This window comes from Manduca sexta, chromosome 25 (genome assembly GCF_014839805.1).
Source record: "Manduca sexta isolate Smith_Timp_Sample1 chromosome 25, JHU_Msex_v1.0, whole genome shotgun sequence".
NCBI classification, from domain to species: Eukaryota; Metazoa; Arthropoda; class Insecta; order Lepidoptera; family Sphingidae; genus Manduca; species Manduca sexta.
Window position 1 is genome coordinate 4,715,267 of NC_051139.1, and position 220,214 is coordinate 4,935,480.

A 220,214-nucleotide genomic window follows, 5' to 3' on the forward strand; every position below is an offset into this window, starting at 1 on the left:
GCGAGAGATTTGGTGGCCCGTCTTTAAGAAATAATTGAGTAATAAAAAATATTGAATTATAAAACTGATTTTAATATGATTTTTGGGGGCTATGAATCGCTACAGTGATTTACGAACTTTTGTACGAGAAAGGCATTTTACGTGAGCGAAGCCGTGAGCAATACCTAGTTATATAATATTAAAAAATCTCCATATTTTTATAGAGTCGGTGTGTTTAGACAAACTTCATAAAAAGGATGTTACAAAATATGTTATTTAATAATAATTAATTAATTGAAACTGCGTAATATTCTGCAATGTATGCTGATCCAACTAAACTTATCGCGTCCAAAATAGTTCAGCCACCCAAGGCACACATACGTTGACAGTCGATTAATAAATTATTTTTCTTTTCAACTGGCCTTATAATATGGCTAATATCAAAGCAATAAAAATAAATATTAAGTTTTCTAAATTTTATCTTCATTCAACTTTTAAGTTAAATCTATAAACATACTGTTACACTGACTAACCACTTTAATTTTATATTAAATCGCATTAATATAAATCAAGTATTATCTTGTACGAGTGGCACAATAACAACCGATATCCACACTGCACGTTTGTCGTAATATTAACTCGGTTATTGAGAAATATACATAATTATATAAATAAGTAGTACCTACTCTTATATCGTCTAACACCTTATAGCTTATATATCCTACATTCAATCAATTCAGTGCCTCTTTCTTAAACCTAGATAAATAGACCAATAAAACCAACAGAAGATAACAGCATGCTACAAGGTTTCGTATGACCGAGGTTTTATAACTAAATACCACCTCCCTTCCATAATAGTTTTTTTTTTCAAATATTTCTTAGCAATTAACTATAACTTATCACATAAATATTCATCACAACTAAATCTATAAAATGCGCTTCGGTTACGCAATTGTCCCCTTCATTGTTATTCTATACATTACAATATCTTAATCGCTAAAGTGGTAAAGCAATGTCCAACAACTGATAGCGTGGCGAAGGAAGAGGGAGGGCTCTATTTGATAGGTATGCCACCCCCTTCCCTAATAATTATAAAATTCCCTTATGTACGGTGTATTTATAATTCTTTTGATGGTTGTCTATGAGCTTAAACATTAATTTAACATCAGTTTATCCACTTGCTCATTACCGATGCTATATAAATTACACTATATGTTAAGTCTATGAACAGAAATATATTATTACTTAGTATTAATAGAATATATAAAATTAAAATATTCTGTAAATATAGTTGTCGTACTGAACATTTCCTTCCCGAAGTACGCCTGTGGGCCACTTTCTGTACGGTGCCGATGCCGCACCGCTCTCATGTAAAGGCGTGGTCACAATATGCAATAACTATTTTAAAAAAGAAAGTTACTTGTCTATTAAATCGCGTTATTGGTAATAACAAACGATTATAATATATCAATATTTGATCACAATCGAACGTATTTTAATGGGATGGTTACGTAATGATGATTCGGATTATCATATTTTAGTGATTATATTCGTTAATATCGCTATATCTATTCGAATAAGTAGTAATTTTCTATATCAAACTTCGAATGCATCAATAAACTTTGAAATATTAAGTAGAAATCAAAAATAAATCCAGTACAGTGAAACGCAGTTATTTTGCGCATAAATTCTTCAGCAAAAGTAAGTTAATGAGTACTTATAACGGATTCTTTAAATTTATATTTAAGGAGATTAGTATAAACTGGATTAAAGTAAATGCAGTGTAAATATAAACGAATTCTGTCAAAACAACATAATCCGACGAAACAACTGTATTGTACCTACGTGTCAATTTATGATTATAAATCTATCCAGCTATATCAAACTTTATGGTTATTATAACTTCAATTTATTTATCCGTAAAATACCTAAATTATAACATAATAAATGTCTTTGAAATGTGTAGAGCAGTGTTAAAATTACTACAATAGTCCTAGCAACACGATCGATAGTCTGTCCTTGTCTTACATAGTGTGCTAGACAAAGAGAGATGCTCTGAGTAGTCTATTATGCTGGTGATTGTTGTTTGTTATGAAAATAAACAACAACAGGATGAGCGTATCGCGAGAACCGGCAATTTTTACTCTTCCCTTTATCTTGAGATCGGCCGTAGAATACCGGTTGTCTATGAGGCTTTCATTCAAACGAGTTTATTAAATATATTACCACTACGGTAGGGAATAGGGATGTCCCTTTAGAAGTTATGTTTCTGTAATATTGCGACTCTTTTGTTTAATTGTAATGACTGAGTTAGTTTGTTAAAGTGTAATGACGTCCTGAGTTCGGACGATTTCGTAGTATTATATTATATTAACTAGCTGACCCGACAGACGTTGTCCTATCTTAACTACGTATGCACGCGCTCATTCTGTTGATCGCTGACAGTTATTTCAAACCACTGACAGTTATGTAAAATTAATATTGTCGTTTAGTTTTCTTAAATTTTCTAATTTTCCGCGCAATTTTAAATTTTTTTTCTTTCATAAGAACCTTCTCCTGACAATAACAAACACAACAAAAATTAAGAATCGGGTTTGTTTCCAATTTTATTTTTAACAGAATATTTTCGGTATGCCAAATGCCGTGATGAAATATACAATCACTTGTAATTTCTGCTCTACTTTAAATTGAGTTTAGGCACATCAAGCCTTTAACCCCGAAGGGGTAGTTAGAGTTGCCACCAAGGCACCCGATTTAAACCATGTATGTTCCATCCCATAAAGTAAAAGGGGGCGCGTCTATCTCCATATCAGGGAATATAAATAAATATATCTAGACTCTTAAATTCAAAGTTACCTCCTAACTTATTTTTTTAATCTCTTCTTATTCTAGCCTAAGTAACACTTCTGTTTTTTATTATTAAATAGCATAATTAATGTTTAAAACAAACATTTTAATCATAAACGTGAATCTAACTTTCAGCGAACAGTTAACTTCCAAGAACTACTATCTAATGACCGACAAAAAAACAGGTTTAACAATAGCTAAGTGCCTATTATAACTACAAATGAAACGAATACCGTTTAACGATCACAAATATGTCATAATGATAGGTACTAATTATGAACTATAAAAGTTCTTGCTGATATTTTGAATGGAGCATTTTGAATCATTAGGAATGTGAAATAAAAATATACAATTATAATAGCCTAAATTTTTAGATTCTTCTGATAATATTTTAAGGTTACCTAATCCCTCTATTGAAGTTTACACGCCAATATAAAAAGAATGTTCCAAAAAATATTATTTTATTTTTATTTACATCAATACTCTTGTACCGTATTATTGTATACTTATAACATCCCTAGTCGGTGTAACGATCAGTATTTTTATAAAAACGCGTCCTGCAAAGCTGGTTCGTTTGCACCTGCTTTTCATAAGAGCCTTTAGTGAAGTAATAAAATTTGTATCCAGAATCCATACTAAATATCGGACAGATGCAATCGACAACTGGACGAAGACAGGTGAAAATGTATTTTTGGGATACGAACACCTTTAATTTGCTAAAAATAATGTTTAATACTTCTATTCTATTTTATCAAAAAATCAACCATATTGTCATTGCCAGAAATATCAAAATCTTCAACAGACTTTGGTCCTTCGACCCGGAACAAATTAATTATAACAAAGTTCTGATGCGGATTTTCTCTTTACCAATCATCCTTTGCGTCACGGAAATGATCAATAACAAACTATTGTTTATTAAGATCGGAAGTCTGAGTAGGCAATTGGATGTAATTGTATTTTCTAATAGCAGCCGAGGGTTTTCTATGGCTGCCGGGCAGTTTGATTGAATCCGTTCTTATATAAATAAACTCAAGGTTAAATAACCGTTGGAGATATGAGGCTTGATGTGCCAATGACTAATCAGAAGGATTCAAGATAATCAGAACACAGCATACAATCTTAACTTCTAAATATCATATTATAAAAGTATAGGTTAATAACACATATTTTTGGCATTCAAAGTCCAGCATGAGGGAAAAATGAGGTTTTGGAACGAGGAGACTCTTGTTAAGCTATTAGAAGCTTTACTGCAAAGTAAAGCTGCCAATTCGTGCCGGTTTTTTACGACAGTGGTAAGTTCTCGGTCGAGCTGGTCTAATCATGCTTAAAGTCTATACCTACATAATATCCCAAAAGTCGTTAAGCATTTACCGATAATTCACAAAGATTTTTTTTATTTTAATGATTCAATTTATTAACTATTACTATGTATCGGTGTACGTTGTGTTGGTGGTCAATAAAAAAATACCATTAAATAAGTTTGTCGACATCAAGAAACATTTAGTAGTTTAGAACCGCTTACGTAACTCTCCCACCGACGTTTAAAGCAAATATTTTTACCATAGACTGTCGTAACAAGCCACTTTATGTCTACATAGGGAAATACAATAAAGTATTTTTATTACACACTAATAAATATGTTACAAATCTTATTGCGGTGTAAATAAGGCTCAAATTTATAGCTAGAAGTAGCTTAATGTTTATAATACCACACATCCTTCCTTACATTGGAAAGCGAGGACCCCTGCTGTGAGCGGCACTCCAAAGCTACTAGACAAATTGTTTGAAATTAAATCAAAATTGACAAACTTAAGAGATAATTTAATGGCCATTGGTTATTATAATCAAATGACAACAGAATTTATTCATAATATAAATTATTAGTTTTTTCATAGTTTCTCAGAAAACTGATGGTAAAAGCATTGTCTCTCAACATTCTATATTTTATACTACACTGCGTTGTAGGTTGCATTTATTTCCACTCAACGTTTATACGCAATAAAGATTTTTATATGCACAATTGATTTAATATTTGTGGAATCACAAAGGGAACTCCGCAGAGCAAAAGAGCAACAAGGAACAATTGAAAAACAATAATAGTATTGTTAGTTACAAAGTCCAAATCCAATATATAAATATAGCTATATGATTGTATTTAGTAGCTATTCGCTTTACAATAAACCAGTCATTAGGCATGTCGACCTAAAATCGATAAACCGGAAAATCGATCTTTTGGTGCCATTGGAAACATTCAATCGATGTAATAAAAGGATGCTTACAGTTTAAAGTAACTTCTACTAATGTAATCATCTGATTTTAATGTGATTTATGACTGTCATTCTAGATCTTACCCTAGGTTCTGGTTCTTAGGTGTAAAATCCTAGTTACAAAAATCTAATTGATGAAATGAAATATTAAGAATTTTATTGAAGGTTAGTGAAGCTTTCTATTGGTGAAAGAATTTTTAAATCGATTCTTCAGTTCAGAAAATTTTCCCTTTTTAACAAAAAATGGAATTTATATAAACATAATATTAAATATCTCAAAAAGAATATCATAAGAGAGGACCCTCTCAAAATCTAGTAATAAGAACATATATTTGACGCTCCAAATGACTTCCAAAACAGTACTCGCTCAGTCTACACACTTACGTTGTAACAATAAAAATACATAAAACGTTAACTCGAAAGGAAGTTAAGCCTATAAGCGTGTTTTTATATCACGCCTTATTCTACAAATAAAACCCCAAATTATTCATATAAAATCGTAATCCCGTAGAATGACAGATAGACTGTCCTCCTAACTCATTGATTCCCAAAGTAGTCCAGGGGTCTACGTTGAAGTGACTATAAAATTGGAGTCCAATTCGTAAGCGGGGGGTCCATGAAAATTGACCTGGTTTGATAGTAAAGTACTTCATGTTGGCTTGAATTCACCTATCAATATAGGCAGATAATATTGATAGGGCCTAAAAGGCACGATGACCGCAACATAATTGTGAAACCCAAAAAAATAAATAAAAAAGTCCACCGGAACCAACAACGTTTTGAAAGGGGGCTATGAGAAAAATAAGTTCGGGAACCACTGTCCTAACTAATGGAATGTTAATGGTGCATTTAACAAGACCGCATTAATCCTTGGGTACTTCAATGTGCCAGTGGGAATTAATTTGGGTGACGCTCCTTTTAAGTCGAATTGTGTATTATATGAATAAAAATAAATACATGTTATATTTTGCATATTATTTTGCAAGTACAATAAAAAACTGCAATTTTTCTTCAAGCCAGCCTAAATTCTGTACCCAGATTGGTGCAAAATGACAACCGTATACTATAAGCGAGCTACGTGTATGACAGAGCGAAATAGATAAAAAACAGGAATATTGACTCTATCATCATAGACACAAAAAGATACCAATATATTATCTCCAATACATATTTAAAATGACATAATATAGATGGAATGGTATTGATTTTTTATATACCTGAGCTATTCCTGCATACCTGAGAAGTTATCTCTACGAATTTTGAGGCCGTGTGAAGTCTGCCAACCCACACTAGGCCAGCATGGTAGACTAAGACTTAATCCCTCTCAAAAGTAAAGGAGGCCCGTGTCCAGCAATGGTATAATATAATACAGGGCTGATATTATTATTGAATTTCTTTTATCCATCTCAGCTGCTTGACTATTAGCAATTATTGTAACTTCACACGTCTAGTTACCCCGTGTTTGTTTTATGTATGGCACCAGATGCCACGTCAAATGTTGCCAACACATGGTAGATTTTCACATCCGAACCATATTACTATCCTTTTACTACTTAACTTGGCATTTGTTTAACACATTTGAAATGTTTTAAAGTGCTTTCAACTAATGTGAAAAGGTTTTAGTGGTTTCCCGGTAATTACCCGAGCGTATAAAATGTAGTGACATCAATGACCAATTTTACTAGAACAATGCGTAATGATCAATTTACCTCGTAGGATTTTTTTATTTTATATTTTCTTTCTAAATTCGAATATGGAACGATTACAAATTTAAATCACCTTTGCGTTTCAATAAAGTAAATTTTAAAAGTAAAGTAAGTAAAGCTTCAAATAAAATTTGGAAAATAAATCTGCTAATATTTTTTTAAAAACATTAATTCATTGTGCCGGCAATAAATTGATATTTCCGTAGTATTACCAAAAGACGAAAAGGTAACCTGATTGATATTACTTACTATAAAATTTCACCTCAATGTATTAAGTTTCACCTATTAGGTATTATTGAACACAAAGTACCCAACAGGAATGCGCATTCAAGATCGCAACAAGCGATTGCCGAGGTGTTAAGCAAGTTACAAACGAATATTTTGACAATGCATTCTGTTAATGCAATTTGCAACTTACAGTCCAGTCACGGAGGCATATTGTGGCGCTAGAGTATTGTTCCAGTACGTGTTGATAAGGATGATCGTATCGGTCACATTATGTGTAAATGTAGACCAAGCGCAGACGTTTGTAATGGTTTGGTGCAAGTTAAAGACGAGTTGAACAGTAATAACTATATTGCAGTGGCAAAGAGTGACATTTTCTGAAAGGAAACCCGACATAACCTATAATAATAATATCAGCCCTATATTATATACTTGTCCAATGATGAGCACGGGCCTCCTCTACTACTGAGAGGGATTAGGCCTTAGTCCACCACGCTGGCCTAGTGCGGATTGGTAGACTTCACACACCTTCGACATTCCTATAGAGAACTTCTCAGGTGTGCAGGTTTCCTCATGATGTTTTCCTTCACCGTTGAAGCGAACGATAAATTCACAAAGAATACACACATGATTTTACAAAAGTCAGAGGTGTGTGCCTTTGGGATTTGAACCTGCAGACATTCGTCTTGGCAATCCGTTCCACACCCAACTAGGCTATCGCCGCCTCGACATGTCATACACTTAGGTATTAATCAATGGCTCCTAAGTAAACTATACCATTTGAAAAAAAGCGTTATTCACTTTTTTTAACGTTTCATTATGTACTGTTTAGTACCAAAATCCATTAAAAAAAAGTTAGTAAATTATTCTTAATGAAGTGTTTTTTCGTTTATTTACTTTTGAATATAATGGGTTTTGTAGTAAACAGTACCTAGATAACGAAACGCTAAAATGTGAATGTCGCATTTTTTCCAGATACGATAGTTTACTCAGGACCCATAGAAAGGCATGAATGCGGTCTGTAAATCGTTATAATGATAATTCGATTTTACATAATTATGAATAGGAAGCCGGCGGGAATCGGCTTATATGGACCGTTCGCCACTTCTATATTGAAATAAAACAAATTTATTGTGGTTTTTGTATTTTCCCCGACGTTTCGATGACTTTCCAGGCTTCTTGGTCATGGGCGGACTGATCGTTCGAAAACTCAAAGTTACAATATCTACATTTTATAATTATAGAAAATTTGTTTTATTTCAATGTCTAACATTCGAAATCATTAAGTAATGACAATAGTTATTGGGGTAGATCATGGTCCTTGACCAGAAAGGATTTCAGATGGACAAATGTATCAAATCTGAAACTAGCAATAATGGAATCGAGGGTTCATTGACTTTAATAAAAAATCCAGGGAAGGGTTCTGGAAGAGGAAAAAACCTTAAGGACGTTAGACGCTCTAGTAAGCCTGCAAGTGCTTATTGGGAAGAGGTTAGTTATACTCTGAGGCAGCGATCTAATCTTATAAAGCTCTAGCGGGTTTAAAAACTTCAAGTATTCGAAATAATTTGTCAAAGAGATTCGGAAATTGTTGTTTTTCACATTAATATTTTTATTCATTATATATTCTGCACATATTTCCCACATGTTCTAATTTCAAATCCTTAGCATGATAATCTATCAAGATGTTCGTTTAAATTTTAAATTAGTCATGATTAAGTCGAAACTCAATAAGTCTTAACCTTGTCTTAGGACAAGCTATGCTTACACTCTAATCACACTCCCAATTCGACAGACATAAACCACGAGCAAACCTAAATACTAAAACAGCCATAAATAAAGTACCACAGCCATAAAAATACGTATAAATCTAACATTTCTATAAAACTGACTCATAAAGTGTGCTCTAAGCAAACAGTAATACAGTTATCAAAAGTGGTTCTAGCAGCAATCATGTTTGGTTAATAAATCCGCTTATCCCAGTAATCATATCGCTTGCGCCAAGGCCTGAGCTTCGTGGGAGTCGGCTAGGCTGGCCAATGGTAGTTATACCGTAACAATTAGTGTCCGCTGCCATTAAAGAAATTACCCACTTATAATGACGGTGACGTGTATTGGCCGGAGGAATTACTAACTCATGTTGTCTACGAAAGTCAATTGCAGAGATTGGAATGAATCTAAAAATGAAACTGATATGACAATTACACAATGGTAAAAATTGCATTAAATATCTTATATATTGCATCATAGATAAACGAAAGTATAGAGCAAGCAGTTTTAGCTTCAAAATCTATCCCAATACTGGCAAGACATTCGTGGAAAAAAACTACTGGGCTTCATATTTTTTTCATAATTCGAATGCCAATGCACTACTCTATCACTGTAGCCGCATAGAAACTTACAAGCAGAGGCCATAAAGCGAGTATCGGGTGGTACGGCGATACCAGAAACGACCGGCTACCCAACACAATTATGTCATTCATGTCGGTAATCGTTGAACCTGTTGGCTGTATGTACATCATAACTTAGCACGCGGTGTTGGGAATAAAAATTCATAATCTGTCAAATTTAAAAATCGAACGTAACATAGGCTACAAGTTTACCTACTTTTGGCCGTTGATTTGAGTTAAGTCTACTTTTCTGCGAGCTGCTTGAACATAGCTCATGTAATCAATTGTAAAAAGTCATCTGCCAAGCCACTCAGATGATCTATAACTTAAAAGGAAGTCGGTCTGGATAGATACCTCCGTGTTCCAGTACATTATAGTCCAGGGATGGCGATTGTCATGCGTGTTAGTGGTGGCATGCAACAAAATAATTCACGGTAATAATACTTGTAAATGTATGCCAAATAAAATATCGTCAGGATCTAAAATATGATCTAGTATAGCACATTACAGGCACATATTTTTTTATAATTCAAGGTACGTTAACCGATAAAGATTCGACATCCCTGTTATAGCCAGGGTTGAAGCGTTAATTATAATGAAATTCTGTCAACAAACTCGAAACTCTAGATGGACTTGAAACTAAATAATGACTTGCTTCATGTAGCATCAAGCTGTAACTATCAAGGAAGGAATTTCCTCATCTCGTAAGTTGTATACATTTTTGCATGATATTAACTGCAATTGAATCTGATTTGTCGAGACAGGACGATTTCATTTAGCGAGATGTCACGGCTGCAGTTGATTGAACCAATTACAAGTCACGCAATCCGTATGACATCGCCTTAACTATACGAGTCAAAAAAGACCTTCGCGTACATGTCGTAGGGAAAAGTGAAAGTATTTTCATAATTTAGTCTTTATTAACATATTACGTCATGTTTGGCGAGTCGCTTTGATTACCTGGTTTCCGGAATGGGTACATAAAATATCGTACAAAAGGTCACATTGACCATGTAAAGATTTCATTCAACTGGCACTTTTTATTATTTGTTTACTTCGCAAATTGAACTAATAGAGGCATCAGTTCTGATTTTATTAGTACCAGTGTGTTTTTGTTGCTACTTAAATTAAAACTGAATAATTCTAAAGGATAGTCTGACGAACAAGGATATACTGGGAATTTATGTGCATATTATTATCGTGTAAATAATACTTTGTATTTTGGGGAAAAAGGTATCCACCTTAAAGAATTTAGATCATAATTTTTAAGACTATAATATCATACAAGTCCTTCTCACAACATTTAGCACATACCAGCTAGCAACTGTAACATCTATACAGCACGACAGTCGCCACAATTATGCTGGCCTACAAACCGAAGACCCTTTTACTCGGAGGCAGCGCAGTACCGATTACGGAAGCCGTGGCCAGATCAACGGCCTCGAGTGACGTAAGCGATCTCTTAGACAGCTTGGCGACTTATGACGAAAGTTTTAATGCAATTTTCAACACAGAATTTAAATATATGAGACAGATACTTAATTTTAACCATAATGGTGTAATTAAATTATTAATTATAGGCGAGTGCCTAATAGAGTTATTATACATCTATCTATATATAATATAATATATCCACTGTCCAACTGTTGGGCACGGGCCTCCTCTACTACTGAGTGGGATTAGGCCTAGTCCATCACGCTGGTTTAATGCGGATTGGTAGACTTCACACACCCTCAAAATTCTTTGAAGATGTTTTCCTTCAGCGCTAAGCAAGCGATATTTCACGAAAAATACAGTAATTTTAAAAAAGTCAGTGGTGTGTGCCCTTATGTTTTAAACCTACGGATATTTTCGGCAGTCCGTTCCACACCTAACTAGGTTATCGCCGCTTTTACATCTATCTTAATCTCAATATTTCGTATAAGTTCTAAAAGGTTTTCCTTACACATCGCCTAGAATAAACTTCATATATAAAACATTTTATCCTGTTATGTTCCTGCAGTCGGGTAATGATGAATTAGATTCATTGTTTTCTTACCTATAATCTTCAATTATACGTGCAAATCACAAGAGATGCCCGGGTTCCAATTGCGAAGGTCACATTTGAAAGGACAATTTGGCCTTTACATAGAAAGGAGCAAAGCAATCACAAACAACAAAAGGTGATACTTGAAAGGCACCTCTACGAGATTTTAATCTCAGTTTAACCTCAGTTGTGGGGGCATTGGTGAAAACTTGCAATGGTGCAGGAAGACCTCTCTTCGACCCTTGGAAACCTTACATTTGACGGCTAAGTGGGATCGTATGTAAATGTCATGCTTTAGGTATACATTGCGGAAGATATAATGATGGTATCTAATTGAGTGAATGATGAAGCTGTTTATAAGTGGTAAAGCTGGTTCTAGGATTGGTCTGACAAAAATGGTTTGTATTTATTCGCGAAGGTGTAGAGAGGGGCATAGGTACCCACAGATCAAGATTAATCCATCCTTCATGAGAAAGAGCGACCCTATCGACAAACCCAACAACGCTTCCATCCGGGCAAAGCAACATTACTTCGATCACAAAATTTTACAGCGACCGCCTATCGCTCTATCAAGAAATCCAATCTCGAGCAACATCTGTATTTCGAGTCGAAAACTCAATTAATTTATAAGGAAACAAAGTGCAATATGGCAGATCATCGACCTTTCCAACTAGACAGCGCGTTAGACGCTCAGGCGTCGCAAACAGTCGTTTCTTTCGACATTACATCATTACAAGACAGCGTAACCGCCATGTACTGAGTTGCATAAGACTAGATTTGAATCTATTCGAAAGAACCAATTAGGTTTATATTCAATGTAACAATGGCCACAATCGAATCTACAACTGCAAACAAAGAGTTAGTTGTTGTGTAACTGATAAGCATAGTCATATTTAATACGTTAATAGATGTATGTAGGAGTATAGAGTCTAGTTTGCTAAACATGTTTAATATCAACAATTACAAACAATGAAATAGGTAATGTTATTGTTTAAAAAATCTATCAATATAAATTAAATACCTAACTTAATTGCAATTCACTCTTCTGTCATATAATAGTTTACATTAAATTCAAACCTCGAGGTGGTTTTACATTACTTGTATTGGAATTTAACCAGACAAAGCATACATTCCACCCTAATTCCTTACCATAGAGTTTGGCAACATCACTACAGTTCTTCTACCAATGTTCTAGGTAGGTTAATACAACTTTTTATCAGATGTCTCTGGCTACTTCGCAAGCCGTTTACAAATAGAAACAAAAACACCATTCGTTTTTATTCCGTTTTACGCATGTCAAGTTTTCTTGATATGTGTAGGGCATCATTATCAAACTAATAAAAAATTAATACCAAAAATTATAAGTGTAAAAAATATAATAGGCAAAATAATTTGTCTATATACCAGAAGAAAAAATTTGTTGTTTTTTAAATAACTGCTTACGTAGTCGTAATTGACGTTCGTGCGTAACATCAAAGGTCCCATTAAATGTGACGGCCAAATGAAATTATTATTTAATGCTGGTATTAAAGAACAAATTGTATGTTAAAAGAAGCAAAAAATGTTTTAGGACGAATTATTGGAGTATCAATAATTATAAACCTAATTTAATCAATAAAAAACAACTTGGTTAATTATTTCTGTGGCTAATAATTGTATTCTATAATTTTGTATGGTTAACTCAAAATTTCTTAAATATTGTAGTGACGAGATTATCTAATATTATGTGTTAAAATATTATACAAATAGTAACGAAAATGCCTATTTATACTCTTAGTAATTTCAAACTGAATCCTGTATTTACATAATAAATCCACAAACCTTGCAATTATCATAAAAATATATCTGTATTATCTACTAATTAAAAAAGAAAAACATTATGTACAATGGCTCAATGGGTATATTATAACAAAAACATAATATAATGGATAAATATCAACATTATGTTCCCACATAAATTATAAAATTAATTTTATTACACGAAAATGTGTTAATGCTGTTTCAATTGTTTATAATAATAAAAAATGAAGGTTAGTCTAAAAAAACTTGATTGTAAAACATACAACGAACATGTTATCATTTCCCTGCAAATTTAAAAATATAAGTTAATACAATACTACAATACTCTATTCTTGAAATACCAAACGTATTTCAACTAAAACCTCCATTTTAAAATAATATCTATCGATCGATGAAAGTCAACATACTGGCCTACAGCACAGAAAATAAAATGCATCAAACAATAAAGGCAGGTGTTGAAAACTTGCACAGCGCATAAACCATTTGTTTTTGGCACACGACGCGGCGCGGCGGCGCAAGCGCACCGCGAATCGTTCGTAATGGTTTAGGGTAAACGACCCGATATCTGACCACCGGCCCGGAACCGTGCAACACTGTATTTCACATGAGTCACGGAAACCCGCTTCGATGCTGAATAAAACTTTAATTATGCTATCAGTTCTGGCAACTTTGTTTTAGTGCCTGATAGTTAGAGCAAAATAGGGTAATGGATAATGGAATAAGGGACTTGATAAATGTTATCTAGAGAGGATGGGAAAGGAATACAATTATTTTAGTTTTTGGTACGTTAACGAGCTTAGCTATTTAGCAACTTGAAGTTATAATTAAGTGCATTAAAATTTTAATAAATTCTACTAACATTTTGTAATTAATGTAACTATTCAGTGATCTAATTCAGTTCAAATCTAGAATCAATAGGCCCACAAAAATATAAAAAAAACACGTTAAAAAAGAAAAGCTTATTTTTAACATAAATTATATAATTGTATCCAACGTGTTTCACATGAATTATGAAGATTTACTACCAACCTAATCTAATTTCAATACATATCGAACTAGTGATCTTGCAATTTTAAATGATTGATCACATTGTAAGCAATTGGCAATGTGACATAGTTTTAATGAGAATTTACGTAAACATGCAACAAGTTTGTCTCAGTAAGTAATGTAAACAACTTTGAAATGTGCGACACAGCAGTACCATTTACGCTTGAATATATCCTACTACTTATGTTATAAATGCTGCACACATTTGTGCTCTCTATCTCCTGCGTAATTAGCTGATCTTGGTTGAGATTGACCACCGTGGCCTTCAGTTTTAAAGGAATCATGAATGCGGTACTTAAAAGATCTTTTCATTTACTAGACCAAATTTATAGAAAAAGCAACACAGTTCTGATAAAAATTTAAACGCATTAGCAGAACTGCGAGCATCGTTGAGAAGACTGATTTCACCTACAACTGTCTGTGAATCATTATCGCGACCATTCTGTTAAAAGTTCCCGAATAGGAAGAGAAGACGTTTGGTTATTTAATAGAAGTAAATGCAGAAACCATTGTACAGATTTGGATGACATTTTGTACCTAACTATAACATTTATCGCACCAAATCCGTTCAAGTTCTAGAAGGGCTACTTTTTAGGGCAATATAGACCTTATTCTTAATTAATCTACTAATTTTCATCCTAGATAGTAACGCAATAATGCTTCTATTCTTGGAAAGGTATTTGATGTGGGCAGAGTCGCGAGAAACACCTAATTTAGAATAATAACAAATGATTCATATTTTGAATAGTTAGAGATTACAATTGATTTATTAGTGCCAAACGAATATAAACCGTTTGTACAATCACAAAATGGTGAAATCATTCAAACGTTATCTCTTTAAGCAGATGGTAAAGGCTAAGAAATGGGTACAATTTTTAATTTGCAGCTTGCAATATTTCGCTGCGGGGTTCTTTCGTCCATTTATATAACGTATCAAATACAAAACCACGCCTTAACCACATTTTGCATTTAATAAAATCTGAATAAGTAATACGAACTCGTCTCTCATGTTTTCATACATAAAAACATATTAATATGCTATAAGTATATTTTGGACTTATAAATTTAAATTATATACAGTGCTGTTGAATAATTCGCGTTGACATTTATGCATCGCAATAACGTAAACGATTACTATTAGAGTTTTAGCAATAAAGCAGTATAAAGCGGATGCAAAAGTAGCAGCACCTTGACTCGTTTGTATAGTCATAATGGAATAAACAAAGACTTTGAAGCAAAAAACAAATGGGAACACAAAGTAGAAACGTTTTTTTTTTTAATATTATCCTCAAAGTTACATTTCTCATAAATGCATTCCAAACGGTTTGTTTTCAATCCGCAATTCTCGAAGTTTCCATGACCCGTGACAAACAATGATTTCACCCTTTTCCAAGTAATTGATAAAGTTCAACAGTGACCTATATTATCAATGTTATGTACTAAACGACCGTGGGCTTATTACTTTTTCCTTAACACAGTTCGGAACAAGGATAAAAAGTGCATTCGGGTTTCTCTATACCAAGTGAATAAAAACTGTAGTGAATAACGGTGACGGAAGTACAAAAAACTGAATAAACTTTCTTATGACTGATAAAAAATATGCGAAATAATCGATTGTAAATTTATTGCCAACTCATTACCATAATAAAATTTAAAATAGTAATCTAATATGTCTTCTTTGTACTAAATAATTCCTGATTATAAACCGGAATAATCGAATACAAACTTTTTTTAACACGGGTATTAAATATTAAAGTCCCCGAACATTTATTCGTCTATCATTTCTCAGAAAATCCCAAATTTTATAAAGCCAAGAAGGTACGACCGGTGACAAATCTAAAAACAGGTTTTAAAACTATCGCGTGACGACCACTCCCATGTAAAATGATTGCAACGGCTGTCAATTCTAAACGGCATTGGCCAACAAATAACAAAAAGCTTCAGAGCTAGAGAACAACGAACTCCTATGCGCCGGAGCATCAACCGGATATTACTCACGAGATAACACTATCGGTACTCTTTCCCGAATCGCATTTTTTAATTGTGCATATAACTCGCTAGATAACAATGCATTGTTAAAAATAATAGAAAAATATTCAGACGTAAATTTATGTTATCTAACAGATACTGCAAAGACATTCCAGATCTATAGTTGCGAACCATTTGACTTAAGCGATGCTTTTAAAAAGTGCATTACAATTTAATTATGTTCAGCAACATAACAAAATAAATAGTATTATATTTATTAATTTTTAATATTCAAATTCGAATTAAGAAGCAATATTTTGGACTGTGGGGAATTTTGTAATAGTGTGAATGGAGTCCTGAACCTAAGATGTACTGTAGACTCCCTCCAAGTGACCTTGAGTCAATATTGTGGTTGTTAGTCCAAATATCAAGAGTATGTTAAATAAATTATGGCAGACTTTAAAATTTACCACATAAAAACTATTTTTGCTTGTTAAACTTATTGCATTTTTACAAGAACACGACAATAGGTACACTATCCCTTATCATTATTTAGCAACCTATCTAAAAGCATTATAGAATTGCATGTCTTTTGAAAGCTTTTGTTACATCTTGTTTACGTTAATGAAGGTCGAAAGATTATTTTCGTACTGTAAACAAAGGCAATGACACTCAAAATGTATTTACAAGTACTAATATTTGCGACTGGTGAGTAAAAAAAATGTTTTTGTTTTTTTACGTAAAAGTTTTTTTGTTTACGTCATCGTATGTCGCAGTTTGCATGAACTGTTGATGCAAAATGAATGACGTAGATTACTTCGCAATGGCGTTTTTTTCTTATTTTCTTGTGATAAAACTATATTAAAAGCTGAACAAGTGCGCGTTAGACTCACGCAACGAGGATTCAATACAAACATGTAGATAAAGTATCTAAGTATATAAGTTCAAAATTGACAAACTTAACTTTGATTTTTATATACAGATAATACACTAAATTATAACTTATTAGTAGTGAATTCCTTTTTTTGTTATTAAAGGAAGTACATATTAACAGTTTTCATATATTTTTCTTTACACGTGCTGTATAACTTCTTGCCTAATTTTGATTCTATGTCAAAGAGTAGTAAGTACCCTATAGCTTTTAATGCCCTTATGAAATCGCAAAATATACGAGAATAGGCGACATAAACGGCCATATCTATTAATCGCGTTGTCTGACAAGTTTTATTTTTTCACAGCTAAACATCACCATAGACCCGAATATTTCATACAAACTTCAACATGATATCTCTAAGCCTTCATATTGTCTTCAACAGACGTAGACGGTAACAAAGTAATCCGATAAAGATTCCTTTTGAGGTACGGAACTCCACAAACATAAAAGAACAATAAATACGATGCAAATTCTATTAGTAGTGAATCAAAGATCGAAACCTACCATCTTTTATTAAAAATATCAACTTTCAGTTCGTTATAAAACTCCGCGCATCCACTTGTGTCACTGGAACCCCTCTTATATCGTCAAATCAGCAAATTATATGCTAACCTAGTGAACTTACTTCTGAGTTCACTTGACACTCGAGCGGCTCTCCAAAGGTTCGATATAAGCTTCTAAGCATTTAGAATATAAATTATACACTCTCATGTCTTTTATAGCCGGAGGGGTAGGCAGAGGCGAAACCAAAGCTGCCACCTTGTCATGTGTTAACCGTCCCCTGATGTTATAGGAAGCGAGCCTATCTTCATATCGGGAACAAACTCCAGACTTCAGGCCAATACAAAAAAAGTAACTTTACCCGATTGTGGAATCGAGCTCGAGACTTCAGCACAGCAGTCGTGTCGCAACACAACTAGGCCACCGAGGCAGTGGAAAATAAATTATATGTAACAAAAAATGACACACAGGATGCGATACAAAGGAAGGTTGTAAATGAATAAGAACGGAAGCGCGTCAACCTTTAGTATTGTTCAATTTCGTTGGACAATGTTTTGTTCGTATTTGGCCCTATCCTGACTTATTGGGACTGGGCATATTGATGTTTAAATGATCCCTCTTGTATTTCTAGGCCAAGGTGGTTTAAGACGATGACATTACAAAATGATCAAATGCAAATTGTTTCAAAATAAAGTATAATCGATGCATTAATTGCAATAGTTGCACCTTTACGAATTGTAGACAATTTTATTAGCTGTATTTTGTGCAACCTGCAACTTGTGTAATTGTAGGATTTGTGGACTTAGTTATGTCTACTCAAAGTTCCTTTGTAATTTGCATGCTAATAATAATGAGCTGTTCTCAAAACCTTAGGGTATACTGAAACGCAAAAAGTGACGTCATAGTTACTACTCCATCCAACTAATACCCATACAATTTATTTTATCTTAATTCTCGTCCAATTATACGTATCCTAAAGAATAATACAACAAAATCTAATATACAGCGCGCAACATCGACCCACGAGCCCATATTCGAAGCTAGCAACAAAATCTGACCTCGGAATTCTTCCACATTCCAAGTATGCTGTTCAGACATATCGCATTAATCGGTACCCTCGTATTTTACAAACTATTGTATTGAAGAATGTCGGTGTGTAATCCGATAGGCCTGTTTCCGTGAAGAACATCGGAGTATTCTCTGTATTAACGTAATGCTTTCTCAAAATCAATATTAGCGTCACGTTCGACTGGTTATTTTAAAGAAAAAATTTGACGAAAGTGGTTTTGAGGTTATTAATTTTTAAGCATTTGTATGCATCGTTAGTAAGCACAGATAGATTTTGCATTAGAAATGACAAATTTTGGATCAGGGAAACTTGTATTACAAGTATTTTTAGAATAAATGCAGCGGATTGTATTTCTCTAGTGAACATATATAAAAATAAAGGTAGACCTATGGAGAATTGTGTCAATAATAATTCATAATTGTAGGTCATGTCATATGTGTGGTTAAATGCTAATATTCTCCGAAACTAAAGGTTAAAAACATTTATTATAAATAATAATTTGTACCAACATTAAGGTAAAGGAAAATCTAATTTTACACCATGACAATAATGGGTATTACTTTGAACAAAACCAAAAAGACAAATAACATCCATCACAACGCAAAATATTCCACAAATGGATAAGTATTTAAATTTCTAACGAGACATGTATTCCAGGACTTATAAAAAAAACTCTATAATCTATGCGCATTTAGTCGCTGTCACCACATAGACAAACAAAGGCAGTATTTTTAATCTGTATCAATGGGTGGTCCCGCCATTATGCATGACAACACGACAACCAGTTTTTCTAACAACCGAGCAATCAGAGCCACAATAAATATTAAATTCTATTCAACTCGTTCATATGTCGTAAAATTGTTTTTATATGCACCGGGTGCATTTGTCATAATTTATTTACGGACGATAGATATGGGACAACAAAGATAATTTTTAGACGAATTATTATTATTTGATTCTACAAAATAACTAAATATTATAGGTCTAGCGCTGTAGTAATTTTTGCTTCTGATAAAATATTTAGGAACGAAAACTCTGAGTTGGTATAATTTGTAATTTAATATTTTTTCATGAGTTGTTCAATTAATAATAAGTATTTGCCCTAATTGGCTGTTTTACACAAGCTAAAAAAGGCTACGTTTTCATTAAGGTAAGGTTATTATTTAAACGGCTTACAAGTGTGTTCAAACGAATCAGTGACTACAAGTACCAAGTGTTAGGTAAGTTAAAACTAATTCCAACAAATGGTATCAACTTTAATTAATCTAGAGAACTGTTTGCTCAATTGGAAATGAAATAATCGGCTTAGTAATTAGAGTTAGTCGCAATAGAACTTACCCGTTTCAATTAATACTGCCTTCTACGTTTTTTTTATATGTCCACGACAAAGTGACTTCACTACACCTAATGGTAGGAGTGGGGTCCAATAGAATGTCGACCGACGAGAGATGAGTACCCTTCAGCAGTCGACACAATTATGCCGGCCTGTTAAAACCGGATATACACAGGCTGATCCAGAAACGCGACGCACTTATGTGGGCCAATATGGCGGATTATACTAATACTTGTGTACGGTGGCCGCTATCCAGGCTATAAAACATATCCTACCACCATGACACATATATGCTTTAATCTTACCATCTGCCAATTTCATAGTGTTTCTCTGCAACAAATTGGCAACGTCTGCGCGGTGTCTAACCCTAGTTTCAAACGGTCACTATAACGTGACATAGCTAATGTAGCCATTAGTTGGTTTAACAGTGCAAACATTCAAGTTCAAATACAAGTAACGGTACCACGGTGATGATTAACAACGCCAAATAAAAATGCAGTTACATCGGCATTATTGGTTTGACGTTAGGAACACGCTGAAACGGTCGGGTTATCTTAGACTGCAAAGGAATTGGCGTTGGCAACACCGTATTAAAATAGACGGTAATATGTTTTGTATATTCTGGACTTGATAATAAGTACGCTGGTTAATAAAGCTTAGTCCAAATGTCGACCAAAGAAAGAAAACGCAAACAAATCTGTCTGATTCGAATCCGAAACGTAACTTACCAAAAAGAGAACCTGTAGCGGGTTTTTAAAGATTTTCTCGATGCGATCAGAAACGTAGTCTATTGCAGGATTTAAAAACATAATAAGTTCCTCCAAAACTTGCTATATAACTTAAGTAATGGTTGCCAAAAATTTCCCTGATCCGCGTAAATATATCGCGTAATAATTATCTGTTTTAAAAGGTTATAAGCAAGCAAATTTCCACTCAATGACGCATGTTATAAAGGTCCATAAATGACAATAACTACTTACCATCACCCGTATTTTCATCTTGATTACCTCTCACAGATACTTTAATAATTGGCTGCAAAAAATAGTCATATACACAAATTTTGACACGAAAATTACTCTTTAAATGCTATGTTCGTGAAACTGAGTTATGTTTACTTTAAAGGACATTGGGACTGAGTCAGCGACGTTCGACCTTAACAAACAAGAGGTTAATGAAAAAATAAACAAAAACTTTAAGCATTAAAATCACTTGGACACATTTTTTACTGAGTTGTATAACAAACAAGTTATTATAAACAGTCAAATAGACGAAATATATCGTACGAAAATTTAAAGGTAGGTTCATAATTGTAGCGTGCTAGAAGTTAATAATTTGCATAGAAAATGTCAGATAACTACGAATTTAGGTAAATATCCTTTACAAAATAAAATAAAATACATTATTCATCACGTCAGCGAACATAGTTCTACTTATAAGTCAAACTATCAGAATACTTAATTATTACTACAATTAAGTTCGGCTCGCAGGGAAGAAGAGACAAAAAAGGTTTATAATTTAATTAAAATAACGGAAAGAACGTTTCGCGATCAACAGTGAGAGCGATAAAGGCCGTAACCTAGCGAACCAACCACAGAAGACCACCAAAGTTATATTATTATGATATAATTTTAGTATGTATACTTAATTAAGTATTGTATATAGATAGTAGACATCTATATTATACATGATATACTTTATTTAGTTATTTGAAAAGATACAACATTGGCTTATCACAATGCACTGTAAAAATTTAATTATTATTGATTAAAAAATCTTACATTTACTGGTGGTAGGTCTATTATATGTAAAGGTTCGCCTGGATAGGTACCACCGCGATGTCTATTTCTGCCGCCAAGCAGCAGTGTGTAGTCACTATTGTGTCACGGTTTGAAGGACATTGTAACCAGTGTAAGTACTGGACATAATGACTTAACATCTCATGTCTCAGAATGGCGAGCGCAGTGGAATACCAAACAATATTTGGTAATTCAAGGTGTTTGATGGTGTTTCTACTGTTTATGGGTGGTCGTATTGCTTACCATCAGGCGAACGGCAACCTCGTCTCGTCATTTAAAACAATAAAAAAAAACACATTCCATATGAATCGCCTCTTAGTGAGTACATTATATTATTACTTTTATGGTACAAAAATTTTACACGACAGAATATAAGTTTTTTTTCTATTAATACTGATTTGACACGTTTGAGTTTTAATCTATACTATTATATAAAGCTGAAGAGTTTGTTTGTTTGTTTGTTTGTTTGTTTGAACGCGCTAATCTCAGGAACAACCGGTCCAAATTGAAAAATTCTTTTTGCGTTGGATAGCCCTTTGTTTGTGGAATGCTATAGGCTATATATCATCACGCTATACCCAATAGGAGCGGAGCAGTAATGACTAATTTCAGGAACTACCGGTCCAAACTGAAAAAATCTTTTCGCGTTGGATAGCCCTTTGTTCGTGGAGTGCTATAGGCTATATATCATCACGCTATGACCAATAGGAGCGGAGCAGTAATGGCTAATCTCAGGAACTACCGGTCCAAACTGAAAAAATCTTTTTGTGTCGGATAGCCCTTTGTTCGTGGAGTGCTATAGGCTACATATCATCACGCTATGACCAATAGGAGCGGAGCAGTAATGGCTAATCTCAGGAACTACCGGTTCGAACTGAAAATTTCTTTTTGTGTTGGATAGCTCTTTATTCGTGTAGTACTATATATCATCACGCTATGACCAATAGGAGCGGAGCAGTAATGGCTAATCTCAGGAACTATCAGATCGAACTGAAAAAATATTTTTGTGTTGGATAGCACTTTGTTTTGAAATGCTATAGGCTATATATCATCAAGTTATGACCAATAGGAGCGAAGCAGTAATGAAACATGTTGTAAAAACGGGGAAAATTTATTAGTTTTGAGAGCTTCCGTTGCGTGCGGTGCGTAAACGGTTAAAGTTATGCAACATTGATGTATGACGGGATTGTTCCTCTTAAAAAGTTCTACAAAAATATATTATAAAACAAAGTCCCCCGCTGCATCCGACTGCCTGAACGTGTTAAACTCAAAAACTACCCAACATATTAAGATGAAATTTGGTATGGAGACAGTTTGAGAGCCTGGGAAGAACATAGGCTCCCGGGAAAATATATAGCGTGACTTTTATAACGGAATACTTTAGCCCGAAAAACTTTGTAACGCGGGGGGAGCCGCGGGCAAAAGCTAGTTATAATATAATAAAAATTTTGTCCTTCTTAAAGATAATACTTATAATATTCACGTTGACAGCCATTTAATGGTTATAAGGTGTTTTAAGTATCACCTGCACTTACCGTGTAGTATTATAATATCATAAGAAAGTGCAATAAAGATGTCTTTTTATATCCTTCACTTTCCAATAATGTTATAATTATTATTTTGTTTTGAATAATTTTATTGCAAGCTGGCAACTGCAAAATAATATAAATTCGCGTTCCAAATAAATGTTCCAGGTTTGGAGGGAATAATTAAAAAAAGGAACCATGATCCTTCCAGCTAGGTTAAGATTTTATTCGCAACCATTATACAAAAACCGTTGCCATGTTGTGGTAAAATATGTAATTAGTATACTTATAACGATAATTGCAAACGAAAAAGCAATAGTGGCGCCTTCATAACAGGTTTTTTATTTCCCTAGTCAGGCTATACCCAGCCAATATCTTGAAAGATTACATTTACCAATAATATAATAACACAAAAATAAATTCAAGAAGATTACACGTGTACAATATTCTTCAATTGACATCGTAAGCTTCAACGAATTCAATGGCGTCACGTCAATACGATCGCGAATTATTTGTTAGACGCCATTGTTCTAAACATAATGATCGCAGTACAGGAACCGGAGTTCAACGTGCATTAGTGAAGTTCGCTAGGGTCGGCGAGTTCATGCGTATTTACCAAACAGAGCCGGCAGGATGCGCGCGTGCCTTGTGTGAGGTACTGTCGCTTACATAAGTCAATAACGCCCGTTAAAACAATGCCAGCTGTATCTTACATAAGTCTACAATGCATTATAATACCAACTTTATCTACTGTTATCCTGTTCCTGAGGACTGATTTTTATTATTGAGAGGGTTTAGAGTTGGAACCTCAGTCTATTAATAATAATAATAATATATCAGCCCTGTATTATATACTTGCCCACTGCTGAGCACGGGCCTCCTCTACTACAGAGAGGGTTTAGGCCTTAGTCCACCACGCTGGCCTAGTGCGGATTGGTAGACTTCACATAGCCTCGAAATTCCTATAGAGAACTTCTCAGGTATGCAGGTTTCCTCACGATGTTTTCCTTCACCGTTAATGCAAGCGATAATTCACAAAGAATACCCACGAAGCGTATAGAAGCGGCGATAGTCTAGTTGGTTGTGGAACGGTCTGCCGAGACGAATGTCCGCAGGTTCAAATCCCAAGGGCACACACCCCTGATTTTTCTCAGTCTATTAAACTGGCCTAATGCAAGTACACATATAGATGTGTATATGTATTGTACGTCGTTGAGCAAATCTGATGACAGAGATAGGTACTGGATAATGAGTATTCTTAATGTCTGTTCTTAAAACCCTCTGGGGTATGTTGTCACTTGTAATGATTCTTGTACATGAAAGAGCTGGTTTTCTATTTTTTAAAATCATAGAATCATTCATTATTAATCCTTAAATGTGAACAATATATAGATTGTAGATAATGATTAATCATTGTGACTGAGGTATAATTGTGAATGCGGTGACAACCTATAAGGGAGGAGGATTCAAAGCCGAATGGCATGCACGTGTGACTTTTCTAAAGTTATGTATTACTATCGCTTGTCTTACCGGTGAAGGAAAACATAGGAAGGCAACCTTTCGGCAAGAATTTCGAAGGTATGGAACTTTGTCAACCACCACCACCACCAGACTAAGTAGGTGCAATGGACTAATACCTAAATCATTTTAGTAGCAGAGAAGGCCCGTGTCCAGAAGTGAAACAGTATATTATACTGGGCTGATATTATTATTAAACCCTCAAATATTTATAAAACTTTTATTATCGACTGTACTTAACCATTCATTGTACTCTGTACTCATTAGCATTCAGTTTTACTAACGTCGGTTGTATGCGTGTACGGAACGTGAAAATAAAACACACCAAAGAATTACTTCTGTTATTCCACGTAATAGTGCCATCAATAAAAACATTTAAATACAAACATTACATGAAGCAAGTTATGTGTTTATAATTATTTAAATGAAATAAAGGATTCCCTTTAAAAAAAACCTGGATTAGATCATTAGAGTTAAAGGGTATTTCGGCCTATTAAAATTAAATAATACCAAAAAAGTACTACTTAAAATATAGTAAATAATGAGCTGTTTAATATCTAGATTCAATTAATTTATTTTTATGTTGCGCTGCTATTACAGTACATCGTTCAATAGAATTCCAAATTCTAATTAAGGCGATACCTCAAGGTCCATTTTCATACATTTTGTTTCACCTTTAATCTGGGTAACTAAACAAGTATTGGCAAGTAAAGAATTTAAATTCACGTCTAGTTAGTGATTAGTTCTCGCAGTTGAAGAAAAACGTAAAATAATTAATAATCATGGATATTTCGGCCTTTAAAATTTAATATGACGAAATTTTAAAGGCAGAAATATCCATGATTATTAATTATTTTTACGTTTTTCTTTCAACTGCGAGAACTAATCACTAACTAGACGTGAATTTAAATTCTTTACTTGCCAATACTTGTTTAGTTACCCAGATTAAAGGCGAAATAAAATGTATGAAAATGGACCTTGAGGTATCGCCTTAATATATTTTTTTAATTATATTTTTTTCATAGTACCATTTTCGGGCAACGACCTCTTCGAAAGCAGCCAAATAATAATATTATGGCTTGAAATAGGTCGAAAGATAATCCTTGTTACTTGACACACAACAGTAGCGGTGTAATAAGAGACATCGCATTCGTAACCTCAAAATCGGTTGTTCATTTAAAAATATTTAGTGCAACTTAAATTACAACCGAACCACAGAAATATGTCGTGACGGCGGGTTAAACATTATTTTTGTAATACTAATATTTTTCTAATATGTACAAGATAGATATATTCTGCAAATAGGAAAACATCTTAAACATTTCACATGTTAATGATCTCTTGACAAATTGTTTTAACATAATTAAATTACAGTCTAACACAAAATTGTCAGAAGAAAATAAAATTAAGTAATTAAAAACGCAATAACATAAAAACGTATTTTACGTTACTACAGATGATGATATAAAATATCACATTAATATACTTGAAAATTGGACCATAGTATCACAACCCATATAATCGGTTCATAGTCTGCGGATTTAAAAAAAATCCAAATTATTTTCGAGCCTTTAACGTAGAATCTGATAACCTAATTCAAACTTAATATAATATTGAATACAACATATTTCTGAACGGTACAAGGCAAAACATACTAATTACATTTAACATGGCGGAACTCTGATTAAACAACGTTAGAGTTGCCTGCGGTGTTGTTCCTACAGATCCGATATGACAGGCAATCTACGTGTCGCCGCGGGCAGTATGCGTATTGTAGAAACGATGGTAAACCATAAAAAACTGTCGCTTTAGGACCTATGCGCTATATTTACGATAGATATTCTTATTCATTATATTCATATAATTCCGATGTGGTTATTGGCAATTATATGACCGTTTCAAAGCTTCATTACCCATTCTTGGACACTAATAAGCATTTAAATTCATCTAATACTGAGTTCTGACAATTTTTTTTTCTTAAGTTTTAATTAGTGAAATAGTTACGATTTAACCTGATGGTCTCTTGCAACAAACTATACGCTTCGTAAATTAAAAGCATACAACATTTTGGCCTAATTTACCGAATTCCATAAAGGAAGTTCTCAGTTCGTGTATTTTAATTATTTTTTATGTGTCTATACATATTGCTTAAGGTGGTAGCTCAAGGTCCATTTTCATACATTTTGTTTCGGCTTTAATCTGGGTTTTAATTTAAATTCACGTCTAGTTAGTGATTAGTTCTCGCAGTTGAAGAAAAATGTAAAAATAATTAATAATCATGGATATTTCTGCCTTTAAAATTTCGTCATATTAAATTTTAAAGGCCGAAATATCCATGATTATTAATTATTTTTACATTTTTCTTCAACTGCGAGAACTAATCACTAACTAGACGTGAATTTAAATTCTTTACTTGCCAATACTTGTTTAGTTACCCAGATTAAAGCCGAAACAAAATGTATGAAAATGGACCTTGAGCTACCACCTTAATGTTACTACTTAAACGCATTTTTTTAAATGCGAACTACGCACATTCAAAAAAAGAACGTCACGTTATCTGCAATTTTCTTCCGGAACTTTCTTGTTTGCTATCTGCAGACTATAAATTCCAAAACGGTCGCACATACTTATTAAAAAGTAGTTGTGCGATTCATATCGTTCGCAAACTTTCGCATATTTCAACTAACGGGACTTGTTTCAACATAAAATACAGGCTGTACACACGTTGCTTCAAAGAAAATATCAGTAGATGATCCATTTATGAACACGTATATGAATACAATATCGTAGTTTTTTCTTTTTACTACTTTAAGTTTTCTTTTATTTATATTCTGAGCTTTCTATGTTTAAAATTATGAGTAATTAATTACCTACTTTAACATCTGGTCTTCCATTCTACATCACCAAATAGAATAAAGCAAATACGTAGAACAAAAATAAAAAACAAATACGAGCTTGACTTTTATTACTTATACAACATCTGTAAAAAACGAAGTCAGGTTACAAGTCCGCCAGAATATTCAATAGTATTTTTTTTTTAATTCGTAACCAAAAAAAATGATCTGATTTTATACTCTCTTTTTGTTTTATATCTGCTATTATTACTCGACATTGTCAAAATGACCGATAAACGATGGCAGCCATAACATAAAAGAAGAAGAATATTCCACATCCTAAAACTAATCTAATTTAGACTAATATATTCATTAAACATACCTACATAATAAAACAAGCTAACGGCTTAATAAGATGCATGCAAATTGTAATTCAGAACATGCTTATTTAATCCACACCCTATATTATGTGCTTATGACTGATGACTGATGACTTAGTAATGATCATTTGGAGCCGTAGACCCGATTAATATGCGCGTAAATCGAGGCTAATCATCTTTAACGGACTGATAACTGCTTGTAATAATAGAAAATTGTTAGTTAAAATATTTTTTTACTTCCCACAGGCCTAACAGTAATTCAGTAAAGTGACTGCTTCGATGCAGAAATTATATGATTTTTTCATGCACTTAATCATATTATTATATGCGCTTAGATCAGGTTTGTTGTGGTTATGTCAATGAAAATTATTTCCTGTATCAACTATCAACGTATTAAAATAATAGTTTAAATTATCTAAAGTAATATTAGTTAATCATGTACATTACTTACCTAACTGTTAAAATCGAAACTAAAATACATTATACATGGTTATATGTTTAAAATGCTGTATTAGTTATAATAAATTTGTAAAATGTTTTAACGTGTCTATTTTCATAATAATCGTGTGAATTTTGACAAACAAAAATAACACGCAATACTCTTAACCTTCACCTATCACGTTTTAAACTAAAATAGGTTCCAATATGCGCTTCAAAGACGATGTGAAACGTACAAAATGCTTTGTACCTATTACTTTCACAAAGCATTTAACACGCAATTTTAAGTCAAAAATATTTCGGATAAATAATACTTAGCATCGATATATATGTACTATCGGTAGAATATACGTCAATGTACTTGGCATCTATATATATGTACTGCGGTAGAATATATATCAATGATACTTGGTGTATTAAAAATGTGTTCCAATGTTCCAAACGTTACATTCGGTAAAGTAGATAGTTGTGAAACTTGTATGTGAACCTTCAAATCGTTGATAAAACACAACACAAGTATAAGTTTTGGATGAAGTGTGCAATTATGATGATTCTAATCGCACCACAAACAAACCACGTTCTAATTTTTTCCGCAAGTCAGACTTACCGAAGTTTAGCAAAAAAGACTCACATGTTCCTCACACGTTATAATTATTTGGTCCCATATTATGCGTTCAACTATTTTTTATTTATCGCAAAAACTCCAATGCCAGTCTGAAATGGTAAAAAAAAATGGCGGCTATAATCAAAATTCCCGCCAAAACGTTTGACATTTCTCAATGTTGCCACCCTCCCTTTGTTTGTTTTAAAGTATTTCACCAAAAAATCGCTCCTGACCTTAGCCACAGCGGTTGGTTGTAAACCGGTCCCCGACGCCGCGCCGTGACGGCCGGCACTACAAAGGTGTTCCCGACACGCATAATTGGTCGCCGACCAGTTCCCTTCCAACAGGTTCCTTATGAACTTCTTGTGTGAAATAGCTTTGTATTCGCTATGATTGTTTTGATTTAGATAGAATGAATTTGCGAGCCTGCTTATGAAAACCCCAAAAAACTTGTAATTATTTTTTTCTCTTACATATTTTATACAGGTTAGCAACTATAAAAATAAGTACCTATAAATAAAAAAAATAACATATCTAAAATCATTTATGAATTCGTCAATTAACATTTTATAATTAATTAACATATTTTATTTGATTTTCAAGTCCGATGCATTTCGTTTATTTAGTATCTACATTTTGCATGTACTACAAAATTACCAAATAGGGCTGTTTTAAAATTAGACCAAGATTGAATTTAGCTTCCGACGTAGGCAAATAATACCTATATATACATTACACTTATTATATTATGTACAAAACACTGAGGTTAAAACTACGAATAACAAGTTTATTCGAGTCAAACACTCAGTTAAAAAAGTCGTATGACCGGTAACCGCACACCTGTGGCAGACCTTCCGTCGCTCATACTGTGAGGTTACGAAAATCACTTACGTATTTTATAACTATAATTAATCTGCTTTACTTGAGCCTATTTTTTTATACCACGACAATGTGACCCCACTGCACTTGATGATAAGTGGAGTGGGGTCGACACAATTATACCGGCGTTTCGGACCCGGATATACTCAGAAGGATCCTGAAAGGCGACACACTGAGGTACATGGGCCACAATGGCGGGGTTTATCACCTTGTGTATGGTGGTCACTATCCACGTGTATATAAATATATCCTACTACCAACAATACAACACTTATTAGTAAGTAAAAGCATTATAACGTTATTTGTAATATATTGTTTTTTGTATCTTGCGGACATGTAAGATAAATAGACATATTTAACATAAAAATTTCTCAACATTTCTTGATTAATTTTACGTCTTATTTACATTAAATGAAGGTAGTTAATCACACTGACACGCCTACAAGTCCTAGATACATAAGACTTGTTACATGCTCTATATTATCAACTTTTTCTTCAGAAACTCACATTTACAATATTAGTAAAATTACAATACAGCTGATTCGAATAAACGTCCTCAGGCGCTATCAACAAATCGATCGCTAAAATAGACCAATCCGAAAAAAAGGGGACAAAACAACTCATGAAATGTCATTACTCTTTATTACAATAGTTATATTACTGGACACAAAACTACGAATAGTTAGTATCCATCAGACAATACTTTTATGAGCCTTGTAAAACAATTTGTAATTGAAGAATGCTTGTTGAACACGCGAGGTGTCGGCCATTCGTCGTATATTTGTAGAAGTGGCGAATTTCTCGAGAACCTCTATTAGCGTACGTAACAAGCTTCAAGTGGGAAGTTGTAAGTGGAATAGCAATGTTCACAATTTATTTAACGGTGTATGATACATGTTGCATATGTAATTGGCTTGTAATTTTGTCGGTAATTTTTACTTATAGGATTACTATGTTCACTTATGACTCACGAAGTACTTTTTTTTCCATATCAAACAGATCGGTATGCAAAGCAATGTTTTTCACTGTTACGTTTTTTTGGAACCAATATGTTATTACGCTGAATTTGACTTAAGGTGGTAGCTCAAGGTCCATTTTCATACATTTTGTTTCGGCTTTAATCTGGGTAACTAAACAAGTATTGGCAAGTAAAGTTGGTGATTAGTTCTCGCAGTTGAAGAAAAACGTAAAATAATTAATAATCATGGATATTTCGGCCTTTAAAATTTAATATGACGAAATTTTAAAGGCAGAAATATCCATGATTATTAATTATTTTTACATTTTTCTTTCAACTGCGAGAACTAATCACTAACTAGACGTGAATTTAAATTCTTTACTTGCCAATACTTGTTTAGTTACCCAGATTAAAGCCGAAACAAAATGTATGAAAATGGACCTTGAGCTACCACCTTAAAGTTAGCTTCATCCAAATGCTATAATGCCAGGTCACAAGCGACATTGCATCATCCGACGCTCGTCAAAATTATGCCGGCCGTTTTTATTGACAACTGTCCTTGTAACTTCACCGAAAAAATTAAGCTGTTTAAATCACTATCACGATGCAAAGTGCACAAAATATAAATTAAACAGTACATACAATAAGTCTGTTTAATTAATTAAAACGTAGTCGCAATACATGAGTCGAGTCAGGTTAAATAATAAGCATTTCGCTGTCTCCGGTGAAAGCACGCGGCACTCTTTGAAGCTTACCGTGGCTCTGAGGAACGAACAAACGGACCTGACATATTTACGATATTCAAGGATTTAAATATTTGTGGATTTAAATAACACGCTGGTCCGACGATATTCGTAAGATCGCCGGTGGACGCTGGATGAGGAGAGCGGAGGACCGAGCAGCGTGGCGCGCTTTAGGGGAGGCCTATGTTCAACAGTGGACAGCTGTAAGCTGATGATGATGATGAAAACACTCTCGAGATTCCCCAGATTTTGTCATCACCACGGTTAATTGTTTTTCTTTTAACCTTGCACTTAAATATAGGTTCGTTCCAAAAAAGATTCAACTATATAAGCTTCCACTCTTTTATCTAAAATATACTCTAATAACAGAGGGAATTTAGTATCTCTTCGTACTAGATAGTTGACATCGAGGCTCGTTTGCTATCAAAATAAAACCCCAAAATAATTATAACACGTTTGTTTCTATGATAAAGTATTTGTTTACATGACTTACGTTGTTAGCCTGATATGGGTCGACTTATACAAACAGACCAGACTTTCGGATGAGCGCTTTAGGCGTTTGCAACCCTTGGAAATTGAGTGACCATGCTGAGGACAACCCACTAACGGACTACGAACCTCGGCTCAGGACGGTCACTGGGAGAGGATGAGACATAAACGATAAAGTACCATTATAGTCAGTACCGGATTCATATTTTTTATGAGTGTAAGGACACTTTATTTCCGCCGCCCCATATAGGTAGGTTTATTTATGAAGGTTTCTAAAATACGTAATAATTTTCCATTTGTTTGTATTATGGAAGGCACTAAAGTTAAATAAACGAATGATTAATTAAATCGAGTGAGCGTCCTCTGACATCTGCCACCCATAGGCCGCGGCCTATACGACCTATTTACAAATCTAGGACTGATTATAGTACAGCCGGGTCATTCGCGTTAATAAAACTGCTTACAATACTGCTCTACATCCAATTTCTAATACATTAAAATTTACTTCTATAAAGGTCATATCCATTTATGATAGTTCAGGGTTGAATGCAGAAATCTAACGTTTCACTAGCTCACCAGTAAAACACCTTGTGATGTATGGAATTGCTCGAATGCAATATTTATTGAACCTCGGATGAATAATGGAGACTACTGGATTCGAAAGTGATCTCTTGTTGAGAATTAATTTATCTTGCTTTATAATTAATATTTGCCATTTTAAACAGTATCGATTTGTAAAGCATCTACAGTATTTGTTAATAGGCACTGATGAATATTAACTTTTGTTCTACGTAGAAAATATAAAAGGCGAATATTTCTAAAAAGTTATTATAGATACAATATTATTGATATCATTGATGCTGGAGCTAGGATATATTTCATATCCGCCCGAATAGTGACCACCGTACACAAGGTGTTAAAGCCGGCCCACGTGGGTGTGTCGCGTTCCAGGATCAGTCTGTGTATATCCGGTTCCAGCAGCCCGGCATAATTGTGTCGACTGCCGAGGGGTAATCATCTCTCGTCAGTCGACATTCTGTTGGACCCCTCTCCACTTACCATCAGGTCAGTGGGGTCAATTTATCGTGCACGTATAAAAAAAGGAATTGTTCTGTGATAATCATATTGCATGCAAATGTTCTCGATAAACTAATGTGGATAGCTGTATGATAATCGATAACTGAGATGGAATTAAATATATCGATAAATACTTTTATGATATGTAAGGACGATTGCAAAATGGGCTCGACATATACACACTAATAGGCTTGTTTACTATGCTAGGACTACGAAACACAAGTACTATGATGTTTTATGTGGCTATAACACTGGCACGTGCTGCTTGCTGCGATCTTCATCAAGAGCAAATTCGCTTGCGCATACGCACATTTTATTCACATAGGCGCCATTTAATTTTATTGTATTAGACATCAAGACTGAGCCGTAAAGTTTGTAAAAAAATCGAAATATAAATATATACCATCGGTATCTATATTAAACATCGCCCTAATACCACATAATAACCCATGCATATACAGTCAGCCACAAAACTGGATAACAAATTCAAATTTCAACCCGCCTTTAAACTTTTGTGTCCATATCAACAATGTATATAACAATCGTTATATGTTATATGTCATGTTATATAACAATCGTTATTTCTTCACTAAAATAAACTTCACAAGGTTTTATTTTATTTTAGATTTAAAAAAAACTATTTCGAATGAAGTTTATCTGTAAAGATTGAGCTTTGATGGTTCAGCTAATTTTGTGGCTGTCTGTACAAATAAAATAATGAATATTATAACCGCACAAAACCTTTCTATTTGGACGTCGACATCGGTTGGTCACGTTTGCTAATCGATTCTGACTTTCACGATGCCCGTTCATCATTTACTTGAATCTATATCGGAATATCTATTACGAGGCTCTAAACAGCGGCGCATGATCAAACAGTTTCTACGAAACATTTAAGTGGGCTTTGTTTGTTTATTGTGAATGTAAATTATATTTTTGTCATTGGCTTATACCAAAGGTTCATAAATTTAATGAAGTTATATTAATAAAAACGGATAAGTGCGAGTTGTATTCGCACACCGATAGTTCGGTACAAATTTGTAAGTGAGGTATCTAAGTATATTCGTAAGTTTAATCTCGACAAACTTTATTACATTTTAGTACTTGTAAACATTACAATTTGATAGGATTCCAGAATTGATGCAATCTCGATAATCTCCAAAATTTTAATTTTAATAATTACGTCTTGTGAAGTCAACAGCTTCCCTCTCCTACTGTACTTCCATTACCTGCAATAACACAGAACTCATCAAAATACGTGGCAAGTAACAAGTTGTCATAGACTGCTATTTTAAGTATTGTTAGGGTATGCTAACTATGTACAAATATAACTAAAGTAATATTATGTGCAGGTATTTATGGAAAATTTTGTAAAACCAAATGTAGCATATTATAATAGGTTAATGATTGATGGTTTGATGATAGCTATACAAAACTCTTGCATGAGTGCATACTGCACAATGCACCAATGCACAACCATTATCCGCTGTTCCCGATGGTAGGTAACGGACATATTAATCAGTTACATACACCACAATAGTATAGTAGCGCCATCTATTTTATTTTATCTATATTACTTGATAAGCCAGTTGACTACTAGAACGATTGGTATGTTTGGTCAGTGAGTTTACGTTGTAATTATGATAAAATCCACAAGATGGCAGCACAGTAAATATTTAATATTTTTACCTTCATATTTGACGTTACGAATAACGAATATTCTTAAATTCGACCTTACTTCCAGTTAAATTTATAAAGTATCAAAATTCAATAGAAGAATAAACTTACGATGACTAACACAATGTTTTAGAATTATAGTTCCCGACTAACTTTTGCAATAATTAATATTAATCGTTCCCATGTTATTTAGGTTCTTATTGTAAAGCTAGGTAGTACAATATTATACCTAGGAAACAAATATATTTATATATTAAATAAAAATGTATTACGTATACGAAATCGTATGAAAATAAAATAATAACAATGAAAATGTATTAATGTAATATAATTTTTTGATCGGATTTTTCCCCTTAGGTTCCATTTTATTTTCTGTACATTGCGACTGTTTACATAAATCTTAAATATATTGTAGGTTCATATATTTGTGTGACACACTTCGCTTTATTGCGAGCTTACAACTATTGTCACGCAAAGCAAATTAATTTTAGGTCGCAATCGTTCACCAGTCTGGCAGCAGGTGACATGTCAGAAATACATTTTAAATCTTCTACATAACTATGTAAATATTTTGCATATTTTGAAACTATCAAACCAACATGAGTCTTGACATTGTTCAATTTATTCGTCGCACCGGTGATGTAGGTTGCTGCACCACAGGTACAGACTACGGCACAGATATTAATAATGCTATCTCTTTCACTACTGCGCGACAAGGTGCCGCTCAGAAAGAGTCGGCAGATACTAGGGCTCACGTCACTGAGCAAACAAGGTTCGCCTTCCTAGTCAGTGAGAGACTCGACCAACGAACGTACCGGCGGCGCCATTACTCTCGACGTATCCGTACGAACGTGACTGTGCCAGGTTTTAGCTCGTTTTTTCTACAACGATCGCGTTAGAACATCGTACTGCGCAGTGTAAGGTAAGGCAGTAGTTTTAAGTTGTTTTGGAAGCAGTGCGTGATTTATAGCAAAGTGTGTGCGTTGTTAACTATAGTTTGTGATCAGGAGAAGCTTTCTCGTTTATTTATGCAAAGAATTTACCGAGGGCGTTGTGTGCATACAGCCGAGTCGGAGGCTCGCGGGCGAGAGGTCCGAGGCGCTCGAGGTGCGGCGAGCGGCGCTACCTTCGTCGCCTGCGCACCCTGTCTGCAATAATTAAACTTATGTGTGACAATTTTAGTTAAATCACGTGCCAATTTGTATTTCGTGTGGTGTTCTGTGATTTGTGGCCGTTTGTTTACTACCGTGCGTGCTCACTGCACAGTGCACACCGTGTTCCGTCGCCTGACGCCTCCTCGAAAACAATAAGGTTACAGTCTCTTTGTGTTGTGAAACTAGTAAGCGTTTTGTCTTCATTTCTTGCGCTGACGCATGAAAGCATTTGCGACTTAAGTAATCCTCGAGCCCGGAGTGCCTTATCTCGCTCTAGAAGTATGGAAACATCGAGTTGTAGATATGTTTACTTGTCACAGTCACGTCTTTAACTCAAGTCTTACATATTCGCGGCTATTTCGTAAATCGATACATCAAATTTACCTTACTCCTTCGTCGTGATGCTTTGTAAACCTTGGATAGCACGTACAAGACGCTACAGATAGCGGCTTATCTGTACCAATTAGCCCTAATAGCTATCAATTACTAACAAAAAAATACTTGATTAAGTTTCATCGTGGCGCTAAACTGAGCTATGATAAAACGTACTGTTGTGGGGTTTTATCTAAATCAACAATTAAGAAACAATATCAATTTAACGTTTGTTAAAAAAGATAAACCTACATCAGTTAGAAGCTACAAATACAAGTTGTAGGTACATTCGTGACCACATTGCGTAATTCTAGCGCGCAAATATAAGTTGGGCTTTCACATGCGACATCTTTAAAGTTGAACAGTTTGACGGTATACCGTTAACAAGAAAATAATTGAACGGCTGACGTAATTGTCAAATGCTCTTACCGGTGGCTGACTAATGCTCGATGTCACAAATGATGGCGGTATCGATAATAGTGATGTACCGCAAGTTTCAACAAAATGAAAATTGACCTTCATATAAAATACGTGACGGCTGGCCACACTGGCTGCACGCTCCATTGGCCACAATCAAAGGCTCATGATTAATGGAGACTGAAAGGAACTCCTAATTAAATTGAATGTGAATGCGGCAGACAGGCCTTTTCTTTCGGCTCGTACGGCGCCCCAAATGATTCATCGAGAAGGCTTTTAATTTCCGTTTCGTCACAATGTCTTTCTTGTATAGAAAAAACTATACATATTTGATTAGCGAACTTTGTACGTAATGCTTTATTTTTCACGATGACCATTGTTTGTTATTTCAATCGATTTCAATAAGTACTTTGTTACCACGTAAAACATAAATCTGCGACAATGACAATTTCATTTTCCTTTGAACTTGAAGCGGTAATGCCAATACTTTTTGCTTCCTTGAATCGTATTGTAAGTACCCATTCATGCAACGGATCCTATATCTATCTCGCTCTGAAACGAAATCTGGTTTCTGTTTCCTACTCGCATAACTGAGAGCTATATATTTAAGGATTGCATAAATCGCATTTAGAGTTTCTCCTCATACATCATGTGACTGATCTCTGCAATGCATCTTATACTTATTGTAAATCTAATAGTTTGTCAGATTAAATGATGTAGGATAATTTAACTTTTCCAAATATATTGCTTCGTTTACTAGTTCCGCATTTTCTTTATTGTCCTTATGCGACGGAAATACTTATGCATTTACGTAACCTTTCTTGATAATATTAACATTCACAATATGCAGTTTCAAGTATACTTTTCGCATACTTGATTAATTCTGCAGAAGAATACTAACCAATTCTACAAAAAATAGATCAATCAAGTTAAGATGCAAAGCGGTCCATAATCCTTCATTTGATTGACCTAATTGCCCCTAATAGTGTCCATGCATTGCAAAGTGGACGTGACATCAACCAGCTAGAGCAATTTGAGACCACAATGTACATGGTGGTTGTCAATTGCTCTGACGACCGGTTACTGATAAAAACAAGGCTGCTGCGCGGGCGCATCCGTCGCTTCACAAAAACTTGAGTCATGTGATTCATTGTGACGAATCGTGCCTCTAACATTGAATTAAACATTTGAAACGAATTTTATGAGCTGACCGTTATTCTGTGCGAGTGTATAGTTTTATTTCAAAGAATATTTTCAGTCTTATTGTTTTTTCTGCATGCTAATTACTAAGTTATTCAATATACTTTTTTTATTTAAATAAACTATACGTGGTACGGTTTTAATAAATATAATCATGGACAAATATTTTGTTTTCACGAAAACTTGAATAAGTATACTATTGACATTAATAATATAGCACGCTAGATTGGTAAAACTTCTGTTTTCATGAAAGTCAAATCGATATAAAGTAATCAACAGTATCCACAAAATGTGCGGGCAACTAAAGTTTTCGTATCGGTTTCAATATTCTATAATCTCGTTGCTTAGGTAACTAACTTAACAAAAACTTTATAATTTTGTTTGCCTTTTCAACCTTTGGCGATCGAAGACTTGAGCTTGTACTTTTGTACTTTATGTTAAATAGGTGAAAAAATATTTTAAATCATTTTATATTATGGGTCAAAAAGCATTTTATCATAATTTATTATTAATAGAATAAAATGCAATAATTTTTTTCTTTTGAACATACAATAAATTATTGTCATGCAATTTTATTTATGGCTTTCACCAAAAATGTCAATCTATTTAAGACTCATTAAGCAAATAACCAATGAATCATTTCATCATATTTATCAGTAGTTATCGCGACGTTATTTTGATTATTATAGAAAAGTCTGAATCATCCAAGGAAGTTTTAATTAGGTTTTTACTTTACGTCCGATATGGGTGTGATTTTGGCGTCCACACTATATTGTACTTATTTAAAAGATGACGCGTATTAACCATAATTTCTACCAGACTTTTAATTTTGCTTAACAAATAATCTGATGTGTGATCAGATAACCAACTCTCTACATCATACATTAGAATGTATGCCCATAGCGCACAACAAAATTTATTGTTTAAATTAAATCTCGCCTGAAAATGAAATATTGTTTTAAATGTAGAATCCCGATGGAACAAACATCCCACATAAAGACGCCGCTGGCGTATCAGATGGAAAAAGCTAATCGAGCGAAATGCTGCCCTCAGGCGGGTATGGAGGGCCAATGCGTTCTGAGAAGTGCAAAGAACATTCCAGACATTCTGCGCGGCACAACTTTGTGTACGCCAGCTGCTTCGGAATAGTTTTGTTCGCATTTTAAGGAAGTCATTTGGATGATTGCTACGGGTGGTTAACTTTACTTGGATTCGAGGCCTGACTGACTAGATAAAACTGTATTGTTTAAATTAAATAACCGTTGTATACTTTAAGTCGTTTAAATAAGCGTCTTTTTTGAATATTCAATTTCTTTAAAAACCATAAATCTGCTTTGAAATTGCAATATGCAACACTAAACCCCGATTCAAAAATGTTTTCAAACTCTGTGAGTTTACAGCACACAGTTCTACGAACGTTCATAGTTTTCAATTTTATTTGCAAACATTTGTTCAAATACAGACTTGTCGACGATGACGCAAGCGTGTGCCTTGCGCGAGATGTTATTGGATCTCGCAAACGTGGACCTAATGTTATTTTATTTAGTCTACTTGTTCCAATAGGCCAACCTTTACACGGTTTCGTTTTAATGTGACTTCTAATACGATTAAAAATCGATCATAGGTATTCATAATAAATTATATTATCATAAAATGTATGCACAAGTTTATTAAATGAATAATAGTATAACCATGTTAACTCAAGATAAGGAAAACGATAATCATTTTTTTACGAGAATACATAATTATTATGTGTACTACAGAAAAGTTCCTGACGTCATAAACGGCTTACAAGCGACATACCAACGTCGCATGCAATTTACACGAAAACTCATATATCTTACCAATGACGATGTCCACTTGTGACTGGATGTAACGAGTTTTATAGTAACATCACATACAAAAAACATTACTTTGTGCAGACGTCCCCAACTATAAGAAGCATATTTATAAAAATCGGTCAACTTCGAGTCAGGCGTGAAAAGAGGGTTCCGTATCACCAGAAAGTTATGCGAAAATGCCTTAAATTCGCTGATTTATTATTATTCTTTTGATTTGTATTTAAAAGGATTATAAATACTCCGAAGGACGTGTCAAAATATGTTGTTTTTACGTAATCGGTAAAGCAAACAAAACATAAAAAAGTGCTTCTGGTACCGCCCCAGTAGTTGTTTTTCGAGGTATAGTATATCTGCTATTTTAACTGTAAAAATTTAAAACGCCATCTATCACTGTTCAAAATATAGAGCTATTTAAAAAGGAGTTAATAGTATTAGTTATAGAGTCAATAGCAAAACGTCGTGCTAATTGTATTTTTGGAAGCTTTCTACTCGAAATTTATAATACATTTGGAAAAAAAACTAAACATTATATTTCTACAATAAGTTATCTTTACTTTTGTAGTAACTTTTTTATAATGTGCATATTGTGTCATTTATTTTACAATAAAAATGCCACTAAAATTATTGATTCCGTTGTATTTCCCAAAAATACAAATCATTTAACTTTGCAACCAAGATTATTAAATAGACAATTTAATAAGGAATATTTTGGTAGCTTAAAATTCTCAAAAATACCTGGAATTGATATTTTAAATAAATTATTCGTAAATCTTTGCATATTCCCGCCGCAACTCGTGCGCCGAAAATGTATAGAAAGAATTCTCAAGGCCGTTTGCTCGGGGAAAGGTCTTAAGAACAGAACCCTAAAACTCGGGACTTCAATGTCGCTTCATATAAAGTCCTTTGTTCATTCTCTATGCTTGATTGGATCCATTAGAAACCTTATGTGAATATCTCACGGTGTTAAATTTCAACTTTCAAATCGTTTAGTTTGGAGTGTTAGTTTCTTTATTGAGGTTTACTGTAACATACAAGGTAATGGCTGGATAATGTGATAATTCACGTCATTTCATTCCTACACGCGCTCAATGAAATTTTTATCCGTGGTTCAGTAACTTTGGCAAAAAGAAGTATAAGAGTTCTATGTCTTTGCATTTGAAGCTCTAAAAGGAATGCACGATTATGAGTTTATATTAATCAGTTCATAAGTTAAACAATAATAAGTAGATTGTTTTTACATTTTTGCTATCTGGCTTAAGGAAGGTATACTTAATTAACATAGAGTTTAGAGCTTTGTTTCGGAATATTCATAACGTTTGTGTATTATCCGGTGGAGCAAGAATTATCTTTGGTTTAAAGGACACTGTTATAGTTAAACCTATAGTTAGATTTACTATCTTCTTATATCTAATATATCTTATTGCGTGCTGCAAAACCTTTGATATAAATATAGGGGAAAGTGGGGGGAAACCGGACAGGGGGTAAAAGTGGATAGTGGCTATTTTCATAGTAGGCATATTGCTATCGCGTTTTAAACCTTAGACCGACACTCATAAACGCATGCTTAGTGTGGTTACAAATGGTGGCCAGGAAAGACTCTCATCGCGCCCATTTATACGAAAAAAACGAAAATACAGGTAAATGATCTATTATTTTCTAATGTTTGACATATTCTTATTGGTTTTGGTTATAAGTTACTACAATGTTGTATTTTTTTTTATAATATCATGGATATTTACTCCATTAAAACTATAATAAGTGTTTTTCTGAGTTAAAAAAAAGTGTTGGTAAATATTATTTCAAATATGGTACTTGTGGGGTGAAGTCGGACGGGGTTGTATTGGATATCCGGTTTCACCCCAGTGATCGAAGTTTCGATTTATGTTTTGGAGTATTTAGTTTAATTATATATTTTTAGTGTTTTGTACCTATTAATCTTTTCTCATTTTTTTATAGTTCCTAAATATGTCACCGACATACGGTAAAAAAGGCAAATAGGCTGATATGCTTTTGGCAATTAATTCCGTCTTAGAAGACAGAATGGATATCTTTTGGCAGCGCATATCTATTATGTACCCAAGACATAATTACAAGACCGCAATAAAAAAATCAAATCCGGAAAATTTAAAGACGAAGTATTCCGAAAGTGTCCTTCTGTAAAAAATGTGTATTTTCTGATGTCAAAGGTATAAGCTACAAGTTGGTAAAAAAAAAGGCAAAGAAGAAAAAAAAAGGTTGAAAAGAAAGGCAAAGACTATGGTTATTGGTAAAGAATCAAATAAAGAAAATAGCCAAGAGGATTCAAAAATTTTAATTTGTAGGGATAAATACAGCCAAACCATGTCCACTGATGTATGGTACGTGGCACGGCATACCTGAAGTAGAGTGTGGATTGCCTCATAAAGGTTGTATTGGATGGTCTGCACCTGAGATATAATTTTTTGTATGCATATATTGTGAGTAATTACTATATTTTGCTATTTTTATAATAAATATTCACCTCGTTGATAAAATATGCGTATCCGGTTTTACCCATAGGTATGGGGTGAATCCGGAAATATGTTTTTGTTAAAACCCGTTCTACTTCCTATAATTATAATTGATCGCTGATATTTTAACACCAAAGGTATGTCTTATGTATGTACTACGCGGAGTGATGTTGATTTTTTAAATATATAATGTTTTAACTAACATTTTTTTGTTCTTTTCTTAACTATCCGGTGTCGCCCCACTTTCCCCTATACTTAAATAACTAACACGTCACTTTACGATAAAATTAACAATGAATTTAAATATGAACAAAATACAGCCACACATACATTAGGGAAAACAACATCAAAAAAATATTATTAAAAACATTCCTGTTAACCCACAAATATCAATCATATTAGAATAATTTGAGTAAATTTTATCACGCATTAGATTAATTCGTCCGATAAAATATAGCACGAAGAAATTAAAAATAATAGTTGCTCGGATAAATATGTTCCCATCACTTTCATATTCAGTCGGATTATAATTTATTAAAAGTAAAGTAAGCCAACATTTATGTGGAAATACAAAAATGAACCCGTAATCATAACCTAAAGTGAACAGTTTATCCATTTGATTTGCCAGGGCTAAATGTCCCGACGGTACGTAATTGGGCGCTTCCTGTTCATAACAATGGACTACCATAAAAAATTCTATTAGTCGTCATTGTAGGTTGTGGACTTGTAGTGGGTCTAGTCATTGCGGGAATTTACGTCAGCGGACGGGACTACCTACGCCTTAACTCTGTTAGTTTGCTAGTTACCGACTGAATTAATCGAGGGTATGAGGTCATGTTACGATGGTGACATTCAGCGACAAACATCCTAATTTATTTAAGTATTTCTAAATCATATATGCTTATTGTTTTTAACGGAATTTAACAGTCGCACGGAGGTGAGGGTTTTAAGGTTGCCGAAATTTTACCCACAATAGAAAGAGTAAAAGTAAGCTGTCAATTGACATCGGTTTTCTGTGAGAGTGGCAGTAATAAGCCTGTGTGGTTCTACGTATTAAATTTTAGCATCTCTTTTTTTATTGCTTTGAATGACGAGACGAGTTTGCTGTTCACCTGATGGTTAACGATACGACCGCCCATAAACAGTAGAAACAAAACCCAACACCTTGAACTACAAAGTATTGTTTGTTATTCCACTGCGCTCGCCATCCCGATGCATAAGATGTTAAGTCTTATTATATCCAGTAGTTACACTGACTAAAATGTCCTTCAAACCGGAACACTACACCACTACACACTTCTGCTTGACGCCAGAAATAGACATTGCGGTGGTACCCATGCGGGCTCTCACATATGAGAGACCCACCACCAGTTAAATTATTAATTGCAAAATGTTGAATATTTCCGCAATGAATTTCTCACAGTTAAATTGTTTTTAAACTTGCAAACTCAGCTCACCGTTTCAGCGTAAGCTGCATCAAGAGGTTGCGCTCTCTACACTCCAACGTATTGCGAACAGTTTTTGGTCTGTGCCGAGTTTAGTATTTAATAAAACTACTCGAATGTAGTTTGAACCAGTTTCCATTAAAGTTATTAAAGATTTATTTTACTAATATAATTACAAAAGCAAGGTTTTTACTGGTTTAAGTTCAGTTTTGTTCGTTTTCGGTACTAATTTATCAAATAACATAAAAACTGCTAATACATTACTAATAAACATTTACATTATGCTGATTAAGTCAACAGTGAGCTAATAGGTTTATTTAAACACCGACATTTAGTTATTCACTTCCTTAATCCTCTCAAAACAAAATGACTAACAGTAAAAACAAACAAATATTTCTTTAAACATAAAACTATTTAACAAAGCCAATAAATTAAAGATGAAATACTTTAAATTCTCGTAATTCTTAGCCCCTTAAACGCTATGACAGTAAAGCAGATTTCTCTCACAGAGAGTAATGTAGCAATAGTTTTATTCCCCATGTAAAAACATACATCTACTTCAAACACATTGTCAAACCTTAAATGGCAGGACCGCGCGCGGTTAAAAGCCTTTTTGTACAATATTTAATATAGTATATTTACTTACTATTTGTAATACTTTACGGTATATAGTAATTTATTTGCAATATTTGTTATTTACTACAACTGATCATTGCTAATAAAAAATATATATGATATGTTTCCAACTAAATGGTCAGCTGTAAAATATTTGTCACAAAAAACGCGTTATTATCCAAAACCTGTCAAAACTATATTTAACATTAATCAGATTCTAAACTATAAATTTTGTTGGCGGCATTGTTTAAATCAATGTCTCTATGTTTAAATAATGATATTAACAATGTGTTAATTAATATTCACGACATGTGCAATAACTTAAAGACCACGAATACATAGCTTTGGTATGTACTTAGATTAAGAACGGTTTTATTATTTTATAGTTTTTAAGAAAATCTTAATGATATTACTGGGAAACATATTTAGACATAATATATCAATTATTTGTGTTCGTGGACGAAAAGTGAGTAATATTAGAAGGTAAATTATAATATAGGTAAAATATCCAATGATTCCTTATACCGTCTAACAGAAATTAATTTTATTAGGAAGTAATTTATCAATAAAATTCATTCATTTAATTCTTTGCGAACTCCGCCCGCGTTAAACACCTATCCATATAAAAGTCTGTAAGTGTGCAAGATCAGAGGTAAAATATACGTTAATTCAGAATATTATTATGGTCTAATCTTCTGTAAAAAATGATCCAAATCTGTTCAGCGGTTTCTGTATTTAACATCCAAACACGTACACAAACTTTCGTTTTTTTTAAAGTTTATTAGGAATTTAGATTCCATCCTTTTATTTCGAAAACATGTAGGATGCCTACTTCTGTATGTAGATCGCGTTATATGATCGCTTCGTTTATTAATTCGGTTGTCTCAGAGTTTATCACTCTGGAATTTTTTGTTCAAACAATGAACTACTAAGAAAATATCATATTTGGATCCTTCCTGCCTTTCTACACAGATAAGAAACTTGTTTAAGAAATAAACGAGAACGTTAAAAACTAAATAAATTAATATTTGATGTGTATAAATGAAACGTATGTATATTTTATGTACGTTCTATAATTTTAAAACATTTGGTACAATTGGCATTCACGTGTTCTTTAACCTTCCGGGAAAAAAAAATAAACCAGGACATTTGAAAACTCTCATTTATTTTTAAAAACAATATTTTTTTATATCTAAATTCCAGGTGCAAGCGTTCAACATAATTCATCCAATTACCTTTCAAAAACCTAAGAAAATCGTCGTTAAAACTAAACACTTCGTCTACCTGTGTAGAGCAGAACGAATTTAAAATGCAATTAACTACAGCGGAGCCTTTTTCATGGAGTGACCTTGCGTTGGCTTATTTTTAGCCGTTTTTGTACGAGTTTAATTACTCTTTCACCTTTAAAAATCTTTTATCACAAAAGGTATGCAAGACGAAATGTTAATTTACTATCTTATACGTTAACAATATACTTAGTCATAATAATTCCACAAATTCTCATAATCAATGGTATTAGAATTCTTCGCTGACGACAGTTTTGAAGGAGCATTTTATATTTTTAACAAGAGCTTAGAGTTGTCATGATTTTTATGAATTACTGATGAATTTCATCATACGATACAAAACAGCAGCCAAGTATTTGATTCATCAATTAACGCCTTGATATCTCGTTTCTGAAATACCAAGTCAAATAGCAAAAGTGTACGATACCAATTGCTAATTTTCGTCAGATTATGATGCAATTACACGTAGGAGCGAGTCAGAATCAGCCACTTTCACTCAAATCGTTAACATGCTCCGGGTCACGTCTCTGCACCCCTCCGACAACTCGTCCATTTACGACTTTTGCTTTCTTAACACCTCATTTATATAACATACCTTTTTGTTAACGGCATTGTCCTTCAATTTATAGATTCACGTCACTGTAACGATTACTTAATTGCATCAAAGCGGTCACGGCGGCAAACTTATCTTTTAGTTGCTTGAATTCTTTAGTACTAAAATCGATACGACCTTCTGCAAAGAAAGCCCAGTTTGCGATGTTTTCAGGCTCTTTTTGTGCCAATTTAATGCCACTAATTGCAATTTCCTCGTTCATTTCTGAAGTTAATTTTTTGCCAAATTCTTCTACAATGGTTAACAACGTTGCAAGTCGACACGTGGCTGATCTGCAATGAGGCGTTTCAAGGAATTCCTGGTCGCCAATACCACGGACGTCGGACATGCTTATTGAGTTTGTTCAAAATTGACCGTGAAATCTAAATAAACCCGCGGCGCCAATGATATTCAATGACGGATGTTGCTCCGTTTTCAAGACATTTCTTGACGCAAACGTAAGGTCTGAATACTACATTCGTAGTTTTTTTAAAAGACCTAATATATTTAAACACATTGGGCCCAACGTTTCTCTTTTCAAAATAGGTGTACTTCGTAATCAGATTAAATGGTTGCTGGCGTTTGATTTCCCTTGTAACCCTTATGTTTCAAGGCCGCGTAATCGGCTTTGCTTTGTAAGTAAATCTGTACTGTTGCATTTATAGACGCATCGAGAAAGTCAACTGTTTCGTAATAGAACTTATATACGTTTTGTTATTTATATAGGTATATACCAGTCGACAGTATATTGTTTATCAGATCATTTAAATATAAGCCTGATCCTAACGAATCGTTTGTATTCAATGTACCAAATGTTCCCTTCGATTTACTGGTGTGAATGAGACAAACAATCAGTACAATTCGTATGTTCTACCTGCCTTCATTAGCAGGTCAATTTGTGGACGCACAACAGAGTTCTGTTATTCATTAAAGCAGTGTGTTTGTAAATCGGTCGGGTGCTAGGGCGTATATTTTTATTTCTGAACGCGTCGGTGGCAATAAGTAATAAGGTAAACATTAACCAAGTGTTGGAGGTCGAATGACTGGTCTAGGCAAGTATCTTTGCTTTACAAACGAGGTGATATTTTAATATTTAAAATCTATTTAATCTACATTTCGTTAGACTTAAACTGTTCACTCATCGAAACTGAAATAAAAACAACTTTTCGAATTTTATCGCGGTTTTTTATATTATTTTTTTAGTAAAATATATAAACGATAAATAAATCCGAAAAATAGTTTTTATTTCAATGTCTAACATTCGTGTTCACTCATCTATAAATATAGCTCATGGTTTTAAAGAAATATCTAATTGTGTAATAATTTAAAATTACTATCATTATTTGTTATATAACGTCTTTCATCTTTCTAAATACTTCCCTACAATTTAAAATAAACGATCATAAACGAAGGTGTCCATGTTCTTTCTAAACTTTAAATAAAAACAGACTTATTTACAGTAGCTTACAAAGGGCCCTGTACATTGTCCCGGGCAACATAATAAACAAACACTCCCACTTTGTTGACTTTTAAGCTAATTACACTAAGCGCTTAAAATACTTGAGATAAATCGAAATAACGGGAAACACGTAGGGACCTATTCGAGAATTTATCTTGAACCAACGGTAATCGTTTAGCTTTCTCGTAACTTGTTTACTCATGCCGAGAACGTTTTATACTTTTCTATTGTTGATTATGGTTTTGGTGCTTCCCAAAAACAATTGTTATTGGGAGGTTTTAAAGCCATTAAACCTGGACTATCAAACAATGTTTTGTTATGTTATTGAACAAAAGGAAAACAATTGAATAACTTTGATTGATTTTCGATCGTGCAAGTTAGTTCGCGGACTAAAAATAAATCTAGAATTCAGATAATTTAGTCTGCTGTTAATGATTTTTTTTATCAGAATAATAGTAAAAAGAAGCCTATGTTTTGTATAATCGACTTTATTGATGAATTATATACTTATAAATAAATTATTTTAATAACTAACATTTTCTATCACCTCTATTTAACACAAAAAAAACATTTAACAATTAATATTTGGCATTATTTTATCCGAAAAAATATTTAATTAATTTATTATTCCACAAAAAATGTTAAGAAATTAAAATAATTATAACTTTTATAGATTTTTCTCACGTTATACATACAAATTTTAATATCTTAATTTTGATATTTTCTTAGTTAAATATGATCATTCGTGGAATTAATAATTATGTACGATTATATGATGGCCAATTTCCATGACAATAATGTATTTCCTTAACAAAATAAGTAGCCAAGGGGTATAGGGTTTCAAAATGCGTATTATAATAAGCATTACAGGAACATAAAATGTATCGAGGAAAATAATGAAGCAGATTAAAGAGTATAAACACGTATAAAGTGTGAATACAATGGGCAAACGTCCAAGTGCGGTCGCGCTCCGTGCCGAATCGATTTGAACGCCGTTTCTGCGCAATTCTCATTAATTATTGTTATTTTTTACATCAATAATTATTCTACATCTTTACCTACAAATAATTGTATACTAATAAATCAGGAAACTTCTGCAACGGTCATCATATATTATATATTTATATGCAACCTGAAGGAATTCACAGTAATGGCCCATAGGTGTATTGAAACCAATTAAGATTAATAATTAATTTCTTTGTCTTAACATCGCATTAGTATTTTATCTGTTATAATATTATACATGTATAAATAAAAAACATAATAAATCGAACTCATCGCGTCACTATTCAAAAAACTCGCCATTAATTCTATACCAACGACTCAATAATATGCCATGAAAAATGTCCAAGCGACTTTCACAGTTTTACAGTACTTTACGAACCCATAATTCAGCAGCTCGAACCTGCAACTCATTTATCTATGTAAACAGAGACTTATTCGAAAAGTCATTAAAACGCCGGAGATAAGTAACAATGATGACTTATACGAGTACAAACTATGACTTTATTTTAGTCGATGACGTCCATGACAACTACAGAGCGTCTATAGACTGTCAATGATCCAAGGACGTATGGATACGAAAACACATTCGGTTTTAAAAGGACTAAAGTTATGTAGATATTGCAATTGGTACTTAGGTAGTTGTTGAGAACAATAAAACACAATACGTAATGAAAATACGTCATAAGTAAGTAATACCCTAGAGTTACACGACGAAGCATGCAGTAAGGAATTAGTTCTTCGATTATGTCTTTATATCGGCGCTACAAGGTCTAAAAACATTTACTTGGATCATGTCTTTCTATTGAAACAACAAGATCTAATAATGTTAAATATCGCATTAATCAAAATAAATGAATTTAGAAAATATGTACTTCGATATCAACAATCATTAGGCATTAGACATTACATTTATTTTGATTCGTCATATCATTTAGTGTGATAATGGTTATTGTAAACATTAAACTGTATTGCAAACGAAAATTGCACTCATTAAAACAAACTGAAATGCTACAAACATTGTACCGATAATTGCACTCATTTAATCACACTTAAATGTCACATTAATTTTGCCAAACTGACACGAATTAGAATCCTTTTCAAATGTTCGAACCCTGATCGTGAGAAGAGCTACATCCGAAGCAAATGAGCCATCACTAACACTTTACCTTGTTTGTAAAGATGAAGCAACATGAAATAATAACTTTGACACACATGTGGGTGTTTGAACGTCAATGGTTCTTGAAGATGATCTCAGTACACGTTCCTATTGAGTTATGAGACGTGAAGAGACTTTAAGAATCTCATTACCTTAAGTCAAGGTATTTAAGGGGTTTCTAGAGTCTTTGTTAAAGGATTTGAATTTTATGTGACTTCTGTAATGGTAATATGTCATTACATTAAGCATTACCAGTAAAGGCAGATAAATAGAGAAATCTATTGATAAATGTCGGGATTATTAAACTGGATAAAGAATAACAGGCCACAAGTTTACGTCCCCGCAACTATATTAGATAAATATGTCATAGATTTTTTCTTCAACACTAAAACATTAGCAGAAAATAATATGAGCATACTTTGCATCCATGATAACTTGCAAGACGCATCTTAGCCACTTATTAAAAACCTGATATTGACCAAGGAGATTTTTTATTAGCAAGTATGTTAATTACAGCGACGAGGATGTTGTCTGCAGACGTTAATAAATCAGTCTTGCCTTTATTGTCCTCAAATTTTCAATTCAACTCATGAGTCTAGGACTTCGCGTGGTGGGAACAAATTAGTGGTGTGAGGTTTTGGCGCCTTTTGATTTACATACGTGACAGCTGACAAATACGAACGTTAACGCTCGCCCTTGGAGTCTTTTGTTTTGGTTTATTTTTATAGCTATGTATATACAAATATAGTCTATATACTGCTATACATAACTGACTACCTTGGTGGAGTAATTGCGTGCGCGGTACGACGCTGCTGAGGTCTTGGCTTCGAATCCCAGGTCCGGCAGTGATATTGGGGTTTTCTATTCAATATCAGCCCAGAATCTGGAATTTGTACCCGGTATGGTGATAGGCTCGCTATCACATTATGGGACGTGTTTCGTTCAAAGAGAAGAGTGAATGCCCTAGTTGCAACTAGTGTTGCAACACTACTTCCTTGTCGAGGATAAAGATTTATTGTGTATAAACATACGGAAGAAACTTGATTAGCGTTTTTTCCATACTGTTCGAATATATGTCTAAATATAAACCATCGAACTGTCATGTTGCTGACAAAAAAACTACATCGGACGAGCACTAATTAACCATCTAATAACAGTCATTTTCTCGTGTGATACGAGCCTAATTTGTGGCGAACTAAAATATGTTGATATTAGAAGTTTATGTACGCCCATTTGGCGTGTGAACATTGATTATGGCTACCACTATTAGGTGCTGCACGATACCACTATCGTATACCTTCTGACACGAAATTTGTTTTGTATTCGATTCTGACACGCCATTACAGATTTTAATTATCATAACATGATATTCGTTTAGGCTATTCAATATTTGACACTCCGAATGCAATTATTAAATCTATGAGAAAATTTCCTGTGAGGGCTTGACAAAGGTCGTCGAAATAACTAGAAACACTGGTCTACGTTATTCACCTGTAACTAATCTTCCAGTATTATACAAGGCCAGTTCAATATTGGTCGAATGGGCCAGAGCGTAGGAGCTCACTGGCCAGGCCCGCAGGCCGTGGGCAGGCTCGTAAATATGCCTATTGAATTGAAGGTTGAATGGATTTCATTATACCGTATGGATTAAGATAAAGACCTATCTGTAACTAGCTTTTGCTGGCGTCTTCGCCCGCGTGGATAAAAGTCCCGCTATATATTTGGGATAGAAAGTAGCATGTAACCTTCCCATGGTCTTAAACTATCTCTATACAAAATTTCATAAAAATCCGTTCAGTAGATTTTGAGAAAATTGATCACATATAGACAGAAAGAAGACAAAAAAGGGGACGTTGTTTTATAATATGTATAGATATGAAATACCTTGAGAATATCACAATATAGATAATATTGGCATTAACAATTATATGTTTAACTGCAAATGCATTTATTTGTTTGATTAGAGATATATGAAAATGTGGTGTAAATTGTAGAGGAAGTTAAGGTCTATTTTTGTCAGTCACAATCAGATTTTTTTATTTTGGTTACTCGAATATTATAAGGAAAACAAATCTATATGTTAGTTGGAGTTTACGCAATCTGTGTCATTATCAATACTTAGTGTCGAACGTGCTTCAGTTATGATGTCATACAATGAATTTTTGGAATTGGGGATTAAAAATTGTCTTGCATTAACCATCTCTACTGTGTTAAATTTCAAAATGCCAATTTAACAGTACATTATGAACAAATATACAAATCCACTGATGGTAGCTTAATTACAAGTTGATATTTAATTAGTAAATACCAAGAGTAAATATTGTATGCGTTTGCTAAGAATGTGCCACATTTGGCACGAGTTGGGTCCTCCCCTTGTGTACGTCATGTACCCGCATCATTGTCCGCATAAAAATACACGGTCTGCATCGCTAATCTCCGGGAAAGACCATAACTATTTTATTTACCTTCATCTATTAGATTTTTACTTTTTTTATATGTACTTATTACTAACATTTATCCAACCTATCAACGCCAAACATCCAAAGAATTTTTCTCGTTGTCTAATCTCGATTAGAGATTATAGATATAAGATCACGTCTTGTTTTTTCTCTATCAAAAAACAAAACGTCTACTTTTAAAGACTTCTGGCTGTCTTTACAAACAGAAACAGGTGACTAACTTTGCGTTTATTCCCCTTGTGTTTCATGTTTGCTTCATTTGCTGTTTTGTTTCGTTTTTGTTGTTACATTTTTGCAACATCAACTTTACGATCAGCCATATGTTCCGTTCTTAAATTACAACATTGTGTTTAAATACGATTTTAATTATATTTCGCAGAATCATTACAGATATGACATACATTGATAATGTCCACATTAAAACCGTAGTGCGATTTTATAAGCAAGGGTCAGGTTTTATTTGTACCAAACATGTAGCTAGAAGGCCTAAACAGCTATTAAGTGGCGTTTTCGACATTTGTGGGACCTATTAGTAGACATCACACACATAATATATTTTAGGACAGCAACCTCGAAAAGACAATTTAGAGGAGCAAGATATCGAGTGCTTTTTGCGATTGACTACGCAAATAAGCGATACAGTTTACTTATTAGCTATAACAGACCTTGACATAATTCGGAAGACTCAAAGAAAATCGAAGCATCAAATATTGCAATGAAAATATCCCGATGCGATATTACGTCATCAACCCACGCCCACGTTTATAATAATAAATGACGTCACTTGGCAGCAGTGTTGCAATGATTGATTCTGCACAAAGCTATATGTCTATTACTTCACGGTATATGAACGTCGCATATCATTGGTTATGTAAACGTGGTTTGAATTGAACTTGAATGTCTGAACATATATTAGACTTGTGTTCGAAATAAAACGTTGGAATTGTAGGAATATTAATAAGCAGACACAATACAATGTTCGAAAACACAGATAAATATTTAAATATATTTACATCCAACAGACAGACCAACTGGTTTTAAAAGTTGCATTAATTCTTCGATCGTTTTAAATAATATAATAATAATCATGTATTTATTAGGTATCCCACAAGTTTTAACAATACAAATTAGGTTCCCTGACTTCTGAAGTAGGTGTAACCCTGTTACAGAAGACAATGTCCTATTCCTTAAGTTACAATTCTCCGTGGAAAAAGAAAAAGTCTAACTTTTCTCATAGCCATTGTTTTGTAAACCCACAGACACATAATTTGACGCGCGAGTCTGTGATAACATTTTATAGTTGTGTTTTTTGTTTAAACAAAACTTAAAACACTTACAACCTTCTCAAATATAAGATTTATAATAAAGCATGACATAATTAAGATATATGTTTCTACATGCTAAGAAGAATCATAATATTTCCTCATTAAATCCTCTTAAAAGTGCAAAAAGTGAATTAAGGTTGCAACAAAGTCCACTACGCGGGCTGACTTAATTTTATGACTAAAGTCAGCAAGTCTTACGTCCTACTTTATAAATCTCTATTCGTTTACCATCGACTTTACTTTACATACCACTTTACTCTTTAAATTACCTGAATAATTCAATCACAAATACTAAAACAATGTCTTCCATCAGCGCAATTGATGTATACCTTGTAATCTCAACTAACTCCGACAGGTAATAAAAAAAGCAAACACCGATTTTATGAGCTCGCGTCATCGGTTCAAGCCATGATCCAACGTTCTGACCCACATAGTGAATAAACATGTGCATATAGAGAAATAGTGTCGAATCAATTTAAATTTCCTCAGTTATATCATCGTAAACAATACTAATATAGCTCGTCCCAGTTCTGCTGTTGTGTTTATTATGACGGCATATGACGCAGATGGTCTGGATTGATCAGACGTAATAGTCATTATGCTGCTTCAGCGAAATCCTGCTGTACTTTCTATTCGATTATTAAAAATAACTTTAGGATCTTCCTTAGTTATTCTTGTTCATTCAATTGAGATACTATATGTATTGACATATTAACACATGCGTATCGAATGCATATTTCTTTCAATAACTATATGATTGAAATCATATGTTATGTATTTAATTAAATTGTTAATTACCTGGAAGATTAGAGTACCTAATTTGAGTTATATTGGTTATTGAGATTTGGCAATGTTTTTGTTTCAATTTATCCGTTTGTATTATTCTGCTCTCAGATCCACACACGTAAATTCCTTGTTTCAATATCAGATTTTCTTACACCTTTCGTGTTATTTTTTCCAAACTTTTCATTTATTTATTCTTCGTAATTTAACATAGCACTTATTTATACAGTCTACTAGAATCATCCATCAAGTTAATTAAAATAAGTTCATTATAAAATTTTATAATTTAGCTAAAATGTTAATTACTTTTGCTAATGATTCGGTGGAAAAATGACGGATACAAAATGCTTGTCATAATTACTGGCAGAAACAATTTTACATTTTTACTCCTAATATGTCCTTATCTTTATAGGTTATTGTTTTTGTAGACTGTAAATTATATGCAGATATGATCTATCTATTCCTGATGCATCTAAATATGTGTAGCCTTGAACGACTCGATAAACATCAATAATAAAAATTGGCACTATACATATACCAATTCGGTGTAAATTAAATGAAAAGATGCGATGCAATATTTTCTTGTTATCTTTTAATGGAAACAATTACATCGGTTTTACTATAGTCCCTAACGTATTTATATCTAACCATTATTTAAAAATAACATGAAATTCCTTGAAATTCCAATCGTCATTCTTCAGTCCGAATTATCAACGAAACACAAAATATAAACTACATCTAAAAAAATATTGAAATTGCAACCTTCAATATTGAATTAAGATATACGATTTTATTGACTTGAAAGTCGTTTTCAATGTGTGCATCGTAAATAAATTCCGGAATCCAAACAAGGATTTTTAGGTGTAAAACTGTTTAAAATAATATGATAAAATATGATGATTGCACAGGGAAATTTTAGATCTATTTAACAGGGGTACATACAAAATAATATTAAGATTCTGGGCTAGTAATATTTTTACTTACCTTGGGAAGATGGTAGCAGTAATATTTTATATTTAAAAAATCAGAATCTTAGAACAATGGATAAACCCTCTTTTGGGATTTCTAGAGACAAAATAAATAGGTAATAACAACAAAGAAAACATTAAATAGGGTAAAACACACACTAGTTAAAATCTACCAGATCTTTTAGGCAATTTGATGCTCGTAAATTAAGTAAATATTGTAAACACGTCCCGAGACAGTTAACCTATCCGAAATAGGTCAATGTCCCGTTTGCTTTGGCACTGATGGTCCGTAGGCTTACAATGTCGCTTCATGGCCCACGATTTATGGTGCCATGGCATTTACGAACACAATGAACACCGTACAATGGTTATAAAACATATTGAATACCTACCAATACCATAAGCTTGAGTAAAGCATATATATCTAGACTTTTCGTGAACTGAAATTATTTAGATCGATTGCACTTATGATTGTTAATAATACAAACCTAGGGTTACATGTAGGAGGAAACGTTAAAATTGTAACCATAGAAGTGAAGGGCTGTCAATTACCCACTGGCTTATAGAATTGAAAAGCTGCATTTATATGCCACTGTGTTCATTGACTGCAGTAGGTATAAAGGATTTTGGATTAATTACTCATTTCAAAGTGAATTCATTAAAATATTCGTCATCAATTACATGTAAATATTATAACCTCGTTGCACTACCATTATTACTACCAAGAATTCAAACCGAGAAGGAAAACGTATAATTTGTGATAGCTAACACTTAATCAAGTGCTCTAAATATTTCAAATACACGTTTTCGACTGGGTAAATCAGTGAGTGCCGTTTTCCAACTTCACGCACGGTTCAACGCACTGGATCGGTTCCTAATGAATTGTTAGGGCAATTGCTTGCTCCGTGTTCAAACTTGCCACCCGAGTTAATCCTGCAACGATTGCGATCTGCAAGCGAATTCATAAATCACTCCTCCACTTTCAAATATTTACTACTAAAGGAGTTATAGAACGCGATACGAAAAAGCTTGGTACTATATTAAGCAAGCATGACGTCATAACAATCTATATTGGAGATGAGACAAATTCCAATTTCAATGTCATCAGATTATTACGTGACTGTGACTTCGTAGAAAGACTTTAGTTTCTTTGTTACATGTAAGATTATGTCAGATATATTGTGTTTATCGCTCTAAGATCATTCGCAAGTGTCGAAGTAAAAGTATTACAGTCTATTTTAGATTTTACGATTACGTTGAAATGCGAACTAAAAATCAACTATAACTGTAATGTCATTAAAACGTAGTGGAGCAATGATGGCGGGTCGGCGCGAGTCGCGACTTGTGCCAAAGCTGTGAACTAACAGGTTTGCCGGGTACATACAGATGTGCTGAGTGTCAAATATCAGCACATACTTGTCCGCACTTTATATTTTTCGTAAATTTCGCTTCATATGTTGTGTTAACAATTATCAGGCACAAGGATATCTTAAGTAGGCTATGCAAAGTGATGATTGCAACAGCAAACTTTGATTATATTATAATGGCGCTACTAATGCGTTGCACTGTCATATTTGATATAAATTTAGGGTTGTGCCATTTTGTTTTGAGTGATTTTTGCTTATTTAGAGGTGATGTAAATAAGTCAATATTCAACACGCTGCATGCGTACTGCCATACTGTGGTCGATGTTGTGGCTTCTGTTCGACGAAATTGTAACCAGAGCCTCAAGCGAACACCTGTCACAGTTGCCGATTTCCAAAAAGAAAGCTGAAGATATTTATCAAGGTTCGTTAAAATAATTTGCCGAAGACGCAATCTCGAAAGTTATAAAAATATTTGCACTAATATTGGACCTGGCTGTCCGTCCAAGCTACAATCTAAGACGGAACGTTAACATTAGAGAGTAGTATGTTAGAAAAGAGAAAATGTAACAACTTCCTCTTAAAGGATACGTAATACGGAGCAAAGAAATATAAACAGCTATAAATCTTTAGTGGGATAGAGTAACACAAATATCCCTTTAATGTGCAATCCCAAAGCACGTTGGAATTGCTTTGCGTGGGCGGATATCTCATATTCGATTACCACTAAAACGCTAGTTTAGTGCTGTTGCCTTCGATGAGTTCACAAACATGTATTCGTAGAAGCGTTCGCGCCATCATTTTCGCTTTTAGCGAACAATCAGACGAAACCATTTCGATTTTTCACTTGAAATAAAGAGGCTATTGTTCTTATAGATGTTGAGTTGTTGCGTGTTAGCCTACTTTGTGATTTGTTTGTTTTTTACTAAGCGATTTTAATATGAATAATTTTTATATTTACATTTTTTCTTATTCCCAGATAGTAGATATGTATACCTACGTTTACGAATCTATAGACACTTGAACTAATATTAATGTAAAATTTACTAAACTGAAATACATGTTATAAAAAGCCAAGCGTAGTTCTCTAAAATAAAGATCATCTCGTCACTGGAATTCCAGGTAAAAGTTAATGCCTACATCAAAAAATTGGCAAAGCGTAACCCAGTGCCAGTTGCCAGACAATAACGGCAAAATAATGACTGTATAATTGTTTCCGTTTTTTCCATATACGTTAGCCGAGTTAAAAAGGCGATTCATTGTAACTCCGCACTCGTCTGCGGGAAGAGGACCGTGAAAACAAGGTCCGTGTGCCGAAATGTAAACCAACACAACATATCGAATGATCGTTCATACATTTGCATACATTACAGTAATAACTTAATCCAGGTGGTTGCCGTAACTCGACACCGTCGGCAACATGACGTCTTTTTGGCATTAAATAGCCACGTTAAAAAAACAATTATGTTACATACTGATCTATGGATGTGATAGCCGTTGATATTCTATCGATTAATATTTATAATAGACTAGCTTTTGCGTACGGTTTCGCCCGCGTGAAGGAGTTTCCCGGGATAATTTTTTTCCGACTTACTTATGTATCGTTATATTATGACCTAATTACCCAAAATCAATATAAATTGTAGCCTATGTGTTATCCTGATGTATAACCAATATTACTGTAAAGTTTCATCCAAGTCCGTTCAGTAGTTTTTTCGTAAAAGAGAAACAAACACACATACATCCATACATCCATCCTCAGAAACTTTCGCATTTAATATTTGTAGGGTGATTGAGAGGACAGATGCCAATGTTATTTTTTTTATCATTAATTTGTTACGGATCTCAACTTTGTGTTCAATGTAAGGTCTATAGTATTAAAAATAGACTGTTCAAGAACATAAAGCATTGTTATCTCATTCATTTACATAGTTTTACCTTGTTATAGCGGATACAAAAGGATCACTACCCTTTGTAACCTGCCGTGCTGCTTTTGACCTAGTTATGCTCCTTTTATACCGGTTATAATGCTACCAACTTGACTGTCAATGCAAACATTAAAATATTAATGTCTAAGCTACGTTCATTGTACTTTAGTTTAACGTTAGGTTTAAAATGTTATTAGGCGAACTATATGACCTAACTGCGTTGATTTAAGACTTTTAGGCTTAAAATATGGTTCCGTAAGACCCGTGAAAACAACATAACCGAGCCATGCACTCTCTAAGTGGTGGTGGAAAAAAAGGCTTAAAAAGTGATTAGCCTGTTATTTAGCTGATTCTTGTGGTCAGTTCGTAATGATGTAAATTTTACTGCATTAGTATTCAATGAACAATTGTTTGTCTAAAAAACAACTACGAAACTAGCTTGTCGCTCTTTAACGCTTACCCTGAATTCGCAAGACAAATGTAATCGATGTTTAATGTGATCCCCGTATCTTTTTCCGCGTCTTGGTAATAGATTACCGAATCCTTGCTATTTATTCATAATCAGGTTCATTTGATTTTTTGTCTTATAACTTTCTTCAGTAATAACTTTGCATTCAACGCGTTAACCTTTTTGATACGTATTTTCATTGACTTCATAAGAACCTCTGTCATTAATCATTGTAATTCAGATATATTCCGCATTTTTAAAACTCGTTGGGTGCGGAAACTACGTGTTCCATATGTTTTTATGATTGTAGGATTAGTAAAAAATTATAAATAATCCGAGAACCTAATCAGGCGTACATCGAAGGGATACTATAACGCTGTACATTCTTGTACAGTCAGCCACAAACGAATCTGAACAAATTCATTAAATTGTGTAATATTTGTACAATCCAAATTATTTTCCCATATGAATTTTTAGTTAACTGGGATTACCAAATGTACAACGTCAGATGTACAGTCAAATATAAATTCTACAGTCAAATATAGAAAAGTCTTTTTCTCTTTGTGAACGGATCTTTAGGCGGCCTAGGTAATGTAATACGATGTATAATGCGCTTGGGAATTTCCCTACTTCCGCGTTCTTCACAGTCTGTGCAATTTATCTTCGGTTATTTATAATATAAAATTATAAACATTTTGTACCAAGATAGACTTTAATCATTCGGTGTCTCAATTAGTACAAAATATTACCTCTAAATAATTTTTGTCTTATGCTTTATAATTTTGAAACTGAATAAATGCTTATAATATCATGTGTGGTAAATACGCGTTAAAACGAAGAGAATCAATTCCAACAAGTTAATTAAAGTATTAGGTGTTTTTCCGCTTAATAATTATCGACTATGACATTTACATATTTCATTTAATATCTCCAAGACAAGATACAATAAATATTCCATACTATCATAATTGACTCATAAAATAAATACAATGTCTAGACATTGACCGGGGAATTCTTAAAGAAAACTTATTTTAAAGGACTTGAATCCAAATATAACTGAAAAACAATCTACGTTTTAACAAGTGAACTTTATTTTTGCCTCCGTTGGAAAAACGATTTGGTTTATTCAAGGGCTATATAAAGATGATATTTATTAATGAGCAAAATCATTATTAAACTCCATTGATTACAAAAGAAAAACTAGATACAGTGGTTGTCATTCCAGGACTCAAATTCAACTTAACTATAGGCCTGGCCAAGAATAATAATCGCTATATTGTGGCAAAATATAAAACTAATTTCTTGTAAGTACTAATGTTAAAAAGTAAGAGTTCGCTCTCAAATGAGGCTTTTAATTTTTCTTGGCAAGCTATACTCAAAATATTCGCCATCGTTATAACTCTATGGCTTTTTGAAAAACAATAATACTAATATAAATCACAGATGCATATCCGTTGCCATACCCCGCATATTTTTCATATAATAAATATGACGCTAAGTGAGGTAGCGGTAAAAAACCGCAAGTAAAAAGTCGATTCAATGAAGTGAGTCGCTCAGACGTCTGGATTTATAATAGCATAGCCTTTTACAGAGCAGGTCACGGCGCCATGTTGAAAACTATCGCACTACTGGCACGTACTAAAAGAAACTATGCGAGATTTATGGTCGCATTTCTTACGTAGTATTTGTATTCTATTTGGTCGCTTTTTTTCAATTTAAAGTCCCTACTGATGAAGAAACGTTTAAGATTTAAAGATACCTACATATATAAAATAAAATTTGCAAAGTATTTTATAGATCGTATTTATTTTTAAGTAAGTAATTAACGCTTTTATTTTTATGGGAAGTTCATTTTGTCTTCAAAAAAATTGAATTACAATTAATTGTTATTTAAAACATTATTATGCTATTACAATATTTAATATAATCAGGGTAATACAAGTGACGTATAATGTGTACATAGAACTAAGTATCGGATACTCTACTTTGCAGTGTTATAACCATTGACATATTTAAAGGTATAAGATAAGTAATTAAATGTAGTACATACATATCGGTTATAACTATGTGTGGTGCAAACTAAATGATTAATCCAGATGTTTACGTTATATATAGTGACAGCATATTATCCAATAAAATGCTTATTAAATGCTCATTGAAAAACACTCATTACGTAATTACTCAATGAACCACACATAGGAATACGGGGTACTGACTTTATCTTACTCAATAGTTAATGTCTTAACTTAGTGTTGGAAACTAGAATTCATAATACATAAGAAATAATTCTACGCATATTGATAACCTCTACATCTATATGTAGTCTAAGTTATAGGTATTATATTAATTCATAATGAAAATACCACTGAAATTGTTGATTCCGTGCATCTTCTCCTAAATTACACTTCATATTCATTTGCAATCACCACTATAATAAAGACTATTTAATAAAGAATTTTGGTAGTTACATATTTTCAAAACGATCTAAAATTGTTTTTGTTTTTTTTAGAAATCATTCGTAAATCCTTGCATAATTTCGCTCGTAATTTGTGCGCCATGAATATATGGAACTAATACTCAAGGCCATTTGCTCGGAGGAGGGCCCTAATACGTCAGTTTTAGGCGTATATGAAATAAAATCTGTATGGGAGAAGGTCACGTCTCCCATCGAATTTCCTAATAAAATTTATATTTTATACAAGATAAAGAATGATAAAAGAAAACGTGCCAGTTTCACCGTCCCAAATCCCTGTATAGCTTAATATCTGCAAGCAGAAGCTTATAATGTATAATCTAATTGCATCAGCAGGAGGAATAATAATTATAATCAATGAAGCAGTAAGCAGAGTAAACCCAAGATGTGAAAAAAAATCCGCAATATTACAAGTTCTTTTGAATAGTTGTCAACATCCAACCTAATAAATATTGTACAACGTCATGGCAGCAGCAATTAATACTTAATTCCACGTAACTGATTGAGTCGTCAGCGATTCGGTTAGTATTGCCTGTTAACTCTTGATTTCATTATTAATCAATCTTGTTTTAACCGTTATTTATGTTATTTAGGCCGTTTGCAAGGATTAGGCTAAGTTGGTTTAATTTAGCTCGCAAAGCTGAGAAAATTACACAATTTCAGAATTAGCTTCGTTTGTGGTATATAATCGGCTTAAATGCTTCCAAAACAAAACAAGATAAAATCATAATTTTACATTTCTCAAATCTGTGTCTGTATGACACAGTCATTATGTTAGACAATGATTGTATTTAATGCACGTATACATAAAAATATTATGTTTTAATACGTAAATAACAACAAAAATATAATTCAAACTAGAAATTGAGAACTATTAATGTCGTAACTTGCAACACATTAACTTAATTCGTTAATGCCATAGAGTATATTTAAAATTGAATTTCACTTGATACAGTTCTGTGAAAATACCTTTAAGAAACAGACAGATAGACATCATGATCCCAGAACAGTTCCGTTTTTCCATAATGAGATATAGAAACCAAAAAAGGTAAACATTACAAACAGACATGTTCTAACAAATCGGAACAGGCTTCTAAACTATATTATGCTTAGGTAATAACTACCTTTTGCACCAACGAGGTCGCATACATATCTTTAAGCGGAATAGAAATATCAGAAGATTTTTTTTTACTCTTCAGCCCGTTTTACGTAAAATATAGTAACAAACACAGTCTCATTTAGTAAGGGTTGTGTGAAAAACACAAGACACGGTTACGTAAACTAACTTGCAAACCCATCAAGCCTATAAAACTGATACTTTATGCCTATTTCCGAGAGGTGCAAATCCTAGCATTTAAAGAAATTATAACCGCAATAAAATTTGTTTCGTATACCTTCTTATGGTACTCGACACGCATAACCGGCTGGTCGACAACCGGTTCTGTTTACCAAGCGGCTCCTATTTAGGGTGACTAGATGTCCGGATAAAGCTAGATACGTCTGACTAACCAATAGACGTTTGTACTTAGTTTTATCCGCTTTAAATATTTGCCTGGCAGTTGCATGGTTAAGTTTCAAAACTGATGAGATTATGTTTTTAAACTTCAAACCAATCAATCAAGATTTATGGTTTATGGAATTTAAAAAATGCGATTTGCCGAGGTTTGGATTTTGTGAAGGTTTCAGCGTTGACTCTTGATATCAAAGAACGGGAATAAACTCAACGAACTGTAAAGGAACTAGATTTATTCTGTCCTTCAAAGATTCAATATGCTAAAAACTCAAGCCCAAGATCTTCAAAATGAAAATCGTTTATCGTTGAAATTCATACAGAAGATTAACATTTTGTTTTTCGAGGATTGGAGATTTGGTGATTGACAATGGGTTATTTTTTTATTTTTTCACCTGCATTCCGTAGTTGCACAGTACAGGAAAAAGCAAAGAAAAGATTTCCATCAATTTACAACATTATACATCTTGTTGCACGTAGTGTCGTAAATGTACATTACACAAATAAGCACGTCATTGGAGGAATCCCGCTCGTTACTCCAGCGTCATAGTAACAAATTTTATCAAAGGAAACTCTTATAAAATCCCATCTACATTCTTCAGCCACTCAGTCGAGAATAGGCGTTGGACTGATTAACAACAAATTTTTTGCCAATTCATTTATTAAATTATCAATTTAATATTTGACTAACAAGATAATAGCGTCAATAAATATTCTAAATTGGTAATATACTATTTTTATAATATTGAATTTTATTTTTATATTGCTATTTTACTATCATATTATAGATTTAAAAACTACTGCTAGTTCTGAATCGATATAAGCATACTCGTTTATCGATTTAATTTGTAATCGATACATCCATCGAAACGTGAACCCTAGTCGGGCACAAACATCATTTGGCCACTGACCCGTGCCATCTGTTCCATCAAAGCTTTTACTTTTATCCACCACTTATTTATGGTTAGACTATTTATTTACTTACTATTTTTATAACCGTCTATTGATCTAATTGTCCACACTGCATCGCTTTTATGCACGACTGTTTGCCAATTGATAACAACTGGTGTGTTCTGTTTATTATTGATTTTATTGACATAGATATTTACTGGCTTAATTTTATTTATTACAGATTTTTAATCAAGAAGTCATCGGGTAGCTGAACAGTGTCAGAGGTGCGTATTTATTTTTATTTTTTTATTATATATTGAAATCTTTGTTTTTATAACGTTATCTTTCTCTAAATAATATTAAGAGGAAGGCTGTATACACACTGGGTTTTTGAATATGGATTAGTCATTGTAATTTAAAACAGCACAAATGCAGCCGGTACGCAAAAACCATATCACCTAAATCTGTAATAACTATAATTATGCTAAATGAAATAGGCAGTTGTAGATTTCGTAATATGGAAAATACGTCATTATGAGATACGTTAAGGAGAAATATTTTACAACGATAAAACACGGCAAATTGCGTACAAACTCCACGTAGCATAATTTGTTTTTCCTTCTTGTATAAAAAGGTTAATTCCCAAGAAATCATATTAAGATAATAGATATAATTATGAATGAGACAATCAGCATACAATTACGATTAATCTAACGTGTTCCCTTGTCAATTAATGCATGCCATCAACTTAAATATTATGACTTTTGGATGCTTTACCTTTTGTTTACCTAAAGACTAACTAAAATAAATTCACGATGAATTCTCTTGCTATATGTTTCGGTGACGTAAGTAAGCTAACTTTAAAACTCGAACATAATGCCTATCCTTCAGCTAGGAGATTTTACGATTCGAGGTATTTCTTCTACATAAGGTTTTTTTATGTGTTCATAGATTATAATATTATAAGCTGTAATTAGGTTATAAAGTATGACGGGGTTGAAACCCCGAACTAGATAAAGATAAAAGAGATTTTAAGCTATACTTTGTATTGCATAAAATATTATCTCGGTTTTATATAAATAATCTTACACGTAAATGCTTTATGTAATAATAAAGAAAGAAAATTCTCATGAAGTCTCCTTGAAATATTTTTTTTCCTTAACAACATTGTTATTTTGTTACTTGAAAAACTGTTGCGCAGCTTTAACATCAACAATTAAAATTAATATTATTAAAAAATCTCATTACCTCGCACAATCGTACCATCATAAAATGCATGTCATCATAAAATATGACGTCACAGGTGTCCCAGTTACAAAAGATTAAAAAACTAATTTACATATTGTAATACAGTACATCGTTCCGGTTACAACCCTATATGCATTTTTGCACGCGCTAACTTCGATAAAGGTCCTCGGTCGATTGTATGCAAAACAAATTTATCTAAGTGCACACAATTAGTATTCATCGATCGTACAAAATATTCGCTTTCGGTCGTATAAGCGTTGAATGATGTCTTTTTATTAATCGTATAGTATGGCAGATATGAATTAGGAGAGGCCTAAGGTGTACAGAATCGTGGCTTGCGGTTTTTAGTAGTCTTTATCCTTCAACTATGGAATAAGGGCGTTAGTGTTTAAGACAAACAATACGCAAATAATAAAAAAAATGTTAATTAAAATATAAGCTTATTTCATAGGATAGAATAAAATGTCTTGGAATAAAAACCTTAATTTACATTCATTTATTTTTAGTCATAATTTATTCTGTTTGTTTCCCAAATAAATAAATAAAATAAAAATTCATAAGACGGCGTATCCAAAGTATTCTTAAACATGACTCAGAAGTCGATGCTTTCTCTTTGTTTTCCTAAGTGACAATAATATAGAAAGATAAAAAATATGCATATCTTAATGCGACTTGATAAATGATGGCCTCTGTAAGACATGTGAGATGTTGAAGATGGTCACGAGGTTCTGACTGATGTCACTATTAATAATTTAGTCGTTTATTTTAAGGCGTTGTCCCTAAGCTATATAGTCGATGTCTTAAGGTCTTTTATCTGTAATTTATATAAAATGACCGAATAAATATCTCCTTTACTCAGGCTCGGGAAGACGTGAATATGAAGCGATTGTAACAAAAGGAAAACAACGCATATTTTGAAACCACAATATTGTATTTGTTGTGATTAAGTGTCAATGTAAACCACAATTTGAAGGAATTTTAATTAAAAAAAACACAATATTTAACACAGTTGTAACCACAATATTTCATTTGTTATAAGAAATTGTAAATTAAATTATTGAATCACATATTGAATGAACCAAGTATTAAGTCGTAGATACTTAGTTGGTAATCGCGGCACACCAAGGCGAAAGTGCAAATGCCAAAATGTTGAATCTTAAAATGGTTGCGACGACTTAATATGTCTCCAACTTAATTTAATCTAAATATGTAGAAAAGGTTTAAGTATATCAGCTTAACGGTTTTAAATAATCTGATTTATTTGCTGGTTTTAGGATATATTTCATATTCGCCCGGATAGAAACCACCGTACACAAGGTGTTAAAACCCGCCATAGTGGCCCACGTAAGTGTGTCACGTTTTGTGATCAGCCTGTATATATCAAGTTCTAGGCCGGCATAATTGTGTCGACTGCGAGGAGTGATAATCATCTCTCGTCATTCTACTGGACCCCACTCCACTTACCATTAGGTCCAGTGGCGTTACTATGCCGGACTCGAATAAAAAAAACATATTAGAATTATTTTATTGAACGGATCATAATATAGTTAGTGACCAGTCAATTATTATCTTCTATGACGAGATATTTTTACCATTGTCCCGTAGATTTAACTCCTCAGTAGGCGATTGTTTTACTGTTATGTAGCTAATCTTCCTATTCAATTAGCAATTTTATCATGGCCCTTAATAGTAATAAATGGTAATTCTTTGAGGTAGCGGCAAATATACAAAGTCTGTAAAAAAAATCATTAAACAAAATTCAAGTATGTACACGTACATGTTTTATGATTGACACGTAACTTGTTCCAAGTCAGAAGCACCCGCTCTTATCGATAATCTCTTTCAATCTATCTTTTAACGATATAGAAGAAAACAACTCTTATCTGATTAAGATAATTTTACATAAGAACATACTAGAATAATCAATGAAACTTTTACTCATTCCTAATTGGACAACGGAAATATAATTTATATATTTTTATCACTGTTAATTCATCGCTGATACCAGAATTTAGCCGACAATATACTAAGAGCCATTTTCGATCTTACATTATATATTTCTGGCTCTGGCAGATTTAAATACAAATATCCATAGCTTATATTAACGGTTTTTATAGTCATTTACTCTTACCGACTTTCTATTCTAAACAAAATAAAATAGTGTAGCTCGACACGGAAGGTGCAGTACAAACTCCGGTACAAATGAAATACGGTATTTGACGTTGGTAAGGTATGTTAAATGTCAACAGCGTCGCGGGTAGTGTCTATTCGTTATCACGCTGATATCCGTAATCTCTACAGATACCGCGAGATAAAATAGGTTATTGTAGTCATTTGTTATAGTCAACTGTATCGTGAAAGGGCATTACTCTGTTTTCAAAAGAGGTTGTTTGTGATTTCTTTATGTTTTTAATGGCTTTTAGCTTGTATTATAACTGCCTATTTGATATAGCTTCTAGGTTAAGCTATAGTCTTCTACTGAAATGCTGTTTTATGATGAAAAATGCGCCGTTCGTGTCAACCATAACGTCTACATTATTTCTAACAGATTTTTGGAATGCGACATTAATCAAAACCAAGCCCTGCTTGTCTTTGTAATGTAGGGTTATTTGAATGTCCGATTTTATACATTATTTCTTGTGTAAGAAAATAATGCGAAATTTACATTCTTTAGTGAAATCATCATCAAAATTGCTTAAAACTTAAGCTATTATTGATATTTGAAATATCAAATATGAATAATAGCTGACTGTGCATATGCTCTTATCGCCTTCTAGTAAATTAAATTAATTTGTGGTAAATAATAATTGTTTATGACCGAAATTAAAAATAAAAATGCATTCTTAAAGTTTATTTATAGTCTAGGCGTCATGCATGATATGATTGTTATAAGGTAAATGGAATTACATATAAAATAAAGGTTAAACTCGTAATATACCGTCATCAAAAAAATCCGGCGCCGGACAAAGGAACGTCAGACGATTAAATTACCATTCGCTGAAAGATTATATCATGTTTCACCAAAACTAATCATAATTTTATACTACGTTAAAGTAGCTCTACTGCATTTGATTTTAAGTGTGGTGGCGTCCAGATAGCTGATATAGTATTGATAAGCATTGACGTATATTCATGGACGTTTATATAGACACGAACGTACATATAAACTATTTGTTCAAAATCTGAACTAAAATGGCAACCAAAACGTCACCTTAATAACCTATTTATTCACTTAAACAACAAATAATTTTCCTTATTTGACTAATATTTTTTAATCAAATCCAAGTTTACACTTTAACTCGAGTACTTATAAGCACCACTCCGTACACAACCACAAGCTGTCAATATTGACCATACTAAAGTCAGTTTGAATGGATTGCAGTTCAATTCAGTTGAACACAGTTAATGTTTGGAACGCCACATCTAGTACGTAGTACATATATCGATGATTGATAAGCTGCAATAAACGTAGAGCTTCACGCATATAAATTCATCCGATAATAGCAATACAACCTAAACGTGATTTCTTATTCTCTTACTTAACCATAGCAAGAAAGAGCACAGCTCGACAGTTGATTGAATACCCTATTTGCAGTGTCTACGTACGCCATAAGACATATTTTCAAAACTTAAATCAAGATTTATGTAGAATAAGAAGTTTATAGTACAAGATTTCACGGTATTTGACTCAACAAAACCATGTATGAGATTAAGTTTACGTAATAAAATGTTTTATTTGTGTTTCATCAACGATAACCTTGCATGTAGAGTCCACAAAAATATTATTCAACAAATACCTATTATACGCGTCACTAGGCGAGAACACCGAACGGACTTCACGACACAATATTTTATACGCCTTTTATGACAATATTAGAAGCGAAACTTCAAAAAATAATTATAATAAGCGTAAAAAATATGTACATTTAGATTTTCTACTATATGTATTTACATGAGAGCGGGACCGTCTCACTTTGTATTAGGTGTAAACATAAGGGCCCTTATTCTGTATGATAGTGTAAACGCGTAACGCGGCCATGTCATGTTATCTTCGAGAAATGTGTGTGGAGTGGTATTCTGTAAGCCAAATTACTATAGTCCTAAACATGATGCATTGTGTTACGTGCTTGTTACACACTGTCAAAATAACGTGCGGGATAGAGAATAAGGCCCCTGGCCTGTTGTTTTAAAATATGGTATTCCATATGTATTTTTTTCCTTGTATGTACGATAAATAAATAGGGTATAGGTGCCCTCAATTCCGCGATACGAGCACAGAAAGTACACAAAGCCAAAAATATGTCGTTTATAATCCGTAGATATACAATACGGAGACCATTAAATAGATATACTTAGTCTGGCCATAAATACTGTTACACTTAATTATAAAAAAATATTACATTTGAATTTCGAATCTGTCATTTTTATACGATTGTTCATTGTGTTTTCTCATTTTGGCGCCAATACATTGTAAAATATTTTGCGATATTAAAATGGTGTGGGGTGATAAAGAGAACCGAATCGCTGTGATAGCATTACACAAAGTAGGTATGGAGCCAAATGCAATTTTTAAAACTCTCCATACACTTGGTATTAGTAAAATGTTTGTGTACCGGGCTATTAATAGGTACAATGAGACCTCCTCTGTTTGTGACAGAAAAGATCTGGCCGTCCACGTAGTGTTCGTACGAAAAAGGTGGTCAAAGCAGTAAGGGAAAGAATTCGAAGAAATCCTGTCCGAAAGCAAAAGATTTTATCTCGGGAAATGAAGATAGCACCTAGAACCATGTCGCGTATTTTAAAAGATGACTTAGGACTTGCAGCCTATAAGAGACGCACTGGCCATTTCTTAACTGATAATTTAAAGAAGAATAGGGTGGTAAAAATCGAAACAACTACTGAAGCGGTACGCAAAGGGAGGTCACAGAAAAATTTTGTTTACGGATGAGAAAATTTTTACAATTGAGCAACATTTTAACAAACAAAATGACCGTATTTATGCTCAAAGCTCTAAGGAAGCTTCCCAATTAGTCGACAGAGTGCAACGTGGACATTATCCGACTTCAGTGATGGTTTGGTGGGGTGTTAGCTATGAAGGAGTGACTGAGCCATATTTTTGTGAAAAAGGTATCAAAACATCGGCACAAGTGTATCAAGATACCATTCTTGAGAAGGTAGTTAAGCCCCTTAACATCACCATGTTCAATAACCAAGTATGGTCCTTCCAGCAAGACTCGGCGCCGGGTCATAAAGCTCGGTCCACGCAGTCTTGGTTGGAATCGAACGTTTCGGACTTCATCAGAGCTGAAGACTGGCCGTCGTCTAGTCCCGATCTTAATCCGCTGGATTATGATTTGTGGTCAGTTTTAGAGAGTACAGCTTGCTCTAAACGCCATGATAATTTGGAGTCCCTAAAACAATCTATACGATTGGCAGTGAAGAATTTTCCCATGGAAAGAGTGCGTGCTTCTATTGATAACTGGCCTCATCGTTTAAAGGACTGTATTGCAGCCAATGGAGACCACTTCGAATAAGCTTTTTATATTTTTAATTGTTTTATATTTATGTATTAAACTGACACACTGTAAAAGTAATAAATGTTATTTGCAGTTAACAATTTTTCTTTTTTTCTTTATTACAATATTTATGGCAAGACTAGGTATGTATTTATTTATTCAAAAACTATACAAATATTTTTCTCGCGTCATTTTTATATTAAGAATATTTCTCTAATGCTTATCGTACGTTCTTAGATATTTTTTTATCGGGAGCAAAGGAGTTTGCTTTCACTATCAATCATCTCTGTGACGGTTTAAATTGTTTGTTGCTGTGCTTTGGAGCATGCAATAATAATGAATTATCGTTTAAATGACCTCCAAGCATAAAGCAATTAAACGTTGATAAAGATAAATTTGAAAATATTTACAATATATATATTTATCATGTTTAGAAGTTGAACATTTTGAGCCTATACTATGTAATTATCTGTCTTTTGCTTTCGCATTAGGCGAAATATTTATTAGATAATTAATATGTGCCTATATATGATTAACTCAATTGTATCTTAATATAATTAAAATAACACTTGCATTACTCAAATTACCACATTAATCATCGTCCGAATATATTAATGTAACGTCACTTAAAAATATAAAAATAACACCGAATAGCAGAACATCTTAAAAATATGCAGCCATGAAAGTTTCAAATATTCTCCAAAAAAATGTATAATACTTACTCTACAAATTAGGTCCCCTGCTGCATGCCTGTTACAAACTTTGGCATAAATTAATTATTAATTACCTGCAGGTGTTCTTCAGACGAGCTAAGTACGTAATTTCGCTAAGCACCGTACATGTCTGTTCAAAACAGGCTTGATACATCGTTATTATCCTTTACCACGCCCAAGGTGATCGTCGATAGAATTGGTAGTAAAATGAAATCATTCGATATCGATGGACAGACTCAACGAGTAAATAATATCAGCCCTGTATTACATACTTGCCCACTGCTGAGCACGGACCTTATCTATTACTAAGAGGGATTAGGCCTTAGTGCACCACGCTGGCCTAGTGCGGATTGGTAGACTTCACACACCTTCGAAATTCCTAAAGAGAACTTCTCAGATGTGCAGGTTTCCTCACGATGTTTTCTTTCCCAGTTAAAGCGAACGCTAAATTCACAAAGAATACACACATGATTTTTTAGAAAAGTCAGAGGTGTGTGCCCTTGGAATTTGAACCTGCGGACATTCGTCTTGGCAGTCCGTTCCACACCCAACTAGGCTATCGCCGCACTCAACTCAACGAGTAATATCCCTAATTTAAAATGTCCGTAGTTATATAAGTGATCTTGGTGTTATTCGGATAATAATAATTATTCGTATAAATTGTTTTGACGTATCATAAGTGCAACTTTGTTTGCCTACTTGATTAATAAAGTATTTTATATTATTTAACATCTATCAACAAATAATAATCCGTTTTAACTATTCTGCATTGATCGGTTAAAATACACTCTAGCCAGCTCTATACATCATGTTACATTGAAAAGATCGCCGGTCAATCCGCATTCATTCAATATTGAACGATGGATTTGTCAACCATTATTGATTTGTGGATCAATCGACTTGATATGTATGGATGGGACACGCAAATTTGGCTATAGTTGTCTTAATTATGTTTATAATAAAATTTAGTTTACATTTAAGCAGTAATATTCCGGTAATTTGATGCTTTCGAAAAACAAAGTTTTTTTTTAAAGCTATCAATTTATATATTATAGTTGAAGTGACATAAACACAAAAAGAAGTTCTTTTTTTCTAAGGAAAGAAATCTTGGTTTTCACGACATAAATTAAACTCTCTTATAATATAGGCAGTTCACTTTCAAACATAACATAACCTTTTACAGGTATTGCCATATAATCAGTTGGGAAAATGTATGTCAGCTCGCCACCTACGAAGATCTCCCACGTTTCGATCAAACTAATTTTGTGCCTCGCATATCACCGTGACGAATTTATCATAGTAGCAAATTATTTTCATATTAGTGTTTTAATCTAGTAACTGACTGGTTTTTTGATCGGAGTTTCCTTGGTCTGTGGAATGTTGTGCAGAAAAAAATATTCAATCGCGAAGTCGATTTGCATCTTGAAAATAGAATAATCTTCAACGGTTGTTTATGCAAAAATAACATTATTAAATAAGGTTAACATTCTAACACACTCACTTCTCGATACGTATCCAAAAAATATTCTACTCCGCCACAAATTTAAATAAAAAATTTCGACCATGATTCTATTTTCAAAGATAATTACTAATTAAATTTACTTTTGGAACATACCTACGCGACTACTATGAAACACGATGCTGTTGACCTATTCGAAAAGTAAAACGTCTGGTAGCGTTTTCGATATTTTATTTTATTCATCATTATCAATACATATATTTTATATACTTGTTTGCTGCATTCGGCTCTCTTTCATGTTTTCTCAATTTACCCACACTCAGTCGCCGCAGTATGAAACCTATAATTAATAATAATACGATTTCCTGGTGTGATACTCAGAATATTAATTATAACTATTTATAGTAAACTGTTAAGACGGAAATTATAAGTATAAGACGATGTAGTTTCCTAGTTAAACAGTGCTTTTCCTAATGATTTTTGTTGACTTTACAAATGTTTGAATGTAAGTATGTAGAGCGGCGCGCTCAGCCACTATCTTATCTTATCGTACAGTCTATGTTCGCTTCGTGTGATGGTAAATATATTGTTCACCTGTATTCTTTAATAGAATGGTATTAAAATAGATTTTTTAATTGTCTAGCTAAATTTACCAGCTAGCAAAGTGACTTTCAACTTTCTTTCTCAGACAAAATATCTGAATCTTTTTTTATATCTACGTCAAAACTTAAAAAAAATAAAATAATCGCGTTATAGAATCACAAAGAATACAAACAATACTTATTACCTTTAATGAAACGAGTCATTAAATTGCATTCTTGGCAAGAAGCCGGCGCAAATTGTACATAGAACTAACTTGATCTGATTTCTAATAGGTTAAAATTTTTATGCTAAGAAAATCTCCAAAATATTTAGTGCAGGAGGAGTAAAATATTATTAACATTTATTGTAATCTGCATGAAGAAGATTCAATTTTTACTGGTGGCTCTAGCTAGAAAGTATTTCATAAAACATTTTAGCTCTACAATAGGTCTGTCTGAATCAATTAACCTTGATCTAAAATAGTTTATTATAAACTTTATTACATCCGACGGCTTCAAGTGCATTAAAATGTTTTCCCTATCGAAATGGTGCTAAATGAATCCCTATATTATCCCCAAGTCTATTAAGACCAAAAACGTACATTCCAAGAAGTGACGTGCATACCCAAAAGTATTTCGTAGTCGCCGTCGATGAATCAGCCCGTGATCCATAATTCCGGTTTGCTAACAAAAACATAAAATAAATTCAATATTATATAGCAGCGAGCGCCAGTGTACGTGGGTATGTCGGTGGAAACGTACGCAAACAGACCTGCGATATTACCTTTGTGTTCGCAATTATCAGACTATCATCGCCCTTCATTCAGTGACAATCACTCGCGAAGTCAGTATCGCTATGCTACATTGTGTTGTGTTGTGAAAGTGCTTTCTATAAACCAGTATAATCATTGTCTTATCCTTTAAATAGAACGGCTCGAATATGTAAGTGAAAACATAAATGAATAAAAGTATTTTGTGTTGATAGTGATTATATTTAACGAGTGGAAACTGGAAACGTGTCTTGACACTGGCTATTATCATGCAAATAAAGATGTCTACAGCACACGTTTGAAGGAAAACCAACTTATTTAAGGTCATCCAGTAGAAACATCTAAACATGTGATATTACTATTTTGGCTGATTTACTTTTGAGTATTTTGGTTTTGTTAAATCTTTATATTATAGAGATTACTTTTATAATAATTTAACTCGTATATTCTTTATTACGTAATATTGCTACGCATTTTTATTAATATCATGCCTTTTGTAAACAGTAACGTACTATTCGACCATACTGTGTACACAATAAGTATCATATTGTACACAATCTAAACAAGAATACCTATTATATTGTAGATATTATTTTATGAAAGTTAGTAGAACCATTTAATATAATTTAATATTATATGCGAACAGCACGTATTTTTTTTAAGTTGGCTAAAAATATGCATAATTATTATTTTATCCTATCAATAACAGATCTATGCATCCTTATGGAAGTATAGATTCGCGGTGCACCTTCTCAATCTCACCTTGATTAAAAAGTTCTGATGTTATACTGCATTTCTTTGCCGGATCCTTATTCTCTGAAATAGATCTTAACGACCCCGTCCTTTGCTAACTTTATTATAGTACATAATTTATTAAAATGTACAACAAAAATCATAGAGAGACGTTATTTAGAAAAATAATCCTCATAATAACATAAAACAATATATTTCTTGTATTTTATACCTAATGATTCTAAATTAATGATATAATGTTGCACACAAAGTTAATTTACGCACACAACGGCGAGTGCAAAAATATAAACACTACCGCACATAGAGACGAGACTAAAGTTTGATATCACATGTCTTGTGAAGTCACGACAACAGAACGACAGATGGACAATACAGAGATAAGATTTCACTAGAACAATGCTACCAACATCTGTTGTTTATATGTAGATATAAAATATTACCAACCGTAATAAAGATACGTATTTAAACATGGTTATCGACAATTATAATCTTACTCGGTTCTGGTTCATGTAAACTAAATGTGAATGTTAAAAATATAAACATCATATAATGACGTATTTTAATAAATTCCTTGTCCTAATCTTGCTTTAGATTATTGGTGAATTTGTTTGCTTTGTTCCACACGCCACATTATGTGAACCTATTGTTAGCGTAAAAGCAAACACAAAAAGAAATAGGTTATTTCATTGTGTTCTGCTATTGTTATTACAAGTAGGAACGTGACCAGCCTCGTGTTTCGAGAATATTTCGTAATTGATGTAATAGCTATAAGTGTTTTCTCAATAATTAACTAATCGCTCGTTTGTTATCGTTTCAGAGTTCGCTAAGACATGGGGGCGAGGTCCCGGGAGTTAATACTGCTCCTGGCAGCATGTGCGCTTGCGCTCAGCGAGCCCGTCAACAAGACTGCCAAGAAAGACATTAAGGACGCAGCAAATTTTGTGTACCAATATGAAGATTACGACTCCGCAGACGACCAAGAAGTGTTGTTCAACGAGGACAGGCCTTGTCCCAGGGACTGCATATGCACTGTATCTCAGGGATACAGGATAGCCAAGTGCAACCGGCTTGAAATCGGCACGCAGAAGTTTGGCGATGACATCACAGACCTCGTGATCGAGAATGCTGATCCGTTGTACCCAATACAGCTGAACGATTTCATTTTCAAGAAGCTGGGATTACACCAAGTGGCCACGGTCAAGATTGTGAACAGTACTATTGACTTCATCGGCCCCAATGCTTTCCACGGCCTGAATGAATTGTATGCGCTTAACCTGTCCAATAACAAACTGAAGAGCTTACATCCGGAAACGTTCGCAACCAATAAGAAACTGTTATTGCTGACTCTTTCAAACAATCCTCTTAAATTCCCGGCAGCAGGATCTGAGGACTACTTCTTGAACACTACCTCTGTGCAAGAGCTTGATGTATCTTACTGCAACATGCAGTACATTACGGCGAACACTTTCAAGTACATGCCGGGTCTTATGTACCTGAACGTTGCTGGCAACAACTTGTCCGACATGGACCCCGATACATTTAAGAAACTTCTCGACTTGGAAGAACTCGACATCAGCGATAACAACATCAAATCATTGCCCGATGACATTTTCTCGGAAAATACTGAACTAGCTACCCTTCATATTCTGAAAAACCCCATTGACACTGTCTATGGCTTGCAAATCTCAGACTTATTAACTCTTAACGCTGGTCAAACTAACATCAAGCTTGTTGGACCCTCCATGTTCAACGGTATGACTTATATTGCCAATCTTAATCTCAGTGGAAACAGCATTGAGAAAATCCATAATCAAGCATTCCATAAGCTCGTAGAGCTCAATTATCTGGACCTTTCTTACAATAATTTAGACTTCATTTCAAGTATTCTGATTAAAGAAAACATTGAATTAGACATATTTAAAATTTCCAACAACCCCAGATTGAAACATTTACCAGAAGAAGGATTTATGTGTTCTGCTGATCAATTCAATATTTATTTCTTTGATGCTTCGAACTGTGGTCTTGAGGAAATTTACGACGATTCTCTTAAAACTTTCTCCGCTTTATCTGTACTAAATCTTTCTGATAACAATATTAAATCGATCAGTAATAAAGTATTCACTCCATGCCCAAGACTGGTAGAAATCAATTTGGCAAACAATATGCTTACCACTTTGGAACCGAAACAGTTCGAGAAAAATAAGGAACTCGCCAAGTTGAATCTTCAAGGAAACCCCTTGAAAGTACTGTCCATTGAAGTATTTGTTCACACGCCTGTAATGACTTGGCTGGATATGAGTCACGCCGAATTGACCTCACTTTGGAAAGTGGACAAAAACCACACCACGGGTGTGCTCAACAGTTTAACTTTTTTGAACGTGTCGCACAACAGAATCAATGAAATCAAGCAAACTGAACTGGATAATTTGAACAAATTGCGCACCCTGGATATTACTAATAACCCACTGGCATGCAGCCGTGACTTTGAAAACCTTATGACGTGGTTGAGTAACCGCAAGGTATCTCCTAACGGCAACGCTGCGAATATCGCTAACTTGGCCAGAGACGGAAAGGACGACGATGAAACTTACAGCTGGGACTTCCTGACCCGTAAGACGTGTGGTAGTGCTCTACCACACCCTGTTGAGCCCTTACCAGAGGTTTCCGATGAGGAGATGTGGGAGAGAATCGACAAAGATGCTGAGGGTAACTTTGATGTAAAGAATATTTTAGATGATGAAAAATTACCTGAAGATTCTAAAGCACCCGAAAACAAGCTGAATGCTGATACTGTTAATGACGACAAGGATGACGCTGATACTGAGGGTGATGAATTTTCAGAGGAGGATGAAGATGATGGCGAAGAAGACGACTCAGGCGAAGACTACGATGAAGGTGATGGTGACGACGACATTCACCTTAAAGTTAAACTCATTGAGAAGCCTGAATCCAAGTCCGACGGCGTATACAAAGCACCACCAGCAGGACCTCAAACAGACAAAGTAAAGATCGACTTCAAACTGCTAGACAACGACAATATGTATGACGATTTAGAATCCGACATATACACCGAAGCTCGCACCGCTGACGAGGACCATGGCCACTACGAGTACTTGTGGCCTATATCGATCGCCATCTTGGGCGCCCTCTTATTACTGATTGTGATCGCCAAAGTGGTCATGATCATGTGCGGCAAAAAGACGAAGCAGATGCGATACAACAGTGCCATAATCGCAGCCATGAGCCAGCCGGGCCGCACGAAGAAGGACTGCGGCCTGGTGTACCAGCAGTTGTCGGAAGACGTGACCGGCCCAGCCACGCCCAAGCTGAACCGCTATGCGCCCCTTCACAACGTTACTGTGAACGCGTCCAACACGTCGTACGAGAGCAGTCCTTTCCACCACAGCCAGGTTGTGCCAGAAGCGGTTTGAGGCACGCGTACAAACATACGTTAGAGTTTAAAACACGAAACTAACAACTGTGTTAACTTTTCATAAGCAGTAAGTGATAGAATGTAAGCGCTAGTCACAGCTGAATACATATCTAACATTTCTTAGTACAGTGCCTTCAAACGACGAACACTCTCGAACAATATTGCGACCATCGTTCTAGCGCTTTTTGAATTATGAAATAACAAATTAAAGTCAAATTACAACAAATTAATTTAAGATTATACATATTATATATTTTACAAATTAGTTGATAGGTTTATTTTATGTACTTAAAATTATTAAAATTAAACACCACATTGTTGTTTTTGTTGTATTATCCCTATGACTTACAAATAAAGGAAAATGTTGTAATATAAAACAATCATTTTTTTTAAACAAATTTATTTTCTCAAAACAGGCCATAACACTTTTCCTTATAAAATAAATTAAAAAAATTACTTGTCATTGATAGATATTATCATGGTGGTAAAGCATTAAAAAATATATCCAGCACCAATACGTACAAATATCCAGTGCCAATTCTTCAGTATATAGTCAAAGAGTCCTCTAGTAATTTTGATAAATCATCAGCAGATTGAGGACGCGGTGTGAGCTTGAGCAAACGATCCTGAAAAAAAGGTAAATGTTTTATCACAAACCACAGCTAACTTTCATGTTAGCGGAATAGTTCATACATTTGCCGCAAGATGGCATTACACTATAAAAGTGCTGGGCTGAATCTAAAGCTGACAATACATGTTGACCGAGCTTTGCCAAGTAAAGACCATTACCAACGGATGGAGCATGTTTGTCTTGCCTGTCCGACGCCCGGTGTCGATTAGTTGGCTGAGTTAAAGACAAGCGCCACGTGTGTATACCATTTGGCGTAACTTGTCACGATTCATGAATATTTGTCTCACTTACCGCCACTTTCAATAAATTAACCCAATCGCTTTTTTTTTTTAATCGCAATCGCTTTCCTCGATATATCGTAAAAATGAACCAATCTTGAAAATTGTTGAACACGCCCTTAATCTTTCAACAATTCCTTAAAACGCAATTACAAACCTGTGGTAATGCTCCCTTCACTAAATCAGGCACATCACTGCTCGTATAGCCTAAAGCCTTCAGTCCGTTTTCGATCTTCATCGCGTCCATGTATTTAAGTATTGTGTCGGAGAGTATTTTGCCGGCGTCGTCTCGCTTGGCGTTGGCGACGTCAGCTCCGAGGAGGCTGGCTGCCTCAAGGTGCTTGTCGGGGTCGCTCGGCGCTGTGAAACGGAACACAGCCGGAGCAGTCATCACCACCGCCAGGCCGTGAGGTATTATCGGTTCTGTGCTGTGAACAGGCAGATGATCATTAGCCAAATAGGAATCATATTTGTAGAATAATTATTTCTGACTTTAGAGCAATTGTTAAACAAAAAAGCTATGATGTATGAACAGGTAGATAACATCATAAGCCAAATACAAGGAATGATATTCGTAGAATTAATATTGCTTGTTATTAGGAAACAACTGCTTAACAAAAAAGCTGTGCTGTATGAACAGGTAGATAACATCATGAGCCAAATAGGTATCATATTCGAAGAATTAATATTGCTAGTTTTCGAGGAAAGAATTGTTAAAAAGCTAAGAGGTAGAGAATACTATATAGAATTCGAACGAATTGATCTGATATAAAAATGTGAGACGACGGAACGCGCCGGACAGTCTGCATGCAACGCGGACGTTATCGAATAAAATAACAAAGCTAAAAAAATATCATCCTTGAAAATCAGAGACGGACCTGTAGGTAAAAGAAGTAAAAAAGAAGAAAATCGATGACCTCAATATACAATACGTGAACAAAAAATATGTATACAGGGTCATTTTGACATTGCTTTAGTAAATGAAACGGCATAATCGTCTTTACCTCTGCTAAGATCGCGCAAAATATTGTCTATGAATAAGGAATGTTTTCGCCAAAAATCATAGTTTTAGTTTTCTGATTTCTATCACTTTGTAGTTTGAATATGAATATGGTGTCTACTTGAGTGTGTGTCTGACAGTAAGTGTGATGTTGCTGCTGCACTGTAAGAGCACTGGTAGTGATTTTAAGCCGTATAAAACTAAAATTATATTTTATTAAAATTTATTTTGTTCGAAACATATTTTTTTTTATTTTAAGTACTTATACCAGAGTAACTCAGTGAAAAGTTTTATTTTCAAGTAGACAAGTATATGACATAATTTAGTAACGCAATGTCAAAATAACCCTGTATAAGTAATAAGAGACTTTCCCGCCCTCACACCCACCACTACAACTCCTGTAAGCCAGGATCAGCAGTGGCACCCATTTTATGACACCGAGCAGTGAAGCTCGGCGAGTCCCAGGGAAAACTAATATGTCACTATCCTGCAACGAAATTAATCAAATAGAAAGATAGGGAGGAGTTGGAAATATTAATTGTCCACTTCCCTCCATAACAATTGCTATGTATAAGTAATAAGTAGATTCATATAAGGTGTAATAATACACACCCATAGTCTTTTGGAACAAAGCTCTTAACATTTCCAGCGATGGGGTAAGCAAGCCCGTGGCAAAGATGCACGCCAGCATTCCCGATGCCCACGCCCGCCATCGTCGCGGCGAGGTGCATACTAGAACGAGCCTCGATGTCATCCGCATTGTACACCGACCGGACAAAGTATTTTTGTAAGGTCTGAAAGTACAAAATTAACAATGTAGTCAGGGGTCTTATTCCGTCTACGGGAGCTAATCCGTCTACGGGTGTTAATCCGTCCACAGGGGCTAATCCGTCTTTTTACAATAATGGGCGTTGTAATCGAAGCTCAGCTTTGATAGCCGTATAGGTAAATAGAGGATTCTTTTCCTTATACCCATATGGTTATAAAAGTTGGCCTTCGATTAATATACCGGTAATTGCAAAAAGACGGATATGCACCCATGGACGGAATAGGGCCCTGACTATAACCCCATAAATAATGCAAGATATGACAGCCAAACAATTTGAGCATACCATCGCGTTGTGGGTTTTTTTTTTGTACGGTTACTCTACCGTACAAAAAAATCGCCCACCACGTGAAATTGTTTGCCGGCTATTATACTTTCGTCCAGTAAACATAGACCTCTTATTGACAAAAAGGTGTCATTAGGCTTAAACACGTTGACTTAGAAATTTATGCAAATGAATTGTTAAATTAAACAACATTAGTTATAGTAGTCAGTGGCGTCTGTCTCGTGTATTAAAAGGTATTATTTTTGACAGCCTCGTACTGCATGCGAGGTACAGCAGCGCTCTGGGGGTCTGAGTTCGAATCCTGGGTCGGGCAAAGTGATATTTGAGTTTTTCTACTCAGTATCAGCCCGGAGTCTGGAATTTGTGCCCGATATGGCAACAGGCTTGCCCCCTATCACATGGGACGGAACACAGTCGGCAAAAAGTGGATATCCTGGTGGTACCTCTGGATACCCCTTCGCGGATAAATGCGTGATGTGTGTATTTTTGATTTTCAAGTTAGTTGATATTAGGCAATATATACAAAAACATTTTTACCTGTAAACAAAACCGCGCCCACACGTCCGAAATGGGATTACTGCCTTGGTACGCGGGCCTCAGCGTGGGGTTCGCAGGCGCCGACCCACGCTCTGTATAAGGCACTGCGGTAAAACTCTCCAACGCGTGGCAGAATATGTCAAAACCAGAATAATTTGACACCTTCTCGGGCACAGTCAATGTGTGAAGAGGGTCTATTACCGCCAGTAATGGACGTAGCGCGTTGTGAGATATGCCCGTCTTCGCGTGTATCTCTTCGAAATCGAATATGCATACCCCAGTTGTTTCGCTACCAGTGCCGCTTGTTGTTGGAACTGAAATCCAAGTTTAATAATTATTAAATTGGCAGCACTTGGATGAGAACTAAAAGAAAAACTAAATTATTTCCATCGTCTGTATACATATTTGTCATGCTTTTTTATATTTACGGTGTACAATACATTTTTAAATAAATAAATAAAAGAGTTTAATAAATAAGATACCCGACAATGAACAAGAAACGTAATAAACTTGAATGAAATAATATAAGTCATGTGTTATGGAAAGTATGAACAATAATAGTCTTTTGGTATCACAACATCCATAGATAAAAAAATATCTGAGTAATATAGTTACATATTTCGCTGGCCCACTACTGCAATATTCTATAGCAATTTTTATTTATGTTTCAATAACGAGATTGAAAATTTTCATGTTGGCAAAAATTAGAAACGACAAGAATTCATGGTTCCCCCTTTATTTATCTTTCAGGATTCTTGGAAGTTTTACTGAAAAAGATTTAGAATGACGTGATATACAAAATTCAATTTGCAAATCAAATACAACATAGAACCTTGTAATAGTGAGCCATCTATTTGTATGTGGACAAATGAAATAAGATGTAGCATTATATATTTAAATAGATGTGAATGTTGTGGGCTTGATGTAAAACTCATTACTATTACCATTGAGGTGAAAATGTCAACAAATGAAAGTAATAGTTATTTAATGTCTATTGTGCGAATGCCAATCTATATATATAAAAATGAATTGCTGTTCGTTAGTCTCGCTAAAACTCGAGAACGGCTGAACGGATTTATCTTATCTTGGTCTTGAATTATTCGTGGAGGTCTAGGGAAGATTTAAAAGGTGAGAAAAATTCGAATAATTGCCGGGAAAATCCTCAAAACAGCATTTTTCTATTTCCCATACAAACGTTTTCTAACTAATACGTAGAGTCAATTTGAGCTTTATTGCTATTGTATAAAGTTCACTGTTGTCTAAGCAATGTAGGTGTGTTCCTAACATCAAAGCAGTGTGCGTTGGAGCACAGAATATAATAATGTAATGTCGCGTTCTGAAACTCAACAAAAGTGATATCGCGGACCCGACTAAATTGAACAGTCACAAAATTTAATATATCATTAGTTATTTGGTTGGCTTCACGATATTATTTCTTTTGTTTTACTTTAAAATGCATGTTTTCGTTATGGACAATTTTTGAGCTACTTTTGCATATCTATACTTATAATAAATCTGTAGAGAGGTCAATTCTGTACATGAAATATATTTCCAAAATAACTGGGGGTGATTAGGGATCGATACTGATGCTAAAAATGCAATTAGTAAAATTTTTGTCTGTCTGTCTGTATAACCGTTATAGAAACAAAAACTACTCGACGGATTTTAACTTAACTTGGTACAATTATTTTTCATACTCCTGAGCTGGTTATAGTATACTTTTCATCACGCTACAATTAATAGGAGCATAGCAGTGATGGAAAATGTTGGGAAAACCGGAGAAGTTACTCCATTTTTAAGCTTCCGTCATTTCGTGTGCAACCTTAATGGTTAAAAGTTCCTTCGATTTCACCAGGATCCCATCATCAGACCCTGACCGGACAATCGGACCACCTGCATACCACCATAAATTAAAAAAACATCCCGACAAATTGAGCACCTTCTCCATTTTTGAAACCCGAAATCCACGCGGGCGAAGCTGCGGGCGGAAGCTAGTTATAAATATAAAAATGTTTTTGTTTGTTTCTGATTTTAAATAGATTTTTTCTTCAATCTGGCCACAGGACAAAGTTCAATGGGTATTGGCTGAAGTCTGACATTTAATTATAGCAGAAAAAAAACAAGCAATTAATTTTTCATATAGTTATGACTCACCATGTTATATTAACCGCCATCCTTCAACGTACCAAATAATTACTTAATATCACACAAAAGTAAGTTTACTACTGACAACGTCTATTTTTGCTGCCAAGCAACAATATGTAGTCACTGGTGTATTCCGGTTTGAAGGACATTATAACCTGTGTAACTACTGGACATAATGAGACTTAACATCTCATGTCTCAGGATGGCGAGCGCAGCGGAATACCGAACAATACTTTGTAATTCAAGGTGTTGGATGGTGTTTGTACGGTTTATGGGCCGTCGAATCGTTTACCATCAGTCGAACGGCAAGCTCGACTCGTCATTTAAAGCAAAAAAACACCTTCACAGACCCCATCAACATCAACAAAACTTAAATAAAGTATTTACTTGCAATCATAGGTTTCAACTGGAGCGATATAGATTTCCCCTTCCCTACTGGTGCATTGACGTAATCCAGAAAGTCCGCATCAGGATCACAATAATAAAGATTGGCTGCTTTACACGTGTCCATCACTGAGCCGCCGCCGACTGCTACAAAACTGTCGAAGTTTCCCTCCTTCGCGAACTTTATTGCGTCTTTGAAACTAAAAATAAATATTGGAGTATAAGTACGTTTTTTAATTTGCTGTGGTTCCTTAGATATAAACTTATCCTATTTTGTATGGGGCATTCCACCAAATATTGTAAGTACCTATTACATAAATAATATTTACAAGCATTTAACTAAAATTATGACTTTAAAAAACTGACTCCAAAAATATTTATGTGATTAAAATCACTAATCAGTGAAAAGACATTTCTTTTTTTAATAATTTCTTATTCACTCGTGTATAAAGTTGAATTATTTTTTGCTTTTGGGAGTCATTTTTTTTTTGTTCCAAAACTATTTTGCTTTTTTAAGTTATAAAACACATGTTATTAAACCCAATACAAAAATAATCATTCTCATCCTTTATTTTGCGTAATTCCCTGGTGTATTTTCGAAATTAAAGTCAAACAATATTTTTAATATGGTAGTATGTTGATGCTATACTAAACCCAAAACAAAAAGAGTAATAAAAATCCTATTTGATTTCGAAAGTTCCCCTTCCCAGATCTTAAGACTCCTAAGCCAATGAAATTATAATGGGACTATTCCGGAGCTATACGAAAACGCATATAGAATCATTAAATTCTGACCTTGGGGTAAAAATTATCACTAAACAAACGAAAAAAATACAAGTAGATAAACTATCTACTAATCTAAACTAAGCTAAGTAACAAACATCTAAAAACGATGTTCAATTTAAATTAGGCACAGACTCCAATTTTTTTTTAATGTGTTTACAAACATAAAAACAAAAATTAGAAGATTATATTGCTTTCGTGTGTACAATTTAATCATTTTTTGGAATGTAGTAGTTTTCGGTGTCGGTTTTTATATTGAGCATGCTACTGCTTTAGTACTTGAAAGATGCTAATTAAGACTGCTAGGACAAGAAAGAGTTCTATAAAACTTTTTTTTGTCAAGCCACTTCTTTAAAATTAAACTATTTTTCGGATTTTATCGCGGTTTTAATATTTTAGTTTTCTCCCTCCGTTCCGAGAACTTTGCAGCTTTCGTGGTCTCGGGGGGGACTGTCTCTAACTGACAAAATATCAAAACTGCGATAAAATACGAAAAATAGTTTTAGTTTAATGTCTAACATTCGCGTAAACATAAGAAACCATTAAGCCACTTCTTTTGATACACAGCTACTCACCAATCATTTTGTTACAAATAATTGCTAGACGCAGTTACTTACCTAGAATCAGTAGGCTCTACTCTAACCCTATCGTAAACTTTATAGTTCACTCCATTCTTAGTAAGTGAATTCAGTACTGCTTTTACCGGATTCAAGGACACCAGATTAGAGTCTGTCATGACACAGACATTTTTGGCATTCAGGTTAACCAAATCTTGTCCAACTTCTCTTGTTACACCTAATCCATAACGCACCGTTGAACATTTTATCTGTAATTGAGAAAATAAAACATAGATTATTACTATGTAATAAATATAAATCGACAATTACAAATAAGATGTACAGTGACCTAACGTGGACGAACGGGAAGGGGTGGTCTCGTCCCGCCCAAGTCGGCACTTTTAAGGAGACAGGAAAATTCGCAAAATTTAATCTTTTTTTACTTTTGTTTAGTGTACCAGTACCCAGGGCACAGGGGAAAGCAGCTGTGCCACTGCCTCCTCCCAGCGATTCAACAAAACATACTTTTGTGTGTAACTATTTGTTCAGTTATTGGGACTACCTATATGAAATAAGAAATTTATAATTGGCCTCTTCCATATTAAAAAATTGAAATTTGCTCCACTCACTCTGCCCCTTTTAGAGTCAAAAGCTGACTATGATACGGTACTATGTTTCTATGTGCAACAGTTGCAGATGTAGTGTTTTTTATATTGGACATTTTAGCCAGCTTAATTACTGGGTATTTATTAAATAGAACATCTCATATCTGAACATTATTACAAATAGGTTTAATTTAAAACCCCAGTTTTTTAGATTTGGTTTTTAGTGTTTATGTACAGGCTATTAGACAAGCATCAAGGATATGAAATGACATTTATTTCAGTATTTAATGATAATAATATAAAAAAAAAAAATCATAACATAATTGCTTATTATTAGATACATAAATCTACATTCTCTGTATATGTGGAGAATAAGAAAACAAATTTAAGCAAGCACCCATATAATTTAACATAATTACCTCAAAAGCATAATCTTTCACTGGAGTAGAATTGGAAACATGAATATTTCCTCGGTATCCATGGGCAGGGCATTGGCAACTGAAAATTAAGAATTAATTTTCATTTTATTTCAGGTCAGCAATTGAAGATTGAAAGAACTTTGAGACATCATAAAACTACTGCTACATTCATAAAAATAAATGTGTTTATGAATACATGTATATTCCCTGTAGATTCCAAAACAGCTGCAACAATTTAAATTATATATTTTAGTAATCTTTAGATTAGCCTAGCCGGTGATCTTGTGAAGTCTGGTAGTGACGAGATTAGCAAAATTTTCTTTTTGGCAATTTTATTTCAACATCGGCATCTGAATATAGACAATCAGATCTGCCAATACAAAGCCAGGGTGGATTGCTACAAGTTAATAAATGTTTCAAGCCCATTTGGAGTTTAGATTGACAATATTTCTTATGTTAGTGATCAGTCAATCATAGATTGTTTAGTGCGATTCTGAGAAGGCAATAGATAGGATATTTGTAGTATCTCTGTACCATAAAATATGGTGTACATTAAACAATATGATACTTGTGTCATCTATATTAATAATAAAAAAGGCAACACACGTTGATAATACTTTGATAGCTAAAATCATGTAATAAATAACTCAAAATTTTTATTGCAGTGATAAAAATTATAATGCAATATTAATGTATTTCAAAACTAGAGTTTTAACATTATACATATACAACTTCTCAAAACCAGGAAAGATGTAAAAAAAAGTTAGTAAAAAGAATAGTTAATAAACTTACGAAGCCACGTTAATGGTTCTCAGCAAATCAAACACTCTCTTGCGCGAAGACATAGCGGCGACTGAAGAACGCGATTAAAACTTAAAATAATTACAATTACATCGTAAAACCTTTTATCACAATGTTATCGACATGGCAGATAACAGACTATTTAATAAATATTTAAGCGTTTCATATTATAAACAACAAAAATTGAACTTTGACTTGCGAGAGCAGGAGACAATCAGTGAAATTTTTGTTTTTTGGAATTCTAAGATTACAATTAATTTTGTTCGTTATTTTTTAGCGAGTCTTAAATTTCTCTACACGCCTATAATCACTACATTTTATGAATTTACTATTTTAAGTTTAGCTGAATTATCAGCTGTTCGTTCATCAATCATTTTTGACAATGACAATAACCCAAACATGACATTCGAGTTTTGACATTTATTTGTGTCTGATTTTGACATTAGACTGACACTAGTGAGGACAATAGGATAGGTTATTATTCTGTGGGCTTGATAATGTAACAATCATCGATATGTAGCAACAGTCACAATGAGAAGAATATAAAATATAAATAGCATAATAGGTATCGTAACTAAGCTTTTATAACAGGTAATTAGCTAAATGCCCAATATCCTTTTGTTTATTTCATTAAAAAAATAAATCGAAGTTTTATAAACTAATCTGTGTATGTCGGTTAATATTCGCAAATATTTGTATATTCCCCATCCATAACTCGCGCACCGCCAAGTATGGAACGAATCGCTCAAGATCGTTTGCGCGGGAATGTAGGACAACACTCTTGGGCAAGAGATAATTAATTCGGTATTAGGGTGTTGAAATAAAACATGGTGTAGACATCAAAGTGATGTATTGACAAATTCATATAGATTGTCTTTCACATAATACATAATAGAAAAACCATATCAACTACAAACATAATGAATAAAATATCTCGCACGCTATTAGCATCATTTGGTTACATAACTTCTCTATAAGTAACATACTGATAGGCTAAAATGGCATTAAAATATTTCATCACAATTAGATTTCGCAATATATTAAATAAATATATTATTAATTTACACATAAGATCGAAAAGTATAGGCTCTTGATACTTCACTAAATAATATCTCCAAATTATATAAATTATAGACTTCCTACTCGTATAGACGCTTTAATACTATTAGGTAAAATATTTATTTACAATGCAGTGTCGCAATACTACATGGAAAAAATCATGGCAACATGTTAGAAATGATCACATTCATACTGGTGTTTCGAAATTTTATTTGAATAAAAAAAAACTAGGGTTAATTGCAAAGGGATGACAGACCTTGTTGTGCAAGGTCAATATTTGCAGTCACGAGTGGAACGGGCCACTGTTAAGTAGTTCATATATCACTTTTGCATATTATGTTAATCTAATCTGGTATATATTCTATCATCCATTTAACAAGTACTTTAAAAAGATAGGTAACATTAAGTTTACTTAAACGCAGATGTAAACATAAGGGATTAAATTTTTACTGCCCTATTTCTGAAAAAAAGAAGACAGACAAAAATTGTGATAAAAATCCACGAACTTTGATTAACGACAATCAACCTTAAGAGTAGAATTGTGATTCTATTTCCTAGTGATTTGGACAACTGCGTGATTTCAAATGTTTGCCTTACTTTTCTATATAAAACAGATTTTACTATAATAGAAAGGTATAAAATTGTAACGATAGTTCTACGAAAGTGTATCAGTGAAAGAACTTATCAGGAATAGTAAAAAGTAGCATATTATACGTTTGACTTCATTACACAATGTATGGCAACGCGCGTGGTTAATCAGGTAACTATTACAAAAGGATATCAACCAGTACACTAAACATTACACTATGTATACAAGGATCACTAGAGAACTTAATATATAGAAAAACACTTACAAAGGAATGTGTGATTATCGATTAATTAGCGTATAGTTATTTATATAACACTACAGTCATAAGGAAAAGTTTGTAACAATTTATTGTTCGTTCGCGTGAAAATTCGTACGTTCACTAAACAGCTTAGTTTCGTTCTATTAAGAATGTGTGGAAATTGTTAAAATTTAATACTTAACAACAATTTTTAATGTTAAACGAGAGAGACTGCAGGCAATGTCCACACTGCATATCTTTGGTCCGTATTGAAATATTAACGCAGGGACATGAACGTAAAAACTTACCTCTTTATTCATAAACGTTATTGAGCTAAAGACGGAGCATTGCTGTGATAACAAGTCTGTTTCTCAGCTTTGTTTATCTGACAGTTTGCTGTTTGTTCAGCTTTGTTTATTTGACAGCCAACTAGATTAAAGTTGTATCTCAATATTAGCCAATCACAACGGCCCTATGTCTACGCACTGCGAAGGCTGCCTGCCGTCAGCACTGAGAAGCAGACTTCTTATCACAGCAATGCTCCGTCCTTAGATAAATAACGTCTATGAATAAGGGGGTTAGAGTTTCGACACGACCTCACGACAGTTCCAGCCGTAAAGTCTCGCTCGTTTACGATCTCTACAGACAGCATGCACCAACAATCTAAGACACGTCAATATCAACTACAAGAACAAACTAGACAACAAACAGTCACTGGTCCGATACGAGTTTGTCGCTCACAATATACAATACATATCTATACTCTCATCTACAGATCACATATAATTTTTGGCAAATCACTATCATCTGAGCTGTACATAATTCTATATCATAACCGTGCAAACGATTAAACATTTGACCCTTGAGCGGTGAAAGTGGGGTGAATAGATACTATATGTATGCTACTACACTTATGTAGTTGTACTTCTCATTAGTTCAAGCATATTACGGGTCGTGTTATTTAATCGTTCAACGCGGTTTTATATACACTATTGGCCTAAAGCACTACTCTATATAAGAAAAATTCCAATAAACAGTTCCACAACAATTGTGGTCAAGTAATTTTCAAAGTTGCATATTATTCCCTGAACAATGCTGAAGAAACCTATTGAGCGATGTTTAATGCACTATAATTAACAAGTTTATATTTTACACAAATTCCAATACCTTTACACACAATCTACATATTACAGAATAGATAAACAAATGAAATTACGTAATACAATAAAGTTTACAAATTCAAGTAAAAATCCGCATCGGGACGGACTATCTACTGGCAATAATTCTTACATTATTGGTGTCATAAATTCGTAGTGTACACTAAAGCTGTGAATTTGTTCAACACACGGTATCCAATCAATTATTGAAACCTTATTATGATCAACATGTCTATTATCAAATGTATGACGTATCTAAAAGTGGAATGGTTAAAATGTTTGAGTATTAAAATTGTGTATAAAAACAATAAAAATGATGTAACATTATTTAAAAGATTTCGATTCGTTTGCGACGCAATGTTTGGTCTCGCAGCCCTCGAAACTAGTTCAAAATATTTATCATTAATTAAATAACAATAATATTTAATTAATGTTAAATTTATATAACATTCATTATATGAGCAGTAATTAAATCAAAGTCGATAACATTAATAGATGGCAAATTGAATAATTGTAATCCAAATAAACATTCTTCCACTGTATTTGTATCATATTAAAACAATTATTAAATAATAATGTTTTTAATAAATCAATACTGTCAAAATCAGTACGCAATAATTTCGAAGACGATATCTGTTAGTTCAATTTCCATTATAATAATCGCACTCAAATCATAGTTGTAAAAGTTTTAGCACAATAGTTTATGACAAGACTACAAAATTCTAATATAAATAAGCTCGTAATATTAAATGAAAGCCGATAGCTTAGGCCAGTTAGAAATGAAACAGTCGTTTAGAAAAACTGGTGTTTTGTATAATGAACACAGAATTCATACTCAGACTCATTGATACAGCCCAGCGTGATAAAACCATCCCATGTTGGTTTGACAAACAAGGCTTGGCCGACAAATAAACGCGTTAAAACTATAACGCAAATAAATTTAGCATACAGTATTCAATATAAATCACTTAAAACCTCTGAAATGGATTGACAAATTCACAATTCAATTTATATCCTTTTCATAAATCAGTTTTGTGATTTCTATTGTTTTAAAAACTGTATACTTCAATATAAATGCTACGCACGCAACATCCGACTATTCGCGTATCAATATCGAAATATTAAACTTGATAGACAATATTTTTACAACTATAACCACATACTAATGTATGTTTATAATATAAATAACCGACTCAATATCTACTCCTGCCGATATAAGTAGACATTTTGTAGAGATCAAGCATGACACTAACTTCCACACTTCTTCTACTTGAATACTTTCGTAATAGTAAGCTTGCGTCTTGCACAAGTTTACCGCATTGGTACTGACCTATATTTCTGTTATGACACGACTATTGCTATCTCTCTCGTCTTAGTCGGGCAGCATGTGTACGAAAGAGACGGGAAACATGCCCCGTCGATTCGTCCCCTCGACTTGTCCCTCCATCCAGTTGTCGTCTTCGGTGCGTTCGTTGATGACGACAATGACTTCGCCCTCGCGAAATGATAACTCGTCTTCATTATCCGCTGAACAGTCGTAGAGCGCACGACACCGCCTTAAACCGCCCATCTGAAACAGATTTAATTAGTGAAATATTTATTTAACATCACAATATTTGTGACATTTATCTTACTATCATATGAATGATTACAAATTATAAATTTAGCGTGTTCGTCGTTGTGGGATCTTTTCCAGATTTAATCTTACTGTACATGTGCTTTACTAGGTTAAAAAGAGGTCTACGTCTTTATTCAAGGCATGGTCTATGTGTGTGTCAAACAACTTTCAAAACTCTTCAACAGAATTTGCGCGTACTCCTATGATGTAAGTATATTACTGGGAAAAGAAATGGATAAATAAAAATATACTATAGTATCCCTAGCATGAAGCATTTTACGGCAATTATTGTTCCATTTGCTGTTAAAATTTTCATACAATACAGTAACTATAGTGTAAAATTTTTAAGCTAGAGGTTCCGATGTCCGCCATTTTGTGAGTCAACCCATACCATGGTAATGGAGGTGGAGGGCGAGCGCGAGTGCAGACTGGAGGCGTCGGACAGGTCGCGGTCGCGCGCCGACAGCGCCGAGTGCACGCGCGCCTCCGCGCACAGCTGCTCGCACGACGCCGACAGCGAGCACAGCTCCAGCGACGAGTCTTGACTAGAACATTCCTACAAACCACACTACTGTCAGTACACAAGTATATATACACTTCCCTAGTGCGTTCAACTAAAAGCTTATGTATTATTGTCGAGACGCAAAGCATGTTTGAGAAGCTATTTTGTGTTCTATGTAAAATAATTTCCACTAAAACTGCCTATGTGCTAACTATACTTGCTAAAACTTATTTTCTTATTTTTACTTAAGAATCGATAATAACTATAAAAAAAATAATAATGTGTCATGTTTTGAATTAAAAATTAATATGTTGGACAAATCTCTTATTAATACTTTCAAAAATAAAATAAACGTAAAATAAAATCCTTTCGAAAACTATTCAACTAATATCGACAATAATATTATATAAAAAATATTCATAAAATAACAAAACAACTCGATCATGCAAAAGTTAATGTTCCACACAAATCAACAGATTGTTAGAACACAATTTGTAAGGCAGTTCAATGAGATATTAAAAATGGTTTATGAATATATAATTTTATAGTACGCTAATCTATACGGTCTATTGTGACTACAGGGGACTAAAACATCAAAGTGTCTGTCTTTTTTTTAAACAAAAGGAAGCTAAAAGCTGTTACAAGTGGTATAGTAAGTACATGCATTTAAAATGGAATTAACTACGGTTGTAATGTGCGCTGTGTGCACATTTAATATTCTTCACAAGTATGTCTGCGTGATCGTTTTTTGGTCCGTTTTAGGATTATGAGAGATAAAAAGGTACGCAGGGCGCGGGTTGCAGCCATAGAAGCCGACTGTCAAGAGATATTCAATTTAGAACTTTGAAAACTAAGCGGCTTTAGTAGATCATAATTTATCACACTTAACCTTTATATCGATTATAGTGATGCCAATAAGTTACTCGATTAGTAATGTTTCTTAAAATGCAATATACCTTCTTTTCCGCTTATAAATTTTAAAATATTAATAAAAATATTGACGTAAATTCAGTTACCCTGATATAAGTATTTATTGCTGCTCTCTGTGAAATAAAATACACTCTACGAAGACCGACATTTGAGACACAGTATAACAAGATAATCGCCTAATTAGTAGTATTTGGTAATTCTCTTGACAAGAAAGTGCTGCGGTCCGTAAAAATATAAAAAAATATTAATGTAAAGGCGTAAATCAAACAAAGGGTAAGCGTGTAAGTACACTAATATTCTTTCTGCCAGTCTTTATTACCCTTTTCAGTTTCGCTTTCACTGCCATTTCCAGATGCAATCTATTTTTCTTCTGAAGCAAAAATAAATAACCCTGTACTATTTCATTTCAGTTAACATGAAGTCTGACTAGCTTCGTTTTTTAAATTCCGCTAAATATTTTTAATTTAAATTTCATACCAATGTTTTCAATAAATTTATAGAAACAATCAAATCTTCTTAATAGTTTTAGCGAAATAGAAAGTTGATTATTACTTTCATGTTTAATGTGTATTATTATTACCATTAATAAATATATATTGTTGGTTATAATAATGCATGAAATTATAATCCTAAGCCCATCACCAATTGCACCTTTGTATTATTTTTATTTGGACTGTGTCGTTTAATATTAAGCTGCGCATGTACCTTCCTGGGCGGTGGCGTGGGTTCGTCGCGGTGGTGTGCGCCGTTGTGCAGCGAGGGCGTGCCGGGCGTGCTGGGTGTGGCGGCGGCGTGCGCATGCGCACCGCCCGGCGGCGGCGGCGTCGGCGGCGGCTGCTGCGGGCGGTGCTTCACCACGCCGGGGCCGATCGACACCACTGCGTCATTATCAAACAGTATAATAAAAAATAGCGGCACAACAATTGATCTGATTTCTAAGTTTACCATCATTTATATAATAAGTCTTTTTAAAGATTTTTTTTTTTATAACAGTTTAAGCTATTTGATTATATTAAATAAATAAATCATAATTTGCTATAAAAGAGGTGTATTATGTTCATTTTTGAAATAAAGGTATGTTTAAACATTCGGAATCGTTTGTTATGTAGTATTAAAATAAGTAACATAAGGTACCGTGTAGCGAGCGCGTGCTGTCGGCGGAGGGCGAGGGCGTGGAGCGCGGGTGCGGCGGCGGCGCGTGCGACACGCTCTGCGCGCCCGACACACCCGACACGCCGGGCGGGAGCGGCGCCGCGCGCTTCTTCAGGCTGCCGATGTTATCTGACAACAAATTTTACACTTAGTGATAACACAAAGTATGATATTAAAACGACACTACAGAAATACGATTGCTCAGGTAATATTGACTGGTCCCGATACAACTGTACTGGCTGGTACGTTTTCTTGATATAATGTTTTGTTTTAAAGAAATGTCAGTTTGTAAATAAATGGATTCAGAAGAACAAACTCAGAATATTATTTCCATGTTTCTTGGAATTCTACACACATAGATATAAATAAACCAAAAAAAATATATGAAAATATCCTGAACACATTCGAGGCAGTATGATTTTTTTAGATAGAGATAAAATGTGTTTTGAGATTACTAACAGACGTTAGGCTTGCGCGGCAGCGTGGTGGGCGTGGGCGGCGCGTGGTGCAGCGAGTCGCAGGTGGAGGAGCGCGAGCGCAGCACGGGCGAGTCGCCGCCCGCGCCGCCCGCGCCGCTCGTCCGCTCGGGGTGCGCGCCGCCCGCGTATGATGGCGGACGTGACCGTGGACACTTCTTCTCGGGGGTTATGCTGCCGTTTTGCTGCAATAAATCTATTATTTAACATTTTTGGTAGTGTACTGGTACTCGTATTTTTTACTGGTAGAATATTTTTATCTGTCTGGAGAATGCCGTCATTATAATGGCCACTGACACTATCCGGACCCAATTCCATTTTTTTTTGTATAAAATAATTTTTGCTCTAATAAATACCTAAATACCTTAGTAATATTCTAAATCACTATTATTAAAAATCTTAATTGAAAACAAAATGGTAAAGCTGAAAACACAACTCACCCTCTCATCGATAACGGTGTCATCATCGGAAAAATCCGTCGACCCATCGTCATGCGACAAGTTCCAGTCTATATTGATATTCTCGAATATATTTTTATCCCTTTTCTCTACGCTCTCCAACTGAAAACATTAATCAAAATATGTTACATTTTTAAAATTTGTGCATCAATTCGTATTTGCATTTGAATTTAAACGGATTACTTAAGAAACAGTAGAAATATATCGTTGTTGAAAGGCTAATTGACTAATAACCCAGTCATATTAGGGGTTTCACCTCGGAATGAAAGATAATAAGCTGGAAATTGGTAAGAACCTTTGTTTTGTCGCCCTAAATATTGTCTCAAAAGTCACAAATGCTATTGTGTCCGCGTCTTAAGATATTGAAGGTCAAAGGTCACAAAAAACGATTTTTCGCGAATATCTCGGTTTCTATTGCTTAAATGATATTTTCACCTATTATCAAAGTTGTAGAGTATAAAATTCTCTACAACTTTTGTCTAAAATTTTTTTTTATACGATCAACCGTTTTTGAGGTAGAGCGCGAAGAGTGCGCAGCGTACAGTCATATATGAGCTAATGCAGGGTCAAGCGTGAGTTTCGGTTATCAGTACGTTGTATAAAGTCAATTATTGACAAAAAAATTATAATTATTAAGCAATGCCCATTATTTTTGTACTTATTATTAATTATTTATATTTAATTATTCAACTATAGTATATTATTAATTCTGGATTATCTATTTTAATTATATTTTAAAATTAAAAAGACAGTAAGAAAATATATTTTAGATATACCTTTATTTATCATTAAATATGGCATGTTATACATTTATTAAAATGTGAGTTTAAATATTAAAATAATTTGTGAATCGAATGAAATTACAAATGGAAGCTAGTTATCTTCTTCTTCGTCGTCTTCTTCTTGTTGTCGCTCTAAAATATTCAATTCATTGTCATCATCCTCATTATCGGTCATATTCATTTCCAAACCTTCTAGAATTTCAGGATCGTATGTGCTTTCTTCATCGGGATTACTTGGATACAGTGGAGCGTTGAGGCTAGCTTGTCCATTACACTGGCCACAAGCTAAAGAACATAGTAGCCCTGATTTTCTGCATCCACAGCGGGAACCACCACCATTTTTGCAATTGCAAAATATTGTGTTTAGTAGTTCGGCTGGTGCTGGAGGTAATAACGTTGTTATGGGCTCCAGGATTTCATTTTCAAGCTTCCAGCCCCATTCTTGAGGTTCTAAGTTCTTCCCTAGCCACGTTTGAATCTGGTAGTAGACACGATTGATATATTGTACGCTGCGCACTCTTCGCGCTCTACCTCAAAAACGGTTGATCGTATAAAAAAAAAGTTTAGACAAAAGTTGTAGAGAATTTTATACTCTACAACTTTAATGATAGGTGAAAATATCATTTAAGCAATAGGAACCCAGATATTCGCGAAAAATCGTTTTTTGTGACCTTTGACCTTCAATATCATAAGACGCGGACACAATAGCATTTGTGACTTTTGAGACAATATTTAGGGCGACAAAACAAAGGTTTTTACCAATTTCCAGGTTATTATCTTTCATTCCGAGGTTGACCCCTTTTTTTACCTAATTTCACTGGGCTATAAAGCTATTTTTTTTTTTAATTTTTTTTAGGTTAAATAAACATAGAAAAAAGACCTGTTTTTAAATATATATGAAACTTAGTGTCGCAAAAAATATCGCTTAAGTCAATTAGCCTTTCAACCGTCGATATTGATTAAAAGAAGCATTCTCACCAACTCCTGGCAGGCCAGGTGTCCCAGATGCCTGGCGATGTGCAAGGCGGTGCGTCCGTTGGCGTCCTTGAGCGTGGAGTCGGCGCCCGCCTTCAGCAGCAACTTCATCGGCTCCGTGCGGTCCGTGGCCGCGCACAGGTGCAGCGCCGTCATGCCGGTACTCGTGGCCTTGTCGAGTAGTTGCGGACCACCGTTTTGGACTAGAAAATCTACTATGTGCAAGCAGGAGCCGTCGCCCAGCTCTCGCGATATGGCTAAGTGTAGTGCTGTTTCGCCGCAATCCTGTAAAATTATAATTATTTTAAATTATTAGGAATAATTTTTGGTTATGGTTTAGGGTTATGGGATAGAAATTCATTCATATTTTTTATATACATAGACCGTGGTCCGGATGTTTATTTACAATGGTTTACACTAATAGACAATTATAATATGTATGGGAATGACACATCCCATCAATAGCGAATCGGTGGTTTGACTAGTATCTTGGTATTCGATCATTGAGAATTCTTATTTACTACAAATTTTGACTAGTGCCTACAAACGTTTGAACATCTTGTCAAAGAATAAAAAGTATTCTTTTCTTTTTCGATTTAACAATTCTAATAATTATATTGCGAAATAAGTTTATAATATAAATAAATAGTATGGTATGTGTTACCGAGCAGGGCAGCGTGGCGGCGAGGTCGGCGCCCTCGGCGTAGGCCTGCAGCAGGTTCTGCAGATGCGCGTTGTTGACGGCGTGCTCCACCTCGGACAGGCGCTCGGCCGCGTCGCGACACGTGCGCGCCGCCCACACGCGGTACACGTACTTCTCGCGGATGAACCGCAGGCGCTCCTCCCTGCACAACGCACCGTCTTACATTACACTCCAAGGCATGTATTTGGATCTTAAGTCCAGTAATGTCCTTCTGAGTCGTACCTTAATGCTAACTGCAACAGCTTCAGCGTGATCAGTTCGAAATTCCAGAGACCTTATAAAATGCTAATGAATACCAACATCGAATTTTCCCTATGAGAAAAAAGTTGTATATTTGAATAGACAAAGCCCTGCTTAAGGTATCCAAGACCCTGATCTTGCATACACCAAGTGCCTCGGGCAGAAAATATTACGGCTATCTTTTTTAAGACGTTTCAGTTAAAGTAAGTAAATGCATAATTCGAGATCGTAACGCCCGCTACGACCTGTAGCGGGCCTTTTCAGGACCTAGCGGAGTGGCGCTTAAGATAACGTAGATGTTTAGGTAACTGCTTTACTTGGTGATAGTCATCCATGACATCATGGTTGATGACTGTTCAACAGTGCATTATGATATGATAGTATGATTCATGAATGTTACCGGCTTTTGGATTAAGGAAAAAGATATCAATGAGCGAACGGTTCATGGATTGTATTGCAGAATACTCCTAACTTTTGTGTCTTTTCCGACTACCTAAATGTAATAGTTAACCTTGTCCAAATCAAATAAAAGTCCATTTTGCTTTTAGTTTCTTTTCATTGTTTTATTTCTCTTGTATTAATGTAGTTTTAATTTCGTTCTTTTTTTCTTATTTATTTTGTTTTTTATATTATGTTACTAAAACCAAATAAAATATTTCTTTCTTTCTTTTTAAATGTAGTAAACGTTTCATATATATTTCAGAAGGCGCAAAAATCTTACCTGAAATTATAATATATCTAAAAAAACGAGTTTCTTAACTTGTACTTAATACAATATAGGAAATAGTAATTACTACTATACTTTTATTAATTTCCTAAAAACATTTTGGAGTTCCACAAAGGAACAAAAATAACTCACATAGTACTTTCAGGCGTGAGTTTATCCCTCTCGTCCAGTGTATTCTCCATGACCTCGTTGAAGGTCTGGTTGCCCATATTCCTCGCCAGCAGCAGCTGCGACGTGCTCAGTCTATCGAGGGTCAAGGACTGGATCCTTGATATGTGCACGCCGAGCTCTCGATGACTTCCAGAACATTCTATGCATACGATGATGCCGAAATTCGTCGACAACCATGTTGGGTCTGAAAGTATACAAATTTCAATTAGATTTCTGTCATACATCTTATTTCTTATAAATTAACCCCCTTATTCATAGACGTTTATTATCTAAAGGCGGAGTAAAGCTGTGATAACAAGTCTGTTTCTCAGTGTCAGGGCTGACGGCATGGCAGCCTTCGCAGTGCGTAGACATAGGACCATTGTGATTGGCTAATATTGAGATACAGCTTTACTCCGTCCTTAGATAAAAAACGTTTATGAATAAGGGGGTTAGTATTTTATGCCTATGACACAGTTCTTCTTTAGATCAAAGAGTAATATATTAATTATGAATTATATTAATAATCATACTTAATAATACTTGAACTAAAATTACATTTATATATTAATACCTCATGAAATAATTTGTACCCCTTTTTAAGCACACTGACCACACGGAGAAGTGTGAGATTTTGCATATTTAAAGATCAGATGATAGAAGATGAACTTCAGGCACAAATTTCAGATTCCGGGCGGATACTGAGTAAAAAAAACCTATTATCAGTTTGCCAGAGCCTGGGAACCAGCTCCTCAGCATCGCACTCGTACAATACATCTACCACTCAGGCTTAACTAGTTTCCTGATAACTATAAATAGAACTATATTAACCGGATGTTCTAAAAATCGATAACAATCCAATTTGCGAAATTACAATTATTTATTTTAAAATAAAACGGTATGAGGAAGCACAGTTATCGGATAGGATGCGGCCAAGGATAGCGTCATTGGCCTCTACACAGATTTGTGTACACAGAACATATTGAATGACCGTTAACCAACAATACAGTAAGAATAAAATAAATTTTGAGATATTTTTGGAATTGTAGTGAACGTAGCCTCTATTGTGTGGTACGTACCACCTAAGATAGCATAATTATGTCGATTGGCGGGGTAATCATGTCTCATCAGTCAAAATTTTATCTGGACCCAACCATCAGGTGCAGTGGGCTTCACTTTGCCGGGTCTGAATATATAAAGAATGTGGATACAACTCTGCCTACCCCTGAAGAAAAAGGCGTAATGATATGTATTTACATAGACGGTTTTTTATTTTGATCACTAACAGTATGTGGCCCAAATAAAGTGTTTATAAAACAACAAAATTTGCAACACGTAGAGGGCGTGTGGTTCAGCATTACAAATAGGCATAAAGCATTCCGCACTCTCGTGGTGTCGCGGCGAATTAATTCACTTTACTACGTGAGCCTGTTTGTCGGATGATAAAGCTAACAGGACTAATCAGGTGTGTAATACGCAACTTAAACGAATATAGAAATTCACACTGGAGACTGGAAGCAAGGATAGTCAAATGGAAATCATCGATAATACGTGACGTCACCATAATAAAGATTCAGATGTGCAACAAAGGTCACTAATTGTTCGCACCACACGCCCACTTTGGTAATTTAGAATGCCAATTAATAAAAACTATGATTTGAATGCTTAGTTCGCCAAATATGTATTAAATATTTTTGTTTCCCATGAATTTATCCCAAAAATCAAACTTAAAGAAATCCTATTCATTCACTATTTATGTAAAGAAACAGAAATTCAATCCAACCATATTCTGATCATGCTTTTGGAATAACATTTTAGTGACTCGTAACCCGTCCTTATGAATAGAATATGCATTATACTCTACAAGTCCCGTAAATACACAGCTGAATATTCTAATGCAGAATATTTGTTAGCTACAAACGTCTAAATCCTAAGCTAGGCCGCCGTTTTAACTCACGCACAATAGCCTCATTGTAAATCGATGCGAGAACGCGAGACGCGTCGAGGAACCTGTTCGAGATACGTACAATTGACTCTTTCTTGTCATGCATGTAGGATGTCGGCAGAATGCGTTGGCCGAGTATTTTATTCGAAATTAGTAGTTGCAGCGATGGGTGTTGTTTTATAAATAAAGGTGAGAATGTTGCGCTTTTTACGTTTCATTTTCAACCTTGTGTACCTAGCTATAAGTGACTAAATCACATGCAATGAGGTAGGTCATATTATGCCAATAGCAGAAAATGACATTGAAGATACTGAATTCAGCCCAAAAAATTCTCCCCGTTCTTTTTGCATAAAACCTGCACATTATTACCACCATAGGGCGTAAAATGGGGTGATTGTGCATACTTTAATTCAAAGAAAGGCCTAATTCAATAAGAATAACAACTGACCATTAGTGGAGCCGCAGTCACAGCACACCTGGTTGCCTGGCATCGTCCTAACAGCTCGTATGATGGACCGCTGCAGGTCCAGCAGGGAGTGTCCGGGGTCGTTGCCCTCGCCAGCCTGCTGGTGGAACGCCCTCATCAGCGCTACCTCCTTGCAGTTGACGAGCACCGACGTCCACGCTCTCTGTTCGTTTTCGTCTTCGGCTTGAAAGTGGTAGGTGCGGTTGTCTAGAAAAGTCAACGGTATGTTTTTAATGATGAAGCTAGGATTATAATTTATTGCTCTTCTGAACTATGTTACACATAAATAGTATGTAGACCATAAAACATTGAAATACACAATTCAATATAGCACCTCATGAGACCATTACTTTGAGGAATAAGATATGATCAGACGTGATCATCTGATTAAATGTGCAGTAGCTATGGAACTATAATTTATTAAACTATTACCGTCTTATTACAAAAAGCGAAATAAACCTTAGCCTAAACCTGTACTAACAAAACCAGGCTTATCTGGGAAACCATGGTTTAAATTTGTCCGTATTACAAAACTCATAAAAACCGTAGACTTCTTAGTACCGCCATTTGAACCATGGCCTACATATAAACCACAGACAAATACAAACAACATTCGTTCAATACGACATCATTTAATCGCAACGTTCCATATACCCAAAAAAGAAAACGTTTGCATACAATGTTAATGATTAAATAATGTTTAGGAGTATTAAAAATATTAAGCCTTGGTTATTTTGCTCCAAGATCAACAATAGTTGTAACTTCGATTGCAGTTTTGTTTAGGTTTCAAGTTTTGACTAATGTTGTATTAGCTGGTAATACATCAAAATGCGTGTTACGAAACGTAAGCTTCCCGCGCGTTATATGAAACCATAACATTAAGGCGATACCTCAAGGTCCATTTTCATACATTTTGTTTCGCCTTTAATCTGGGTAACTAAACAAGTATTGGCAAGTAAAGAACTGCGAGAACTAATCACTAACTAGACGTGAATTTAAATTCTTTACTTGCCAATACTTGTTTAGTTACCCAGATTAAAGCCGAAACAAAATGTATGAAAATGGACCTTGAGGTATCGCCTTAAACAAAACTATTGCGGTGACTATTGCAAATAGCTTTGAAATTTATTATCAGTGTCTTATTGTATAGAACAATTGACTCTTTGTAATATTGTGATGAATCAACGAAAAAAAAAATGATCTGAAAATTGGAGTACTGAGTCGAGTCTATTGAGTCGGCGTGGCGTTTCCAGTAGCTCAACGGCTTCAATATCCTCAATATCGACTGAATCTACACGTTAATATCCATTCTCGATAAAAAATAACACAAGACAATGAAACAGACGCCAATTTAATAGATAGTCTGACAAATGATTTGAAATGTGATTTGACATTTACGATTTAGACCATCGTCAAACCAGGGGTCGCCGAGGTTTAGCATTAGACCATCAAATAGTCCATGGTTTATCGTTAAACCACTTTTTGTAATACAATCTATACTATTATATAAAGCTGAAGAGTTTGTTTGTTTGTTTGTTTGTTTGTTTGAAGGCGCTAATCTCAGGAACTACCGGTCCAAACTGAAAAATTCTTTTTGCGTTGGATAGCCCTTTGTTCGTGGAGTGCTATAGGCTATATATCATCACGCTATACCCAATAGGAGCGGGGCAGTAATGGCTAATCTCAGGAACTACCGGTCCAAACTGAAAAATTCTTTTTGCGTTGGATAGCCCTTTGTTCGTGGAGTGCTATAGGCTATATATCATCACGCTATACCCAATAGGAGCGGAGCAGTAATGGCTAAACTCAGGAACTACCGGTCCCAACAGAAAAAAATATTTTTGCGTTGGATAGCCTTTTGTTCGTGGAGTGCTATAGGCTATATATCATCACGCTATACCCAATAGGAGCGGAGCAGTAATGACTAATCTCAGAAACTACCGATTCAAACTGAAAAATTCTTTTTGTGTTGAATAGTCCTTTGTTTTTGGAGTGGTCAAAGTTATATATCATCACGCTATGACCAATAGGAGCGGAGCAGTAATGTCTAATCTCAGGAACTACCGGTTTCAACTGAAAAATTCGTTTTGTGTTGGATAGCCCTTTATTTGTGGACCGCTATAAGCTATGTATCATCACGCTATGACCAATAGGAGCGGAGCAGTAATGGCTAATCTCAGGAACTACCGGTTTGAACTGAAAAAATCTTTTTTGTGTTGGATAGCCCTTTGTTCCTGGAGTGCTATAGGCTATATATCATCATGCTATGACCAATAGGAGCGGAGCAGTAATGAAACATGTTGCAAAAACGGGGAAAATTATGAGTTTTGAGAGCTTCCGTTGCCTGCGCTGCGTAAACGGTTAAAGTTATGCAACAATGATGTATGACGGGATTGTTTCACTTAAAAAGTTCTAAATAATATAACAAAAGTCCCCCGCTGCATCTGTCTGCCTTAACATGTTAAACTCAAAAACTACCTAACGTATTAAGATGAAATTTGGTATGGAGACAGTTTGAGACCCTGGGAAGAACATAGGCTCCCGGGAAACTACTATTTTTATAACGGAAAACTTTAGCCTGAATAACTTTATAACGCGGGCGGAGCCGCGAGCAAAAGCTAGTTTTTATATAAACCGTAATTTGCATAGGTTTAAACCAGAGTTTTTAGTTAAACCTCGTTTTGTAATAAGACGGTTATAGTTTTGCCCATGGATACAATCAAATTTCTGCAAAATTTACCATTTACAAGTAAGTTTTAACATACAAGCAAGTAAATTAGATACTATTGAAGCAGTTATTTTCACTCAAGGTTCTCTACTCCTCAATGAATATTTTTGAAGCCAACTATTAGAATATAAAAGGTATCTAGTTTTACTGATCCCGAAACGTAAACCATTAATCCGCGAGGCCACACATGAATGGAGAGGAAACTGGATTATCTAAATAATGATGCAATGCAATTGTTTACAGTAGAAAGTGAAATCCGATCTTTGTAATTAGCGTAGGTGTTTCGCGGAACGTTCGCGCGATAAGCGTATGCAAGTCGATACTGTTTTGGCTGCGCGTGAGCAGAGCTAGGCGTTAGTACTTTGCACGGATTTATTTAATGACTTTATTGTAGACCTTTCACCAATCCGACTACGCGGAACCTTTTTTCGTAATAATGTGGTGACAAGCAATTGGCCTGATAAGCGCTATGACTCCATAAACAATAGATCTAACATCTAGATCTTTAATTCACTAATGAATTTTATTTGCTACAAATCTATGAGTGATAACACTCTACTCCATATTTTATTTAAATTCATTTATCCAAAAATGATAATTACACCCTAATTTTATTTCGAATCGTCATGGTTCATCCGGCCACATTTTACAACACCCATAAACAAAAAATAAATACTAACATGAAACTAGATCAAACGCTCTCTTGTCTTCAGCGGCGACTTTGATCTGGCAGGTGAGCAGATTGACCCTCGCAGGAGTTTTGTTCTCGTCCGCGTGGAAAATGTCAAGGAATCCTTCAGCAGTCACTCGACACCGGCGCTTCTGCCACACCCGCCGCACCTTCCCTTCAGACTTCTTCAACAAGTAACCGCTTCTAGATATACCGTGCTGCTTGTCACCTTGCAGCTGATGAAGAGAATATCCTCCCACCGACGATGTTACCTACAATTGAGTTAAGTTATAAGAAAGCTTTTGGATTGTTATACTTATACTTATTTCAAGGTCCTTACCTCCCTGTCCTGGGGCGCGGCCGCTCGCAACATATTCCTCAACTCAAACAACCGCCGCCGCTCGTCGTCCTGCTGCTGCCTGATCTTCTGCAACTGCACGCTCAAGTCCGCCACGTACACGCCGAAGTGCTCTATCGTCTTCAAGCCGTCTTGAAAATAATTCGTTTGTGCATGATAATACTCCACCAGGTGCTGCAGCAACTCGATTCCCTTCTTAGTTTTTATTTCGTTGAACTTTATCAGATACTGTAAAAACGAAATACAGAAGGTTAACACTGCAATTCAAAAATGAAATTGAGCCAGTTGATCAAGCAGACGGCAGACAGGCTGACGCCGATAGTCGCGTGGGCACGACCGCTGTTATTACTTCATCAACAGCGGCAAATGGAACACGTCGCGACAGACACGAGCGCCGGTCCGACTGTGGAAAGCCACAAATACTACTCCATGCCCTTCCGCGAGTTAATATTACACATCATGACGCACGCGCACGCAGATCCACGCTATAGTGGGTACAAATTTGTCTTACACAGTTGTGTAATAATAATAAAGCTCAGCGCGCGACCTTGCTCAACTTTCTTGGCCGGCCGCCGGCTACTTTTCAGTGTATTGTAAACTATTCCTAGATATTTAACTGTTGGCTAACAACAAGTTAACAAAGCAGTTGTTATCGAACGCTTTGTGTAGAAGTGATAAAAATATATGAGATGGTTGGTTAACAAGTGGAGCGGGTGCGTGGGCCGCAAGTATTGTTGGTGGAGGTATTTGCAGCGGGTGTCGAGTGAAACATGGAACAAAGCGAGGGTCAGAGCGTCGTCGGCCCTGCGCGGCGCAAGGCCGGTCGACGACCTGACGCGCGCCTCCGCGGTACTGCACACTGCTCACTGCATACACCTGCACGCTTTTTCTATACTTTTGGAAAATGAAACTTCTCTTTATGACAACAAGCTACTTTATCGTAGAAAACCAGGGATCACTTGAATTGATGGGCCTTGCTATTACAACATTAAGTTCTGTCGAACGTTCAGCCGTCCCCACGAGTCGCGACGTCCAACTGACATTACCAGTTTAAAGGTGAATAAAACAAAGGAGTCTTAACTGAACGTAACATAACACAGCAATTATTTTTATTGCCGGGATTGTGTCAGAATTCGAGAAACGTAATCAATAATATGCGGTGTCAAGTGGCAACTGGTATTGAAAGACAACAATAAAGCATTTATTGAAATGCACGCCGCCTTTAACCACAATACAATGAGCAAGTGAGTCGAACTGTTTTAGACGCGCAGTCACTGACCATTAACATTACTCAACTTGCATATTTACACTGGCGCGCTCTGTAAACCGATAGCTTACTTCATCGACGGCTTATTTGTTTTATTTGTTGATTTCTGAACAGGTAAGTAAAGGAGTATAATACATTATAACATGGAAGGTGCACACTATTGAGACAATGTTTTTAGTGACAGTATATTATTAATTTTATTTACGAAATTTATATTTTGAAGTACGGGCAGTTCTATAGGCGAGTGGGAATATACTGTGTATACTGAATATATATATTGTCTATTATAAATTAACATCACCTGAAACCTAAATAACTGTCTGGGCTATGGGAAGAGATACAAGTGCAAACACTTATCGCTTACTTGCGGCACTATTGATTCCACAAGTCATTAACGAAACGTCGTTGTGTAACTTGCCCGTGAACCCCTCCGCGTCTTGGCTCTATCCATTGCAGCCAAAGATAATGTACTGTACACTTGGCATTGCATTCTGAAATGCAGACAGATGGGTTGTTTAGCGGGCGATCACTTGCATTATTTTCGGCAAGGCGAAACGACTCTAAGAATAAACATTAGATGAACTTTTATGTTGAAAAGAAACATTCACGATTTATGCGCGATTCGTTTTCTAATTTCGTTTAGGTAAGTCTAGAATAGAATAGGCGGCGATAGCCTAGTTGGGTGCGGAACGGTCTGCCAAGACGAATGTCCGCAGGTTCGAATCCCAAGGGCACACACCTCTGACTTTTCAAAAAAATCACGTGTGTATTCTTTGTGAATTTATCGTTCGCTTTAACGGTGAAGGAAAACATCGTGAGGAAACCTGCACATCTGAGAAGTTCTCTATAGGAATTTCGAAGGTGTGTGAAGTCTACCAATCCGCACTAGGCCAGCGTGGTGGACTAAGGCCTAATCCCTATCAGTAGTAGAGGAGGCCCGTGCTCAGCAGTGGGCAAGTATATAATACAGGGCTGATATTATTATTATTATTATTATTAAGTCTAGAATATACAGCATGCCTGTTATCGTAAATTTTATTGATTTACTACTACATAAAAATTTGTTATCTAATCATTTTAGTGTTACAGAATCGAAGTTTTATCAGTGTAGGTACATCATTTTATTGAACCTGCTTATTTGATTTCCTTTGGCGAATTTAGATTACATAATTATTATTTATTGCTTTTGTTTGAATAAAATATATAATCCAGAGGGCTTTGTTGCAGTTAGTATTTCCATTTTTTTACTTACTAATTGAAGAAATGTTATATACTTAAACAATAGCATGATGAAATCCAACTTTTGCGGTTTGGCACGATACGAGAAAGGCGGCATTAAAGTCTAGGAAAGCCTGCGTTTTGGCAGTTCAATCACTCGCCATAAACCCGTAGCAGCCATTGTCAATGCCAGCGAACCCATGTTTCTTTTAAAATTATGTGTTGTAACTTGAAAAGGGTATATTTTACCACGTATATGAAACACAAATTCGCGCTTTTATGAAAATATAGTCGAATAACTTAATATGCTACAGACTCTTGAAAGAAACAATTTCAAATATATTACGTAAGTTTCCACGCAAAATTTCTTTCAAAGAACTGTAAATCAGAAATAAAGGCACACGCCTCAAAGACGTCTCTATTCTCTAAGAAATCTGGAAAATATAATCAAGTATTAATCGAGCACACGGACAAACTTTATACTGAAGGCAGCAGTAAGATTCCCGGCGACTGCACACTGGTGAGAGACAATGGTTCCACATAAATGGTTGTCACGGACAAATATATTATTACGCGTGCATTGTTAATTGCATTCCTAGTGCAGAGTAATGTTGATGCACAGCGGTAATAATTTACATTGTTTAGTTATTGTCGTAATGTGCTAACTTTATATCATGATAGTAGTATGCATCCCTTCTTTATATTGAGGTTCCATGTACGCCGACAGCATAATAGAATGACTTACTAATATTTTTGCATCTCTAAAATTTCTAACATCAATCTTCGTGATGTTCTTTTGTTATGTTCATTCTATCCCTCAATGTGAAATGCAGATTAACATTACAACGCAGTTCCGGATTTCATTTTATATTTTGAAAATGAAAGCCTACCGAAGTAGGATATTTTTGCACACGTAATTTTGACAATGTAACAACGTACGAATCAATCATTAAATCCAACTTACTCAACAGATGCTATTGTAAGTACGTTTCGCGTACATCAGTGAATGTAATAGGTTTAGTTCAACGACCTTTCCCAACGGTATCTAAAAGTAATGTTTGAATTAATGTAGACCACAGTGAGTCACCCGCGATCGTCGCACATAACGATAACAACGTGTGACGTATCGTTATTTGCCGGTATTCAAGTCTTCGAATCGCTATCATGCTATATTGCATAACTTGAACTATAGATAAGCGTTTAAGGAGCGGCAGGTTGTAGATCCACGAAGCGATCGGTAAGTACCGGCTTTGCATGCATTTGGATATAAACGGGTTTAGTCAAGTTACCAATAATGATCATTTATTTTACTTAAAATTGTTAACGTCGCCTCCCTTTAAGTAGACGTAATTAATTCAAAGCAAAATAGCGCTTATTTTAAAGCTCTGTTATTATATTAAGTACTTATAAAAAAAGTACTTTATAATACTAATTTTACTTTAAAGATAAAACCGAATAACAAATCTCTCATTCACGTTGAATAATTATTAACTAAATATCAGCAATTTAATTTTTATTGATAATTGTACAACACGTATGACATCACTAGACCACAAAATAAAAGGCGGCCTTGGGCCGTACCGCGTAACCCTTCATGTCACATGAACATAAGCGGTTTGTTTGCATGAAAACAAAGGCGTAAATAATAAGCAAGCGATAATCCCTGTAGGATCATTTATTCAGAAGGCTAATGAGCGAGGCCGTTCATGCCCTTGGGGTAAGCTTGCAGCGGCACCAGGCATATTGTTTGCGACTGACTGTTTGATGTAACCACCGACTTTATACACGTATAACAATATTATGTTATTTTGAATGTAAAATTCCTACGTATAACAACGACATTTAGGGTTCACTCAACCGTTTCTTTAGAATGTAATTTGTAAATTGTGATAGATTTATATAATTACACTCGCAAATTGGAGACGGAATCACAGGAACATTTTTTCCAAAATACTTTGAGTGTGATGCGCTGTGAAATAATAATATGTTTTTTTATTGCTGCTTGAATGACGAGACGAGCTTGCCGATCGCCTGACCGTAAGAAATACGAACGCCCATAAACAGTAAAAACACCATCCAACACCTTGAATTACAAAGTATTGTTTGGTATTCCACTGCGCTCGCCATCCTAAGACAAGAGTTGTTTAGTCTCATCATGTCCAGTTACACTGGCTACAATGACCTACAAACCAGAACACAACAGTGATTACACATTGCTGCTTAGCGGCAGAAATAGACATTGCGGTGGTACCTACCCAGGTGGACTCTAACATATAAGACCTACCACCAGTAAGTTCATCAATGTCTGTAAATTGTACAATAGCAAACGTATTATAGCAATCCGCCGTTAATCGACCATTCGCCGATTTACAGCATAGGATCGTAAACCATTCTCCAGTGCGACCTCAACCTTACTGTGACTTATTAACCGTTCGGCCAACAGGTCCCTCCGCCGCAGGGTGCGTGCGTGAAGCCACAAATTGTCCACCGACAATTATTAATTATCCAGTTTTGTGACTCCGTCCCACCTACTTGGTATCAATTGTGTTTGAAATTATGTTTTAAGTAAGGGAAAAATTACATGGTTCGTGAAACAATTATAAGGCATATTGAACTAAAATATATTAACGTCTTGTAAAATAAGAAACGTTTCCCAAAACACGTACAAGAGATATATAACTTTAATAAGGAAACGTTGCTCAAGTTGCCTATTAAAATCTGGCTAAAGAATACAACAAATTCCGTTCTCACAAAACATGCCATTGTGTAAACGCAATAAATTATAACAAAACAGAAGTACTTAAAATGGCACATTTTTTCCAACCTTTTATGGAGATTTTGGCTAAGGCATTTAAAATTCTATCACGAATTTATTTAAGCGACTATTCAAGGAAGATATAGTCGCAACGCGCTCAGATCTTATCATTACAGCTATAAAGGCAAAAATAGGAGTCTGCGGTCGTAAACGGCACTTATGTACAGGTAAAAGGAAGCATCTTGCGGAAGTACCAACATACACTAAGCTATAAAAATTTAAAAGCTCTCATCACCTTTCTGCTAAACCTTCTTAATACCTATGATGTATACCAATAAGCATCCTTAATCAATCCTATAGGTAAACGTACAGGATTTAATTCTTTGTGCTAATTGAGTGTCAAAGAAACAAAACTCTGGTTAAGTTAATCTAAGCTAGTCACATCTCAAGAAATATTTTTAGTAAGATTCAACTGACACCATAATTTAGTGGGAAAGCTTTTTATTACAAGTTTTTTCCACCGTTTCGCGAGGACTGTAGCCTTAATGGTCACGAGGTGGACTGACAGTTGGTCACCGGGAAGTCAAAATTACAATGTCTAACTAGATTTAATTATATATAATTGTATATATAGAAAATCATAAGAAAAAACGCGATAAATTCCGAAAAGAATTTTATTTGGATGTCTAACGTTCGCGTAAACATAAGAAATCACTAGAACACCTCTTAATTAAAACATAAGTGTTACCCACATAGCATCGCAACTCAAACAATAACAAGTGATAAAGCTGTCACATAAAAAGGCAAAAAGAACTCGGACCAAGTTGAATATCGTAAACAAATGTTTACGTTTTATTTATTTCTCGTTGATGAATACTTGAAATGTGTTTAGTATAGCGCGCCATTAACCGCTTCCGAGCACATCGACCACTCTCTGTAGGATAATAACAAAGTGTAAACGTGTTGCTTTAGGATGAATTTATTTGAGTACTCCATAAAGATTTAAATTATTTTTGGCTTTCATTTTATAGAAATAAAAACTATGCATACAAATAAATATTATTTCACATTTATATTGCTAATGTTTATATAAACACTTTTGGTTTTAAATAACAACGTAAATGACACTCAAATTCATTATATGTATATTCTAAAGACGCAAAAAAAAATGATATTCACTACCACGCGGTTATGTCACAATTTCTGGAATATAGTGTATCGAATAATAAAAATATAATTATGTATTTTTACAGCTTTGAGCAAGCAACTATAGGTGTATTTTCATTACTTTTGCGAAAAGTCACATCACTGCAAGCCAACCCAAACAAAAGTTATTAAAGAATAATCGTAATTGTTAAAGCTTTCTTAATCGTGTCCATGCTAATGCGAAATCTATAAATCATTAACATAACAAAATATTTTTACGTGGATACTGACGTGGATAAATAAAATTCATCTGTAAGACGAAAATATAACAGCATAATATATTTCTCTATTACGAAATACAAGGGTCGCGGTATTACGGCCAGGAGTTGAGACATATTTGGAAATACGGCAAATGTTTACACTACGGCTGAATCACACGAAATGAGTTCCCGGCGCGAGACTGAAATTGACAAATATCGCAGGCTATACATATAAACACAGCGTATCTTGTCATTTCTATATTAATATGAAGTATTTTTAGAAGTATTTTTTATAAATTATACGTATACTATAGCTGTCACAGCAATCAGATTTCGGTTTGGATTTTGCTTTGAAATAATTAATGATCCACTTTCGTCCCACGTCCAAAGAAGAGATTCATTCATCAGCTTTACGAAAGCCAACAACAAGTTATAAATAAGGTGATATTTAAAATTTACCTCACACATTTGCAACTGGAACAACCGTCGTTCTTTCTCCATTTCGTCTGCTATCTCGGCCGGTGTCACTTCGCTTCTGATGAGGCCTGCCTCTTTCGCTTGCGATTTCTTCTCTTTCTCTATCTTCAGGTACTTTGAGTCGTAGTCTTTAGATGCTTTGTCAAAGGGCCTTTTTAAATCTCCTTTGACGCCTCTCAAATCACCTTTTAATAGACTGTCTACAGGAAACATCACTATGTTGTTTATATTCTGCATCTGTGGACAAAGAATTTGGGTGAGGTTCGAACTATTATTTTTAGTTTTCTACCTGCGGCATCACGCAATGCCATTCATTATTTATAAAAAATAGGCATCGTTTTTATTAGTCACAAGTCAGCTATTTGGCTTATTACTTAATTATATAATGGAACTAATCAGTGATAATTAGAGAACGTTTTCTACTTCGTCAAGATGTCATGGCCGACGGTAGTCTGCACGTCATTTATTGCTCATGTTCCTTCCGGGCCCACTTTGCCAACATGAACGTAAGGCCGACACTTGGAGCAAGCAAACCATGTAATAGTAAGAGATTACTAGTCACCTCTATCCATTTGCGCAACCTTTCTTAGGCCATTGTGAGTGCGTGCCTATTACGGATAACTATTACAGCATTCATGTAATGAGATAATATACTTAAAGTGCCAATTTGAATACACTTTGGTACTTAAAATATCTCGAGTGACTACGCATCATTAGCATTCCTATAGACATTTGGCTCAGAGTTCTTGCCAAAGTTGCTTCACTCTATTCATTTTGACAGACAAATCGCACGCCTTGCAAATGTATCGCCCAAAAAAGGCGGCAAACATACATTGCGTACTGATGAGGATTGAGCAACAGCTCGTGTTTAATTCGAAAAGGAATTGCCGCTGGCAACCCTGACCTCGAGTATACATAAAGTGACTAATCACTCAAGCTCGTCCTCTACAAACACGTATCAATGAAACATATAATTGAACCAATAATGTAATTAATAAGTGAAGCGTAAAACGAACGCTCCCCAAGATAAAGTAATTAGTGGCGAGCGAGGGAACAAAAAACGTTAATACGTTACGCGTAAGTTTCATTCACAAGACCGATTATGGGATCAATGGAGTGAACACGTCCGTAACAGACGGCCAGCGGGATAACCAGCTCAAGTACACAAAGCCTTTTATGTAACCTAGCTTTAATCGGTTCTCGCTACACTTATTTATCGTATGGCGATTTGGAAAGATGTAGCTAGTTTAGCTAATTCAAGTAATTATCATCCTTCGTAACTTCTGAACATGTATGTACCTATTCCAATTGGTCTCTATGTTTACCTACTGGGGCAATAGGCGAATCTAATAAAACAACATGATTGGTGAACGAATAATAAAATAAAACTAGACTAAAACTAAAGACTATAAAGATATCAACGACAATTCAAAACGTTAGTTTCTCAGGTTAGAACTTAAGGCAAAACAAACTGTCTGCCTAAATATTTACAAATATAGACTAATATGTAGAGCATTACGAAAATTTATAAAATTTCTAAGAAATTGAAACTAACCATCAGCATAGTTGCAATTAATATTAGTTGTGGCGGCTATACGAATAAATTAACCATACGTCGAAAAAGTAGTTAATAACTGTGTACTGTTTAACCAAACAGCAAGTTTGTTAATGCCAAAATGAAAGTAATCTAGAACTTAATGCATAGCCTTAGTCTAAAATCACTAAACAAATACAATAATCGCAGTATCAATTAAAACAGCAGAAACCTGAATTGATCAAACAATTGCATCTCTAGCATCACAATGCGCCCGCACTGTACAAACCAACCTCCCGCCGCAACACACCACCGTGGTCGATTAATTGCCAAGCGTTTATCTGAACGGTGCATTAAATTTCCAACGAGGTTTCCCTTTCCACGTTCCCTGAAGTTGCACAAGTGTTAGTATCGGGTTATTAACGAGCCGTGAGAATCGGGATGCGTGATCAATTACACCGTCTTCGGACGGGGAAGGACTAAGAAACTATAGATAGCGTGTGATTGATGGACTAAATGTTTGCTAAGGCTTCGCCTTTTAATACTAATTTGATTACGGCAAATGAAACCCGATATGTTACGCATAAAAATATCCCAGTCTGAAAATATTTCAAGGATGAATTCTGTCGAACGCTGACGTAATGTATGGTGCGTTTATACCTTCCTATGTAGGGTTCTAGCTTCGGCAAATATTACAGAATTTTATTATTTCTTTACAGAATGTCTCATAAAATAGTGCAAGTACTTGAATATATGCAAGATTTTTAAGATTTTCATTTTCCTTCATAATATTGATATAACAAGTAAGACGTACCTGTATACGTCGCATATTCAAATATCGATATAATTAATTTAACTTTTGTGGAGATTTACCCACGTAAAACTACGTTTACGAATAAAAAGTAGCATATAGCACTCAAGGAACAACATATTCCATTTAATAAGAAAAAATCTCAGAACCTAAATATGTAGTTACATACATGAACGGCCGCAATAAAAAATCTAAAACTTCATTATAATACGTACCTACTTCTTATTTAATCCTATACACTGTGATATTACAACAAATAAAACCCTAAAATGTACTTCCCTATAACTTTTATAAAGATAACTACATAATCGAATGGCCGCAGTTAAATATCAACGTATCGGACCAACAATACACTTCTCAATCCACAAGACAGGCCATTAAGTACACGTCGAAGCACAATTTGTTCCGCAAAAGGCGTTAAAATGCTCTTTTTTCGAGTGAATATTTCCAAGTAATGTTAATGCAACAATGATCATTGTTCGAATCGAGAGCACGTGCGATCTTAGATCTTGGTGTATTGTATGCAAATTGTAAGTCACACGTTTAAAAATACCATATTGTTTACTTCTAATAAAAAGATGTAGTGTACTACGATATGTCTACTTGTGCGTTAATTAGCATTTGTTACATTCTTTAAACAATTAAAGTAACACTGAGGCTTGCTACGAATTAATACGGTCTATCTATTAACTTCCGTGCAGAGTCCAGAGGCCGTAAGATGCCTCTATACAAACGTTAAGGTCAATAGAAAACAAAAGAAAAATATAGGAAGGACATATTCAAGCGGCAAATTTATCGCAAAAATGTCAAATAGCGTACGGCCAGTTAAGAGGACATGCTCTGTTTAGCATTTTTTTACATCTAGTAACACATTCTACCTGAGTTCTAATCATTCACCAAATGTATGTTATATTTTAGTGCAAAGAAACGCTTATATAAAATACTAGCTTTTGCCCGCGGCTCCGCCCGCGTTATAAAGTTTTTCGGGCTAAAGTTTTCCGTTATAAAAGTCACGCTATATATTTTCCCGGGAGCCTATATTCTTCCCAGGGTCTCAAACTGTCTCCATACCAAATTTTATCCTAATACGTTGGGTAGTTTTTGAGTTTAACACGTTCGGGCAGACCGATGCAGCGGGGGACTTTGTTTAATGATATATTTTTGTAGAACTTTTTAAGAGGAACAATCCCGACATAAATCATTGTTGCATAACTTTAACCGTTTACGCAGCGCACGTAACAGAAGCTCTCAAAACTAATAAATTGTCCCTGTTTTTGCATCATGTTTCATTACTGCTCCGCTCCTATTGGTCATAGCGTGACGATATATAACCTATAGCACTCCAGGAACAAAGGGCTATCCAACACAAAAATATTTTTTCAGTTCGAACCGGTAGTTCCTGAGATTAGCGACTACTGCTCCGCTCCTATTGGGCATAGCGTGATGATATATATAGCCTATAGCATTCCAGGAACAAAGGGCTATCCAACACAAAAATAATTATTCAGTTCAAACTCCTAGTTTCTGAGATTAGCCGTTACTGCTCTGCTCCTATTGGTCATAGCGTGATGATATATAGCCTATAGCACTTCACGAACAAAGGGCTATCCAATACAAAATGATTTTTTTAGTTCAAACCGGTAGTTCCTGAGATTAGCCATTACTGCTCCGCTCCTATTGGGTATAGCGTGATGATATATAGCCTATAGCACTCCACGAACAAAGGGCTATCCAACGCAAAAGAATTTTTCAGTTCGGACCGATAGTTCCTGAGATTAGGCATTACTGCTCCGCTCCTATTGGGTATAGCGTGATGATATATAGCCTATAGCACTCCACGAACATAGGGCTATCCAACGCAAAAAGAATTTTTCAGTTTGGACCAGTAGTTCCTGAGATTAGCGCGTTCAAACAAACAAACAAACTCTTCAGCTTTATATAATAGTATAGATACTTGTTTTTCAAAACGCGACGTTATTTAAAATGCTTTAATGCCATTAAAGTATTTATTCCAGCAAAATTAATTAAGTGTCAACACAAACTACAAGCGGACAACATTGCTAACATTATAATTTTATTTGAACTTTTATACTGTTCAACCACGCCCAGACCTAGTAGGTTAAACTTTTCGGATTGCAACGAACTTTTTAAACGGAAATGAGCACGGAATAAATGAAACGCAATTCTGGCATTTATTTCACGTTTTCATTTCGCTGTAGAGTATAATTTAATTTATTTAGTTACGTTAGGATTGGATTTCTACATTATACTGCTTTCAGTCTGCATTATAATATCAGAATCGAACAGTTTGTTTACAGGCCAATATCATAACGAATTACTTAAATAATTTATGCTCTAACATAAAACATAGTCTGTAAACCATAGTTTCTAATTTCCAATCCAAAGAACATTTGACTTAACCTTATACCCAACAGCACAGGAAGTAAAACCACACCTATATTAAATAATTGCTTGGTGAGTCGCTTTAATTTGTAAAGACCTTATTTTTCGGACATAACTGTCGTAAACGCCCTCGAGCGTGGATATTTTTTTTATTTGAACGATGTGGACGTCAAACGTGGGCTCAGACGTTCAAATCACGATGTGTCTTATAAAACCAGCGTTCACCAATCCATTACCGGAATATCTTGCAAACGATGTTGATATTAGAACAAATAATAATTATTAGAAATATATTTTCCTTTAAATGTGGAATTTAGTGTGGTAACTTGAAATATCACATAGGCATATTATGAAATTCATTCCGTTTACATTACGATATTACGTTCCAGTGCTTAAATGACAGGAAAATTATACATTAATTCCTAATTAAATAAAAAATTGAAATTATTTTTATTGAAATTTATTTCGTTAAAAAATTACATCTTTATTATTTTACATCTTCCTATGGTTCGAGAAACTTTAAATTGTTAAGTGTTATTTTAAAGAAGACAACTATGTCATTTCATTTACGAACGCAATGTTAAAATTACCTTGTATATGCATCTTACAAGTTATAACCTCTTACCATAACAGGTATCTAAAAATAAACCGAAGTTAACAATAAAGTTTTAAACATATACGTTTTCCTTTTCATAAAACAATGCCGTAGATTGAATAAATGGATTGAAGTCATATTACTAACTCGATTACTTAGATATTTCAAACCACATATCGAGGTGGCCGACGGTTGCTGCAATAGATACAATTTGGAGAGGGAAGCGAACCGAGGAGCGTCAAGTTTTCTCATGCGAAACGCGACAAGTTGTCGACTCACCGATGAGTAATACCGGACAAGACACTCAACACTATACGAAATATAACGTTGGCAATAATTTGAATGATATAAAAATATCATTACTTTTAGTACCGAAATATGTTACATGGACGAATGATAGCCTTTATACGTCCGTATATAATTTTCTTGCTAGCTAAAACATGACAGTAAATGTTCATCGTTTCAATGAAAACCATCAAGTTGTCGAGAACATTGCTACAAAATCAATGATTTTAGTTAAAAGCATCGACCGACCGCGTTAACAAATAACACTGTGCCACAAAACACAAATAGAATTGAATAACAATCTCAATTCGCAACACAAATCGTTTGAGCATTAGCTAAATGTATGAACAAAGGGGCACAAAGGACTGCAGTTTCCAGGTCAAGGACAGGACGAGGATTCTGCGCAGTTCCACTAGATCCTTCACAAAATGAAGCCAGTTTGCGACACCTACGTATGTAAGAGCCTTAAAGTATCAAGTTTGTTATAGGAACTTGGAGGACCGTCATAAAACTTTTTCCATCTACGAACGCCTGTTGCTCCGGCGATTCTGAACTCTAAAGGTGTTCCCTCAAAGATATTACCTTTCGCTCTTATTTAAAATGAAAGTTTTAAAATCAGAATATTGAAATTTGTTGAAACTTGAGTTACAAGTACACGTCCCGGCTCTATGGGCTTGAAACTTCAATTTACCAGTGTATTTGCTTTAAGTCTAATATTATGTCAGTTCTTAACAAAATATTTAAAGATGTTCAAATTAATTGTAAATTTTTGACCTTTATAACAAAGAAGTAAAATTCTAGCTCAGTTATAAGACTTCATAGACAGATTGCCAATTTTGTTTAAATAAGGTATTGGCTACTTAATCCGTCTTATTTAATAACCCAAATAACATCTAATAAACTTAATACTTTTGAGATAAAAAGACACCAAATTTAAACAAAAAAAAACATGATAAATTCCTACCGAAACTTCAACTTTAACCTTCTATATTATTACTGTGTTTGGCAGACTATCTCATGTGCTACCAACAAATCTTCTCGTGCCCATAATGATACCTACGGTTTACAGGAAAATAATAGCTAAGACTATGGAATGTTTGTCGTGACGATAAAGCGGATGTCATAACATATTGTCAGAGAGATATCCGCTACATAGTCATATTGAGACATTGTTATAACAATATATTTTAAAATCTAAAACACTAACCAACAAAATGTTTTCTAATAAAACTAATGTTTAGTGACAAATAAAAAAACTGAAATAGACCAATAATAATTAATTTAAAATAATAAAAAGAGCAAATTAAATTTATTTCCTCTTTACCAATGTAGGATACGATTCGAACTTAGGGAGTATCATAGCGTATCGCTACATACTTAATTCAATTTAGCTTTCGGTAACAAAATTACGTCACATATTACAAACTCATAAATACTAACATATATAATACAACAAATCATGGCCGAAAACATTAATGCCAGCCTGGCAACATTAGCCAGGTCGTCACATCACCGTGACCTATTTAAAAGCAAATCTGCGTCTGCGCCCACGCACCGGCTGAATCTACGTCAATCGCTAGTTAATGGCCTCCACGAGAACTCATTTTAATGCCTTTGCTTTCTAAGAAGGACGGTGCATAAACTTGTATTTATTTGATGCAATAATCCAGATGTAGATAATTGTGTATGTTTATTTGTTGCTTGAATAATGATTAATGTATGACGTATGTATAAAAAGTCAGCAAAAATGTTTGCTTTGAGGTCAACCTAATAAAGAAACAATTTATTATCTACTAATCGTAGCTCGGTATTCAAAATTCACTAAAACCATTGACGATTTATTTATTTTTTTGACGTCCTAATTCTTTTGAATTAAAATTTCTTTTGAACTAAAAATCATTGTTATATAGTTTCACTAACTTTCTTGTATTCAAAAAGGCAGTGGACATTCAATTTGACTCTGATAGTATGAACTTAAACAATGAAAATTTAATTTATAATGTATTTCTAATATACAATATATTAAAGAAACTAGCTTTCGTCACTCCTCCAATCTACTTATAAACTAAATATACCAAACGAGCTTTTAATACGAGCTACTTTCATACTTGAATAATAAATTATACCTACTAAAAATGTAAATAAAGTTTTCTTTAAGTTCCTTTAATAAGATAAAAAGGGCATTGACAAGTTATCGTAATATCGAAGTCAATTGACTCGCTCCATCATTATGGAACAAGAGGCAATATCGAATTGCAGCACACGTACTGGATACTGCGTGTACTAGAGATAATGTAAAGAGTTTCGACAGGCCACGCGTATCTATTGCAGACAGACTGATATTGTTCAATAACAGTAACATGTTATCCTGTATTCATCACCGCGCAGAACAACTATAATATCATAATGGCTAATCTAAAAGCAATTAATATAATTCAACAATATAAATTCATAAAAATGTAGACTAAATAAACAGCTGGCGAAAGGTGATTTTTTTCGAAAGAGAACCCGACACAACATATAGGTACTAATATGCAAGAATGCTGCAAATCGTTCTAATGATAATTATTAGATTCTACATAAAGGTAAGTCAGCAGGAATCTGGTTATATGGACACATTGCCACTGATAACCAGAGAATTAGATTTAAACGACAAATAAATATAAAAATGAAATGAAAGATTCCACCAAGAATACGAACAAAAATCCTCAAGATATATAATATTTTTAGGACGCAATTCATAGATAACAAACCAATAAGCTCGACGGTAACAACGCCTAAAATATAGAGGCTATTATTGAACCTATGTGTGTGACGCGTGTTGTCAGTCCCAGGCACTGTTTGGAAGAGAATCCCAATGTGGGTGTATGGATATGAAAAGTAATTGATATTCTCTCATGCCATTGTAATTTCATTATGCCATACAAAACTATACCGTATTAACATGCGAACCTATATCATTATATTGTTGAAGTCCAAATACGAAAAAATAATCTCATAAATGGAAGATTCAAAATCACATCTGCGCAAATAAAGAGTTCATTCTAGTCTGCACGGCAACGAATCGATAAATTGAGGCTATTTCTCAATTGAATCGGAGGCACGACAAGACCGTTCCGTTTGATGCCGATTTATAATATTCATTGGGCGAGTGTGCTGGCAGATGGATTGAAATTGAGATATTTCGAATTCTCAAATGGGTTTCAAGTGTAGAATAAAAGGAATTTTAATAATAGTTAAATTATTATAAGAAGGCCTAAACACACAAAACAGATATTCATATTAACTATAAACTGCTCATTTATGTGTTCAGCAATTATTACGACACATCTCTAAAAATGTTAACCGATAATGAGGGATGACTACTACTATAAAGAATGTCTGTAAAATAAATTAAACAAATTGCGTATTTATTACAGTATTCATAAATTGTATTTGACAAATATTTCGGCTTGGCAACAATATTGCTCGACATTATTCTCTCACAGAAAGATACGGAGCGACATCCGCAGTCGGCCCTCTGATAGCTCAATTTCCGCTTTTGCACAGACAACCGACAGATTTTGATCACTACAAGACGCCCTGCGGTTTAATGTTGAAATGGATTGTCACGTTTCTTGCTTCCAAGACTCGTTGACGCTCTGTCAATACGTTTGCAATTCCAAGTAATTTATATTTCTCAATGCAAATATGGTTTATACTTTATAAGAAAAGGAAAAAAAATCGTATTTTAAGGCATTTCAATCACGCCAGTATTCAATAGAAATTGAAAATAAATAATTTATAAAATAGATAATATTACCAGTAATAAAATAATAAATTATACCACTTAATGTTTTCACTATCGTGCGCCATAGCATCGTAATATGCAAATGTATAACATTGACCTCATGATCAATAAAGATAAATGTTTTATAACTTTGCCGATAGACACATATAATGTATACGGCAAAAAATAAATATTCACGAACTATAGAAAAAAACTAACTGCACCCAGAAATTTACCTGTGTTTTTTGCTTAGGAAACTAGGTAAGCAAATTACAACAGGTTTATGTGCGAACCAGTGACCGAGTTATTTACCGTTTCGTGAAAATGTACGTATATATAACATTGAATAAAACTGGCGAATGAAACTGTATCACTGCATGGAAATAATGCGTTTTGTAGAGACTTTGATTATGTAGCAACAAGTCATTTAACCAAATTAGAAGACGCCAATATTGTATAAAATTAGAAACAATTGTGATGAACATGTTCTCGGTATTGAAAACTAATTACAAATTGTAAAGCTTTAGCCACAACCTTGCTGAGTACGTGTGCTGCCCATGGCGAAAGTATATCGTTTTATACATACAGGTACCGACAACAGACAGCACCAGATTTTCGATGGAGAACGTGTGATATCACGAAAACTTACGATTTATTTAGTTCGTGACAACACATGGCTCTGTTACCGCCTGAGCTATACATGTTGTGTAGAACCAAAGAATTGTAAATCTTTACGAGTAGATAATTATATTCGAAAAGTAATTTCTAGTTGTTAGAGCAAAATGCCAACCTTATGATATTGACACCTAGGCTATTCTGTTCAGAAACCCGATTAGGAACGATAATTACAATCAAGATGTTGTTAAGGCTGTGTTATATCAATTCAGGTCAGAGACACGATATATTCTATGTGGATTAACGATATTAGAAGAAATAAATTAATTGGAGTTAGGTTATAAGTAAAAAAGGCAAAACTCGTACGTAGTCTAATAATAATACATTAATTATCTTTGATTAATAGCATCGACAAGAAAAATAAGTACTTTTCTAATTCTTCCTAAAGGTCATATATAATTACACATTTGATTATACTTGATTATTTACAATGATAACTCACCAGTGTCTTCATAAGCGCTGACAATTCTTTTGTGACAACAGCAAACTTGAAAAATGCTGCTCCGATATCTGGCTCTGAATCTTTGCTGAGAGCGTTTCCACCTAACCGCTCCAATGCTCGGGATAGATACATCTCGTTGTCCACGTGGGCTGAAAGCAAAATAATATACAAATTGCTTAAGGTTACACTTGGCGTGACTACTTAAGTTTAGGCTACAAGTTATTAGAGGCGAAAGGCGAAATATTCCGAAAGGGAACCCAGTACTAATGCATGAATTTGGTCTGTAAATCGTTCTAATAATAATAAGATTCTACATTAACTCTATACAAAGGGAAGCCGGTAGGAATTGGGTTAATATGAAGCCTTCGCCACTGCAAGTTATTACTTATTATAGATATACTAGCTTTTGCTCGCGGCTCCGCCCGCGTTATAAAGTTTTTCAGGCTAAAGTTTTCCGTTATAAAAGTAGTAGTTTCCCGGGAGCCTATGTTCTTCCCAGGGTCTCAAACTGTCTCCATACCAAATTTCATCTTAATACGTTGGGTAGTTTTTGAGTTTAATACGTTCAGGCAGACAGATGCAGCGGGGGACTTTGTTTTATAATATATTTTTTAGAACTTTTTAAGTGAAACATTCCCGTCATACATCATTGTTGCATAACTTTAACCGTTTACGCAGCGCAGGCAACGGAAGCTCTCAAAACTCATAATTTTCCCCGTTTTTGCAACATGTTTCATTACTGCTCCGCTCCTATTGGTCATAGCGTGATGATATATAACTTTGAGCACTCCACAAACAAAGGACTATTCAACACAAAAATATTTTTTCAGTTTGAATCGGTAGTTCCTGAGATTAGACATTACTGCTCCGCTCCTATTGGGTATAGCGTGATGATATATAGCCTATAGCACTCCACGAACAAAGGGCTATCCAACGTAAAAAGAATTTTTCAGTTTGGACCGGTAGTTCCTGAGATTAGCCATTACTGCCCCGCTCCTATTGGGTATAGCGTGATGATATATAGCCTATAGCACTCCACGAACAAAGGGCTATCCAACGCAAAAAGAATTTTTCAGTTTGGACCGGTAGTTCCTGAGATTAGCCATTACTGCCCCGCTCCTATTGGGTATAGCGTGATGATATATAGCCTATAGCACTCCACGAACAAAGGGCTATCCAACGTAAAAAGAATTTTTCAGTTTGGACCGGTAGTTCCTGAGATTAGCGCGTTCAAACAAACAAACAAACAAACAAACAAACAAACAAACAAACAAACAAACTCTTCAGCTTTATATAATAGTATAGATTAGGGAAATACCGAATAATTCAATAACGGACTACGCCTTAATAATATTGGTATACTGAATTAAATAACTGCTAGACTCAATTTATTGAATGTGTCATGACATCAACTAATTATTTACGTGGATTTCTGCTATTTTATAAAGGGCATAGGTTTTTCCATGTATCAATTTATTTCGAACTGCGCAGCGGTTTCGAAATCCGCTTACTATGCAAACTTGAAAATACGGATTGAAAACATGATACATGAGATGAATTCGAAAGAACATGTACCTAAAGACTTGTGAAGAAAGATGTACCTAACATGTAGGCCGAAAAGTACACATTCCAAAAGTATAATATAATTATTAATTACCCATAGGAAGAGCTACGCAATTAAGCAACAACTTGCTTATTACGAAGTTAGTAAGATGTTTATGTTTTACCCCTGTTAGATACAGACCACTATGAAGAAAATCTATCACGGGGCAGTCAAATATTCTAACTTTACCCAGAATTTATTTGCCTTGACACCTATTTGTAAACAAATACGATAAGTAAAATTCATTCTCATTAATGATACAAAATTGCCAACTATCATAGGTAAAAAATATACTTATTTCGTCATAACAAGAAAATAATTCGGCAATCTTACCAAGATCCCGCGAAATAATGCAGCTAATGGTTATTACGAAGCGCGTAAAAATGCACTTATTTCGTTTCTAGCTAATGTGTATGATATTCAATTCAATTCAATTTTTAGATTGTGACTCCATCGATGACACAAGATGATTTGCCAATGTCAAAGCAGTAGAAGACACGGTCAAATTTTATTAGTATTAACATAAAATAATGTCTACTTTGGTTGGAGCTACAAACTCCACAAGACTGGAAGTGTTTACCGTTTATTATTGATATTCTGGTGCGAAATTTAAGTCCTTATTTCGTGACGAGAGTAAGTACAAAAATCATGTAATAGGCGCATAGACAAACATTAACACAGTATATCGCAATTCTAATACTACAGACTATGGTAGAAGTTTTATTGTGAGTTAGAGTTGAGGTGCTTAACGAGCACTAGTTCTGTCTCGTCTTCTCTGTTGCCGGACATTTAATTAGTTTGTCAGTGGATTTACTCGGTTCTAGAGAAGGGTAATGGTCATGTTCGTGCGTTCCATTATTGCAGTTTGCTAGTTGTTGCGCGCGGCTTCACCTACTTGAAAGACGTTTCTCAAAATAAAGACCCATTGGTCTATTTCTACGGAATCAAAAGTCGCCTCCTAATATATTGTTAGTTATATGAAGCATTTCACGCGATTCGCGAGATATTCAATAATGTCTAAACAGAATATGTAACTAAAATCTTGGGTTGGATTTCTGAGAACTTATTCATATTTCTGAGAACAGGGAAAAGTTCTGAATCTAGAATTTCTGAAAAACTTTTAACTAATTCACTAAGGTATTGCCTATTTTGGTTGTTGAAAAAGAAAGGAAAATTATAGATGTGTATTGTAGAACCATACGAATAACGATTCGGGGTAAGCTTATGTAACATATATGATTATTAAAATAATAACGATCTAGTGCATTGTAGTAAGAGACAACTGCCAAGACATGACCGTTTAAATTGATTACAACCAGCTTTTTTAAACAAACTGATTCAAGCTAATGATCTTATCCTAACTAGTGTTTTAATATATTTTTCACAAATTACCTAATAAGTCTCATATCGTTATTCAAATAAAGTATTCGTACCTTAAACCCATTCATGATGGCTACGACTTTTTGTTCCGTTACTTTTGTCGTTTAAATTTTTGCTCAAATTGAATTTCCCGTACGAAGCAATTTCCATTTCCTGGCAGCGCAAATCCAGCAAAATCCTTGATTTTAATGTCATGCGCTTTGTGCATTAAATCCAAAGCTACTCACTCAATGGTGTTTAAAAATTGGTACATATAAAATATAATACTTAACTGCAACATAGGTAAAATCCTATTTAGGGTTAAGTACGCGAGTCACAGTTTTCTTCGGCAATAAACATAAAAATAGAAGCGGCCAAGTGATGAAAGTCTCGGAGATCCGTGTCTCGGCCCACATTTGCCTAGTTCAATCCTACGGACGCTTTTTGAATATTAAATGGCGAAGCACCACGCGCGCCTTTCAATTTTACCGCACTGTCTTAAATTTTTTTCGGCCAGAGTTTAATCATCATTTATGCGTTTACATACAGATCTACGTAATGTCATACTTCTCTTAACGCTAGAGTTCATCAGACAATGGATTTTTAGAATTCGAATTCGAATGTTGATGGATCCGCTACGAACGTACACGTACTACACAATATGGGATGGAATTTAGCTCGACAAAGGTGCACTGGTTACACCTCTGTTTACAAAGGCGTTATCTTATACTGCATAAAATAAAAAATCAAGCACTAACACCCTTTATAGTTGTTACTTAGTTAAATGATAAAATATATGAAAAGTTTATCCTATAAATTGTAAACCTTATAGTTTATAGTTATAAAACTAGAACAGTAGATGAATAACGGAGGGCTATTATTTCTCGCACTGCATCACAATATAAGAATGTTGTTGAATCTGATTGGTTGTTTTTGCGGGCGCGTGCGCGGTTCTCGCACGACCTTGCCGGCTGCGCGCGCGCCGAACTCGCACGACCAGTCCCGACCCCCGAGCGCCGCGCCGCGCCGCCGGCCTGTCCGACCCATAATAAACAAAGCTGAACGCGCGATTAAACTGCATACTTTGCGAGTTGCGGTTAAACATCTTTAACGATAATACCTGCAAATTAATCAATTTTACAGTAGGCATATTTATGCCAAAAAGTTTATCTTAGCTTTAATTTCATTAAAAAAAAACCTTTAATTAATGTGCGTTCCGAATATCAAAAACAATTTTTTGCCAATGCTCGTGTAATACACATAAAATAATAAATATTTTTTACATAACATTATATTTATTCACTTTTTTTTCTCATATATAAAGATTTCAAACACCAGGAAGTTTCTGTCCTATTACTCTGTAGCGCCAGTTATAGACAGTCAGTTTGTTTTTTGTTTGAAAAGCCATCTATCGTGCGTAAGTACCTATCTTTTTATAGCTTTACATTGAGATCATAATTATCTTTTTATTGCATTACATTAGAACCACAGTATAAGGCTTTATATCGAAGTGCTTGTATTATTATTAGTTTAAACTCAATATATAAAGCAATTTGTATGAAAAAGCCGTCCAACATGACAATATGAAGACTTCCTTCATTATTGAAAAATAGACTTATAAAATTGAAGCTATAATATTAACTGAATATAAAATATAACATACCCATAAGTAACTGCACTATACATTTTTCAGATTCCTCTATAAACCCAGACTATAAAATATATACTATAGATCGATCGAAACGATGCAATAGAAATAAAAATGAGCTACATCGCGGTCACGAAATGGTTGTTTAAAATAAATCACAAATGTATCGGCAACATAAGGCGAGAGCAGGTGCCAGGCATTCGGACATGGTACTATAAAACAATAATCTAATACATCTTGGTTTAACTGTTGGCGAGCGAGACCAGACGCTCGACCTACTTTCCTTGACAAGTCACATATGAAGGGAAATTCATTCGCAATCGATCACGCCGTTAGGACAGCTTATGTTTCAATGCACAAGGAACTGGTGATGAAATATGGATATTTCTAAACAACTGTGACCGTGCAAATTATTGTAGGTTTGTTCCTAATGGAAATTAAGTGAAATATTGCGCTTAACCACGCGGCCAAACGTAATTAACATCGATTCATATTCATGACTTTGTGACGGATATAATTGTTAGTTTTTATCATAAATACATTACTGTGCAAACGGTAACTTCACTACACATGAAAACATCCAAATGACAAAAAGCTCTTAGAATTCCATCAATTGCATAAATGGCATTGTTGATTATTTCACAATTGAAAAGGTTTTAGATACAGCAATTTATCTCAGAATGCTATAAGGGGATCGAGTATCATGTAGAGTCCATAGCGCCTATCCAAGTGGACTGGACTACCGTCCGAAGTCAATATCCCCAAGAGGCTTAATAAGAAAATCTAATCAAATTCGCAAACTATAGGCACTTGATACCCGAGTCATAATTTAATTACTATATATTAATGAATCATTATGTATGTCACAGGGCGATATATTTTTAATGCGATCACGTAATGATGTTAATACGATAACATAAACGGTCATGGTTTATGTAACATGTGACTGAAAGTGTTTTCAAATAATGTTTAATGCGTCTGTTGTCTGTTGGGCGGTATTTGTTGCGATATTTGGGTCATTCTAGTTCAACGGGTTGAACGACCTTTCGTCCTAGGAAGCCGGTTTTGTTCAGTATAACCTATGTGTTAAAGGTACGCGACTAACGAATGTCTCTGTTTTTTAAACTATACATTTACATAGATAGTCCTCGCAGTAATGTTGTTTGGTTTAAATAATACTGTAATATAGCTGCAACGTTGTCTGCATTGAGACGCTCACGCTTCGTGCCGCCTTCGAAGCATATCAGAGTAAAATATTCAGTGACAAAAATACTTTACAAGAACTTTTGAGAGCACGAACGTGCTCAGTTTTAAACATTGCTTCGTAAAAGAATGTTAAACAAAATTATGAACGTTTTAAACTCGGACCATTTATTTCATGTTTCGAAATAAACACTCGGAATTCTCATCTAAATATGTATCGGATATTTCAGTCAGTATAATCTATTCATATCACGTAGGTACTTCCTCCAATACGTATTTATAGTTTCTCGCCACTCCGTGTCGTCTGAACGACGCCGGGGAAGGGAATAAAAAATAAATTGTTCTACATACCATATTGGAACTGGCGCTTAATGCAAAAGTAATGTTTGGCCATCGTTACCAATATAGAAATTATTTACATAGATGCTGGTACTTACCATTTCCAGAGTTGTGTATCGCTTTTATTGCTTTTTTTAACTTGGTCAGCCCATCTCGGTCCAAATCCAAAGTCTGTAACAAGAAGTATTCATGGTTATACATTCGGAATTGAGATCTAATTGAAAGGGGCTGGTCACGTTGCGTCTTTGAACTATCCGCATTTGTAATTATATCGTACATCCAGAACTTTCAAGTGTTAATAAATATTAGGCTTTTTATAACATTTACCATGTAGTTGGAAATGGTTATTTGCGTGTAATACCACAAAATTTAATAAACATTAAATTAGGTTTACCCGACGCACTGACCCGGCATCATTGGGGTTAAGTCCAAATTATACGATCTGTTTAGGATTTGCAATATTATTTTTATGCCAATAAAGTAGACTACGACATTTACCATTATCAAGTGTTGGAATTAAAATTGTATTTTGTATTTATTACGGAGTGTTTATCAAACAAAACCTATTAATACAATATTTTTATTATTATTATAAGCACTGCATGACAAAAATATACATTAACATTTTGCCTCAATATATTATCTAGTTTATAACGGCAAAAATAAATATAGGTACGTTCAAACTATTCAAAGATATCAATCAACAGTTAAGTAATTTTAAAAATCCGATCCGAAAAATTTGTATTCAAAATAATTAAAAGGGCGAAGTTCCTGATTGCGTAAACACCTCATCCCTACGAGTACTCTGTCATATTCAGAGCATGCCACAATAGGAGCCGCGGAGCATTGAAGCGGTCCAGAAGCATCGAACATCTGTCGCCCCAGCCGGCGATTAATCAATGCCCCCTCGGTAAAAACCGACCGGATCCGAAATAACCGACGGTGCACTTAGATTGGTGCACCTTCGCCATTGTATGTTGAGTGTAAGAATGGTGATTATGAAAGTAGTACTTATATCTTATATCAGCCCTATATTGCTTACTGTAGTACTACTGGGCACTGGCCTCCTCTACTATTGGTAGGGTTTAGGCCTTATTCCACCACCCTGACTTAGTGCGCGTTAGCAGATCATTACCTTCGAAATTATTATGGAGAACTTCCTAGGTATGCATGTTTCCTCACGATATTTTCCTTCACCGTTAAATTAAAGCAACCGATAATTCACAAAGTAGTCGAATAACTTTAAAAATGTCACGAGGTGCGTGCTCTTGGGTTTTGAACCTGAGGACATTCGGCTCAGCGGTCCGTTCCACTCCCAACTACACTATCAATATAAAAGAAATCTAATTGGTTATAAAATTAGCCATGAGGAAGTTGGGCCCGGGTCATGAGAGTTCTGAACATTTTTGTGCTATTCCGTGCAGAAATAAGAATTAAAACATAATATCTTAGTTACTAATATTATGAACAAAAATATACAAAGCTTAAAAATGTTATTCATGTTTAAAACACGAGATTCTTACACTTTTAACACAACGTGCATAATGATGTTTATCAATGCTGACATAATGTACTTGACGATATATCCGAGATAAGATATGGGATAACAGCAGCGCTCCAGTAGAGACTACAGATTCGCTTTCTTGTTCATGAACAACGTATTAAAGTTAAGTAAAATGCATCATTTACGCATAACTTCGTTAAGTTTTTTTTATAACCTGGTATGGCAATGGGTACAATGAACCTTATAATACCAACAGCAAAGTACAAATTTAAAGTCAACTAATGTCGAGGCCGACGTGTACCCCAATTATGCTAGATTATGTTTTAGATGCACATACAAACGACGATTGATAATCTAGTACGACTCAATGTGGCACCATGGGAGGAAATTCAGCATGTGCACGGTAGTCGCTATCCAGTCGGTTCAAAATATCCGCCATCTAAGTTATATTTGAACATCGCTGCATAATAATTCGTTCTATAATTCAAACAATTCTATTCCGCAAGAAACGACTATGAAATAATTCCACAGTCTAAACACATACTCGTGTCTCTATAAGTCTATTTCAGATAGATACTTATCGCGGTATTTGCGCAACTATTTTCTATGATGAAAATCAAAATCATGAGATAAAATATGACGAACAATAGCTGATCAAAGCGCTTGCAACCAGATAAACATGAAAACAGATATTTGCATAACGTTTTGTCTTTTATACCTATTTGTAGTTTGTGTCTATGTATATTCTAGGGCCTCTTGTTAAGCTATTGCAATTTACTATGTCAAAAGCATTTCCAATAGAATAAGGCACGTTAATCCATTCACCACGCATAAACTAAATGTGGACAAGCACAGAAAAATTAGTATCGTCATTCTGTTCGTTTGTCAATAGAAATCTCAGTACTCGATAACACCCTTTAAAAATTTGATACTAGAAATACATCGGAGGAAGTTAAAACAATACAATATTCGCTCGATCGGCGTCATATTAATATTATTGATATTATATTATGTATTGTTTGCGGCTTCGCCCGCGTGTAAATCCTTTTCCACTACAAAATTTCATAAATGACTGTAGCTATTTTTTATTAAAAATTATATTATTTCCCATGGAAACAAATTACCGGCATAAAAAGTTAACCCAGAACATTGTCTAGCGGTGTGCCAAATTTTATTAAAACCCGTTAATAGTACGTTTCCACAATCTTTCGTATTTATGATATTAGTAAGTTCAGCTATTCGTGTTGTAATTTATAGATCACATTGTATTTTTTTCTGGTGCAGCTAAAGGAGTAATCAACTAAAACATCCAAGTAAATTATAAAACTTCATCTTCATGCTTGGGCTGTATATTCTGGTAATTTTTTTATTAATTCGTTAAATGTCTTGTCCCTTACATTTTCATTTACAGAAACACATAACAATTTTGTTTATTTCTGCTGTTTGTTGTGGCAGCGAAATGTGCATAGATGCCGCATCGATGCATATAGTATTCCAATTTAGATCGGAGCAGACGGTCATTTGAATACTTGAAGTCATTTTTATATTTATTTAATCACTTCTTTTAATACTCGTAATAAAACATCTTTTATGACAACGTAAAGTGTTCGCAGATTGAATTTCGGTAAGAAATTAGTATTACACATGTTTATTGCATAGTAAACAAACGTCTGTATGTAGGACGCTGGGGTAATTAGTGTCAACAGATGGTTTACTCTGTCGCCATTACCAATGCTCCACCGTATAACTACATTAGTGTAAATTGCTATAGCAAATGGAAATAGTAGACGTCAGAAACAAAGATGATTAGACTGATGAGTCAACGTTATTGTTACTTAACTATATTGTAATGATCGTTTATGATTCATTCGACATCGAAATATTATATAAATAGAACATGTTTGTAAGAAGAAATTTTACGGACACATCAAGTTCTAGATTAACGTATGGTACGGCATAGCAATACTATGATATGTATTTCAAAAAAAGACTTTCACGTAGACGGATCAACGAGTCAGTAACAATACCGATACATATTCCTACTTAAAATTTTTTGGGCAGCGAATGAAATCTTTTTCATTTCCATTATAGCAAAATGTAATTTCAACGAAAAAGCCATGTCCCCGTTCGTATAAACTATCTGTCTGGCGAGCACTTCGATCCGAAACAGTGTCACGTTGTTAAAATACACGAATGTTTTACGGTGAAATCTCAGTATCGACATCCGAGAAATTTCAATCAACCATCCAGAAAATTGGGTTACGGTTCAGATTCGATTTTAACTTGTCGTAAACCGGCAAAGGTTTGTGATATTATAATCATCATCTCAGCCACAGGAAGTCCACTGCTGAACATAGGCCTCCCCCAAGGATCTCCACGTCGACCTGTTGGAAGCGGCCTGCATCCAGCGAATTCCTGCGACCTTAGCCAGGTCGTCCGTCCACCTATTATAATACACCGATATTATAATAACCACACAAAACTATACAGAGTTAGGATGTATTCAGATTGGCGATCGCGCCTCGCACGCGTGCTTTATGTGCAGGTGAGCGCCGCCTCACGTAATGCTTGCGTGCAGGCGCAATACCGGAAAGCATGGCCTAACGGCAAACGTTGACATGGTGCAAATTGCCATTGTTGAACACGGCGAGTATTTATTTCGCGAGGCTGCGGCGCTAGTTTATGCGGCCAGTGTGGATACAACTTGCTCGTCAGCTGATGATAGAGAGGAGAATAGACATACAAGCCTCTCTAATGACAACTTGTGTAGCGTAAGTCTAGTTAATATACAATAAGTTACTCTAAGCTAAGCGAATTGCAACGCGCAATATATTAACCTGGTGCGGTCGAGCCCTAGAAAGAAACCAGTACGAAAGAAAACAGATACATTTCGCCGCATATTGTAAATGTGCATGACAGTGAAAGCGGTCGACCTTGTGTTTATCCCCAACGAGACGATGTCCAGCGATCACGAACGTTTTCTACAATGAAATATTATATGTGAAAAGAAGACTATAATATTCGCGATAATTACAGACGGTATACAACAATAAAAAAAATTGACAATAAAGGAGACGAATTGATCACCTGGTGAAAGCCAGGCATGCCCATAATAATTACTAAAGTTATAAATCTATTTAATATTCCAACATATAGTCAGTAAGGCTCTGAACCTCTGAAATATGAGATTAAGTTTCATAGTCGCCATTAATTTCGCTGACATTAATGTCCTTCAAGCCGGAACACAACAATACGCACAACAGCGTGAAATAAGCAGTAGCTTGAGAGCAAAAATATAAGCATTGTGGTAATCTATGCATGCACTATAGTATCTCGTAAAGTTTACTCAAAATATGCAACATACAGATAAAATAAATAAAACGTGGATGATCATGATTTTGCAAAGAAAGCAGTGATGTGAAGTAAAGAAACAAAATGTTTTGTGCAGCGTTTCTAAACGACGGCATAAAAGCTTTGTGCGGATAAAAACTTTCTCTTGCCGACATGTCCAAGGGGGATTTGGGCCGGCGCGGCGACTAGACATGTCTTGAGTTGTACGGGACAAACTGAGAATCATTCAAAAACAACAAACAGTTTTTGTTTACTATGTGAAATATTTATTACTGTAGTACAATTGCGTAGGAAAACTACGCTATTTCGTAAAGAGTCCCATAAATACAATATATTTATAGCTGTAAAGCACAGCTGTGAATAATATGGCGCGAAAATAGAATAAGTACTAGCATAACTACGAGGGGATACGGGAAAAAAACAGCATACAGTTCATGAAGTTGGATAAAATAACTTATTATTGTATGTAACATACTTGCCCTTGAAAAACTACCGACGTATCATATATTTTTATATCTAAAACATTTTAACTATACGTTCTTCGCTGTACTTATGTACCATATTATATAACACTGGAGCAATATCATCATTGAACAAGCAAGGCTTTTTTATTCGATACCTATTATTTGAAAGTTACTAAGGTTTTAACGTGCCTAAATTAATCAATGAACTTCTCTCAATTACTAACATAGAATTAACACTCGATAACCCGTTGTTTTAATCCGGAAACAATATCAATCAATCATCAAAGAGAAGTGTAACGTAGAAAGTAAAACAGAAACTTAAACCTGATTATTATGTTATGATAGGTAACTAGGTAGGTAACATTAACTGTATTAGTCGTAAGAATCCAGATGTGTTGAGCAACCTGTTCTTACTGGGTCATTTGCCGCATTAACTCCGAGAGAATCCATCAAGTACAATTTGCTTTAACTTATGTTGTCTATTAAATTTGCAAAGACTTTACATTAGTCGTATACGCTAACTTTGTTAGAAACATCTTTAAGGTTCTTGATTTATTGCACACAAATACAGATATATAATCAAGGTGGTCTAGAGTGCCGGACCTTCTTTAGTCTTGCATTCCACAACTGGACCTACATTTTACAATAGATTAAATTATAGTAAGCCGAAGTCTTACAGTGTAAAGTTGTTTATGCGTTTTTAATTTAACGTTATGTTTTATCTGGTTTGTGTCTAATAACCTTAACATATTTGGGAATGTCACGTAAACTATTTGACTAGATTTTGGGTTTTTAAACGTAAAGTGTGTAGCAGAATTGTTTTGATTTAGTTATAGGTCCGAGACATGTCTAATGTTAAACCCAATTAGGGCATTATCACAAAAACAAATCGGGCTACATAAAGAATGCATACTTACGCATATTATATACCATCTAAATTTCAAGTACTCTAATGTTCAAAGTCTTATATCCTCAACTATAATAATATACTTCCGGATTGATTATCACTTTTTATTAACTTTGTCAATGTTTTTGAAAATCGTGGAACTCCTTTACTTTAAAAGTATAATTATGCCTGATATTTGGATGCTTCTAGAATTCAAGCTATAAACTATTACTTTATTAACGTCATGAAACCTGTGTGGAGAAAAATCCTTTGGCCCCCAGCTCATAAAATTACGCGCACTCGAGCACGCCCGGGTAAACGTAAGGACTTTCAAAATTGCTTCGTATCTATGCTTTGATCAGTCACGAACGTGAGTGCCTGGAGATCACTATTTAAATTATAGATGTGAATATTGTAGGAAAAGAAGACTTTTATTATTTAATTTTTTTATGCATTAATCTGACTCCGTTATATTTATACGTAAAATGACATAAGTGCTTCAAATGGTTGATTAATTGTAGAATGTCACAAATAAATATGGATAATGGATATTTATAATGATGATTTTAAAACGACGTTTACATCGTTTAGTAACATATACACCGTATTCATTACACCGAGTATGACAGTCGTAATTGAAAAAAAAAATGCAGTTAATTTATTACATTTATGCTTCCCTAAATATGGATAACATAGCAATTCTATATCAATTTAAAATAACTATAAATATTATTGAATACTGTAGATTAATTCTACCAGACTATAGTATTCTCGATGCATGTTATGTGCACATGTATTATCTTACTTCGATCTTCATATAAAAATACGACCTTCACAACAAGATTAGTTTTGGCCCGGGCCTATTACTAGGTAGAATACCCAAAGAACACATTACCACGCCCACCTCGACAAGTATTGTTTTGGTAATTATGCAACGTTTTGTAATGGAACACAATAGGCATTTCGGGTTTTGTTTCTCGATACAAAGTTATTCAAGCGTGGAAAAATTGTTGAAAACCATCCGTTACCATCAAAGGAAGTAAGCAACAAAGAGCTCAGCTTTGAAAACGGAATAGATGTTATGGACCGGCTTGCCAGTTGCCATCTGTCCGGACTTACACGGATTTGTGATATCGAATGGATTCGAGACTTCGGGAGCTCCCACAGCTTTACCAGAGCAACGTGATTTCCGAAACATTGAACTAGATAGCATAAAGAAATCCTCTAGTAACATAGGATCAAAGACTTCTTTGGAAGCTTTAACTGCATAATAATTATGACTAAGAACAATGTACACATAACTAACAGATTCTGGAGAAATTAATAAACATAATATCTATACGTAATTAGCATTTGGTTTAGTCCTTACTTTTATATTTTCAGAATTAAACGTACTCTACAAATAAACCTATGCCTAACTTGAGAAGACACATTACGTACACTATAATTAATGTAATTAATAAAACGGTTCATTATGCAGAACGAAATTTCAACAACCGACGATATGTAAAAGTTATTTTAACATCGTTATCATTTCGGTATGCAACGCGGGAAATTCACAATGATTACTCAGTTAGACGTCATTTACGGCATTACATCTGAATGCAACAAAACTAAATAATAATATAAACCTTAATTATACATAGTTAGATAACAGATTTGGATGTTTGTACATAGTTGAGTCACATCCGGGCGTTATCTCGCTGCATCTACACTCTACATACAGGTGCTCACCAAACCAATGCTGAGATGGTCGCATTCATACGAGCCATGACTCATTGGCTGTTGACCTCGTAAAGCCCACCTCCTGTACATTGTAATGTTTATTACCGCATAGTGTTTACAAAAATTAACAAACGGGGAACTTGAGGTGTCTTATTTTTTATATTTTAAATACATACAATAGCATTTGGTAAAAATACTTCGTTTTTTACGACGACGATGAGGCAAGTAGCTTTGGCTAGCCTGCGTGAAAACCTTGGAATAAAAATCACACCGCATTTTTTCTAAATAAGAAGTAGCATTAATTTATATGCAGAATTTAACCTACACTTGTATTAAACATCTAGAACTATTCAATAGAGTATGCGTTAACTTTTATCACAAAGCTTCACATGATGTCAGTATAAATAGCGGGAAATGAGATTCGAATATCCATACCAAGATTTAAAAATCAGTTTTATTACTTTTGATTATGAAATTTTCGATTAAGAACCTTAGAGCTAAATAAATCCTTTACATATTTTCTTTATTCTATTTATAATGTAAAGACTTTGCATATTTAACAAAACCACCATGTTGCACAGTGGTAAGTAGATATATGTAAATGGTACCTAATTATAAAGGTAGAATGGCAGTGTAGCTAGTTATGCTGCGGCATAAATGGCTCAAAGCCTCGAAGGGTATTTTACTGTCTCAAAGAAAATCGATATGAATGAAGCTATTATATTGTTGTTTCGATAAATACGAATATCGCAGGGTTGAAAAAATATTTCCTTGAAATAGGCAACGCACAAAATTTATTAACGTTGTCATATATTTATTTTATTAAAACAGTTTAAATGTATTGAACTGGACTTGATGGTGGCATCAATGTGTGTGGACGCATTCTCTACATAACCTGAATCTGGATCAATGGTATAAAAAAATTTCATGATCGAGCGTTCCCGTTCATCGTTTACTTTCATGAAGTCCCCTCGTAAGTTTAATAGCTTTCTGCATAAAAAATGTAAATAGTAATGCAACTTCACGTACTTAAACAGAAAGAAGCAGCCGTATAAAAGTAAAGCCCCATTTATACGCAACCAAAAAATCGTGCCAACATTTTTCATATCTCCCTTTATTACATTTAACGGTTTTTGTTTATTCGTTTAAATGCAGCCGGCGATATGCATATTTACTAAAACGAGAGCTTCAGCGGAATCACTTTATAAATAAGTCCGATGTGGTAAATGAAAAAACTCATTATCTCCGTTGGCCTCTCACAGCCTGTCTCTGGTCGGTGGAGTTTGTGATTTAATTATTCTAGAATTTATGATGCAGAAGTTGCGAAACGCACAGTTATTCTGGATGGCAACACAATCGTGATCAGAAAACAATGCCTTTTAGAAGTTAAATACGACGATCACAGGAGACCAGATGTATCTAACCATAATATTAATGACTGGTTATGAGGACTATCCTGTGGACCCTAATATTTTACACTTCAAGTGTTTTAAAGATAAGTAACGTATGCACTTACTGATAAAGTTAAAAATACCATGTACCGTCAAAGGGTTGATAAATATAATGCGGAGATAGTTGGTAGAAATTAATGTTCATTGCGATTTCCGAGATACTTTTTTCCGAGAATCGTACGGCGCGACAGTGATTAAGTGGTAATTCCTTTATTCAATTCGTCCTCGGTTCTCGTAGGCACGCAGCCAAATGTTTAAATTGTGGATAACAATATCTAATAAACAGTTTTACTAAATCTTTCCCATTGTTTTGTTCAGTGAATACAATTCACTGTTTAATTCCCTTTTAGTTCTAGTGCAACTAACTAACTGCCATCGATATCAAAACGACAGGAGAGCCGAGCGTCGAGGGCATATACTTACTATTAGAAGCACTCACGAGACGATTTTGGAGTTGATACGAGCGCGGGATCTGAACATCGTCAAAATGTCATCAGTGAACTTTCTAGCGGGTTTACTAAGCGTCGATAATTCACTTTCATCGTATCTAGCTAAGGCTTCTACCGTTACGTACACAGACTGCATCAGCTTCAGTTAATGTAATAGAATTACTTGTTAACTAAGTTCTGGTTTTGTTGGCAAGATATTTTATTTCGTTTTTAGATGCTGTTTGATCAGGAATGCTGTAGAATCTACACTCTATAGGAACAGTTTTTGAACAGATTACTTGACTAAGTGTCATCACTATTTGAGCTATGTTTTACACTATCGTTGTTTTGATTGGTGAAAACATAACGGCTTGGTCTCATTATTATATAATGTAGATTTTAATACAAATATTAAATGTTTGGCGCTATCGCTAACTTAGTTTAATCAGCTATTTTTAATTGAGTGCGATAACACTGGAAAGTGATTACTCTCTCATAAATGATAAATAATATTTACAATTCTTCAGTTCAAACTCATATAAGTACATTAGGAACATAATGTGGAGTTTATGCTTAAGAATGGCCTAGATATATCTTATATATTTATTAAAACTCTGGGGAGTTGCCATCTGCAGTTGCGTTATTTTCTATCCGCTAATAATTTTTAATGCCTAATATTATAATTAAAACCGAAACAATATCAATATAATAACCCTTTCTCAGATACCTGCTAAATAGGGTAAAACAGTGCCAACGCCCTGGTTAGGTACAATATTTGTAAATAGAAAAACAAATAAATCTTAACTGCAATCGTTAATTGTAGAACAGTGAAATTTTTTACATTTGAACACATTGTCCTTGAATTAACTGAGTTCATTTCACACTAAAAAACGATCATTAATATAATTATGTCATGCAACTTAGCTAGCATATCACTTTATGAAATAACCGCTAGATCTTAAGTGCATCATTACGAAAGAAGGTTACCTAGAAAGACGTAATAGACAGGTACCTTGATTAAAGTAATATTACTTATTTACTATATACTATAATAAGTATAGGTAATAAGATAAAACATTTCATAATAATTCTTATATCGTTTATCGTAAATAGGGGGTAGGTGTTTATTTTGCGATTAAGGTTTCATCGACAGACTTGAACTCAACTTTATTCACCTTTATTTGAGAAGATATCCGTAACAATCTCTAACAATATCCACTTTGCCATTTGATTTCACATTAAACAATTTCCATTAATATAGAAACGCTTTAGTGACCTAGTGACCGGCGCGTGCTCATAGCCTCAAACCACGCCTTTCTATCTCAGTTAGTTCTACTAGTTAGCGGATGTATGTACCGCGCCGTTCCGATAAATCGGCACCGGTCAACTCTCTAGCAGGAAATTGGAAAGCACACTTTGTTTCATGTTACAAAATTATTTTCATTTCATCTGTGTTGCGTCTTGCGGCCCTTGAGAACTGTGTATTCGAAAACTTCTATGACCGATACAGTAAGGTATGTTGTATTTGTAAAGAAATTATGTTACTGGCTTTAGGTTTTCTATATAGGTATCCAAATTATATAATTTGATATTGTGAAAACAATATATATATATATATATATATATATATATATATATATATATATATATATATATATATATATATATATATTAAATATCTTCTTATTATCGTTATACGTCGTCGTTATACGTCTTATTTAATATCTTCTATTAAATAAGACGATCCTGGTCACAACTAAAATAGGAACACATTGTTAGTGACAAATTATTTTATGAAAAATTTTGTGGATCAGCTAAAATTGCGATAAAAAACGCGCCCTACTTTCATTGTTTATCGTCAATATCGGGTATGTCCTCCACTTTCCCAGGCATTCATGAAGCCCGGAGGGCATGTTCTCTATAAAATGGTGCTCTATTTCTTAAGAGCTTTGCCTTTAGCTTGATTATGTCATTTTATGAATTTTCTTTATACAGTATTTTTGTAGGTTTGTTATGTCTCAATCGCTAATATTAAATTGGTCCTACATTAATTCCGTGTCATTCAGTTGGAAAGTTCTCGTAGACGGCGACAACACATATTTAGGATCCACATGGCTCTAAAGACTATCATCAGTGGTGCTCTTATGGGGCGGCCAAGGGGGCATCCGCCACTTGCAAGGCGGTACTTGCAAGGCGCACAAAAGACAACCATTACCCTCCTTCAACCGCGCAAAAAGTTCTCGCAAACGTCCGCCCTTGTGTTGCCTTGTTTACGTCTGCCAATGCTGTGGTCCAAAGAGCAGGCTAAAAAGTTACTCAGTAGCAATGCCGTGCGCCAACCTAAACTCAGTCGCCATGCAAATGGGACCACATGGGAAAAATGACATTCTCCATGTATCATTAAACGATTACTAGGCTTCCAACATGAGTTAGTTTATTTCTTCACTCGGTTATGCTAATGCCTGCCAACATCGTTATATTGAGTCCGTCAAATCTAACACTGTAATAGATACTAACTGATTGCCTTTTCTGACAATTATATCGCAGTTTCGTAGAAACACTTTTAAATGACCATCTTCAATTGATTACACTTCACAGTCTAAGCAGTGTATTCGAATCACTCATATACAGAGGCCAGATTCTTTGTGAATAATAGGTTTGCACCATCGTCATCTGCAACATTTAATATTTTTATTGAACTGCTGATTTTCATGTAACTGATTTCATGGAACAATGGTGCGTTTATCTAATTTGGTTTTGTTTCTATATTCCCATAGTTCCGATTCTTAAGATATCGCTAGTTGATGTAAAACAGAACATTCGACGCATATTTGACGCGGGAATCAAATGACATGGAAATCGCAACGTAGTTATGATTAGCGTGAAAATTGTTGTACCTATTTGTTGTAGTTGTAATAGTACATTGTTTCGTTGTTAGCAATAATAAGTACGTAACCCGACGTGTTCTTTATCTTTTTCCTAGACCCCAGGACATAGGTAGTGTGATCATTTTGTGATAGATCTTTCACGTGGTCATAGATGGCAAACTTAATGAATTGGGTATATTTATACCTTATTTGGTAAAAAATATAATGAGATACATCACGTTTCACTTTTTATTACTAATTATTAACTCATTATCTGCTAACGAACGTAGTTGCAAATTCCTAACAAAGGCATTAAATAAAAAAACAACCCGGTACACAGTTACTAAATATCGTACGTGTTTCAACTAAAAATTTTGACACATTTTTATTTATCTAATAAGTATAGTCGGATTCTTTTTTATATTTGGGTAAGTGCTTATATTATGTTTGAATAACATTAAAATAAATTTGGAGCAATCATATACCATTAACCATACTGCCAAATCCCACTAAGACAAGACATAAAACGCGCTTATTACTACGTAAATAGTTACGGCTTAGAGTTACAGTCAGACTTTCCATTGCATCGCGAAATAAAATTTACATGCCAATGTGCGTTTTGACTTCCTTGCAAACAATGCGCTTAAACTAAAAGAAGAAACTACCGTTCCCAAAAATTTGTAATGCGCAATTAAAAGCTTATTGAATCATTCATTTAGAACCATCAACACTCAACAGACGCGAAGTGATAACTTGTGAATTAATTTTGAGCTTGTTTTTACATTTGTACTGCGCTGTTATCATAAATTATCGTAGTTTGCGTCGTTGTTCACGTCATCTTTGGTTTCAGTTTACGTAGGCCGCCTATTTAGCTAAATTTTATACACAGATGCGTATTTCTTGTCATGACATGTTTTGTATGCACAATCGGAAATCATTACGGATTTATGTACTTTTATTCTAAATTTATTGGGATACGAACTCTTCTAATTATTTTTACTAGTTGGTATTAATTTGTGATATTCTAAATCTTTTGGACTGGTTTGTAAGTAATAATATAACTTTATCATTAGATGTTAAAAGAAGTTCTCTAGTTTTACTTTTTTTCGTCATCGTAAGGCAGTGCATTGTTTAGTTATCCTCATATTTATGAATGTCGGTGTATAAGCAAAAGATAATTACCTCCTCTAATGCAGTAATGGTCTGGCGACATTGTGGCATACGAGAAACAAATGTAGACGTAGTTGGTGAGCTATAATCCTCTCGAGTTTCCTCAATGAATTCACCTATACCAATAAGACCCGGCATTGTTAACACTATCACAATTTTTTTGTTGGTTCAAAAACAAATCACATTTGTCTAATAATGTTCCATCACTAAATAATAACAAACAAAATAAAAACTAAACACATTGTCGCCGATAAAACACTTCTACGCAAATAAAAACAATATAGCATCCAATCTCGACCACTCACTATCCATCCATTCCCAATAGCGATGAATGAAACAACTAAATTGATTGATGAATGGTAATCGTGACCAGTTGAGTGCTACAGAACAGATTATGTATACCTATGGAGCGAATGAAACGCACAGATTACATTTCCTGTCAAATGTTTTATATAGGAATGTGGAGAATAGAGGCAAAGAGAACAATCTCGTGTATGGAAAATTGTTCGTTTAAAAAACATCAAATTAAGGTGGAGGTATGGTAGAACGGGTCAATTTTAACCTCTTGCTACGTTTATTTTATTGTAACGTATTTATGAGTTGTAATTTGCTGCTTACACTTTTTTTAACTTGTATCCAATGTAAGATGGTGCTCCTTATACGCTACCTTTCATATTACATCGGAAGTAAGAGGACGGCTTATACATTATGCATAAATTGTACGACAGTATATAATATTAACTCCATAGCTCGCCCGTAGTCTTTCCAAATTAAAGTTTTCCCTTAATATTTGGGAGGAAATAATCATCAAAATGGCAAATTTAGAGGGACAAAATATATGGGGAGACATTTTTTAAGAATAAATAAGTAATTTCGGTTTAAAGCGAAAACATTCCGTTACTTGATTATAGAAACTATGTTTAAACAGAAAATTGGGGAGCATTTTTGGCGTCGCACAATTTTTTTTACGAAGTAATGTTTCTTGCCTACTTTCTACCTGCTTTTGGGGTTTCTTATTTTCAGTTTAGGGTATTCTAAAGACACAATATTCTATTCTATCTAAGACATAATATTTTTTAAAACTCATCACAGCTTCGGAGCAGTGTTGCCAATTTAGTGGATTTACTCTAAAGCTGGAAGTTTAGATCAGCGTATTAGCACAGAAAAAATGATTTTGGTGGCTGGAGTTTTTTTTCGATTCGTTCACAAAAGTTAGTAGAAGAAAGAGGAAAATCTTCTTAAAAATGTAATCAGTTTTGTCACACATAAAAGTACTACTGCGACCAAAAAAAAAGGTCACCAGAAAAGATCGAAATATTTATTAATCATCGCCCGAATGTCAATTTGAATACATGTTCGAAATCCGTATGTTTACATACATTGGTATAAAATTCACATACATTTGCGATAATCTGTTAGTCGCATTATGTTATAACGTTTAATCAAAAAGATTTGGCAGCACTGGTTTAGTAGGGTGATCTCAAAGAGAATTATAATATATTTGTCATGTATTGTCTATGATGTCGGAGCTGTCACGAGGTATGGCCTATTTATTTTCATGGTGATATTTTATTTTTCTGATATTTTATCATTACTTTTGTTACATAATAAAATTCTTTGTGTGTTCGAAAGGTAGGAGGAACCAATATCCGTGGCAGTATACTTGTTAATCTCTATTTTTATCAATGTGTTTTGTAGTGAGAATTGTTTGATTATAATATTTCAATTAATTTAATTTTAATATTTCTAAATGAACGTAGGACATAGAACATTTTTTGATTCTATATTAATTAAGAAACCCGTAATAGTCAATAGAAGATTATAATTAAGTAAAAATAACTATGTTTATTTACAAAACTTTATTCGTGTATCAAAAGTTATGTTTCTAAACAAGTGAACCATATATGATGAACAACGGAGTTTTAAAGTTATTACTTCATAAAATAATATTTTAAGAATTACAGAAAACTTGCTATTTCAGAAATTGGTGAAGTGTGGTCACGTCTCTTTGATCACCGCCCTTTTTTAAATGGGGAAATAAAATTCATGCAGAAAGAGTTCGAGGTATGTATTACACCATTAAATTTAATTAGGATAACAATGGTTGAACTCCTTAATAGGTCTTTCCATTTTTATGTATGTTTTGTATATAATAATATACTGTATGCCAATTTCTATTGTCTTAAATGCGACGCAGTGTGTTAAGTGCTTATAACACTGTCAAAATAATGTGTGGCGTATAGAATAAGCCCCCAGTATAAAAACAAGTTGAAGCACCGTTAATGCCTAACTATATCAGTTTCTCATTCTTGCAACAAATAAACAATCTACCATGAGATTATGTTAAAATACCATATTTAACTCTGATTTTCAGGAAAAGCGTGGTGATCGCGAAGTTGAAAATCTATTTAATATTTTAGAACAATTAACAGAGATAAAAGATAGTGAAGCTGACAGAATTAATAAGAGTGGTGAAACAGGACTGCCAGTATTTGGAGAAAAGTTGACTCAAGCCTTAAATTTACTTGAAGATACTGAAAAAGACTATCTTGAATTCCAGAAGGTGAGATTACAGTGGTCAGACTGAAATTTTTGAAAAGGGAGGGGTAGGTTGTCTGAACTTAAGGCAAAAAAACATTTGCCTCAGGTTCAGGCAACATATTAATCCATTTCAGTCCTAAGCCCTCGAGTGTTAATATATTACAGTAGTTTAAACTGAAATTTTATTTCTATAACCAGTATTTGACAAGAATATTATCTATATTTTAGGAGTGTGAGAAAAAACGAGCTGTCAACCGAGAAAAAAGGCAAAAAGAATGGGATCAGTTTATTGATGATATGAACTTCAAATGTCAAAGAATTGACAACGCATTTGAAGAAAAAGAAGAAGAACTAAGAGATTTGTATGCAGACCTTAATCATAAACTAAATATTGCTGATAATTAACAATGGACCTCACAGGATCCCTTATTGACACCAATTTGAGAATATACCCTACTAAAGCTTTACTGGAATTCCTTGATGCCATTCCATCAAAGTATAATCCTCCTACAAACATATTAAAACTAATAAACTGTACAGTACAAGATAAAAATCAAATAGAGAAAGAATCAAATTCAAAACCTATACAGCTTAATGATGAAGATATTAAAAATGTTAATAAAGTCAGAATAGCTATGCAAATAGATGCAGAAGATAATACAGAAGAGACTGAAAAAATTGAAAGTGAGGATGATAAAGATACACAAATAAAAGAAGAAAATAAAGAAGTAGGTAAAGATAAGGAAACAAAAACAACTGAGAATAAAGATGACTCATCAAACAAAGATAATAACTGTAAAAAATCAGTGGAACTCAAGTGCCAAGAAAAAGAAAGAGAAAATGAAAAATTCCTAACAACAACAGATATAGATTGGTTGTATAACTATGTTTATGAGAGAAGAGGGGAAGGTAACAAAAAGATTCCATATTTACATGAACTTCTTAAAGGGGTTCAAGTAGAAATGCCCAATAATAAGGTGATAAAGAGAAATCCTGTGTTAGAAGCTAGATGTGTTAAATTGAGAGCTCAACAAGAGGCAAGAGAATATAGAAAAATGACTAAAAGTGTGGATAATGTTAGAATGAGATTTCCAGAAGATAGTATAAATTATCAATGTAAGTATTCAATTCAAACTTAAGTGATAACCATATAGTAACTTGTCTAATATCATGTATAAAAGTGTTCTTAAAAATACCGACAAAACAGGTTTTTTTACCACTACTATACAAGCTCGGCCATGGCCCCAATTGCATAGTTTTAAATATTATAATATTGGGTAAATTATGAGATTTTCGCAGTCAATGTCTTAAACACTTCAATTATAACTTGCATAAAATGTTTTAGGTTTATTAATTATCTATCGCATTTAACCACCTAAGTGGGTGGTTCTTGGAAAATCATGAAGTACATAACTTTCTTTACTTTAGAACTAATCTACTAATCTCCTCTACCAAGATTCGAGTCGAAATATTGATTTATTATCCTCATACAAAACTTTGAATCCTCATTTTACTAACGGAGGTTCTCTAGTTTCATAAAATGCCGAAATAATAATAATAGGGGACCGGCCTATGCTTGATTTTGTCCATTATTCTATATATAATGGTTAATAATACGAAAAAGAAGCACTCCTGCGAAAACTGCATAAAAATTGTTCAAAAAATGAACGAGTAATTCATATTTCAAATATTGTAATGTGCAGAAGTGGGCGTGATGTGGGGATATCGCTTCATCTCTTTCTTTCGCACGCGTTGTAATTCCCGATGACGTCACATGTGGATATTTCGTCTCTTTTCTGTTTCTTGTTCATTACCCCTTCCACCGAAATTCAAAGACTTATAACTTGTTGATTTTTTACCGGATTTTAAAAATTCCTTCTGTGTTATAATTTATATTAAGTAAATAGTTGATAAAAGTAACGAACAAAAATGAGTCCGGTACCCTATTAAGTTATGAATACTTTTGCGAACTTTTGAGTGAAAATATCATCATCATTCTTCATTCATATCATCCAATTCCTATAGGGGTAAAATGGTGGTACATTTTATGAAGAAATAATATGAATTCATATTATTTCTTCATAAAATGTACCACCATATATGAATAAGATATGAATTGTAAAAATACCCCCCTTTACACTTCTATAGGAGATGAAGTATTGTAAAATATCCTTAATTATTTTTTTACATATATTGCAGTAGGAATCTGTGTGTAAGATTTCAGTTATCTCGATCCAAGGGTTTGTACTTTTATTTTATTTTATTTGGGAACATACAGTGTTACAAAATACAATTCAGAAAAATAACAAAACACCAATTACATGTTTCCACAGTTAAAAACTAAGTGTTAATAAATCAGCGAGTCATTTACCAATTTTTAATTATATCAAGTTGAGTGTAGTGATTTTAGTTACAGCCAATTACAATTATGATCAAATTTTAATTATTTCGCGAAAATAACTTGACATTTTTTAAACATGGTTGTTTTACCCATATTTTTAAGTTCTACATACCTCGTTTTATACACGTCGAGCGTACAGGATCAGCGCGGCAACCTGTCTTCGATCGGAATTAATAATGAATAGATATTATTACTCGGTTAGCTTAGCTTATTATTTGTGTCAAATTTGCTTTCGATTTGATTCTTAATAACGTGTTAATTAAATAAATCCCTTCTAGTCGAATTATAGGCACGGCAGCCAATCTTTACGCAGATCAGTCTGGTACGCAAGGAGATATTATAGTGCAAAATTATGTGCGCGATATACAGGTGCACTCTCTGTTCCTTCTCTCTCATAGTCGGGTGGGACGGCAAGCCTTACATGACCGGAGATAGATCAGGCACAGGATCACCGGCTTTGCATGCTTTCCAAGGCGCGGAGCTATAATCCAACTTCTTGACTAGGAGCTGCGACAGCGTTATTTTTAAGATGGAAAAATCCAATCTCATTTATTTTTGGCCAAACTCGTGTTCAAACCCCGAACCTCAGCGCAGTAGTCGTACTCGTACCGCGTACGTATTACAACTACGCCGCCGAGGGAATTTGTATTATATTTTTAATTTTTGAATCTTTTGTTACAGTAAAACAAGTTAACCGCCAATTGATCGCCATCGGGCAGTTCATTATTTCCATATTTGCTGGATTTCTATTCGGCTTCAGAGGAGTTGAGTGGATGGTTGGCAATCTGGACTTTGGGTTTCGACTACTTCTTGGTGTTATGTGTGCTTTAGTCATTGCTCTTGCGGAAATATATTTCCTAGCCAAGAAGCTGAATGAAGAGTTGAATGTTCCGGAAACCGTTCAACTAGGCGGGCCTCCGAAATTTGCGGATGATCCGAACCAAACATATGCGCCGACAAATAAGGCGATAGAAAAACAACATCAGGATTAAAAATATACTTTTATTACAATTTTAGTGTTAAGTAATAATATATTTTCCAGCACAATCTGTTAAATTACAAGGGCCTGAAAATGGTTATAGTTTTGTTCTTCTGACGTTGCGGTTAGTGTCTACTGAAATAGGGGTACAGTCAGCAACAAAACTAGCTGAACGAATATAAAACTTTAATTACAATTTTTAATCAAAAGAATACATTCGTTCGTAAAATTTTAAATTTTTATTAATAAAGCTAAAATATTTGTTTGAATGAATAAAGTATATTATGGGAAAAATAAAATTTTGAATTTATTCGGCTATTATGTTTTGTTGCTGACTGTACTATCTTAAATATTGTTGCCATACGGGTGACGAGTCCTATTTTCTGATTGTACAGAAAATATAACAATATTGTATATCTACATAATACTATACCTATATTTAAATTTCTATTCTTTCAGTAATAAAATTGTTTATAGTGCAAACGCTTATTTTTATTTCGCATACAGAATAATTTAACGGGCCCCGCACGAAGACGCTTGGCTCAAAATATTGCTAAGAATTTATATTGAAGTGAATGGATATCCTTCTTGGAATCGGCCATCTCTTAGCAGGTATAAACAAAGACATTTAATTTTTCTACTTTTTAGACGTGTTCTTGTGTCACAGATTATTTAAATTATTATTTCAAACTTTTTAAATTATTAATTGCTCCACCACTATTTGCTGCAATTCGCTAAGGAGTTAGGTATCCCGCATACTACTTATCGGCTCAAGGTTGTTTCTTGAAAATAGCACTGAAACAGCAATACACCAAATTCAAATCAATCGGATTTGTGAAACAAAAAATAAGCTAAGATGTTTAAACGCCTGAATACATCTTATAAATTATAGGTCTGAATCATCTCGATCACATCAGCGACATTCAAACAAAACCACATTAAACTCGATACGTTCCCCCCCGAGGCATTTCTTGTGCACTCGGTCTCCACACCGAATGTACGCCCATGCACCAGGGGAACATTTGTCGCGGCCCTAGGCAAACAGTTAAGTGTATATACCTCATGATTGCCAATTCACATTGAGGCCTATCAGGGCTCGCGAACAGTTCCTAGCCTTCTCCCCTCCTTCCATCCTAAGAGGTTTCCTTATCCTTCCCCTAAACTTCCTTCTTAGCTATCCCCTCCCAACTTTCCGCCAGGACCCTGCAGTCGCTAGGCCGGGGAATTCCAGTATCTCATTCGTGGGTTTTCTCTGATTGACTTCGGAGTCCGATACCAAAAAAAAACTCGATACGTTCGTTCGGAAGCTACGATGCCTCGCACTTGACATATGTACAGATACGCCGGCAATAAGAGGCTTGCCTCTTATTGCCGGGATTTGAAAAGATTATTCCTGCGCCAGACATTAAAATTATTTTGATAAGATTGTATCTGCCTTGTTATTTTGTAATCTATTAAATAAAAATATTCTAGCTTTGTGCCATTTTCTAAATGCTTATGTCCGTGCTTGGCAAAATCCATGCCTTGCTTTATACAAATTACTTACTATTTATCTTGATGCTGAAAGACGAAGTACCTACAAAATATTTTTAATCGTGTATTTTAATATAAAATAGAGTATGTAGGTATTTTAATATTTTTTATTTAAAATACAAAATAGGTTTTAGGTAATGGTAATACAACAGAACTACTTAATCCAGTCTCGTCTAGGTCTAGTTTATTTGTCTCTGATTAAGGGGCTTATTCGGTGAAGGGGAGTGGCGATGAATACCTACAGGGAATACGTTGGAGAACATAATTATAAATAAAGGTAAATATAAACCAAAAAGTTAAATGCTTTTTATTTGTCGTTTTTTTAATAAATTAATAGGTACATATGTAATTCAATAAGTTAATATAGGTACATAATTAAAAGCTTAGCAGCTATTTGGGCATTGCCAGCGAAACATTTTTTAGCGTTCCAGGTAAATATACTTAACCGAACCCAAAGCATAGGAACTGATTTTTTTTTATAGGTAGGTAAGTACTTCCAAGTAGGTAACCCTCATTTCCTATGCCTTGCTCCCGTTCTAATGCTACGCGCTTATAAAGTGTCAAATAATAATACTAGCCCTGTTTTATATAAGTACCTACTGTCCCATGACGGCACTGGCCTCCTCTACTACTAGAAAACCCTTAGTATAAACTAGTAAACCTCACTTCCAACTTCCAGTAGCGGCTTTAACAGACGCATCACGCAAGGCCCCGGTTGAAAACAATAATTGATATAAGTATGTATTTCATTCTGAAAAGACAAAGAGATGGTGAGGTGTGCCTTAGGTTTTGAATTTGCGAACCTTTTTGGTAGTGGGTTCCATTCCCACTACCATGAAAATTGTGTTATGTTAATATTGTCGACTCCTATAGTGTTCAGGGACAATATATGTAGCATGTATTCAGGTACAAAATGTTAACAGTCGTCGCTGAGAGCTCTCAGCGCCAGATAAATCATTACCGTGTCGCCCATCCCACTACCGCAGCGTTGCATTGCGACGGCGCGACGCAGCGTTCCCATTGGAAATAACACCTATATCTAGAATCTAGACTACCATTTTCGAATCTCGAACCTGAGCGACGGTCGTCGACGCATCCTCGATTGTCCTGGTCCGCAGCTTTAACTACCCTGACAGTAAAGAAGACTACGGTGAGTATAAGTGGTAAGTTTGATGTCGTGATCAATGTTATTTTATTTACTTACTCAACAATTTTTAACCAAAGCTGGCGAAGGCTTCTAAATGATATACTTATTTGTCTTTAATTGAGATGATCTAAGTAGTTTGTTCTCCTATTGATATTTACTATAAACAGAAAATTGAATTATTACATTTTATACTTTTTAAATATTTACCTCTATATATATTAAATAATAATGCGAGCGAACAAACTCAACAAATTCGCTATGTATACGATACCTGTGTCTTCCTAGTTATATTTATTCTCAAATTCAAAAACAAAATAAGTACTTATTATTGGAGATACGTACATACAACTATAATATTATGACAATAAAGTAAAAAAAAATATTCAATAAATTATAAATGAACATGAACAATCAATAAATAATAACATAAGTACTTATCTATCAAATTCAACTAATAAAGGCAATTCCATGAGATCATTTACGTAATGCTGCCATCACCTAAACTGTTGACGCCGAATAAACACAGCAAAAGGGCGAAATATGGGGTTTTCCCCGGACACCTCTGTAAAAATATTTTTTGCGCGGGGGTACAGGTGGTGGCGTTCGATCGTCGACTATTTTGCCGTACCTTCCTGAATGCGGGTTATTATGAATGAATTTTTAATAAAGATTTATTTAAATTTATTGTTTATCTATAAAAAAATGGATTTCCCCTGACAACAAGTGTCCAGGTTACACCCGGACACTTTTTAAAAACTCCTCCCAGACGGCCCGCGGATGCCCTTCAAACTAAAACAAATCCGGGAATTCCGGACGGATGGCAGCCCTAACCTTATGTAGTACATAATACTATATGGTAATTAAAGTACTTACATAGCCCGACTAAAAGAAAATTATGATCAACTTTTAACGATAACAATCGAAAATTGTTAAAATCGAATAAGGTACTTATCTATGCCCAGTAACATTTTGACCTAAGTATAATTTATTTGTTTATATCTTTGCCAGAAGCTCGGAATATAAAATATGCTTATAATATATTTTGACTTCAGGCTTTACTGATGTATGTTAGTAAATATTTTATACTTTGCTATTTAACATACTTATATAATATATTCACATCAAAATTTTGTTGGCTTCCGACCCACTGCCGAATCAACGCAAACAGCCTCTAAAAACGTAGGTAGTAATTATTTTGAAAATACATATTATAAACGACTAAATACCTATTGTGATGTATGTACCTATTGTATTGTTCAGTATCTATACACTGATTTTATTTATTTATACACATTATAAGAACTGCTGAAAATTACATTATTCTCTCTCTGGCGTCTCTGGGTCGGGTAAAATAATAATAACAAGGTGACACTCGTGATGCGATACAAAATCCACTTATTCTACAGAAAATAAAGATAATTACTTAAGTATATACCTATTTTTTTTATTGTCAAATCTTTACTAAAAGAGTGGGCGAAAGGGAAGTGAGTTCGCTACTTCGGAGCCTATGGACTTACTTACTTATTATAATGCTTTTTGACTTACAAGTTTCCTTTTATTCTACAAACCCTCTAAATGACTTGCTCCAAAGTCAAAGAATTCACATTTCAATTTTTCGAGGTAGGTACCTACGTAGGGTGTGGTCATAGTCAACATGTACGCTTGCGCCAAATTTACCAGATCACGAGCCACGGCTTGTGAGGATTTATTGAACGGTTTCATATTTATAGATGCTCAGGGTACGGGCTCTCTGCGTCTGTACGCAGGCGCTACTACTTTATTGATTGGAATACTTATAGCATCGAGACTGGTGTTCCAGAGTCCACACTAAGTAGTCAGGCGAAGATTTTCGTTCGGAAAGATTGGATAGACAATACTTTTATGCTTAATGATTAGTATTTCTTTCACTGGAACACGATCAAACAGTGACTTTTTGTTTTGACAACATTATTGCACAACTAAATATTGTGTTTCAGTTTCTAGCGCGGAGTTCATTTGTTTAAGACTTCTCCAACATTCGATTTATGGTGAATCATATATATTGATGTATATATATTTATGCAAACGCGACTCCAATTATTAACATTCACTGTTTAGTTCTCTGTGTGTCAGTACTTGCTCTTTGTGTTTAAACATATTGCAGACAGAAGCGAAGGATTTACGGTAAGGAGTACTTATAACTTACGTCGTTTATTATAAGTAATTATATTAATATACGATTGTGTTAAAGTTTTTAACATTTTTGTAATTATTAAATATCTAATTCGCCTATATACCTCTCTGTGTATAAAGTGTATAAATAATTAAATAAATTACGTCTTTCTTCCGTAAGGTGACGAGGACGAATATAACGAGTCAGTAGGCTTATTCTATGATGTGAAATTTATTTGTAATTATTAAATATCCGATTTAAGTATATAATATGTACTTAAGTGAAAAACATAATGTAAAAACTTTAGAATAATTTTATGGGCCAGAAGATTTTTTATTGTTATTTGTTACTAGCTATTGTTCCCGGCTTCACCCGTATGAGAGTTCCTGGATAAAAGTCCCACTATACATAATGCTGGTATAGAAAGTAGCCTATATCCTTCCCAGGTCTCAAACAATCCCCATACCATTTTTTTATTTTTTTTTCTTATAAATATGACCATCTATTACAACACTTAGTCACATTTTGTTTTGTAGCCATGGAATCCGAAGTTCAATTTAAGACATACACCTTCTGGGAGAACAAAGAGAAACCTGAAATTAGAAGATTCAGAATCGATAAGAGAGAAGCAACCAACTTCTCTGTCTTCAATTCTAGGCTTCTCGAAGTGTATCCTGGGCTCAAGAACAAGTCTTACATTGTTACTTGGAGAGGTATGTATTAAATGCAAACCAAAGCGTTATCTACAAGTATTTCCATTAACATCAACTCATAGAAACTTATAAAATTTGTTAGGTTTGTATTAAATCTTCTATCAATCATAAGCTGCTGGTCCTGCGCCTGATCTCGCTCCGGTCATGTCAAATTGCCTTGTCACTGGACTATGAGAATGAAGTTACAGAAAGTGCACCTGTGTATTGTGCACACACTTTTGCACTATAATGCGTCCAGCATACTTGGCTGATCTCCATTGAGATTGGCCACCGTGGCCGAAATTCGGCTACGAAGGAATGAATCAAATCTTTTATTGTATAGTGCCTTAAATACCTAGAATAATTCACTTGTAAAAGATTGCCAAGTAATTTATTTCTCTCTGAGTGACTAATATTATTAAAATTTGTGCAATACTAAATATCTCATTAAATAAAAAAATAATACACTACAAATATATTGAATGGTATCCTTATCAAAACAGATGAAGAAGGAGATGACATTGTTATCTCATCTGATGAAGAAATGGACACCGCCCTGTCATATTTGGGGACAGGTCTTGTTAGATTCATTATCAAATTGAAACCTCAAGCCACGCGTAATGAAGCCGAGTTCATGTTCACGGCTACGGCGGCGGGAGGCTCGGCTAACAATTCTACCCCTTCGAGTCCCAAGGCTGGAGACTCCAAGCAGGCTCCGAAGACTAACATTGGTAAGTTAACTAAGTGATTGTATAAAGCTATATTGGGATTAAGTTGTGGACAATTTACCTATACCATAAATGGACTGGTTCAACAGGTATCATTAAAACAGATTGGCAATATCGCACCCTTCATCCATAAATTCCCTCTTCTACCTTTTTAAGTCTAAAAAATATCAATTCCAATGACAATATGGATGTTCGTGAGCAGCTCTGATTTTTTGTTGCTTGATATCTGTTAAAAAAGGAAACATAAACAGTTGCAAAATATACTCGCAACGGATGCGCTTCTACCTCTGTTGAGTAGTAATTTAGGTCATTGTTCAGTGCCAGATATTACAGTGTTGCATATAATGCCTTTACTGTGTATCTTTATGGATTTATAAATCGGATTACAAAATATGTAAACACGTATTTCGACTTGCAGTGCCGCGGCGTCAACCTCGGTCACATAAATACTTACCCCCTTATTCATAGACGTTTTTTATCCAAGGACGGAGCATTGCTGTGATAACAAGTCTGTTTCTCAGTGCTGATGGCATGTCAGCCTTCGCAGTGCGTAGACATAGAGCCGTTGTGATTGGCTAATATTGAGATATAACTTGTATCTTGTTGGCTGTCAGATAAACGAGCAAACAGCAAGCCATCAGATAAACAAAGCTGAGAAACAGACTTGTTATCACAGAAATCTGTCCTTATATAAATAACGTCTATGAATAAGAGGGTTAATATATTGTCCGTATAATAGGGTACAAATCTGTAGACCAAACTGTCGACAGTCACTTGTCACCTTTCATCTGTATCTTATGTTTATATTTTTTTTTTCAACTTAACTTTAGTAGATTTACAATTTACGCATCTCGCTGTTATTTAAACATGTTTTTTTCACTGTTCTGTTCTAACTATATACTGCTAGATTATTAATAATTTCGCAGTATAAGTTTTATAATATAGTAAGTATAGTAGTCATTAGACGAACAATCTGGTTTCAGTTCAAGTTCATAGACCGATTGATGTCCGAAATTAGAATATCAATATCCTGTAGAACGGTTTTATTCCGGTCATTAGTTTGCCAATCCAGGTTTTTAAAATCTTAACGCCGATTTGGTTGTGTCATGATCATCCGTCTCATAGCTGCAACTCGCGATTGCCTTTGTTCATTTGCATGCCTAATTATACTTTGTACAATTCGCTAACAGTTGAGTGTACCCTGTAACAAAATATTCAACGTCGATCTGAATGTTCGATTTGCCCCAAGTTTTAGTTGTTCATTTTGCTATAATACGAGACACTTTAATGTGTAATGATCTTTATGTCTTGCCATATTGATAAATAAAGTAATAATTGAGTATCACGGAAATCCCTTTCAAAATACACGTGTTTCAACTTAAGTATAACTTTCTACAAATGCTTGAATAAGATGTTTTCAAATGTGGTCACGATCAGGTTGCTTGTATAATTATAATGCTGATGTGTTAGTATCATGAAAATCTCTTTCAAAATAAAACTTGTGTATCTCAACTTAAATACCAGTTTCTACGAATGCTTGAGTAAGTTGTTTTTTATCATGTGGTCACGGTCAGGTTCCCTGTATAATTATAATGCTGATGTCCAAGTTTTAACCATTCGTAGCTACATACCTATATTCAGTGTTTATTTATAAGTATCTGCTTGCGTTTCAAAATAGTGGACTGCACAATTTGTTTACGGACTGTGCACATTAGATAATCGTCATAATAACCTTTATTGACCCGGTTCCGTAATTCAGTTATAAATCCTGAAGTTTTTCCTGCAATAACATTCTTCTATGTATAATTCGTTCAAAGAATATCCTACTTATACGAAATTAATATAAACATATTTTCACAAAGAAAAAAATCGCCTTTATGTATTTGGGTACACCTAATCATATCGTAAATTGGTGTCACATATTAAAATTAACTTGCGTAAAAATGTATAAACTTGTCTAAGCTAGTATTTTTCTACCTAATATAATGACGCATTTGGCCGCTAGCAAACATACATTAATTTTGTTCGTTGAAAATTACTTAGATTTTAATCTTAATAATGACCATGGAAAAAAATTAGGCATGTCCATTTGGGAAAACAAGTTTCTGTTATGGTATTCGCGGTCATATTATTAAATATTTGGACTTTGTTCCGCGGAGAGATGACATGTATAACCGGTCTGAGATATAGGACATACCTATCTATAAAAACAACATATGACTCATGGTGATAAGTAAAGCTGTAATCTGTTAGGTAGATATTAAAGCGAACGGTGGCACATTAAAACTGATTTTATATTGAACTAGTGACCTGTTCCGGTTTCGCTTCTATAGCGTCTGCTATCGAGCGCATGTTCTACATTAGGGCCTAAAACTATATTCATAAAAATTGCTCGTGGTTTTTATTTTTTAATTATTTTATTACACTTGATACAAAACATGTAAAGGCGGATTTAATACCAGAGGCATTCTCTACCAGTCAACTTGAGGTGGTGCAGAAATAGAACATAGGTGCATGTCAATAAAACAGTACATTTACTATGTTCTTCTCGAGATCTCAAACTGCCTACATACCAAATGTCATCGAAATCGGTTCCAAAGTTTTTGCAATTACAAAACAGACATTAAATATTGTTATTGTTACACACCCTTTTAAAATAAAAGCATTAAAAGAGATTCCCTATCCAATAATTTCAGACAAAAAAATATTATTGTTATTTAAGCAAGCTTTGATATGATTAGTAATCGTAGTTAGTTCGGTTTGCAGCGAATCATAGCTAAGGCCTGAAACAATAGTTACTAAAACTTGTTACTTAAAAAGTAAAACATGTATTCTTGATGTTACTTAATGTGATGGTTAGAACAGCGATTTCAGTCACCCAGGGAGTTGAATTAACTCTGTATATCACGTTGCAATTGATAAATCTGACTCAAATGCGCTATTGTATCTAGGTAGCTGAATTACACGCTCAGAACTTGCCCAAGCGCAGGCTGCTGCCGTTAGTTAACAATAGCTTTAAATATGTATTTCAGTCTCAAAGGATTGTAACTTTGTCAGGCTAATGGACTAACTACATTTATTCAACACCATTCACGTTTCGCTGAACGATTTTGGTTACACTTATACAATTTCGCTTCTATCAGTCTTGTACAGCGCTGGATGGCTTAAGAAGCGATTACATGTTCACGGTAAATTAATTTCATTTAGTATTTGGACAGTCCCATGTTAAATATTTTTGTCGTTACGTTCCTTTCGGAAGAAATAGATAAACTGGAACGTAATAAATTAAAACGGAAACGACAGTGGGTCGACCCTCTTTGTAGAACCAGAAATTTGGTTGGAGAATACGGGACATTAATACTCGAATTATAAGAAAACAATAAATAATTTGATGAGAAATAATTGCGCAATAATGTGAAATCAAATGTATCCTCTCCTGCAAACTGCAGCTTGGCAACGAGGACAGTTTGCTTACAGCGCTGAACGCGGAGGAACAGCACTGTAGGTGGCGGTACAGTGCTGAACACTGGCGTTAGCATGCGTATAATAAAAACACACTTGTCCTCAATGTATGCCCGTATCGCGAAAGCTGAATAGACGCGAAAAGCTGAACGCATACGTACGCGTTTCCATACAAAACTAGTGTTTTATACGGACTAAAGCTGAATTGAGCTAAATAAGTGTAATTAGCCCCTAAAGCGCATTTTAATTTTGGTCATTTTATATTATACTAGCTTTTGTTTGCAGTTATGCACAAGTGCAAAATTTTCCGGTATAAATATTTTTCTGGGATAAGTAGTAGCCTATAGCACTCAGGAGTAATGTAATATCCTATTAGTGACAAAAGTAAAATTAAAATCGGTTTTGCTAGTTCAATATACTCTTTAATTTTATAGATTAGTATAGATTAAACGATATTTTCTATGTTGTTACTTTTCAAACGCGAATACGCTTTTTACGTCTACATTATCCTGCCTACCACAGCTTCTCCTATAGTTCCATGCTAATTCACAAAATGTAGTTATTATTTAAGTCTAGATTAAATCTGTTTCTCTTTCTAGTCGGGGATTCTATTCACACAGGCGTGACATGCGACGTGTGCGACTGGCCCGTCATCGGGTTCCGCTACAAGTGCGTGGTGTGTCCCGACTTCGACCTGTGCGCAGGATGCGAGGCCGGCGGCAACCATCGCGATCATTGCATGGTACGCTTGCCCGCGCCTGAAATGTCGGTAAGTATGACGAGAACTATCGCTCGCAGCTCTGCCCGCAAACAATTATGATATTTAACAACATTAAATCAGATTATATTTGGGTAAACTATGGTATAAAAGTTTAACAATCTGAGTAATCACATAATTTTAAGAAAGTAATAAATATTCATAATTGGGTTTACAAGGACGTAATTTTTTCTGAAAACGAATGAGTTTGCAAGTATGATTTCATTCGACAGATTTACTATGTTCAACAGCTTACAAAGACTGCATAATCGAGAATTGCATCCCTGCATCTTTACAGTGGAGTAGATAAAGGGGTATATAATTTCAAATCTAGGAATTCTAATAGGAACTCTAATTTTAAAGCTCGATAGAATCGAGATACAGTAAATTTTATAATTATACCATGGGAACAACAAGTCTAAAATGTCTACGTTTTTTTTCCTGAAAGTCACTTTAAAATAATTAAGCATATTAGCATACGAAAATGTCCTATCGGCTCTTCCAATGCCACTAGCGATATGCCAGAGAAATCATTATTGTATTCGTTTTAACTTCAAGGTTATTCCCTTTTTGTGTATTAAAACAATAGGCGTGACGTAATGGAAATGTTATTTATTTAACCAGTTATTTGTTTTATCCGCGAAATATACTGTATTCACGATGTGAATAATATCGATCGACGGTGACCCAGCCCGGCATCGATGTATTTTTTATTACACTGCACCGAGAAATTATAATTGATAGGTGACGAGGCGATTATTATAGCGTTAACGGAGGAAGTAAACATATTGTATATTTACATATATGTAATAGTTTTTGAAGCAGTCTGGTATTTTTGACTCCATATTAAATCGATCAGCTCGAATGTTTAACAATTGATTGTTTAATTTTATAAAAAATTTAACGTCATCTAAACCAATCGCTTTATTATACACAAATTTTAAGGGTGATTACACATATTCATGCATCTATTATGTTTATAATAATATAGGTACAGTACCTATTGAAATACATTTCTAGACTCCATAATATTAGATAATTATCACCTGACTTATAAATAATTACTATCCTTAGTGAATATAATCAATAAAAACATTTTTGTAAGTCTCATCATAAAATCAAATACAAAGTAAAACAAACAACACATTCTTTAAACTTGGGTTTCTTAACAGCGTACGCTCATCAAAGCTGCGATTAAGAGGTCCCGTCATTTCTTTAAGACCGTCGGCCATGCAGACTGCCCTTACAAGAAGCAAAAAGGAGAAAAGCATGAGAAGAAGCAGCACGAGGAGTCGCATGGGCGACGCAGCGAACATCGCCAGCGTCGCTCCCGCATCAGCTGGCTGGATACCGTCGCCAATTATATGAACGAGTTTGCCAACTTGGCTGGTGACTTCGATGTCGACATTGACTTCAAGGCCTGTGATAAGAAGGAGAAAAAGACTCAGGAGCAGCAGAATGAAAAACCTAAGGGAGAGCAGAAAGAGGAGCCAATGGACGACTCTAAGGGCGAGCCTATGAACGTCGATCCTAAGCAGGAGGAAGCCCAGTCGGAGTCGCAAAAGGAGCAAGCGAATCCTGAAGGATCCATCCCAGAGGGCCAGAAGACGCAGGAAAATAAATCAGCTAAAAATGCTAAGCAACCGCAGGATGGTGCTTCCGGAAAGCCCGCTCCCAAGCCCAGAATTGAAGAACTGCAAAAGCTTTTGGAGATGTATGTGGGCGACTGCTACAACTACTTCACGCCCCCAGACGGGATACACACTGTAAACGCCAAGAGCTTTGTTATTGATGGTTTTGGAAATGGAGGCAATAGACCTGAACCGACTGCTCCGGAATCTGTTCCGGCTACCCCGCAATCTGGACCTGCTAGCGCTGCGAGCGACAGGGGCTTGTCTCCCGACAAAGCCGATGATTGGACCATGATCAATAACGAGACAGGTAATTGTCTATTAAATAATTTTGTAAAACAAATTGTTTTAAGTACTTATTATGAAAATAAATACACACTGATACCCAATAAACAGTCTTCAGTTCATGTATATTACAGGTTTATGTTTTTGATGTCTTGAACATAAAGAACAACCAAGACCTTCTAGCACATTATAGCACCTAGCCCTGGAAAAAAAAAATTGGAAGACCTAAGTAATTGTCTTGGTGCTGCTGGCTATAAATTATAATTTACTTCAACACAGACTGAAATATTCTTTAAAATAATACATAAGGATTTCTTGAGAACAATGGTCAAGTAGTCGTCCACCGGAAATCACGGGTCGCCTGTTTAACCCAAATAAGCACCAATACATGATTTTTTTGCATCTATAGATTTTGCTACCACATCTGCTAATGGTACTGCTACTGCCGAAACTTCCCAAGTACCATTCAACTTGCCTGAGGAGTTCAAACAGCGTGTGAAGATCGGCGATGGGTCCAACCTGTACCCACCACTTAACACTGCTACTGCAGGTAAGATTTGTGTTTAAACTATTTTAGGGGTTTAAGATTATTCAGACTCAACATATTCCATATAATTGAAGTAATGACATACTATTCGCATTTCTGAACTATAGTAAAATTTTGTAATTAATTTTTAGGCTTTTAAAATAAATAAATTCCAATTTTGGTGGAAAGATCAGGTTTAAAATAAATTATATAGTTCATCAGTCATTAAGTAGGTAATCATTATTAATTTACATGGCACAGATCCAGTGCTGCACCAAAGAGAATATAACACTATGTTAGACCTGCACTATGAATAAAAAAAATATGTCTATGCAGGTATAATTGAGTTTGAAGGATACCAGTGTAATACATATTTTTTCAAAGAGTTACTTATTTTCAAGATCATCGGCGCCTGGATCTGTGCGTTTATGTAATTTACTAACAATTCCACATTGACATGACATCATTTTAACATCTAGTGTTGAATCCTAAAGAGCCGGAGCTACTGAAAGCCCAGCAGCCAACTGTGCCACCCCAGGCTCAAACTTCGTCTCAGGCTCAAACCGCGGCCCAGGCTCAACCCGCCCCCAAGGCTCAACCGACAGCCCAGGCTCAAACCAACGCCCAGGGACAGGCTCAGACTGAACCCCAGGGACACTTGCCCCATGCTCACGCCACTGCTGAGTCCTTTTTCTCAGCTCAATTTCATTCCTCGCCGCCAACGTCGCAGGCGCAACCGGGCACTGAGCAGAAGGCTAATCCTCAGATGAAACAACCTGGTACCATACGTTATCATAGCAGTAAGTATTCAAAACTGATTTACTAATTTAAATAAGAGGCATTGACGTCGTAGCGATGGTAATAAAAACTATGTCGAATACTTTCTACAATATGTTTTGTTTTAATCAAGTGATAACCACAATTTGGAGTGAGGTAAAGAGTATGAAGATGATGATATGAGTATTGTTAACTTAAACTTAGTCCCTCAGCTGTAGAATTGTTTTCGATAGTCTGTAACAGTAATGGTGTATTGCATCATTTCTTATCAATGTATTTAAATATGTATATGTCTATTTCCTGACTACACTAATCATGCTTATTTACAATTTGTATTGAGCTCTATAAAGTACATATTGAAGAATATGGTAATATACGTGAGATTAGCATATGTATGTATCACTAATACAGAAGTAAATAATTAAATGATTTATTTATATCATTCTTAATATATAAAATACTTATTGGTCAATCGATAGGATTTTATAAGGATCTTGTTTATAATTATGTTGGTAACCTTAATATATTTTTGACACAAAAAAAATATCATAATGTACTACATTCACTTGGTGAGTTGTATTATCGAGTTCGTAGGTACTTATAATTATATTAAGATGATTCATAAGCATTAGTGATTAAATTATGATTCGAGTTTGATAACGCGCTTATATGTCCTACTCTACTTCAATACATTTATGTTTGCTTGGAAAATAAAATCATATATTGTAGTTCGTACTTTATAATACTTGAACGAAATATCATTTTTAGTTATTTTCCTTTTGCTCTTATAATATGCACCTAAACCTATTTCTCTATCAATAACAGCTATAGTATACTGCATATCTTTACTTTGCTACATAGTATTTGTATCAAGTTGAATCCTATTCTAACTAACCACAACTATCAATGAACATTATGAATCCTGGGTGAATGTTCTGCGGTTATTAACAACACTATACCCTTCCAGAGCCTCACATCGACGCTGCGATCCGCTGCATGTTGGCCATGGGCTTCACCAACGAGGGCGGCTGGCTGACACAGCTGCTAGATAACACTGACGGGAACATCGCCGCTGTCATTGACATGCTCAACCCCGTCACCCCCAAGAACCTGTAAACGGGGAGCCAGTACACCAGTCTATATTGTAACGTTAGAACTGGTTTTTAAAATGTCTTATTCAGTAGTTATACTGATACGATTTTGATTAGTCTGTGATAGTTTGGATTGTAAAGATCTGTGAAGGAACGCCGTGGACCCGCCTAATCATAATTGTGTCAGGGTAGGGTCTTAGACCTTCGGTGGTGTAGGATTTTGAACTTTTATCCATATTATACTTAGATATAATCAATTTTACTCTTCTATAGAAGTGTATTTTACCTATATAACATCCAACTATGCATATCTTGTCCCCCTATATGAATATTTATAACATATTTTTGTTAGAAATTTATTTGACATGATAAATATTTTAAGTTATGTTTTAAAAAGATACATTAAGTTTTATTTTTATGTTATCAAGTGTCCTAAAGTTTCTATTATGCATTTCTAATTAATTATTTGTTGATTCTTTGTATGTATTTTCCATATCTATATATATATAATTTCATCTATTCATGAGTATACCAATATATAATTAGACAATTTCAGTATGGCAAATAAGTCATGTTTTAACATTTTTAATAGCATAAGTAAACATATTACTCGCCGTTTTGGCAATGTATTCACATTATTATCAATAAAGGATTAGAGGACAAAGATTGTTTTTATTGTAAACATTTATTTTAAGAATCCATATGAATGTTTTTTAAAACTTGTATTTTCTTGTCTTTCACGTAAAAGTGCTTGACCTAACGCTTTATCGAGGCATTTTGCCGCAACCCTGAAACAAAAGTAAAATATTAATAAATTGAAATGTCATTTATTTAAATAAATGTACATAATATAGTAAAAAAGAACACACAATACAATTTTATAATTCCCTGGATATATTATTTTCATCGTCAAATATTACATAATGAGACTTATACTCACATGCCCTGATTGACGGCATCTTTAAATGTTTTGGGAGCTACACTGCCTGGACCATTTATTCCTATCATACTGCATTTAAGTTCTACGTCTGGCATATTCTTAGCTTCTTCTGCAGTGACATAAAATTTGGGATTCCCTGTAATGCCTACGACAAGGGATACGACGCTGCAGCTTTCTTCTTCTGCTGATGGGTCCACAACACATTTATCCCCAATTTTGCAAAGGGTTACCTGTTGGAAAATAAAGTTTGTGTAAAATTGTGAATAATGTTTTTTAGTTTAATATAACACAATAAAACAGTAGTTAATTTATATCAGAGAAAACTGGCCCTAGTAAGTTAATAATTAATATTATAAAAGTTAAAGCAAATAATAAAGTTGGAGAATACCAATTTATTTTCAAGGAATAGCTAAATACTCCTTCAAATTCAGTTTAAATGGCATTCTATATTTATCTAGCTTTTATTCTCTTAATTTTCAAATAATTTCAAGGGAAGGAAGAATACAATATTTACCAATAATGGTCCCGAAGCAACATCTAAATATTTGCAGTCATAGGGGTCATCAGAGAGTTGCAAGTCAACATTTCCTCCATCCATTAGTACAGCTTTTACAAATGGTATCCTTGTGTTGAAGAGAGCTGCTTTGACTCCCAGTGAGACTGCATCACAGAGGTTACCACCACATTCTAGTATCTGAAAAATAATGGGAATCCATATTTAATTTGCTATTAATAAAATATCCATACGAGGCGAATACATTACATACAGTGAAAACAGTGTATTGATTGTAGAAAATGAAATAGAAAATAAGTACCATAATATACAATCCTTACCAAAATATCAATGTAGAGTTTCCAGCACTGTTTCCCCTCAAGGATACATAGTTGTTTCAAGTTAAAAGCATGTGGAGAGTGATATGCTCTCTCCAGCATGTTCGATATGCTATTAGCTAGCTGTTCACCTCCTCTGCCTTCGAACTCTGGAGTTGCATTAGCTGAACTGTAACCAAATAACACAAAAATTATAAATCCACTTTAAATAATGGGTATTGTTTGTATGTGATGGTCCTTTTGGGTAAAAACCTCCTGTCTCTGACCTCTGGCTTTGGTTGAAATAATGTAGCCAGTCAAAATTCTGACCATAATGAGATGAGATAAAACTTAATACAGCATAAGATCAGTATAGTGCCACACAGTTTAGCTACATTATATTAAAACTATTTTTATCATTATTCAACTTGAACAATTACTTGCAGTTTTGATCACAGAATATCAGTTTTCTATTTACATCACAAAATTACTAAATTTGTGTAGCACCTAAAACCACATATTTGAGATAATCAATTGTCAGACTTAAACTTTAATAAGAGGCTGAGGATAAAGTTGGTAATATAATACATACCAATCAACGAAAAACTCAAGTTTTCCCAAGCCTGGTTTGTCTGGTTTTGGCACATCTATTTCGGTTTTCACACCAACTAAAATGTCTGTGTTAGCGAGTCGGAGCCTGGATGATCCACTGGCGTGACTCACCACATCAGTCTCCAACTCCATAGGTCTATAGTCAATATTTGACCTCCCGTCTGATCTGTAGTCATCCTAGAAAAATATGGTAAGTATGAAAACTAAGTATATGTTTGAACTTTTCTTTAATGGAAGTGTAAATTATTGAATAAGATGTTTTTATAGTTTCAGTCAATTTAAATAAATCAAAATCATTTTATTTTGCTGAAAACATGGTATACATTATAATATATAATATAGATTACTCATGCAACATGTTACAGCGGTATGCAAACATTTTATATATTTCTAATTAGAGTAGGTATTCACACAAATTATTTATTTTTATAGTTGTTATTCTTCATCTATATAATTAGTCTATCATGCTATGTATATCTCTATTATTTTTTATTTAGGTAATGTGTAATTACATATAACATTTCTGTAATTTCTTTATAAGTAATATATTATATCTAAGTATAAAAGATTCATCTGGAGGTTATGAGTATGTTATTGTTGTTTATCTTTATATGAGAAAAATCTGATTGCATAGAAACATTTATCTATAAGACATTTTTTAATTTACTAATAAATAGGGTAAAGTTTAGTTCACTTAAGGTTTTAGGTATTTTATTGCTTATATATAAGGGCATTTAAACAAACAAACAGAGTCTTCAGCTTTATATAATAGTATAGATGTGAAGGGTCATACAACCTGTGTTCCTTTTATACAAAGTGGTCGACATTGAATTTAGTTTAGTTGCAAATTCTATATGATTATGTTTTTTAAACAGCTACAAGTATAGAAATTTAGGTTATAACTTGCCTGCACGCCGTGTATAATAAATACTTTTTCTGTAGAACTTAGCAGAAGTCCCGCCATTGCACTCTCTAATGAAACTCGATTTCTTAAATATAAGCCTTTTATTTATAATTATACTACAATATTTGCTGCATTATTATAGAATTATGATTTGTTGTCATTGGCTATCGTTTTCGCTGAGGTTTTCGCGTTATTTTAAAAAGTTAGTTCGCCAAGTGTTGTTTTGACAGATCGTTTTTTTGACAAGATTTTTTTTTAAATTTTCCTTTTTATTGGGAAGGCAAAGAGTTCTAGCCCATAAAGCCTCGTCATTTATAATTTGGCAAGGAGAATATAATCATTATGCTATCTTTTTGGCTACACAATCACTAGCGCTAGCCCGCCAGCTAGTTACGACAATGAAATAATTCGATTTTATTAATATCTCGATTGTATTTGGGTATCAAATTGAAATGACCTAAGACTATCTGCTTTTGAAATAAATCAATAACAAATATTATTACCCATGAAAGGTTCTACGGGAAAATGACAATATAGTATTGTTGATTGATTTTGGCAGGTTTATATTCATACTCGTAAATGCATGGAATTTGCTTCCCAACAGAATAATCTTCTACACAAGAGTGAGTGACACAACGAATGGTTCTTGTTTATTTCAACAGAATTATCAGTTAAAATGTCACTTTGGATATATAAAAATTTTGCGTCTAAATTGAAAGTAATAATCATTAAACGACATTTGTCGCAAGTCACATTGATTAAACGTACTGAATCTTCTAATGGTTCATGATCATAATGTTTACAAAAATGATTGTGATTCTTCTAAAAACTTTCATGGAGCTGCAGCAGTTACTTTGCTGTCTTTGCTGACAAATCTCAAAAATCCACCTGGTAAATATTTAGTAGCTATGGAGCACATTTTCTACGACTTTAGTTAAATCTGATGCACTTTATTTGTACATTGACTCATTTTTATATAATCGATTATGAATACTGTGAATCATGTCTATAATCGACAATTCGATTTTATTAGACATCACTATTCATGAGTTTGAGTTTAGTGTTGCTAACTTAGTAGATTTACCGCGAAAACTAGTGGTTTAGAGTATTAGACTCCCTTTTTAGCGAAGAATTGTTTTAGTGGCTAGTGATTTTTGTTAACATTTACTTACATTTTTTAAAGAAAAATATTTAAAATATATTTTACACATTTTGTCATATCTTTGGCAATTATCAGCAAAAGATAGTATTAAGAGGTCGAGAACCCCCAACAATATGTATTAGCGCACAAAAAGAGGATACCGGAAAAAAAATACTTTTCGTGGATCTTATTGGTTTGGAACAATCAATTATGCGGATTTGAGAAACAGTGCTGGCAACTCCGGTTTTCACCTTAGGTCCTGACATTTAGGTATATAGGTTTTGAACCAATGATAAAAGAAGTATAGAGGATGGGTGATATGGTCACGTGACATGCGGCACATTTAATGCATAAAATGGTGCCGACTCCGCCCCTTACAATAGTGATATGCTAGTACCGAAAATTTTGTATCGACATCGAAGAATTAAGAGAGACAAACAAGCCCCAAAAAGATCAAATACGAAAGGGGTTAGGAACTACCATAATATAAATATAACAAACCATAATGTAAACAAACAAACTGAAACTGATTTATAAGTAACAATTGTTAAACAAAGCAGTACCTGTTGTGACAAACATCCAGTTGTGTTTGATCTATATTTGTATGTTGCACTATTCCTTGCTAAAAATTTAAGTTACAGATTAAGATATTTATTTAATACATGATAAATGGAATAAGATAGCGTAGCCAGCAATTATTTGGTTGGTTTTATTTTATTTTATTATTATGCTCTTTGATCGAGAAACATAACTATGGTTCAGCAAACTAAAATCAATGACCGTAAAAATGGTGGTTAAGATAATCAATTATAATAATTATTTGCAATAACAACAATATGATTATGTATCTATTTCCGTGCATGCAAAGGTTGCTCGAAACATAAGACCGCCAATTGTAAAATATATCTTACATTTCATCTTTATGTTGTTTCTTTTATGTTTATCTATTCTTTTATGTAACAATTCTAATTTTATTCATAGCAATATATTAAAGTAATATTACTATTAGGTGAAGTATAATAATCATTACTATTTTATTTATCGGGAATATTGTTGGAAAACAGTTATCTTTACTCGCATTAATTTAACGTGTGGTTTATGCATATCTTCTCAAAATGTAAAGAAATATGTATTTGGTGTAGGATTCCAATCACGTCGCTCAATATTCTCAATTCAGTTTGCCTTGGTTTTTAATTTTTTTGGTTATCTTAAAAAATATTCTAATTTCACTTAGTTTGTCGTTCTGAATAATACAATATTGATGTGTGCTCTAACATTCTTTCAAAGACAAAACCGTAACTGATAAACGGGCGTCTGTTAAAATATCGATATCAATAATTTCTAAACAAATCCACCCACCCATCCCTAAGCTCGTGTGTAAACAAACATAATGATTTTAATGTGTATAAATCACGCCTAAAAGGGTCCAAAGCTTAACAAACCAGTTCCACATATCATTTTAATTGATAAAAACACATCCAAAAGTAAATATACAAAGATATTTGCTAATTTTCGGTAAAAACAGTTACTAACCTATGAAAAGATATTTCGGGGTCTTTCTTGCGTGAATTCGATTTGCATCCTTTCACACAACACTGAGTCATTTTCGAAACTTAACAAATACACTAATAAACACACTGAACAATTGAGAATATGATTATATTACTTTAAATTCAATATTTATGAAGATTTGTTTACATCGTCTGACACTACATGTACTTGCTGACTGGCCCGCATAAAATGGCGTTTCTGCCGCAAGGCGGTCCCAGTGTGTTGAAGTAAACGAAATAGTGCCATATGCGAAGAAAGCAATTATTTTTGTCTTTTTTGTTGCGTTCCAAATAAGCTTTGAGTAAAAGAGATAGACATATATATTGACAATTCTGCGTCGATTTCCCTAACATAAATATAACTTATTCATATAGCTAACTTTTGAGGCCTGTCCTCTTTATATTTAGTCATTGTTTTGAACCGATTTCTTCCTTAGACACATACATTGGTATAATTTGTTATAAGTAAATTTGTTTCGATGTTGAGTCCCGTGATGTTGTGCGAAGCTCGTTTCATTAGGTACATACCTAAGTAAAGATCGTGGAATGAACCTAGCTGAGCACACTCTTATCTACCTCGTAGGTCTATTACTCCATTACACAATACTTGTATTTTAGTTTGTGGGATGTACCTACCTATAGTCAATTTTGAATTTGTTCAACTACTTGTTTGGCTGACTGTAGCAACCTATTTGATTTATAATGATTTCTACTTACAGCTCTATACAATACAATTATGTTACCTCTTTTGGATTAGGTATGTAAGAACGAAAATTGACCCTTTGACCCTCATAATCCTTTTAGCAAGCACTTATGCAACCGCGCTTGAGCTCTAACCAGTTAAAGAAACTTCCCAGATACTTACTTATATTCTTTCTAACTTTCCTTACAAGGTTCTGATGCCACATGTGAGTTAGCACAGTAGTACATAGGTACCTAAGTATTCATTGTATTTTTATATGGACTCGGAAAAGTTACTCCTCTACACGTAATGGTAGGTGAAGTGACGTCCAAAAAGTTTCGATTTTCGAGAGATGATTATCAATGGCCTGTACACATTTGAACCGGTCTCTTTGAAACCATACTGCCTTGTGGTGTAGTTGTACTGCATGAGCGGTACGACAGAGGTTCTGGGATCGAATCCTGGGTCGGTCAAAATGATATTTGGGTTTTTCTGCTCAGTATCAGCCCGGAGTCTTGAATTTGTGACCGATATGACGAACGCTCGCTCCCTGTCACTTCACGGGACGGAACACACTTGGCGAAAAGTGCCATACTGATTGCGCCTCTGCATCCCTTCGGGGATAAATGCATGATGTTGTTATGTGTGTGTTTGGAAACAGATAATCAAAGGCTGATTCGGAAACGCGACACATGTATGTATGTACATACGTGGGCCACTATGTCGTGTTTAGCGCTATGAGTACGATTCGAACAAACGTCAACTCCCCTTAGAGAATTCAGTCCCGGAGAAAACGTGTGAGAAAAGTTTTGGAGACAAGGCATATTTAGTTTGGAACGCCGTTGGTTTATGGTCCACATACCAAGGAAAGTATAGTGTGGTCCAAAAATAATTTCGAACAATTAGATTTACGCAAGTTTGTCGTATTGGATAGCTTACACCGCCTGACTCCAATCATTATGGGTAATAGCAGGTTTTTCCCCATGTGTGGTGGATATGTGGTAGTCGCTATATAATCAAGTATAAAAATTATTCGGTACTTCCAACCGCTCAATTTATACAGCATTATATGCCAAAGGCAGGAATTTAATCCAATTTGAATGATTCACGGTCACAGTCACCTACCCACGTGATATTTTCAAGTGCCAAAATATTAGTCCAAGTAATACCCAAAACAGAAGGCTCAAATATTCTAAAACTAATACTTATTGTGTAGACTGAAGGTGGGTGTGGCTTTTGCGTATAAGTCACATAAAAATTTTACGTTAAATGTTGACTTAGTGTCTAGATCGTTTTTTGTTTTTGTAATGTGGGCAATACGTATTTCTTTTATCCTTTGTGGATTACCATATCTATTGACAGAATCATAATGAATAAGTATCTGGTGTTTCTTAATTATTTATTCGAGATAATATTACAGAAGGTGAAACCGATTTAGATAGAATTTTCGCAGATAAACGACTTTCCAGAGTAGCATTTGGGATGGATCATCATCATTATAATATGTTTTTCGTTTTATTTAAAACATAAATATGTTTATGATTAATGTACATACATATTCTCTTCCTTAAATATGTTTAACAGTAAAAACATTCCGTATCACCGTATACGGAGAGATTTGAACCTTCTGTTCATAATACTTATTCAACAATAGTCTGTTATAGTACTCAGAACCCGATTTGCTACGAGCTGCTAGGGGGATCTCGCAACATCCTCTTTTAAATTGCGAGTTATCGTAATTGTTTCATTGTAGCAGATTGAGCTTCTCTGTACGTGCATTTGAGCGTTGGGCGCCTTTGGGTGACGGCTTAGCCATGATACTCTAAACTGAGAGTAGGTAATTATTACCAATATGGGTGACCAAGGCGAAGTTAATGATATAATGAACCAAATGCAAAAGTTCTCGTGGGTGGACTATGTTGTGTTCGTATTTATGTTGGCGATCAGTGCTGTTGTGGGAATATATTGGGGTTTCATGAAGAAACAGACGACGCAAGCAGATTATCTCCTCGGCGGAAGGAATATGAAAGTTGTGCCAGTGGCGATGTCGCTTGTTGCAAGGTAAAGAAAAACCATTGAACAAGAAGAAATAATGGGATTCTGTAAAGTGTCATAGTTATGTAATTTCTAATTCGGTATTTAGTTTCGTCTCTGGGATAACACTGCTCGGATCACCGACTGAAGTGTACATGTATGGGACGCAGTACGCGTACATCATCGCAGCAATATTCTTGATGAGCATTCTGATGACGCAGATATATCTACCTGTATTTCATGAGCTGAAGCTCACTTCAAATTATGAGGTAAAAACAATGTAAACATAAATTTATTCGAAGTAGTAAGGCAGTAGGTAACTATTATAGTTTTCTTTAATTATCTAGAAATTTGAACAATATTTTATCATTTAAACGATAAAGATTGTGTATGATTCATTCTATTATTATAGCTGTTATTATATTTTGACTTAATAAAAGTTATATGAATCATATCTACCGAATATTGTCTGTCCAGGAAAAGGTGAACGAAATTGGACTATAAATGGACTTTGAAAATGATTCCTATGTAATTTAAATTGATTTAATAATGCGTAATTGTATCATAAATATAAATTAATTTTATTTTCAGTACTTATCTATCAGATTCGACAACAGAGTTCGATTATTTGGATCTGTACTTTTTGCTTTTACGCTGGTGAGTTCATTTTCAAGAGAATCGATGCTAGCTGGTTTTACAAAACTAATTCGTTGCATGCCTTTTTACAGATAGGATGGTTACCAATTGTTATTTACGTGCCAGCGTTGGCTTTTAACCAAGGTAATATTTTTTACACATGTGTACGAATGATTAAATCGACAGCTGCAATTTTCACGACGCTAAGTCGATTTTTGGCTAATTTCTGTTAGAATTCAAATTTATTATTTCTTTATCTTTTATAAGCTTACAAAATCTCTTTTTTTGCTATAAAATGAAGAATTCTTGTATTACACAAAACGCTCGTTAAGAAAGCTCTAGTATTATAAAATTTATCTTATTTTTCACTTTAAACGTCTCTCCTGTAAGGTTGACATTGTCGAGATAGTAACTATTTTTAAATATTAATTATTAATTGGACTAAAGCTTAGATAATCTAAACGGCTCAAAAGGATACGGTTCCTATCATTTTATTCAAAAAGAGCTAGTTTCTATAGTTAAATAAAAAATACTACTGTTTATTTCTAGTAACCGGTGTTGACGTCCACGTGATCACTCCAATAGTATGTTTGGTCTGCATATTTTACACGAGTGCTGTAAGTGTCACGAATTGCATTATATAGACAAAATATTGACCAACAAAACCATAAAACATATAAAATTATCTTCGTTTTAGGGAGGTTTACAAGCTGTGGTTTGGACCGACGTCATTCAAATAACCGCAATGTTTGGAGCGATGGCTTTAGTAGCGATAAAAGGTACGATTGATGTGGGAGGTATTGGCGTGGTTTGGCAAAGAAACATGGAAAGTGGACGCATAGAACTACCCAAGTAAGAATCGTTTGACAAATTCTTCTCTAGGTATAAAGAAGTAGGTGTTCGAATAGAAACAGTAGACTAAACAAGGATTTTTGAAAGATTCAAACAGATTATAGGCACAAATTCATTTAATCTTTAGGTGTTGCGACAAATTAAATTCGTGTACTAATTCCGCCTTTGCTACAAAATGACACATGTCACGTCGTTGTTATGATGCTTCGAATACTTACACTTGTTGTCTGACCTTTACTATTATCCTGTTTATTCAACGCCTACGTACGGTATTTATAGTCGTAGTTCACGTCTACCTTATGAAGGTCTAATATCTGATAATTTGGCATGAATATATTGTTTATAATAGGTATTTTGCATCGTAGTTTTAGTAAAAATAACGATGCTTTATCTGCGTTTAAATACAGATTTTGAGATTTCACTTTAAATCTTAGCATAAACAAAGACGATTAAATTGTAAATTGTAAGTATTTGGTATAATAACAAACTAATTCGATGGGTATTTCAGTTGGGATCCAAATCCTCTAACACGTCATACAATATGGAGTCTGGTGGTTGGTGGCCTTGTGTATTGGCTGCAGGCTAACGCAGTGAATCAGACAATGGTGCAGCGATATTTATCATTGCCGACATTAAAGGGTGCAAAATGGTACGCAAAATGTTATATTTTTCAGAACAAAAAAATTAAAATCATTATCCACGATTTGTTTTAAAATACCAATATTTTTTTGGTCTATCGATGCGTTTACTGAAAATATTTATGAAATTATTATTATTTAAGAAAATGATATTCAGAACATTAATTGATAAATTATTTCACAGCATCTTCGCTGTTCAATTGTTTATAATGTGATTTGTTTCATAAAATTAAATGCAAACTCGCGTCCTATACGTATAATGAAACATTAAGAATACGGTTAATAGATTTCTTTTTTTCGAGAATATTGCGAATTCTTGTGAGTTCTTTTCCATCCCTCATAACATTTTTTATATTTCAGGGCCGTTATTCTGTTCTGCATCGGGATATCACTGCTGTATTGTTTCTGCGTGTATTGTGGTCTATTGATATACGCGCGGTTTCATGATTGCGATCCTTTACAAACTAAGGTAACACAATAATATCCTGCGTACCGGGCTGATCCGTTAAGATTAGCCGCCGCAGGTGAATACTTCGAAATATATAAAATAGTAATAGTTTGCCACCTTTTTTCAGTTGGCTAAGGCTAAGGATCAACTCTTACCGCTGTTAGTGATGGATGTGTTGGGTAATATACCGGGATTACCTGGAGTGTTCGTAGCTGGTATATTCAGTGCAGCATTGAGGTATGATTGTGTTATTTATCTTTACTTAAATCTATAATTTCTTACATTGCTATTCAATTAGTTACGTATTTTGAAGACAGAGTTGTGTTAAAGCTCGCACTGATTTATTGCTTTGTAATCATAATACTTAATAATAAATAATTTTGAAGACAGGTTTGTCAGAGCTCTCAGTGATTTTGAGCTTTGTTATAAAATGCGTGCTACTCTAGACCACGATTTAAAGGCGTTCTACTGGCAAGTTTGAGCTCGAGACGAGGAGCAAATATCTTTATTTTACTTATTATTCACGTGTCATCATATAGAACTTATGTCTTAGTGTGTGAACAAGCGTGACGGTGACTAGATGTATTAATTTAAAAAATGAATTTAATTTTACGGGGAAATATAATATGTTGGGTTTATAACATATTATCTGTTTACAATGTTCATACATTGAATATAAAAACTATTAAACAAGTTATAAGATGTCGTAAAACAAAAGGTAAAATTGCTATATTATCTTAAGTAGGCACGGATTTTCATTACGTGTTGTTTATAGACAGTTCGTTCCAACGGCGCCGTGGCTTAGTTGGTTAAAGCGCCTGTCTAGTAAACAGGAGATCGGGGGTTCGAATCCCCCCGGGGCCTAGCTAGTATTGATAGCACATTTTTTAATTTTCCTACTAATAATTATTTTATTTTGAATGGCATATTATTAAAACTATTGGAAGAAATTTTTAAATATTGAATTTCGAAAAAAAAAATATAGAAATATGGATTTCGTAAACTAATACTGATTTTCTTTCTAGTTCATTATCAACGAGTTTGAACTCTATGTCAGCGGTTGTTTTGGAAGATTTTTATAAACCATTTTTCAAGAAAGAACTCTCGGACACACAAAGCAATTGGCTGATGCGAGGTGTCGTCATCCTTCTGGGCACACTTTGTGTAGGTAAATGAGATAACTGGTTACTAGCACGATTCTGTATGATAAACTAATATTACTGCAACGTCATAGAATGATGACTGTATCGTTTCGACTCTACTTGTACAAATATTTTTTTTTTTTACAAATAAAATGCGTTGTAAGTACATATACGCGATAAAATTCAATGAAAATAAACTCATGTTTTAATAAAATAAGTTCTAAAATCGAATGTTAAACAAATAATTTTGTTATTATTACATATCATAAATGTTATTAATTTAGTAAATTATTACTTCTTTACTAAACTTTTTGGTAGCACATAGCAAAGTGGACGATAGAGAGTTTATAACTATATTTCTGATTATAATTTTATTAATATGAAAGAATTTATTTGTATAGATATTTAAATGATTGTTAACTAATAACATATTAACTGTTCAAAGGATTTGAGCATGCAGAAAGATAGTATACTTACTATTATTACTTTTTTTTTTTTTATCAGAAATGCATAATTTATTATGGACTTAGTCCGGAAAAGTAATTACATATTCGCTATCGCAAAAAAGTTATTAATTTCAATTTCAATTTCAATGTATAATATTTCCAGCTCTAGTTTTTATAGTTGAGAAAATGGGAACAATATTACAACTGACGATGACATTGGAGTCAATGACGATGGGTCCGCAACTTGGTGTGTTTACGATGGGTATACTTATGCCTTGGGTGGATGCGACGGTAAGTATGCTTTATCCAGTGCCGTGAGTTTTTGGTGCCTGGGGCCGACCAAAATTAGCTGCCCCTTCTAGTTACATAATCAATAATTATTTAATTCCTAAAATTACAATGAATTCGTTTTAAATTTTATGTGACATTAATAAATATATTTTTAAAAATGGTGGTGCTCGTCTTCTCTTTTCATATACCGCCCGGGGCCATAGCTTCCCGCCTCCTCCGGGGGTAGAGTCTATACTCTATCTACCTAAAAAAATTACGTAAGATTATTACTAGAGATAGTATTTCATAATACGGTGTCTAATTTCTTAAAATATGCTAAGATGCGCTAGATAATTTTGTAGGTATAACAAATGGTAGAAGAATTAATAATTTGTTTTAAATTCTTAATTCTCAAATGCCGCTAAGTATAGCGGCATCTTGTTAATATATGTTATGTTGCAATAAGACCGATTTCAATTTGAGATTTTTATTATATTTAGGGCGCTCTAGTCGGAGGTGTGAGTGGTGTAGCGGTGATGTCGTGGTGGTGTCTGACAGCGCAGTTGGCCATAGCCCGCGGGCAGATCACGCACGAACACAAGCCACTGGACGTACTCGGTTGTCAATATAACTTCACTGCTTCAGAAGTTGTTGGTGACAGATTGGACCCCAGGTAGGCGAGGATGATTTCAGTTAATCGTCCTATTATATTGACTTATTATATTTTTAATTGATTCTATCTATATTAATTATCTATAAATGTTCTTAAAAATCATTAAACTCTTGTTACAGCGTAAGTCAAATTCAACATTTATGTATGTTTGACTAAAACTAACTTCAAAAATCTACTTATTTATTAGAAAGATATTTAATTACAACAAATTTAAACTAAAACTTACATAACACACGATGACCCACATTTATCTATCACCAGCGAGGACGTGAACCCCATGCTGCAAGTGTCCTACATGTGGTACACTTTATCCGGGGCCGTGGTGACTATGTGCGTGGGAGCGGCCGTCTCCCGAGTGAATAGGGCTCGTGGTAAACCGCATCTCCCACCAGCTCCCAACCTACTTGCGCCCCAACTGCGCCGACTGTACAAGGAACCCCCTCATCCTACTGACGAACCTTATATACGAGCTTACGGCAATAATAAGGTGAGTATTTCGAAGATATTGTATGTCGAGACACGTTTATATGGAGCCTGATATTTTTTTCTTTATACAAAAACTTGCTAACTTTAGAACTTAGCAAAGATATATTATAGGTAAAAACAAAAAGTTTATTTACATCCAAAACAATATGAGCCAATTTAACTATTTTATCTTTTTAGTTTAATTGTTTTGGAGGTAAATAAAAATAATTATTATTAAGCATTAATTACATAGGCTTTTTGAATTTACAGGAAGCCGCAAAAATAAACTCTACCTCAATAAACATGAAATCAATGACGGAGTGTGCAGAAATTAGTTGATTATGTTTGTTTTTAATTTATAAAACTGTTTAATAAATATTTTGTAACATTGTTTTTCGTTTTTATTGGTTTTGAATGTACTCCCACCGTCCACGTGTAGCAATAAAATGACAATATGATAATATATATATTTAGTGACGCGTATTGAAGTTAATAAAATTGCTTTTAAGGGTTCTCAAACATTTACTAAGATTAAACATAAAACCATGTAAATATACAATTTTGGGAATTGAATGCCTTTAAAATAGAATGAAAATAGAATACTGATTACTACAATAGACCTGAATTAATTTGCTCACTTCTTCAATAACAAAAATGTTATTTGTAATGTTAATGTATTGGTGTAATATTTTTGAAAAATATTAATCAAACAGGAAAGAATCAATTTCAGGTAGTTAGGTTTAAGTAGCGCTCGAATTTTGTTTTTTCGTTTAGATCGCGATAAGATTTTTTAATACACACTAGCAAAAATGTTGGCATTATTGGAGGATTGTTTTATGAATCATACTATTCCGTCAAAACATCTTAGTAACTCTCTAGAAAGATTCAGACTACACCAGTCACATTCAGTTATGATCTAATTTTAGAACACTATCGGATGTGGACAATTCTGCTAAATATAGCTTAACCCTCGCTTTCATACGAAAAACGCGGGCGACAATTGAAAAATTACGTTGGTAACAAATTACCTACTTCGAACGAAGATGCCGGTTCTGGCAGTTGAGTTCCTTGTGAATTCATTACCAGACTATAAGTCTACTAGGGCAGACTCGTGATGATTTTATTTTCACAATTTCATTGATTTACAAATCATTAACATAAGGGTACTTACGTTTTGGAGAAGCGACAGATGAAACTTAATTAGACTTCTTAATTTTCTCGAAATTTTTTAACCATGTCTCAAGAAAAGTTAAATGTTACGACGTTAAGGTTATCCCTCCAACAATTTACAAGCTTAGACTACTTTCTTTTTATTATTATGCTTAGCGTTTGTGGTGGTATCGGAATTTATTTCGGATTTGTAAAGAAACAGAATTCTGCACAAGATTATCTCATGGGTGGAAGAAATTTGAAATTAGTGCCTGTTTGTTTTTCGCTGGTAGCCAGGTAAGTTTTTTTTTATGCGGCCAGTTTTATAATACTTATTGTAGACATACATATTATTATTTTTAAAATTATTATATTTTATACGTTCTTACTGGCCATTTCGAAATAAAAAAAAAATAAATATTAAGATATATGAGGAAAAAAAAACAAATTGACCGCGTTAAAAGAAACAAGATTTCTAATTTAAACGTTAGATCAAATTAAGTACTTATATACTAGTAGTAATTATATACAGGCATAATTACTGTTTTTAGCCAAATATTAAATATTAACTTTATTATTATAATTTATATTGATGGCAGAACATATAACAATTATACTATGAATATATTGATTGTTTTTTAACAGTTTCATTTCTGGCATATCGCTTTTGGGCACGCCGACAGAGATGTATCTATATGGGACGTCATACGTTTTTTCTTTAATCGGCGCTTTTATGATGTCTATCATAATTTCTTATACTTTTCTGCCAGTATTTCACGAACTACAGTTAACTTCGGCTTATGAGGTATGTGTTTTTTAATGAATTAATGCACTTTTCAAAGTAAAATAACTGTTAGTGGGTCTTCGTAAGTGCATTAATTTCATTTTTGTTTCAGTATTTGGAATTACGCTACGACAAAAGGGTGCGAGTTTTTGGTTCCGTACTATTTTGTGTTTATTTGGTAATTAATATTACGACTGTTTATTTTAATAATATTTTTATTCTAATTAAAATGCGGCTTTCTTTGTTTTAGATGGCTTGGTTACCTATTGTCATTTATGTCCCAGCTCTGGCTTTCAATCAAGGTACTTACAATATAAATCGCACATAGTACGGTTTGAGAGTTTACTATATAAGTACTAAATATTCTTATTTCATGTTTACAGTGACCGGAATTAACATCCATATTGCATCCCCCATTGTATGTTGTGTTTGCATATTTTATACCTCATTGGTAAGTTTATTTGAATATTTATCTTAGTAATAGGGTACCGGACTCATTTTCGTTCTTCACTATTATTAAATATTTACATAATATAAATTATAATACAGAAGGAATTATTAAAATCCGGTAAGAAATCAACAAGTTATAAGTCTTTGAATTTCGGTGGAAGGGATAATTAACAAGAAACAGAAAAGAGACGAAATACCCACATGTGACATCATCGGGAATTACGACGCGTGCGAAAGAAAGATAGGAAGCGATATCCCCAAATCGCGCCCACGTCTGCACATTACAATATTTTAAATATGAATTACTCGCTCATTTTTTAACCGATTTTTATGCAGTTTTCGTAGTAGTGCTTCTTTTTCGTATTATTAACCATTACATATAGAATAATGTTCAAAATCAAGCATAGGCCGGTCCCCTATTAAGTACTACATTAAAAGCGATGTCTTTTTTTTTTACCTGAATTGATTACAACTACTTTGGAATAATTCATTATCTCTGGCAACTAGTCTTGGAAATTTATAACCATCAGTTGGTTTTATGACTTGCTCCCTACAAGTTATGGTCAAGTTTTCATAGGATCAGGATTAGTTTGTAATTGGTTTGTACTAAACAAGATTTGCCACTCCATTCTCCATACCTACTATAAATTAACAGTTATAGGATTTTCTATAAAATCCAAATTTTGATGTAATTTTTTTATATTCTCCTTCTCTCTCTCCTTCTTCTCCTTCTGCAGTATGCTGTAGTCTTCAAATTTGTCAATTTTGTCTATCTGGCGACCGTTTTGCTACTCGTTACTGCATGGTCGAGTTGCTTAAATAGAAATTATTTTATTTATTTATGTTATTGCACTTCATACTAACATGTAAAGGTGGATTTAATAACAAAGGCATTCTCTACCAGTCTACCTGAGGTGGTGCAGAGATAGAACAAGGTGCATGTCAATAAAACAGTAAATTAGGGTTGTACCTATAAAAGTAAAAAAAAAATTAATGGCTAGTTACTATATACTAGATACTATACTCGTTTATTTGACGGCGTACATTTTTAATCATTTAATTGCAGGGAGGGCTTAAAGCAGTCGTGTGGACAGACGTCCTCCAAACCGTAGTCATGATGGGAGCGATGATTTTAGTAATCATTAAAGGCTCTTTTATGGTCGGTGGGGTCCAAGAAGTTTTAACTAGAAATTGGCATACTGAACGGATTGAATTTCCTGCGTGAGTTATTTAAGTTGTATTTTAAATCTGTTGTCTATTTTAAAAAAATATATAACTCAACAAAGTATAATTAGCGGTCTTATATCTAAAGGGAAATTTATGAGGAAAAGATCAAGCACTCAAGGTAGGTAAGGTACCCAATAGGGTACTTATAAGTAATAACACATCAATTCATCATAGATAATGATCAAATCGATAAAATATAAACAAAAATGGCATGAACACCTGTGTTATGTGGTCCAAATATTTTTTATTGCGTTGCAGTGTTTACATAGATGTCATTAATTGACATAATCAGCCGATTACTGATAAGACACTGAGGGAAAATAAAAAATTCGCTTAGTCTGCGTGATTATCTTTTTACACAATAATTAATATCTGCCAATTCGCAAGTTCCGTTGGCTTATCAATAAAATTGTCGCCAGTAGATTGTAGTGGAACTGCTATATACGCCTTTAAAGTATTATTAGAATTTTTGGCCTTTATACCGATTTCGAAGTAAAATGTAAGTGCTAAAATGCGCTCTCAACATACATACGTACGGGTTTAAGCAATTTATCTGTATTACCTACCTAAAATATTATGTTAACTAAGGCAAAATCTTTTGTATAATGCTAAAACACACACACACACACACACACACACACACACACAACATCACGCATTTAACCCAAATATCACTTTGTCCGACCCGAGATTCGAACCCAGGACGTCAGCGCGCTGTCGTATCGCGCATGCAGTACAACTACGCCACCGATGCAATGCTAAAACATATTATTAGAATCCTCTCAAATTAAGTACTTTCAAATGATTTTTCTTTCCATACGAAATATATAAACTTATTGCGTTTTAAAACATTTTTTAATTTGCAGGCTTAGTTTGGATTTAACAGAGAGACATTCGATATGGTCAGTTTCCATTGGTTCAACTTTCTATTGGATAGGAAATATTGCTGTAAATCAATCGATGATGCAAAGGTTTCTGTCACTACGTGAGTTAAAATCTTCTAAAAGGTAAAATATTTGTGACAATTTTTGTTCGAATTGACTCTTGTCTTCCATTTTTTTTTTACGGTTTCTACATAGTGACCCTTCTGCACCTGATGGTAAGTGGAGCGGGGTCCAAGAGAATGTCGATTAACAAGGGAACATGATTACGCCTCGCCAGTCGACACAATTATGCCGGCCTGTTAAAACCGGGTATTCACAAGCTGATCCCGGACCGCGTCACTTACGCGGGCTACTATGGCGGGTTTTAACACCTTGTGTACGATGGTCGCTATCCGGGCGGATATAAAATATATCCTACCACCAGCAATCAAAACTCTGCGCTTGTCAACTGTTTGCCGATAAACACTGCCCTACTATGAAAGTGACGATCGCTTGAGTAACTTAAATAAGTTGACAGTGATCACACAACGCCTTATTGTAATTCTAGGGCCTTATTTTTTTATGCCACACTTTATTTTGACAGTTTAACAAGTACATAATATACCGCGTCACATTTAAACCAATGGAAGTTAGCATACTGAATACCATTCTACGCTTATTTCACGAAGATACGTAACACGACCGAGTTATGTGGTTACTCTGCCAAAGAGTATAAGGCCTCTGATTTTTTGCGTGATCTAATACTATGGTTTTCATGTATTAAAGCACTTTTTTCTCCGTTTCGTATATTTTAGAGCAGTATGGGGTTTTCTTGGCGGAGTGGTTATCATAGTGTTCATCTGCGGATACAGCGGTCTGGTTGCGTTTGCGAAGTATCATGATTGTGACCCACTGGACTCCAAGTTGGCTTTAGCTAAAGATCAGTTATTACCGTTGCTCGTCATGGATGTTATGGCTGAATGGAATGGGATGCCTGGGATATTTGTTGCTGGTGTTTTCAGTGCAGCCTTAAGGTAAACAGTGTGCTTTATCTTGTACCATCATGCAACTAAATAAAATGTTATTCTGATTAAGTGTGCCTCATCATGTTTTACGTATTAGAAAATTGTAACAGGCCGTTGTCTGTAAATTATATATATTGATGGAAACTAATATGGGAAGTCTTAATTGGAGCTACAGAAGTTTTTAGAATTTTTGATTGTACGCGCATCGCGAAATAGCTATTGTATAGAATTGATAGCAGTTTTCACCTAGGAGATACATGACTAATAGTCTAACCTAAAATATAGACTTCATTTTATTCCGGGAAGATAAAGCGAGGCTTCAATACCGAAAAAACATTTTCATGGGAGCAAGAGGTAGTATTAAATAGTTCTGTATTGTGGGTGTATATATATTTGCTATAATTAAGTGTTGGACTACTATTATGTTATGGATTTGATATTGCAGTTCTTTATCTACGGGACTGAATTCCATGGCCGCAGTGGTTCTAGAAGATTTTTGGAAGCCATTTTTCAAAAAATTGACACCAATGCAAACACAAATTTTGGTTCGTTCTGTTGTGGTTATATTCGGAGTTATTTGTGTAGGTACGTTGGAGGTTATTTTGATTTTAATTATTTTATTATCCATAGCCATATTACTTGGTACTTATATTTTAGGGCTGGTGTTCGTAGTGGAAAAATTAGGATCAGTTTTGCAATTAACAATGAGCCTCTCATCCGCATCCATGGGACCACTGGCTGGAATATTCCTTATGGGACTATTTCTACCATTTATTGATGCAACGGTTAGTTCATATTTATTCTTGTTTATTATAAAGCTGCGATAGCCTAGTTGGTTGTGGAAAGGACTGTCAAGGCGAATGTTCGCAAGTTCAAAACCTAAGGGCACACACCTCTTTTCTAAAATTATGTATGTATTATTTGTAAATTATCGATGAGCGAAAACATCATGAGGAAACCTGCATATCTGAGAAGTTCTCTATACATTTTGAGGGTGTATGAATTCTACCAATCCGTACTACGCCAGCGTGGTAGACTAAGGCCTAATGCTTATCAGTAGTAGAGTAGATCCGTGCCCAGGAGAAGGATAGTACTTAATATAGGGTTGATATGGTCAATTCTCTTTATTTTAAAGGTATTTTTTTTACATTTTTACATATACATTTAAAAAAAATACATGCATATAAAAATATTAAAAAAAATATGACCCTCCGATGGCGAAGCTCAAGACCCAGGCCACCGGCGGTTAGGGATTCAAAGTAAGAAATCTCCTCACAATGCGCGCCGTGTCCAGCAATACTGCCTTCTGCATCTGGCCTCGGACCCAACGGCCAATTGAGAGCTTCCGAAGATGTTGGTTCAGGCTCTTTGGTATTAACCCATGCGCAGAAATGACAATCGGGACAATAATTGTAGAGTCCACATCTCACATGTCGGTAACCTCATGTGCTAAGTCTAAATATTTAGACATTTTATCTTTTTCGGCCTTAACAAGGTTATCGTCATGCGGAATGGTGACATCAACAAGTATTGCCCGCGACAACCGATCTACTATCACAATATCAAGCTTATTAGCAACAATTGTCCTGTCTGTAATAATAGATCGATCCCAATCGTTGCATGATCATTTTCGAGAACTGGTTGTGGTATATACTGGTAATATGGTACTTCAGAAGACACAAGACCATAGGGGTTGATATTATTATTATTATACCATTATTGTGTGATATTTCAATCTATCGAGCAATTTATTGTCTTTCAGAGTGCATTAAGCGGCGGTTTAATTGGTCTTATGTCAGCTTGGTGGGTTGTAGCTCAGTCGCAATTGGCTCAGGCCAAAGGATTACTAACGTTTGTAGAGAAAGAAAGGTTTACCCACAACTGCACGTATGCATTTGACCATCCTGTGAACACCGTGGATCTTTATGAGAGGTTAGTTTACAAAATATAGTATTATGCAGTTTTACTCACAGTAGGTATTTTTTTTTTATTGCTTTATTTGATGAACTTGCTGTTAGTGTGATGATAACCGATACCATCGCTCATAAACAGTAATACAGTACCTTTAATACTAAATATTTTTTGGTATTCCACTGCGCTCGCCATCCTGAGACATGAGATTTTAAGTCTCATTGTGTCCAGTAGTTACACTAGCTACAATGTCCTCCAACCAGAACACAACAGTGTCTAGACACTGCTGCTTGGCGGCAGAAATAGACATTGCGGTGGTACCAATCCAGGCGGACACTCGCATATGAGAGACCTACTACCAGTAGGTTTTGCTTATTTCCATGCTTTCAGTTTGAAATTTAAACCGTTCTTATCTGTGTTGCGAATTGTAATTTAGTTCATCAAGACACAGTTTAACGCTAATTAATTTAGAAACGGTCTCGTATAGTGCTTCTATTATTACATGAGATTGTAGTTATCATAATAAGAAATGATTAAAACTGAATGAATGTATGATAATTAAGGAATGTAATTAGTGACATCAATATATCGAACGATGATTAAATTGATAAAATTTAAATAATAAGTAATCAATTTCAGAGTACGAAAATTCAGAATCTTGTAAGCTGATAGCTTACTTTATGTCATCAAATTTAGAACCCTGTCAGCAATCATAAGGCGATTTATTTACGTGTTTTGATTATAATTTTAGATTATGGACGTATATTTCAGTGAAGAAGGGTCCATATAACCCGATTCCTGCTCGCTTGCCTTTCGTAATTTATGAAGAATCTAAGTATCATTAAAATTATAGACTGCATTTATGCATGTTATTAGTACCTAGTTGTGTCGGGCTTTCTTTGACAAAAATTTTACCCTTTGCCACTAGTATTTTAAATGTAGATTTCTGTTTTTTTCCAGCGACGTCACTTACTTGTATAGAATCTCGTACTTGTGGTTCACAGCGTTTGGTTGTACTATAACTGTGATAGTGGCATGTTTGGTTAGCTTGAGAGATTCTGCTAAATTTAACGACGATAGACGGCTATTTGCTCCAGTACTAAGGAAGTGGATTACAGAAAAAGAAAGGGTAAGTTTTATATTAGAATTGACGATTAGTTTTAGCGGCTTGTTTACATTGATATTTTACCTGTATGATATTTGTTTTGTTTACTTACTAGGTATTAATTAAACTACATATTGGGTAATTGCATCTTCTTTGTTTAGTTTTCTTTATCACCGAGTACCTTTTGCTCGCAGCTTCGCCTGAGTAAATGTTTTTTTCGGTATAAATGTATCGTTATATTCCTATTCGGGATAAAAAGTAATATAATATGTCTTTCCCAGGGTATTAAACAATCTCCATACCAAATTAAATTGAAAACCGTTCGGTAGTTTCTTGAGTTTATCGCCTTCAGAAAAACAGACCCATCATCTTTGTTTTATAATGTGTAAGGATCATATTTTTACTTTTCTATTTTGTCAAAAAAGGAACTACCTCGCACATCAAACAGGAACTGAAGTGCTCGTAATATTCACCACCACCTAAGTCTAAAAGAATGTTAAAAGGGTATCGGAAGGACATTTTTTTGGAAAGCAAGAATTTGAAACCACAAATACTTATATTCTAATCTATAGATTTACTTAATGTAATCCAGCTATAAATTATACTATCGGATAAGAGAATGTTTTGAGCAGGTGACCTGTAGGCATAGGAGCGGAGTGCCCTCTCCGGTTTAAAACTTAATTGCTTGCGACTTCGCCCGCGTGAAGGAATTTTTCCGGAATATATTTTTCTCGGAATAAAAAGTAACCTATAGCACTCAGGAGATTACGCTTTTTATTTATAGGTAGGTACATACCTACTTATTAATATTAAAAAAATCGGAATCGTTTAAGTAGTTTCTGATATTAACGCGTTCTAACAAAGAAACTCTTCATTTTTGTAATATTGGTATAAATAATAAAAATATATACTGAATTATGTAGATATTTATTACTAAAAATGTGCGTAAATCTTATCAGAGTAATCACAATGATGAAATTACGGAATATATTATAATTTACAAATGATTGTTATGCTGATATCGGTATAATATTAGCCTTGCATTGAAGTGCTCTTTTGATGACGTTTTCAACTATGAATAAGAGCTATCGAAATGTACAGCATTTACTTGCATTAATTATAATTATTTTGAATAGGTATTTCCAGCTTTTGAATCTTGTGTGCAAGTGGAATTATATTATTTTCAATGTATTTTTTTGTAATATCTCATTTGATTAAGCTAAAAATATTATTGTTTCAGGTGCAGCAAATGGATTTAAAAATTATACCAATTTAATTTTTAATATACAATATTATGATAGTTATTAAAGAAACTGGGAAAATTCGTGTGAATGAAATTTTACTTAGTGGAGCCAAAAAGTCTTTCTAATTATTTTTTATAAATCAGTCTTCTCCCTTGCACTTATACATCGTAAAACCTTATTCCTCATGATAAACTTGCTGTGTCCACTCTGAACATGCCAGTCCTGCAAAAAATAAATATTATTCGTACACAATACTTCCTCATAATGCAAAGCAATTTTATACCGTTTTGTTCGACTCAACTGTACTGAAATCCATACACTTTACTTTAGTATGATTTCAACATGGACAACGTGCGGTTATGTATGGAGTGGCACTCCTAATATAAGAACTCGAGTCTAAGTGTAAACCTGGATGTGTATAAAAAATATTAGTCAAATATCATGTTTTCGATATTTGTATCGTTGGCAATATTATCGGTAGAAATATTTTACAAAAACCTCGCCCAAATTATAGGCTCATAAAATGCATGCTAAATTATAAAAAAAATAAGACCAAAATACACACACACACACAACATCACGCAATTATCCTCGATGTGGTATGCAGAGGCGCAACCAAGGCACCTACTTTACATCAAGTGTGTTCTGTTACATGATGTGATAGGGGGCGAGCCTATCGCCATATCGGGCACAAATTCCAGACTTCGGGCTGATACTGAGCAGAAATACCCAAATATCACTTTGCCCGACCAGGGATTCGAACCCAGGACCTCAGAGCGCTATCGTACCGCACATGCAGTACAATTACGCCATCGAGGCAGTCACCAAAATACACGCACCTACAAATATTTTAACTGGAAGATCAAATCGCATGGGATGACGCGGGCGGAGTCTTGAGAAAAGCTTGGTTAGGTATATATAGTTTTAAGACAGAATATAAAAAAACTTACCGATTTTTATTCAAATCACTGTTTCCCATTGGGTACTCGCTTCCGGAGCATAAGTCTACACTAACTTCATTGGGACTTAAGCATTCGTTAGCAATTAAATTATTATATTGAACTGATTGTGCCATGTATATATATGATATGGAATGCGAGCAAGCATTTATACTGCACTCGGGCATAAAGATGCCCCCGTTTGGATAGAAGTCCGCATCACCTATTTTGCCATCAAAGCCAAAGAGAAGCATATTTGTGTGGATTACTTCTACGTAGTCGGCGTCTGTGTTTTGTATACGGTTCTCGTTATCATACCAGAGGGGACCTGCTGGGTCCAACGCTGAAAACGTGTCATTAGATTTTAAGGTTTATGAGAGCTTACTCATTGTCCAAAATAGCATACGTAATAAAGTTCGAGATTGTTGAGTGTGAAAATAAAATAGAAACAACAATCTGGAGGGCATTATTTTTATCCTTACCTGTGATTCTTTTTATTGCTCCATTACAAAATCTACCAGCCAAGCCAACAACATGTGCGCCGAGACTAAATCCCACTAAATGTGTTGTTTCATATGACATTCCAAAGGTGTTTAACCAGTCAATAAACAGACCGAGAAATTCGCCAACTTGGTTCACAGCTTCCATTGCTAGAATATACATTAGATCAGCGTTTGTGCTGTAATCTACTACTATTACGTTCACATCTCCATCACTGAGAAACGCTGCAGAACATAGAATAATTATAGTTTAATGTACTTAGGTTGACAATCATATTTTCAATAAGAGACGGATTGCAAGCGGTTTCATTGCGTAGCAGACGGGCAACGAACACGCCGCAGGTGCGCAGTGAACAGGTTGCGGTCTCACAATGCAGGATATACGAGGAAAAGGAACTAATTTGGGAGAAACCACCTTTAATGAATAGACTAGAAAAGAACAACTACGCTAAGCAACTACTATAAGTGATTTTGCAAACGAAAGAAAACTGAGTACTGTGTAATAATTTGCAAGCGAATGAAAATTTTGTTCGTACATGAGAATGTCAAAACGTACAGTTTACGAGTTGTTACATTTCATATAAAAATATTTACGACTTAATGACACATACTATTGATAATCAATTTCTATAATTTTAGAAACGAGTTATTGTCGAGAGTATACAAAATGACGGCGGTGAAGTGAAAACATTGCGCACGCACGGCGGCGTGTTCACTGCTCTGTTGTGAATTCGCTCGCAATTCCGGAGTGTGTTAAGAGCCTTATAGTATATTTAAAAGACTGTATATTTTAATTAAATCAGTATCAATATTGAGAAGTTTATAATATCATAAGATAGCTATAATTAAACTGCAAGAATTTAAATCACCTGATGTTAAAATTCGGCTGATTGTATTGGTACCGTTGCCTTTCCACCCGTGAACAACAAACACAGTGTTTTTTGAAACGTTAAAATTAGATTTGGTTAAGCTATCTGGGTCATTCATTCTAAGCTCTTGCGATTCATACATATTTTCTCTGCAAACATAATGTATTAGACAATAAAGTAGGAAATTAAGTTAAGTATTATATTAAAAATAAAAGTATTTAACGGATTTTTTCGCGGTTTTTATAATATTATTTTCTCTCAACGTTTCGAAGACTTTGCAGCCTTCATGGTCACGGGGGGGACTCTTCATGAAGGCTGCAGTCTTCGAAACGTCGGGAGAAAATAATAATATAAGAACCGCGAAAAAATCCGTTAAATAGTTTTATTTTCAATGTCTAACATTCGCGTAAATATAAGAAATCATTACGTATTATATTAATTTTTACCTTACCTCGTGTAAAGCCAATAAGTGTTATGATTCATTTCTCCTGCATGGAGCGTTGGTACTGATTGGTGAGCGTCAATGAGGTACAATTTGTCATCATCATCGCCAGGAAAATAAAAGAATCTATTTTCTTTTTCGTACTTAAACACGTAAGGTTCAAATTCCACTTCCTTATCGGAGAATTCTAAAATGACGTAATACTTTTTTTATAATGCAAAGTAATAGACATTTTTCCTTTTGAATTTTTTTAAGGTAACTTCATTAAAATATTTGATAATTTTTCATCTTATAATAATAAACTAATTATTGCAAGACTGCTAAGTATTTGTACGTACTATATTAACCAAAACAAAATTCATACATTCCTATGAATTAATAATTATTCATTTTTATCATTCAATTTGGCATAAACTTTGGTTTATACTTATTTTACACATACATTTTTATATGGATAAATAACGCATTTTTTTTTACCTGATGTATGAACTATGGAACAAGCTGACAATATAATAATAATTAACGTAATCATATTATACATTATTATTGATACACATTACAATTAAACTATGAATAGACATAAAAAAAAAATTGCTCAACACAGAACCACATATGGAATGTAGTTTTTCCCTATTAAAGCATATTTTTATAATAACAGTAATTAAACGATAACGATGAATGAGCTTAACGAATCTTATTATTGAATTATTATTTTAGTATAAAGTATTAGGCGATATTTTTTTAATATGTTGATTTAACATTAATTATTGTTGCGATTGGATAACAAATAAATGTAGCATTATAATATTTTTATGGCTATGGTTCGTTAGACGTCAGCTATTAACAATAGATCTAAAATAAATTTAAATAGTTGAGCAATTTCGCAAGATTTTTGAACGATTTAAAAAGAGAATATTCTCAAGTCAATATGAAATTGCTAGCTAACTAGGCAAATATATAAACAAACATACTAATATAATTGAATATTATTAACTTAGCTACTCCAAAATTGTAACCAATATATAGGTCATGTTAAATTATTTTTTGGTTATCAGTGGTTCTAGAAGGCGGTTTAATTTTTCTTTAAAAATTGAACTTGAACTTATAACAATTAGGATTAATTGCAATTGATAATGACAAGTTTGTCTCGTATCAGAGCGAATGGAAGTACACTAATTGCGCTTGTATGTAACCAATGAGTCGAATGAATGTAACAAAACGTGAAGTCACAATTTCTTCTATTCTTCATAGTTTTTTCTTAGTTTTTAAGTATAGCTCCATAAAGACTGCATTTTGCCGGCCTACGTTATAAAAAATGTTTAAATCTAGTATATTTATGACTCTCAAGTTTCTTTGGTGCTTTTGGTATTTACACGTACCAGTTTAATCGTGAAAATACCTGAATTTGCAATAAAATGTGTAGTGATGAAAGTATGGAGCCAAGTTTATAACATTACTATGGAATAACAAATTAGCAATAACATTTTAAACCCAATATGTTTTTAATAACACAATTTACAATTTAAAACAATTACATATAATTAAAAAAATAACACTCAAAACGGCCACGAACTGGAAGTATTTAAACCGTATATACCCCTTCTGTAACAAAATAATAGATCAACATACTAATTATAGTGTATGATATATATGTATATCTACGGTTCAAAGGCTTATTGACGTAAGCGACGTTTTTTTGCGTTTGCGACACTTTCATACATATTCAGAATCCGCACGTTTTTTTTTAACAAAGTTAAAATTTTCGAAAAAAAATATCGCTTCCGTCAAAGAGCCTTTCAACCATCGGTACGTATTTTGTTAAGAATAACGCACCCTCGTTTTGAAAGATCTGAATTTCCTAACTTCAGACCTTTGCCAAGACACGAACTGTCTTCAGCTTTGTTGATGTTCTTGCACCATCTACCGACTAAATGATTATTGAGGACACTGCTTGCGAATAGTTCAGTGGCTCTTCCATGAGAGCAGGTGGAGGACTCACAACCAGGCTGAGGGTTCCGACCACCGTTGGGATAGAAGTCAGCATTACCAATAGGATTGAAAATACCTAAACGGTCGCCATCTGTGTGAATTACTTCCACGTACTGACCGGATTTCTTGTTAATACCTTTGGCTTCATCGCTCCATAGCGGACCAGCCGGGTCTAATCCTAAAATTATAATTACATCTATTTGTGTATATACAGGGTCATTTATATATTGTGTTAATAAATGAAACCAAATATTCGTCTTGACTATTGCTTACATTGTGCCAAAAATTATACATGGTTAAGGAATGTTTTCAACGAAAGTTTCCCGGTCTCACTTTTCAAATTTTTTATCATTTTGTGTGTAAGTGCGAGCGTATTCTTGTATGAAAGTGCGACAAATTATCTTAGAGTAGTAGTAGTGGCATTAGGGCGTATAAAATGAAATATATTTTCTTCATAATTTACACTTTTTATTTTACACTAGCTTCCGCTCGCAGTTTCGCCCGCGTGGATTTCGGACTTCAAAAATGGAGCAGGTCGCGAACGTTCGAGAATGTTCGTTTTACGAAGCTACTCGCTAGGTGATTCGCTAGCCTCTAGGTGCCAAGCAAGCCGCCTGCCTGTGCGTTCGCGACCTTATATATATACAAAAATAATCCTTATAGAATGATTCAGTATTCACGCATGATGCTTATTATTAGCGTATTTCATGTATAACTTTGGTGTTTCTATACCGATTTCTATGATTCTTTTTTATGGAATATTTAATAATGTTAACATTTTAAATTAGGGATGACTGAGAGTGTTATAAACGTAAGAGTAGGCAAATATAATGAGAAAGCTTCGAACTGCTAAGCTATCGGGAGTTACACGTGTTATTGTGAGTCAACCATAAAAGATAGACATATGCTGTCGTGGGATATTTTTACATAATTTTAAGGAGAACATTTCCGTCATACATGATTTCTGTGTAGCTTTAACCATTAAGGTTGCACACGCGACGGAAGCTTAAAAAATTGAGTAACTTCTCACGTTTTCCCAACATTTCCCTTCACTGCTCTGCTCCTATTAATTGTAGCGTGATGAAAAGTATACTATAACCAGCACAGGAGTATGACAAATACTTGTACCAAGTTTCGTTAAAATCTGTCGAGTAGTTTTTGTTTCTATAACGGTTATACAGACAGACAGACAGACAAAAATTTTACTAATTGCATTTTTGGCATCAGTATCGATCCCTAATCACCCCCTGATAGTTATTTTTGAAATATATTTCATGTACAGAATTGACCTCTCTACAGATTTATTATAAGTATAGATTAACAGTTCGAGTAATTTATTGTAGCGTTATTTTCAAGAGGATTAGTGTTTGGTTTAATTTAGTAACACAATGTCAATATGATACCGTGTATAAATGATACGTATAATTTTATAAAATTTGAGATGTCTGTGTCACGGGAATTTGAGACGTTATTAAGTAGCTAACAGATATAATATTTTTATTTGTGCAAGCGGTGTAGCGTAGTGGCATTACTTGCCAGTTATTCTCCGGGGTCGGCGTCGTGTAACTCGTCCAGCTTTGCCAGCGATGTGCGCTCCCAAACTGAACCCAACTAGATGAACATTATCCCAGTTTCCACCACCAACTCTAATAAACCAGTTTAGGAAATGGCCAAGGAAGTAGCCAACAATTGGTGCTCCTTTGACCGCCGTCACATAAGACGAGTCAGCGAGTACTCGCCAGTCAACTACAATGACATTGGCGTCTTGAACAGTTAGATAGGCTTCAGTGATGAGCGGATTCATGCCCGAGTTACCGTCGCTCCTCCATCCATGAATGATGACCATCAAAGGTTTGTTTGCGTTGTAGTTAGTTCCCCAAATGCTATCGATCCTTCCGTGTTCTATGATTTGTGGTTTATGTGGGTTCTGTCTGCAATAAAACAAAAATTTTAACGTAAAATAACATATTATAACTACATTAAAATAGCATGAAGTTTTATTTATTTTATTATGTGGATTTTGAAGGTGGTAAAAGAAATTAGAAAATATTTTACAGAAGTGGGAAATAATTTCACTACTTACTTTTAATAAAAGTACACAAAATATGAGAATAACAGGACATATTGATATATAATATAACACGTAACTTAAGTACATGCTGCAAACTTACCTCGTATAAAGCCAATATTGAGCATGAGCCCCATTTCTATATCTTAAAACAGAGTTATCGACAGCAGCGTGAAGGTCTACAAGTTGTGGTATACCTTTACCGTCAGGGAACCAGACGTAACGGCTTTTGCCTTCGATATAATGGCTATTATCCCGTGGCACAAGAGTAGCAGCACGACCGACAAACACTAAAAATGAACACGTAAATGCTAAAGAATTTGTTCCGATTTTTCCTTTTATAAAATATGGTTGTTCCATTTTCAATAATGCTATTGGTAATGGTTGTTGCACATCTTTGAAACTAAAGACAGAACGATCATCAAATGTTTATAGTTTGCAAATGAAGTTGTGATAACGAGTAACCAGCATGTTATGGCGGCGTAGAATACTACCACGAGCCTCATGACCGTAGTAAATCGTGTGTGATTTGTGGGTGTAATAAATCTTGTACTAGTGTATTAGCATTTTAGCACGGGTTAATTAAATTATGTACTGGAAACGTGAAAACTAAATGTGAACAAACCGTTTTGGTAAACCTGTTCTTTGCAAATCAAACCAGTTCGCTTGAGTCTTCCCTTGTTCACGCGTGCTTGTTTATGAAGGTACATTATTTATTTTCAACCTGAACGACAAAGTGAGTTCTAGTTAATTATTATGGTAATTAATTAGGCATATTTCATAAGTTTTAAGTAAATTATATTTGACTGTTGTATTAACCAGCTAATGTTTAGCCAAGACGCGCCCCATTACTTCTGTCCAGGGCTGTTGCGGGATGTTGCGGGGTAACCGGATTGACCCAAGCCTCAGTCTCAACGCTACCCATTGTAGGGTTTATGTATACTCATACTACTAACGCTGCACACACACTGCAAGGGATTAGGGAAAGTAGGGGGGTGCGTCATCATGTATGAAAAAATCTATAGATGCTACTCAGTTTATGACTAATAATTTGGGTGCATTATAGTGTGGCTTTTGTATTTCATGGGCTTATATTATGTGTCTAGTAGCATTCACTCAGAAATTGTGAAACAGGTCCTTAATCGTGTAATTGTTATTACTTGTAATAATATATAACCATGTTCGCCTATGACATAGGCCATATTTGTATTTTTAAATACTTAAATGAAAAATGAAAACTTCCATACCTAAACTGATGACGATGATCTACTAGGTGAAGTTAAAATAAAGTAATTTGGAGGGGCGCTAGAAACTATTTGAGCCTCAAAGTGGATAGTAGATGAAAAAAGTTTAATATATTATGATCTACAGGCTCGTCTCTTATTATATGACATGCCACGGAAATTAGCTCTGCCAAATGTAGGTCTATTAATTGCATTTCTGTCTATGCCTTTGGTGATAAAGGCGTGAGTTTATAATTTATTTTAGTTAGCAGCATGTTTTCTTTAGCGAAAAAAATAAAAGGGATTTAGGTACTTTACTTCACACAAAGAAAAAAAACTTTAAACTGAATGTGTACAGGCGATTTCAAATTTTGATATTGTTCAGCTACTTTTGTGACTGACTGTACATATCATTAAATGTATATGCACAAAACTATGCCTGGCTAAATGACACGTAAAACTAACTAAAGTACATAAAGTGAATAAATTAGGTAAAGGTAGATTTTAAACAAAAAAAAAAACAATATAAGGAAATAATATAATATTTATTTTGGTGTTATCAGAGTCCTTAGAAAGGCCAAGAGCTGCCGGTTCTCAAGCCGAATATACCATTTCTGTAAATAAAAATAAAATATTTAGTGAAAACTATGTACCGATTATTTTGACATGAATAAAAAAAAAAACTATAAAATAACCACATGAACAGAGTTGATTATGTTCATCTACCGACAACTACAAAGTGTTGGTGTAATAATTTAAATACTATATTTTTTTGCGGCTCCGTCCGTGTAGATAAATTTTTCCAAAATAAACAGTAGCTTTTACGCTATTCCAGACTACAATCCATCTCTGTGATAAATTTTATCTAGATCCGTTCAGACGGTCTGACGTGATTGAGTAACAAACATATACCTAAACTTTTGTATGTACAATATTAGCATAGATTGGCCATTGAGGAAAATATAGAGATAGCCTTGTCGCAACTTAAATCCTGCTACGGACTACACATGGCGAAATGCATCCATATAAATGCACTATGTACGAAAAATGGGTGCATTAACTGTAGCTCTGCCTGCTCCTTTGGGCATATAGCAAGATATAGCGGACCATGATGGTAGCTGACACAAAACTAATAAATGTTTGTATTTTCTTTGGATATCTACGTTACAATACTCTTTGGCTTAGGAGAAATAGGAGACGTAACATCTGTTGCTTACCCGCGTTTGTTGAGGATGCCGTTGCCCATATGTAGAGAAGCACCAGCACATCTGTTGTTCTTCGCGTCGTTGATGTTATTGCACTGTCTTCCAACAAAGTGGTTAGTGCGGACACTTGAAGCAAATAGTTCGTAAGCGCGACTGTGCGAGCATGTGCTGATCAAGCAACCTGGTTGCCGGTTTCTGCCTCCGTTCGGGTAGAAGTCAGCGTGTGCGATGCGGTCGAAGATACCCAATGAACCACCGTCAGTATGGATTGCTTCAACGTATACTCCAGATTGACGGTTCAGGGCCTGGTTATTTCCTCCCCATCTAGGACCAGCTGGGTCAAGACCTGTAAATGTTGATGTGTTGTATTTTTTTAACTATTCCCAAATTTATCATACAAAAGCGGTTAATGATTTAACTTACCAGTGACACGGATAGGTCTACCGCCAGCAACACGGCCGGCGTTTCCTACGACATGGGCTCCCAAACTGAATCCAATTAAGTGAAGCTGATTCCAGTTACCGCCGCCAGTGTTGAAAAGCCAGATTAAGAAGTTGCCAAGGAATTGCCCAACTCCGGGAACACCGTTGGAAGCAGTGATGTAGTTGGAATTGGCCAAGCGTCGCCAATCTACTACGATAACATTCACGTCTTGAACGGCGAGATAGGCTGATGTAATCATTGTATTTACTTTAGAGTTTCTGTCGCTGTTCCATCCATGGACAATGACTTTGGTGGGACGGTTAGCGCGGTAGTTCGAGTTCCTCACGGAGTTGGCATTGCCGTTGATGAGGGTTTGTGGAGAGTTCGCGTTTTGTCTAGAACAATAGTAATCACAGGATTATATATATACACATATATGTATACACTATAATTAGTTTTGATTTATTTATACGTGTTTTCTAATTGTACAAAATTTTAAAGGAAATAAATGATATAATTATTAAAAATAAGGATACTTTACCTTGTGAATAACAAGTATTCGTTATTAGCGCCATTTCTGGAATTTAGTACGCTGTGGTCCACGGGTTCTTCCAAGTCAACGAGATGCGGTACGCCGTCACCATCTGGCATCCAGATGAAGCGACTCACACCCTCTACATAGTGACTGTTGTCACCAGGAACCTGAGGGATTGCACTGCACGAGCACACTAGAGTGAAAAAAGTAAACAAGAAACTGTTAAACATCTTGAAATAAATTGGACTACAACGATACAATATAAATATCCTGAAAACAGTTAAAGCTAAAATCAGTTAAATTCAACTAACGCGCTATAAATCCAGCGAGGACCACGAGGACCTTCATGTCTAAAGCAACACTGTCATCAAGTTAACAGTCGAGAGTATTTATTAGATTGAAATGCTTTATCTTATAAGCTTATAATTAATCCTTCTTAAAAAAAATGATAAAATTAGATAAAACACGTGTACCTCACTATTTTGTGTAGAGTCTGTTAATTGAATCTAGATTTTTCTTTGCAGATCGTAATTATGTATTTTTTTATAATAATTTTAATATTATGACGTATAGCTGGCTTTGTATGTCTTAACTACCACTCAACCAGGAGTGTAACAGTTTTTGAGGTTTATCGAAAATTACTGTTTTAAACCCGATGCCAAAAGAGAGGAACACCTCTCTTTATAACAATAAGTTATGATGTGTACATCTATGTGTATGTTGAAGGCTGGAAAGTCTTCGAAACTTAGGAAGAAAATTATAACATAAAAACCGCGATAAAATTCGTAAAATCAAATTAAAATCCGCAAAAAACATAAGAAATCATTATGATAACTATATTTCCTCTGTTTAGATTTTCATCACAACTTCCAAACTTTCTTGTTTTCTATAGATTTTTTCATACAAACCTTGTTCGGATACAACAAAAAGGAATTAGTGTAATTGTTAGAGTCGTTCTCAAGTGATGATCTAATATACACGTAGACTCGATTTTCGTTTATATTATACTAGCTTTTCCTCACTGCCCCGCCCGCGTGAATAAGTTTTTCCGGAATATTAAAAAGTGACTTATGGAAAAATAATCCAGGAATAGTGTAGCTTCCTTAATGTGAAAAGTTTGCTTAGTAGTAGTATCGGTTTAGTAGTTCCTGAGATTCAAACAAACAAACTCTTCAGCTTTATAATATATTAGTATAGATATTAGATGAGAATTAATAATTTTATTTATAAAGGTAATTCTATCTATTTAGATTATGTTTGATATTTCAATTTTAATATACGTATTAAATTTCTGAATGCAAAATTTATATAAGGCGTTTCCATTTTTAAAATCATTAGTAAGTGAAGGTATTTTTTTGAATTTCGGTGTTTTATTATTTATGTAGATCGCGCACAAGCTACTGAATGAATTTAGGCCAAGTATAAATTGACAAGAGTTTTAATAAGAGTGTCACTTGAATTTAAGTGTCAATTGAATCGGATTAGCAAGCTAAGATGGCAGCGGGCAGGGGACATTGCTCGCAGAACTGATGGCCAATGGGGCGCAAAGGTTTTGGAGTGGGCGCTGCGAACAGACAAGCACAGTGAGGGACGTCCACCCACGAGGTGGAGAGATGACCTAATAAAAGTCGCAGCAGGTCTCTGGATGCGGGCCGCTTCCATTAGGTCAATCTGAAATTTTTTGCGGGAGGTCCACGTTCAGGATTGGACATCCTGCAGTAAATGATGATGAAGTGTTACTTGAAGGAGGACGCTACTAAATGGTCAATGTTACAACTCCATTAATAGTATCCTGATTATTAAAATTGGAAATTATTCTTTTCCAGAAAAAGTAAATTTATATATACAATTTATTCTAGTTCCAGAAACTGGTTATGAATTCTCTAATTTCAAAACAAAGGTTTTAATGCGTCATTAGAAATAAAAAAACGTATTTATACCATCAATCATTACGAGAGGTCCTCAATGTTAATCGTATTATATTAGATTTTCCATTGGTTTTAAATATTCTATCAGAAAGCGTACTATGAAAAAGGAAAAGTTATATTAATGTTAACATGATATGAGAGTAGGGGTAGGACAACATAATATTATAACAAGTCTTAAGAGTTTTATTTTTTATTTTTATCGATAACAGTAACGAATCATATTGTCAACCAAATCAAAATATGAGTAACTATATTAAATATTTGTTAACAACTACGCAGGTGGTTTTGTAACTAAATGTAGCAATTGTAACGAGATAAAATCTCGATCATATCCAATCTAGAAAAACCATTAAATGTCAAAGCTGGTTATCACCGTGGATCGATGTCGACTAACTTTAGTCGAATGCATACCTTGATAAAAGAATCCACGCTGTGTATTATTATATTATTATGAACGTTCTAAACAATGCGTGATGCCTGCAGCCCAGCTGACGGTTACGTAAAATTATACTCAAATTGATGAGCATAGCTAATTTTAAAAAGGCAAAGCAGAAAGAAAAGTAATGAAATAATAAAAAGAATAAAATATAAAAAAAGTAATTTATTCGGTTGAATATTATCAGTTGTTCAGAAAGGCCAATATCTGCCAGTTGTCAAACCGTAAATACCGGTCCTGTAAAAAAAAAGGAAATTTAATTTAAACGATTCCTAGAATCTTTTGTAAATGCCAAAAATATTTAAGTAATTATGTGATCAACATTGCGTATGCGCGCGTAGTTATCAATTGTAATGGAGTAAAAAACTAGCATGTAAAAAAATCTGATGAGGGTTTAAAATATAATCTCTTGGATCATATTTTAAACACTACACACAGACATTTTAATGATCGACTTTGTTTAGATATATACATATATTTATATTCTAAGAAGAAGTAAATATGCGAATTGTATCGCGGATTTTGTATTTTCAAAAGACAAATAAAACACAAAAACCCTATTATTTTGATGCTATAGTTGTATCAAAAAATGTCGATCCATTTAATTATTCTATTTTTGTTCAAATTGTGGATACAAAGTTGTAAATATAAACGACCTCATCAGAAGATAATATTTTGATGGTAGCTAAGTTTATACGTGTGAATATTTCTTAGACAAATGACATATCTTGACGAACTAGGGTCCAATACGATATAGATACAGAGATTTACACAGCTGACCCTTACCCGCGTTTATTGAGGTTGTTATTACCCATATGTAGAGATGGCCCACTACATTTGTTGTTTCTCGCTTCATTGATGTCATTGCACTTTCTTGCTAGGAAGTGGTTAGTGTGTACACTTGAAGCAAATAACTCGTAAGCACGACTGTGTGAGCATGTGCTGATCCAGCAACCAGGTTGTCGATTTCTGCCTCCATTCGGGTAGAAGTCAGCGTCTGCGATTTGGTCGAAAATGCCTAATATACCTCCATCAGTATGGATAGCTTCAACATATTGTCCGGAATTACTGTTCAGAGCCTGGTTGTTTCCTCCCCACCTGGGGCCAGCTGGGTCAAGACCTGTAAATCGAGTAACATAATATTATATTGTAGTCGTCGGTACGTTAAGGGCATTAGGTAGCCACTGAAAACCAGTGTGTTTGTTAGTCATAGTTTATGCTGAGATGGCCACCTAGTTGTCACGGTTGGGATATAGAATAGGTTAATGCTATACTTAAGTATTGTGTGTTCTTTTTTGTTATAAAACGTGTGCCGCGACTGTAAATTATTCTTTCTTTCTAAATATTAAGTACTGTTTTAAACTGTCAAATTAATTATAAAATTAAAAAAAAATATGATTACCAGTGACGCGGGCAGGTCTACCGCCAGCAACACGGCCGGCGTTTCCTACAACGTGAGCTCCCAAACTGAATCCAATTAAATGAAGCTGATTCCAGTTGCCGCCATTGGTGTTGAAAAGCCAAATTAAGAAGTCACCGAGAAATTGCCCAACACCGGGAACACCATTGGAAGCGCTGATGTAGTTGGAATTGGCCAGGCGACGCCACTCCACTACGATTACGTTCACATCTTCAACAGCGAGGAAGGCTGACGTGATCTCTGTGTTAACTTTAGAGTTTCTATCGCTGTTCCATCCATGGACAATGACTTTGGTGGGACGGTTAGCGCGATAGTTCGAGTTCTTTACAGAGTTGACGTCGCCATTGATGATGATTTGTGGAGAGTTCGCGTTTTGTCTAGAACAACGGTTATAAAATGATTACACACTGTTATTACTGTGGGTTTACGTAGATGTATTTTCTAAATCTTTAATAAATTATATGTCTAGATAGAATGGCGCGTTTCAATGGTACTAAAACTAATAAGCCAACTATTTGAAGCTAGTGCGCGTGAAAATTTACTTAACTGATTTGATTTTTTTCTTTTGCTTTAGTAAAATGTACAATATGGTTCATACACTTAATAATTTTTATGTCTTATCATGAATATAATTGAATTTGTAGTTTTAAACATCGTAGAATATTATAATATTTACCATGCAGTAAAAAGATTTACTTAAATTTTTCCCTTTATTAAGAATTTGCTTTTTATATATATGATTGAATCCACGAGAAGTATTCTATAGGTTTTGCTTCTCTTATGAAATTTCAAAATAGACCTAAGCGGTCATATCTTTTGATCGCGTTGATTTACAAGTCAGATTTTTTTCACAGCCGAAAGAGGCCGTAGACTCGAGAATTCGACATAAGTTTCAACTTGATACCTCTACGCGTTCCTAACAAAAAGAAGCTTGACAGACAGATAGAATATAAAGTGATCCTATAAGGATTCCTTTTGAGATACGAAACCCAAAATGCAGGATACTTTACCTTGTGAATAAAAAGTATTGGTTATTAGCGCCATTTCTGGAATTTAGTACGCTGTGGTCCACGCGTTCTTCCAAGTCTACAAGATGCGGCACGCCGTCACCATCTGGCATCCAGATGAAGCGACTCACACCTTCTACATAGTGACTGTTGTCACCAGGAACCTGGGGGATTGCACTACACGAGCACACTAGAATGATCAATAAAGTATTTAGTAAATAATAACATATAGCACATTTCTAAATAGATGAAATTATGAAGATAAATAACTAGTCTCAAAATAGTAACAAATATTTAATTTCACACTAGATATTTAGCTATTATTAAAATGAATATATAATTTAAAAAAGTGTATACGAACGCGCTATAAATCCAGCCAAAGCCACGAGGACCTTCATGTCTAAAGCAACATTGTTATCAAATTAACAGTCGAGAGTATTTATTAGATTGTCATAAAATCAATTTCATTGATAATATTTAGATAAAACTCATGTATCTGATTGGGTATTTAGTGTAATAGAATTTGTTTAATGATTTCATGAATCAGGTTTTATTGCAGATCTTAATCATAATGTGGCCTCATTGCGAGATGACAATGAATTTTGACGTCGAAAAACACGTATTAACATTGATCATTATCATCATAAAAAAGCGGCGAGAGCCTAGTTGGATGTGGAACGGACTGCCGAGACGAATGTCCGCAGGTTCAAATCCCAAGGGCACACACCTCTGACTTTTCTAAAAAATCATGTGTGTATTCTTTGTGAATTTATCGTTCGCTTTAACGGTGAAGGAAAACATCGTGAGGAAACCTGCACATCTGAGAAGTTTTCTATAGGAATTTCGAAGGTGTGTGAAGTCTACCCATCCGCACTAGGCCAGCGTGGTGGACTAATGCCTAATCCCTCTCAGTAGTAGAGGAGGCCCGTGCTCAGCAGTGGGCAAGTATATAATACATGGCTGATATTATTATTATTATTATTTTATTATCATCATCAACCACAGAATGTGCACTACTGAATATAGGCCTCCCCCAAAGATTTCTAGATCGCCCTATTGGACGCAGTTCGCATCCAGCGATCTTCTGTGACGTTTATGAGGTTATCGGTCCACCTCGTGGGTGGACTTCCGACGCTGCGCTTGCCAGTAAACATTACAAAAGTATATTATGAACAATAAGCTTTGTTTAGAATTAATTTTCTGACTTAAGTTCACACGACTATAACCTACTGAGCATTAAATTGATGAGAATAAGTCATGTTAAAATCAGGGGACAATACTGTCTACAGGGCGTATTCGTCTTTTCGCAAGTACTCAAATAATGATGGCTCTAATTGAGATACAACTTTGAAAGTCGTGTAGGTAAAAGTGCATCTTTGTGACACGCCTGATCTTATATAATTTTTATTATATGTATTTAGTAGTTTTATTATATTTAATATATTAATTCCCCCATTATAGTACTCGTCTCAGATTTTTTAAATAACACCTAACTAAAGCAGGTGAATGTTCATATAAATGATCGAATGTTTTCACATCGTGCATAAACTATTGATAGATCGAGTCTCATTAATGATATTAAAATTACTTATATTATAAATGCGAACGTTTTTGAAAATGTTTGTATGTTAGCAGTCAACGCAGGGACTGAACGTATTTCGGTGAAATTTAGCCCACGGGTAGACCATGCATTAATGCATAAACTACTTTTAATTTCGGTAATTGCCTACCATAAGAAATTATGGTACTTTTTCAAAAAAATAGATGGCGTTAGTGCTGTGCAGTGTTTTAGGGTCTTTGTAGAGGGGAAGGCATTACACGTGGACGAAGCTGCTTGGAACTATGAATGAAAATATCGATAATAGAATGTAATTAGGTGCTTATCGTGCTTTTAGTTACGTCACATGATGTTATCCTTTTTAATTTGCAACTCTAATTACCACTATAGTCACTAATACGATAGGATCGTAATAATTATATTATTTTGTGAGATTAATTTATGCAATTAATGATCCCATTGTTAAAGTTATTTCAGAAACCGATATCTGTAAGTTCTTTTTATATTGTTGTTTTATTTTATTCAAATTTACAAAATCATGAATTGTCCTATGCGTTACTAATAGTACTTTGGGTCTAAAGTCTATCTAAATTATACTTTCAAATATTAAAATAGATGTAAACAAAGATTCAAAGCGACCGTAGTACGACCAATAGGGTGGCTGGGGCAGTGGGCATCTGCATATCCGGATTAAACACAGGTATATTATATATTTTTGTATGTAAATACTTAAATAGTGTGTTAAACATTTGAATAATTGGGACTATTTTCATTCAGACCTATCGTTATAATTTAAACCCGTGATATTTTGGCCTTAGTCGGACATCCTGAAGCATTTCGAATTGACGGTCCGCTTGCAGTCGAATAGCGCTTGATACATTGTGATAAACATCAGGTGACACAGTGATCTCTACGTCTTTGTAGTTTGTAGAAGCTTGGAAAAACACATCACGGTATTATCTGGCGATAAGGGTTTTCTATCGCGTAACGTTAAATATAATCTACATTTAATTTTAACTTAAATCGGACAATCGGGCTATGTTGATATCTACGGATTATAAACGTTATCTATACACTATGCTATGTAAACGCAATAGAAGCATGATAGAAGTGTTCGTCGCGATAAGGTACCGTCAGCCATAACGTTAGCTAAGCAAATTCGAAATTTCCAATTGATAACAATACAAAATCTAAACGTGGCTAAAACAAAAATGCCGTTTCAGAATTTTGAGTTCGATTATGTATTATATTTTTTTTTATACTTAATTTCGAAAAAAATAATTAATCAACGAAAAATGCTTGATGACGTCATACATACAATTAAATAAAGTATATGGTTCCTTGATACATCTTACTATATATTTAAAAAACTAAGATACCTTCATTTGTCAATGTCAAATATCAATATTACAATAGTTACGGGACAATTGTGAATTTTTAAAGAGAGAGAGATAAAAAACACTGTCATTTTACTTCTTTTTTACTGCAAAGCAAAGGTTTGAGCCATATATTTGACGTCATTTGGTGCTTACGTTGTTTTAGAATGAAATTAAATTCAAAGTGAAAATCTTCAATGAAAATATCTGAATTTTGGAAAAAAATGTGGGTCGAATAATTTTAAATCTAGTTTCATAAAACATAAACATTGAGTATGTTGAAAAAACGAAATGATGTCAATTGCCTTTAAACTTTTGATACCTTAGTTTTTTCTTTATTCAAATCTTTTTTTAAGGGCGTTGTTTATATATGATAAAGATGAAACAATATTTCAATCAAAGCTAATGTGTAGAAGCGTTTTATTGTTTTATGTTCATGTACTTTTGTGGCTGACTATACATATGTGTTTGTTACGGCTAGGGACCGTGACCGCGCCGTGCGTAGTATATGGAAGATAAACAATTTCCAAATATATTTTAATTAGCGCTTGCAAACGACTTTGTTCACGTGAACTACAAAATTAATTTATAGGATTATTGTAAAGAGTATTTTCCAATGGTTTCTTTGATGTTGTAAAAAAATATATCATGCAGTGGCGTAAGGTTTATAATTGGATTCATGCCGGCTTCCATTTCGTAACTTATGAAAAATCGAATTAACATTGGAACGATTTGCGCAGCATATTTATTCATATTGATAGTACCGATATGTTGTGTTGGGTTCCCCTTTAATAAATGTCCCCCTTCGCCACTGTTATCGCGAGTCCTATATCGAGAATATCATCAAAGTAGTCTTTAATAATTTTATTTCCTTTTGCGTGTGATCAAATTTACTTTGTTTCGTATTGAGAGAGATTGGCTCTGTCCATAAGTAAATAGGATAGAAGTTCTTATCGAAATATGTATGTATATGTACATTGAGTCTTTATTTGCCATAAAATATTGAGATCAGTGGAGCATGCGTTCTAGCCAATATTTGACGCTCCAAGATACTGAGGGACATAAAAGAGGCATTTCAACATGACAAAAATAAGAGTCGCGTACCCCTTAGGCACTGGTAAAACCGACAAAAGTATTTTTTTTTTCGCATTTTTTTTTATTTTACGCATCCACGCTACGCTAATTATTCAGATCAAACTCTGGCATAAACAGAATACGTCTCTCTTTATACTTCTTAAACTAGTTGAAATCAGGTTACAGGGTTTACAGGTTTGTTTACTACTTTTATTATACATTCTACATAATCGTGAACGGGGGACTATTATGAGCCCATCCAATATCCGTCTTTAAAGAACAATGCCCATTACTCATAGAGGCCCAGGCCAAGTAGCGAACATCGAAATAATTACTGTTTGTTTACAAATTTTAATACGGAAAATATTAAAAAGAGTAATCAATCTCAGCGGCGATAGCTTAGTTGGGTGTGGAACAGACTGCCAAGACGAATGTCCGCAGGTTCAAACCCCGAGGGCACACACCTCTGACTTTTTTAAAATCATGTGTGTATTCTTTGTGAATTTATCGTACGCTCTAACGGTGAAGGAAAACATCGTGAGGAAACCTGCACATCTGAGAAGTTCTCTATGGGGATTTCGAAGGTGTGTGAAGTCTACCAATCCGCACTAGGCCAGCGTGGTGGACTAAGGCCTAATCCCTCTCAGTAGTAGAGGAGGCCCGTGCTCAGCAGTGGGCAAGTATTATAATACAGGGCTGATATTATTGATTAATTTCAGTAGAAGTTCATCAAACCATTGCATTGTTATGAATAAAAACGCCTTCTTACCCTTACTAGCAAATCATAAAAAGACTAAACGAATATCATACAAAACAGTAATAATATAAAAGGAAATCGTCATTATTTTTGAGAGGATGTGATTTTTCTGTCATTTATTATTTATTATATACGAAATATATTTTAAGATTAACATGCCCGCTTTGAAATTCCGCCATTTTGAAATGCATTATTGAATTTCTGAAGTAATCCATAAAATAACAAATATAGCAGGCTTTTAACAAATCTTATTTTTAAAAAATATTTATAACTAAAATTATGAACAATTTGGTTAATGGTTTAATGATAATAATTGAGCTTAAAGGGTATTGCTCTTCGTCGCACTAAGGAGTAAGTCGATGGGTACATTATTACACTGATCGTCATCAAAAGTTATGCACCGAAGGATATCTTCAGCGTCAACGGCAACATGAGATTAACCACTCATAATGTCGCCCATCCCGGAGCCGCCTTTGCCCTGTCCTAATATGATATTTTAAAGAAATGATTTGGCTTCGGGTTTACGACCGGCCTAACGTCTATCCCCTCTGAGGAATCCCACACTGGGTAAGTTATTGTTGAATAAAATTTTACATAAAATCTTGAACTTTATACCAAATGTGTTGCTGACCTGAGAATCGAACTCACGAACTCTCGGTTCATCTTTATATTCTATTACTATTATATAAAGCTGAAGAGTTTGTTTGTTTGCCTCGCTGTCGTAAAAAAAGGTATATTTAGAAATGGATTCTCAAATAACCCAGCGTGTCAAGGGTTTGACCTTACAAAACTCCAGATTTTACAAGCCAAGTACCCTGCGATCGAAACTACTTGTTCTGTCTCTACACTCGTAGCAACTATAGACTTTAGGCCGTTATGTGAAAACTTCACTCAATCTCACAATTTCGCGAGATCACGTACAAAAGTTTCATCTCTCTCGTACAAAGATCTCGCAAAAACGAGATTACATTCCCCAACTACGATCGCTTTCAAAATCTCAATCACACAATAAATAATGCTTGAAATATAACGGCTTAAAAGGCTATGATATCCGATAACACCTCCAATATAAGACATGTAATAAAACAACCAATTGCGATATAATAAATATTTTATTATATTATTCACAGATCGTCAGAGTCCTTAGAAAGGCCAGCGGTTGGTAGTCCTTAAGCCGTAGATGCCACTTCTGAAAATGAAAACAATAAATCCGATTTAGCAAATCAATCACGATCAATTATCAGATTAAACTTAATCCAACAGATCGATAAGTGTTAAGTTATCAAATTAAGTCGGATATTAATTGATGACGTAGTCACGATGTTATTCCAGAAAGGGCTATTATGAATGTTATTGTTTAATAAGTTTTCTGAGTATATATTAAATCTTATTTGACGAAAAAATTTAATGTAAATAGTAATCTTATTATATTCAATGAATTTGACAGATATGAACAAAGGATTTGTATGAAAAGAGTTCTTTTTACACTTCATATTTCCTTTCCTTGAATATAGTGTACGCTGTGCACTTAATGCAGTTTAAGATCCGACGTTCCCGTTTTACATCATTGGAGATAGAACAATTTGTTATTTTTGAATCGATTTCAAAATAACTATTAAAAGTTGTCATATCGCGTATACTCACCCGCTTTTGTTGAGGATGCCGTTACCCATCCTTAGCTGAGACCCAGAACATTGGTTATTTTGAGCCTGGTTGATGTTGTTGCACAGTCTTCCATTGAAGTGGTTAGTGCGTACACTGGAGGCGAATAGTTCGTAAGCACGACTGTGGGAGCAGGTGCTGATGGCACAACCTGGCTGAGGGTTTCTGCCGCCATTAGGGTAGAAGTCAGCATCGGCAATACTATAATAATAGTATGGATAGCTTCAACGTATCGTCCAGCATTACGGTTCAGAGCTTGGTTATTTCCTCCCCACCTGGGACCAGCAGGGTCGAGACCTATAAACATTGATGTGCCGTATTATTTAAATGTATTAACATAATATCATTTATTGTCCGAATGCTCTTAATTATAAATAACATATCCTTACCGGTGACACGGATAGGTCTACCACCAGCAGTACGACCAGCGTTTCCTACAATGTGGGCACCTAAACTGAATCCTACTAAATGCAGTTGATTCCAGTTGCCGCCGCCATTGTTGAAGAGCCAGATCAAGAAGTTACCGAGGAACTGCCCAACTCCAGGAACGCCGTTAGAGGCGGTGATATAGTTGGAGTTGGCCAACGAGCGCCAGTCGACTACGATAACGTTGCAATCTTGAGCAGCAAGGAAAGCTTGCCTCACCATAACGTTAACTTCAGAGTTTCCGTTACTGTTCCATCCGTGTACGATGACTTTAGTAGGGCGGTTGGCGCGGTAATTGGAGTTTCTGATAGAGTTGACGTTACCGTTAGTAATCACTTGATGGCTGTTTTGGTTTTGCCTGAAAATAAAAATTTATAGTTTAATATTCATCGTACCAACTTAAAAATCTGACTACGTGAAAACTTTTGTCGATATCTTTGGTTGGGTACGCAGTATTGACGTCTTGCAGGGCAAGTTGAATATACGAAGTTGATGTATGTTCTATACTTAAGACTGATTATGACACCTTTAATACGTTTTGTGTAAATATAGGTTGAAAGGAATTTTATATAGCGAAAAACTTGTTTGCTTTGCCTTTTGTAGACCAAGATCATCTAATTTTAATCGAGAATTTGTAAAAATATATAGAAATGTACCTTGTGAAAAGCCAGTATTGATTGTTAGCGCCATTTCTGGAACTTAACAAACTATAATCAACTGGTTCTTCCAAATCTACGAGGTGCGGAACGCCGTCACCATCGGGCATCCAGATGTAACGGCTCTCTCCTTCGACATAATGGCTATTGTCGCCTGGGACCAGGGGGATTGCACTGCTCGAGCACACTGGAAACAAAACGTCAAATGGTGTTTAGATTAAATGAGTTTTTCTTCGTTCTGAGATGTCGATCTGAAAACCTTTGGGAGAGGCCTGTGTGCAAGAGTGATGTTTATTAAATACGAAATGCTCTTCACCATGACTCACGCTTAATGACCTAATTCACCTTGATATATATTTTATTTTAACGAATTTATTAAATAGGCGTGTCGAATTATATCAAGGTAAGACAATAATGATGCAGTGTTATACAAAGTAACTTGCAGCAGATGGATGAGTAAGAGCCCAGTAAATATCAGAATGGTGTGATTGAGGCTAAATCTACGACACAGATGATAGACAGTAATACAAGAGAAATCTCTTCACCTGGTTTCTTTTAGACAGTTATGTAATAAATAAATATTAATACTAACGCGCTATGAATCCAGCCAACACTACGAAGAGCTGCATATTCGCGGCAACGATACTTATCGAATCCATAAGATGGAGTATTTATTTAAAATTTTATCTGGTAATTCCGTTATTAATCAATACGTCAGATAATTATATCGTAAGTTTGAGATTTTATGTTAATAATAAATAATATTATACGTTAATTTGAAGAATAAAATAGCTTTCAATCGATCTGCGATTTATTTAAATATATTAAGAGTATTTAATTTATAATATCTGTTTGAAGAAACTTAAATTCCAGTCGGTGCTTCGAAAATAATTTATGCTAGTAAGAGCCGGGCGTACTCGGGACTTTTTTTCTGTCGACTCCGTTCTAGCTTGTTCTAGCCTGTTCTTCCTTTTGTTATGTCACAATACTATAGTTTTTAATAGGACATTTTAGAATCAAGTGCATTTTGTACGAGCTACTGGCGCCCTCTTAGGGCCGTGGCGCGCCGCGCGCCCACTCAAAGCCTATTCAATGTGCATCTTTACTATCACATTCACCAACACCTGTATCTGCCGGGCTCTTGCCAGGAATATTACTTAAACTACAAAAGAATTAAGCTATATCTGGTTCTTTAACAAGGAGAAAGCGGACGATATGAGTGGCGAAGGTCCATATAATCTGATTCCAGTCGCCTTCACTTTCGTAATTTTTATGTTTACAACGTAAAGTACACATTATTTTAATCTTCAACTGACGCAATACTTTTAATTGTATAATATTTTGGTAGATAAAATATATTCAAAAAGACTTAAAACATATTTTTTAAATAATTTAGTCAATATTTGTTCCCGCGCGTAACACGCACACCGCCAAGTATGGAAATATTTGTTCAACGCCGTTTGCTCGAGGGAAGGATCTTAAATAGGCTCTCCTCAATCTACATGTGATCTAACGTAGCTTGGGACATAGGTGATGAAATTTGAATGTGTTACAGCTCTGCCTACTCATAGAAAGGTTAAAAGCATGATGCTATGTACATGCAATTTGAAGGAGATAGATATAGGTATAGAACTAGAATCATCGCTTATGAAAAATATATTAAGCGGAACAGTAAAGACTTTATGTCCAATCACGCTTAGTCTAAAACATTTATCACGAAACATCAATCAAAACGTCTCTACGTTTGCGGCATGATAACAATCATATTGATGCCTGTTCAAAGAATGATAATCACGTTATAATATAATTTTGCAATCATGGAAATATTTATTTCATGTGGAGTTGATTCGAAATCTCCAGAGTTGAAGATAAAAAAAAAATGTATTTCCATTATAAACTCCAATATTTCTGTTAGCACATTTAAGTAATTGCGAAAATAAATTACTCATATGTAATTTGGTCCTCGTCCGTCTCTATCTGGACTTCACTCCGCCTTCCTGATGGTCAGTCGGGTCACTTTGCTGTGCCATAAAAAAATTAAACACTATTGCATTTTGTGACTTAACTGGCTAAAACTGATTCTTCTTTAATTTGTGGTTGAAGAACGGTACTGGTAAAAAAACGTAAAAGTTTATTTATGTTTAGACTTCAATAAAAGGAGGTTCTCAATTCGACTGTATTTCTTTATGTTGTTATCTCAGAACTTTTTAACTGGGTCAACCGATTTTGATGATTCTTTTTTTTATTAGAAATTTTATTTTTCTTCGACCCTTGACTTTAGAGATGCATCAGAAATTTTAAAATTATATTGTTAACTATGATGTCCTCAACGTATACTAATTTTTACTGACACAAAAAAGCAAAAGTTAAAACCTTTTTACCTAATGCACCAAAAAGGGCCACCGCGGAGTTTTGGTTAGTATGCCGTACCTAAGGTATATATAGTGTTAGAGACTTGGCTCGGCGGTCGCCCGATGGTACCATCAAATCCAGGCGGCTCAACTTCGGCTCGTAAGGCACAGTGACCAACATAACCGCCCAGTCGCATCCCGCGAAGAGTGGGCAGTGGTAAGTTACTTTCTCCACGAAACCAAAAAGAAAGCCGGGGTAATTATGCCCATCATCTGGAGTTGTATTTGTGTCTTGACGGTCGATATTTGTTCTGGGCATCACCTTACTTTACATTTTGTGTAGTTGGGCCACTTTGCCGCGCATTCGATAAAAAAAAGAATACAGAATTGATCATCATGATGTGGCACAAGCTATTAATTTAATATCACAGTCAGTTATATCTTTTCGACGTTGCCCTGTATATATTTCATATTTTTGTCTGATTTCAAAATTTGTAATATTTAGTGTGAGGTGAAATAAATATTACTAGTGACGCGAAAGTATATTGAATATTTATATTGTTAATGTCGTGTTGTCTGATTAGTGTTGAAATTAAGTACGTGGCTTACTAAAAATAATATTAATCTCTTACATGTAATGTTTACAACATAACAAACTGCATATATATGGGAATGGAACTTTAGTTACTAAGGTGGTTTGGGCATTTGGAGAGAATGGATGATAGGAGACTGACAAAGTGGATATATAAGGCGAATGTGGATGGAAGAATCGATAGAGGTCGACCGCACCGAACCTTTGAATGTTAGATCAAGACATTCTTAGAAAAGGCCAGCTCAAATCATTAAAGTATAATTTTGTCAGCGTGTGTATTTTGAATTTAGAATTGATAGGATATAAGAAATTAGTTTTAAATATTTTACGGTGGTTGACGTATTGTTGTTTTTTAAATTTCGAATGATTTTCAGACTGTTTACTGTTTACTTCTCAGCTAATTCCCAGAGTATTCGTTATGTTTACTCATACCCCAATTTTTTTGAAAAGAGAACTAAAAAAGAAATAAAAAACGAAAGCTTATCTATACTTATAATAAATCTGTAGAGAGGTCAATTCTGTACATGAAATATATTTCCAAAATAACTATCAGGGGGTGATTAGGGATCGATACTGATGCCAAAAATGCAATTAGTAAAATTTTTGTCTGTCTGTCTGTCTGTCTGTCTGTATAACCGTTATAGAAACAAAAACTACTCGACGGATTTTAACGAAACTTGGTACAATTATTTGTCATACTCCTGTGCTGGTTATAGTATACTTTTCATCACGCTACAATTAATAGGAGCAGAGCAGTGAAGGGAAATGTTGGGAAAACGGGAGAAGTTACTCCATTTTTAAGCTTCCGTCGCGTGTGCAAGCTTAATGGTTAAAGCTACACAGAAGTCATGTATGACGGAAATGTTCTCCTTAAAATTATGTAAAAATATCCCACGACAGCATATGTCTATCTTTTATGGTTGACTCACAATAACACGTGTAACTCCCGATAGCTTAGCAGTTCGAAGCTTTCTCATTATATTTGTCTACTCTTACGTTTATAACACTCTCAGTCATCCCTAATTAAAAAGTTAACATTATTAAATATTCCATAAAAAGAATCATAGAAATCGGTATAGAAACACCAAAGTTATACATGAAATACGCTAATAATAAGCCATCATGCGTGAATACTGAATCATGCTATAAGGATTATTTTTGTATATATATAAGGTCGCGAACGCACAGGCAGGCGGCTTGCTTGGCACCTAGAGGCTAGCGAATCACCTAGTGAGTAGCTTCGTAAAACAAACATTCTCGAACGTTCGCGACCGGCTCCATTTTTGAAGTCCGAAATCCACGCGGGCGAAGCTGCGAGCGGAAGCTAGTTTATAATAAAATAATTGGACAACAGAAATTTAAGATCTCGTTCGTAACTAGTGCCAGTATGGAACAGCTTTTAATGGACATTTAAAATTTGTTTTGTTGCTTACAGTAACCTTTTGAAATATTATGCAAGAAATGTTGATTTCTCACCAGTGGGGTATCTTAATAACTTTGTTTAATTCTTTTGTTATGCTTAGTTTATAATGCGATTAGTAATATGATTGCAAATGATTATATTATACCGATAAGGTGTTTTTATTTTAATATTGAATTGTTTTATTTAATCGTCATATTCCGTGATATATAATAATATCAGCTCTGAGTTATATACTGTTCCACTGCTAGGCACGGGCCTCCTCTACTACTGAGAGCGATTAGACCTTAGACCACCACGCTGAGCTAGAGCGAATTGGCAGACTTCACATACCCACAAAATTTCTATAGAGAATTTTTCAGGTGTGCAGGTTTCCTCACGATGTTTTCCTTCACCGTTATTTTTTACTTAGCTCGCGGATTTGCTCGTGTGAAACAATATTCTGCGATAAAAGTTTCGCAATATATTCCTGTAATAAAATGTAGTCTATGTCTTTTCCAGGGTCTCAAATTATCTTCATACAACATTGATCCGTTGGGTACTTCAGGAACAATGCCGTCATACATGATTGTTACGCAACTATAACCGTTTACGCAGTGCACGTTGGGAAGCTTTCAAAAGGAATAAATTTTCCCCGTTTTTGCAATATTTTTCATTGATGCTCTGTTCCTGTTGATGGGCTATTCAACACTTAAATAAGTTCTCAATTCCAACCAGTATTTGCTAGATTAGCGCGATCAAACAACAGGGTCTATATAATATAATAGTATAGAGTATGGATAGATAGATTATGTGTTAGATCTTATCTTTAATTTATCTTTTCCATACATACCGAAAACAACAGTTTGTTTATGTTATAGCTAGCCAAATTAACTTTTATTTTTCGTAAGGATTATAAAAAAAATTAACAATAGCCATTATTATTATATTTATGTACTACCGATTTACAAGTCCATTTATCCAACTAAAAATAGTCACAATTCTGTATTGCTATTCGAATTTTGTAAATGAATTTGGCAAGTGCTCGAATGAATTCTCATATTATTTAAGGCTGTTAATTCCGTTAAAAGGTGATTCCCTAACAAACATAATATATTATATTTAACGCAAAAAAAGGAAACCGCAAATCGGCATAAGAATTTCAGAGACTACAAAAAAAATTAACACGAATTCAGAACCTCTTTCTTTTTGGGGATGTTAGTTAAAAAATTAAACCACTTTTTAGCGTTGTCCTAACAACTATTCATATGATCGCTTAATTTATTTATTTCAGTCCGCCTGGACTTAGTGCCACAGCCATTCTCTACCAGTTAACCTGAGGTGTTGCAGAGATAAAAACTAAGTACGTAATTTAAATAATTTTGTGAATTTAATCACGGAACAAAGAAAAGAAAATTTTTATCAAAAAAATATTTATCACCGTCAATTATTATTTTAACATTATAAGCTCATCCCCATGAACATGATTATAATATGTTTATCCTTTTATCGAAATTCGTGATAAAATATTCATGATATTATATGTAACTAGTTATGTTGCTTAACTTCGCCTGCGTGAGTTTTTTTGCCAAATAAAACTAGCCTTTTATGCGATTTAATCCAAGGCTTAATTTATCAATAACACTCCCCGTGATCATTATGAGTCTTCTTTAGGGCAGACGGAGTTTGACTTTAGTATACCGCACTGGTCTAATGCGGCTAAACGAATTTCACATTACTTCAAAATTATATGGAGATTTCTAAGGTTTGTAGGTTTCCTTACAATGTTTTTCAATATTAAAGCAGAGATCATTTACAAACAATACTCATGTAATTTGCAATATTGCGTGTCGTTTGGTTTTTGAACTAACTGATATTTTTCTTGGGAATTCTTTCATTTCCATTAGGCTATCATCGTTTAAAATTATATTTACACAATAGTTTTTTGCTCCCGCCAGCGAATCCCCGTGGAGAAAATCCGAAGTCAAGTCAATGGTGTAGGCCTCAACAAATCAGCGTTGACCATTCCGGTCTTAAGCAGCCCATATTAGTCTTCTTTCTCTCAATCAATGTACCATAATTTACACATTTTACGTCGTTTATTTCGGAAGGGGTAAGCAGAGGTGTAACTAAGTCATCCACTTTTTACTAAGTGTGTTCGGCTCCATGATGTGACGGCGGCGAATCTATCGGCATATCGGATACAAATTTCGGACTCCTGACTAAGATTAGTTGTACGTACGTACATACGTATATAATAACGTTATACATACGTATTATGTATAACGTTATTACGGGCCTCCTCTACTACTGAGAGGGATTAGGCCTTAGTCCACCACGCTGGCTTAGTGCGGATTGGTAGACTTCACACACTTTTGAAATTCTTATAGAGAACTTTTTAGTTATGCAGGTTTCCTAACGATGTTTTCCTTCATTAAAGCAAGCGATAATTCACAAAGAATACACATACCTATATTTTTTTAGAAAAGTCAGAAGTCAGTGCTTTTGGGATTTGAACCTGTGGAGATTCGTTTCGGTAGTCCGTTCAACAACCAACTAGGCTATCGCCGCTTTAATAATAACAACTTAATGTAATTTATAGAAAAATATATTCATCTATATAAATAATCTCTAAAAAAAAGTAAGTTGGTGTAGTTCAAGAAGCCAGCGTAGATTATTAAAAATTATACCTACTGGGAAATTCGTTCCACTGTACGTAATTTGAATCACTATATCAAATACGATCACAAACAAATCATCATTTTATTCTCAGTAATTATTTTAATACAATATTTTTTTAAAGGAAAGGTGCTTCCTTCCATGTTTACATTGAACAGTCAATTATTATTGATCAACGGAACTCTATACGTATGTAATGTGATTAGATTAATTAATTAATACTACGTAACAGTCACACGCTATTTGATCTGATAGACTACGTCATGAGATAGATGTATAGATAAAAAGTTTCTGGCTACAATTTACTCAACACGTAATAAAAACATGCATAACATACAAGTAAATTTCCATTTGTGGAGACCGCTAGATCCCAGCTGAGAATATCCTTTCCTCCAAGGACCAATGCACTGGTATTTCTGTTGGTACTCAGTATAAAATCCTTACAATTACCAATCAGTTACGTTACTTGTAAGTGGCATGCTTGAACATAGGAGGCAAAGAGAAAAAAAAACCTCACATTACAGAGGCGAAGTATGAAATTTTTCGAAAGAGAACCCGATGTAATTTATAGATTCTAATATTATGCATGAAAAGGGTCTGGAAATCGTTCTAATGATAATTAGATTTCACATAAATAACGGAAGGGAAGCGGGCAGGAAATGAGTTATATGGACTCGTCGCCACTCATACATTATACATGGTAACATACAATCGGGTGGGTCAGTTTATAAATGATACCATTTAATGCAGCATTAAATTTAATGCACTCTTCTAAAACTCTTAGCCTAAATAGGTAGTAAATTGCCATTGTGTACGTGCCTTCCGGGTGTGCGCGCAGGCGCATCTGATTGGCCGGCGCCATGTTCAGTGTGGCGCCTGCGCCCTGCATACACCGTGTTTTGGATACTCGCCGCTGCTTTGTGTATCGTGCAAGCAACGTACAGGGATCTAAACGGACGGGAATTTTGGACAAGTCGCCGCTATAAAAATTGGTCAAGGGTTGCGAGCGCCTAAAGCGTCCACCCAAAAGTCCAGTGTATTTGTATAGGCCGGCCCTAAAGAGGCTAACAAACGTAGGATCATGTTAAGAAAAAACATCAAAATTAGCACTAATATTGTTACAAAAGTGAATAACAGTTCCATATTCAAAAATAATACTATGAGATCGCACAGTGCGCCCGAACGCATAGTCTCGGCGAAATTATAGATTTCTTTTAGTCCATTGAAATGTTACATTTTTTAGGCCTTACCTATTTTCAAGATGGCGGCCGTGGGACAAGGGTGGCGACCCCACAAACTTGGTTTTAGCTTTAGACTGACCCCCCCTACACTTCAAAAAAATAAAATTGCGTCCTCTAAAAAACGCAACCCCAAATGTAACTTTTCAATGGACTATTTGGCCTTATTCAACTTAGTTTATTTGACAGCTATCTGATGTAAAGTTGTATTTCAATATTATATAGTCAATCGCAGCGCCGTTTAAAAGTTTAATATATCACACAGGAGGGGAGATTATATTCCAACATTTAGTACCAAGGGAACGAAAATAGCCCTTGAACACTGCGGATTTATATGTATTGATTTTAAAAGACTTATTTGTTTATTAACTTATCTAAACTAAAAGTAAGAACTAAGCATGTAAGCTACGTGTACCTATTACGAACAATAACAGATCTAATAACGAACTACAAAGAATGACAAAAGTCTAACAAAATTTAGGTAGAAATCAAGAGTCAGATACCATCGGGTAATCCCCGATGATATGGTCAAAGAATTTATTGATTATTGACAGACCCAACTTCGAATATCAAATCAGTAAATTACAAAAAAAGGATTTTCCTTATATTTATGAAAAAAAAACATATGTATCAACCATTGCTGATAGTATATATTTTATATCCACCCGGACAGCGACCACCGTACACAAGCCGTCTTATTACAAAACGAGGTTTATCTAAAAACTCTGGTTTAAACCTATGCAAAGTACGGTTTATATAAAAATGGTATTACAAAAAGTGGTTTAACGATAAACCATGGACTATTTGATGGTCTAATGCTAAACCTCGGCGACCCCTGGTTTGACGGTGGTCGAAATCGTAAATGTCAAATCAAATTTCAAATCATTTGTCAGATTATCTCTTAAATTGGCGTCTGTTTCGTTGTCTTGTGCTATTTTTTTATCGAAAATGGATATTAACGTGGTAGATTCAGTGGATATTGAGGATATTGAAGCCGTTGAGCTACTGGAAACGCCACGCCGACCCAATAGACTCGACTCAGTACTCTAATAATAAACTAATTTTCAGATCTTTTTTTCTATCGTCGATCCATCACAATATTACAAACAGTCAATTGTTCTATACAATAAGACACTGATAATAAATTTCAAAGCTGTTTGCAATAGTCACCGCAATAGTTTAGTTTAATGTTATGGTTTCACATAACGCGCGGGAAGCTTACGTTTCGTATCACGCATTTTGATGTATTACCAGCTAATACAATATTAGTCAAAACTTGAAGCCTA

The 220,214-nt window shown here is 34.5% G+C and overlaps 13 protein-coding genes, 1 long non-coding RNA gene and 1 other non-coding gene across 23 annotated transcripts; 6 read left to right on the forward strand and 9 right to left on the reverse strand.

The window, feature by feature from the left end:
* Window positions 1-34,404: 34,404 nt before the first annotated feature.
* On the reverse strand, window positions 34,405-36,282 carry LOC119190604. The gene is made up of 2 exons (XR_005113025.1): window positions 36,055-36,282; window positions 34,405-34,563 (listed from the first exon to the last, which is right to left on the reverse strand). It is a non-coding gene; the product is annotated as an uncharacterized LOC119190604 (long non-coding RNA).
* On the forward strand, window positions 35,724-79,041 carry LOC115441686. Of its 3 annotated transcripts, XM_030166568.2 has the most exons (3): window positions 35,724-35,933; window positions 64,433-64,475; window positions 76,049-79,041. In XM_030166568.2, the coding sequence occupies exon 3, from the start codon at window positions 76,062-76,064 to the stop codon at window positions 78,660-78,662; it is 2,601 nt and encodes an 866-aa protein (XP_030022428.1). In that variant the 5' UTR covers window positions 35,724-35,933; window positions 64,433-64,475; window positions 76,049-76,061; the 3' UTR covers window positions 78,663-79,041. The 3 variants fall into 3 exon arrangements, with proteins under 3 accessions (XP_030022428.1, XP_030022429.1, XP_037298750.1); XM_030166569.2 differs by lacking the exons at window positions 35,724-35,933; window positions 64,433-64,475 and adding an exon at window positions 74,429-74,650; XM_037442853.1 differs by lacking the exons at window positions 35,724-35,933; window positions 64,433-64,475 and adding an exon at window positions 74,451-74,552.
* Window positions 79,042-79,047: 6 nt separating this feature from the next.
* On the reverse strand, window positions 79,048-88,318 carry LOC115441687 (probable hydroxyacid-oxoacid transhydrogenase, mitochondrial). The gene is made up of 8 exons (XM_030166571.2): window positions 87,908-88,318; window positions 87,116-87,194; window positions 86,152-86,360; window positions 84,755-84,951; window positions 82,223-82,536; window positions 81,186-81,367; window positions 79,731-80,001; window positions 79,048-79,290 (listed from the first exon to the last, which is right to left on the reverse strand). Exons 1-8 carry the CDS (start codon window positions 87,958-87,960, stop codon window positions 79,207-79,209), a joined length of 1,389 nt encoding a protein of 462 aa, XP_030022431.1. The 5' UTR covers window positions 87,961-88,318; the 3' UTR covers window positions 79,048-79,206.
* Window positions 88,319-88,749: 431 nt separating this feature from the next.
* Window positions 88,750-143,822, reverse strand: LOC115441670 (arfGAP with SH3 domain, ANK repeat and PH domain-containing protein). Its single transcript, XM_030166540.2, has 16 exons — window positions 143,487-143,822; window positions 129,727-129,799; window positions 123,477-123,625; window positions 112,945-113,199; window positions 105,822-106,067; window positions 105,492-105,753; window positions 102,066-102,290; window positions 99,655-99,877; window positions 98,517-98,697; window positions 97,856-98,137; window positions 96,078-96,197; window positions 95,621-95,822; window positions 95,144-95,290; window positions 94,715-94,887; window positions 92,969-93,133; window positions 88,750-92,529 (listed from the first exon to the last, which is right to left on the reverse strand). Exons 1-16 carry the CDS (start codon window positions 143,610-143,612, stop codon window positions 92,332-92,334), a joined length of 3,027 nt encoding a protein of 1,008 aa, XP_030022400.1. The 5' UTR covers window positions 143,613-143,822; the 3' UTR covers window positions 88,750-92,331.
* A 1,077-nt stretch (window positions 143,823-144,899) lies between these two features.
* On the forward strand, window positions 144,900-149,878 carry LOC115441671 (biogenesis of lysosome-related organelles complex 1 subunit 5). 4 transcript variants are annotated; one of them, XR_005112971.1, is made up of 6 exons: window positions 145,055-145,106; window positions 145,456-145,538; window positions 145,849-146,037; window positions 146,244-147,131; window positions 149,098-149,529; window positions 149,730-149,878. XR_005112971.1 is itself a non-coding variant. In XM_030166541.2 (5 exons), the coding sequence occupies exons 4-5, from the start codon at window positions 146,423-146,425 to the stop codon at window positions 149,406-149,408; spliced, it is 1,020 nt and encodes a 339-aa protein (XP_030022401.2). In that variant the 5' UTR covers window positions 145,055-145,106; window positions 145,456-145,538; window positions 145,849-146,037; window positions 146,244-146,422; the 3' UTR covers window positions 149,409-149,878. The 4 variants fall into 4 exon arrangements, 3 of the variants coding, with proteins under 3 accessions (XP_030022402.2, XP_030022401.2, XP_030022403.2); XM_030166541.2 differs by having other exon boundaries at window positions 149,098-149,878; XM_030166542.2 differs by lacking the exons at window positions 145,055-145,106; window positions 149,098-149,529; window positions 149,730-149,878 and adding an exon at window positions 144,900-145,013 and having other exon boundaries at window positions 146,244-146,743.
* Window positions 149,879-152,058: 2,180 nt separating this feature from the next.
* On the forward strand, window positions 152,059-164,840 carry LOC115441676 (protein ref(2)P). Of its 4 annotated transcripts, none has more exons than XM_030166549.2 (8): window positions 152,059-152,078; window positions 154,764-154,940; window positions 155,423-155,650; window positions 159,709-159,878; window positions 161,039-161,807; window positions 162,192-162,332; window positions 162,788-163,108; window positions 164,053-164,840. In XM_030166549.2, the coding sequence occupies exons 2-8, from the start codon at window positions 154,766-154,768 to the stop codon at window positions 164,199-164,201; spliced, it is 1,953 nt and encodes a 650-aa protein (XP_030022409.2). In that variant the 5' UTR covers window positions 152,059-152,078; window positions 154,764-154,765; the 3' UTR covers window positions 164,202-164,840. The 4 variants fall into 4 exon arrangements, with proteins under 4 accessions (XP_030022409.2, XP_030022408.2, XP_030022410.2 ...); XM_030166548.2 differs by lacking the exon at window positions 152,059-152,078 and adding an exon at window positions 153,885-154,238; XM_030166550.2 differs by lacking the exon at window positions 152,059-152,078 and adding an exon at window positions 153,885-154,238 and having other exon boundaries at window positions 162,803-163,108.
* Window positions 164,841-164,845: 5 nt separating this feature from the next.
* Window positions 164,846-167,698, reverse strand: LOC115441677 (exosome complex component RRP42). Its single transcript, XM_030166552.2, has 6 exons — window positions 167,446-167,698; window positions 166,519-166,715; window positions 165,951-166,116; window positions 165,631-165,810; window positions 165,117-165,346; window positions 164,846-164,964 (listed from the first exon to the last, which is right to left on the reverse strand). Exons 1-6 carry the CDS (start codon window positions 167,500-167,502, stop codon window positions 164,862-164,864), a joined length of 933 nt encoding a protein of 310 aa, XP_030022412.2. The 5' UTR covers window positions 167,503-167,698; the 3' UTR covers window positions 164,846-164,861.
* A 4,836-nt stretch (window positions 167,699-172,534) lies between these two features.
* On the forward strand, window positions 172,535-178,782 carry LOC115441719 (sodium-coupled monocarboxylate transporter 1). The gene is made up of 14 exons (XM_030166615.2): window positions 172,535-172,876; window positions 172,959-173,118; window positions 173,441-173,506; window positions 173,578-173,629; window positions 174,035-174,102; window positions 174,183-174,337; window positions 174,846-174,986; window positions 175,336-175,444; window positions 175,551-175,660; window positions 176,449-176,591; window positions 177,175-177,302; window positions 177,782-177,954; window positions 178,216-178,441; window positions 178,690-178,782. The coding sequence occupies exons 1-14, from the start codon at window positions 172,668-172,670 to the stop codon at window positions 178,756-178,758; spliced, it is 1,809 nt and encodes a 602-aa protein (XP_030022475.2). The 5' UTR covers window positions 172,535-172,667; the 3' UTR covers window positions 178,759-178,782.
* Window positions 176,214-176,287, forward strand: Trnat-agu. The gene has a single exon. It is a non-coding gene; the product is annotated as a tRNA-Thr (tRNA).
* An 871-nt stretch (window positions 178,783-179,653) lies between the features above and the next one.
* Window positions 179,654-188,734, forward strand: LOC115441702 (sodium-coupled monocarboxylate transporter 1). Its single transcript, XM_037442941.1, has 13 exons — window positions 179,654-179,865; window positions 180,214-180,373; window positions 180,465-180,530; window positions 180,603-180,654; window positions 180,736-180,803; window positions 181,869-182,023; window positions 182,896-183,036; window positions 183,708-183,926; window positions 184,363-184,502; window positions 184,575-184,702; window positions 185,680-185,849; window positions 186,789-186,957; window positions 188,174-188,734. Exons 1-13 carry the CDS (start codon window positions 179,654-179,656, stop codon window positions 188,207-188,209), a joined length of 1,716 nt encoding a protein of 571 aa, XP_037298838.1. The 3' UTR covers window positions 188,210-188,734.
* A 509-nt stretch (window positions 188,735-189,243) lies between these two features.
* LOC115441672 (endothelial lipase) lies at window positions 189,244-191,023 on the reverse strand (the record flags this gene model as incomplete). The annotated part of the gene is made up of 4 exons (XM_037442942.1): window positions 190,936-191,023; window positions 190,485-190,633; window positions 189,598-189,840; window positions 189,244-189,458 (listed from the first exon to the last, which is right to left on the reverse strand). Coding segments are annotated over exons 1-4 (639 nt in total), but the record flags the coding sequence as incomplete, so codon positions are not given.
* A 1,324-nt stretch (window positions 191,024-192,347) lies between these two features.
* LOC115441701 (endothelial lipase) lies at window positions 192,348-195,505 on the reverse strand. The gene is made up of 4 exons (XM_030166596.2): window positions 195,087-195,505; window positions 194,452-194,846; window positions 192,760-193,093; window positions 192,348-192,528 (listed from the first exon to the last, which is right to left on the reverse strand). Exons 1-4 carry the CDS (start codon window positions 195,341-195,343, stop codon window positions 192,483-192,485), a joined length of 1,032 nt encoding a protein of 343 aa, XP_030022456.2. The 5' UTR covers window positions 195,344-195,505; the 3' UTR covers window positions 192,348-192,482.
* A 1,227-nt stretch (window positions 195,506-196,732) lies between these two features.
* Window positions 196,733-198,801, reverse strand: LOC115441717 (pancreatic lipase-related protein 2). Its single transcript, XM_030166612.2, has 5 exons — window positions 198,681-198,801; window positions 198,376-198,562; window positions 197,835-198,229; window positions 197,424-197,757; window positions 196,733-196,820 (listed from the first exon to the last, which is right to left on the reverse strand). Exons 1-5 carry the CDS (start codon window positions 198,715-198,717, stop codon window positions 196,775-196,777), a joined length of 999 nt encoding a protein of 332 aa, XP_030022472.2. The 5' UTR covers window positions 198,718-198,801; the 3' UTR covers window positions 196,733-196,774.
* Window positions 198,802-200,878: 2,077 nt separating this feature from the next.
* Window positions 200,879-203,618, reverse strand: LOC115441725 (pancreatic triacylglycerol lipase). Its single transcript, XM_030166620.2, has 5 exons — window positions 203,522-203,618; window positions 203,164-203,350; window positions 202,136-202,530; window positions 201,520-201,853; window positions 200,879-200,970 (listed from the first exon to the last, which is right to left on the reverse strand). Exons 1-5 carry the CDS (start codon window positions 203,556-203,558, stop codon window positions 200,925-200,927), a joined length of 999 nt encoding a protein of 332 aa, XP_030022480.2. The 5' UTR covers window positions 203,559-203,618; the 3' UTR covers window positions 200,879-200,924.
* Window positions 203,619-209,018: 5,400 nt separating this feature from the next.
* On the reverse strand, window positions 209,019-211,368 carry LOC115441718 (pancreatic lipase-related protein 2). The gene is given in 6 exon segments (XM_030166614.2): window positions 209,019-209,114; window positions 209,570-209,780; window positions 209,783-209,884; window positions 209,977-210,371; window positions 210,670-210,856; window positions 211,262-211,368. Coding segments are annotated over 6 exon segments (1,008 nt in total). The 5' UTR covers window positions 211,329-211,368; the 3' UTR covers window positions 209,019-209,068.
* Window positions 211,369-220,214: the final 8,846 nt, after the last annotated feature.

What these genes read in the sequence shown, in the direction of transcription:
- LOC115441686 (XM_030166568.2), top strand. Translation starts at nt 76,062, where the DNA reads ATGGGGGCGAGGTCCCGGGAGTTAATACTGCTCCTGGCAGCATGTGCG.
- LOC115441687 (XM_030166571.2), bottom strand. Translation starts at nt 87,960, where the DNA reads ATGTCTTCGCGCAAGAGAGTGTTTGATTTGCTGAGAACCATTAACGTG. An exon ending in GTTGAAACCTATGATTGCAA is followed by an intron (nt 82,537 to 84,754) that starts GTAAATACTTTA and finishes CTTGGATTTCAG; the next exon opens with TTCCAACAACAAGCGGCACT. An exon ending in GGGCGCGGTTTTGTTTACAG is followed by an intron (nt 81,368 to 82,222) that starts GTAAAAATGTTT and finishes TTGTACTTTCAG; the next exon opens with ACCTTACAAAAATACTTTGT.
- LOC115441670 (XM_030166540.2), bottom strand. Translation starts at nt 143,612, where the DNA reads ATGCCGGGTCTTATTGGTATAGGTGAATTCATTGAGGAAACTCGAGAG. An exon ending in TCCAGTTGCAAATGTGTGAG is followed by an intron (nt 106,068 to 112,944) that starts GTAAATTTTAAA and finishes TCGTTTTTACAG; the next exon opens with TATCTGATAAAGTTCAACGA. An exon ending in CCGCCACGCTGCCCTGCTCG is followed by an intron (nt 98,138 to 98,516) that starts GTAACACATACC and finishes ATAATTTTACAG; the next exon opens with GATTGCGGCGAAACAGCACT.
- LOC115441671 (XM_030166541.2), top strand. Translation starts at nt 146,423, where the DNA reads ATGGACCTCACAGGATCCCTTATTGACACCAATTTGAGAATATACCCT. An exon ending in AGATAGTATAAATTATCAAT is followed by an intron (nt 147,132 to 149,097) that starts GTAAGTATTCAA and finishes CTTTTGTTACAG; the next exon opens with TAAAACAAGTTAACCGCCAA.
- LOC115441676 (XM_030166549.2), top strand. Translation starts at nt 154,766, where the DNA reads ATGGAATCCGAAGTTCAATTTAAGACATACACCTTCTGGGAGAACAAA. An exon ending in TTACATTGTTACTTGGAGAG is followed by an intron (nt 154,941 to 155,422) that starts GTATGTATTAAA and finishes TTATCAAAACAG; the next exon opens with ATGAAGAAGGAGATGACATT. An exon ending in ACTTAACACTGCTACTGCAG is followed by an intron (nt 162,333 to 162,787) that starts GTAAGATTTGTG and finishes TTTAACATCTAG; the next exon opens with TGTTGAATCCTAAAGAGCCG.
- LOC115441677 (XM_030166552.2), bottom strand. Translation starts at nt 167,502, where the DNA reads ATGGCGGGACTTCTGCTAAGTTCTACAGAAAAAGTATTTATTATACAC. An exon ending in TTATTATACACGGCGTGCAG is followed by an intron (nt 166,716 to 167,445) that starts GCAAGTTATAAC and finishes ATATTTTTCTAG; the next exon opens with GATGACTACAGATCAGACGG. An exon ending in GATGCCGTCAATCAGGGCAT is followed by an intron (nt 164,965 to 165,116) that starts GTGAGTATAAGT and finishes CTTTTGTTTCAG; the next exon opens with GGTTGCGGCAAAATGCCTCG.
- LOC115441719 (XM_030166615.2), top strand. Translation starts at nt 172,668, where the DNA reads ATGGGTGACCAAGGCGAAGTTAATGATATAATGAACCAAATGCAAAAG. An exon ending in AGCTCACTTCAAATTATGAG is followed by an intron (nt 173,119 to 173,440) that starts GTAAAAACAATG and finishes TTTTATTTTCAG; the next exon opens with TACTTATCTATCAGATTCGA. An exon ending in AGCGTTGGCTTTTAACCAAG is followed by an intron (nt 173,630 to 174,034) that starts GTAATATTTTTT and finishes GTTTATTTCTAG; the next exon opens with TAACCGGTGTTGACGTCCAC.
- LOC115441702 (XM_037442941.1), top strand. Translation starts at nt 179,654, where the DNA reads ATGTCTCAAGAAAAGTTAAATGTTACGACGTTAAGGTTATCCCTCCAA. An exon ending in TACTATTTTGTGTTTATTTG is followed by an intron (nt 180,531 to 180,602) that starts GTAATTAATATT and finishes TCTTTGTTTTAG; the next exon opens with ATGGCTTGGTTACCTATTGT. An exon ending in GAACGGATTGAATTTCCTGC is followed by an intron (nt 182,024 to 182,895) that starts GTGAGTTATTTA and finishes TTTAATTTGCAG; the next exon opens with GCTTAGTTTGGATTTAACAG.
- LOC115441701 (XM_030166596.2), bottom strand. Translation starts at nt 195,343, where the DNA reads ATGGAACAACCATATTTTATAAAAGGAAAAATCGGAACAAATTCTTTA. An exon ending in CCGACCCCGGAGAATAACTG is followed by an intron (nt 193,094 to 194,451) that starts GCAAGTAATGCC and finishes TTATAATTTTAG; the next exon opens with GATTAGACCCGGCTGGTCCG. An exon ending in TCAGATCTTTCAAAACGAGG is followed by an intron (nt 192,529 to 192,759) that starts GTGCGTTATTCT and finishes ATTTTGTTACAG; the next exon opens with AAGGGGTATATACGGTTTAA.
- LOC115441717 (XM_030166612.2), bottom strand. Translation starts at nt 198,717, where the DNA reads ATGAAGGTCCTCGTGGTCCTCGCTGGATTTATAGCGC. An exon ending in GAATACTTGTTATTCACAAG is followed by an intron (nt 198,230 to 198,375) that starts GTAAAGTATCCT and finishes CTATTGTTCTAG; the next exon opens with ACAAAACGCGAACTCTCCAC. An exon ending in GGCATCCTCAACAAACGCGG is followed by an intron (nt 196,821 to 197,423) that starts GTAAGCAACAGA and finishes TTTTATTTACAG; the next exon opens with AAATGGTATATTCGGCTTGA.
- LOC115441725 (XM_030166620.2), bottom strand. Translation starts at nt 203,558, where the DNA reads ATGAAGGTCCTCGTGGCTTTGGCTGGATTTATAGCGC. An exon ending in TTTGGCTGGATTTATAGCGC is followed by an intron (nt 203,351 to 203,521) that starts GTTCGTATACAC and finishes TGATCATTCTAG; the next exon opens with TGTGCTCGTGTAGTGCAATC. An exon ending in AACAACCTCAATAAACGCGG is followed by an intron (nt 200,971 to 201,519) that starts GTAAGGGTCAGC and finishes TTTTTTTTACAG; the next exon opens with GACCGGTATTTACGGTTTGA.